The sequence below is a fragment of the Sprattus sprattus genome, assembly GCF_963457725.1.
Source record: "Sprattus sprattus genome assembly, chromosome: 11".
In the NCBI taxonomy this organism is placed as follows: domain Eukaryota; kingdom Metazoa; phylum Chordata; class Actinopteri; order Clupeiformes; family Clupeidae; genus Sprattus; species Sprattus sprattus.
This window is the reverse complement of record NC_137909.1, coordinates 16,618,323-16,906,680: the sequence shown is the minus strand read 5'-3', so window position 1 is coordinate 16,906,680 and position 288,358 is coordinate 16,618,323. Positions and strand designations below refer to the sequence as shown.

General features: G+C 42.9%; 9 protein-coding genes across 9 annotated transcripts; 7 read left to right on the top strand and 2 right to left on the bottom strand.

Annotated features, from left to right (window-relative positions):
* Positions 1-40,705: 40,705 nt before the first annotated feature.
* LOC308372334 (leukotriene B4 receptor 1-like) lies at positions 40,706-41,632 on the top strand (the record flags this gene model as incomplete). Its single annotated transcript, XM_080847491.1, has 1 exon — positions 40,706-41,632. One exon carries the CDS (start codon positions 40,706-40,708, stop codon positions 41,630-41,632), a length of 927 nt encoding a protein of 308 aa, XP_080703617.1.
* A 5,497-nt stretch (positions 41,633-47,129) lies between these two features.
* On the top strand, positions 47,130-48,044 carry LOC308372333 (leukotriene B4 receptor 1-like; the record flags this gene model as incomplete). Its single annotated transcript, XM_080847490.1, has 1 exon — positions 47,130-48,044. The coding sequence occupies one exon, from the start codon at positions 47,130-47,132 to the stop codon at positions 48,042-48,044; it is 915 nt and encodes a 304-aa protein (XP_080703616.1).
* Positions 48,045-59,832: 11,788 nt separating this feature from the next.
* Positions 59,833-60,762, top strand: LOC308372332 (leukotriene B4 receptor 1-like; the record flags this gene model as incomplete). Its single annotated transcript, XM_080847489.1, has 1 exon — positions 59,833-60,762. The coding sequence occupies one exon, from the start codon at positions 59,833-59,835 to the stop codon at positions 60,760-60,762; it is 930 nt and encodes a 309-aa protein (XP_080703615.1).
* A 6,253-nt stretch (positions 60,763-67,015) lies between these two features.
* Positions 67,016-67,933, top strand: LOC308372330 (leukotriene B4 receptor 1-like; the record flags this gene model as incomplete). Its single annotated transcript, XM_080847486.1, has 1 exon — positions 67,016-67,933. One exon carries the CDS (start codon positions 67,016-67,018, stop codon positions 67,931-67,933), a length of 918 nt encoding a protein of 305 aa, XP_080703612.1.
* Positions 67,934-77,052: 9,119 nt separating this feature from the next.
* LOC308372329 (atypical chemokine receptor 3-like) lies at positions 77,053-77,799 on the top strand (the record flags this gene model as incomplete). The annotated part of the gene is made up of 1 exon (XM_080847485.1): positions 77,053-77,799. The coding sequence occupies one exon, from the start codon at positions 77,053-77,055 to the stop codon at positions 77,797-77,799; it is 747 nt and encodes a 248-aa protein (XP_080703611.1).
* Positions 77,800-98,775: 20,976 nt separating this feature from the next.
* On the top strand, positions 98,776-151,758 carry slc12a2 (solute carrier family 12 member 2; the record flags this gene model as incomplete). Its single annotated transcript, XM_080846968.1, has 27 exons — positions 98,776-99,339; positions 120,720-120,839; positions 122,863-122,938; positions 123,447-123,542; positions 127,051-127,190; positions 127,586-127,696; positions 128,154-128,262; positions 128,412-128,536; positions 128,674-128,758; positions 129,132-129,295; positions 129,626-129,733; positions 130,002-130,125; positions 130,304-130,405; positions 132,681-132,836; positions 133,970-134,069; positions 137,379-137,490; positions 138,368-138,508; positions 138,660-138,766; positions 141,432-141,511; positions 142,250-142,372; positions 144,259-144,306; positions 145,376-145,498; positions 145,727-145,838; positions 147,812-147,898; positions 148,589-148,724; positions 149,285-149,352; positions 151,623-151,758. 27 exons carry the CDS (start codon positions 98,776-98,778, stop codon positions 151,756-151,758), a joined length of 3,453 nt encoding a protein of 1,150 aa, XP_080703094.1.
* Positions 151,759-160,765: 9,007 nt separating this feature from the next.
* Positions 160,766-238,733, bottom strand: fbn2a (fibrillin 2a; the record flags this gene model as incomplete). Its single annotated transcript, XM_080847181.1, has 65 exons — positions 160,766-161,176; positions 164,646-164,823; positions 166,111-166,342; positions 168,251-168,370; positions 170,089-170,217; positions 170,517-170,633; positions 171,240-171,362; positions 171,686-171,811; positions 172,304-172,510; positions 172,846-172,971; positions 173,238-173,369; positions 173,831-173,953; positions 175,155-175,274; positions 175,754-175,879; positions 176,224-176,289; positions 176,669-176,821; positions 177,622-177,747; positions 178,594-178,713; positions 178,976-179,104; positions 179,247-179,363; positions 179,834-179,959; positions 180,628-180,753; positions 183,777-183,902; positions 184,065-184,136; positions 184,304-184,456; positions 184,738-184,863; positions 185,129-185,254; positions 185,491-185,559; positions 185,830-185,991; positions 186,201-186,323; positions 186,494-186,616; positions 187,658-187,783; positions 187,963-188,085; positions 190,133-190,255; positions 190,642-190,767; positions 191,687-191,812; positions 192,681-192,803; positions 193,073-193,198; positions 193,852-193,977; positions 194,188-194,316; positions 194,434-194,559; positions 194,836-195,063; positions 195,571-195,696; positions 196,212-196,262; positions 197,582-197,719; positions 198,329-198,448; positions 201,543-201,668; positions 203,753-203,878; positions 204,284-204,337; positions 206,004-206,156; positions 207,573-207,695; positions 208,434-208,556; positions 209,130-209,255; positions 209,649-209,768; positions 210,330-210,467; positions 210,802-211,041; positions 212,856-213,008; positions 220,012-220,137; positions 223,513-223,638; positions 228,941-229,138; positions 234,870-234,965; positions 236,917-237,012; positions 237,366-237,464; positions 237,879-237,961; positions 238,561-238,733. The coding sequence occupies 65 exons, from the start codon at positions 238,731-238,733 to the stop codon at positions 160,766-160,768; spliced, it is 8,709 nt and encodes a 2,902-aa protein (XP_080703307.1).
* Positions 238,734-243,321: 4,588 nt separating this feature from the next.
* On the bottom strand, positions 243,322-259,122 carry LOC308372153 (long-chain fatty acid transport protein 6; the record flags this gene model as incomplete). The annotated part of the gene is made up of 10 exons (XM_080847279.1): positions 243,322-244,159; positions 244,549-244,679; positions 245,056-245,153; positions 248,132-248,330; positions 248,577-248,667; positions 250,211-250,405; positions 252,284-252,408; positions 254,891-255,049; positions 256,122-256,331; positions 258,645-259,122. The coding sequence occupies 10 exons, from the start codon at positions 259,120-259,122 to the stop codon at positions 243,983-243,985; spliced, it is 1,863 nt and encodes a 620-aa protein (XP_080703405.1). The 3' UTR covers positions 243,322-243,982.
* Positions 259,123-264,517: 5,395 nt separating this feature from the next.
* Positions 264,518-287,216, top strand: slc27a6 (solute carrier family 27 member 6; the record flags this gene model as incomplete). The annotated part of the gene is made up of 10 exons (XM_080847644.1): positions 264,518-265,019; positions 265,951-266,160; positions 268,750-268,908; positions 271,103-271,227; positions 274,112-274,306; positions 280,315-280,405; positions 281,392-281,590; positions 281,776-281,873; positions 282,289-282,419; positions 287,040-287,216. Exons 1-10 carry the CDS (start codon positions 264,533-264,535, stop codon positions 287,214-287,216), a joined length of 1,872 nt encoding a protein of 623 aa, XP_080703770.1. The 5' UTR covers positions 264,518-264,532.
* Positions 287,217-288,358: the final 1,142 nt, after the last annotated feature.

The following is a 288,358-nucleotide window of genomic DNA, read 5'->3' as shown; positions in this document are numbered from 1 at the left end:
AATAGTATATCCACAGCTTGAGAGGAGATCTCCTCCATCAGACATATACAAATAAACCACTGGGATAAACTTCTGGTAAGGTCACATTAAGGTCAGCCTATTTCGCAGTGCCATGTGACATTTCCCTGGTGCTCTACCTTCTTTTGCCCTTCCTTTCTTGTTACGGGACTAATTAGGTTCATTGCGATGACCGCAGATGCCCTCCCATGGGCTGCAATTTAGCCACCGGCTGTGGCTTCACACTCCAGAGCACCCTGCGTGTCAAGACTGTCTGGCGTCTTCAGGCCTCCACTTCAGCAGGTGCTGTCGCCATTTCAGTACGTCAAATAAACATGGGGCCTAGCTCCTGAGATTACCTCTCCGGCAGGAATATTGCCCGCTGCCAAGCATCTGATATGATTCAGTGTGTTTACATTCGCTATCAGCTACTGAGGTGAGACCGAAGTGGAATATGATGAATGGTGATGTCAGCAGGTGTCTGTGCACCAGTTGAGATGTATTCTGGGAAAGTGGGGCCAGATGGATGGACCAGCTGTGAAGAAGTGACTGAACACATGGAGTCGAGGAAGCACACAATCAGTGAATAGTCTATATTCGTTTTTACGACAAAATGTCATGGCTTTGAGCGTGAGGGAAAGGATGCATGTTGGAGTCGAGGAAGTGATGAAGGTATTACAAAAGTTTGTTATTACCTATTAGCCATAGTAAGACAGTTGTCCTTGTAACTGAAATAATTGAACAGTAGCTGGAAGGGTATTGGCTGTTCTGTATCTGTAAGGGTTTCTTCTCAGATCAGAGAGCCTTACCTGCCTCCCTCACATGTTCTAAGCAAGCACAATTACTTTTTGAGTAAATTGCTCATGCTGTTTGAAGGCACATGCTTTTAACGGATGGAAAAAGAAGCAGAAATGTCACTCCTAGGTGTCTTTGGCACAGCACCCTGTTTCAGTCAGCCAGGCATTTACACAATGGTTATCCGTGGGCTGTGATTACGATCTAAATGGGAACATGAGTGTAGTGGTTTCCCATCAGGTATCTGATTTATGGCCAGATAGTAATAGAGACTAGAGGAGAAATGGAGGAGACTGGAGACGCAGGTGTGATGTGGTCTATGTGTTTAGTTGAGTTTTTTCTGATGACAGTGTGGCAAACAGAGAGAGCTTGACCTTCACAGGGAGGTGAAGAAGGGGATAGTGTTCTTTCACTGCTCACAGTGACTCAGCATTTAGTGGAATTAGAAGATTGTGGCTGATGCCGGGAAACTAAGCCGAGAGACCTCACCTCTGTCACACTTTATACAGCCATGTCATATTAGTGTTGGCGTGTTAAGGAGAGCTTGAAGGATGACAGCCTTAATTATATGGTATGGATTTAACAATTTGGTGGCTAGGAAAGATCAGAGCTCAGTGCCTGGGCCTGAAATATTTAAGGCTAACTGAGAGTAAAACAAATGAAAAAAAGAAAACACGTTTCCTCCCGAGTAAAGGAGAAGAGCTTGATGTCCAAATATGCTGTCTTCCTGTCTAACCGTCTGCATCAAAGCACCACCATTCCAGCAGAGCAGGTGTGGCGGAAGCTTCTTTATTCCTCCTCTCAGCTCTCAAAGAGATTGAAGGACAGATGGGAGGCTCTAAAGTTTTTCTTAGCAAAGCATCTCGTAGCTTCCTGAAAGGTTACTCTCAAATCCTGTCCATATCCTGACACACTTGGCAGCTCTGGCTCTCTGGTGCTTGTGGGCGCAGCGCAAGCATACACTGTTTTGTTAGCGGTTGCCTTTTGTGGGGGTTTTATCAGTTTTACCTATGAGTCCTTTGGTATTCTAATGGCTTTATTACTGTTCGACCAAATCCCCATATAATGCCTACTGTAATACCCCACAAATACCACAAAGGAATGGTGTTTCTCTGGGGATTCGTAGGGAAATTAATTGACAGCTCTTGGTAACTGCCATTTCATACCAATGCAAATGTTACTTTCAAGGTGACCCCATATGCATAGAGTAGGTCTCTTACTATATAACCACTATGACCTCAAAGTGCAGCAACGTACTAGTCAATTGCCCAAAGCACATAGAGTTACTACAGTTACTTCAATATCTAAGTTCTTGGCAGCTTACTGGTAGCCAGTTATCTGCCATATCACATAAACTGTATAGGGCAACTTTGAATTGTATTTGCATTAAAACGGTCGGGTGCAGGAAAGCTTCGGTAAGTCATTACAGTCAAAACGCCATTGTTTTGATAAATTATTTCTTGATTCTGGACAGCATCATCTTGTTACAGTAAAGAGAAGAAAGCCACATATATTTTTAATTTTGAGGTATGAATCACTTTAGCTGTTAATTAAAAAGACACAGTGCAGCTTGTTTCAAACGTAATAGGATGCCAGCCTTTTAAATGGCTTTCCACTAGAGAAATCCCCGGGTTCTCTTGGCACGCAGTCCCCAAGACTGCTGGTGGCGTGGGTGGCTGGTCGCATTTGTGTGAGACTGCAACATGGTCACTGTAGTGTCACCCATTTTGTAATGTGGCGACGTGTGGCTGTCTGACTGTGAGCATACGGCCTCGTATATTCCATCATGCGTGCCTATGCTGCATCTTGGTGCCTGTTGGAGGAGTCGCAAGCTGAGTGTGAAATGTTGTTTGATGCAATGTGTCTATCTTTGAGGCTCTGCTGTTTGTGTTGGTCTTGTGTTGACAGAACAGTAGTGTTGGAACTGCAACACACAATTCTGCACAGGCACCAGATGCACTGAAGTTAAGTGTTTGTAGAGAAACACTAATTTGCAACACCTGTCCACGGAGGGCTTTTTAAAAGTAAGGAAAAAAAGAAAAAGGATGAGACAGAAAACAAGAACAACAATACTGGTACACATATACTGTAATACAGGTATAAAAATACATTACAATAAAAATACAGATGTGTCCAGGATATTGAGTGGGAAATTAGAGTGTAACCTTAGTGTGAGAACAATATTGTTTCTCTTTTAGACATGATTTAATACCTATGTTGAAAACAGTGAAGTTGTGTTGCATTTTCAACCCAGTGGGTAAAGAATTCAGATGTGTTGCTCCTTTAATAGAGAAGGCTAATTGTCCAAATTAAGTTTTGTGCATTGCAATGTGACAGTTACCATTCATTAAGATGCGTGTGCTGACTCTACTGGAGTGCCGGTTGTCTTGAAACAAATGAATTAGCAAAGAGGGAGCATTACCATGTAGATAATTAAAAGAGTAGAGAGTAGCTTATGAAACTCTTGAAGCTCAGGATATTATGTTTCTCCAAGGTGTGCCAGTAATGCCACCACATTGTTTTTTTGTCCGTAATTTCTATTGTGTGGTTGTATAGGGATACAATAGGTTATATAGTTGATTGTGACCAGGAAGTGATGTAATATGAAAGATGTGAGAATATCAAGGCACACATGTGGAGCTGAGCTGTGCTAAATGACAGATACTTTCTGATAAGCCTGAGGCTGTTGAGATATGATTAATTTGGTTTGGCAAATATTATTCACTTGTTTATCAGATTTTAGATGTGAGTCTAAAAGATGTGATTCCCAAGTACTTGATGTTGTCAACCTTACTGAGGACTTCATTTTTAATTTTTACCATGAATGTCTAATTTTTGTCTCACTGACATATAGAAAAACAGATTGAGACAGATGTTTTTTTTTTACATCCAGTGTTTAGTGAGGACGCAAGCCACTGCCATAGAGCATGTAAGAATTCAGTAAGATGATCAGCAGCCTAGCTAGTTTACCTGGCAGATGTATAAATGGCTGTGTCATCAGCATACATCTGGCAGGCTTTTCCCCGTTGACCCTCACACCTGGGTCCAGGCCAAACCACTGTGTGGTATATTCAGAACATCTGAATTTTGGCAGTGTGGATATCAGCACACTGTGGTTAACAATATCAAAAGCCTTTTTTAAAGTCTTAGAAGACTGCTCCCACACCATAACCTTTATCCAGAAGACTCTTTTTTTTCTGTTAGATGACAATTTGCAGTCTCTGTAGAATGTTTGGGTCTGAATCCAAATGATTGCAGCAGTAACTGAATTGTCTCTAGGTGTACTATGAGTGACTCTGCTACAATTTCTTCTGGTATCTCGGAGACGACTGGGAGAATGGCAGAAGGTCAAGTTTGGCTCGCCATAATTAAATACTGGACTGATAACGGCTGTTTTTAAACTCTCAGGGAAAGTTTGTTTGATTTACAGGTTCACAAGGTGTTTTATTGGCTCAAGCAGATGGGCTCTTTGGATTATAGATGTATTCTGCCTTTTGGCACTTGCTAAGGTTACACATCATTTTGCTATCTTTTTCAAGATCAACCTCTTTGATGTAAAATAGATTTTGAGTGTTCTTATCCACTAGGTTGGGTGTCGGCTCTACTCATTTGACTAATTGTTTGAAAGTTCCTGTACTGACTCTGAAATTCTCAAGCAATTGTTCCACTATCCGAAATATGTTAGTTGTTTATTCTCAGCTGGTTTTTGAGTTGGTTAAACAGTTAATGTGCTTCCACAGTTTCGACCTACTACCCTTTGTCTCTGTGATAGGTTTTGAAAAATAATTCATCTTAGCCTTGTGGAGTTCAGTGACAACTTTGTTTCTAAGGGGTAGCTGAGATGATCTGTATCAGTTTTTGTGACTGGAGAAGTTTGAAGTCTATTTACAGTATATGTATATTTTTGATGTGTGTTATATGTATTTTCTTATGTATTTATCTTCATGTTTTTTGATGTGCAATACTATAGGATCAGTGTTTTTGTGTGTGTGTGTATGTGTATAATACTTTGTGTACGTGTGTGTTTGTCAGTGTGTGTGACTGTGTAAATTGAGTCTATGGAGAGTGGTGAGAGGAGAAGAGAGTGGGCTCTGTGGCACGAAAGAGTGCTGATGTTGATGCTGATCTCCAGGGCTGTCTGGGGGGGTCTGTGAACCTCTCCACATCAGCGCACGAGAGGAGACACAAGGTCAGAGCCCATCTCTGCAGATAACATCCAGCCACTGGCAGCTAAGGGATACAGATACTCTTTCTCTCACACACACACACACACACACACACACACACACACACACACACACACACACACACACACACACACACACAGACACACACACACACACACACACACACACACACACACACACACACACACACACACACACACACACACACACACACACACACACACACACACACAGACACACACAGACACACACACACACAAACACACACACACACACACACACACACACACAAATCGCAGTGCCTCGCTAGAGAGATAAATAAGCAAGCCAACCCCCATTCTGTGCTATTCTGACAGCTACTGCAAGGGTGAAGGAGTATTTGGATCAGACATGGAACTCCCAATTATTGTATTTAACATAATCTTGTGAGAAAGGGATTGCGACCATACTAACTGTTATTCTACTCAATTACATTATTCAAAAGGCTAATTTAGATTTAGGCCATTTTATTTTTCAGGTATTGTTGTGTTTCAGTTTTCCTGAGGGTATGTATATTTATCTTTGTTCTGTCATATCCTGATAATTTCGTTTGCTCGGTAGATGAGATTGCCCTGGGGGGCAGCGTGCTACAAATATCAATTAAGATCATGACAGAAAAATGCCCCTCGGTTACAGTTTCCAGTCTGTTTACCCAACAATTTGTAATGCAAATATCATTATAAATTCAGATCGCTACCTATCAAGCAGTCATCAGAAAAAACACCATTATCAAACCATCAGGTTATTGGAGGTACTAACTCTCCCTCGTTCATTAGCTGCCAGAATCTGGTACTCTTATCTGCAATTTAACCTGAGTTAACCTGTATGCCACACATAAAAAATCTGCCAAACCAAATTCATTTCCCGCCAATCCAGGGGGGAACACGTTTGTTGCTTAGCAATATTGATCAGGATTGCAAAGAGGGATGCTGGCGTTCTCCACCCCTGAAATGAAGTCCAAATGCAGCAAATGGGAACATGTTATGCATATTAAACCAACGGAGAGTGCTTGATAATTTTCCCTGGGTGTAGCCCCCGCTTTTAATTCAGCACACGCTGCCATATTACTGTGCGGAAGAATGTCATAGATCAGGTTTAATAATTCATTTGTAATATTTAATATGTATTACATAGGGGAGACTCTCTTGGAGAGATAATTTTGGGCCAAGTCTTTTGAAGTGGGCTGTTGTTGAAGTCTAGCAGAAGAGACAGAGAGCTAGGCAAGTGAAAATGGTTGGTTTAGGCATGCCAAGTGAACATGAGAGGTAAGGATACTCTGACTCTCATTCTCCAACTGACAGGTTCAGCTCAAGCCTCACACTTTCATTTGCTACATGAGAATGGAGTAGCCTGGGAAGAGAAATGTCAAAAGTTGCGGCTCTGGACCCCCCTCCCACACACACACAAGATAAGAAATGATGGTGGGGAATGTGGTTCAGGAATCAGTCAGCCTTGTTTCCCAAGACTTTGCTATCACCCATGAGAGTAGGAACAAAAGCCCTGTGGCTACACACCATAAGAGCAACTGATCTCCAGCACAGACCAAGAACAAAAAGACAGGCATGAATCAGCCTAATGAAATATAGATTGCTTGGGAACCCTCTGCTTTGATGTACTGGCCATCAGACACTATGAGCCACTGGTCATATGACTCAGCGCCAGACTCAAGGCAGTGGGGGCTTGGCTCTATGGTTTCATGACAAGGGGACTTGTGCAGTTTCAAATCCACCGAGACACACACACACACACACACACACACACACACACACACACACACACACACACACACACACACACACACACACACACACACAGAGAGAGAAGACAAGCATCTCCAGGCTCTTTAGAAGCAACAAAGGGGTTTTCACTAGTCAATGATCAAATGGAAGAAAAGCCTAGGGGAGAAAGGGGGCCAGCATGCCCGATGTGACCTTACTGAAGGGCAGATGTACTAACATGTTAGCGCCCGTTTTAGGAATAATTTCGTCGCAACGTGCCCCTAAAAACATGCCATGGTTGGAACGAACAGACTGCACATGGCAAAAACCGCATCCTCCCTGCTGCAGTAGCTCAGTTTGCACTTTTCTGGCATGCATTCATGGGCAAAGTATTGGGCATAATTATGGGAGCACAAGCGCAAGAAGTGACTGATTACGTTTTATGTTGTAAGTATGAAAACTGCAGGGGACAACCCATGTCTGTTTTGTGGTGAAAATGTTCTGCCTTTTGAAAGCAGGTGTTATCTAGAGTGCACTTTAGATGTGTGAATAGGAGAAGCTTCCAGAGACAATGAAATCAGTATTCTGTGCTCCAGCTTTGCCCCTTTCTACCCTGTTAAAAGCATCCTGTCTTTTGGTTTGCCTTTTTATGTCTTATCATCGCTTTTCCACTTCATCCTCTTTCCTACATGAAGATACCTACTACATTATAGAATGGGTTTGTTTAAGCTGCACAAATAGTCTGAGAATTTTTTCTTTGAGTGGTGTAGAATTAGTGCCCATTATCTCTCAGTTTGATGATACCCTTTTGGCATGTGTACCTATTTCCTGATCCCTAAACTTTAAATTCATTTTAACGTTGTTGGGTGGTTCCATGATTTTATTCAATGGCTACCGTGTTCGTATGATACCGTTCAGATGCAGATGCCACACATTTTTAAGGCTGATTCACATGATTGTACATAGACTACACAGAGCCCAATCTCGTTCTCTCCCCTCTTATGTCTCTCTCTATGTACCCTCTTCTTTCCCTATCTCTGTCTCCTCTATATTGCTGTCCTCTCTCTCTCTCTCTCTCTCCCTGTCTCCCCCTTCTCTCCTTCTTTGTGTCTCATTCTCTTTCCATCTCCGTCTTTCCATGCTGAAGGAGCTGACCCCATGTGTTCCTCTCTCCCTCTCACCTGCTCTATTTCTCTTCCTCTCTCTGTTTGTTTCATTCTCTTTCCATCTATACCTTCTCTCTTTCTCGTGTTCTAGGAGGTGGGCCTGCAAGCACTCTTCTGCTATGAATATAGGATGACATGAGCTGTGCTGCGGCAGCTCCGTGAGAGCGAGAGACTGCCCTCTGGGGAATCACACAATACTCATGGACAAACTCTGCTGCAGGAATGTGGCCCAACTGCCTCCTCTGTCTCACTCGACTCGTCATTTCTCTCCGCTTGGTTCTTGTGCAGCTGCCAGTGAGATGTAAGATTTGGCTCTGGGGCTGATAGCCGTTGCTATCAGTGGCCGAGTGCATCTTATTTTTCAGGTGTTCAAAGACACCAGACTTGCTTGCTTCCTATGTCCTTGAAAATGTCCTTTAGCTGAAAGTAACAAGGGGAAGGTGACAATTTAAAAAAGTGAAAAGGACTTTGAGAATCGTAATGGAAATGGCTTACAAAATTAGTTTTTAACAAAACAAAATAGTTCAAAAGTAATTAACAGCATTTGTTGAGTCATGACCAAAGCAAATCTGTAAACAGCAGCATCTGGCTTGAGATAGTAGTATAATAACGCCAATCAGAATTTTTTGGCTAGACAATGATGAATTGCCTGATCCCTTTAGTTCATATCAGTGTTGCTGCACGAAAACCTAATATCCATCAACATTTATGATGACATTTCTCACCCCATCAGTGATGTATCTGTGTTGCCTCCTCAACTCTGTCAAAATGCTGATGGGTATTGATCGCTTCACAGGTATGTTGACTCTACTTTGAATGCAGAGCCGAAAACTTTGTTGGAAAATTGCTTTAAAGAGCACCCCCAAGAAATATCAATAAATGGACAGGATTACTCTTTGGCTGTGCTGCCAGGGTTGCTCGCATATGGGATTATTAATAAAAAGATATTTCACACCCCACTGCATGAGCTTCTCATGAGTATCAATTCGCCCTGAGACTCAGCTTCCATGATGCACCACTGACCTGTCACTCTGAATGGAGAAGGGCAGAATGGACAAAAAAGTGTCTCGAAACCCGCTCACCCTTAATAAACCCATCTGTTTTATTCCGTTCTGTTCTCTTTTTATAGCTGAGAGGTATTCTATAGTACTCTTCTTTGGTTGTCATGGAGCTAGGACTGATCAAAACATGTATATAATGTAAGGTCCGTGTTCACAGATCCCCGACGTAGCTTTTTTTTAATATCTGCTTTATTTTGATATCTGTAGATCTCGCCATCCGTATTCCATACAGTTTGTACGCTGCAGAGTTATAAATGTGCAGTTTTATGATGCAGAGTTGTGATAGTTCTCTGATTCATTACCTTTCTACTGTATATCCAGAAGTTTATAAAGAACCCTTCATAAGAAGTAATGGTCTACAATTTCAATGATGTGATTGATGTCATGACTATCCGTTTCACACTCAAATACCCTCTTCTGTTAATGCTTTCAGGCGCCCTCAGTGGCTATTGCACCCTGTTGTTCACATTGCATCTCCTACAGGTCAATGGCTAGTCCATCCATCAAACACCCATCTGTGCGATAACTGGAAGTGAAAGCATTCATTCACCATCACACTCCACCTCTCTGCTGCTATCTGCTCTCTCCGCCTCCTCTCCTGTACTACTCGTCATTCTCCCTGTGCATTAGCTCTTCGAGGGATCTCACTCTTGAGTATGTTCTTTGTGTCGCCAACGCTAATATGACATACCAATATGCTGATCTACAAAGTCTCCCTACCTCTTAAGGTACTGATTCTTCAACTGGTCATATAGACACACAAACTCTTGCTCCTCCTTTCAAAATGTCATAGACACAGAGGCCGGATGCAGGCCACCTCATTTTTCTGGTTCTTCTATCTTCCACCAAATTCAATTTAACCCCTGCCTGCAGCCCGTGGTGCGCTGGTTGCCATGGCTCCAGTGTAGACTCATTGTCTTTCGGGAAAAAAAAGGCTGAGTGCGTTGCTGGCTGGATGCACTCAGACCTGTTGCCTCCTGCTCAAGGCCACCTGCTGTGGAGCTCAAAGGAACAGTCAGCCTCTCTAAAACCATTCCAACAGCCTTTCTCAAAGATGCACCTGCTGTTCAGTCAGTTATGTAGCAGCATACCTCAACTGAAGAGACAGAGATAAATAGTGTGTGTGAGAGAGAGGGAGAGATTGGTGTGGTTAGAGTCTCACAGTGGCCTCTGTCCGCCACTGAATATGCCTGCCGAGACTGTTAAGTGCCTTGAGTGGCTTTCTACGACTATCAAGTCCATGGCCATCAGAATAAGGATGAGAAGGAAACCAGGAGAGAAAGAGAGACAAATGGCAAAGCTAACTGTTCCATTATTGGGCAAGACACACTGTGCATTCAATAACAATGTTTGCCGGATTTACTGTCCTTACGATAGATAGGAAAGGAAATGTGGAATTATTCTGCCAAGCGTTTTGGTTTCCAAGTGGACTTGAATTAGGAAGACTGTACAAATAGGCCTGGCCAATTAGCTCACAGTTGGTGAGAACTTATAGAAAATCGTAAACATCAACAATCGCCGGTGGGGAGAGGCCATTTTTCCATTGACTGGAATCCTGCTTTATTTATTGTGGGTCACGAAAAATAAAGAAAATGGCGGCGATTGTTGTTGTTATCGATTTTCTATCAGTTCTCACCACACAACGACGTCTCATCTTTGCTCCTTGAATGTCGATATGTAATGGTATGGAGTTATTGAAACTTACTACGTGTAAAAAAGACTAGAAATTGAATGTTTATTTTTAAGCCTCGAAAGTTGCACTGGGTGCCTTTAATAAAGTGTTGAACCTGAATCGTTGCATCTTGAACTGACACTGATCTCAAACTGATCTTTTTTATTTGGAAATGAAGGCACGACATAAAGCATAAAACACCAAATTCACCACAAACCTTTTAGTTACAATTATTTCTTATATAATGGCCTTGATCAGCAAGAGTTGGGTAGGTTGCCTTTCAAACATGTAAATGAAAAATGCATGGGTGGTCCATAACCATTAAGCAAGTAGCCACTGTACAGAATGTCCAGTTCCCACAAAACCAAACATCATGTAATGTAATGTAGCTCGTCAGTCCATCACTGAAGGAATAATGGCAGCAAAGCAATGCCAAAATCTCCAGGAAATGAATCTTACTCGGCTACAACTTTGTCGTTGTGTTCAAAGTTGTGTTCGAGCTTGTGGGAGGGATACAAGGTAATTATCCTATTCCTTCAGTGTCTTAATGATAGGCGGTTGGTTTAAAACGCGCAGTTATTCGCCTCTTTCTTTCTACAGCAGCGTCAGACACTCCACTCACGCGCTGTACAGGGGCGCGAGGCGCAACTGTGCGCGGAGTCGTCGGACTCTCCGTCACGAAGGGATTTCTGTTCCCCTTTTTAGTTCAGCGAGGCTCAGTTTTGCTGTGCCACTGACCGTGTGAAGCGGAGCGGTAACACCTGCTCCTCTCTCTAGATTCTTCTTTTCTGTCCCTGTCTTGTTTTATGTGCTGGTGCCGAAGGGAGACCGGTGAAGGTAGAATGGGCGAAACCCTCAGGTTTCTTCCGTAACTCTGGAAATGGATCTGACATCCTTGCATGGATACAAAGGTACAACTCACCATGTAATTCCACATTTCTAATAGCCCATGCTTCGGTGCTGTTTTATAAACCCTCTTGTTGATATGGCAGTACCGCAGGCTAGAAAAGCTCATGACAGCCGCGTTTGTATCGACAGCTCGGCTTCATTTCACTTGTTGAGTGAACGTGGGGATGACCGTATGCTTGAGGTTACCGCAATAGCTGTGGCATGAAGGAGTCCTTATAGTTCCCCCCCATGATGTCATATTTCATCGCGTTTTGAAAATCATTCAACATGTGCTGCTTCTGAATTATGCGGGCATGGGTTATGTTTATTACCCGTTTTAATGCAAATGATTAATTTCTACAAAACACCGAAAGTGATATGCAGTATACATTTGAGCATATTGTTGAATACGATTGATAGACTTGAATTGTGAGTATAATGCTCAAATCTATTGATTGTATGTAGCCTATATGAATGTTCTATCAGATAAGAGTAAATGTGTGCTTTTGACATATTTAGGGTGGAGTCCTCTGCACCTTAAATTGGTTCGACTGATAGCTTACAGAAGTTTCCTGGCATGTTGAATTTACAGCGTTATGATGACAGAACATTACAAGCACGGTAATGCGTATTTAGAGTATTGTAGTACACAGCTGTTCACCAGATGTTTACTACCTGAATGGGTGCAGCGAGAACCGTAATTTAAAATGCGCAAGGGTTCGCTTAAAACCTCTCTATCGCCCGTGATAGTTAGTGAATTCATACACTAAATGACTGCACCTCGCTGTAGGCTCTGTGAAGCCATTGGTGAAGTTGAATGATGAACACCATAGGCTGTTATATTAGAATACTGTTGTTGATTGACTTACTGTGATAATGAATGTTTGATGAGTAATTATGTAAGAACCTTGTATCATGTAGTATCATGGTCAAATGACATGGACAATATTATTTCATATATTTATGCAATAGCTATTACACAATAATTCTTGTTCAGTGGCAATGACAGTTTGTTGTTATGACAAATGTGAATGTAGTCTTGGATTTTGCCATTGAGATAATTCTCTCTCAGTCTGATGGTTTGTTGGCAGCTTTTTGTAGTTTTAAGAGCTTACAAAATTTGCCTCTTGCAACTGTTTTATTGCCCCGTTCCCTGAATCGAACAGACAAGACTCAAGAAAGCAAACAAGTCAGCAACATCAAAAATGCATCCAAATTTGAAGTCTGTACGTAGGCGTGCTCCCTAGGGCAATCTTCAACCTGTAGAGCACTTTCCTGGCTTTTTCCAATTGCTGACCTTGGGCTCTTACTTCAAAAGAGAACCTTGTGTTTCACAAAGCTATTTGAAGTGTCTTCCCATAGAGCTAAGGTTCGACATGTTTGGCATGTAGCCTATGTTGCATGCATCACTGTTATAGCTAGCCTCTGGTAGGGTTCGTTTTTATTTATTTATTGATTTCGTTTTTTATTTAACCAGAAATAACACCCTTGGAAGTGTGAAACCCATTTCTAGTTAGGGCAATAACAGCAATAACACTTACAGGCAACATAGAAGACATTCGAAAGAACACTGAATAAAAAGGAGGAAAGGAACTGAAAGCCAGTGGACTATCAAGGACAATGAACAGGAAGGGCATTTTATGCCTGTGTGTGTTGCAGTCTGTATTTTAATAGCAACAGTATAGATTAGACAAAAATTAAAACAAACCATTTACGTGTATTGTCATCTGTATTTATTTGAGGATTTGGATTTAATTGAATTTGAAACAGAGTGAGCCATTTTGTAAGAAACCTGTTTTGTGGAAAAGAGATGCTGTGGGCTCTTTATTACTGTCCTCCTAAATTCTAATCAGGCAGAAAATTGGTTTGCTGCCATTTCCTAATTGCATCAGGTACGAGGGGTATCCACACTTGTTTGCTTGCATATATGTGTTTGTCCATGTGTGTGTGTGTGTGTTGTGCCAGTGAATGGATATTTGTTTGCCTGTGCCAATAGTAATTAAGGTCTGCTCATTGATATTGGTCTTGGGCATAATGTTAACAGTGTAGATGCTTATTCCAGGAGTTTTCATTGCTTAATCCATATGTTCCATCATCCCCTCAGGAAAACAGACTCCCATGTCTCCAATAGGGGAGCAGTCTGTCTCTCTTTAAGAGTCATAATGAGGCATTCGTAATGCCCGTATATGTCCATATGTGTTTGTGTGTGAGTGGGATTGTTGTGTGTATATGTGTCTGTTTGTGTGTGTGTGTGTGCTCGCCTGTGCATGTGTGTGTATGTGTGTGTGTGTATGTGATTGTTGTGTGTGTATGTGTCTGTTTGCGAGTGTGTGCGTGTGTGGTGTGTTTGTGTGTGTCGGAGTACACGTAACAAATTCCACTGCAGCGCAAATCTGCATTTGCTCACAGTGCGACTGCGGCCAGGATATTTGAATCCATTAAATATCAATTACTGCATAAACCATTTCCTCTGCCACGAATGAAAATTAATATTGATTTTTAAGAGCTCTTAAATCAGTGTCATTCCCTGTACCCTGGCTTTATACATTTCTAGGCTGTTAATTACCCATAATTCCAAACCAAATATCTGTAATTTATGAGAGGTCTAGTGGTCAAGTCCTTGGGTGTTTACCTTCTTACCCCAAGTAATTATTTTCTCCTTTATCGGACAAACAAACCAACACAATTCTTCAAGTTCCTGAACTTCAGAACTATTGATATTGGATGTGATCAATAACTTCCATAACACTAAGTATTCCTTCAGAATCTAAATTAAATATGCAATTAGCAAGGGAGGAAATGGGTTGGTGTATTGTCCTGTGGCTTCACCATCAGGTATATGGTATAGTCCCATTGTTGTGTCACAAAAATACTATGATATGTTTTTGCGATGCTTATTTATGCATGTAATACAGGACATTTGGATAGATTGGAAGTGGCTGTAATGTGATTCATTACATTCATTAGGGATTCAATACAGTCATAATACAATACATATTTATGTACTTGTTGCTCTGCATTCCTTAATCTACATAATCAGCCCTTACTTTAATGACTTCTTCTTAATGATAGTATAAGGAGGTATCCTAATTTGTCATACTAAAACAAACACTGAAATTGTACTTACAATAAAGTTTCTGGCATTTTCTCCTACATGAATACCCCATATATTTATGCTCTTCTTTCTCCAGTGGAGAATATTATTGTAATTCTTCTTCTGGTGTGGTTTCCCATCACTCTCTCTCTCTCTCTCTCTCTCGCTTTCTCCCTCTATTTATCCGTACTCTTTTCTTGCCAGAGAGTCAGTGTTTATGCAAATAGTAAGTCCTGCAGTATACTCTAGTACTCTCACTGAGGTGATACAAATTGAGATTCTTGTAAAAAATGTGGAAAGTCAGGTGTGAGATTTGAGTTAAGCTACACGAAGTTTCAGTGTTTGTTTTGACGTAAACAAGGAAGGGTCATATTACTCATTAGCCCAACTGGGTTTCTCAAGCATCTTATTTTCTTGCCAGGAACCAATTTTCTTTGTGTAGATATGACAGCTGACAGGACTATTTGTGAGTGTGTGTGTGTAGCTGTGTGTGTGTGTGTGTGTGTCAAAGTATGTGCATACACCTGACTGCATTGTGCATATGTGTGTGTGCGCTGTATGTATGTGTGTGAGTGTGTGTGCGTGTGTGTGTGTGTACGTATTTGTCGCTGCATGTGTGTATATCTATGTGTGTGAAACCCAAACCCAAGGTGAACTCAGGTGTGTGTGCTTGTGTACCTACACACATTCCTCCTCCTTCCTGTTTGTATTCTGCGTACTTTTCCTCCCCCCTTAGTGTCCTACTCACTCACGGCATCATCTGTGTCTCTTTGGCCCCGGGGCCACACGCGTGCTGCTCGGGTTAGACAAACAGGACACAGAGGTCTGGAGCGCATGATGAGCCCCGACGGCAGAGACGTGACCTGCTGTGCATCGTCTCTGTCCCTCCTCTGGGGCCGGAGGAGGGTGTGTGTGTGTGTGTGTGTGTGTGTGTGATTGTGTTTGTGTGTGTGTGTGTGTGTGTGTGTGGAGGTGGGGGGGGGGGGGGGGGGGTATCTGAATGAGCATTCACATCCAAGCTACCTCCTGATCCCCGATCCGCATGACATTGGCCTTGGCAATGACGGGCCCTCCCGTTCTTCGAAAAAGGGATAGGCCCATATTATCCAAATTTAGAGTTGAGGCAGACAAAGCAAGCTGGCAGGGGAGGGAATGAACGTAAAGCAGGCCATTCCCTTGGAAACCCGCACCAGGGTGTAATCAATACCCGTGTTTGTCACAAGGCCTACATCTCCCTCCAGCCCTCCGGAGAAGGCCCTGTGTGTAGTCTCCTCCGAGGGATTGGCCCTGCCATTAAATCAATCGATTCAGGTCAAGATTTGACCAATTACACCCCATTCAATGTTTGAAATGTTGTTGATTATCTCTAGGTGCCAGTCTCATTGGCACAATACATCGACAACTCATTTGGCCACAGAGCTGAAGGATTTTTTAGAGACCTGTAAGAGATTTATCAAAGCAGCAGACCGAGTAGGAGAATGTGATGTTTTTTTAACCCAGGCATTAGATTTTCTTCTGTCAAATACAAGAGGACTAAAAATATCCCACAGCGTCTTTTTTAGTTAAAAAAATGTCCGTATCACGATGCAAGAGGAAAGCTACATCTAAATGCACAACGTGAGGCAAACTTTGAAACACAAAGGGGAATGATTAATTACTAACAGGTATAACGACAGAGCTGTTGGCTTAGACCTAACGAGGGGCAGGTGAAATCAAAGCAGATAATAACCCGGCTAACCAACTAGATAACAGACTCAGGTGATGGGTGTAGACGGAGGTAAAAGGAACAGAAACACGTGGCAGGCATTGCCAAATAAAAGTCCATAAACACGGGGCAGATTGTGACACAGTGATGATTGGCAGCCTCTGTAAATAATGGACTCAGCTGGCATATTTTGCCCATTCACCATCAGACGATTAGCCACTACACTAAAAACCAGGCCTCCCTTTTCTCATAGAGTAATCAGAGTCAGTGAATTTGTCACTTGGATCGTATCCCATGGTTCCAATTAAAGCGCTGTAGTATCTGACAGTGGCCAACATCCAGCAGTGTAGCAGAAGGTGTTCCTCTCCTTTGCAATGAGGATGCCTGGAAGGTAAAAACACTAATAGGTCTATTTAGCTTAGGGGAGCCGCTTGGCTTCATCTGGGTGAACCAATACCGATTGTATGCTGTTTGCCTTGAAAGGTTGCAGCTGTATCTTCATGACCTTACACTAACCAGCCACTGTTTCAGGAGTATTCCTGAAGCTTAGGTTTCCATTTTACTTACATACGACCACCACACTGTTTGTGCCTCTTAGACAGGTCACAATAAGGAAGTGTAAGAAACAAAGCATATTTTTGGGATCTTTTGTTTTTTGATCATGTTTTTTGACCTTGTCCTTTTCAACAGAGATGATGGAGTGGAAATGGTCATAATCGTGACTTACCTTCCTACTTCTGGTCAAGGCTGTCTGTTTGTGCTGTGTATGTACTGTATGGAGTTTCCTGTGCAAGCATACGTGGATGACAAGTTATAACCCATTGAAATGTATACCATCGTGTTACTGCTTTGTTACACGTTAATCAGCCGCTTCAAATATTCTGTGAGTCTGTGAGATTGTACCCAACCCCAGACATTATTTGAAATAAAATCAATTACACCAAATAGTGGGTGACATTTATTGGTCTTATCATCTAAATTAAAATGAATCAGGGCCAAGATTGTAATTATATATTTACCAGATGCTTTTGTATCGCCTCAATGGAAGGAATTCTTTCTTGAACTGCATGTGGGAGTATGGCAATTCATATCTGATGAGTGAGGTTGCTGAACTCTTCGTCTGAAACAGATGTGTTGACATGGACACACACACACGTCTGTTAGTCATGCTGATGACCCAGGACTGTGCCATGCTCACCTTGGCAAGGGTTTGGCACAGCAATAGAGCAACTTTGTGAAAAGGTTAGAGATTACTCTGCAAATGCCAACGAACATTTTAAAATCTCGTGTTTGTATTTCTGATTGACCTAGACATGTAATGGATCTCCGTCCTCTATGGGTTTAGAAGACCTTTTCATTTCTCTGTCCTTTTCTCAAAGGAAATTATTTTTCATTAGTCTATTACTCAGATGTACTCTGTTTAAACTGACTTACACATTTCATTTACCCTCTCCACCTCTGCCAGAGAGCATCTCAGTCATTAGAATGTGAACTCCATCTCCCAGATTTGATTACATCGCCCAAATTCTTTCCCCACATCGCTATATCACTCAAACTCATTTTCTCTAATCGTTGAGGAAGTTATGTGGAAGCAGGAACTCAGACCTATCCACGATTAATCTTTTATCTTCAGCTTGCCTTAAGTGAAACAGGGGAGACGGTTCTGAGACGGTGACCTAAAGGTCATGTCCGTGTAGGTCGGTTCAGTGGTCTTTTCACAAAATGAAGATGATAGACGTGTGCGGACATTTTCATGCAAAGTGAAAAGCACTACATGAGTGTTATCTGACATAATGGTTAGAATATCTTATTTTCCATCTTTGGCCCAGGGAGATGAGGTCAATTACACAGACAAACAGCAGGACTCTGCAGTGTGATGTCTGACTGGATAAACCTCAGCCTATATTGGTGTTAAAGCCTCATAAAAGCCACATTTGATCTGTTTTGGAGGAGAGATAAGAACGGATGTCAAAGACCCTCTTACTGATACTCCTAGAAAGATTTGTGCTTGAAAGACCAGGATGCGCTGTCCTGAGCATTACAAAAGTCACATTGAATAGGTTTATTTTGGCTAAAAGCTTGGGAATGTTCAACAGCCACTCATGTCAGTAATGCATTGTGACTGGTGTGTGTGTGTATATGTGTGTGTGTGTGTGTGTGTGTGTGTGTGTGTGTGTGTGTGTGTGTGTGTGTGTGTGTGTGTGTGTGTGTGTGTGTGTGTGTGTGTGTGTGTGTGTGTGTGTGTGTGTGTGTGTGTGTGTGTGTATGTATGTATGTATGTATGTATGTATGTATGTATGTATGTATGTACTGTATACATGTTTATGTGTAGGAATGTATGTGAATATATACATGTGTGTGTGTGTGTGTGTTTGTGTGTGTTTGCTTGTGTGCAGTTGAGTTTGCTGCAGCAGAGTGTCTCCAAGTGGTCTGATAATCTCTTTACCAAATCAGTAAAACTGTAAATAGTTTTTTAATGTTTCTAAACTTACTTTGTTTCTTAACTAACTGGTATATGCTAGTAGTAAGCATGCACAATAATCACTTCTGGGAGAGATTTACAGTTTGCAGTGAAACAACCCTGCAGTGACTGAACAGTGACTGCTTACTGGACGTGACAAATCTAATTTAGCTGAATGATTAGGCAGATCTGCTGAAGCCCGGCATTATGACGTTAGTTATGTAGGTGGTTAGGCAGGTGGTTAGGGAAGTGGTAAGGTATGTGGTTAGGTAGGTGGTTAGGGAAGCGGTAAGGTAGGTGGTTAGGTAGGTGGTTAGGTAGGTGGTTAGGTGGGCTCATGGCCTGTAGATGGAACACAATACAGCAGCGCACAGCAGATGTAGAGGCCTGCAGCAAGTTATACCTGAGGGTTGAACTGTGCTGGAAGATTCTCTTTATCTCTCTCTCTCACACACACACGCATGCACGCACGCACGCACGCACACACACACACACACACACACACACACACACACACACACACACACACACACACACACACACACACACACACACACACACACACACACACACTTTAACACACACACATGGAAGCCCCTCCACGATCCATTATTCATCTCCTCCTTCTCAGCACATCAAGAGCCTGGTTTCACCTGCCGCTCCGCGTCTCACCCACCTCACAGTGAGGAGCGCACACTCACAGCTCACTACACTAACCCACTGAACTGGGCCACCATCCATATCACAACTGAAATGAACGTGACAAGGGTGGGCGGTCATTCCATTTCATTGTGGTCAGATCTTATGGCAGGTCTCAGCAGTTTGTTAGCTCAAGGAAGTTGGTCCTTTCCTGAAATGTGTTGTTTTGATTTAATTTGATTTGACCCCCCCCCCCCCCCCATTTAAAAATGAATAAGAAACTATCAAGGCTACCTGCCGGCTTTTTTGCTTCCTACAGATTTTATAAAGTTGGTTTCAACGACAGTTCATTTTTCTTTTAATTATGTCATAACATCATGCGGTGATGTGGTGTTGCGGATATTACAGTGTCATAACACACCCATCATAAATGAAAAACTTAAAAAACCAAGTCCTTGTCTGTTACTGCTTGGCGTCCAGGCTGGCAAGACCTCCCAATGAAGAATAGTTTGCCTTCATAAGATAATAAGATGTGTTTTATACACAGAATAAATATTTGAGTCCACACTTTTTCAGTTCGTTGAATAAGATGTAGTCTTATCTTTGTTTTACCTGGCAGATCTAACTCTCTTCAGGCAAGCATTCAGTTATACGTGTGTGTGTGTGTGTGTGTGTGTGTGTGGTGTGTGTGTGTGTGTGTGTGTGTGTGTGTGTGTGTGTGTGTGTGTGTGTGTGTGTGTGTGTGTGTGTGTGTGTGTGTGTGTGTGTGTGTGTGTGTATTTTACTGGCAAAGTAGAATCTTACAGAGACTCCCACTTGCCAAAGCAGGCAGTATCCTGCATAGGGATGACATTTACATTTAGATTTGTGCATGCAAGTGTGTATGTGTGTGTGTGTGTGTGTGTGTGTGTGTGTGTGTGTGTGTGTGTGTGTGTCTGTCTGTTCGTCTTCGTTTAAGTGAGAACAACACAGTAGGAGAGCCCAAGTTTCTTGGAGGACAAAGCAGGTAATTTTTTCCCCCTGCAGTACACCATCACTGTCAATTCCAGTCCATTTCCATCTCCATGTTTCTGTTAGTTTGAGAGGGTGAAGACAGTGAGAGGGCGCGAGTGATAGGAGGTGCAAGAGGGAGCGAGAGAAACCGACTGTGTGTGGAGCGAAAACTCACGCTGGCTCCATGCTGTTCTAATCTCAGGTTGAGAAGGAGGAGAAAGAGAAATACAGAGAGAGAGAGAGGGACAGAGAAAGGAGAGAGGAAGAGAAAGACTTTTGGCATAGCTCTGACTAAAGGACTACATTTGAGACCCGCTATCATTGCTCTTCGCTGAAGAGGCTAGTGCTTCGATCTGTGTCTGGCGAGGTTTAAGTAGGAAGAGACTTGCTGTGTGTTAATCTACTTTAAAATCCTAATCTGCAGGGATTCTTCTCCTCCCTCCCTCTCTCTTCCTAAATTGTCGTTTTTGCACAAGATTGATTTATTATTATTATTATTATTCATTACATATTTCCTAACAATTACAGCTAGATTCAATTTAGTATTTTTTTTTTTACTTCTAATTGGGTTATTCAAACCATGCCAAATCAAGGAAACTTTCCTCAAATTTCTGAGCACTATATTTAGAACTAGGGTTATTCATGTTCATTCTACTTAAATACTTTTCTTGATGGGAAAGGATCTTATTAGTAATTCAACTCATCTTAAATTTGAACGTTTTCATACTGTGGCAAGATGGGTTCTACAGAAAGTGATGACACCTCTTTGGCAGCAAGCCCTTTATTTTGTAACAACGCAACCAACCACCCACTCAGTGGCACGGACAGAGGGCAGTACATCATTCACAGTGACAGATACATTCACAGTGGATAAATAATGTTAAACTAACAAAATATACTAGCACAGGAATTATTCAACAACACAGCAGGACTAAATGTTAAACGATCACAACACACAAACAACAGGAGGAATGCTGGGAAATTCTGCTTATCCACCCCCAACATGCTATAATATTAGTGCTTACTTAAAGTAATCACATAAACACAGTTTAAAACTCAAAGACTTCAGGATAGAAATGACAGGATTATTATATTAGCATACGTTAATGCTATCTGTCAGTGGGTCGGGGAACTCATCACAGTCAGTGCCTCTGGAGCACAAACCTTTTTTCCCTAGTTGATTAAGACTAACATTTTTTCAGTGATCTCTCTCTCTCTCCCTTTCTCTCTCGCTCCTTCTCTGGCTGCCAGATCAGCACTGTGGGGATTTGCCCCAGATGACAGCTCCTCTGCACAGCGCTGCTCTCACTCATGCACCTCTTCTTTTGTTCTGTTTGCGAAAATCAAGAACTTTTGGCCTCACTCATTTTCCATTTTCCACCTATTTAGTGTCAGCTAGCTCACCTTTTTCTAACAGACCAGCCTCCTTGAGAAACTGTGACCTAGAAGAGTATAGTGTTGATGTTCTCTATGTTTTTAAGTATTTAGCTGAACCCACAGCTTTACGTAAGAGCGGTAATCTGTTCCCTCCCCGACTCCCACATCTTCTGCTTTTTGTAGCACCACCTCTCAGTACACAGGGGGAAACAGCTTAGCAAAGAACAACCAACAACAAAACCAAAAAGCCCTTGATGTCTTAGACAAATAAAACCCAACCACTCTTGCCCACTGTCAGCAGCCTCCATCTTGTGTCAAGTCAGTCAATGGAGGAGGACATATGCAGAACTTCAGAGGGCCACTGAGTGAGGACAGGATGGAGGTGTAAATCTGTAGAGACATCCCTCTCTGTCGCCACACAATGATCTGCACTTGCCAGATTCCCTCAGGTCACTCCTGCTTCGGCTTGAAGGGTTGCTGGGACACGGAGAGCTCTCCTGAGGAGTTGAAGGGTGGCTTAGGACATCGCTGACAAAGTCAGTTAACGCTAAGGCCACACACTTCTCTTCTACTTGAGATCCAACCCAGCCTTCCAGAGCTAGCCTCAAGGGTGACAGATGACTCTTATCAAAGTGTGAAAGCCGCTTCCACAGATTGACCACCAAGTCGCGATTAAAAAGTGTCAGAAGAGCTCTGCAGGGAAGACTTCATCTGGGGATGGAAAGTTACTGAGTGAGGGATAGTTTGTTCACTTGAAGCAGCTCTTAAGTGTCCGTTAGTTCAAATCGAGTTACACATAACATGTTTCTAAAGGCATGCCTTTGATTATTTTTTGTGATGTCAGATTAAACAGTATAAGTTCTATTTTAATTGATTGACATGGAAATAATTGGACAAAGTCAATGGCAGTCAGTCAAAGTTAAAAAAGCGACAGACGATCAAGAAACAAACCCAGGAACAACCAGTAGAATTCAGCCAACCCATGAATGTCTAAAATTCTAATTTTCTTTACTGGCGTTAATATGGTCAAATAAGGGCATACACTCTGCTGTTTTCGAATTCCATCTATATTAACATACAGCTTACCTATAGAGGACTGTGAGCGTGATGGTCTATGTCATTTCTGTTTGTGTCTTTTGTGTATATTTTCCCAAATTTCTCCCTCAGTCTCTCCATACATAATTGACAGATTTTGTTTCAGCTATGGGCATGAACAAGTATATTTCCCCCCCATGTAAACTAACTGAATCAATATGAGAGTTCCTGAACTACGAACAACTTTGAACTATGAACAATGAACTACAGTAATTCTCTCCTTTTGTCTCCCTCTTCCTTTCGCTATCTTTCTCACCATGGCCACCGTGTCATTCTGCCTTCCCTCCTCTCCTTCTGTTCTTCTACCTTTGTACCTATCCATTTTCCCTCCTCCATAATTACTTGTCATTCTGTCTTCACTTCTATTTCTCACTGTTGCTACTCCTGGCTCTCGTGGTCTCATCCTTTCATTCTATTTTTGACCACCCAAAACACATTCCTCCCTCTCTCTCTCCACCCCCCGGCTGCCACCTTTTCTCTCTCAGACTATGACGTACACCCATGGGGGTGGGGCCGCCGGGCGGGCGGCTCTCGCATGAGGATGCCACTGCGGCTTCTGCTGTGGGAGCACGCCTCGTCCTCCTCCACTTCCACCTATTCCTCCTCCTTCTCCTTCTGCACTACCTCCTTCTCCTCCTCCATCACCTCGCCGTCCTTCTGCTTATCCTCGCAGTGGTGGCCAATGGAGGTGGAGCCCTTCACGTTCTCCTCTTCCGTCTCCTCACCGCTGCTGCTGCCGGCGATACCGGTCCCGCGAGGCCGATCGCCGCACCTGGCCGACGGCATGGTCACGCTAGAACAGAAGACCACCTTCTTCCTGGTGTCCTTCCTCTTCATGCTGCTGGGTGTGCTCATCGTGCGCTGTTTCCGCATCCTGCTGGACCCCTACCGCAGCATGCCCACCTCCACCTGGGCTGACGGCCTCGACGGCCTCGAGAAGGGACAGTTCGACAACACACTGGCATAGAGGGGAGGGGTCCACCTGGGCCAACGGCCTTAACAGACTGTAGAAGGGACAGTTTTGCACCTGGATGGCAGTTTGACGTACTGACAGCCTGAAGAAGGGCCAGTTTGACTACACACTGGCATAGAATGTGTGTGTGTGGGAGGGGGGGGTAGTGTGCATCTGAATGGCCTCAAGAACACAGTGACGCAGGGGGGAACACACACTGAGGGCCTAGAGAAGGGACAGTTTGACATCACACTGGCGTAGATAGTGTTTTAACGTGAGTGTTGAAGAGTGGGCAAGTGCTCATTGAGATACGTGTGTTACATACGTTAGACTACACAAAAATCTGTAGAGATATACATATAAATAGATGTAGACAAAAACACACACACACAGAAACCCATATGTAAGGGACATGATGATGAGGAGTTGCGCTGTTGATACAAAGGCTATGAAAGTAAATGCCTATGGAAACAGATTCTTCCCATAGGATTGTATATATTGATTACTGGTACCGTGTTCCCAATTCCCAGCCTACTGCCTTCTAGAGACTCAATGACATAGGTTATAATGGACACTACTTAAAGCATCTTAATGCCTTTACTGAACGCATTTACTGAATGGTGATAGAGTGACTTAACATGCCGTTTTGATAACTTCCTCCCCCAAGGCATTCCTAGGAAAGGGAGTTTCTATTGTATCCTGCTCTGTTTCTATGTATCTTACCTGGGTGTAAACATACGTAGATATGAGGTATTGACACACATGTACAGAGAGAGACAAAGAAACACATGTGTGTTTGAAGGGTGAAGATGTTAGGAGATGTGCTTATGTAATGTAATGGTAGCACCCACACAAGGGTGTTAGAGAGGGCAGGTGAATACTAACATACTCAGTACTTGCACCCCCTCCAGAGTATAAAGTAAAGTAGATGCAGGTGCATGACTGCACAGAGACCAATGCAACTACACACTGATGCGGGGAAGTTAAAGGAACAGCATTCCTGTTGGTAGCCTACTATTCTAGAAAAAGACTCTCGCCACTAACAAACGAGGATTACATGTGTTAATTCAGATGTCCTCCAACAGATCACCACCTGCAAACACACACAACTGCTCTCTGACACACTTATGTTCAAACTCTAAAACACACACACACACACACACACACACACACACACACACACACACACACACACACACACACACACACACACACACACACACACATGAGCCAAACACATGCACTCCTTGTATTTACAGGGTGTTGTTTGAGAGGAACTCTGCTTAGACGCTCTACCACAAGAGACTGCAAAAAGCCTCAGGCCAGTTCCAGTGGCCCGACTGAAGGCTGCAGTCCAACAGGGTAGTTCTCTTTTTACCTCATCTCTCTCTCTCTGTGTTTCCCTCTCTCTGCGTTTCCCTCTCTCTCTCTGTTTCCCTCTCTCTCTCTCTCTCTCTGTGTTTCCCTCTCTCTGTGTGTTTCCCTCTCTCTCTCTCTCTCTCTCTCTCTCTCTCTGTTTCCCTCTATCTCTTCTTGCCTCTCTGCAGACTGTGTGCCACTGCGCAGACTGCTCAGTAAATGTTCCAACTCCAGCACTTTGAAATTCCCACCAATGCACTGAGGCACATCAAGTGTTTGCAGACTGGCATTGACAAACGAGTGATCCTTATCTATGGAATGGTGTGCTTTATCAGCGGCCCTCCAAGCAGAAAGTCATCAATGGAACTTTCAGCGTTCGTTTTGACTTCCCTGATTGGATTCTTGGGCCCACTGGCTAATCACAAAATGGCACCCCCTTCTATCACTTAGCAGTAAACACGGCGCATTCATTTTGATTACGGATCTCACATTCCGCGGCTGCTCCACTGAACTGACTGATTAGCACAATAATAAAAAAATAAAAAAACATAACAGGGAGCGATTTCATGTCAGTGGCTGTGATTAAGTGCTCGGAATACCATTCATCCGTTTAGAATGCGATTAATATCTTGCAGTTTCACTTCTGTTCATCCTGAGAAAAGAACACATGATGGAAAAAATATACACTAAATTGCTATGGGAACAAAAAAAACTATATACTGTATGTACACCCATGTACAACACATTGCAGAGGGATTCACAATGAGAAAACTACTGCCAGTCTCATTGAGGTTGGGTAACAAATAACTTTTTTATTAGGGTTTTCTGAGCCCCCGTATAGCTGTCATTACTCAAACTCTACCTTCAGTGTATTGTGAGGGAGTCCAAACGGTGGTGTGTTGAGCCAATTTAGTGCCATTTTAAAAGCCCTTCCCAGGTTCTTTTGAACACCCCATTGCTCCCCTGATGACCAGGCTCTGCTTTGCAGATCGACAGTACTGAAATGCCTCAGTTCGCGCTCTGACTCATTGCACATGTCTAATAACTTTATCCAAGTGTTAGTTTAAGAGTCAACAAGGAGATCACATTTGATTTAGTGTTTGGATGTGGTCTTTGGCCACCATTTGAAAGATTATTTTGGTGAACGCTGCCACGGATTTTATGTTTTTGAGAATTCATTTGTCAGTCTTTGTAAATTAAAAATGGTTCAGCGGCTGTGGATGTGGAATCATTACCTTCGTCCTCCCAAAGGCCATCTGGTGTGATGTTGGATTCAATGCCGGACCCAATGATATTTTTGTTATTGCACTATATTTCTCATTTGTGAGCCACAGTCAATGCTTCGAGTGAGCCGATGAGATTGTCCAAATGTTGCCGAAAGAGGAGCATTGTATCACAAGAGACAGGTTTGTGGCTTGGAGCAATGAACTGAGCTTGATTGAACTCTCAACAATGTCATCAGGTGTTCCCTTCCTGTCAGTTGCCGTACTGTTAAAAATGACTCTGGAAGACCTGCCACCCCTTGGTCACCCATCTGCACTTCTTCTTCCTTCAGACTGACAGCAGGCTGTGTTCACACACACACACACACACACACACACACACACACACACACACACACACACACACACACACACACCTACACACTCAAGCACGCAAGCACACAAACACACACACACACACACACACACATACACACACACACACACACAAACACACACACTAACGTGCGCTGCCGTGACTGTTGACCCCCTGTAAAGCATTATTCTCCTGAGGAGAACTGCTTCGCTTCTCTTTGAATAGGCTTGTATTCAACGCAAAGCAGTTTAGCAGTGCTGTGCTGAACACTTGCTTATGTGTATGTGTCATCCAAAAAACAAACAAACAAACCATCAAAGAAAAAAATTGATGTCAAAGTATATCAAACAACTTCCAACTTACAGGGTTCTTCGTGGGCAAGGGGGTGTGTGTGTGCCCTTACTTGTGATTGTAGAGATTTGTAGACCTGCCTACTGTTAACGATTCAAATTTCTGTCTTCATTGCACTTGAGAACAAGTTTTAAAAAAAGAGTCTATTTTCAGTCCGTGAAATAAAATGCATAGATGGTCTCTAATTCAGTCTGTGTGGTTCCTTAAATGACTGTGTGCTGTTGAAATTGATGGTGATTGATAATAATTCCTGTGACAACAACCCTGGTGTGTTCCACAGCTGCATTTGTGTGCTAAGAAATAACTATTAATAAACTGTTTCCCTGTTTCAGTGGCCTTGCTGTGTCTCTCTGTGGATGATTCTAAAGTGGAGGTGTTCCTAAAGCACTAGTTCTGTTACGCTTCATATAGAGCCAAACTACATGTATCGCTGTTTAAATTACATTACATTACATTACATTAGTCATTTAGCAGACGCTTTTATCCAAAGCGACGTACAAGGAAGAGAACAAATTCTCACCTGTGAGACCTGGGCCAGAAAGTGTAGTGATTAAGGTGCAGTCTAACTAAACTGTGTGAGGTTAAATCAGTCTTAGACTACACCCCTGGCATGGCAAATGTGACCCGAAATCAATTTCTTGGATTGTCTTCACCAACCTTTGTCATCACGCATGTCTTGGAATTGTCTTTTTCTTCATTCTGTTCTGAATTTAACCTTTAATAACACGGAACATATTAATGTTAGGGTAACTAACAAAATAACAAAACAATACCAAATAATACTCTTACTGTTTAACAGTCTACCATATAGTATTTGAAAATCTTTTGTGGTTGTAGCTTCTCTGGATGTCAGGTGACTAAATCTTTGTCGTTCCTATTCTCCTTTGTGCTCTTTGGGGCAAAATATCTGAACGACTCAACAACTGAAATTGCCCTTTTCTGGGGATAAAACAAACTAACACCTACAATTTTCTCGTGCTTTGCAGGTGCAGCCCATAGCATAGTTACCAGTGTTAGGAGTAGTGCACTACATGTCATTTAACTAATAATTTGAACTTCATTTGGCAGTAGCTGTCTGGTAGTTCAACTACATTCATATTTGAATGATTCAAGTAGTTAAATGGTGACATGTTTTGTGTAGTTAACTTCTGAAACTACAAACACTTTTGGGCCATAAACGGAAAGGAATAATTTGTTAATTTGATGTCACTAGTCAGGCAATACCAATGAGCAGACCGCCACACACTTGACCTTTCTGTAGCGCATGTGCAAAATTGATTATTACTATTTATTAGCAAATGTCAAGAGAGGCTATGCTATTTGAGAAGTTACCTGGCCAACTTGGTGCAATACCCCCACCTGGACTCTAGTTTCTGGAAGACAGGTGCTGACTGATTGTACACATTGTATACAAAACCAAAGCTGCCATTCCTTGCACTTCCCTATGAATAGAGGAGATGCAGCATCTGTGCTGGGACTTCAGCACTGTCAGGGCCTGCCCAGATACTCTGACACATATTTGGTTATGGAAATAGACCACAGAACAGCCCTTTGTCCTTCATCATGTGTCAATGAAAAACCTGTGAGGGGAAGAAAGAAACAGAGGGAATGAGGGAAGGAAGGTAGGAAGGCCTAACAGAGGTTAAAAGGGGTTATGTGCTTCCATTTAACACCTCTTTTAATTCCAATTTGTGTATGACAACATTGTCGACTTTTCCATCAAGCATCATGAATCTTCACAACAACTCTACCTTAATCTCCCATGGTGTGCAAGCAGACTGCGTTTCCTCCTGGTTATATCGGGAAACATTATAGTGGCAGTGGTCCTACTGCGCCATTTCAAGAAGGACAACTTCACCCCACAACTGATGCTGAACCTGGTAGCCTCATACATCCTGTGCCTTCTTCTCTGTGGGTGTGCAGCTTTCTCTGGCTGGACCGTGGGCCTCGCACCCTGCAAGTTCGTCTGCTTCGTCGCCTACTCCAGCATTTACGCTTGCATGTTGAAAATTGTAATATGATTTTGATGTTTTTTTGGTCAGGTTTTTACATGCCCTTTCAAAGTCTTCTTGTTTGCTAACCCTTTATGCAGGTAACCAATTTTGTAAATGGATTTATATGTCTCGTGCATGTACTTGTACTCGCTATTGGTGTGTAATGCAATTGGTGTTTGTATGACCACTAGAGTGTGACATGTATTGTTAAGTTAGAACTGTTTTGCGTAAATGTTATTGAAAACCGATTGAGTAGACTTGTAAGTTGTAGTTGTAGATTTATTTGACTTTGTATTTAAATGTTTCAATATTTGGCTTGTTTAGATATGAAATTTACCACACTTTATTATTACGACATAAGAACATGTCTGTATTTAGATAAAGATTGGAAACAAAAGTACTTGCCCCATTCATTTACACATTCTCAATAACGTTTGTGACATATTACCCTTTTTGCTCATCCGGGCTGTCGGCCTCCTGACCTTCTTTCAGGCTTATGCGAATCAAAACAAAGGCACATGTGGACACAAATAAGTTCATGATGTTTTCCTTTGGCCACCAGAGGCCGCCAGTGTCCCAATTCATGGCACTCGCTGCCCCAAATCGTGACACATCCCACACAGTGTCATGAGTTAGCTGGGTTTATAACAGCCATCCCACACAGTGTCATGAGTTAGCTGGGTTTATAACACTTTTTGCCTATGTGGGCCTCTGCTCTGTGGGTGTACTAATAGCGCCCCCTACTGGGTTAGTATAGAGAGTTTCCACAAAGGCCCACTCTGGTATAGCCTGTGCTGGGCCAACAGCACCTTCAACCTGGCTAATCTGTAGATCACATGCTCAGGCACACTGTGGGTCAATCAATGAGGGATCTTTGTGGTCACTTCCTGTGTGTGTGCAGCTGTGGGCTTAGTGTGGGTACCTCACCTGCTCAAGCCCACAGAAGTACATGGGGACCCCTGAGGCCAGAACATGAATACTGCACCTCACCTGCTGTAACGCACAGAAGTTCATGGGGACCCCCAAGGCCAGAACATTAATACCTAAGGCCTCGTATCTGTGGTGCTCTGAATATTTGAGATGATGTCTGTCTCACTTGTGTTTTAGTAGACAGAATGCAATTTGTGTACAAATTGCGTATTACATGCCCATGGAATTCTCACACGCAATTGTTGTGTGTGTTTACATTCCTCCACGAGCTACGGTCGAAATCGCGTGTGACACACTCTACTCCGTTATCGCTGGGCTGCCAACAAAACACCCCGAGGCTTTCATTGTAATCTTGGGGGATTTCAATCACGTAACTTTGGACTCAACTCTGCCTGCTTTTCATCAGTTTGTGACTTGCCCTACAAGGCAGAACAGGACAATTGATCTAATGTATGCTAACGTGAGGGACGCATACAAAGCCACACCACTCCCTCCCGTGGGGAAATCGGATCACAGCCTGGTTTTCTTACAACCCAAATACACACCAAAAGTGCGCAGACAAGCAACCACCACACGCTCATTCAGGAAGTGGTCTCCTGAGGCAGAGGATGCCCTCAGGGACTGCTTTGATTCAACAGACTGGAGTGTGCTTCAGGACTCTTTTGGGGAGGATATTGAAGGGGCCACACACTGCACTACTGACTACCTGAACTTTTGTATGGACATTGTCGCTCCCACTAAAACAATGCGCTGCTTCCCCAACAACAAGCCCTGGATTACCTCTAATGTAAAACACCTCCTCAATAACAAAAAGAGGGCTTTCAAAGAGGGGGACCAGGCAGAGCTGAAGCGCATACAGGGAGAGCTGAAGATCACACTGAAAGAGGCAAAGGACTCATACAGGAGGAAGGTGGAGCTGAAGCTGCAGGAGAACAGCATGAAAGAGGTGTGGGATGGCATGAAAACCATCACAGGCTGCAAGAAGAGCAGTAGCACTGTTGAGGGGGATGCAGTGAGGGCAAACCAGTTGAACCAGTTCTACAACAAGTTTGACAACCCTGCTACTGGTGTTAATGCCTGTCTAACACCTATTCCTGCACCTCCCCCACCAGCTGCTCTGCCACTCTTAAGGCCGATTTATGGTCAGAGGCGTAAGTGTAAGCGCAAGCGTAAGAGGCCCTGCAAGCCCCTTTTGCAACCCTTGCACGACTTTTCACGTCTTGCGTGCGTTAGGCGATTTTTCTAGACTTGCGCCATTTTACGCAAGCCTATTGTTCTGCCGGTGAATTGCTTGGCAACACCCCAAACGCAACGCGTAAGCACGTAGCAATTCATGCTCCTTAACTGAGTATATCTCGACCTTTAACAGCTGCACCCCTCCCCCAGGTGACATCACAGAGCCCCCCCGCCCCCCCTACCATCACAGCTAAACAAGGAACGACTGCTACTGCACATCATCAGACCCCAGGTACGCCATGCACTTGACCCGCTGCAGTTTGCCTACCAGGAGAAGGTGGGCGTGGAAGATGCCATCGTCTACCTTATGCAGAGGGCACACTCTCATCTGGACAATGGGAAAGGTGCTGTGAGAATCATGTTCTTTGATTTCTCCAGTGCCTTCAACACCATCCAGCCCCTCTGTCTGAGTGATAAGCTTTTGCAGATGGGTGTGAACGCCCACCTTGTATCCTGGATCACCGACTACATGACGGAAAGGCCGCAGTTTGTCAGGCTGAAGGACTGCGTATCTGAGACTGTGTTGTGCAGCACCGGCGCTCCACAGGGGACTGTGCTCTCACCAGTGCTGTTCACCCTGTACACATCACACTTCACCTACAACACAGAGTCGTGCCACATCCAGAAGTTTTCTGATGACTCTGCTGTTGTGGGGTGTATCAGGGAAGGACAGGAGGGTGAGTACAGGAGCCTGGTGGACAACTTTGTGCAGTGGTGTAGGCATAACCACCTGCATCTGAACACCACCAAGACCAAGGAGATGGTGGTGGATTTTAGGAGGTCTCAGCCTCCTCTGCTACCAGTTTCCATTGAGGGGGTCAGTGTCGAGGTGGTCAACACCTACAAGTACTTAGGAGTTCACCTGGACAGTAAACTGGACTTGTCAGTCAACATAGATACCATATACAAGAAGGGTCAGAGCCGACTCTACTTCCTGAGGAGGCTGAGGTCCTTCAATGTCTGCAACAAACTCCTGCGCATGTTCTACCAGTCTGTTGTGGCCAGTGTCCTTTTTTATGCTGTGGTGTACTGGGGAGGCAGCAGAAAGAAGAGGGATGCAGGGCGACTTGACAGGCTGGTGAGAAAGGCAGGAGCTGTTGTCGGCACCGAACTGGACTGCCTAACAACAGTGGCAGAGAGAAGGACCCTGAGTAGGCTGCTGACCATCTTGGACAATGACCACCACCCACTGTACAGCACTCTCTATAGACAGAGGAGCATCTTCAGTGGCGGACTCCTGTCACTGTCATGCTCATCGGACAGGCTGAGGAAGTCCTTTGTCCCCAGGGCCATATAGCTTCACAACGCCACGCAGAAGGGGAGGGGGAGGGAGATGGACTTCTCTGCATGAGTCTACCTCAGTCTGCCCTCCTCATCTCATCACTTTATTCCATCCCACTGCCCATCTTTTTTTACTGGCTACACTAGCCCCTTGGACAGTCTTAACTTTTTTATTTTCACTATTTATATCACTTTGCACTGTCCTCACACACAAGCACAGGACTCTTTGCACTTTCCACACATGCACATGAACGCTCTTGCACTACTTTCCACTACTTTCAACACTTCAAGTATTGCACACTGTTATATAGGGCCAGATCTGTCCTGTACCTGTAAACACCCCACTCCCTGTATACATGTTCTCCCTATGTGTATTGTGTGTATTGTGTTTATTGTGATTCATGTATGTATGTTTGTGAGTTAAGTGCAAGCTACTGGATGACCTTAATTTCCCCCGGGATCAATAAAGTATCCATCTATCTATCTATCTACAAGACATGCATTAATTACACGCTAGAATGTATTTAGTCCTTTTCAGTGTGTGAATGAAAGATGCTGGCATTCCTCTGCTATATTTTTTGAACAAACAAAAACAAAGATGCCTGAATTAATTGTGTTTATTGCAAATAATATTTTAGTGCCTTTTAAAAATGGTGCGTGCCTAAGAGCTTTGACTGGTTAACATGTAATTCAGTAACCACATAATTACCTTTTTGTTTTGTTTATCAGTCACATGATGGAAAAAGTTGAAAAAGTTTTGCAATTCAAAATGTCATATCCTGTGGAAATCATGCAAATAGTATAGTTATTATAGTAGTTATTTATGTCTTTACTTTTTTTTCTACAGACTACCTCAATGCTAAATTCTGTTATCTTTATATTCACTGAGAATGAATCACATGACTGCTATACGGTTGTTAAAATAAAATACTATAAATGCACTGGTACTTAAGTGTTACAATAAAGCAATAAAACAGTGTTGAAATACGTTGTTGTTTTTTGTCTAGTCACACTAGAATGTGATGAACATGCCAGTGGCAATGCCAAGGACTGCTGTGGGTATACAACTTGACAACTTGCTAGAGTATACAACTTGCTAGAGTATACAACTGGCTAGCATTAATGTGATAGAGTCCTCTTTACATTATTCTTTTTACCTCAGGCATAACTAAAACAGCTACGCCCCTGAACCCTGCGGGCAGCGGGATTCAGAGCTTAACAAATGAAGAGTCGATAGTCAAAACGCCACAGGTTCTATGATGTACTCTAGCAAGCTGTATACTCTAGAAAGTTGTATACCCACACTGCCAATGACAATGACAGTTGTAAATGTGTTAATAACTTGGCTGAGATATATAAGTATTCACTGAGATTCAGTATACAACACATTATCCCACTGGTCACAATTGTGACCGACCATAAAACACACTTTTTCAGCTCCTTTCAGCTAAGGGTTAATAATGATACATGATTTTGTATTTTCATGTTTGGGAAAAATGTGGGATTAAACGGGTTGATATACATTCATGTGATAATGTTGAGTTTTCATGTGTGAGAGAGAAAGAAGAGAATAGGATGGTGAGAAGGGTAGAGAAAGAGAGAGAGAGAGAGAGAGAGAACGGGCAGGGGAGGGGTGGACAGTAGAGGTATGTTTCCTTTTAATATTTCCACAAGTTCCTGATTTGAAGCATTAACTTGTTCCCCTCCGAAGGTCATGAATGTGTCAGGGAACAGCTCAAACATCGTCCCCATTTCCAAAGGGGAGGTAGCTGGCTTGGCTATTCGGGCCATCTGCTTCTTTCTGGGCATATTTGGAAACATAACAGTCGTAGTGGTCCTTGTGCGCTACTTCAAAAAGCAAACTTCACCCTGCAACTAATGCTGAACCTGGCGGCTTCAGACATCTTGTGCTTGGCAATGCTGCCTGTGTGGATATGCAACCTTCTCTTCGGCTGGACCATGGACCTCCATTGGTGCCGGTTCTTCTCTTTCGTCACCGCCACTGCTGTTCACGCCAGTGTGTTTATCGTGACCCTAATGAGTGTGCAGAGGTACGTGATGGTCCTGTACCGTCCGCAGTGGTCCAGGCTCGGGAGACGAGGGGAGCGTGGTGTGTTAGGCCTCGTATGGGTGCTGGCTGCAGCTCTCGCCATTTCTCCTGCGGCCACCTACGGTATCGTCACAGACGGATCAAGGGCGATTTGTGAGCAGGTCTTCAGGTCAGAAGAACAGAAAGTGGGCGTTCTTGTGTTTGAGACGATGGCTGTGTTTGTCGTACCATTCAGCACAATGTTGGTTTCCTATCTTTGTCTGCACAAGAAGGTCAGCGCCAGAGCCCTGGGGTCACATCAGAGGTTGGCAGTGCTGGTGACCTGCATCGTGGTGACCTTTTTCATCTTCTGGATTCCGTATCACGTCCTCAACGTGATGATCATCGTTGCCCCCTCTGAACCGGTCAAACTGGTGCGACGGGTGGCCTTCAGGGGACCCAGACGAGCTGTTCAGGGAATCATTTTCCTCAACAGCTGTGTGAATCCCTTGCTGTACGCCTTCAATCATCGCAGCCTTCGGGATGAACATCGGGATGAGCAGCCAGGGACTGATGTCAACACCACACAGAACTCCAATGACTTCTCCTGAATCTCTCAACCGCTCACAGGTCTCAGATCTAGTGGCATGGGAACTTTTCTATTCATCTTTGAATTGCGTGCTTATAGCTTGTCTTTTTAACACTGTGATTGTAGGTGTAACATTTTTTTTTTCTATTGCTCTTAAATCTTTGAATCATGCAAAACAGACTTAAAAACAACAGTGCTTACACTAATATTGGACCTATTTTGCTGGACATAATGAAGTGTAACTAATGTCAGACAGAACTTGGCCCTGATAATGCTAATAGTTAGGGATGAGACTATTCTAGTTAATCTGGATTCAAAATAATAATTATTTGTGTTGTGTGTGTGTGTGTGTGTGTGTGTGTGTGTGTGTGTGTGTGTGTGTGTGTGTGTGTGTGTGTGTGTGTGTGTGTGTGTGTGTGTGTGTGTGTGTGTGTGTGTGTGTGTGGATAAGTGGGCTTTCCCTACTAAGGTACCCACACATCCCTTCAAATTTAAATGCGGAAGTGTTCATGACGCACTAGTTCTATTCTGTTACGCTTCATATAGAGCCAAACTAAATGTATCACTGTTCAAATTACATTACATTACATTGAGCAAACACTTTTATCCAAAGTGACTTACAAGGGAGAGAACCAAATCTCACCTGTGAGACCTGGGCCAGAAAGTGTAGTGATTAAGGTGCAGTCTTACTAAACTGTGTGAGGTTAAATCAGTCTTAGGCTACACCCCTGGCATGGCAAATGTGACCCGAAATCAATGTCTTGGATTGTCCTCACCAACCTTTGTCATCACGCATGTCTTGGAACGTTTTTTTTTTTCTTTCTGTTCTGAATTTAACCTTTCATAACACTGAACCTATTATTGTGAGCGTAACTGGCAAAATAATACTCTTGATGTTTAACAGTCTACCATATAGTCTTTGAAAATCTTATGTGGTTGTAGTTTCTCTGGATGTCAGGCGACTAACCCTTTGTCGTTCCTATTTTCCTTTGTGCTCTTTGGGCAGAATATCTGAACATCTCAACAACTGAAATGGGGCCTTTTTCTGGGGATAAACAAACCAACACCTACAATTTTCTTTTGCTATGCAGGTGCAGCCCATAGCATAGGCGGTTGCCCATGAAGCCCTTGTTTGGGAGTAGTGAACTATGTGTAATTGAACTAGTAGTTTAACTACATTTGGCAGTAGCTGTCTGGTAGTTCAACTACGTTAATATTTTAATGATTCACGTAGTTAAATAGTGACATGTTTTGTGTAGTTAGATTCGGAAACTACAAACACTTTTGGGCCATAAACGGAAAGGAATAATTTGTTAATTTGATGTCACTAGTCAGGCAATGCCAATGAGCAGACCGCCACATATTTGACCTTTGTGTAGCGCATGTGCAAAATTGATTATTACTATTTAATATCAAATGTCCAGAGAGGCTATGCTATTTTAGAAATTACCTTGCCAACTTGGTGCAATACACCTACCTGGACTCTAGTTTCTGGAGATGCAGCACCAATGCAACATCTCTGCTGGGACTTCAGCACTGTCAGGGCCTGCCCAGCTACTCTGACACGTATTTGGTTATGGAAACACCCCGCAAGTTCGTTTGCTCCGTCGCGTACTCTAGCATTTACGTAAGTGATCTGACCGTCACTCTAATGAGCGTGCAGATGTAATAGGGTTAATCAGTTCATGTATAAAATGTAAAATGGGTTCTGTTTTTTTTTTTTGTATACATCTCATGCTGTGGTAATTGGATTGTGGGAAACCGCAGCAGTAATAATGACTACTGCTGAGGGTGGGTCGGGCAAATATAGCAGGTCTGCAATAAAGGTTATTAAAATCATATTATTATCAAATGTCATATCCTCCTTGTAAATCATATGGAAAAACTGCATTAGAAATCGTGTACTTTTGCCACTATTTACGCCTTATTGTTAGTTGCATTTACTTTTGACTTGTCATTTGACCTTGAAGCAGGCTTTGCATGTTGAAAATTGTCATATCATTTGAATGTTTTTTTTTTGTCAGGTTTAGTACATGCCCATTCAAAGTCTTCTTGTTGTCTGACGCTTTATGCAGGTTACCAACATTGTTAATAGATTTGTATGTCTCGTGTAGGTTTCAATTTGTACTCGCTAGATTACTAGCCATTGGTGTGTTAGAGTGTGACATTTACTCTTTAATTAGAACTGTTTTGCGTAAATGTTATTGAAAACCGAAGCAGTAGACTTAAGATGTAGGTTAGATATCAATCACGTTGTATTTTAATGTTTTCAATATTTGGCTTGTTTAGATATGAAATGTACCACACTATATGATTCTGACATAAGAATATGTCTGTTTTTAGATACAGATTGGAAACTTGTTGGAACAGATTGGAAAGTACTTGCCCCATTAATTTACACATTTACATTAACGTTTGTGTCATATTACAGTACATAGGAGTACTATAGCCAGTCATCTGTTCTGTAATATGGGTCTAACCACCTTCAGGGCCTTGTTGAGGAACCTTACTTTTAAGTTTATGTGTCGGCTGGACGGCTCTTCAAATGTTATAATTGATCTGATGACAGACCCTGGCCGCAGCTCTGTCAAGTACACATCTAAGATCTGGGAACACTGTCATAAGTGCCTTTTTTAGCCCTTCTTTCCTTGTGTATTTATATGTATTTATGATTGTATGTATATATGTATATTTATATGTAATTTATTGATTATATGTATTGTACATCTTCCATGTGGGCCTTGAGCCTGTAATACAGTTTATTATTACCCCTTTTGGAGTTTCTTTTGATAATTTTATTGATACACACTTCATATTTCTAAACTATTTATTGCACTTATTGCAATTGTAATATTACAGTAATTTGAATTGTGATCATTTTAGTAAATGTAGTAACTCTGTTAATATTGTAACTCTAGCAGCAGGAAGAAAGAGTACTGCTGCGGGCGGAGCAGGTTTTTACATGCCCCTTTAAAGTTTTCTTGTCTGCTGATACGGCTTAATAAATGACCCCATCCTCCATCTGGAGTACTGTGTGCTGACTGAAGGCAGAATCACTAGGAAACAGCATCCACACACAGGTTACACAGAGCTATGTGGTGTTCCTGTATCCTATCCAGTGGTCCAAGCCTGGGAAACAAAGAGAGAGGGCTGTGCTGGGGGGCATGAGGGTGCTTACTGGCACTGGCTCTGGTCTCCCCATTGGCAACATACAAAGTCATTAAGGGATGAAGAAAAGCTATAATGCGAGCAGGTCATCAGATAGGAGGGCGAAGAGTGGGCAATAAATGACTCTCTGCATAATATATCTCTTAGCTTACATTGTGTTGTGCCAGTCGGATTTGACAATAATTTGTTCATTTAAAAAAACTGTTTACTGAAATGACATCAGCTTAAGGTTTAAAGTACACACTGAACAGTTTTAGCCAGACAATGAGACTTTTACCTGTGCTTTCATAGGCAAATGAAATGAGGTCGGAATTGAATAATGTGTACTGTACATGGAAATGGGTAACCAAAATGGTAATTTCTATCTTTTGAAGAGGAAAGTAGAATCAGGGGAAGTACAATACTGCCTTGGAACATTGTTTGTTACTACCTATTGCAAATGTTTTGTTGCTGTTGTTGTCATGGCAAAGAGCTTCATCTGATTGACATGCAATTCAGGAACCAAATAAATATCTTGGAAATCATGCCGGTTATAATTGAATTTTTTGAAACTACTCATGCTCCTTGGCATATTCATAGTCAGATAAACTTATTTCTGTGTCACAGAACACGACCAATATGTTTTCGTTAAAAGCAGCTTACTACCCAGAAAATAATGAAGCCAGTATTTGATCAGGATAGTGTCAGAGTATAATCCCTATCATTTGGCAATTTTCAATGAACCTAAATCAACAGGTTACTTTTCCTGCAATCATGTGTGTATTTGCTGAATTGTATTTTTCAGGATAAGTCTATGATTCTATTCTGTTGTAACAGTTTCTTTTGTCATTTTGTAGATGGGGCTGATGTGAATATAAATGCAGTTATGCTACCATGCACAATAATGTCCGTGATCAGAGTGGAGCTGAAGAAAGCAACACTGTTGAATTCACACACACAGGATTTGGAACATGCATGCGTTTGTTCTGTTTCTATTACATGTTCCCTTTGTGTGTCTTATTTTATGTCCTTTGTGTGTCTTATGTTATGTCCTTTGGGTGCCTTATGTTATGTCCTTGGTATCCAGTGCTGACAGTATTTATGTATTGTGTGGTAGACACACAGCAAAGTTAGTGTGCATCTATCAGAGTGGGCCTATTGCAGCCACAGCCATCCCACACAGTGTCATGAGTTAGCTGGGTTTATAACAGCCATCCCACACAGTGTCATGAGTTAGCTGGGTTTATAACAACCATCCCACACAGTGTCATGAGTTAGCTGGGTTTATAATAGCCATCCCACACAGTGTCATGAGTTAGCTGGGTTTATAACAGCCATCCCACACAGAGTCATGAGTTAGCTGGGTTTATAACAGCCATCCCGCACAGTGTCATGAGTAAGCTGGGTTTATAACTTTTTGCCTATGTGGGCCTCTGCTCTGTGGATGTACTAATAGCGCCCCCTACTGGGTTAATAGAGAGTTTCCACAAAGGCCCACTCTGGTATAGCCTGTGCTGGGCCAACAGCACCTTCAACCTGGCTAATCTGTAGAACACCTGCTCAGGCACACTATGGGTCAACCAAGGGTAATAACATTGTCATAAAAAAAGCTAAATGTTGAAAAATTAAATGAAAGTGCAAATTATTAAACTTCCACAAGATGCTGGCATTCCTCTGCTATGTTTTGAACAAACAAAAACAAAGCTGCCTGAACTCATTGTGTTTATTGCAAATAACATTTTAGTACCTTTAAAAAATGTGCCGTGCCTAAGAGCTTTGACTGATTTACATGTAATTAAGCAACCACATAATTACCCTTTTGTTCTGTTTATCAGTCACATCAGGGCAGCGGGTTTCACAGAAACATCATGCAAATGAGGAGTCGATAGTCAAAACGCGACACGTTCTATGACATACTCTAGCAAGCTGTATACTCTAGAAAGTTGTACACCCACACTGCCAATGACAATGAGAGTTTAAAATGTGTTAATAACTTGGCTGGATTATATAAAAGATTCAGTATACAACACATTATCCCACTGGTCACAATTGTGACCGACCATAAAACACACTTTTTCAGTTACTTTCAGCTAAGGGTTAATAATGATACATGATTTTGTATTTTCATGTTTGGGAAAAATGTGGGATTAAACAGGTTGATATACATTCATGTGATAATGTTTAGTTTTCATGTGTGAGAGAGAGAGAAGAGAATAGGGCAGTGAGAAGAGAGAGAGAGAGAGAGAGAGAGAGAGAGAGAGAGAGAGCGAGAGAGAACGGGCAGGGGAGGGGTGGACAGTAGAGCTATGTTTCCTTTTAATATTTCCACAAGTTCCTGATTTGAAGCATTATCTCGTTTCCCTCCTGAAGTCATGAATGTGTCAGGCAACAGCTCAAACATAGTACCCCTTTCCAAAGGGGAGATAGCTGGCTTGGCCTTTCGGGCCATCTGCTTCTTTCTGGGCATATTTGGAAACATAACAGTAGTAGTGGTCCTTGTGCGCAACTTCAAAAAGGCAAACTTCACCCTGCAACTGATGCTGAACCTGGCGGCCTCAGACATCTTGTGCTTGGCAATGATGCCTGTGTGGATATGGAACCTTCTCTACGGCTGGACCACGGACCTCCATTGGTGCCGGTTCTTCATTTTCGCCACCATCACTGCTGTTCACGCCAGTGTGTTTCTCGTGACCCTGATGAGCGTGCAGAGGTACGTGATGGTCCTGTACCATTCGCAGTGGTCCAGGCTCGGGAAACGAGGGGAGCGTGGTGTGTTAGGCCTCGTATGGGTGCTGGCTGCAGCTCTCGCCATTTCTCCTGCGGCCACCTACGGTATCGTCACAGACGGATCAAGGGCGATTTGTGAGCAGGTCTTCAGGTCAGAAGAACAGAAAGTGGGCGTTCTTGTGTTTGAGACGATGGCTGTGTTTGTCGTACCATTCAGCACAATGTTGGTTTCCTATCTTTGTCTGCACAAGAAGGTCAGCGCCAGAGCCCTGGGGTCACATCAGAGGTTGGCAGTGCTGGTGACCTGCATCGTGGTGACCTTTTTCATCTTCTGGATTCCGTATCACGTCCTCAACGTGATGATCATCGTTGCCCCCTCTGAACCGGTCAAACTGGTGCGACGGGTGGCCTTCAGGGGACCCAGACGAGCTGTTCAGGGAATCATTTTCCTCAACAGCTGTGTGAATCCCTTGCTGTACGCCTTCAATCATCGCAGCCTTCGGGATGAACATCGGGATGAGCAGCCAGGGACTGATGTCAACACCACACAGAACTCCAATGACTTCTCCTGAATCTCTCAACCGCTCACAGGTCTCAGATCTAGTGGCATGGGAACTTTTCTATTCATCTTTGAATTGCGTGCTTATAGCTTGTCTTTTTAACACTGTGATTGTAGGTGTAACATTTTTTTTTTCTATTGCTCTTAAATCTTTGAATCATGCAAAACAGACTTAAAAACAACAGTGCTTACACTAATATTGGACCTATTTTGCTGGACATAATGAAGTGTAACTAATGTCAGACAGAACTTGGCCCTGATAATGCTAATAGTTAGGGATGAGACTATTCTAGTTAATCTGGATTCAAAATAATAATTATTTGTGTTTGTGTGTGTGTGTGTGTGTGTGTGTGTGTGTGTGTGTGTGTTGTGTGTGTGTGTGTGTGTGTGTGTGTGTGTGTGTGTGTGTGTGTGTGTGTGTGTGTGTGTGTGTGTGTGGATAAGTGGGCTTTCCCTACTAAGGTACCCACACATCCCTTCAAATTTAAATGCGGAAGTGTTCATGACGCACTAGTTCTATTCTGTTACGCTTCATATAGAGCCAAACTAAATGTATCACTGTTCAAATTACATTACATTACATTGAGCAAACACTTTTATCCAAAGTGACTTACAAGGGAGAGAACCAAATCTCACCTGTGAGACCTGGGCCAGAAAGTGTAGTGATTAAGGTGCAGTCTTACTAAACTGTGTGAGGTTAAATCAGTCTTAGGCTACACCCCTGGCATGGCAAATGTGACCCGAAATCAATGTCTTGGATTGTCCTCACCAACCTTTGTCATCACGCATGTCTTGGAACGTTTTTTTTTTTCTTTCTGTTCTGAATTTAACCTTTCATAACACTGAACCTATTATTGTGAGCGTAACTGGCAAAATAATACTCTTGATGTTTAACAGTCTACCATATAGTCTTTGAAAATCTTATGTGGTTGTAGTTTCTCTGGATGTCAGGCGACTAACCCTTTGTCGTTCCTATTTTCCTTTGTGCTCTTTGGGCAGAATATCTGAACATCTCAACAACTGAAATGGGGCCTTTTTCTGGGGATAAACAAACCAACACCTACAATTTTCTTTTGCTATGCAGGTGCAGCCCATAGCATAGGCGGTTGCCCATGAAGCCCTTGTTTGGGAGTAGTGAACTATGTGTAATTGAACTAGTAGTTTAACTACATTTGGCAGTAGCTGTCTGGTAGTTCAACTACGTTAATATTTTAATGATTCACGTAGTTAAATAGTGACATGTTTTGTGTAGTTAGATTCGGAAACTACAAACACTTTTGGGCCATAAACGGAAAGGAATAATTTGTTAATTTGATGTCACTAGTCAGGCAATGCCAATGAGCAGACCGCCACATATTTGACCTTTGTGTAGCGCATGTGCAAAATTGATTATTACTATTTAATATCAAATGTCCAGAGAGGCTATGCTATTTTAGAAATTACCTTGCCAACTTGGTGCAATACACCTACCTGGACTCTAGTTTCTGGAGATGCAGCACCAATGCAACATCTCTGCTGGGACTTCAGCACTGTCAGGGCCTGCCCAGCTACTCTGACACGTATTTGGTTATGGAAACACCCCGCAAGTTCGTTTGCTCCGTCGCGTACTCTAGCATTTACGTAAGTGATCTGACCGTCACTCTAATGAGCGTGCAGATGTAATAGGGTTAATCAGTTCATGTATAAAATGTAAAATGGGTTCTGTTTTTTTTTTTTGTATACATCTCATGCTGTGGTAATTGGATTGTGGGAAACCGCAGCAGTAATAATGACTACTGCTGAGGGTGGGTCGGGCAAATATAGCAGGTCTGCAATAAAGGTTATTAAAATCATATTATTATCAAATGTCATATCCTCCTTGTAAATCATATGGAAAAACTGCATTAGAAATCGTGTACTTTTGCCACTATTTACGCCTTATTGTTAGTTGCATTTACTTTTGACTTGTCATTTGACCTTGAAGCAGGCTTTGCATGTTGAAAATTGTCATATCATTTGAATGTTTTTTTTTTGTCAGGTTTAGTACATGCCCATTCAAAGTCTTCTTGTTGTCTGACGCTTTATGCAGGTTACCAACATTGTTAATAGATTTGTATGTCTCGTGTAGGTTTCAATTTGTACTCGCTAGATTACTAGCCATTGGTGTGTTAGAGTGTGACATTTACTCTTTAATTAGAACTGTTTTGCGTAAATGTTATTGAAAACCGAAGCAGTAGACTTAAGATGTAGGTTAGATATCAATCACGTTGTATTTTAATGTTTTCAATATTTGGCTTGTTTAGATATGAAATGTACCACACTATATGATTCTGACATAAGAATATGTCTGTTTTTAGATACAGATTGGAAACTTGTTGGAACAGATTGGAAAGTACTTGCCCCATTAATTTACACATTTACATTAACGTTTGTGTCATATTACAGTACATAGGAGTACTATAGCCAGTCATCTGTTCTGTAATATGGGTCTAACCACCTTCAGGGCCTTGTTGAGGAACCTTACTTTTAAGTTTATGTGTCGGCTGGACGGCTCTTCAAATGTTATAATTGATCTGATGACAGACCCTGGCCGCAGCTCTGTCAAGTACACATCTAAGATCTGGGAACACTGTCATAAGTGCCTTTTTTAGCCCTTCTTTCCTTGTGTATTTATATGTATTTATGATTGTATGTATATATGTATATTTATATGTAATTTATTGATTATATGTATTGTACATCTTCCATGTGGGCCTTGAGCCTGTAATACAGTTTATTATTACCCCTTTTGGAGTTTCTTTTGATAATTTTATTGATACACACTTCATATTTCTAAACTATTTATTGCACTTATTGCAATTGTAATATTACAGTAATTTGAATTGTGATCATTTTAGTAAATGTAGTAACTCTGTTAATATTGTAACTCTAGCAGCAGGAAGAAAGAGTACTGCTGCGGGCGGAGCAGGTTTTTACATGCCCCTTTAAAGTTTTCTTGTCTGCTGATACGGCTTAATAAATGACCCCATCCTCCATCTGGAGTAGTGTGTGCTGACTGAAGGCAGAATCACTAGGAAACAGCATCCACACACAGGTTACACAGAGCTATGTGGTGTTCCTGTATCCTATCCAGTGGTCCAAGCCTGGGAAACAAAGAGAGAGGGCTGTGCTGGGGGGCATGAGGGTGCTTACTGGCACTGGCTCTGGTCTCCCCATTGGCAACATACAAAGTCATTAAGGGATGAAGAAAAGCTATAATGCGAGCAGGTCATCAGATAGGAGGGCGAAGAGTGGGCAATAAATGACTCTCTGCATAATATATCTCTTAGCTTACATTGTGTTGTGCCAGTCGGATTTGACAATAATTTGTTCATTTAAAAAAACTGTTTACTGAAATGACATCAGCTTAAGGTTTAAAGTACACACTGAACAGTTTTAGCCAGACAATGAGACTTTTACCTGTGCTTTCATAGGCAAATGAAATGAGGTCGGAATTGAATAATGTGTACTGTACATGGAAATGGGTAACCAAAATGGTAATTTCTATCTTTTGAAGAGGAAAGTAGAATCAGGGGAAGTACAATACTGCCTTGGAACATTGTTTGTTACTACCTATTGCAAATGTTTTGTTGCTGTTGTTGTCATGGCAAAGAGCTTCATCTGATTGACATGCAATTCAGGAACCAAATAAATATCTTGGAAATCATGCCGGTTATAATTGAATTTTTTGAAACTACTCATGCTCCTTGGCATATTCATAGTCAGATAAACTTATTTCTGTGTCACAGAACACGACCAATATGTTTTCGTTAAAAGCAGCTTACTACCCAGAAAATAATGAAGCCAGTATTTGATCAGGATAGTGTCAGAGTATAATCCCTATCATTTGGCAATTTTCAATGAACCTAAATCAACAGGTTACTTTTCCTGCAATCATGTGTGTATTTGCTGAATTGTATTTTTCAGGATAAGTCTATGATTCTATTCTGTTGTAACAGTTTCTTTTGTCATTTTGTAGATGGGGCTGATGTGAATATAAATGCAGTTATGCTACCATGCACAATAATGTCCGTGATCAGAGTGGAGCTGAAGAAAGCAACACTGTTGAATTCACACACACAGGATTTGGAACATGCATGCGTTTGTTCTGTTTCTATTACATGTTCCCTTTGTGTGTCTTATTTTATGTCCTTTGTGTGTCTTATGTTATGTCCTTTGGGTGCCTTATGTTATGTCCTTGGTATCCAGTGCTGACAGTATTTATGTATTGTGTGGTAGACACACAGCAAAGTTAGTGTGCATCTATCAGAGTGGGCCTATTGCAGCCACAGCCATCCCACACAGTGTCATGAGTTAGCTGGGTTTATAACAGCCATCCCACACAGTGTCATGAGTTAGCTGGGTTTATAACAACCATCCCACACAGTGTCATGAGTTAGCTGGGTTTATAATAGCCATCCCACACAGTGTCATGAGTTAGCTGGGTTTATAACAGCCATCCCACACAGAGTCATGAGTTAGCTGGGTTTATAACAGCCATCCCGCACAGTGTCATGAGTAAGCTGGGTTTATAACTTTTTGCCTATGTGGGCCTCTGCTCTGTGGATGTACTAATAGCGCCCCCTACTGGGTTAATAGAGAGTTTCCACAAAGGCCCACTCTGGTATAGCCTGTGCTGGGCCAACAGCACCTTCAACCTGGCTAATCTGTAGAACACCTGCTCAGGCACACTATGGGTCAACCAAGGGTAATAACATTGTCATAAAAAAAGCTAAATGTTGAAAAATTAAATGAAAGTGCAAATTATTAAACTTCCACAAGATGCTGGCATTCCTCTGCTATGTTTTGAACAAACAAAAACAAAGCTGCCTGAACTCATTGTGTTTATTGCAAATAACATTTTAGTACCTTTAAAAAATGTGCCGTGCCTAAGAGCTTTGACTGATTTACATGTAATTAAGCAACCACATAATTACCCTTTTGTTCTGTTTATCAGTCACATCAGGGCAGCGGGTTTCACAGAAACATCATGCAAATGAGGAGTCGATAGTCAAAACGCGACACGTTCTATGACATACTCTAGCAAGCTGTATACTCTAGAAAGTTGTACACCCACACTGCCAATGACAATGAGAGTTTAAAATGTGTTAATAACTTGGCTGGATTATATAAAAGATTCAGTATACAACACATTATCCCACTGGTCACAATTGTGACCGACCATAAAACACACTTTTTCAGTTACTTTCAGCTAAGGGTTAATAATGATACATGATTTTGTATTTTCATGTTTGGGAAAAATGTGGGATTAAACAGGTTGATATACATTCATGTGATAATGTTTAGTTTTCATGTGTGAGAGAGAGAGAAGAGAATAGGGCAGTGAGAAGAGAGAGAGAGAGAGAGAGAGAGAGAGAGAGAGAGAGCGAGAGAGAACGGGCAGGGGAGGGGTGGACAGTAGAGCTATGTTTCCTTTTAATATTTCCACAAGTTCCTGATTTGAAGCATTATCTCGTTTCCCTCCTGAAGTCATGAATGTGTCAGGCAACAGCTCAAACATAGTACCCCTTTCCAAAGGGGAGATAGCTGGCTTGGCCTTTCGGGCCATCTGCTTCTTTCTGGGCATATTTGGAAACATAACAGTAGTAGTGGTCCTTGTGCGCAACTTCAAAAAGGCAAACTTCACCCTGCAACTGATGCTGAACCTGGCGGCCTCAGACATCTTGTGCTTGGCAATGATGCCTGTGTGGATATGGAACCTTCTCTACGGCTGGACCACGGACCTCCATTGGTGCCGGTTCTTCATTTTCGCCACCATCACTGCTGTTCACGCCAGTGTGTTTCTCGTGACCCTGATGAGCGTGCAGAGGTACGTGATGGTCCTGTACCATTCGCAGTGGTCCAGGCTCGGGAAACGAGGGGAGCATGGTATGTTGGGCCTCGTGTGGGTGCTGGCTGCCGCTCTCGCCATCTCTCATGCGGCCACCTACGGTATCATCACAGATGGATCCAGGCCGATCTGTCAGCAGGTCTTCAGGTCAGAAGAGCAGAAAGTGGGCCTTCTTCTGCTTGAGACGATGGCTATGTTTGTCATACCATTCAGCACAATGTTGGTTTCCTATCTTTGTCTGCACAAGAAGGTCAGCGCCAAATCCCTGGGGTCACATCAGAGGTTGGCAGTGCTGGTGACCAGCATCGTGGTGACCTTTTTCATCTTCTGGATTCCGTATCACATCGTCAACGTGATGATCATCGTTGCCCCCTCGGAACCGGTCAAGCTGGTGCGAAGGGTGGCCTTCAGGGGACCAAGACGAGCTGTTCAGGGAATCGTTTTATTCAACAGCTGTGTGAATCCCTTGCTGTACGCCTTCAATCATCGCAGCCTTCGGGATGAGCAGCCAGGGACTGATGTCAACACCACACAGAGCTCCAATGACTTCTCCTGAACCTCTCAACCGCTCACAGGTCTCAGGACTAGTGGCATGGGAACTTTTCTATTCATCTTTGAATTGCGTGCTTATAACTAGTCTTTTTTACACTGTGATTGTAGGTGTAACATTTTTTTCTATTGTTCTTAAACCTTTGAATCATGCAAAACAGACTTGAAAACAACAGTGCTTAGAGTAATATTGGACCTATTTTGCTGGACATAATGAAGTGTAACTAATGTCAGACAGAACTTGGCTCTGATAATGCTAATAGTTAGGGATGAGACTAATCTAGATAATTCTGGATTCTAAATAAAAATGATTTGTGTGTGTGTGTGTGGATTAGTGGGCTTTCCTTAAGAAAGTACCCACGCAGCCCTCACATTTTAAACGTGAAGGTGTTCCTTGTTTTTGCAAACTAACTTGGCCAATAAAAGCTGATTCTGATTCTGATTCATGATGCACTATTTCTGTTCTGTTACGCTTCATAGCGAGCCTAAATGTATCACTGTTTAAATTACATAACATGACATTTAGTCATTTAGCAAACGCTTTTATCCAGAGCGACATACAAGGGAGAGAACAAATTCTCACCTGTAAGACCTGGGCCAGAAAGTGTAGTAAATAAGGTTAGCAGTCTAACTAAACTATGTGAGGTTTACAGATACAATTAGTCTTAGGCTTCACTCCTGTCATGGCAAATGTGACCCAAACATCAATTTCTTGGATTGTCCTCACCAATCTTTGTCATCAGGCATGTCTTTGGATGTTTTTTGTTCCTTCTGTTCTGAATTTAACCTTTTATAACACTGAACATATTATTAGGGTAACTGACAAAATGTTGAAGAGTGTACTATAGAGTCTTTGAGAATCTTTTGTGGTTGTAGTTTCTCTGGATGTCAGATGACTAACCCTTTGTCGTTCCTATTCTTCGTTGTGCTCTATGGGGCAAAATATCTGAACGACTCAACAACTGAAATGGGCCTTTTCTGGGGATAAAATAAACTAACACCTACAATTAGTTAGTTTGAACTACATTTGGCAGTAGCTGTCTGGTAGTTCAATTACATTCATATTTTAATGATTCAAGTAGTTAAATAGTGACATGTTTTGTGTTGTTAGCTTCTGAAACTACAAACACTTATGGGCCATAAACGGAAAGGAATAATTTGTTTATTTTATGTCACTAGTCAGAAAATGCCAATGAACAGACGGCACCACCACACACTTGACCTTTGTGTAGCGCATGAGCAAAATTGATGATTACTATTTAATAGCAAATGTCAAGAGAGGCTATGCTATTTTAGAAGTTACCTGGCCAACTTGTGCAATACTTGGTGCAATACCCCCACCTTTATTTAGTTTCTGGAGATGCAGCACCAATGCAACATCTGTGCTGGGACTTCAGCACTGTCAGGGCCTGCCCAGATACTCTGACACATATTGAGTTATGGAAACGCCCTGCAAGTTAATTTGCTTTGTCGAGTACTCTAGCATTTACGTAAGCAATCTGACAGTCACTCTAATGAGCATGCAGATGTAATAGAATTAATCAGTTCATGTATTAAATGTAAAATGGGTTCTGTTTTTTTTTTTAAATATATATATATATATATATATATATATCTCATGCTGTGGTAATTGGATTGTGGGAAACCGCAGCAGTAATAATGACTACTGCTGAGGGTGGGTCGGGCAAATATAGCAGGTCTGCAATAAATGTAATATTCTATATATAACTCCCTGTAAATCATATGGAAAAACTGCATTAGAAATTGTGTACTTTTGCCACTATTTACGCCTTATTGTTACTTGTATTTATTTTTGACTTGTCATTTGACCTTGAAGCAGGCTTTGCATGTTAAAAATGTAAAATAATTTGAATGTTTTTTGGCAGGTTTAGTACATGCCCATTCAAAGTCTTCTTGTTTGCTGACGCTTTATGCACGTAACCAACATTGTTAATCGATTTGTATGTCTCGTGTAGGTTTGAATTTGTACTCGCTAGATTACTAGCCATTGGTGTGCTTCTGGATGCAGTACATTTAAATGGCCACTAGAGTGTGACATTTACCGTTAAATTAGAACTGTTTTGCGTAAATGTTATTTAAAGCCGATGGAGTAGACTTGTAGGTTAGATATTTATTTCACTTTGTATTCAAATGTTTTCAATATTTGGCTTGCTTAGATATGAAATGTACCACACTACATGATTCTGACATAAGAATATGTCTGTATTTAGATACAGATTGGAAACAAAAGTACTTGCCCCATTTAGTTACACATTTTCATTAACGTTACAAGTCTTTGATTTGTCCGATGCACAAAGTGACACAGGGTCAGACTGGACACTGAAATTCTTAAGACAAGTCCCCGCCCCAAAAAACTACCATAACATAACAAAACATAGCATAACAGAACAAAACATGACATACTGTACAAGTTCTCTGAACATAATTTACACGTAATAAACATATAATAACCTAAATAACCTTACTTAATATATAAGATAAAAATACAATACAGTATGCTAAACATATAACAACATACTTATAATACTATCAAATATACATAATATGACAGCCTATACATATAATACTGACATATAGTATAACATATAATACACATATAAATTATAGACTATGCTATCCTATTTACCTATACTAACCTACATACAACCCAGTGAGGGAGTAACAGTGCAATATTTCTGATATGGTATTACTGCTAGTGCAAACTGTAAGTTGGAAGTGACAGTATATGTAAGTGTAGTGCGAACAGTAATATAAAAGTGACAGTGCATGTAAAGTGACGAGAGCAAAAGTGGCGGTGGTGTATCAATGTCCATTTAGCAGCCTGATGGCCCTTGGGTAAAAACTGTTCTCCAGTCTGCATGTACGAGACCGAATGCTACGGTACCGCCTTCCAGAAGGCGGCAGGGTAAAAAGTCTGAAGGCTGGATGGTAGCAGTCTTTTAGGATCCTGCCAGCTTTCCTGAGGCATCGTGTGTGGTACATGTCCTGCAGAGCTGGGAACTCCCTGCCGATGATGGACTCCGCAGACCTGACCACACTACGAAGGGCCTTGCGGTCCTTGGCTGTCTAGCTCCCATACCACACTGTGATACAGCCAGTCAGGATGCTCTCTATTGTACATCTGTAGAAGTTGGTGAGGATGACTGGGTTCATGCCAAACTTCTTTAGTCTTCTCAGGAACAAGGGGCGTTTCCGGGCCGCTTTGACAACCTGGTCCGTATGAGCAGACCAGGTGAGGACAGCGCTGATGTTCACCCCGAGGAACCTGAAGCAGCTGACCTTTTCCACTGCAGAACCGTTGATGTGCAGGGGTGCGTGCTCCTCCACCTGCTGTCTCCTATAGTCCACAATCATCTCCTTTGTCTTGCTGATGTTTTGAGAGAGGTTATTATCCTGACACCATGTAGTCAGGGTAACAACCTCCTCTCTGTAGGCTGACTCGTCATTGTCAGTGATGAGGCCCACAATGGTTGTGTCGTCAGCAAACTTAACAATGAGGTTGAAACTGCGTAGCTGCACAGTCATGTGTGAACAAGGAGAACAGGAGGGGGCTGAGCACACAGCCCTGGGGGGTGCCTGTATTGGTGACTACTGTGGATGAGGTGCGGTCACCAAGTCTCACCACCTGTGGCCTCCCCGTCAGGAAGTCGAAGACCCATGGAGGGGATGATGGTATTGAACGCTGAACTGTAGTCAATGAACAGCATCCTCACATACATGTATTCCCTTTGTCCAGGTGGGATAGGGCGGTGTGCGTGGTCAGGGCTATGGCATCGTCTGTAGACCTGTTGGACCGGTATGCAAACTGCATAGGGTCCAGGGTCTGAGGCAGCAAGGAACAGATGAATGATTTGACTAGCCGCTCAAAGCACTTCATGATCACAGAGGTCAGTGCTACCGGGCGATATTCATTCAAGCAGGTGACCTTGGTGTTCTTGGGCACAGGGAAGATGGTGGTCCTTTTGAAGCAGGTGGGTAGTTAAGAGAGGTTGAAGATGTTGCTGAAGACCCCAATTCAGGAACCAAATAAATATTTTTTATCTCTGCTACCAGTCAAATGTTGGCTGATACAGTGGTGCAAAGTAAAAATAGAGTCTATACTCGATCTGCCTCTGGGGAATATAGAGGCAGAGCCGATTACAGAAATGAAAACTTTCACAGATAAAGTAAGCAGAAAAGCTCAAGCACAAGCTATAGTGTCAAAATCATGTCCTGTTAATCTATTAGGTAGAGACTTAATACAGTTGTTAATTGTACAGGCATAATTAAAGACTTGGGGTTTGGTCCACAGGGGAATCTTGACTAACAGTGGTATTAGAACAAGAGGTAGGGCACAAATAATGTTAACAGGGAATAGCACGGGCACTGGGTTCAGAATCAGAATCAGAATCAGCTTTTATTGGCCAAGTTAGTTTGCACAAACAAGGAATTTGTCTTGGTGCAGTGGCTCTCAGTGTGCTTACACATATTACACAAATATACATCACAACACAAAACAATACAACAGTGCAAAACAATACAGCAGTGCAAAACAATACAATACAACAGTGCAATGGTCAACAAGTCTTAAAAAGTATACAAACAATAGTGCAAAGTGGAGAGTCCAGGAAGAGCAGGAATAAATAAATACCATATGGTATGAGTATGACGGTTATACAGGAAGGGTGGAATAAATAGATATGGTTGCAGGGGTAACTGTACAATGAGTTATTTTTTACAGTGCCACAGAGGGTTAGCTGTTCAGGAGAGAGACAGCAAGAGGGAAAAAACTGTCTTCTTGTTGCATAACCAGTAGCACACAGAGATTTACAGTTAGCATTGATAGCAACATTGCAATTACCAAAGCGAGTGGCGAATGCCAAGCACACAGAAGTAATAAGGATAGAAGGCAATGCTTTTGCAGACACAGACGCAAAGAAAGCTGCACAAAAAGGAGAATGGACGTACTCAAATGAGGAAGTGAATACTGGTTTCGATCTAACTAATCTAAACATAGCGCAACACCAAGCTAACCACACAGGAAAAAGGTCTAACAGAAACACGGCTGCCTGCAAAGACATTTACATTTAGTCATTTAGCAGACGCCTTTGTCCAAAGCGACGTAAAAGGGAGAGAACAGTCAAGCTAAGAGCAATAAAACCTGGTGTAACAATAAAAACTGTTTTTTTTTTTTTTCAAGAAATAGAAAACGACATAGAAAGAAAGACAGGATGGGCTGTGGATAAACCACGACGTTTGGATTCACAACTTGCACAAACATTTTTGTGAATGATGTTTAACATGCACTATACACAAGGTCATTTCGAAACCTACACCAGGAAAATGAGAGATTCCCACTAGCCCTTTTGAGATAATGTCGTGGATTTTATCGATCTAAATATGTGCCAAAGAAAGAAATATTGTTTAGTGATGATTGACCATTTCTCTAAATGGGTGGAAGTTTTCCCGACAACACATGCAGGTGCACAGATGGTAGTAAAGGCTATGATACACTGGATATTACCCACCTGGGGATTTCCAAGAAAGATGTAGTGATAATGGCTCATTTTGTGAACCCAATAGTGAAAGCCATGTGCAAAGTTGTGGGAATACAACAAAACACACATTGTAATTGCCATCCCCAATCAGGTAGAAAGGACAAATGGAACCATAAAAGGAAAATTAATAAAAGCCATGTCAGAAACAGAAAGAAATTGGGTAGACTGTTTGCCCGCTGTAAAATTGTCAATGCCTGTTACTAAGGCCTCTGCCACACTAACCTGAGAAACACACTAACCGGAACGGATTCGGGTTTAGTCAATCGCGGCCAGACAAAGCTGTGCTGCGGCCACACACACCCATTGAAACTGGTGAATCTGCTGTAGTACATATGCAAGGCCTGTTGGTGGCGCTGTGAAGGGTGCTACCGGAAACGGAGAAGAAGACGCCAAGTGTTCAGTTCAGTTGAAGATTTCAGTTTGTCGCCAAGTAGTTGACCATACTGTGCCTTATACATTTCCAATGCTTAGATCATCATTGTTCGACCTGTATGTGATGCATTATGTGCATACCTAATGAAAGTAAGGGTTTTCATGAAGTTCCTACTGTGATAGATCGTGTATTAAATGCCACATTTTGGGCTACCTTCTAGTGCTATTAGTAGTGATTAGCATGCTAAGCGGAGATTTAGCTATGTTCTGTTCTTATGTTGATACACTGTAATAAAGATGGATTCAATCCTGTTAAGATTTCGACTGGATGAGATATGAATGAGATCCATGTTGCCTAGTGTAATGTCCACTATTATATGTATCTAGTAATATTAGTTGTGTAATTGTTATTGTGTAGCAATCACTAATGTTAATGTAATTCAGTGCAGTGCTAATTAGTCCCCATAAAGAAGACTGCTTTGGTAACTCAGTGAATAATACATGCCCTTCTTAGATTGTTGTTTGCCAGCCATAAACAGAACAGAAGACTTAACATTTTTAGTTTTTATTGCGATTGGGAAGATGAGCAAATGAACGTGACTACTTGACAGCTTCCAGCGTTCACGTGGGATAATTACGTCATCAGATTAGCGGATTCAACCCGATTTGCAGTCAGACAGGCTCTGATAGCAGGGCAGGTTGCAACCTTCCCACTCTGGAGAGCGGATTCTAACCTCGACGGTAAGAGACGCTCCAAATGGCAGATTTGTCTGGCCGGGAGGCCAGTTTGTCAAGGTTCCGTCACCGTTAGTATGAAAATCGGGTTAGTGTGGCAGTGGCCTAAGGGTCAAGGAAAGCTTACACCAGAGCCACTGCAAGCTGCTAAGAGGTGTTTGGACTGAACTCCCAGCGGGTGGTAAAGAGTAAAAGGCCAGCTACAAAGGGGAGGTGGGCAATAGGCAGTGGTGTATAAAGTACTCCAAAGCCATAGTTGAGTAAAAGTAAAGATACCTTACTTGAACTTTTTTTAAGTGCTGTGGACACCATGACTAAGGACAAGGAGTTGTGTCAAAAATAATTGGGTTGACTGTGATCCATCCAGGAGCAACAATGTTCAACATAATATACAGCCGCGGAAAAAATTAAGAGACCACTTCAAAATGATCAGTTTCTCTGGTTTTACTATTTATTGGTATGTGTTAAAGTAAAATGTACATTTTTGTTTTATTCTATAACCTACTGGCAACATTCCTACCAAATTTCAAATAAAAATATTGTCATTTAGATCATTTATTTGCAGAAAAATGACAATTGGTCAAAATAGCAAAAAAGATGCAGTGTCTTCAGATCTCGAATAATGCAAAGAAAACAAGCTCATATTCATTTTTAAACTACACAATACTAATGCTTTAACTTTCAGAAATCAATATTTGGTGGAATAACCTTGATTTAAAATCACAACTTTCATGTGTCTTGGCATGCTCTCCACCAGTCTTTCACATTGCCGTTGGGTGACTTTATGCTACTCCTGGCGCAAGAATTCAAGCAGCTCGGCTTCTTTTCATGGCTTGTGACCATCCCACTTTCCCTTTTGATCACATTTCAGAGGTTTTTTATGGGATTCAGGTCTCGAAATTGGGCTGGCCATGACAGGGTCCTGATCTGGTGGTACTCCATCCACACCTTTACTGGCCTGGCTGTGTGGCATGGAGCATTGCCCTGCTGGAAAAAACACTTCTCAGAGTTGGGGAACATTGTCAGAGCAAAAGGAAGCAAGTTTTTCTTCCAGGACAACGTTGTACTTTGCCTGGCTGAGGTTTGTAAAAGACCATAAGGATTGAACCAAAGCAGACTGGAGGGTCTTCTAAGTTCGTCTTCTCTGATGAGTCCAATTTCACAGTAGGTGCAAGACTCTGTGGCTTGTAGGCCTCTCCAGGTCTCCGTCTAACCATCAGACGACCATGTGTTGGGCAAAGCTGAAAATTGGACTCATCAGAGAAGACGAACAGATCATAAATAGAGTTAACTCAAATAGAAACTAAACAATAACATTAAGTTTACGTTTACATTTAAATAGAAGTCAAAATAGAATTGATAAAACCAAAAATAGGAAATAGTAAATATTTTCTTTTCCTAAAAATGTAATACATTTAAAGATTTGTATGTAACGTGTGTTAAATGTTAATTGTAGGTGGAAATGGGCAAAAATGTGACGATTCAAGTATTGCGATATTTGGGCCCCAATTTAATATTATTGTGATTCTTTACATATTGCGATACAGCAAGTATTGTGATTTGATTTTGCGATATATTGCGATTCATGTCCCCCATATTATTATAGGGCATTACAAAAAATTTGGAAAATAAGACTGCTCAACTCACTTCAAATGTCACATTTAATTCTGTGAATAACATTATCTTCTACACATTAACTGAAGTCCAAAAACTTAGGCACAGGACCTACTAATTATTCTCTGAATAGTAGACCTCTCACATCAATGCTGAGCTCCAAGCACATACCTTAAATTATTTAAATACAATAGAGTAACACAAGGCAGACATAAAAGAGTAACATTAACCTGAGAATAATACATAAGACTTAGAGCATATAAATAAAACTTCAATCAAATTAAGAAAAATAAACAAACATGTGTTGTGCTAGAGTCCAGTCCAGTTGGCTGCAAGGTCATCAACCAAAATGTTGAATTCATTTGGGAATATTGGCATTTTTGTTCAGAAAAAGGAGTTGGTCAACATGCTCAAATGTTTGAAGTGCTCCTCTGGGCCGTTACTATATCTCCTGCAGTGGAGAACACCCTTTCAGCAGACACACTAGTGCCTGGAATGCTCAGGTATCTTTTAGCGAGTTTGTCCGTAACCGAAACAATCTGGGCCTCGTTTCCCGATAAAGACGTATCTTAACGGCCTACGTGGATGTTGGCGACATCGTAGACTCATCATAGCCGTAAGTGCGGCGTCGGGAAACCGCTCTGCAAGAATCCCTCTTCAAGTCCTTTTTAGCATTCGTGAAACTAGGCCCTGTTTGTTAGCGATATCCCACTCTTCGGTTGCCGTTTTCAGCACCTCAGCCACATTGGCCCCGGTATGGCTCTCATGCATCGGCCTGGTTTGTAGAAAATGAGCTAAAAGCTGGCATTCATTTGTGATGTGATGCGTACTAATGGACATGTACGACTCCGTAGCTCTTGATGACCAACCGTCTAACATTATAGCTACTCCTTCGGCTAAACTCAAAGTTTAATTTAGGCTACTTTGACTTCGCTGTTGATAGAGATTATTTACAAACACTGTTAATGACTTAAGAATATAATAATCAAGTGCCTTGTATTATATTCCTTGTATGAATAATGTGCTTATGACAGCAGGAGCATGGCTTTTCTCTGTGTGTGTGTAACTAGAATATTAGGTGCCACTAAGTCTGCATATGAACAAGAGCATGTTTAGACCAAAGGAGATAAGAAAGGAACTGTGCTTCTTCCGACCTTGTGCAAAACTGCCATCCTTGCAAGACAGGGAGCCTCAGACGTGAGAAATCCACCACGTGATCATCCCTGCTGAAAGCTAAACTTCTGACTATGTAAACTTTGTGCAATGGGTTTATCAGGGCCTTCACTTTCAGCCTGGTGCTGGGTGGGGAGCCCAATTGCAATTGTTGTGTTTGTTTGTCTAATAAATATACTTTCATGCAGCTCCGGAGTCCTGAGGTAACTAGGGTGATTTTTCACCTATCAGCTGTAGAGTTTGGTGCTATGCTAGGCAGATTTTGGAAACCTTCCTTCTCCACCACACTGTAAGACTGTACATCTTTGGAGATGAAGTAGGCTATCGCCTCAGTGATTTTCTTAGCTATCTAGAGTTTGGAGGTAACTTTATCATTTTTGTTTGGTCCAAGGTGTGTTGATTTGGGGGTAGGAGAACAACTTTGGGTCGTTTCACCGCCTCAGGGGCCGCTAACTCCAAATGGTACCTTGTGAGATGGGCTCTGAAGTTTGTCGTATTACCACAGTACTTCATTTTCAAGTGGCATTCTTTGCAGATGGCATACTGATGAAAACCGGGACAAGTTATGAGTGGCACAAGTTTTTTCAATAGTTTCTGGCTAATTTGACACTGAGGAACAAAACTATCATTGTCGTTTACTGTAACCGGAGCAAACATCGAGTTTTTGCCACACCCTTTTAGCGCGTGTCCAGCGCATCTGTATCTCAGCTTCTGTTTCTTGAGGTTGGATGGGGAGTTTTTGAATGCCATTATTTCAGTAGCTTTGGGTAAGCATAAGAGGCACTTCACCCGGTACGGAGAATCTTTCACTCCAACATAAGAAAACATTCCTGGCAAATAAGTCCACGGGTGTTGGTCTTTTTCCACCACTGTTGTTTGTTGCGGGAGTACCAGGTGCTTCCATCATTCATTTTATCCTCTTTTTTTTTCAACAATACGTACTGAATGATTTAAATATGACCAACACAATATAGATACATTTAGTGTAAAATATTCTTTTCCACATTTTACATTTTTATTTAACTGCTCATTACAGAAACAAATCGGTGGCTTTGCCACTGTGCATTTAAGTAATTTAAACAAAGTAATCTATAAACACAAGGCATGCTCTTTTTAAAGTGGCCTTATGCAGTAATTGTACTTCATGGTTAGGGTTAGGATAAGCAGTTTTACCTTAAAATGACAGCTTTGAAAAAATTGGGGTGCTACAATGACTTTTAATATGGAGAATCGCCTGTGCCATTGCCATACCAGGGTCCGTAGGAAAATAACTGCGTTATGTAGGTGTGTCTGAAGCCGCCCGGTTTTTACTGTGTGCCGAACTAGTAAGTAGCTTATTTGCCGTCTTGTGTTGCACTTGCGTGATGTTTGACTGTGTTAGGACAGTTGTTGACTAACTAGTTGGTCATAGTGTCAAAGTAAGCACATTTCAAGAGATTTCGCTAGTTTGTGCCACTAGCATCTAGTTAACAATTAGCAATTGATCCGTTATGCTCGTTGTAATCACGGACCTTGCGGTTAGAAAATCGCGTTTTACCATATCGCGATTTAATCGCAAATGCAATTAATCGTTCAGCCCTATTTGAGAGCACTTGTTTGCAATTACGCATTAATGAGATTGAACAATGATTAAACTAGCAAGCTAGGACCACTGATTCGCCAAGCTTGCTTGCTTTTGCAGTTTGTGTTCCACCACAGTCCCCAACGTTGGTCTCATTATTCTTTCTAAAGATAGATTTGATTTTGTAGCGAGTAACGAAGGTTTCAGGGGAAATGTATCGGAGTCAAAGTGTCAGTTTTCATTGCAAAATGTAGTGAGACAGACAAATATAAATAGGTAAGTAAAGTAAAAAAAAAACGACTTAAGTACAGTAACAAAGTATTTTTTACTTCGTTACTATACACCACTGGCAATAGGCTACATCTCGTCTCAACCCTGGTGAAGAACCCAACGATTTTTTTCGCCCCCATAGGGGAGGTAAGACTCGGACCTAGGTCATGGGGTGGCTGAGGCTCTGCTCTGTGGTGAGGGCAGGAAGGGTAGATATGACAGTGAGTCTGTTCAAAATATCTATGTGTTCTGTTAATACCAAATTAGGAAAGGCCACACTTTTGCGATACCACCCATGAGGAACAAGACATGGCTATAAACGCTGCAAGAAGGGACTGCCCCTTCGGAGTTGAGTTGGCAGCTTTGATTTTGTAACTTCTCTCCCTCTTTGCAAAGATAAGTTCAACTGTCTAAATTCTACAACCGTGTGTCTCTGCCTTATTATAACAAATTGCGTTTTGTTGATACAAAAATATCCAACAGAAGCATCATCTCGTTTCCCTCCTGAGGTCATGAATGTGTCAGGCAACAGCTCAAACATCGTCCCCATTTCCAAAGGGGAGATAGCTGGCTTGGCCATACGGGCCATCTGCTTCTTTCTGGGCATATTTGGAAACATAACAGTCGTAGTGGTCCTTGTGCGCAACTTCAAAAAGGCAAACTTCACCCGGCAACTGATGCTGAACCTGGCGGCCTCGGACATCTTGTGCTTAGCAATGATGCCTGTGTGGATATGGAACCTTCTCTTCGGCTGGACCACGGACCTCTATTTGTGCCAGTTCTTCATTTTTGCCACCATGACTGCTGTTAACGGCAGTGTGTTTATCGTGACTCTGATGAGCGTGCAGAGGTATGTGATGGTCCTGTACCGTTTGCAGTGGTCCAGGCTGGGGAAACGAGGGGAGTGTGGTGTGTTGGGCCTCGTGTGGGTGCTGGCTGCCGCTCTCGCCATCTCTCAAGCGGCCACCTACGGTATCGTCACGGGGGACGGATCCAGGGCGATCTGTGAGCAGGTCTTCAGGTCAGAAGAGCAGAAAGTGGGCCTTCTTGTGCTTGAGACGATGGCTATGTTTGTCATACCATTCAGCACAATGTTGGTTTCCTATCTTTGTCTGCACAAGAAGGTCAGCGCCAAAGCCCTGGGGTCACATCAGAGGTTGGCAGTGCTGGTGATCAGCATTGTGGTGACCTTTTTCATCTTCTGGATTCCGTACCACGTCGTGAACGTGATGATCATCGTTGCCCCCTCGGAACCGGTCAAGCTGGTGCGAAGGGTGGCCTTCAGGGGACCCAGACGAGCTGTTCAGGGAATCGTTTTATTCAACAGCTGTGTGAATCCCTTGCTGTACGCCTTCAATCATCGCAACCTTCGGAATGAACATCGGGATGAACAGCCAGGGACTGATGTCAACACCACACAGAACCCCAATGACTTCTCCTGAACCTCTCAACCGCTAACAGGTCTCAGATCTAGTGGAACTTTTCTATTCATCTTTGAATTGCGTACTTGTCCTTTTTACACTGTGATTCTAGGTGTACATATTTTTTTTCTATTACTCTTTAATCGTTAAATCACGCAAAACAGACTTGACAACAAAAGTGCTTACAGTAATATTGAAAGTTTTTAACGTTTTTTAATTTTCTTTTTGTTCTGAATTTAACATTTTATAAAATTGAACATATTATTGTTAGGGTAACTGACAAAATAATACTCTTGATGTTTAACAGTCTACCATATAGTCTTTAAAATTGTTTGTGGTTGTAGCTTAACACCTCCTCTGATTCCAATTCCTGAATGACAACATTGTTGACTTTTCCATCAAGCATCAAACAACTCTACCTTAATCTCCCATGGTGTGCAAGCAGACTGCGCTTCATCCAGGTTATATCAGGAACCATTATAATGGCAGTGGTCCTACTTCGCTACTACATAAGGGGCAACTTCACCCTACAACTGATGCTGAACCTGGTAGCCTCATACATCCTGTGCCTTTTCACTCTGTTGGTGTGAATGTGGTGCAGCTTTCTCTGGCTGGACCGTCGGCCTCGCACCCTGCAAGTTCGTCTGCTTCATCGCCAACTCCAGCATTTACATAAGCGATCTGACAGTCACTCTAATGAGCATGCAAATGTAAGAGGGTTAATTAGTTCATGTATTAAATGTAAAATGGGTTCTGTTACTTTTATTTAGTATATATTTTATGCTATAGTAATTTCTTTGTTGGAAACCGCAGCAGTAGTAAAGACAGGTCTGCAATAAAAGTTATTAAACTCATAACATTATCAAATGTCATATTCTATATATAACTAACATATGCATAAACTGCATTACAAATCGTGTTTTTGCCACTATTAACGCCTTATTTTTACTTGTGTAGGGGTACACCCAGAAAGTGGACATAATTCTTTATATGCAGCCGCTTGATTACTTTGGGAAGTCAATCTAAAGTGCCACACCCAATAGCACCATAGAACATAGGCCATAGTCCTTGATGTGGCCGCAGCCATAGAACTTGGCCATGGGTCCAGCCAATCACTGGCTGGAAAGTTGGTGCGCTGGCGAATGGGAAGAGTGGAGGGGTGAGACAATGGTGAGACGGGAAACGATGACAGAAGAAGATGGCAGCGCCCGGAGAGCTCCTGCGTTAGTAAGGAAGAAGTGCAGCTCGTTGTAGTGTGAGGCGGAATGTCCTCGCTAGTCAGTAAAGTGTAGTTTGACATTTATAAACTTTATTAGGCTAGCTCGTCGCCAAAGTTGAAGGCTTCACCATGCCAGCGAACCAGGCCAGCCAGCCGTTCCCACTCCAGTCCTTGATGTGGCCGCAGCTCTCTTGCCCTCTCTCACTCACTCTCCCACACCACTGACAGATGGTGTTGTTAGTGAGCAGGCTTGGGGAGTAACGGAATACATGGAATGCCGTTATTTAATTAGGATTCAAAAAAAGGGTAACTGTAAAAGGTCGGGATAGCCTTCGCGCTTAGAGCAAGATGTTACTCATAGGAGGACTCAGGAGGTTGAAGAAAGATGGGTATTTTTATTAACCCAAATAAGGCACAAAGGCAGTAAAAACCACTGACAATACTAAATCAATATAAATAATACAGTTTTCAGTAAGGACAAATGCATGGCATTAAAGCCACAAACAAATAAGCAATTCACCTAAGAGCACATGTATAAAAAGGACCATTAACTGGTCAGTGAGAGTTCGTAAGGCTTGCGCCTTATTAAACACGATCACTCTCACTACGAAACAAAACAAAAGCAAGTAAAAGGACCAAGGTAATTAGCCCACAGTGAGAGCTCCAAGGACTTACGTCCTATTAAACTGGCAACTCCCCTGAACAAAAAAAAAAGGTAAGTTTAAGTAGCCTTGACAAGCACCTTGAAGTGGCTCATACCAATCATTGATTTCAGGTGTGTCAATCAGCAAGGCACCAACACCTGTGGCTCACAGCAGCCATACCTTAACAATCAAACGCCCAATCAGCTGGGAAACACAGACTACACATTGTAGCAATTAGGCTTGGTGACGGCATAGCCGACACATTATAAAGCAGCCAAATCTCATAAACATAAACTCCAGATATCGCACCATCTTCACAACACAAACTTAGACACTAAACACTGGTAGACAAACTGTATGAAATATGACAATTTATTGTATGATTGTTAAACTAAATAAACAGAACATTTCAGAGACAAGACATTGAATGTGTGTTGATTTTAACTGAACAAAGACATGAACATCAAACATGTAACACACACACACACAAAACACCTGCACCCAGTCCACAAAGGCAGCAGCCTACAGGCTGCAGTGGCGGGTCACACAGGTGCCCCATCACAGTAACTATATTCCGGTACAGTTACCAAAAAAAAGAGACATAATTACATTAGCCTACAGATACTTTTAGCAAAAATTGGGATTACAAATAGATTTTATAGATTATACTATCATCCACATGCACACTTTACAACACGTCACAAGAAGACAACAGAGAAAACTACAAGTCCATATGATAAAATGCTTTATCTGACTGGAAATATTGACACTATTTTGTCCTCGAAGCTGAAAGTGGGAAGAACAGTGCAGTGCACCTTATGGCTCCCCGTGGTGAAAATACTGTTATTGTCCAAGGACTCCACGTCAAATTTCATGAAGCATTTACAGGCAAGACCGACACTGCTAACGTCTACACAGACATCCAGTTAGACAGGGTTAAAGTTGGTTAGCTAACTTGTTAGTATTGCTTGCCTACTAACGTAATAAAATAGGGGGACTGTGATAACTGGAATGATCGTGTTTGGATAAAACACAAGCCCCTGACCGAAATATGTTTGTGGCAGTTTAATTGAATTTTCAGCGTGATGTGTGACTGACTAATTTTGGCTAAATATAAGTAAAATGCGCACCTTCCGCTTCCACTGTGGACAACATTCACACAGCATATCTAAACAATACTACTATAAGCTTCTGTACTACTCTGTAGGCCTGCCCTATATTTTAACTTGGAACCCATAGGCCTGCTGTCAGTATTTACTTTAAGAATGTCTTCTCTTTGACGGTTCAAAAAGTGGATACTTGATCCATTAAAAATACTGTGGATGTTCTAAATCTGTTCTGATTTTATTCTGTTCCGTTTCATTTGTTTAGCCTTTGCTTTGTAAACTGTGGTGTTGTTGTGCACTTTCAATCTAGGTCTGTAGGCTGAATTTTCATAATGACAAGGAAATGTGTCTTTAAAAAACACTGAGCAGAGGGCAGGTTTAATTCTTTAAACTTGGTTTCCTCATTTTCTTTTCTAAAGTTACATTGTGCTGTTGACTTACAGAATGCACTAAGTGAAAGCCATCTTATGATGATGCGAGGTCAGACACAAAGTGAGGGGAGTGAACGATTTAAGTAGAGAGGTGACAGGTGTGCGCGATAAGTACTCCAGTGATTGTGAATGAGTCAGAGTTGTGTGAGTTGAAGTCGAAAGGGACGTGGCAGGAGCAGAGTTCAGAGCTGGCTTGACATACAGCCGCGGAAAAAATTAAGAGACCAAGTTTTTATTCCGGGACAACGTTGTACTTTGCCTGGCTGAGGTTTGTAAAAGACCATAAGGATTGAACCAAAGCGGACTGGAGGGTCTCCTAGTTCGTCTTCTCTGATGAGTCCAATTTTCAGCTTTGCCCAACACATGGTCGTCTGATGGTTAGACGGAGACCTGGAGAGGCCTACAAGCCACAGAGTCTTGCACCTACTGTGAAATTGGACTCATCAGAGAAGACGAACTAGGAGACCCTCCAGTCGGCTTTGGTTCAATCCTTATGGTCTTTTACAAACCTCAGCCAGGCAAAGTACAACGTTGTCCCGGAAGAAAAACTTGCTTCCTTTTGCTCTGACAATGTTCCCCAACTCTGAGAAGTGTTTTTTCCAGCAGGGCAATGCTCCATGCCACACAGCCAGGCCAGTAAAGGTGTGGATGGAGTATCACCAGATCAGGACCCTGTCATGGCCAGCCCAATTTCGAGACCTGAATCCCATAAAAAAAACTCTGAAATGTGATCAAGAGGAAGATGGATGGTCACAAGCCATGAAAAGAAGCCGAGCTGCTTGAATTCTTGCGCCAGGAGTAGCATAAAGTCACCCAACGGCAATGTGAAAGACTGGTGGAGAGCATGCCAAGACACATGAAAGTTGTGATTTTAAATCAAGGTTATTCCACCAAATACTGATTTCTGAACTCTTCCTAAGTTAAAGCATTAGTATTGTGTAGTTTAAAAATGAATATGAGCTTGTTTTCTGAAGACACTGCATCTTTTTTGCTATTTTGACCAATTGTCATTTTTCTGCAAATAAATGATCTAAATGACAATATTTGTATTTGAAATTTGGTAGGAATGTTGCCAGTAGGTTATAGAATAAAACAAAAATGTACATTTTACTTTAACACATACCAATAAATAGTAAAACCAGAGAAACTGATAATTTTGAAGTGGTCTCTTAATTTTTTCCGCGGCTGTATATGCACACATCAAACCACAACCACATGGCCCTCATGCCTATTTTCCTTCAGGGCAACAAACTGAGCTAGTTCACATTTCCGACCAGCAGACCCACGCTATTTTGCAAAGGGGATTGGGCAAAAAGTGTAAAATTATGCAAGGTATTTCTTTGTAAAACCTGTTGACAGTGAGAGAGTGTTCAATTACGGGTAAGAAAAGTGGGGGCTGACCATTTTATTTGTTATTTTCAAAGGTTCATACTGTCGCAAATTATGTTATTCACTTGTAAAATATCTCAGTGAAATGCTGCATTTTGGCCCAAACAGGATATCCTGACATTAAAATCAATAGTGGCACATAAAAAGAGCTTAACATATTGAGTATTGAGTTAAGTTTGTTGTCTAACACATAGCTATGACAATATAAAACATTCTGATATTTGTATCATACTAGGTTTATTTCCTCAGTTATAAGTAGGATTCCCACACCAGATGTTATTTATATAGCACTACTACTGCACAAATGCAGAAAGTATGTCATCTGAAAAAGCTGGTGTGTGCCCTTATAGAAGGGGTTTGTAGACAGCACAAAACACTTCATGAAATGCATGTGACCATTGAGTTGCACAGATTGTCACACTAGCAGTACATGTCTTTGTCTTCAAGGTTGGACCAATGTTTTTCAGCATTTATATCCATCACAGACATAAAAATGGAGAAAACCACTAATATACATTGGATACGGCTATTGATGTCTCTTTTCTGTTATCTTCATTTGCACATTTGGCATTGAGGTAATCCAAAAGTAACGGAAAGTAATCAATTTACATGACTTTAATATTGTGATACTTGGATTAGGTTACTGAATACAATTTTTAGTCAGTAATTGTCAGAATACATTTTTAAACAGGGACGTGCACAGGAGGGGGCTAAGGTTGCTCGGCCAACTACTCGTTTGCCCTCCTCGACTGAAGTTGCCCGTCCGAAGGAATTATTATTATTTTTTTTAAATAGTATAAAGGCTGCAGAACTTCATGTAGGCCTAGATAAAATAATTGCGGAATATGCGTACAGGGGGCGGGGGCGTGGCGGTGACGGTTAGTGAACTACCCTGACAATTTCAGAGTTACAAATATGCGTCCAGGGGGCGGGGGCGGGGGCGTAGCAACGGCAGTTAGTGATCCACCCTGACAATTTCAGAGTTTCAAGTGATATGGGTAGAATATGCGTCCAGGGGGAGGGGGCGTGGCGGCGTTGGTGACAAAAATTAACGTGTTGCCCTTTTTCCAATGGCCTTTCAAAATTCCTGTGCACGTCCCAGTCTCGGAAGAGGTTAGACTCGATAACGTGGTGGCTGAGGCTCTGCTCTGTATGCATACTGGTGGGGGCAGGAAGGGTAGATATAACAGTGAGTCTGTTCAAAATATCTATGTGTTCTGCTAATACCAAATTAGGAAAGGTCACACTTTTGCGATAACACCAACCATAATGAGGAACAAGACATGGCTATAAACGCTGCAAGAAGGGACTGCCCCTTCGGAGTTGAGTTGGCAGCTTTGATGTTGTAACTTCTCTCCCTCTTTGCAAAGATAAATTCAATTGTCTAAATTCTACAACCGTGTGTCTCTGTCTTATTGTAACAAACTGTGATTGTTGATACAAAAATATCCAAAAGAAGCATTATCTCGTTTCCCTCCTGAGGTCATGAATGTGTCAGGCAACAGCTCAAACATCGTCACCATTTCCAAAGGGGCGATAGCTGGCTTGGCTATTCGGGCCATCTGCTTCTTTCTGGGCATATTTGGAAACATAACAGTCGTAGTGGTCCTTGTGCGCTACTTCAAAAAGGCAAACTTCACCCTGCAACTGATGCTGAACCTGGCAGCTTCGGACATCTTGTGCTTGGCAATGCTGCCTGTGTGGATATGCAACCTTCTCTTTGGCTGGACCATGGACCTCCATTGGTGCCGGTTCTTCATTTTCGTCACCATCACTGCTGTTCACGCCAGTGTGTTTATCGTGACCCTAATGAGTGTGCAGAGGTACGTGATGGTCCTGTACCGTCCGCAGTGGTCCAGGCTCGGGAGACGAGGGGAGCGTGGTGTGTTAGGCCTCGTGTGGATGCTGGCTGCCGCTCTCGCCATTTCTTCTGCGGCCACCTACGGTATCGTCACGGGGGATGGATCCAGGCCGATCTGTGAGCAGGTCTTCAGGACAGAAGAGCAGAAAGTGGGCGTTCTTGTGCTTGAGACCATGGCTGGGTTTGTCGTACCATTCAGCACAATGTTGGTTTCCTATCTTTGTCTGCACAAGAAGGTCAGCGCCAAAGCCCTGGGGTCACATCAGAGGTTGGCAGTGCTGGTGACCAGCATCGTGGTGACCTTTTTCGTCTTCTGGATTCCGTATCACATCGTCAACGTGATGATCATCGTTGCCCCCTCGGAACCGGTCAAGCTGGCGCGACGGGTGGCTTTCAGGGGACCCAGACGAGTTGTTCAGGGAATCGCTTTCCTCAACAGCTGTGTGAATCCCTTGCTGTACGCCTTCAATCATCGTAGCCTTCGGGATGAACAGCCAGGGACTGATGTCAACACCACACAGAGCTCCAATGACTTCTCCTGAACCTCTCAACCGCTCATAGGTCTCAGATCTAGTGGCATGGGAACTTTTCTATTCATCTTTGAATTGCGTACTTGTCTTTTTTACACTGTGATTCTAGGTGTAACATTTTTTTTTCTATTACTCTTAAATCTTTGAATCATGCAAAACAGACTTGAAAACAAAAGTAATATTTAGCCTATTTTGGTTGACATAATGAAGTGTTACTACGGTCAAACAGAACTTGGCCCTGATTATTCAAATAGATTGGAATGAGACTATTCTAGATAATTCTGGATTCTGAATCATTATTATTTGTCAGAAAGTGCAGTCTTACTAAACTGTGTGAGGTTAAATTAGTTTTAGGCTACACCACTGGTATGGCAAATGTCACCCAAAATCAATTTGTCCTCAACAATCTTTGTCTTCACACATGTCTTGGACCGTTTTTATTTTCTTTTTGTTCTGAATTTAACCTTTTATAAAATTGAACATATTATTGTTAGGGTAACTGACAAAAAAATTATCTTGATGTTTAACAGTCTACCATATAGTCTTTAAAATCTTAACACCTCTTTCAATTCCATTTCCTGAATGACGACATGGTTGACTTTGCCATCATGAATCTTCACAACAAATTATCAAATGTCATATTCTATATATAAATTCTTGTTAATCTTAGGCATAAACTGCATTACAAATCCTGTTTTAGCCACTATTTACGCCTTATTGTTTCTTGTGTAGGGGTACACCCAGAGAGTGGACATGTTTCTTTATATACAGCCCCTACGATTACTTTGGGAAGTAAATCTAAAGTGCCACACCCAATAGCACCATAGAACATAGGCCATAGTCCTTGATGTGGCCGCAGCTCACTTGCCCTCTTTCCCTCACTCTCCCACGCCACTGACAGATGGTGTGGTTCATATTACCCTGTCACATGTCCATTTTGTGAACAGTTCAATACACGTTGAGGACCGTGGCACGACAATTTGGAACTGAAAGAACATTGAACTGAACGTGAAAGATGTTTATTGTGCAAAACTACCTTGTGTTATGGGTTTGGTAATTGAATGTATTTGCATTTAGTTAGAAGTTAATGTGTTTAGCTTGACTTGGAGTGGATTGCATTTATTCAAATATGCTTGGCTGTTATTAAGACACAGTGGATTCTGAAATATGAAAGTGAATGTTGGTATGGGGCTTATGACATCCTGTGTTATTACTATGTTTTAAGCTTCTCTGAGAGGGGGGAATTATTACCTTTGTTAACGTGCTTTTTGAGTTAGTTGAAGAACTCACTGGTGAGTAGGTAATGTGTCTCAGTTTAGAGCAGAGGTGTCAGACTAATTTTCAAACTGGGCCATATCAGCATTATGGTTGCCCTCAGAGGGCCGGTTATAACTCTATAGCGTCAAAAGCAGCACTAAGGTCTAGAACAGGGGTGTCAAGCTGAAATACACAAAGGGTCAAAATTAAAAACTGGAGAGTGCTTCATAGCACGCACTACAGACTAGAGCGTGCGTAATACCACGCACTGCAGACTGGAGAGTGCTTCATAGCACGCACTGCACACTGGAGAGTGCTTCATAGCACACACTGCATAGTGTCATCTGATTAGGTGTAAACAAAGCCAGCTGAGGAATCTCTCTCTCCCTCTCTCTCTCTTCAGCAACATTATAAGTTGTGAGTCACAGGTGTCATATGGAAAAGTGATATGAAATAATTAAAATCTTCATGAACCCAGTCTCAGTTTGCCATGTTTAGCCTAAGAAGCAGGCAGCTACTAGATAAGCAGCTAAAGAAGGCAGCAAAGGGGAGCACATCTTTGCAGATTTGGTTACAAAGAATCAAAGCAGCAGGGAAGACAGAGACATTGCATTGTGATAAAGATGACAATGTGTAGGCTAATTAATTTATGTGAAACAGGTTCATATTTTCAGACTCATATTTTAAGCCTACTCATGCCAAATGTATTATAATAACATTACATTTAAGATGAGGAGCAACCACAAGCCTCCAGATCATAGGAAAATGTGGACCAGGAGACACATAGGACAGGTAGGCTAAGTGCTGATCACCAAATATAGTATGATATGAAAGGACCATGCCAGAAAGTACCGGGGTAAAGAGATGCATGCTGAATCATTTTAATCTTTAAAAGAATAGGCTATTTTAGAGATACTTTCAACGATCTTGCCTGGGCAAAACACAAATAACGTACCACTGCTTCTAGTGAGCCTTTCTATAGTTATGATAATGGTAACAACAATAATATATAATTGGACAGATGATGAGCCAAGTACATCAACTGCAGACAAAGACAAAGAGCCAAACAGAGTACAGAGCAATAATCTTAAATACAATCAGGCCTTTTTCACATTGAGTCGGGCCTTGCCGTCCTATTGTGAAGTTCCCAAAAATGCAGAAGGGCGCTCTTTTAAAATTGCTTGCCTTTTATCAGGGTACACGATGTTGCAAACTTTTATAATGCAGTTCTTGACAAATTCTCCCTCGGTATAGGGTCTTGATGCTTTAGCAATCTCCACTACTACAATAAAGCTTGCCTTCACTGCAGCCTCACTTTGTAATTAGGCACTTATGAACACAGTCTGCTGTGACACCAGGGATCTTTTCGAATACTCTTCCTTCTGGAGCATCTGTTTCATGTTTTGATGTTTGTACTTGTCTCAGTGTTTCGTTTCATAGTGTCGTCTTAAATTATATTCTTTCATTACAGCCGGCTCCGCACACAAGACAAACAGGTTTGCCCTTTACTTAGTAAACATATATTCTGCCTCCCACTTATCTTGAAAACCCCTGTTTTCAAGTCCACCTTTCGGTGGGCAGGCCGCAAGCTTAACTTTGACTTCAGGTGATGAGGCTGCAGACAGTGGGGCAAGGGCTCGTGCTTGCAAGTCTAAATTGACGTAGGCTACCAACGCGGTGGCAGTGCTTTGTGGGACTTGCGGTATTAGTGGTCCGTGCGACATACCGGCAGCCACGGCACGCCAGCTCTGATATACCTTAGATATTATCTAGCGGGCCAAATAAAATTACACTGTGGCACATTCAAATCAATTTTTTTACATTTTGCAACATTCAGAGGAACCGGGGGACCGGACGAAATCCCTTGGCGGGGCGGATCTTTGAGTTTGACGCATGTGGTTTACGGTGCAAACCCGTGACACCGTAACAAGCGACGTGATATCCTAAATGCCATGCATTTCAATGGGAGCCAATCCATTGTGACGTAGTCCACCGTTTTGGGCGACGCAACCGAAAATGGTTGAATCCTATGCAAATGAGGAGCGATTTTCCCTGGCAGCAGCCAATCAGATTGTTTGGTGTTGTCTCTGACGGTTTGTTTTCAATCCGGTTTTCGCCCCCGCCACAACACAGAAACGGCCCTCATCAAAATCACTAATGACCTCCTGATGGCAGCTGACTCAGGACTATTATCCATCCTCATCCTCCTCGACCTGAGAGCGGCTTTTGACACCATATCCCACTCCACCCTCCTTGACAGACTAGCCTCCATTGGCATAACTCACACACCCCTGGACTGGATCCGCTCATATCTCTCTGGACGTACTCAGTTCATTCAGTTAAAATCATTCTCATCCCACCCATCCCCCCTCTCCACTGGTGTTCCCCAGGGCTCTGTCCTTGGCCCTATCCTATTCATCATATACCTCCTCCCACTTGGACTGATTTTCCGTAAATACAATATTCATTTCCACTGTTATGCGGATGACAACCAGCTCTACGTTTCCACCAAACCCACTTCCACCTTCCCACCCTCCGCCCTCTGTGCCTGTTTACAGGAAATCAAATCCTGGTTTTCTTCAAATTTCCTAAAGTTTAACAGTGAAAAAACTGAGGCAGTCCTCATTGGCTCCAAACACACCCTCACCAAACACCCCAGTTTCACCCTCACCATAGATAACTCCTTGGTTACCCCCTCTCCTCAGGTTAAAAGCCTGGGTGTCGTCCTTGACAGCACCCTATCATTCAATACCCACATCAACAACACCATCCGCTCTGCCTACTTTCACATCCGCAATATCAACCGCCTCCGCCCCTCACTCACTCCCAACACCGCGGCAATCCTGGTTCACTCCCTTGTCACTTCCCGCCTGGACTACTGCAATTCCCTTCTCTTTGGTCTCCCACACAAACTCCTCCATAAACTTCAACTGGTACAAAATGCTGCTGCCCGTATCGTCACTAGGACACCATCCATCAATCACATCACCCCCGTTCTACATCAACTCCACTGGCTTCCCATTAAACACCGCATCAATTACAAAATCCTCCTCCACACATTTAAGGCAATCTATAACCTCGCCCCTCCATACCTCTCTGACCTCCTCCACATCAATGTCCCTACCCGGTCTCTCAGGTCTGCCTCCTCCATCACCCTGACTCCTCCATCACCCTGACCGTCCCCTTAGCCCATCTGTCCACCATGGGATCCAGAGCCTTCAGCCGCTCTGCCCCTCACCTCTGGAACTCCCTCCCCCCTGACATCAGGAACATTGACCCTAACTCAATCGCTCTTTTTAAAACACAAATCAAAACACACCTGTTCAAGCAAGCCTATAACCTGTAAAGTTGTTGCTGTATTATGTATAATTAAATGTTTTATTCAATGTTGTAAGGCGACCTTGGGTGTCTTGAAAGGCGCCCTATAAATAAAATGTATTATTATTATTATTATTATTATTATAAAGACAAGTGACTAGATAGCCTTCTAACTTGCTAGCCTGCTTACTAGCTCACTAGTCCAGTCTGTTATGCTATTTCACCATGCTATACCACGCCCTGTCAAAGCTAAGGAAGCCACCGCTTAGCTTATATTGTGTTGTACCAGTCGGATTTGACAATAATTTGTTCATTTTAAAAAACTGTTTACTGTACACACTGAACAGTTTTCGCCAGACAATGAGACTTTCACCTGTGCTTACAGGCAAATGAAATGAGGTCGGAATTGCAAAGTGTACTGTACATAGAAATGGGCAGTGCCGCCGCTCCCATAACGCGCACTACGCGCTGTGCGTAGGGCAGCACGTCCTGAGGGGGTACCATGAAAAACCATCTTAGTTATCCAAATTATTATGCCGATATTATTTCAGTATAGAAATATAAGGCACATTTAAAATGGCTTCAAAAAGACAACAGGAGTCAGGGTCAGAAAAAAAGAAAGAGTAAGAAACTGCAAGATGATGCCCGTGCATCACTTTCAGGTAAGTCCATGTTTAATCATTGTTAAATACGGGAAATGTGCTGCTTATTAAATGGTTAGCCTATGCATACACCACGAACTAGCTGACGTTATTGATAATGTTAGCACACTCAAATATGTTATAACTTAGGTGCAAGTAGGGCTGCCAAACGTCCCGAATTGTCCTTATCATCCCGAATTATGGGTGATTTTGTTTTGTCCTGTCAGGGACAACTCCAGTCCCATATTTCAATTATTTACAGCCTTTTTTTTTTGTATCCGTGAAAAGAGAAAAATATGAGTTTAGTGTTATCCGTGCCCTGGAGACGAGCTCCTCTCAATTTCACTTGACTCCACTAGCATTTTTTACGCCAACAAAAACATAATAATAGTAATTTGTTACGCCAACACGAACAGGTAAACTTGAAGCGAGAGATCATCATGCCTCGACTGAAGGACAGACTGCCCCACATCAAATAGAGTATCTTAAAATCAAGATTCAATTGGAAGCTTGCACATTGACTACTGGTTGTTTTCATAATTCATATCAGCATTCTTTACACATGATGAACTGGTGTTAATATGTGTGAATATGAATTCATGAATATGAACTCGTTCATACGAAGTGTCACAGGCACCCATTATAATTGTAGAAGTTAAATCGAGGAGACTATAACATTAGCTAGATAACTAACTTAGGTTCTGTATTGACAAGAGGCAAATAGCGCCCCCCCTTGACCCATCTAAAACAATGTTAAAACTGTGACCAGGCAGTGAACTGAAACCAGTCTGAGTTACATAGGACGTTGAGACAGAGGCCCTGTTCGAAATGGGTTAAAATGCTGTCTAACAAATTACGTTCTGACTGATTCTGACCGGCCAAAAAATAATAATGCTTGTAATGGGGGGCATCATAAAGGAGTTTTGCTTAGGGCACCAAAATGGCTAGCAGCAGCACTGGAAATGGATTTGACAATATTTTGTTACTGAAATGGAATCAGCTTAAGTTTTAAAGTACACACTGAACAGTTTTAGCCAGACAATAAGACTTTCGCCTGTGCTTTCATAGGCAAATGAAATGGGGTCGGAATTGCAAGGTGTACATGGAAATGGGTAACCACAATGGTCATTTCTATCTTTTGAAGAGGAAAGTAGAATCAGGGCAAGTACAATACTACCTTGGGACATTGTCTGTTACTACCTATTACAAACGTTTTGTTGCTGTAGTTGCCAAAGAGCTTTCTCTGATTGACATGCAATTCAGGAATCAAATAAATAGCCTTTTATCTCTGCTACCAATCAAATGTTGGCAGATACAGCGGTGCAATTCAAATATCACTGATCTCGGAAATCATGGCAGTTATTATTGATTGTTTTTTTTTTAACATTTGAAACTACTCTCATGCTCCTTGGCATATTTACAGACAGATGATTGTATTTTTGTGTCACAGAACACAATCAACCTTTTTTTGTTAAAAAAGCTTACTACCCAGAAAATAGCCAGTATTTGATCAGGATAGTGTCAGAGCATAATCCCTATCATTTGGCATTTTTCAATAAACTTAAATCAACACGTGACTTTTCCTACAATCATGTAAAGTGTATTTGCTGTATGTATTATTATTTTTCAGGATAAGTATATGATTTTATTCAGTTGTATCTGTTTTTTTTTTTTGTCTTTTTGTAGATGGGGCTGATACGAATATAAATTCAGTTATGCTGCCTTGCCTTTGGTATCCACTGCTGACAGTATTTATGAATTGTGGGGTAGACACACAGCACAGTTAGTGTGCATCTATCAAAGTGGGCCTTTTGCAGCCACAGCCATCCCACACAGTGCCATGAGTTAGCTGGGTTTATAACAGATATCCCACACAGTGTCATGAGTTAGCTGGGTTTATAACAGATATCCCACACAGTGTCATAAGTTAGCTGGGTTTATTAAAGCTATCGCACAGTGTCATGAGTATGCTGGGTTGATAACACTTTTTGCCAATGTGGGCCTCTGCTCTGTGGGTGTAGTAATAGCGCCCCCTACTGGGTTAGTATAGAGAGTTTCCACAAAGGCCCACTCTGGTATAGCCTGTGCCGGGCCAACAGCACCTTCAACCTGGCTAATCTTTAGATCACATGCTCAGGCACACTATGGGTCAACCAATGCAGGAATCTTTGTGGTCACTTCCTGTGTGTGCAGCTGTGGGTTTAGTGTGGGTACCTCACCTGCTGTAGTCCACAGAAGTACATGGGGACCCCTGAGGCCAGAACATGAATACTGCACCTCACCTGCTCCAGCCCACAGACGTACATGGGGACCCCCGAGGCCAGAACATGAATACTGCACCTCACCTGCTCTAGCCCACAGAAGTACTTAGGGACCCCAGAGGCCAGAACATGAATACTGCACCTCACCTGCTCTAGCCCACAGAAGTACATTGGGACCCCTGATGCCAGAACATGAATACTGCACCACACCTGCTCTAGCCCACAGAAGTACATTGGGACCCCTGAGGCCAGAACATGAATACTGCACCTCACCTGCTCTAGCCCACAGAAGTACATGGTTTGTGTACAGTTTGTGTACAAGACATGCATGAATTCCACAATAGAATGCATTAAGTTCTTTTTAGTGTGCGAAGGAAAGATGCTGACATTCCTCTGCTATATATGGTTTGAACAAACAAAAACAAAGATGCCTGAATTCATTGTGTTTATTGCAAATAATATTTTAGTGCCTTTTTAAAATGTGCCGTGCCTAAGAGCTTTGACTGATAGACATCTGATTCAGCAACCACATAATTACCTTTTTGTTTTGTTTATCAGTCACACAAAAAGTTTTGAAATTCAAAATGTCACATCCTGTGGAAATCATGCAAATAGTGATAGTTGTTTATTTCTTTACTTTTTATTCTACAGACTACCAAAATGCTAAATCCTGTTATCTTTATATTCACTGAGAATGAATCACATGACTGCTATACGGTTGTTAAAATAAAATACAATAAATGCGCTGGTACTAAAGTGTTCCAATAAAGCAATAAAACAGTGTTAAAATATGTTGTTGTTTTTTGTCTTTGTCTCTCTAGTCACACTAAAATGTGATGAAGCATTCCAATGGCAATGCCAAGGACTGCTGTGGGTATACAACTTTCTATAGTGTACAACTTGCTATCATTAACGTAATAGAGTCCTCTTTGCATTTTTATTTTTTACCTCAGGCATGACAACAACAGATACGCCCCTGAATCCTGCGGACAGTGGGATTCACGGCTTAACAAATGAGGAGTCGATACGTAAAAACTTCTATGACGTACTCTAGCAAGTTGTATACCCTCACTGCCAATGACAATGAGAGTTTTAAATGTGTTAATAACTGGGCTGGGAGATTCAGTATAGAACACATTATCCCACTGGTCATAATTGTGACTTACCATAAAACACACTTTTTCAGCTACTTTTCCTTAAAAAAATAAAAATAAAAATACTAATGATTGATTATTTCAAAGGGTAAATAATGATACATGATTTTGCTATTTCCATCTTTCAAAATGTGGGATTAAACTGGTTGATATACATTCATGTGATAATGTTTAGTTTTCATGTGTCGGAGAGAAATACGAGAATAGGGCGGTGAGAAGGGGGGAGGGAGAGAGAGAGAATGAGAGAGAGAACGGGCAGGGGAGGTATGTTTCCTTTTAATATTTCCACAAGTTCCTGATTTGAAGCATTATCTAATTTCCCTCCTGAAGTCATGAATGTGTCAAGCAACAGCTCAAACATAGTACCCCTTTCCAAAGGGGAGATAGCTAGCTTGGCCATTCGGGCTACTTGCTTCTTTCTTGGCATATTTGGAAACATTACAGTCGTAGTGGTCCTTGTGCGCAACTTCAAAAAGGCAAACTTCACCCTGCAACTGATGATGAACCTGGCGGCCTCAGACATCTTGTGCTTGGCAATGATGCCTGTGTGGATATGGAACCTTCTCTTCGGCTGGACCACGGACCTCTATTTGTGCCGGGTCTTAATTTTTGTCACCATCACTGCTGTTCACGCCAGTGTGTTTATCGTGACCCTAATGAGTGTGCAGAGGTACGTGATGGTCCTGTACCGTCCGCAGTGGTCCAGGCTTGGGAAACGAGGGGAGCATGGTGTGTTGGGCCTTGTGTGGGTGCTGGCTGCAGCTCTTGCCATTTCTCCTGCGGCCACCTACGGTATCGTCACTGACGGATCAAGGCAGATTTGTGAGCAGGTCTTCAGGTCAGAAGAACAGAAAGTGGGCCTTCTTCTCCTTGAGACGATGGCTATGTTTGTCATACCATTCAGCACAATGTTGGTTTCCTATCTTTGTCTGCACAAGAAGGTCAGCGCCAAAGCCATGGGGTCACATCAGAGGTTGGCAGTGCTGGTGACCAGCATTGTGGTGACCTTTTTCATCTTCTGGATTCCGTATCATGTCGTCAACGTGATGATCATCGTTGCCCCCTTGGAACCGGTCAAGCTGGTGCGACGGGTGGCCTTCAGGGGACCCAGACGAGTTGTTCAGGGAATCGTTTTATTAAACAGCTGTGTGAATCCCTTGCTGTACGCCTTCAATTATCGCAGTTATCGGAATGAGCAGCCAGGGACTGATGTCAACACCACACAGAGCTCCAATGACTTCTCCTGAACCTCTCAACCGCTCACAGGTCTCAGGACTAGTGGCATGGGAACTTTTCTATTCATCTTTGAATTGCGTGCTTATAACTTGGCTTTTTTTACACTGTGATTGTAGGTGTTACATTTTTTTTCTATTGCTCTTAAATCTTTGAATCATGCAAAACAGACTTGAAAACAACAGTGCTTACAGTAATATTGGACCTATTTTGGTGGACACAATGAAGTGTATAATATCAGACAGAACTTAAAGCCCTGCTAATGCTAATAGTTAGAGATGAGACTATTCTAGATCATTCTGGATTGTGTGTGTTTGTGTGTGTGTGTGTGTATGAGTGGGCTTTCCACATCATCACACTCCTTAATAAAGTATCCACACATCCCTTAAATTAAAAATATGTACGTTTTCCCACTTACCCTACTAAATGAGTAAATTCGACCTCCTACAGAGTAATGCATGCTGGGTACTCAGTAATTGCGTGCCACACAGCAGAGCATTCTACCAGAAGGTGCTGCATACATTATCCTGCATTGTACTTTCAGTCGTTTATTGCAGAAAACAGACAAACAAAACCGTCAAATTTCTCGGTCATTTCAGATTCAGAATCCCAGAGCAGTGTACTATAGCATGTCTGCAACAGTGATGTTTTCATGCGGAAAAGAAGACTGACAAGAGGGAAATGACAAACCTTCATGCCAATTGTGTTTGGACTTCCTTTAAAGCGGCCATTGTTCTCTGACAGATGCCGTGCAAATGTACTGTATCTTCACCTGCGCATAGAACAATAAAATAACATTGCATTTGCCCTCCTGATTATTGTTATGTGTAGAAGGGTAATGGGGAACTTTTATGTTCGGGGAAATGTCATCTCAATTATATTGTTAAGGCAACCATCTGCTGAGTCACAATGTGAGTGTATACACACTTCCCTCAGTAGAAGAGAGACGGTAACGTCAGCCTGAGGGCATTAAAGTGAATTCACTGGACAGAACATAGCCTGATTGGCTAGTAATTCCTTCTGCTTTCCCAGCCACCTGTTTCCCCAAGGGAAGCACAAGTCTCTCTGCTGTACTCAATTTATGTCGGAGCAAACTTTCACAATATAATTCAGGCTATTGTCCTTCATGTCCTTGTCTTTTCATTGGGCAACCCATTAAACCAGCAAATAAATGAGAAAGTTAGAAGAATGACTTTAAACAGTATCACAAACACAAAAAGAGTTCCGTCGAGGAAGTTAGCACTACACCATTTAACAAAGGCAGGGAACGGCGCAACCGTGCTCTGACTGTAAACCAGGAAGAAGAGAGACAACAGGGTGGTGTCATCTTCACAAGACAACTGCCCTCTGGAGAGGTCCTGCAGCTGTCTGTGTACATAATAAAGAACCAAGAGGGACAGGACACACCCTTGGGGTGAGCCCGTATTTGAGACCTTGGTGCCTGTCGCGTGTCCATTCACCAACACCTGCTGGATTCTGTCCATTAGAAAATCTAGAAGCAACAGTAAAAGCTCATGAGGTCATGGAAAGTAAGAAGCAAGACGGGTTGTGTGCTTCTGCTAATGAGGCCTAAGGTTAGAATTGGAGAACTTTTTTTGCATTGAAAGGTTTTGCACAAGATTTTGGCATCATAGAGGAACCTGTGGGTGTGGGAGTGGCCAGGCCTAGGATTGGAGAGTCTTTGTCTGTGTTCATGTGCGTATTCGTGTGAGTGTATTCATGCGTGAGTGTGTGTGTCTGTGTATGTGTAAGTGTAGTCATATGAGTGTATTCATGTGTGAGTGTTCTCATATGTGAGTGTATTCACACTGATTTGTGTCATGTATTGTACTTTCTGTATATTTATTTTAAGGACCCCTTTGAAAAAGAGATGGTTCATCTCGAGAGGTTCAGCCTACTAATACATTGTATGGAATAATTTCACATTTCACACGACACTGCTTGATATATTCATGCATGCATACTCACACACCCAAATGCATGCATAAGGACACACAGACAAAATTAATCCTGAAATAGACTGCCGTAGAGAAGGACAGATGTCGGGCCAATCACTGCATTGTGTCCCAGTGTTTTGTGTCAGCCCTAATAATACAGTACTGGGCCATTCTCAAATTGTATATGCAAACCTGTGGCTGCTTTTGGTATAGCAGTTCCCCAGGGCACTTATGTTGAACAAGCCTGGTGCTTTCTCCATTTCAGCATGAAGAGGTAGAGGTGAAAGCCAATATATTCACAAAAGTCTTCATTCACAAACTACAGTAGCACTGATGGTGTCCACAGCACATGCATCATTAGATATTGTGACCAAAATGTCATTTCCATTTTGTTTTTGACAGGAGCAAGAAAGCAGCATTGTTTAAACTCAATATCACCCACTGTACTCAGTGCATCATGTCAAATTGAAAACAGAAATGTTACCCTGCAACTAAAAACAAATCGTTTGTTGGGCAGAAATTAATGTCTATAAGACTGTGATATGAAACACAAATTGATTCCCTAATCTGCTGCAGGGCTATGGGCCCTCTGCAAATCCATATCTGCAGTGGTAGCAGTATTGACTCCTCTCACAGACAGCTCACACACTCTCTCTCTCTCTCACTCTCTCTCACACCCTTTCTCTCTCTCTCGCTCTCTCTCTCTCTGAATTAACTTTTTACAGCCTGCTGCAGAACAGACGAGTCCCCTTTCGGACATTTATAATGCTCTCTTCCACTCTTCTGTGTGTGTGTGTGTGTGTGTGTGTGTGTGTGTGTGTGTGTGTGTGTGTTTGTGTGTGCATTTAATTCACGTATACTTGTGTGTGTGACTGTGGCTGTGAGGGTATGTTTGTATGTGTTTGTGCTGTTCAGATGCTGGTTTGTTGTGTGTATGCATGCGTTAGTATGTTTATGTGCTTGTGTATGTCATCAGAGCTTGTGTGTGTGTGTGTGTTTGAGCCCAGCTACACACACACACACACACACACAAACACGCAAACACACACACACACACATACACACGCTCGCACACACAGACACACACACGCACACACGCACACACGCACACACTATGATAAACTTTTAAACTCCCTGTATGTTTCCCTGCAGCAGGTCATACAGTTCAGACAGCAACTTACTAAGGTCTCAATATAAACCGGATCTGAACCAGAGCTGAACCAGATCTCAGCCAGATATGAGCCAGATCTAAACCAGATGAGTCAATCTGCCCCTGTTTGGGGTCTGTGTAAATAAGCAGTCCCTGGTCACCAGCACAGCAAAAAAGAGACATTGGGTGGTGCCTCCCTAATAGAGATGGTTTTAATTTGTTCTGCCCTGTTATGGGAATGAAGCCTAGGAGTGTTCTGTTGAGTCTATGATGACACAGGGTGGTTTGACACAGCACTAAAACAGAAATGTGAAAAAGTTATTGATCTCCATCCAACAGCTCAACAGCCTGATTATCCATCAATAAAGCAGCACGGATTCTAGTAAGGAAAGCTTTGGCATCATTGAAAAACATTTCATATTCCATTCATATTGAGCCTGAAGTTAATGTCCATGATTCATGTGTTTGAATCAATGTCTAAGTCTGTTTCTATGAGAATTAACTATTATGGGATAGACAAGAAATTATGCATTTTCTTCTACTACATGTCCTCTAGGGGGCACCAGAGCACGACTTTCTCTGAACGGAGACCAGAGACACAGCAAATCAAAATCAAGTTCCTAATGAGAATGGAATATGGGGGATATTGCCAGTTTGATTGATGTCATTTCACTCTCATTCAGTATTCCTGCTGTGAGCCAAGAGAACTTAGTCTCATCTTCAGAGGCGCATGCTTATAGGTTTATAAAATAATCTACTTGAAACCTTTGAAGGGGAATGTTCTGTGAATACAACCCTTGATAATTTATGCTACATGTATGACAGAGTACACAGTTCTACCTCTGTGGATTCAAGGAAATATGGAGGAAGATTTTGAAGACCAAATTAGGAGTGTAACAATAGTGCATTTTCCACAAAGAACCAGCTACATTAGTTCCTGTTTCCCGGGAATCGCCCCGTGAACTTTGACACTGCTGGCAGCTGGCTCTATGACATCAGCAACTTGAGTGATCAATGTCGTAGCTTTTAAATGGATCCGGAAAGTGTACAGACCCATTGCTGGCTATTTATCCATATTTCATAGGGAGTCCAATTGAATTAGTCTTGTCTAAAGTCAGCCCTGGTTGTGAGCAGGAGTGTATGACATTACATAAAATTTCATTACAGTGTGAAGGATTTAAAAGTCTACTGTATCCGCATGTGCATCTTAATCTGTATATAATTATCCCTGTCTTAATTATGGTGCAGTGTCATATGCACAAAGGCTGGCCTCACCTCCAGCTTAGCTGTCACTGAAGCCCCACAACCTGTAAACCATTTCAGGTAGCAGACATACCAGACTACGCTCCATGTACTAGCCCCATTCATTGAAAATCGTTTGTATGTATCACGTGTATGTATTTTTATTTTTTTTAAATGTAAAAAATCTATCTTTATGCATCAGATATATACAGTATACATATGTGTGTGTGTGTGTGTGTGTATGTGTGGCATGTGTGTGTACATATCTATGTGATTTCAGCTTATGTGTCTTCACCCCTCCATATATGTGTGTGTGAAGGTGAAATGACTCTCTCCTCACTTTTCTATCACAGCTCTTGACGTGCGTATCTCTCTTGTCCTTGACTCTCTGGCTTCGGCTCCAGCTCCGTCTCGGCAGCCAGCGTCCGGTCGGCTGTAACTGGAGGAGGCCCCCCACTGCTCTGCTGCCACAGCACAAGCATATTTTTGGGTTGAACCCGCCGTTTTCATTTCCTCTATGCGAGTCTGCAATTAGTTATGTGACGTGCTCGGTTTATGCTCAGTAATCTGCCATTTTACACTGTGTGATCTTTAATCTCTGATCTGAGGGTTTGAATAGAAAAGAAAGAGATTGGCTGTGAACATTTGTGGTTGTTAATGCTGCCATTATGCATTTTTCTTTTCTATTGTTTTGCTATATGTATTTAGCATGGCCGTGATAACAATGTCAGGATTTATGTTGAGTGGTGTGGTGTGGTGTGGTGTGGTGTGGTTTGGTGAGGTGTGGTGTGGTGTGTGTTTGTGTCTGTGTGAATATGATTATGAGTGTGAGTGTGGTGTGGTGTGGTGTGGTGTGGTGTGTGTGTCTGTGTGAATATGATTATGAGTGTGAGTGTGGTGTGGTGTGGTGTGGTGTGGTGTGGTGTGATGTGGTGTGGTGTGTTATGGTGCGGTGTGGTGTGTGTATGTGTCTGTGTGAATATGAGTGTGAGTGTGGTGTGGTGTGGTGTGTGTATGTGTCTGTGTGAATATGAGTATGAGTGTGAGTGTGTGTATGTGTGAATATGAGTATGAGTGTGAGTGTGAGTGTGAGTGTGTATAATAATAATTCATCACTGGGTAATTGTGCATTAGCCCTCTTTGCAGTGATCTAATTATGAGATCTGTGTGGAGTCGTAAATGCGAACACTGCAAAACTCTGATAATGCCCCGTGTGGACTCTGATAATGCCCACTGGGTAAGACTTCTAATGCAATACCATGGGATGCAGGTCTACATCTGATGGATAGGAGAGATGCCTGTACTGGACACTTGGGGCTTAAGCTCCCTCAGAACCTATAGTGGTGCCCACTCTCATCCCATAACCATCAATGTGATTGGTTACACAGCACCAGTCAATTTCACCAGGATCTTGTGATTCAGTGGACTGTGGGAGGTAGAATTGAGCTGCATATTTCACCCACACCACTTTAGAGTAGCGAAGGACAGGCAAAGTGGAGATTCACGAGGCAGCTCTGAATACGTTTCTTTACCATAGAGTTCATTCATTCATTAATTCATTCATAGCCGCAGTGTACATAGTCAAATATCTCTGTGACTCACTGACCTGCTTTCTCATTATTGCATTTAAACTAGACCAACTGCATTCCATTGAGCCTGTGCCGATAACAAGGAAACTGACATACGCCGCCATGAATGTTGTCCTATCTTTGAAACTTTCTCATGCACCTCATACGCTTAGAGGGTTATCCAGACGTTGTGCATAGATTTAAAGAGCAATCCATGACAGTTCAAAGAAGGAAGTAGAACATTGTGGCCAAAAGCATTATATGGAAATGATATGTCTGCTGTTTGAAGAATTGTGGTACCATTGTGGTATCTAGAATACACTAAACATGAATAAATGTTAAAAAAAAGCAACAAAAAAAACAACAGTCAGTACACAAAGCACTTATCAATTTGTGGCACGAGCTCACTTTGTGTATAAGGTCATATACTTGGTTGTTGAAGTGTGCACATGTGGAGGAGAAACTCTTAGACATAGTCAAGTCAAACGTCAAACACACAGTCAAACGTTTCAGTAAAATGAATCACCTCAGTAATTCTCAACCTTCTCCCCTCGATCTTCTCTGAGCACTTGTCTTGTTAAGTCATGTTGTTTGAATCAGAAGTGGCCCCTTTAAGTACTATCACCATGAGTCACCATGAACTGGGTTCTGTGGCGAGTCTTGTTGAGTATATTCAGTACTGAATTAACACTTTAGTGAATGTTTAAAGTTATTTAGAGTCATTAAAAAAACTGTGAAAATTTGAGTGAAGAGGTGGAGACTAATCCTGGCGGTAGTAGGCCATTTTGAATGGGCCATTGGAGGACAACGGGAGGACACAATGTGGATGATCTAGGTCAAAAGGGGCAGCAAACCCTTTGAGCTTTTCAACATTTAAGGCGTAAATACCAGCCCTTTCTCCTAACGAACGGTAAATATTTACCCCAAAATGTTTACTGTAATTTAACATTCTGGCGCTGCAGGACCCCACCTTGCCATGACATGGATGAAGTACAATGCCAAAATGTCAGCATGTGCGCAGTCCTGTTTCAACTGACAACACAGGCTAAGATGCATGGAGGTCACAAGAGGAACATGCAAAGACACCTGCCATGGGGAGCACCAACCTGGACTCAAACGACACACTAGGAACACACTTAAGCCTCTTCAGTTTGATAATCAATTCAGTGATGTCATCAATACTAATGGTTTCTCCACTTCCACCAAAAAGCTCTCTCTATCTCTCTTTCTCTCTCTCTCTCTTTCACTCTCTCATTCTCTCTCTCCCACGCACACACAAGAAAATGGACAGCTGTGTTAGAAAGTTTGTTTTCTGACGACGTTTACCTTCCACCACACTCTCTTCTGCATGAATCAGGCTCATTCACAGACAGACTTTGGTCTTGTCTATCAGAATTATCTTCAATCACATTTCTAAATAAACAACAATGCAATTATCCAATCTCTGCAATCCCTGATGTCACCTTACTGATATCTTAGATCACTGGGTGAGAAAAACACACTCACAAAAATGGCATCATAGTGGACTGAGAGATAAGACAGAATAATGTGTCATTGTGAGGAGATGGAGTTGTGGTGGGCACACCTTGAAAGTTAATGTTCCTCGACGTCAACTTTGTGAAGACATCGCCTGTCCTGACAGAATGCAAGTCATCAGGCGGAGAGCACACCTAGACTTCTCAATGACTACAGGTGCACAGTTAAGAGTAACACGGGTACGAGAGGCTCGGCTGCACCAACCTTCCGAGTTTGGCAAAGGCGCTGCTGTGTCCTGGACGGCAAGGCATGTTCAGATGCATGGAGAAGATTCCGAAGACTGCTGGACATCTATCGTATTACAGAGGGTTGTGCTGGATGGATCACAGGATCATCAAAGATCACACCCACACTGGAATAGACTCTTTACTACCAGGTTATCAAAAGAGGTGTTTCCATTCCGTGTTTCCCTATAAGCAACTCCAAACATCTGTTTATGTGAAAGTGTCTTTGTTTGTGGGCATTAAGGGACTTCTGTTTAGGGCATACGTGTTTTATTGTGTGTTTGCTTGGGGGCGTTAAATGGTATAATTGTGTGTGTGTATATGAGTCTGTTTGTGTGTGTGTAATGAGGAGGCAGTGCTAAGTGTGTACTCCAACCCAACAGAAGTGAAAAGGCCCTTCTGTGAAACAATGGCGCCACTGTCTGCTAATTGATCAGTGGCTCAAAAGGCCACACGCCTTAGTCTCCTCTTATCTCCTCTTATTGTCCGGCTTGTTTGTCAAAACAAACACCCACCCACCTCTCACTCACTCTGCTCACAGGCCTGGGTTTAGTGATCCTTCAAAATGGCCTCCACTCCTGTCTGGCCTCTTCAGACTCCCAAGTGTGCATATTAATGAACGTAACTAAAGGTTTTACTCAGTCATTCATATCTCTTCACATAACTTCTTTGAAAACGAGTCCACTTCTGCATCTTGTCACTGAGGCCCCTGGTGAAATCACACCCTTTGTGTCAGGAAGTTAATATTTTCCAACAAGAAATTATATGACAACATTCCCATTGTAACCTAACAAGGCTTATGTAACGACGGGATGAAAACAGGGACACATATTGATTTATTCACACTTGGTTAATTTGTCCACATCACATTGGCAGGCCTCTGACTGTGGGACGGCATCCGTGGCATGTGGCACAACAAGCATTGCAAAATATTTACAAAACATTTACAACGCATGTACAACTTTAGAGACCATAATGAAATATGACATTATGAGTCTGGATACTTGTGAGAGTCAGACAGCAAGGGTGTGACCAATTAAACATGTGCGGTAAGGATGGCGGTTCTGTGCCGGCTTTGTGCAGCAGGGAAAAGCTGTGAGAGTGCAGCCTCAGGGTGAATTGGAAAGGCTGAGTTCTGATTTTGGTTGCTGATGTAAATGGCACGCCCCAGTCATCCTACCAAGGGACCAATTCCTATCCATTGTCCTTTTTCAAGCATTTGTTTTGATGTATTTGTATTTATTATACCACAGCTGACAGTAACTCATGGATTGTTTTTACAGACAATAAAGAACAGCTAACACTGTTTTCACATGACCTAATAAATGTCTGTTGTTTTATTGTCTGTGCAATTGAATTAAGTTAACATACCATTAATTAACTGAAGAACTGGCGCACCCTGCTATTGTATATCAATTAACAATTCATGTGGAAAACATTTTTGGCTCTAAAATGTTTTTATTTGTTCATATATTCTTATCTGATTTTAATGGAAATTCCTTTTACATAACATGTTTTGTTGCCATGTTGTTTATTGATTAGTTTCATTGGGATTTCCATACAGAGCACTATATTGATTGTATTCTCTTTCCTTTTATGTTTCTCACACTTCCTCCGTCGGAATTGGGTTTCCGGAGTTGTTTTTGATTTCCACGTAATGCCCTGCTCTTCCGTGGAACTGGCTGTCCCTCCTATTGTCTGCCTGTGAGTCTCGGTCATCTCAGTTTCATGTACGTTGCTCAAGTTTTCACACGCCTTGTGCCTGACTGCACAGTTGTGACCAGTGAATCAAGATCAGTGCCATTCAAGATAAAGGTCTGCTCAGCTGAGTGGAAAAGAAGAGGAAAGGAGAGAGCAGAACTGAGTTGTGCTTTAGAATACCAATCGCATTGTTGACCTTGTACGGCAGTATGGCTTTGTGACTCCAAATGAGGATCACAAATACAAAAATAGCTTGAAAGGTGTAACAGGCATCCTTGTAGGAATTCTACTGGACCCCTTTTTCATTAACGATCTTTTATCTTTTGAGTGAAACCGTTTGAGTATAATAAATGGAGGTGTAATGGGACAGTAGTTGAGATATGTTATATACAGTATATATGGGTTAATGAATATAAAATGGGTTTAGATGGAAAAAGAGGAAATGTGTCATAATTCAATTAAGTTAAACTAACAAGCTGTAACACTTACCAGAGACAACAATGAAAGTTAAAATGACACCAACAGTGTAAAAAAAACAGTAGCTTAACTGATATCAACACTGATGAATGTAACTGATGAGTGTTCCTTTGTAGCCCTATTCAGTGTACATGTAACTCTACATATTTCAACACTATTATAAGAGTCGTTTTAACACTTAATGAAATAGGATTATTTAATTTTTTTTTTCCGATTTTTATATTTATAATATATATATACAGCCGCGGAAAAAATTAAGAGACCACTTCAAAATTATCAGTTTCTCTGGTTTTACTATTTATTGGTATGTGTTAAAGTAAAATGTACATTTTAGTTTTATTCTATAACCTACTGGCAACATTCCTACCAAATTTCAAATAAAAATATTGTCATTTAGATCATTTATTTGCAGAAAAATGACAATTGGTCAAAATAGCAAAAAAGATGCAGTGTCTTCAGATCTCGAATAATGCAAAGAAAACAAGCTCATATTCATTTTTAAACTACACAATACTAATGCTTTAACTTAGGAAGAGTTCAGAAATCAATATTTGGTGGAATAACCTTGATTTAAACTCACAACTTTCATGTGTCTTGGCATGCTCTCCACCAGTCTTTCACATTGCCGTTGGGTGACTTTATGCTACTCCTGGCGCAAGAATTCAAGCAGCTCGGCTTCTTTTCATGGCTTGTGACCATCCATCTTCCTCTTGATCACATTTCAGAGTTTTTTTTATGGGATTCAGGTCTCGAAATTGGGCTGGCCATGACAGGGTCCTGATCTGGTGATACTCCATCCACACCTTTACTGGCCTGGCTGTGTGGCATGGAGTATTGCCCTGCTGGAAAAAACACTTCTCAGAGTTGGGGAACATTGTCAGAGCAAAAGGAAGCAAGTTTTTCTTCCGGGACAACGTTGTACTTTGCCTGGCTGAGGTTTGTAAAAGACCATAAGGATTGAACCAAAGCGGACTGGAGGGTCTCCTAGTTCGTCTTCTCTGATGAGTCCAATTTTCAGCTTTGCCCAACACATGGTCATCTGATGGTTAGACGAAGACCTGGAGAGGCCTACAAGCCACAGAGTCTTGCACCTACTGTGAAATTGGACTCATCAGAGAAGACGAACTAGGAGACCCTCCAGTTGGCTTTGGTTCAATTCTTATGGTCTTTTACAAACCTCAGCCAGGCTAAGCACAACGTTGTCCCGGAAGAAAAACTTGCTTCCTTTTGCTCTGACAATGTTCCCCAACTCTGAGAAGTGTTTTTTTCAGCAGGGCAATGCTCCATGCCACACAGCCAGGCCAGTAAAGGTGTGGATGGAGTATCACCAGATCAGGACCCTGTCATGGCCAGCCCAATTTCGAGACCTGAATCCCATAAAAAAAACTCTGAAATGTGATCAAGAGGAAGATGGATGGTCACAAGCCATGAAAAGAAGCCGAGCTGCTTGAATTCTTGCGCCAGGAGTAGCATAAAGTCACCCAACGGCAATGTGAAAGACTGGTGGAGAGCATGCCAAGACACATGAAAGTTGTGATTTTAAATCAAGGTTATTCCACCAAATATTGATTTCTGAACTCTTCCTAAGTTAAAGCATTAGTATTGTGTAGTTTAAAAATGAATATGAGCTTGTTTTCTTTGCATTATTCGAGATCTGAAGACACTGCATCTTTTTTGCTATTTTGACCAATTGTCATTTTTCTGCAAATAAATGATCTAAATGACAATATTTTTATTTGAAATTTGGTAGGAATGTTGCCAGTAGGTTATAGAATAAAACAAAAATGTACATTTTACTTTAACACATACCAATAAATAGTAAAACCAGAAAAACTGATAATTTTGAAGTGGTCTCTTAATTTTTTCCGCGGCTGTATATATATATATATATATATATAATAGCTGAACACTGTTGGTTTTGCTGTGTAAGACACATTTAGTTGTAGTCACAATGCTGTGACTTTCCGAGACACGTGGCAGTACCTGTAGGGAGGGCCGTCCATCTGCAGGCACTAATGGGATCCACGGCGCTCTGCTTAGGTATAAACATTGCCACCTGCATGTGTCCAGTGATGGCAACCCTCCTCTTGTTTGTGTGTTTTTGGAGCACGTCAGCCAATTAAGGCCACTGGCACCCTTCCATGTTTTGCACCTAAACATGGGATGTAGTTAGAGCTCCGCACACATATGCATAGGGTGACCAGGTGTGCTGCGTTGTGTCCCACATACCTCATATTGAGATAATGTACTTCATTTTCCTTGGTGATTTGGATTTTAATTGTCATTAATAAGAACACGTTGATTATTTTGCACATACAGCTCATGTTGTTTCAGCAAAGTATCTACTCTATTTTTCAGCGGTGCGCCAAAAGCAGCAGCCTGGCCCATACAAATGCATCATAAGATGTGCTAAAAGCCTGGCTTTCATCCAATGGCTGAGAAGAGAGCAGTGAAGGCGATCATCAAGAGGCTGTGACGGCGGCCAATAAAACTGTGCAGACGCGAGGCCAGTGAACTCCTCTGCCACGTCACAAAAAGCAACCCTACACAGGTGCTAGCAAGCTGAAAGGCAGAATACAAATGTTTCTAATTTGTTAAGGTGGGTCAAGTTTTAGGTGATTGATCCCACATTTGTCTGTTTGCGTCTGGTCGCCCTAGATATGCACGGAAATCACATGTGTTTCTTCTCCCAAGTCTTTTCAGCCTGCCGCTTCATTTTCAAAAGCGGCTTCCAACTACGGCAGTTAGATTCTCAGATAGCAACTGATTCTGGATCAGGTCTACTGGATCCACACCAGATCTGTGCCATCTGTGGGCCGGCGTCACCTGTTCTCAGGTGTGTGAATGTGTGTGAGAAGGATTTTCATTCTTTGGCTGACAGTGTGCGGTGATGACTCAATAGCTCTCTCTCTCTCACTTAGTTATGCCTACCCTTGCCATGTCGACTAAATCACCCCTCCCAGCGGAGTATCCTAAGGAAGAAGAGAAGACACAGGGTGAATGTGTAGCCATGTGTGCGACCATTTTCTGCTCTCTGGCAGCAGCAGCTCATTGAGAAGGACACCGGGGGATAGTGTGCTATGAATCACCCACACGTTTTTTTTTCTTCTTTTTTCCTGATAGATGAGCCTCTCAGACATTCACTGCACACAGTGCCATCCTCTGTGGAGAGTGAGAAGTGGCAGGTGGCCAATCAATAAGAGTACACACTGAAGTGGGGACTGTTGCATTGGTGACCGTTTTGAATATTCAATGTGGACATTGATTACAAAGATTTGGAAAGGAGTTCCTATCTGGACCTATGTCATGTATATATATATACATATAAAATATATTTTATACATATATATATATATATATATTGTATATATATATATATATATAGTATTTCCGGGGGATAACTCCTGGTGGTCACTGCTGTTTAAGGATTTGAAGTTTAGTTCTGTGTGCAGCCTGCAGACAGCCACCCTAAAGGTTAAGTTCAGGAAGTTACTCACTGGCAGTGGAAAAGGAATAACCTTAGTTCCAGGCCAGGATTTAAAGTCATAACATCTAGTCAGTGTGATTCAACTAGTCATTATGTAAACTGAGAGGAATGACGTCTGCACATATGGCTACCAAAAGGAATGCTAATCTAAAGCATAGAACAGACAGTGAGCGAGCTGTGGCCCTCTCCTTCCTCTTCCTTTATTTAGACTAATACCACTACAGCAACATCGCACCATTCACCACTGTCTACTACCATGAGGCCCAGCTGTGTGGAAGGGCAGGAGTATGGACAATACAAACTCAAGTTGACAAATACAATCTGGCAGAAGGTTAAGTCAGCACATTCTTACATTCTGTAAAGGTTACCACACACATACATTGCCACAAATACACAAACACACACACACACACACACACACACACACACACACACACACACACACACACACACACACACACACACACACAAACACACTCTCTCTCACACACACACACACACACACACACACACACATATAAAGGATGATTGAAATCATACTTTCAACTTGGATCCAAACCATTTCTGAAGAGGTTACACTGTTACACCCTATCACTTCCCCTTATTGGCCCAATTAGAAAATGAAACTCAATTAATACAAACCTTCTGTCGCAGACTTTGCTCCCTCTGGATAAAGTCACAGGTCACTCAGTGGTCAAACACAGATGCCAGTGGGTATATCTTTATTAAGTGTAAGGGCATCCCCTGCACAGTTGGTGCACAGACTTAGCCTCTGACCCAGCCTCTGACCTTCACTGCCACAACTGCCGTGGTGAAAGAGATTAGATTAGAAACTGAATCTGCTACGTGGCCTCACATTCATCAATACAAACTCATTTAGGGTGTCCTTTAATGGGGTTTGTAATAACAATTTGGCAAAATGAGGATTCTGAAGGACACCAAAGAGTTTTTTAGAGCTGGTTGTCATTTGGAACCAAACATACTGGAACCAACTTAGATATAAATGCTTTTTTTCAACCACACCACACATAGTTTTCACCAGGTACTTGTTAGTAGATAGCAGCTGAATAATCTTTTTTAGTCTAAAAGTAGATTTCGTGGACACTTGGAAGCAGAGCGGGGCTTTCATGTGTAGCTTTTCCATGAGAAAAGTGATTTGGAGAGGTAAGTGGAAAAAGGCCTAATGAAATCTTTCTGAAGTCATCTTACATCATTGTTTCACACCATAAAACACGTTTGATTCCAACTCTCTGTCTGAGTAATATTTCCGTATAACAAAGAGAATTTGTGTAAAAAGAAAGAGCTGTTCTACCAGAAAGACCCAGGAAGCTGGAGTGAAATTAAACAATTTGAATCTGAACAAGTAACAAAATAACTATTCAGTAAAATTGTTTATAGTCTTTGAGAGTAGGCCCCATCCTCTGTCCAGATCGAAATAAATAATGTGGATTTCTGAGTCATGTGCTTGTCTCACACACAACAGTCAAACATGTAATGCTCAAAATCTTTACCTGACAATGACAATATTTCAATGCGTAGCAAGAATTACTTTGTCATAAATTGTGTCTCACTATTTACATGGAGCCATGTTTTCATGTTGCTATCATTACAATATCCTACTGCTTAATTCCAACCGTGTATTTCAGTCAAATTCATCTGAACTCTTTAGCCTCTCACACAAATCTGTCATGAAAACAGAGTGTGATGGGCAAAGGCCACTGATGTATTTGAGCGGCCGTTAACATTTGAGCGCAAGTTTTACAGTAGGTTGTAATGACCCGAGGGTCCCTTGTAATTAAATTCCCCTGCGGTGTTCGTGCCACTCACAGCTACTCCTCACAAATCCCGGCCTATTCCAGCACAAGGCTCGTGTAACCCCCCATCTCACACACACAGACACAGAGGGCCCAGAAGCCCAGGTCTCAACGTCTGACCTGTACATATGACACATTCCCTTCACTTTGCAGCCTCCCTGGTAATTTAGCACGTTGAGGTGGTGCAGGGGGGTTGTCCCACACACTGGCAGTCTGTGTTATCTGGGGGAAGGGTCTGAGTGGGAGGGAAAGGGGGGGTTAGGGATGCTGATTGAGGAGGTGGAGCCAGGAGCAGAGGGACAAATATAGAACATAGGAGTATGGGAGCCACACCCCTCCAGTTTCGGATTGCCATAGGGTAGAGGAGGTCCTAAGGGCCCCCCTTTTAAAATGGAAGTACTATAAACTTTATATACATTTATGTATATATTTTTTAAGCTTAAAGTATACCGGTTTATTTATATCTATGTCAAAGATGTAGCATATATTAACATATATACACGTACATACATATATTTATTTTATTTATTAGATTAGATTAGATTAGATTAAAATCTTTATTGTCATTGCAGAGTACAATTACTGAAACAACAAAATGCAGTTAGCATCTAACTAGAAGTGCAACAAGCAGAAGAGTGCAGAGTACGTGCATATGTATAGTGGTAATGTAAAAAAAAAAAGGATATATACAGTATGATATAAGATATATGGGGCATATCTACAGTATGTTAAGAAAGATCACATGTAGGTGCTTAAAGCTACCAATGCCACTTACTGTGATCCAGATAAACAAACAAACAAACAAAGCATGGGTGCAGGCGGTCCAAAAATGTCCGAATGTAAGGTTTTGTGCTCACAGGATAATCAGTCTGGCTCTTGAGCGCTCCAAATCAGATTGAACCTCTTTGGCTTCGGCTAAATTAGCTAAATCTAATCTCTTGTGGTGCAATGTTTTCTGCAGTGTTACATGCAACGTGGATTTAGTTTTCTGACGAATCCTTTCCTTAGAAAGAAACTAAATACAAAGATAGTACTTTCTACTCCATTTTAATTGAAAGATGGTGAGATCTCAGTGAAGCACTTAGGGAAATGTCTCCACTGTGTGTACCCCCCTGTACCCCCACCCCCACCACCTGTCTTGGGCAACAAGGTCAAATGGTCCGGTGCTTCCTTTGTGAATAAAACGAACAATGTTATCTGATTGTGACACACGTAAGTCACAAGTTCATAATGCTCAAATCTAGAAACCACAGCAGAGCAAGGCCATTTAAACCAAGTTCAGGTAGATGGCATTTTTTGTACATCAAAATCAGGCATGCCTATGCCTCTAAGTCTGCTTATTGGCATTTGTGACCTCGTTAAATTGACAGGCTGGGACAGATGCTGCAGACTCACTTCACATGCCTGTACCCATATCTCTACACTATCACAATCACCACTTCCCTAACTCTGTTTCTGCACACAGAATGATAGTGTGTGTAACAGAAACGCATAATGGTTTGCTGGGCAGACTTGGTTCCACCTATTACTGCTTCTCCAACTGGTTTTGATAAGTGTAGTGAACTTAAGCCATGAAACTATCAAAGTGCATTTACACATGGAAAGTGTTACTCTGCTACAATCTATCAAAATCAGACCAATGTGCTCATTTCAATGCCAAAATTCAGATTATCTGTGAGGGACACAACTATACATCTCCTGATTGTTGCCATGACATTTTAGAGGTCACTGTGATTACACTCATATCGATACAAATGGTTCTCAAGAAATACTTAAACTGATATATTTAGTAAGCAACCGGTACAATAAAAAGGGCAGTACAATAAAAAGTGTTCTAAACAGGTTAAAAAAACTTTAATATGTATAAGTGATATGTTTCAATCAGATGGCCTTACGATACAATGCTGTGCTACAATGCTGTCAAGCCAGAGTGGGTTCATTTCAGCACAGGCGTTCACAAGGGTTGAGCTGCACCCTAAAAAACGATCCTTTGTTTGTCTTCTTCCCTGGTGCCGTAATCAGGGAAAACGTTTTGGTGCAGCAAGGAAGGACTTGCATGCAGAGAACAAAAAAGGAAGTCAGACTCTGAGTCTGAGTCTGGATTTTTAAAATGTTTCTATGTATGATTTTTCTCAGTGCAAATGAGCCTTATTAGTATTATTAACAAGGCAATACACTTTTAGTGATGTGATATTTGGTTGGTTCCAATCATATGGCATTGTGATACACTGCTTTTAGTCTAGCCAGAAAGGGTTCATTTCAGTACAGTACATATTCAAATAAATGTATCATGTAAATGTTAAAACACATAAGATTTAAACTGTGTGAAAGTTAGTCTTGTGGAAGCGGTTCCAATCACTTTTACTACTACTTGTACATTCTAACTATTGCCTATACCTGTGGCAACAAGGACAGGCATGATGCCATTGCAAACGCTTTGCAAAAAGGGGAACTAGATAAGAGAGATGGCAGCACTACTGTCTTACACCACACAGGAAACACAGTCAAGGTTTGATATAGATAGCTAGCACTCAAATTGCAAACATGAAAACAAATGGCAGCTAGATGACCATTTGAAAACCCACCTGGCCTACCTTACAGGGGCTTTGAATTCCTGCTCAGTCCAGGCAAGACTTTGCCTGGTGGTGAGAATGCTGGAAAATAATACCACTCTCCCTGACTCCTGGGGAAAGAGAGCGTAATTGTGGGGTAAAAAGAGAGAGCCTAAGTGATGATCGGCAAACTCCCAGTGGCCAGACATTGCAAATCGGCCTTTCATCCCATTCACTCCCCGGGCATTACAACACCCTGCCTTGAACTGCCGAAGGGCTGTCAATGGATCCTTTCTGCTGGACTTAAACACTGCTCCTTGCTTTTGTGTGGCGGTCTAAGGCCCCACTATGTGATCAGCAAAGGTGATTCCAATTGCCAACGTTTTCAAGCAGGAGAATGAGAACTGTAATCTAAGACTACTACCTATGACCAAGCAAAACATTTGGAGTAAAATAGTAGGGATTGATAGGTGAAATTCACTTAAAGTGCATTGTTGATTTCTACTGAAAGAATGCTTGAACCAGTAGGACATACTGTACCTATTGTGAAAGTTGATTTGATAGAACATACTTTTTTAAAAGCCATATCTAGAACTTAACTGTACTTGTTCAAATAACCTGTGAACCTTGAAAGTCTTTGGTTGGTGTTTGAGGTTTGTGAAGTATAGCCTATGTTTTGATTCTGAACTTTCAACACTAATCCCACACATTGACGCTGTCCACATTGGAGGCAAGCTGTGACTAATAACCAAGAGGTGCAAATAATTTTCCAAGAACGTGGCAAACTGTGTGTTGAAGATCACTCTAACCTGACTTGGGAGAACCAAATGACTGTTATGTCAACATTTTAGAGAAAATGTTCCCCGTACTGTCATTGTTTTTTATTAATAATGTAGCTCTTATTAAAGTTAAACATAAAAATCTATTCATACTGTCACAGAGAGTAACATGCAGGCAGTGACATTTTCTGCAATGCACCACAGGTGTATTCTGTACACACATTTCTGGGGGGATGTACTATCACAATAGCGTAAAGGCCTACCTGCAAAGAGATATCTGCTACTAAAAGAAAACAAAAAAACATTACCTCATCTAATTCCCTTGAACCTATAAAGTACATAATTAATGAACCAGCAACAAGAATGTTTGTCAGTTGTCATTTGTCTGTTTTATAGCTATGGCCATATATTCCACTTCGATGGTCAGATGACCTTCAAATCCAAATACCAGACCAGGAGGAAAATGATATTAGGCTACAACCTGAAAAGCCTGCCACTTCAACAATGGAAACCTGTAGATCCAATCTCATAACTCTTTCCATATATTAAACCACTCCTCCACATGGTTTTATGTTTCAAGCATATCTGTATTAAACGAAAATGATTCTCTCACAATAGTTGTGGTCATATGTAGGCCCTTCCACATGGTGTCCAGACAACCTTGCAATAAAAACTAATTTTTGTGACTTCCTGTACATTACTGTGGCTTTTGGCAAATACAAAATGTGTATAGTTTTTTGTTTGTACAATAATGTTCTCACTTTTATTTCCTTAGATGGCTCCAGAGGTTGGTGGTCTTTACTTTAGAAATTACATCCCGTTAAAAGCTAATTTCTTTAACTGGATTATGGGCACCAGGGGTGTCGGGTAATGAGAATGGGTTTGAGGTAGTCCTCACCCCATAGTCATCCATCTGTGAAGAGACAGGCTAATACAACTAAAAGAGAGAGTGAATTAAACAATAACTCTCTCGCTCTCTCTCTCTCTGTTTGTATGGAAGTGAAAGTGTGTGTGTATGTTTCCGCGTGTTTGAGTATCTGTGACACAGGGTGTGCCTAGCCTATTTGCATGATAATGTTCTGCTGCATGCTGTTTTGTTTGTAAACAACACACCCCCACCCACATAACACAATTAGCACACTTAAGTACAGAAGTAGCTGTGACCAAAGCACCTGTTTCAATCACTGTCTCAAAGCACAGGACAGTATCTGGATCATTTAACATCTGTATGCATGGACATCTTGTGTTGGCTAAAAGCGTCTGCCAACTTCTTTACTGGTTATAGATTTACATTTCATATAGGCTAAATGCAGCAAACCACTTTCGATTTAGCTTGTATGCTTGTAATAGCACTACACAAACAATACAAAAAAACACCTGAAACACTTTTAAAAAGAAACATGTATTTTTGATTTAATTAATGCATTTGCTTTTCTTTCTCCCGGGAAATATAGATGTATTTCTTCTTTATGCCTTCCATTATGTGTGTGTATCTGCATTTTTATGTTTCATTGAGTTCTACTTTAACTTGTCCATATGCTGTAGCCTAATATGTAGAGCCACACATGTTCTATGAAGGTTTACTTATTTTCTATCTTCAGTGTTTTACTGCTTTTGCTGCCCGTATTAGTTTCCCTGATTTGCTGTCAATTTATTTAATTGGTGCTACGAGGACAAATAAACTATAGCACACACTATAACCTGAATCGATACAAACTCGCTGTTGAATGGTTTCATAAGACAATTCGACTTCCTGCTAATTGGTTTTGGATGGCACTTAATATGGCGGATCCTCCACGTGAACGCGTAAACCGAGTGGAAGAAAGTAGGTAGAGCCATAGACATCCTATATGATGTCTATGGGTAGAGCTACGGCTCTTTCACACGCGACAAAAACACGCCTTCTCCTAACCACTTTAAAAAAACACGACACTGAAATCTCGCGAGTTTACGCTTGCATGGAACCCACCCCTCCAGTGATGCCCTACTGCAGTGTGTGTATATAGGAGCGAGGGACTCGCCGGAGTCTAGGAGGAGTTGCGGCAAGGTCGGGAAAGCATCCTTTGACTATAAACACTCAAAAAGACCAGCCACGGGAACAATTAGCATTACAAAGTCATCTCGCAGCTTAAAGACCGAGAATTGTCTCGGCTCTTTTACTTGCACTGAGCAGCATCAGTTGGAGACGAAAGCAGATACCTTCCTCTTACTGAGCTGGTTGAGTGAGCTAACATTCTCCATTTGTATCCGCATGTCTGGAGTCGTGCTGCCAGTTTGAACGCGGTAAAACCCTCACTGAATTTGAAGGCACGTTTCCTGTGAACTAGCATCCAGGCAGACTTTCACCACCTGGGAAGTGGACGGGATTGTGCCTGCTACTTTTATGCTTGGGACATCTGGTACAAGGACTGTAACATCAGTTTAGTGCAGTTGACGCGAACGGACACGAGTTGAGGTAAACATTTAGCTAGCTATTGTTTTCAACAGCCCACCCTCTGCTGATAGGTAACGTTGATATTTGCCATGTCAGACCCAGCGTCACCGGCTGACTCTCCCGCTCAGGGAGATCATGCCCCGCCAGAATCCGAGGGGCTGACCGTGGACGCTGGTTTGAAACCTGCCGGTCCGACACCAAGCCAGAGTCGGTTTCAAGTGGATCTCGTGACAGAAGCAGCCAGCGCTGCGGCTCGAGATGATAAAGCACTCGGTTCAGATGCTTCTGAAAAAGCATCTGGCGACAAAGCCGCTCCCGTTTCGGAGGAAGCAGCCAGCGGCGAGGAGGCGAAGGGCAGATTTCGGGTAGTGAACTTTGTGGATCCAAGCGGGGCTGAGAGCCCACCAGACGGTGCCCCCGAGGGTTACCAGAATGGAGACACCGTAATGAGTGAAAGTAGCCTGCATTCATCGACTGGAGGCCAGCACCAATATCACTATGACACTCACACCAACACCTATTACCTAAGGACTTTTGGTCATAACACCATAGATGCGGTTCCGAACATCGACTTTTACCGGCAAACTGCAGCACCCTTGGGCGATAAGCTCATCAGACCCACCCTTTCGGAGCTGCATGACGAGTTGGACAAGGTAAGTCTGTGTTAAATGTCCAGTGATGTAGTATACCGTCGCAGCCTGTGCATGCTCCTTAGAAGGCTTTCACGGGGTGCCAGCATTATCGCAGCACTACTAGACCCTCGTGATACTTTGACTGTCCTTATACGATGACCTAGTCAAACCGAACATCCTCGAAAAGGATAGACAGTATGTATGTTAAGAGCATTTCACAGCAACTCAGGTGTTATACGTTATATATGCCTTATTAGATGAAAGCGAAAAAACTAGCATACCGGTAGACTTATCATGTGGCTAGGCCTGAGCTGAGTGCCGCTGAGACCATAGCGGAGCAGATGACTTGACTATCAGAGCTATTGCATAGGGCTCCTACTGTCCCTGCTCACGAAGTCGAGCTTTGTCATGAAGTCGGAAATCCCGTTTAGCTACGTTTACTTTCCTTGTTTTAAAAAGAAAACGGTTCGAAATTATCATTTCTCTGTTAAAGACATACATTAATTGCACATTGTTTTGTAAGTCGTCTGAACTCACGTGTTTCTAACGAAACACGTACGTCAGGCAGTAAGCAAAACACGTAATCTTATTTAGTTGAAACTATCGCTAATGACTAACCTTATTGATGTCAAGTGTATTCGCATCTCTTGACGCCAAGCTCCAATAAACTCATTAAGAGCTTGGTGTTTTTCGGAGTTCTTGTGAGCCACATTTAATGAGCACCCTACCGTTTTGTGTAAAGAGAGGACCGTGTTCATTACTGATGCCTGTGAAGTGTAATTGTTCTTTTCAAAAAACCCTCTGGCAAGTTGGCCGTTGAAGTGAAAGTTATGGTATTTGTTATTCAGATAATAGTAATGACATAACTAAAACTCACAACGTAGTCAGTATAAAGGAGGCATTCCTTGTTTGGAGTCATCTTAGATGTGCTTTTACTGCCATGGTAAGATGCAAGTTGTCCCTTGTCCAGTGGACAGAATTGCTCTCACTTCTGTAATACAAACAGTACACATTCTCAACTGCTAGTTCTGCAGCCATCCTGTGAAATGTCAAGGGGGACATGGCTTTGGTGAAAAATTATAATTGTGCATCGTCCTGTCTAAATTCTTACAAGATGAAAGAAAAACAACAGAAAGCCATGTTATGTTGACATTCCAGTATAGAGAGTGAGGTGAGGAAGTGGGCTAGTTTAGGGAGAAGGACATTCAAGGTTTTTCCCTTCCCTCTTGGGGCTCTTGCTACTCTACTCTATCCTTCACCACCCCCCTCCTTCTTTACTATGTCTCTCTCGCATGGCCTTTCTCTGTTGCCATGGACTCCTCTGTTTCCTGTTTGAATAATCACTCATTTTAAAGTTACACTCTGGACAGCAAGCCATCCTGGATTATCTTATGAAATTTGCTCTGTTCTTTGTCACCTTGCTCCAGCAGTGTCCCTTTACTTTCACACACTCACACACTCACACACTCACACACTCACACACACAGACTCACACACACAGACACACTGCATCGAAACTGCGCAGTTGGTAACATTTCTGTTCCCTTACGGTATGTATAGGATGACATTTCAACACATTTCAGGGTTTCCGCTACGTTCATTTCAGCGTGGCGGGCCGCCGCACCTTCGTCATTCCCCGCCACGCATCGGAAAAAATCGGAGCCCTGTTTTTTGGTGTGTTATTTGCCACATCAAAGGATTCGTCTGCCTTTCCCGCACTTGATCAGCGTTCCACGGCATCCACGGCTTACCACAGCCGGTTTACATACTCCCCCCGCCCCCTCTCTCGTTTCTGACACACTGGCCCTCAAACTAGAAACCGAACAACTGGATCAGAGGTACGTGACGTTGAATTAATTTTATTTTACATGTGAGAACAAGTTGTTGAACATTGTGCAGGGGTTACATCGTAGGCCTAATATGTTGTAGACGTAGACGGCTGGTTTCTCACATTGCGTCTATTTCGGGAGGCTAAATGTAAATAAGCTTCAGTAACGGTCATTTCTAAACGCACAGCTGTGTGTGTGGTCCCTCAATGAGCCCTGCACTTGTAGCGGATGACAACAGAGCAAAGTTTGTTAAAGGTAGCAAGTCCGAGGCCTGCGTGGTTTTAAAATAGGCGGACACCTTCGCAGAGCTCATAGATCTATTAGTTAGGCTAAGGACAAGCCGACCAACTTAGCGATTTCGTTCGTAATAAATACAAGAACAGTTAAACAAGTAGCCTAATAGCTAGTAATTCCCGCCGGAGTTTTCGAATCCAAAATGTCAACGCGTCCTCTTCAAAGATAATAATTCTAATGCATTTAGATCGTCTCACTCTGTCCTCTTTTTCAGATGAGTTTGCTGAAATACTTCACTAAAAAATGGAAAGAGCCATTTCTCAAATTAACCTCGAGATATCCTGTGAATTCATAACCCCACTTGGACATGCGTTCGTGTGTGTGTGTGTGTTTTGCCTTTCAGCACCGCCTTCTCTTGTTTGACTTGTTGACCACTTTGCGGCACCCTGCTTAATGACGTAGTTGTAGCAAGCGCTGTACAGCATCATTAAGCTTCAGCAAGCAGGCTACTATGCGTGCAGTGTAAATATCCCCAAAATAAACACCTGCCCCTTTTGCTAAATCTTCTTATGATGACAGTATCAGTAGTCAGTAACAATAGTCATAGTAGTCACACAATGTATGTGAAGTAGGCTACTGTAAACAGTAATATTTTGTCATCATATTTCAACATGTAATGTTTTGAAATGAAATATAGGCAGGTAGTAGTAGTGGAGCTGGAGAATGCTGCCTAGAACCAAGAGAGTCAGATGTGAGGGAAGACAGTGAGAAGAGCCAGCCAACCAACAACAATAAAAAACCTGGCAAACACAGGGCTTCAGGTTGGGACCCAACATGGGTTGAAAAGCCTAGGTTTAAACCGTGGCTGTATAACACCGATCATGTTTTGCCAAATAGGTAGCTCATGAGGACCCATACTTTGTACACCTTTAAGGACCTGAAATAATGACATTGTCCCGTATTTAGAAACAAAAGTACAGTTCTGTATTGAGCTGAAACTGGGCCCACAATTCGGTTAAAATCAGGGACGTGCAGTGAGGTTCGGAGCTGGTGAGGCACAGAAACCGGAAGTGATTACGTCATTTTGAGCTCTAGTTTAAACTATATATATAATATATACATGTATATATGTCTATGGTTTTACAATTGTCATCTGATCAGAACTGAAAAAACGTTGTTTTATTGTCTAATACCATTATTTTCAAACGATTGTTTTTTTATTGTATTATGATGAGTTATTAATAAGATATTAATAGTTGCAAGCTAGTGTATGTAGCCCTCCCACCAATGATATGGCTCATTTCATTTTGTCTGGAGAAAATATAACTACGGTGGTGGGATGCTAATTTAAATGACCATTTAACCAACTCGGACAGCTTCGAAAAAACAATTCCATATTTATTTAAACAACATATTAACATGTAAACAGTTAAACACCGCATACATAGCACACAATACCAAAATGTTCTACTGGCCAGTATAATTTAAAGTTGGTGCACTTTCGTTGGAGCTCATAACCGTCCGTTTGAGGTAAAACAATATTAATCCACTCACGATTATCAGTATAGATCAGTGGAAATCCGTTGTCCTCTTCTTGAGTGAATGCAGTCAGTGGCTAGTTTAGCTCAGGATTAGCACCTACCTAGTCTGCTCACAACTTCAAGGCAACTTTCCTGCATCAACAGCCTTTAGCTTCTTTAGGTTCGTGTTGCGCATGAATATGTAGTCCCGTTGGGAAACGTGAAATACTCCAATGAAAATGTGTAATACTACTGTGTTAACTTAAAATACTTAAACGTTCTTAGTTAATTCAACATGCCTCCAGTCTTGTTTGGACTGAAAGTTCAGTTTTGAGAACAGCTTCAGGTTAGCAATGCAATCTTCCATTTTCGCTGTCAAACTCAAGTAGAGAAGTGAAGAAGAAAATCCAACGTCAGATTATATACCCAACAAGTGCCCTCTCGCTCGCCACCCTTCTTGAATCCGTGGTAGTGCGTGCCTCCCTTGCAATATTTTTCAATGCGTTTTCAGCTCAACTCAAAAGGTTCTACGCTTGCGCACGCATGCGTAACACCCAGTTTGGAGTGATTTCGCAATCCTAGGGGAGGCACTGCCTACCCTGCTCATAGACTGCAATGCATCTGCCTCCCTTGACCGCACGTCCAATGTTCATTGGCTGATCACTGGGAACCGGAAATGCTCAAATTCAGCGATTTTGATAATAAAAATGCTCGAAATGATCGGAATCATGCAGAAATGACACTCGTAACACAGATAACTAGAGAAATATGAATATTTATTTTATATAACATAAATATATATGATTATTATACAAAAAATATATATATATTTTTTTAATATTTTTTTTTTTTACTTTTTGAAAATGACCTATGACTGCACGTCCCTGGTTAAAATGCAGGAAATTGCGTCTAAGAAATACAAAATTTTCTGGGGGGGGGCCCCCAGACCCCCCGCTGAGGTGCCACCGCACCTTACAGGAAATCCTGGGGGAAACCCTGCATTTTATAGCTGATCATGTGTGTTTTCTTTTTACCCCCAGTTAGACCTAATCTTCAACATTCTAGTCTGGAGTCCAAACACATGTGACTATTCACAGACAAGATGCTTTGCCGTGTGTCTCACATGCTCTATGCCGGCATCTCTCTGAAAATGCGCCTTTTTTTGGCAGCGTGCATCCATGACTGTGCACTGTGCAGCTGTTTGTAACCTGATCCTCGTAGAAATGTACTGTGACGCATCATGTTTGCTATGACTATAAATACAGATGTAGCCGTTTTCTTAGTGCACAAGTGCTTTAATCTGTCATTGTTATATTTGCACAAAGTCTTAAGCAACTGTGAGGTTGGATCACTGTGTCCTTGAAGATCACTCCGGTCCTGTTTAGCCCCACTACCTTTCTGACACTTGGTTGTTTATTTATATGACTGCAATCAAACATTGTTGTTTCAGCTTTTTTCCCCTCTTGATTGGTGACCTTCCAGCTTGACATTATTTTGTCTTGGCTTCTAAATTGGTTCAGGAATGGGAAAGTTTTTAATGAAAAGGAATTTCATTGGAAGGTTATTAGGTTGCCAGTTGCAATCTGTTATGGATGAAGTACTACAAGGCAGCAGGCTTAATATGCAAACATTTGAATCACAGTACGACTTGGTACTGCATACTTACAAATGAATAGAAAGTAGTAGTTCAAATTGACGACTGTTGTTAGTAACTGGGTTCAGACAGACCGCACTCAGAATTGAGCATAGATACACAGCTTGACAAGTGCCTTTTTGTCCCCTACACTCTGTGTTTGTCTCAGCTGGTGGGTCGCCTCCCAACAGTGGGTTATGGAATCACTGTGAATGGTTTGCAGAGAGTCTGTGTTCCTTCAGAACTTTAATGACTTTTGTAGAAACTATATGAACCATAGCTTTCATTTCAAATTGGAAGAAGTGGCGTGTTCGCGGCCCTCATGACTCAATCACAAGGGAAAAAGGGAGCTCTTGGAAAGAGACAGAGACAGACAAAGCGTGAGCTGCAGATGCATAGCCTACTGTATGAAAGTTCATAGTGTCTGCTGGAGTAGTGCTGTGTAATGTGAGTGGGGAGAGCTACGTCTTACTAGCTGTCTACAGGAATACCACTGGAGAACTTGTTGATTTTTGTACGAATTCATAATTCGGAAAGAAAAGTAAAACATTTAGCTAATTACTGTAGTCAAAGTGCTTGGTAATGAATTTTCTGGTAATTTGCAGTTAGCATGCGAATGTCATTAGCTACGGTTTATACAGATTTTTGTATGGTAAAAAAGTCAACATGTATGTATAACAAGCTAATTTGATGTACATACTGTGAAATTGATGTACTGTGTAAGTTGGGCAAAAGGTGAAGCAAGAATCCCCAAGAAGAAGAAGTCCCCAAATGACAAAAAATATTTAAAATCAATTTGAAAGGCTTATGTGCTGTGATTGCAGAGATGAAAATAGACCCTATGTTTGTTTATAATTTCTATTGGTTTGAATTCTATACAACTTGGGTAGCAACAAATTGTTGGTGCCAAGGCCAGACCTGTTGAGAAACACTGTTTTAGAGATTTTGAACTTCAAAACTTCATTATGACATCAATAGCAAAACCCCAGAAAAGGCAATGTTATTGGACACCACAGTGCACATTTTCCCACTGATCAATGAGCTGGGCGATTAAAGCCCTCATTACTGCCACTAAAAGGCCTGAGTGCATATTTGATGAAATGCATAAACTTGTCTTTGTACAGCTGTTTGGTTCCCCCACATTTTTTCTTTTGAAGATGATTTATATTTACATAGAAAGTAGGCCCAGCAAAGTACTTTATGGTTGCGCACCAATTGGTGGTCTGTGACATTAGCCAGTAAGGATACCGCTCTCAGGGGACAGGGAAGGGGGTTGGGTGTGGGGTTGAAAGATGGTGGCCTGTCCCATCCTGTCAGCCTGCGGTTCAGCCTGTGCAGTGGGTGGAGGTGGTGGTGGAGCCGGCGTTCGCAGGGGTGAAAGCGTGATATTGACCAGCCAGAGGGAAACCCTGACAGGGCAGATTTATTCAGTGTCGTGCGGCCAAGCAGAAGCAGATTGTGCTGAAATATTGATGTCCTCCTCGCTGCCACTAACACAGAGCACCGGCACACAGTACCGCACCGCACCGCTACGCTAACTTCTCCACAGTCCACACTCCCTCCCCTGGCCTGCACTGCGACGTTTGCCCAAGGTGATGGGTAGCATGCACTCCAAGTATATATTTACTCCGCCAGTTTTCATTTCCCCGTGTTAGAGTCCTTGACTTGAGAAAATAAAGAGGCCGTGTTTATTATGATCTTATGCAGACGGGTCACGTGAGCACGCTACAAGGAAACATTACTCCCAAGTGGAATAACATTAACCATGTTATAGCTTAATACCTTTCCGCTCCTTAGTACAGTGCTAATTCCAAGAATGCTCACCCTTGACTTTGCTTTTCTTTTCTGTTTCTTCTTTTCCCTCCCCTCTGTACTCTTATGGTCCCACGAGACGATACAGCAGATTTTGTTATAGCCCCATTGGCTGAGGTTTCCATCTGCACCGTTGCTCAGCGACCAATCCCCCGGCCGGATAGGGCTCAGCATCAGTGTACTGACTGGCCCCTCGTTAATGAGGACCCTTATTAGGGTGCCATTGTTGTTGGACGGCTTAAGTTTTCTTCTGATAATTAACATGATGTACTCCTTCAATAAGTTGTCTACTGTAGTCATGGCAGATTCAACCCCCCCTGAGTAAGTTGGTTTGAATTTTCAACCAATAACTAGGAGGCTTAGAGCTTGGGGAGGCCCACATTGTCTCGGTGTTGGTTTGCATTTTTTGGTCGAGTGTGTTCTCGTGTTGGCATCAACTTTTTCTGTATGCTTGAAAGGATATATTGTAACCGACTAACAAAGCGAAGTTCTTGCACTCCATGGTGCCATGCCTCATGGTAGCTGCCAGAGGTTCTCATCAAAGAGCCGGTACATCCGATTTTTTTTACTTGCATGATTTTGTATTTCCTCTTACCACACTCTTAGAGAAAGCTTTGTCCTCTCTTCCTACCTGGGCTTTGAAGTCTTGCTAAGCACCAGTTCCTCTTTAGACATGTGCAATCTAGCACCAAAGTAAACCGTAGCTGTGTTGTTAGAACAGTCATTTGGCAGGAACAGTAGCTCTAGCAGTTCAAGCTTTTACATGATCTGTCATGAAGAGCCCTGCAGATGATCAGACAGCTAAAGGGTTGTAGCTTCCTGTGTGCCAAGTGCACCCGGGTATCCATGGCAATGGCAGTCCCGGGGGAAAGCTGAGAGGCTTGGAACACACGCAATCAACAGGTTGTCTCTGGTGTACCTAATGGTGCAGATGAATATGGTAAAGCTGTAGCATCCACTAAATGACAGTGATGGACCAATCGTGGGTCTTGGATCTCACCTGTGGGGTTCGTTTTAACACTGAATAATCACCCTGGTAGTTGCATGACGACACCTGGCAATGTTTGCACTGGGTGTGAATTGGGGCTCAATGGTGGCTGAGGTGAAAAGAATTGGGCTAGTTTACCATGCCCTGCTCTCTGACAGCAGATTGTAAACAAACTTTCAGAAGCAGAAGTTTCATGTCTTCATGTGGTATCAGTGCTTTTGCACCGCCAGGAAATGGTTTTTGAAAGGGTAAAAAAAAGGGACAGATTAAGCAAGATTGTGATGCCATCTCTAAGTCTACATTACACAGTGTTCTCGCACCACAGATAGTGTTGTCACGACTTCTCTGTTGCATTGGGTAAACATTGTTTTGAGGTCTCTGATAAACATTTGATAGATGGTGCCTTTAGAGGGGTAGGACAGAGCTGCCCGTGGCCTCAGCAGGAGGAGTGTTTGGGTGCGTGTGTCTCAGCTGTCTGCCAGTGGTTGTCAGGAGGAGCTGAGAGAGAAGTGTGTGTGTGTGTGTGTGTGTGTGTGTGTGTGTGTGTGTGTGTGTGTGTGTGTGTGTGTGTGTGTGTGGTGACAAAGAACGTCTGTTGGCTGTCACCCTGAGTGCCCACAGACGGGGGTTAATGATGGGGGCCCAGCTTGGCTTCTGTGTCAACCCCTGATAATACACAGCCTTATTCGTCTTAGCTGAGATGGATTCAAAAGGCTAGACAGAAAAGTATCATATTAGCCAAAAACATTACATGGATATCGTTCTAGGAATTAGCAAGTATATAATAATAAACATTCACTAGCATTTTTCATAACACCATTTTTTTTGCATGAACCATTACTTGGTTACATTTCACAGGAATATGCTCATTGCAACTGTGTGTTCAGTTTTGAGATCGTCACACTGTTTATGTCAGCTGCCACAAACACAATTAACTGTCTTCTTCTGCAGGACAGGGCTACTTTTAAACTAATTTTCACGCTAGGAGGCTTATCTAGGGTTGGAAGAAAGGGGATCAATGAGTTAAACTCCCAAAATCCATGATTATCTCCTCTTAGCGTTGTCATTTTCTTTGTTCGGCTGAGTCTGTTGCACCATTAACACAGGCAGATTTGTGGCCCGCTGTAAAAGGGGAAGCTCTGATGACACTACCCAAACACAGGAAGCGACTTGGCCGTGAGGGAGGCCTTGACTGAACACCATGGCTGCCTCCACGTGGTTGTCTGTTTATGTTCTCTCTCTTTCTAAGAGGGCTCTGTCTCTTTCTCTCAGTGTGTGCTGCCTGCGCTCAAGACTAGAATGTAGTGTCACACACAGGAAGAGAGAGGGGCTAGAGTGGCTGGCGAGAGAGAGAGAGAGAAGGAGAGAGCGAGGGAGAGAGGGTAACAGAGGGAGGCCTTTTGTTGCCATGCCGGATCAGGCTGTTGGGGCTGCAGATGGTGAAATGTATACAAGCCTTTTGGCAGGGACCCACAGGTGGATGCTGAGAGTCCTATCTTTTTTTTTCCTCCTTTCTTTCTTTGAGTCCACTGCTCCCTGCTGTACAAGGAACCGATATTACTCGTCTATGCAACTGTCTGGAGATTCCGTACACGGAATACACAGAGTTCTTGGAACAAGGTTCATTCACAGAACTGCCTGTATCCTTGGGGAGGAAACCGTATCTTCATTCAGCTTTGTTTTCCTACCGACTGATGCTCAGAAGCACTTCTTTTATCAGGAACTGCTACAGATAATCCTGCATTGCAATACTCAGGGAAAATATTTTTTTTTGTGGCAATATCATTTGGTTAGAACTTTTCACTAAAAACATAATCCACAGAGTAATGAGTAGTCCCTGTTGGTCAGACTATTCAAACTTGATGGAACCTGCTGTGAAAAGATGACATCTCCTATGATGCATCTCATGGTAAAGCTCCGTGGGAGGCAGCCCAAGCCTGTTTATAGCGTGCTCTGCTGATGGAACTGAAATTGCCAGCCCCTGTGTTACCGATGGCTATTGCCATTGAATTGTTTTGAATTACAATTTTGATCGCGCCACGGCAGCCGGTGCTGAGTGAACTCTCGGAAACAATGAGGGGCTTTGTGATTGGCGAAGCAGCCCCATTGGTGGAGGGAGAGCTGATGCACAGGTCCCCTTGCCGTGCTGTTACAAACGCACGTTGCTGGGTTAAGGTCTGCGGACAGCAATCTGTGAATGGAACCTTAGGTTGTGGTGTACTGCAGTATCAACCTGTGAATCTAATAGCAATTTTGTCAAGTATTTTGATTCGTTAAATAAAAGTATGTTGGTGTGTTTGGGGTATATTTTAGGGTCTTCTCCTCATGTAGGCCATAGTGTAATACTATTTGGCACCTTGACAGTTTTAAAGCCAAGACATGATTCATTGAGTTAATTTGGATCATGTGGTGGGATGTAAAGTCTAATTTTACTATTTTCATTGTAGCCTTCTAAATACGCAGATTTTAGTTTTTTCTGTTTTCACTAGAGTAAACAGCATCATCACTGAGCGGTGTGTGTCCTGTGGTAAAGTCAAGCTCCCATTCCGTCAGCACCGATGTTTAATGTGCGGCTGTAAAATGTAAACGATCGTCGTACTCATTCTGTCTGCCCACTTGTGAAAAATATCTTTTGTTCTGCTGTTGACCCCGTGACTTGCTAGAATTGTAACCTATCTCCTTTTCAGCCCTGTTTTGTATATTATGTCCTTCTGGTTGCCACAATGCTATAGGCATTCTCACAAACATCAGGTGATTTTCAGACATAACAATGATCTCAACATAAATGCCCCTGCTCAACGTCATGTCTGCTTTTTGGTTTGTTTGTAAACACCATTTCTCTCTCTCTCACTCACTCTCTCTCTTTTAGTTTTTCCTGACCTGTCGGATTCAATGCATTCAGCCCTCTCTTAGCGTAGGACTAGATTGTGCTAGCAGCTCTCTGTGGGGCTTCTGTGGTTCACCAATAGCATTTTGTGTGGTGATTGTGTGTTTGTATGTAACAGCATGTGTAACAGCCACTGTTGCAGTGTATGGTTGATTCAAGCTGACTGATGTAGACATACTGAGCAAACCGCTTTTGCATCTCCCTCCACAGTGGTTTTGTTGGTGGGCTTGTAACTTGGGTAAACAACTTTTGATTTGGACAACTCTAGTTCCATAGCAGTGTAACACTTGACATCCCACTCAATGGCCAGTTATAGCCTATACTTGTGTTACTTTAGTGTTTGTTCCCCTCTTTTACGGGCCTATACTTTCATGTGCCATATTTTTTGTTGCCAAACCACCGTTGTCTGCTTCTTTCATTCAGCGGGCAAGTACTTAAAATGCACCCTGTTTGTCATATAGGCTGTAGGTTTACAGTGCTTTGGAACATGTTAATTTCCTATGTATTGCAGAATACGAGACAGATGTTTGAGTATGTTCCTGTAACCCTTTTCATGTTGTGTGGGGGGGAGTTTGTGAGTGTGTGTGTGTGGTGGTGGTGGTGGTGGGTGGGTGGGTGGGTGTCGACGTATCTTTTAATAAACTAATTGGGACGGGAAGTAAGCTTATATCCCATAGTATAGAGTGTGGCTGCTATCGAGACATTGGAGAGGAAGTGGCTGAATGGTACTGGTGCTTTGTGATGTCACAGATCCATACTGTAGCCACTTGCCTAATGGGTTCATGATGTTTAATGAGTTTCAGGGTGGTTAGAGTGCCTTGAGAAATGATGAATCATGATAGTTTAGTGATGAAGTCTCCTCTTAAGGCAAGGGACAGGGACCAGTGTAGGTTTGACCTCTAAGGTCCTGTGTATCATATGATTTGTGTGTGTGTGTAATATCAGGTTATTCTGAACAAAGTGCACTTGCCATGGAACATAAGCCTGTGGTATGCTGACAAATAATTGCACTTTTTCAGACAAAGACCTCATTATATCGAGACCATGATTTGGGATCTTACCTCTGCTGAAGGTGAAATTTTATGAGGAGGTTGTCGTCTATGCAACTGGCAACTGGTCATTCCAACAAAAAAAAAGAAAATAGCTAATTTCCTGTTTAGAGTTTGCGCTGGCCAACTCCCCTGTTAGGGTCAGTAGTAAAATGTGACCCAACAGGAGCAGAGATGTTGCTTGTTTTTGGGCAGCCAAATTGGAAAGCAGTGTGGGATGTGGTATTTTGTTCCATGATGTAGTCTGAAATTGCACAGGGGCGGAGGTGGGGTGTTTCTCCTAGATTGCACATGTTAATTTCAATGTTTGCTTTTGGATTATAAATGTTGCGCCAACCCCTTATAAACTCAATAAACCCCTTGGAAGGAACAAACATAATGAATATTTGCTACTCTGCTTGTGCACTGAAATGTGTGGAGCCCATTGAAACAGCCCCGCAGGCAGGTTCCTTTCACTGCTCTGCCTGTTTACAGTGAAAAATGTCCACGTTTAATTTTATTGAGTCCTCATTTTTTTGTATCCAATGGCATTATAAAACCTGCTAAGTGCTATGCTAAGTGTTCAGTGCAGTTAATGCCAGCATAGCTTTAGGTTCTCACCTTTGGCACAGGGAAAATAAAAATGTTGCCCTTGTGAATTACCCTACAATTACCTGTAAAAGGAATTGTAACATCATACCCTGTGTAATTTACAGCAGAGAACAATATCTTATGTTTAAAAGCATTTTTAGTTTTAAAATATTTTAGCCACAGAGTTGTAGCAACAAGCTCATTGTATCTGATGAGATCCCTCACATTTGTTTTTGGAGGTCCCCTCCTGTTTCTTGGGCTATTTGAACAACCGTTTCCTCCGCCATGTTAAGCTCTCCATGGAGTACACATTGTGGTCAAAGCCCTGCTTTGTGTTCCTCCAGCCGAGTAGATAATGTCCTCTGACTCGTCCACTGCCGTCCGCTCGTTGGTGTGAATTCGGAAGTGTTGGACCTCGAAAGCGCATCAACACTTTTGAATTCCGTGCAGCCTTCACCCTGCTGTGGCTCTGTGCCAGGAAATAAGACCAGAGGAGGAAATTATGTAATGTTTGTATCACCATACAGCACCTTTTTATTTTATTTATTTATTTTTTTCTAAATGCCAACATATCCTCTGTGAAGGTAAACATGCAGTTACTGCATCTGCTAGCCTAATGGTCTCTATTGTGTGTTTGAGTGTCAAGCTTACATGTGAAGGCTATCCATTATAGTTAGGTAAACAGAGGATATAAAGAATTAAAACATCTCATCTCAACATGAGGACACAATTATCATTCTTCAGTGTCCAAATGCTTTTGTGTGGAAGGGAGGATGTTGTCCTTGAATTCAGTCAGTTTTGAAAGGAGCAGGTTTCTTTGAAGTCAAATGTTGCAAATGCCAAGAAACTCCTTATCTGTCCTCCAGCAGTCTTTGAACCCTTGATCTCTCAATAGAACAGAATGGAAGTGGAGGGTGGCATCTGCTCCAGCCACTTGCCGCTTGTGGCATTCCCAACAGAACTGAACTATTACAAATTCCAAGGCAGGAAGGTTGTGTACACTTCTAACCTACTTCCTGGCTGTTTCCATCTGATGTCCCTGAAGCCTTGGAGATGGCAGTGGGGGGGGGGGGGGGGGGGGAGGAAAGAGACTCTAAAATTCTGTTGGACCAGAATTGGACTCTGTGCAGATCTGGCGTTGTTGAGTAGGAGCCAGAACACTTCTCCCAGAGGTGTGGAAATGGCCTCTGGTGCTGTGTATGGAAGGCAAATGAGGACATTCCTCTCAGGGGCCACTCATTTATCATGCCAGATCTCAGAATCTCAGACGCCGATGCAGACGCCAACATGACTGATGAGTCAGGGTGATATCGAGGCATAGACCTAATGGATGGCAACATATCGTTCCATTTTATGTAAGGTGTCCTTGGGAGAAGTCCCATAGAACAAAATAAAAAGTGAGATAGTATTTCATCTGGAAGCCTAACCGCTGCTCAGTTGACATGGGTGGCCAATTGACATGGGTGGCCAGACTCTCCCTTCCCTGGATGCTCAGAAGTACGCAACCTCCCATCTTGCGCCCAGCTGCAGTGGTTGAGCTGCACCCTCTTCTCTGCGTCCTCTAATTGGTGTTTACACCAACCGAACGTCACTGGGTCAGTGGAAACTAATGAACTGCGGTGGCTGATCACATGGTGCAAGGTCCTTATCAGACAATTGGGGAACACATGTCTCCAAATGTCTCTAATCCCTCCTTAAAGCCACAGCAACAGGCAACAAAAGCATAAAGGCCTATGTAGGTTGGTCTCACTGCACAGCAAATACATTTTTTGAGAGTGCTTTGGTTTTTCAAGAGACGCTAAATTTGTAGAACATCATTGCCTTGACCTTGTGCAATTCTTTTTCTTATGGCTTCCAGTTGCCACTTTGAAATGCAGCATGCTATTCCCGCCTTTCACTTTATTAATTGAAAAAGAGGACGTTTCTCCCTTCCAAAGCACACAAGTTTCTAGGCTTGTAGAATCAAACTTGTACAGGCATGTCATTTTTTTCACCACAGAAGTGTATCGATCAGGTGAATCAATGCTTTCCTGCCAGTGGCTTCGCATCAAACCTATGCCACTCTCGCCTTTGTGACCCCTTTTTCAGCTGCATGCGCTTCCATGACTCAACTACGGCTCTCAGGCGTGAGTGGTCTGGCAAAAATGTCCCTCATCTACAACTTGCGCAATCAATCAATCAAATGAATTCCCCCTTGTGCTTTTAAAGAGATTTTATCCTGCTGTAAGGACTTATCTTAATTCTATGAAAGAATAATGTCATCCTGTTAACGTCTGTTTCCGGCTACTAACAGAACTAAAATATATTTGGCCTCTTCACAGTAATTGCCAACTCTGACATAGAAAAATAGGCTTAACTTGGTCTCTTATTGATCAATTTCCAGTCTCATCCTTAATTAGGAGGAGGTGGGGGGGGGGGGGGGGGGTGTTAGTGATCTGCTATCAGTGATTGCTGTTCTAAATCTGTATTGGTGGAATTAAGCCTGTCATGTTTTTCCATGAGATACATTCAGAAGCCTTAGTAGATTGTCACAACTGGAGGGTATGTTTATGGAACAGGCCATGTAACAGACTTTTAGTTAGGGGTTGAGGGGTAGTTTTGGGATTTGCAGACACACTTGTGATCTGAAAGCTGCCAAGCATGTAGTTGGTCAGTGGCTCATAGCTCACAGCCACATGTTAGTTCAGCTGAAATGGCTGCTCATGTTACTAGCACACACGTTTGTCATTTGTATGCTACACTGTGGAATGAGGATGTTGGCCTATGGCGTTGCCGCGAGTTGCTGGTTAGGCTAGTTTTAGACTGAAGCAGTGAATTTTCCGAGTCCAAGTGAAGTCTTAGGTCACTCTGACCTTGAGAAAGAGTCCGTACTTCTGTATCTTAGAATCAAGTTTTCCCAACTCCACTGTAAATAGTATCCAATTAGATACTAGATCTCTGTTGGATTGATGTAAACTTTATCCGAAGTTTCTCCCTCTTATGTTATTTTTAGCATTTTATGTAATCCTGTGTTTTTAATATTTTTCTTTTGGCTCTGGAGTTTGTCTTCCTAGTGCTTTTGAGAAGCTTATAGGCTACTCACAATGATTTGATGGAGAGTATGACCTAGCCTACATGTCTGGGAAAAGTAGGTAGGCGGTCAGGCGCAATGCCGACACGTGAATTCTGAGTGCCGTTTTGGGGTGCACAGCCTTCAAAGGTCGCATTCCTCTGCCATAGAGGTCGGCCTGCTACATTCATAGCTCTCCTCACAGGGGGGCTTCAAACAAATGTAGTTTCTCATCACATTCTGTAAGAAGAATAGACCTCCATGTTAGAAAATTAACATGCCACATATTCAGTTAAATTATGCTAGGACCGCAGTCCTGTAGCGACGCAAGAGAGGAGGGATGACTCGTTTGTTTTTCTTTTTTTCTTTTCACCCCCCCATTTATGTATTTATTTATTTAATTAATTATTTTTGTTTTGGTCACATCCCCAGCCCAGCTGTTGAGAGTTTGGAGGCCAAAAACACAGATTAGTGGGAGAGATCCCTCCGGACCTGTTTTTTTCTGGCTAGAATACTGCCATGTAAATTGGCATCTACACAGCACGTGTGAAATATTTTCTACTCATTAATGCCTCGGAAGCAAGTGAGAGACTTTTAAATCCCTCCTATCCACCCCCCCACCCCCAATCCCCATACGGTCCCTCTCTCTGGTGTTGGTTGATGTGTTAAATATGTGTGGCTTGTGCAAATACATTCACACATTTTACCAGTCAATGCATGCATTGTTTTGTCACAAACTCATGGTGCAGAATTGCCTTGAGTTGGCAGCCCTCTTGAACAGATCTGTTTTGCCCCAGGGGGGTTTGGACATAATCCTCTGATATTTTTCTCCTTGAGCAGCTTCTAAAATAAGTCTGCTCACGACACGACTATAGGAGAGGGAGGGGCGTGTGAGGGTGCTGTGCGCCTCTTATGCCAAAGCTTCGAGCACGGTGTGAATCGCAGTCTGATTAGCAGGAGGTGGAAGGTATCTGTGAAGTTAAGTTACATTTGACAGAGCATTCAGAGCGGGATTGGGATTTAAACGTTGATGAAGGTTTTAAAGTTTGATTCAGTGCCTGTGGTTCCTCCCCTCACTGTGTTGCTTCTATAAATAAAGGGTCACTTGTTCCTGCAGACCTCCTTATTCATCATTCTCTTATTAATAGAGGGCCTTTTCTTGTATGCAGCAGCCATTGAATATTGTTTCTAAATAGAATACAAATAGGTTATCCATCGTCTCAATAACCCTTGGACTATACACACTACTCTTTGTGTCAGAAGAGGCGAGAGGTACCGCTTGGTTGGAGGAGCAATTTCTGAGCAATGAGTCATTTAGCATAATTAACCAAATCGGACTGATTAAATATAGATCTGCACACAAGCTAGCATGCATGCTCTACTTTTTTTAGGAACGACCTTTTGAATACTGGCAGGGGAATAACAGTGTACAATCAACACAGCTTACATCTGCTCTGTTTAGAGCCCTCTATTTTCAGAGGTGCTAAACAAGCACCACACAATTACCGTATTAGTCCAGCACACACTTTCAGAATACATAGATCAAAGTCCCTGACAGTCACCCAATTCAGGACCTTCAAGTAATGAACAGCAGACATTGTCTAATGACCCGTGGTTGCTTTTATATTGTAGTGTGGCCACAACAAAAATTAATAAATAAATACAATGAATAAATAAATACATAGGCCTACAGTGGCCTACTGTTTATTGGCAGAGCAAACATGTGAAACAAGTGAATTATTAAACGCTAGACTAGAACCAACCAACCACTTTGCATCAGTTTCGTTCATGACAAAACCCCACAGACTGAACACAATTTTGGTTTCCTTCAGCAAAAATAAGACCAGTAGCTAAATACAGTTTGAACGAATTTGAAGAGTTTGCCATTGCCCTGTGCTGACCTTTTCTGACCTAAGAAAGGAGCAGTTTCAGTGGGTTATGGAATTGGAACGTCTTGCTCCCTGTCTGTAAGCTTATTTACAATGCAGCTCCACTAGTGTCCATTATGGCAAATCAAATCTAGTTTGTTTTCAAAGATGAATATTATATTCTTATGAATAGGGTCATTTATAAAATCAAGACTATAAAAGGAAAGCCAATTTCACATGGCTTGCCATTTCTGTCCTGTTGTTACTGGTGCATGTTTGTCCCTGTTGGACGGTTGTGTTCCCTGGTCGGTGGACAATTATAAAAAAAAAAAAAAAACAACAACATTCACACGGCATTTAATCATTCTGCTGGCCTCTGCTCTTTGTGTGAGTGGTTACGTCAAGGGATACTTGTTTCACAGACATTGATCCACATCTCTCCCATTTCTATCAAACGCCTCAAAGACTCTCGGTCGTCATGTCTCCCATTAATAAGAGTTTCATGTGCTCTGTCTGCGATCAGAGAAGGCTCCAGTCATGGATGATTCCTGGGCTCCCGCAGCCCTGAGACATCCTGAGGGGACCTGACTCATGGGCAGGGAAGGCCAAAAGTTGGTTGGGGAGGAGCGTGACTCACATCCTGAAGCCGCTGTCATGCCCCCTTACTGAGAGATCATGTACTGTTTACGCTCTGACCTAATGATGGTCCTTTCCTGTCTTACCCGCTCCACCCCGTTCCCCTTTGTCTTGTGTAACATGGCTGTAGAGGGGCATGCGCTGTATGTGGAACATGCATTTCTACCAAGTTTCAATTCGGGCTGGTGTTGCCAGACCCTTACATGTTGAAGAAGTGAGGATACCACAGCAAGAAATGCTCACAATTCAAATGACCTGGAGGCTACAAGCAACCTAGAATGTCACCTTGACTTTTTTTTTTGTCCTTTCCATCCTGCTGAAACCAACCATTCACCTTCACCTCTTTGTCTTGTGACTTGTACCTATACCGCTGTCACATGGTCACCCCGTCTCACCTGCCCCTTGGCTCGGCCTCCTCCTCCTCCCAAGGGGCCAAGTGTTGACAGGCCTTGGATCCCAACAATGCTGTTCTTTCTCCTCCTCAGTAGCCACTGTAGTCCTGCTGGTGCCAGACTGTGCTTGGGCTGTCGAATCATGAGGGAGGGAGGGAGGGGGAGTGAGAGGGAGGGAGAGACAGATAGACATAAGGAAAGTGAGGGAGTGGGTAAATGAAGGAGAAAGGAAGAGAATGAGGGAAAGAGAAATGGAGCGAGAGGAAAAAAGGAATGAGAGAGAATGAGAGGGAAAGAAGGATGGAAAGAGAGTGTGAGCGAGGGAGCTCGGTGACAGATGGCTCAGGTGAAGTTCGGCCTCAAGCCCCCCCGTCACACACCGCGGAGAACACGCCAGCAGCGCCATGCGTGTTTATTATTCATGCATTTCATTGTTCACCTGTGCCTCGCAGCCCCTACAATAACAACAGCAGCATTCCCCTTTCACCCATGTACTGTGCATCTCATCACACCCTGACTAGCGATCATTCTCAGTGTGCTCTTTGGTTAGATCGCTGAGGTTGTACAACACCTATGACAATGAAATAAAGTAAATCTATTTCCTGGAGCGAAAGCTGAGCAGTGGAAAGCAAAAAGGTGGCCTTTTATAATTTATGCTTCCCATTCTTCTTCATGGGGAGTGGAGTACAGACAGTCACAATCTCCTGTTTCGCCACACAGAGAGCGCATCCCATAACCCATTGTAGCTTGCATAGTACGAGTGTGCTGCTTTAAACTACAGGCCTGGGTTTATCATGTGGAGATTTTGTTGCATTTTCATACCCTGCTGCAGTTCTTTCTTTTATCTCCTCATGTGTAGTAAAGCATGGGGAGGATTACTCTGTTGTTTGATGCGCTCAAGTTTCCAGACAGAAGAAGCTCCCATCAGAAAAAGATGGGCTGGACTCAGTCCAAAGTAGAGGTAGAAGCCTAAGTGCCTAGGTCTGCTATCGGAGGGAAAATGTAGCTTGTGCCTGAGTCCTAGTCGTGAATCCATCATAAAATCTGTATCTGAGGTGATTCTCCTGTGGAATAGTAATACACATAATGTAGGCCTAGTTACAGTAATAATAATGATCCAACTTGTGTATTACTTAGTTAGAGATGAATAGAAAGTTGGCACATTGCAGTGACATAGTAAACTATGTTGTTTGATATGAATAACCCCTCTAGCACAGGATCCACTATCTGATATAATCGAAAGAGCCTTGTGCTCAAAGCCAGTGTGGGCACTGAAGGCTGATTTATGGTTGTACATAGGCTCTATGCAAGTGGCATAAGCCGTTGTGAACATTTATACTTTTTGCTGGTATTTTTGAGTAACACTAGTTGGAAAAAATAAACAAAGATGGTAGACCAAACTCTGTAGACAGCCGTGTTTGTTTGGAAAAGTAATTAGTTTGGCTTCTTTTCATTAAAGAATAATAGACACGGTACAATTTGATAAGCCCATTATTGTAACCATAAATATATCTGAGTGTAGTTACATTTCTTGAGAGGTGTGCTTCAGGCTACAGCGTGATGTACGACACTATTTGTAGCGTAGATTCAACGCAGAGGCATAAGTTGGTGATTTTGAATGAAGACCTGAGCGCTGTGCTGTGCTGGATCAGCAATCGAGCGTGTAACCCAACACGACCTCCCAGCAACCAGGCGGTCAATCGATCGCGTCCCTCCTCTCAAGGTCAACCATAGGTCCGATAAGAGGCCCGTGTCAACACCCACTAATGTGGGGGCCTGGTGAAAGCCTAATGAGTTTAGGCTCTCTAACTTTATGTAAACTTTTTTTTACCCTCCGACTGATGGAATCCCAGGTAAATGAAGTAGTGCGGAGGGACGTGAACAGGCCCCTCGTGGCTCTGGCTTCTTATAATCTGCGCTCTGCGATCTGTACCCCTCCACCCCTGATGCGATTCAGCCCACCCCAACCCAACCCAACCCAACCCCCATGCCTGCTCACAAGCTGTCACCACATCTATCTGCCCCAACCCTCGTGCCTGTCACTACATCTTTCCCCACACCATGTCCCGGCTGCGTGTCGGCTGCACCCCTCCCATTGAACACTTCTTTCTTTTTTGAATGTCGATCAGCTTCCCCCTCTCCCCACTGCCCTTGGGCAGGCACTGGCATTGACCGGGTTGGGCTTCCACGCTTTCTTTTTTCCCCCCACATGGGCCTGCTTGGTCAATCATTGAAGCCATACATGTGCAAATGTCATTCGTGGTTGGGGTTTCGTGCCATGCATACTACACAGGAAGCCGGCTCAAAGCGAGTTTTTCCCGCTCATCGTATTTTTATTTTTTATAGAGTGGTCTTTGTGTGAGGTTTTACAGGACAGGATGTTGTAAACCTGCGGTAGGGGAAGGGGAATGGGGGAGGTGTTGATTCAAGGGGGCTTCCCTTTGGTTGTCTCCGGGATGGACTGGTCTGTGAGTGGCACGTGGAATGTCAGTAGAGGGGGTCCGGGGGGACGGTTTGTGGACAGCGTTCAACGTCACAGCATTGTCTCAACACAGGAGGGAGGCTTCCTGTGTTTGACCTTCTACGGACACATGCGACGATAACTTTTGTGTCTGGGTGGGGGGTCTAGGGTGTGTGTGTGTGTGTGTGTGTGTGTGTGTGTGTGTGTGTGTGTGTGTGTGTGTGTGTGTGTGTGTGTGTGTGTGTGTGTGTGTGTGTGTGTGTTCATCAGATGAACAATACCAAGAGTGGTGATCAAAATACGCTTAAAATAAACCACTTCACCTCAATGCATTTGCAGACCAGCACTGTGCATGACTGTTACACCCATGCACACGACCCTATCAGTCCTGCTATCAAAACATCATAACACTAACAGTTCTCAACTTTGGCTGGTTCATTATTGTTAATGGATGCCCATTGTCTTCTTCTCAGGAGCCGTTTGAAGATGGTTTCGCCAACGGTGAGGAGCTGACCCCGGCTGAGGAGGCGGCAGCCAAGGAGGCGGCCGAATCCAAGGGTGCGACGAAGTTCGGATGGATCAAAGGCGTGTTGGTGAGTATGACGATGGTCTTGTCACTGGTCTGGGTTGTGTGGCGCATCACACCCGAACCCAATAATGCTAACATTTCACGTTTCGTAACTTGTAGCGGGACGAAAAAAACACGACTTCCATGTCAATTTCTTATTTGATACTCATTCTCTGAGCACTCCAACCAGTAAGAATCCTTCTTGTAAAAACCTGTTGCAGCAATTAATAGTATAAGAGGTTGTAGATTTTAGTGCAACATTTTTTTTTCTATTTTACTAGCCCCAAATTTGAAAATAAAAAGGCACCTGTCTCTGGCAGCTCTAAAATAATTGACTACCACTATTGACATTAGTTTCTTTGTGTTTACTGTACCTTCCTACAACTCGACGTCCTTACCTCCACTTGGGTAGTTAACGTTTGATCTCTTGATAGCAGGGAGCTCAGGCATTGTGCTGCTGTGTCTGTCAGGTGCCTTCTTGAAACCTAATGCATGTTCTGTGGAGCAGTGCTCTCGAATGTTAATACTTTTCGAGAATCTCTGCTGTCCCTCTCGCCCACTCAGCCAATTTGCTCTTGCCTGCTGAAGTGCACCCTGCCGGTCTGAATAGTCGTGGGAATGGATTCTCTTTATGCTTCCCTGTCCATTCATAGGCAGTGGTAGATTGCTTATGTGTGTTCAGAGTGAGGTGAAACTTGTAGCTGTGGACCTGTTAAAGCTTAACCCCATCATTTGTTCAACTTTGGAATATCATCACCAATCCCTCACCCCTCACAAAAAAAAAGGAAAAAATACTAGCACACTGCCATGACATGGGCTTTCCTGTGTTTAATTTTTAAAAGGGCTTTGATGGATGAAATGCATTAGAATCTTGTTGCAGAGGTTCCTGTGTCACTTCTGGTTCTTGTCACCCGCTCTGTATTTTGACGTTTAAAGGGTCTCTCCTCCCTTTGCACAGCATCAACATTGGCCTCCTTTTTTTTTCACCAATCCACTCAAACATATTTTGTTTTGTATCGCACGTCATTTATTTCATTTTAACTTTTAACTACTCAGTTCTCAGTTGAGGGAAATTTTAAACGTACTGTACTTTAAAGTTAGTTCCCTGAGAATATGTGCATATGGTTGTATTGTATGTTTTCTTAAGTTGTAGGTTTGCATTTTGTATTTTTATATTTTTTTTTAATTTTGTAATGTTTAAGGATAGGAATACAATTGAATGTGTTTTTTTTTAACCCCCAATGGAAACATTTGGTTAAGTTTAAAGAACCTGTTTCAAGGTTTGTACTTCTCTCTTTAGTCAAAGATAATGTAAAATGCTTGGTTAAAATATAGTGCATTGTTTCTAAGCCCAAGGTCTTGCTAACATTTAAAGATAGCCATTTCTAATTCTTGCTAGTTCTTCAGATAACAGTGTTATATTATTTATTTATTTTAGTAAATGGTAAAATGCCCATCGACATTTATATGGATGTCATAGTTACGTTTTAAACTTTTTAACTGAATCTGTTTTATGGGAGTCTTGGTATACAAAAATACAGACACACTATATCAAGCACTGAATGATGACTGAGCCAATCACACAAGAGGTAGTATCGTCGGCATCATTCAGTGTATTTGGAGATGGACGTGGCACGCTTTGGCCCTGAGCACAGCACAGTAACAACTTGTAATGGAAATGCAAATCAGCTTGGCAGAGCCTGACTTGGCCCAAAGTGCCGAAGGGGAAAAAACCCATATGAGGCCACAGGCCCCCAGATGGTAGGTGATGTCAGTCCCTGTCATTGGAACACCCCATCTAGCTTCATGGGCAGGACATGGGTGGGATCCTGGCCTAGACTCCTGGATCCCCTAACATGTCATCATTACCACCTGATTGGGGCACAGTTTTCAGTGGACTGTCTGTTACCATGTTTGTGTGTGTTGTTGCATGTGTGATTGTGAGTGATCCGGTGGACTGTCTGTTACCATGTGTGTATGTGTGTGTGTGTGTTTGCTGTTGCCTATAGTACGTGCCTTCGCTAACCTCCATACCTTCCTCTGTGCAGGTGCGCTGCATGTTGAACATTTGGGGGGTGATGCTCTTCATCCGCATGACATGGATCGTTGGCCAAGCGGGAATCGGTAGGTCACACCATCAAGTCGAGCTGGGAAGGCTGTGTGAATTAGCGCCGCTTTAATTCGCACACAAACCACTTGGCCTCCAGTCACCAAGCCCCCACCCCCCTTCATCATTTCCCACCTAGCTGCTGAATGTTGCCGAGCTGCGGCACATGCAGTCAACTGTCAAATCCCCCCCAAACCCCCCACCCCCACCCCCACAGTTCATTCTCCAGCGCCATTGCTACTATTCACACACTGCATACAGAATGTCCGAAACGTCAGAAGAAGAAAGCAAAACATAGTCTGGTTGTACAGCTCACTCGTCCACTTATTTCATTATCTCAAGTTATCATGCCAGTGATTTTAGACATCAGGGTGATGTAAAGATACAACTGATGTACAGATGTTTTTTCCTTAGCCTAACTTCTGAAACACTTGAAATTATTGTATAATTCTGGTAATTTTAGATCATTTCTTTGGTCTGTTTCTGTTTTTCAATTGTTATTGTTTCATGTTCTTAATTTCACAGTGTACTCCTGCCTTATTGTTGCCATGGCTACCGTGGTGACCACCATTACTGGCGTCTCAACGTCTGCGATTGCGACAAACGGCTTTGTACGAGGAGGTATGTATACATATCTGTGCTTATTACTGCTATCTCTGCTTATCTCTGCAGCCTTAGGGCAGAAACCATCACTTTGTGCTGTACTCCACTGTAGCACTGTGTAAAAAGTCCAAACACGGGGATAGATATCTTCTGTGTTCTTTTATTCTGAAAGAATCTAGAAGCTCATATTTAGCTCATAGTTGTCTCGAACAGACATTGGTTCATCCATAGCACACAGATGCTCACAACAAAGCAGGACCCCACATTGTTTGGTTGTCATGGTGCAGCTGTGGTGAGTCACCTGGTCTGTCCATGGGAAGCAGGCAGGTATAGAGTGTTGAGGAGTGATTGGGGAACCAATCCGTCTCCGTTCATTAGGTAGTGCCTCTCATCTTGCAGCCAGTGCTCTGGGTGTCTGCTCCAATATATTGCACAGTATCCGGATATTTGTTTCATGAAGTTGAATGCCCCGTGTAACATAACAGGGAACATAACTGACACTAGATGACACTACTACTCATTTTTTATTTAGCAGCAGTCCTTGATGGTCAGATAGTAGATGTTCTCTCAACGGGGAAAAAAAACATAATTTATCTAAGGTTTCCTTGACTCCCAAAGCCAAGGACATTCACATAGTATGTTTGAGCCCAGCCTCCAGAGCCAGTCACTTTAATTAAGATATCACTCTACTCCACATGTCATCACTTCCATCTTTTAATCTCCTCTCCCCACAGGGAGGTCAGGATATTGCATAAACTGCAGTATTCCTAACAGGAATCCGGCCTATGAGAGATTAATAAGATACTGAAGTTGTTCATAAGGCCTGATGCCTGGTTCTGATGTAGATTAGCTAAACCAGTTGGTCTTGGAGTTTTGGCCAAATTGCACTGCCAGTCAAGTGACGCATAGTGTATCATGAGTTTCCCTTTTCCGACCTTTTCAAAGGCTGTCTCGTTTTGATTAGGAATCAGCAAGATAAAAGGGAAACATCAACTGGTTTTAATTGAACAGCAGACTTTTCTGTCTCACCAGCGAGAAATGAAATCAGAGACTCTGCTAAGATCTCACCACTAGAGCCGGACACAGATGAGAGGTCATGTAAAGGTCACAGTGTCCTGACCGCCATTGGAGTCTTATTGGCGCTCTGTGAGTAGACATAACATGTAGCAAGCAAAAGATCAGCACGGCTCACTGGTTGCCATTTGTAACTTGTTTGTTTTCCCCTTTTGTACCCTTTTTAGAGGTGTTCTCTCAGACAATATTTTGTAAACACGGCTGAGGAGCTGGCAGCAAAAGCAAAAGCAAATGGAGATAAACAATTAAAAGGTCAAAAAATGTTTTCTAAAAACGCACTGGCACGGGTACTGGCACCAGCACCGGTATCAGCAGTCCTTTTTCTCTCTATGTTGCTGTTAAAACTCCTGCCGGTATGTTTATGGTTTCAAAGCTCTAGATGACCTTGGTGCCATGAAGATGAATAGACACCACCATATTAATATGGCCTATCTTTGTAATACTGTCAAAACTCTTTCTGTTTTTCTTCATCATCTTGCTCCCTCTCTCCCTTTTACCTCACTGTTTGTTTTCCTCTCTTCCTCCCTTCTAAGAGCCCCCCCCCCCCCCCCCCCCCCCCCCACGCGCGCTCTCATTCGCTCTTGGCTAAGTAATCTCTCCGCAAGCCTGACTACCTGCCTGTTTATTTTAGAGCGTTTTATGCTGCCTTCACCTTTTGGCCTACTCTAGAGTGTCGCTGGTCTCTGCCACTGCACCTCCTGCTTAGAAGTCTTGGAATGTGTTCCAGCATAAGGCCGTCTAAGAGCAGGGCCCAGTGGCTCGCTAGCGTGAGCTAAGCCTTCCTGTTCCACTGACTTAGCAACCGTATGAAACTTCAGATACACAACGGATGAATTAGGGAGGCGCTCTTTTGAGACACTTGGGCCTTACTATAACTATAACAAATGTATATTCAGACTCCAGAAGCCTTTGCCCAGGAAGCCAAATTTCATCCCAATTTTCTTTTTTGCTTTATGTCAACTGTGTGGATTAGTTAGTTGGAACGGGGGGCAATTGCTTCGTATTAATGGAGAAAGAGACACAGCAGGGCTTTTTGCTCACAGAAACCTGGAAATGCTCAACTTTGACACAGCAGGAAAAGCAAAACCTCAGCCGCATTCAGCCCACCATAAAAGAGCATTCTGTGTGGCGACTCTGTTCTGAGTGCCCTGTGATTGGCTCTTGGAGCCATTTGAAAGGTGGGCGATAGCACTCAGCACATTGCTCTCAGTTGTCACAGCATGTGGGGAAATTCAATAGTGTGTTCCTAAAAACCCCAGGCCTGTTTTCCCCACCGAGTGGCCAGGGAGGTGCAGTGTTTTGGCCCTGGCGGTCTGAAATGAATACAGGATGCTCTCCAACAGATCAGTCAGAGACAAGGACAGAAGGAAAACAATTTTGAGGGTTTTGAGTTTTTTTGTTTTGTTTTGTTTGGGTTTCCCTGTCCCAGTTTCCAGTCTTTTTTTGTTTTTTCGAAAGGTTAAATCTATAGACCGAGAGAGGCAGGTATGGTTATTTTATGTTCTCAAACAACACTGTTGGAGACTGCCTATTCCATCGACCTTCTGTACTCTGACAGAGGTTTCACATGGACTAGATCGTATCGTTTACAGTGGCAGGCAGAGCTGGAGACGCCTCCTGGCGATCGCACTATCTATCAGTTGATGTTTAGTCTAGAGTGGGTACAGGATAAGCAATACAGACATTGAAACTCGTAAAGAAAGTCTCTCCGGCCAAATAGATCAATGAATCTGGACTTTCAGACACCTCTGAAAAGCTTTCTTGTCTTACCTCACTTCATTTCAGTACCTCAGTGGCTTTCTAAACCAGTGATTTATTTTTTTAACTGGCAGATGTTTGAATGATAGCGAATTGGTAAAGGTTTTAGCTAGGATAATCATGTCACTATTTTGTAGTTACTGTTGCAGCATTTTGAGGGTCAGAAATGATTGAAGTCACATGCCGTGCATGTGGATTGCTATAATACGCTGATCTGCTAGGCTGTGAGATTTAATCCCTCAGAAACTAATCTTTCCAGGTATTCCAGAAATTCCCATGTCCCCTACTTTTAGCCTCAAACTTTTGGAACTTGAAAAAAAAAAAAAAGAAAAAACCTCAGAAGACGATCTCCAAATACCACTTTCTTCTGCACACTGTTTAATAAATTGTTTATTGACCCCGATATGGTTAACTGCTTTGGCAGTACAGAGACATGGAAAGGAAGGAAAACAAAATCAATCCTCCTTGATTTGTTTTCTTTCCATCTGCACATGCATCTCACTCTCAATAGTTTGTACTGTGCTGCTTGATTTGTCAACATAATAACTACATTAAGTCTCACAGAAATTACAAACTTCCACTTCCCAGATGTTAGTACTTATTTATCATTAAAACCATTGTGATGCCAGATTTTTTTTAAAGTTCTGATTGATCTTGCTATTTTGTTTTTAATGTTCAAATGTCTCCATTATAGGAGGGGCTTACTACTTGATATCAAGAAGTTTAGGTCCCGAGTTTGGAGGATCCATTGGCCTCATCTTCGCCTTCGCCAACGCTGTGGCTGTGGCCATGTACGTCGTGGGCTTTGCTGAAACGTTTGTGGAGCTTCTAGGGGTAAGAGGACTTTATCTCTTGTTTTATTTTTTTCCCAGATCACAGCCAGGGCACCCTGTTGTTATCGTAATAGTTTACACAGGTCAAGATTAGCCATATCAGTTGTGAGGGTGACGTGACCGTACTCAGAAGTGAATTACTGGAAATGCTGTATACAGAATGGACACTGCGCTTGTATGCGTCACCATGATATGGTTACTACGTGATTAAGAAAAAACGGTTGTGACTATTTTTATTTATTTTTAAGGTCCTGACAACTTAATTTCTAGTTTACATCCACTGATACAACCCAACAAAGCATAGACATGTATGTTTAGTCTAGAGAATGCTGTATGTTACCAACTGCTTGTTTTGGATGTTCTCTGATGGGTCTTCGTTGCACTTTCTTTTTTCAGTCAGCGGACCTCGTCATGATGGACCCGATCAATGATGTCCGGATCGTCGGAGTCATCACGGTCATTCTCCTCCTGGGTATCTCTGTAGCAGGGATGGAGTGGGAGGCCAAGGTAATGTTCAGTCATGCTTGAATACCCCCTCAGGACGGTGATCAGGGTTTCCTAGGGATGGTCGTGTTTATGGAGATGTGGAGAGCCACTGTGTTGCGGCTGTCAGTGTGTGGTCACCTAGGTGTGCGAAGGAAGCAGTAGAGAACTTAGGGCTGTCCTGCTGTGATTGCTCATATGAGTCATATCTCACAGCAGTCAGTAGGTAAAGGATGAGTCATGTTGCTGTTTTTATTCTTCATTTTGAAAACGTAATGGTAGAGCAAAATAATGAAATTGAAGCCTTAAAACTAAATTGGAAACCCACACATTTCACAGTTGAATGAATGGTCAGACTCTGCTGTTGAGTTGGATAGTGTAGATACCTTTTGCAGGCATGAATTAGAACTGAACTGAAGTTAATAAATTAGGTTTTATAATGGTGTTTAACTTAACCACTTCTTCTTCTTTCAATCTTTAGGCCCAGATCTTTCTGCTTGTCATCTTGATAACTGCCATTTTCAACTACTTCATTGGCTCCTTCATCCCTATTGAGGAAAAGAAACAATATGGCTTCTTTGGTTACGACAGTAAGAGTCTTCTCTTTACACAGAAATGGTGTATAAGGTCCTTGCTATTTGCACGGAATCTTGAAATTGATTACATTTTGCAAAAAGGTCGTCCTCTAACATGTTCTCTTTGTTTTTTTTTGTGTGTTTGTTTCACTCTCTCCGTTTAGCCTCTATATTGATGGAGAACATGGGTCCTGACTTTCGGGGAGAGACGTTCTTCTCTGTGTTTTCCATCTTCTTCCCAGCTGCCACTGGTATTCTCGCCGGTGCTAACATCTCAGGAGATCTTGCGGTACGTTCCTTACATTTCTCTCCGAACTTCCTCGGTTACATTCATGATTTGCCTCCCAATCCATTATAAAATGATTTTTTTGCTATTCGTAATTGAAAAGAGCCTCGTGCTTAACGAGATATGTTCCATGTCCTCAGGATCCACAACAAGCCATTCCAAGGGGGACTCTTCTGGCCATTTTAATCACAGGGATAGTTTACCTGGGCGTGGCCATCTCCACAGGTATGTGTTACGTTTAAACGTCTGTGGTCTATTGAGGATACATAGTTAACACTACTGTAGCTAGTACAGGAATGTCCAGGTGTATGGGGTCATATTCCTCCTCAGTACTTTGTGTGGTTGTTCATAAGCTACACCACAGGTGGAACCCTTACACATTTCTAAATCTATGAAGACCATCCAGGTTAAGGGATGTACATAGCTTCTATTTGTGTTATTACCGTTATTTAATTAACAGGGTTTTACTGCAAAATACAATCAGTTAGTCATAGAGACATGAGAGGATTTAAGTCCCTTAAAGAAACATGTCTACGTGTGAGCATCATCTGTGAAACTCCTTAATAGTTTGCCTTCGTTCTTATGTTCCAATCTGAAGGAGGCTGCATTTCTCGTGATGCCGCCGGCCCTCTTATTACACTGAATGCGACTATAGGATCTGGCAACTGCACAGACTTCTCCTGCCTTGATTTTTCATACTGCAAACCCGGCCCGGACCAGACAGGATCAGCCTGCAAGTATGGGCTTCACAACGACTTCCAGGTGTGTCTTCCCCTTCCCTTCAACAAGACCAAACAAACTCAGGACTTTTTCTCAGTTTTATACACTAAAAAACCTCACACCTAGTTGCCTAATTAGTCCATAGTGTCAATGTTGAGCAATGATGGGTATTTTTAATATCGATCAGTAGTTGATCAATTGATACCCTCCTGCTGGTCAAGTTGGATGATTTAAATGGTCAGTGTTATTTTGTTATTATATCAATCAATAGTGGATCATTTTGAGACATATCTACTGGTGGAGTTGACTTAAAGGGTTAGTTTAAATACTGGGTTACCGTGGGCTAACCCCTTTTGGCTTGTCTCCTTGCAGGTCATGAGCACGGTGGCTGGCTTCTCACCCCTCATCACAGCTGGCATCTTCTCAGCCACCCTTTCCTCCGCCCTGGCCTCTCTGGTCAGCGCTCCTAAAGTGTTCCAGGTAAGTTCTGATTGATTTGATTTTTTAAAAATGTATTGATTGATTGAATTCAATGAATTCTAAAGGAACAGTTCATTAATTAATTCAATTAGTCATGAATCACCTTATGCATGCATTCATTAGATATAAACATTAAATGTGGCCTGCCACTGCATTGTGTTTATCTATTTATCTTTTTAACGGACATCTATGAATACTATGAAGAAGTGATTTGTTTACTGTTGTTTCAATGTATTTGTCCAAAACCTGCTGTTGTCTCTGTCACCAGGCTTTATGCAAAGACAATATCTACCCAGGAATTGGCTGGTTCGGCAAGGGCTTCGGCAAGAACAACGAGCCTCTGAGAGGCTACATTCTTACCTTCTTCATCGCTTTGGCTTTTATCCTCATTGGTATGTGGCAAAAAAACCTATACTTTTATGTTGTCGCATTACGTTTCTAGTGCCATTGCTTTTTAAAGTGTCCCTTGGGGGGAAAAAGATTTGGACACGCGAGCCATGCGGGTGGAGCACGTGCATTTGTTATTGCATATGGCTTATTATAAATGGTGTGACCTCTTTGTCTCTTCAGCGGAGTTGAACGCCATTGCTCCCATCATCTCCAACTTCTTCCTGGCCTCCTACGCCTTGATCAACTTCTCTGTGTTCCATGCTTCCCTCGCAAACTCCCCAGGTAAGCAGCATGTTCCCACCCCACCCCCAAAGAATCACTTCAGGCAACTTCCCTCGAACGATGTTGACTCCTAATCCTGTTCAACAGCCTCCATTTCCAGATTAATCATGAGTTGGTGAAAGTACAGCATTTGCATTTGCATTTGCGGACGAGTTGAAGCATGTCTAGCCTGATTAATCCTCTCAACTAGGGAGTGAAGAGTTAGAGAGTGTGAAGAAGTAAACTAAAGCTCACCGGTGAACAAATGTCATTCGATAGCTGAGATTAGGACACCGTCTTAGCGTGGGAAAAGATGCTTTAGACTGTGGTTTTTAGTGGCCATTGTTTGAGATGTCACCGTGACTGACAATGGCAGAGGGCTTGAAACTCTTAACCAGAGGTATAAGGATTCATTCAAGTCAAATAACTTGTCTTTATTGGCAAAGAATTTGAAACAATTTTATTTGACAATTTCATTTGAACTGTTTACAGTTAAATACATGTCTTGTTTGTGAATGAATTGAGTTGACCCTTCACAAAATATGCTTACTGTTTAACATCTCTGACAGAGCAAATATTGTTGTAGCCCTTTTACAATGATTCACGTCAAATGTCACATTCAAACCTGTATTATAGCATGCATGGTGTTATATCATGTTTGTTTATGTTTGTGTAAAGTGGTGTGTTTTTCCCTTAAAACCAAAGCTGTAGAAGACGGCCAGGTATAAATATATTTATTATTTTTTACTAATTTGTATTTGTCCATTTGTCGTCATGGCACCCATGTATACTCCGTTCATACAGCTACAACCGAGTGACTTAAAGGGTACGTTTTTGATAGTGCTGTTAACTTTGAACCACTGACATTTTAGCCTGCTGCTCTTAGCCAGCCCTGGCCATCAAAGTGCTACACAGCCCCTCAGTGACCCGTATCTCAAAGAAGATCAACCTCCGTTAGCCGGTTGATGTTAGAAAGACTCAGTGTTTCCATGGCAATCTGTACACTTACTGGAAGCTGTTTGTCGGACATAAAACACTGAGAGGGTTAATTGAGGGGGCAATGTAGGCCTTTTCTGGCACAGAGGACATTTAGAGACAAAAGACGAGCAAAGGAGTTTTGCGTAGGACTGCTTGGTGTACCCTTCAGGTCATTTACACTGTGTAGTGTGCTATTACAGGTAACAGTGTACCGTTTAAAAAAACAATACAAAAAACAACCACTTTTAATGCCTTGATTCCCCACTAAAAATCCATCTACGGTAGTTCTAGTAACACACACACACACACACACACTCTCACTCACTCTCTGACACACACACACACACACACACTCTTTCTCTTCATTACTTACTAACACACACACACACACACACACACACACACACAAACTCTCTCTCTCTCCCTCTCCTTTCTTTTTTTCTTTCTGTCTCTCTCTCTCTCTCTCTCTCGCTCACTCACTCTCTGACACACACACACACACACACACACACACACACACACTTTCTCTCTATTACTTACTAACACACACACACACACACACACACTCTCTCTCACACTCACTCTGCACACACTACAGTTTCCGGTATAGTTGTCAATGTAATCTTTTCTCTTCAGTAACCCTACTCTAACTGGTAACTCTGGCTAACTCATTTTAATCCAACGTGACCCCATGCTCTTCCAGCCAGCAAAGCAAACAAAAGGGATTCACTTTATGAAGGTCACATTGGTGTCCTTATCAGGATATTTGTCTTACATTTGGAAAATATGCAGACGAAACTGTAAATGCAGACTGAGCATGTCTGAGAGGAAGTTACCTCATGACGTGAGGAGACCAGAATTGTTTGACTTTGGTGACTGCAGTACTTTAGGACCTTAGCTTAGGAATGTAGCCTTTTTCCCCTAAAGGGACTTGAGAAACATTTGAAAAAGCGGGGAGGACTGGATTCTAAAAGTGAAGCTAGGGAATGAAGATGGTGAAAAGCGAACAATAAAAGAGTAAGACTTCGAAGATGATGGTGGAAACACTGTTTCTGTGTCTTAGATGGTAACCTTCTATCATAAGTATGTTGTCTCTGACAGAAAAGATCTGGCAATAGACTCTAATTTGTTTTGTCTCTGACAGAGAAGATTTGGCAATATCAGGCATTTTTTAAAGAGGAGAAAATCTAATCTAAATAATTATGCTAAGCTGTCAAAATTCCAACATAAACTATGTGGTGTCATCCTAATTCAGCTACTTATTCTAGCGCTCCCTGCTGTGGCGACCATTTAACCATGATTCCTCTGTTTGTGTCAGGCTGGCGTCCCAGCTTCAAGTGGTACAACATGTGGGTGTCCCTGGCCGGGGCAGGCCTGTGCTGCGTGGTGATGTTTGTCATCAACTGGTGGGCCGCCCTCCTCACAAACGTCATCGTCATGTCCCTCTACATCTACGTCAGCTACAAAAAGCCTGGTAAGCTGCGGCCACACACACACACACACACACACACATTTATACAAACAAATCTTTATTTTATTTTATTTTCTTCTCCTTTCCTCCCCTACCAATGAGCACTGTTCAGGGCAGCCGCGCACTCCTCTTTGTGTAGAGAGGGAGAGGGGGAGGGAGAGCTCTTTGAGGTGCACTACTGCAGTTAGGTCATATCCTCTGCTGATATTGTTCTTCTGTGTAGGAGCTTTTGCAGAACAGTGCATCCTTTCATTGGATGCGACATCTGAAAACTGCACTGTGAGGCACATCCACACTTCCACCACTGTGTTCAGCAGCAAGGACACTGCTCACAGCAGTTCTGTTCTCCCACAAACACACCACACCGAGTTACCCATCTCCCAATCCCTTTGGCACTTTGAATGAGTTGTCATTTGAATAGCATATTGTCATCTAAGCAAATTCACACAGTGGAGTTTACATAATGAGCTCCAGGCTGTGGTAGGCTTTCAGAGCTCTTATTTTGAAATGGCGTTGAGCGCTTGTGCTGTGCTTTCACCGAAGCCGGCTACCACTCACATCCTACCCTCACCCTGTTTCTATGGTGATTTTTCACAGACCCCATGTATGTGTGAACAGGTCCACTCTCTGTAAAGCTCTCAGGCTGAAAGTATAGCTCTTTAGAAAATGAGGGCCTGCTCTATGGATATGATGTGTGGCTCTGTAAAAGTGTGTGTGTGTGTGTGTGTGTGTGTGTGTGTGCAGAAAAGCAGCCGGGCCTGCTGGCCTTTCAGGTCAGAACCCTGCTGAGCCCACAGATGCTGAGAACTCCCATGTGGTCAATCCCCTGGCCTTTTTAAAAGAGTGTGTGAGCTAGCTAGAGAGAGAGAGAGAGAGACTCTGTGTGGTCCCAGAGGAATTTCAGTTAACACACATGCGGGCACTCTCATGTCTGCACGTGCGCTCACACACATCACACACACACACACACACACACACACACACACACCATTCACTAATGGACAAATACCCTCATGCCCTGGCTTCACAGTGCTGCTGAGATGGCACGTGATTGGCTCAGGCACCCAGCTGGCAACCTATGACTTGCTAGTGTGGGGTCCTGATGGGGTCTTAATCTGCTGTGCTCTCTCCCGTAGATGTCAACTGGGGATCCTCCACACAGGCGCTGACCTACCACCAAGCTCTGACCAACAGCCTGCAACTCTGTGGAATTGCCGACCATGTCAAGACCTACAGGTGCGCCAACAACCATCACCACACTTACTCACATTCTCTCCCCCTTTCTTGCCCCCCCCCCCCCCTTCTGTCTCTTTCCCTCAACCCATCTTCTCTTTGTATACAAGAAATATTGAAAAACACTACTGCTAAGCTTTACAGTTTCTTTGCCAACCCTGCAGGCTAGTGAACATTTCCCTGTTGCAACCTAACTATGACGAAGAATAACATTTGGTTTGCATTATGTCCAGAAGCATTATTTAGGTTGAGTCTGATAATGTAACATTTATGGCAACTGATTAAGGGCAGTGTTAAGTGTCACTCTTAAATTTGATGGAAATGCTTTTTAGTCATTGATGCTGCTAAATCCATGAATCAGGGCAGAGGATGTTCTCTGCAGACATAGGTTTGAGTGTGAGAGTTGGATTTGGAGATTAGTTAACTCACAGTGTGAGCAGAGTGTATGTTTAATAAGCAGTGAGCAGAGTGTATGTTAAATAACCAGTGAGCCCAGCTTTGGTGCTTATTGTTAGACGTTGTACAGGTACGTGCCGCTCCATCCAAATGCCATTTAACCACACAGGGAAGACCTTCTTTCGGTCAGGGGCTAGCTCTCTGGGAGCTGAACCAGTGATCTATGGTGGTATCGTCTGTGCCATGAGCCAGACATGTCAGTGCTTGAGCCAGTTCTGTCAGGAGGTGCTTCCAGAGACACTCCCTGCAGACTCTCAATTAGATCTCAGAGGAGTTGGAATAAGACATTTCTTCTGCTTTTTCTAACTATTAATGATGCTCAGAAATCTCACCCCAGTCCTGCTCCACTAGACAAATGTAATTGTAAAATATGATTGTAAAATCAGTTACATAACTACAGCTGTTAGTGTCGAGTCACTCCTTTCTTTGTGCCTTGGGACTTAACATGATTGGATACATGTTAATAAGTTGTCAGTCATTGGTTACTACTAGGTGGGTTGGTACCTAGTGATTGGTTATTGTTCAAGGTCCGCCCATTTGGGTGTGTGGTGAAGAGGTGTTGTCTTCTCAGGTTCCATATATAGGCTTCTGGATAATCACCTAATGTTTCATGCACATCTGCGCTCTGTTTTCAAACTAATGTAACCACTTTTATGACGAGGCCGCTTTGTTAGAGAAGGGGTGCACAGTTTGGGGGGAGTATCTATCCAGCACCAGTTATCTCCAGTCTCAGCCAAGAGGCTCTCCAAGTATCACGACTGGCAGCTGCTCTCCTCTATTGAAATCTTCAATTACTCTTCTGTTAGTCTATGAACCACTTTTACAATGTGGCTTTGTGCGGCTTTCCACACAGACCACACTCTCTGACTCCAGTCTTCCTGGCCAGTCTTTGGTGGTTTTTATCAGCTTCTCCACTCCGGCAAGAAGTCTTCCAATCACCGGCTCAGTTTGGCTATCCCATCTGTGTGTGTGTTCATAGGGCCGGTCAAGCACTTAAGGATGTAATGGCAGCATTTTAGGTATTTCTTTAAGAAAGTGTCCTGATGCGACTCCAGTGGGAACTCTCATCCTTTGTTCCTGAATGAGAAACTTTTCATCTGTAACAGGCCTGGGTTTTTTCCCTTCTGTTTGACCCAAACATGCAATGCCACCCAAGTTCTCTAGTGCTTCTGTTCAGCCCATATCTCTATGCAGTCCTGCTAACTTCCAGGAACATCCAGGTCCCCTTATCTCGTCCTTGGCGTTTCTCAGCCTGCCTCCCACTTAGATGACTGGAGTCTCTTTGTGTCCTTCATGATATGAATGCTCAATAGTGATAGTGTTGTGCTGGGGTTGTTTCATATCATGTTATTCCTGTGTACACAATCCCGATTAGATCTTCCTGTCTTTGACCTTTTGTGCAGAATTCCGTTTGTCTCTCTCTTCAGAGACTCCAAGTATATTCTAGCTCTTAAATCAAGAGTACATCAGCACTGTCATTTATACCTGCACATCTCTATAGTTTGTCTGAACACAAACTATTCTTCAATAGCTGTAGCTATTCAGTGGTGATTGGTGTAGTTATGGTGAATTTGAGGACTAATTTACGGCTTCAAAACAACCGCCACGACCTTCAGAAAGGCGTTTGTCCCCAATGATGTTATTAGCCAGGTGATTTTTGTATGCTGTGTGCAGTCCTCGGGGCAATGGCTTTTTGATGAACATGACGGCAAGTGGAGTCAGATTTCAGGTGATTGGCAGGTGCAGGTAAGGTTGCTGCAGCTCCCAGTGGTGGATGGAGGGTTGCGGGGGTGGGGAAAGTGGTAGAGGCTGTTTGTGAAGGAGAGCTGCAAAGAGTCTTAATAGCTTGACGGCTCCAACTGTGCATTGCATACGAAAAACACCTGGAACAACACTGCATATCAGCCTCTGAAAAGACCCTTCTACTCTTTCTCTCTCATCCTCTCTCTTTCTCTAACTCTCTCTCTCTCTCTCTCCTTCTCTCTCTTTTTTTCCCTCTCTCTCCTCCCCCCTCCCTTCTGTTCACCCTTTCAAAATGTAGATGAAGAATTTGTATTAGCCAGAACAATAAAGAAAGTTAATTCTGGGAATGTAATGATTGGTGTCAGATGTTGGCTGAAAGGTTATGTATCAGCCGTAATGAGGCACATCATGTGTCCTGCCCATGACATGATAGAATTGCCCGGCTGTCACTGTGTGTGACCCACATTGTAACTCACACGGAAGACTTCCAGGGTAGCAGTGTGTTTTTCTTAGCAGAGCAGCCTGCAGAGAAACTAAAGTAATCTCATTAAATTCCCTCCCTCCCCTTCCCATTTTTCCATAACACCACAAGTGTGTGAATTTGCTCGTAGTTGGCGAGGAGTGTAAGAAACGGAGAAAAGTTTGACCACGCTGTGCCCCTTGAAGCGTTGCCATGGCAACAAACCATGTGTGGGATTAGGGAGGGTCTGACCGCGTCTTTCGGAATCAAACTAGTGTCCTCTCGGCCGCCCATAATCCCCTCTCTGCTTAACATAGTTGCTTTGATCTGCGCCCTTCAGCCCCCTCACACACAACGTCTCTCAGGGAGCAGGAGATGAGACCTCAAGGGCATGAATGAGACGCCCAGCAACATGGAGCATCTTCCTACGTCTGTTTTAGACATGCCTTGAATCATTGTGAGGTCTACTATGGACGGCATGTCTGAAATGGACTTGGTTAGGTCTAGTTAGTTTAAGGTCTAGTGAGCCTATGCAGCACTTGGAAGAAGCAAAAGCTGAATTGTTGTATGACTACATGCTAAATGTCTGTTACTTGCCTTTCTCTCTGTCATTCTAATGCTCGGTCGCTGTCTGTCTGTCTCTCCTCTCTCAGACCGCAGTGCCTGGTGATGACTGGTGCTCCTAACGCTCGGCCGGCGCTGCTCAACCTGGTGCACGCCTTCACCAAGAACGTCGGCCTGATGGTCTGCGGACATGTCCGCGTCGTAAGTACCCTGCGCCGCTTACCGCACACATTTTCACCGACGTCTAACCAAATGTAAGACGTCAGGTTTTGTTATTTTTGTAAATCTACCACTGTAAATCCCGTGTTTCCATCCCACATTTCATTTACCATGCCATCAGCAGTTGCCAGCACTCACCCACACTTGATGGCATCAATACAAATCCATTAACACATGGTTGGCTGTTGACCAATGGGGAGTCGTTCTGTGCCCTCCTGCGTGCTGTTAAAACCCATTTTGGTTGAGTGGTACTCCTACTTGCCCAGGCGCAGTTCGCATCGAACAATTGTCCCCTTATTAGTGCCATATAAAATAAACTACTCTAAGCGGGCCCTTACCTGGAACCAGAACTTTCCATTCCATTATGAGGATGTAGGGGACCAGGAATGATGTAATTGCTCATGCTGTCTCTGGTGCCACATTATAAAAAGAAAGCCAGCTTTTTAACACACTGGACCCACTTGAGACTTCTGTGTTGGCCACAGACATGGATATTCCATTACTATATGAGAGGCAAGAGGGAGGGCGAGAGAGAGAGAGGCAAGGAGAACGAGAGAAGGAAATTGTGAGGGGATGGGAGAGAAGAGGGGGAGAATGGGATATTGAATGACTGAGTGAGGAAGAGATTGGTTTTCCTGGCGAACTGGAAAACTTTTTTTTTCTCTCTTCTTTCCTATGGCTTTGTGTGGTCACGAAACTAAATGGTGACGCACACAGTCGTACACAGGTCCCTGTTGCGATCAGGGGTGCTTTGTTTGTACACGTCTCACAGTGGTAAACATTGAGTTCCTGTTGGCACTCTTTGTGTGTGTGTGTGTGTGTGTTAATCATTGTCTGTCTGTTTTTTTAAATCCCACAGACCAACCGCAAGCCCAACTTCAAAGAGATGAACAACGACATTGTGCGCTACCAGCGCTGGCTCCTCAACAACAACTCCAAGGCCTTCTACACACCTGTGCTGGCCGAAGACCTGAGACAGGGCACACAGTACCTCCTGCAGGTGTGTGTGTGTGTGTGTGTGTGTGTGTGTGTGTGTGTGATCTTTATTCCTTATACCCTTAATTTGCCTTTTGCTGAATAGTAGGCTGCAAGAGAGATTCATATAGGAACAGAAATGTCCAGTTCCTAAAGTGTGTTTGTGTGCTTCTTAGGCTGTCGGCTTAGGTCGGCTGAAGCCCAACACACTGGTGCTAGGCTACAAGAACAACTGGAGGGATGGAGACCTGAGGGAGGTGGAGACCTACGTCAACCTCATCCAGTAAGTAGAATCTACACATGCGCAGATACCTACACCTATTTACTAACATGGACACACACACACTTATAAACACATTCTCTTACCTTGCTAGCTGGCGCTAGCTAGCTAGCTTGTTCCAAGCCCAATGCTTGTTCTGCTGCTGTTCACTCCTGTGATTTCTAGTTGCCCATAGGATAAAACAAAAACATGCAAAAAAAATCCAGTAGACTCCAAATGTTGTCTCTCAATGTTGAATCCAAGTCAGAAGTAAGATCCTAAACTAACATAAGCTAACCATAGCCAAAAAAACTGTTTATGCTAAATTAGGGTGTCCATATTTAAGTTTGAGAAAAAGAAGACACTTCGTTGCGGGGGAGGGGGCGTGGTAGTGTATAGCATACCGATTACATGCAGATGTCATGTGCTGTTGTAAACAATGCAACTACTCACTAGTTGCATTGTTTACAACAGCACATGACATTTGTGTAATGTGCTGTTGTAAACGATGCAACGAGTCACAAGTTGCATGGTTTACAACCGCACATGACATTTGCATGTGGAAAAGATACTAGTTACTAGTGGAAGCGGCAAGGTCCTCAGTGTTGCCAGATTTGAAATGGCGAAGTATTGTACCAAATGCTGAAAATGATTGTCTTTGTAGGATAATTATCGTGCATCTGGCAACACCAAGAGGGCGGTCGACCAATGACCGTTCTTTCTACAGTCAGAGCTTGCGCAAGAAGATGGAACTTTAGATAGGCCTACCCTTTCCAAAACTTGTAAGGGTTTAAAAACTAGTTTGTGAGAGACCCAGAGAAACACAAAATCCTGGACAATTTTGGAATCCCTGCCGGACGCATTTTTTAGGTCTCGAAAAGAGGACATGCCCGGGTAAAAGAGGACGTCTGGTCACCCTAGATAAATAGCACATCAGCAGCTTCACGAGAAAGTCCAACTGACAAAAGTCGTGTACAAAACCTAGTTTTCTGGTACTGAAATACTGTGACTGTGCAAGGCGGCACTTTAAAATCCACTTCAAAACTGGGACAGTTAGTTGAACAATGTAAAAAAAAAAATTATACCTATATTAAAATACATTAATCTGCTTCACGTCAATAACATGCACTTCATGTCATTTTAAATTTGGCCAGTGGGGGCCATTGTTTGTACAGCTTACTTTGTCAGTTTGTCTAATGAGTCATCAAATATAATGCTCGCTGTTTGAATCCATGCATGTCGTTTTTTGCTTTTGTAATTTCTTTTTATAAAGCGTTACTTCATCTACTTGAATGGACGAACCACCCCTGACGCAAACACACGCACACACGCACACACACACACACATATACTGTAAGCACGCATGCACTCATTCACTCTCTTTCATACCCATTAAACCATTGCCCCTGCAGCCACCAATCAAGCCAGCCACCTCCGGAAAACCTTTTAGCCCCTCAGCCCTGACACTTACGGTTGTGCGATCCGACTGTACTGGCCTTCAATGTGTTTTCTGGGAACCGTGTAAGCATGTGTAATCTCAATCATTAAAGCGACTCTCTTGCCTTCATCTTCTGAAAGCCTTTCCGCCTTGCCTCTGACTCATAATATGAGTCACGTGAGGCTTTAACCGTGAGCTGTTCCTGGCACAAACCTGTGTGCAGACTCGCATTAGGGTTTTGTAGTAAGGCCTTGTGTTTTCATACAAGACTGAGGGAATTGTTGTTCATTATGTAACTTTTGTGTTCATATTTTATGTTAACAGTACGACATTCTGATGTAGATTGTCATGGGTCTTTTCCTATCAGAGATGACTTTTGTACACACATTCTTAAAGCGGGAGTTATGATAGGGCCACATGCCAAAGATGTTGTTAAGCAAATGTGACCCTTTAGAACTGGCTCAGGTTATGCACTTGTACTAAGCCAGGAAAGGCAAAGATCAAGGCTTCAGCATCCATTACTTAGGGGAATATGTCAGCACCTGTGGTCTAGATGCCTGGCATTTAATGGCTGTATCCTTTAGTGCACTTTCATCCGCCCTAACCTTATTAGATCTTAGGGGCTGACTCCAAACAGAATTTGGAAAAAAAAAACCTATGATGGTACACTGCATTCATTTGTTTGCTGCATCTCTACCGGCTGAGGTAACTGAACATTTATTTTTAGAGCGCCTTTCAGACCACCAATGCTGTTTAAGGAGTTATAGTACCATATTCAATAGAGAGAAAGAGCTCATCACCTAACATATTAGCACCAATTATTTCACCACATCCTCCCAAAAGGTTAGCATTGAGTTTTGCTATTGGTGAACGCTGGGTGATCTAGTTGACCGATTTGACGTATCTTTGCCAGATCAGGGCCAAGTCTGACTTTGAATCCATGTCCGTCTGCTACCCTTAGTCTGAGGGTGTACTAGCAACCAGTCTGTGCAAACTCAAATAATGTAACTCCCCTTGCCTGAAGTGGCTAACTTTATTGTCAGCAAGCCACATGTGAGAAGTGGGGTGGTCTGTGGAAGCATCTGTTTGTTTGGCTATTTAAAGTGGAACTATTTGCTGGAACGTTCCACATATTTGATGTTGGTGTGGAAAGATCCGGGGTTTAATGCAGCATGATGTTCACCGATGGGGATGCTTCCTGAAAGGACCCAGTCACAGGAAAGTGACTCTGGCTGTGTTTGTGTTTTCTAGCGATGCCTTTGACTTGCAGTATGGCGCCGTCATCCTAAGGCTGAGTGAAGGCCTGGACATCTCCCACATCCAAGGACAAGGTACTACTCTATTCTCTTTCCGGTCTTCGTAAGTGGTAGTGTATAACTCGTTTCCTCTACTTTGCTAATAGTTTTTAATCTTGCATAAAAGTGTTTGAGCTGAAGATATGATGCCTAGGGTGATTTAATGTGCAAGTTTTAAGAGGAAGCAATCAGGCAGCTATGTCCAAAGTAGAGAAATCTGTCATCAGTCAAATACTTTTTATAACACAGTGGTGTAAAGCACTACAGAACAATTGGCCTTGGTTCCTGAACTTTATTGCAACTCCTTAAAGGGATTCTATTCACCGCGTAAATAGAGCCATTTTGGAAAAGTGTTTACGCTTGTTTTAGGGCGGTCGTTAGCAGTTAGCATTTAAGAGGTGGTCGACTCGTCCCCTGAGAGGGTTTCTGCATCCGAGGCAGAGAGTACCTCTCCCTTGTCTTTGGCCTGTTTGTTCCACTCAGGAATGAACCCAGAGAGGCTAAACAGGGTATTTTGGTGAACAGAGTCAACCTTGATGATAGCCAAGTACTCCCTCTATTCCTGTCAGTAATAGCGTTTAGATTTGTTTTGAATGCCAGCTGGGCTTTTCAAGCCCATAATTGTCTGGTGTAAAATAGACTTTTTATCACAGCACAGATGGTACCAAGCACTTTGAATGCTGATTTAAGTTTGTTTGTGTTAAGACATAAAATAAATGCTTCTGGAGAATAGGACTGGTTATGAAGTTTTATTCCCTTTCCTCCCCCGCGTAGATGATGCATCGGGGATGAAGGACGTTGTGGTGTCCATCGACATGAGCAAAGACTCGGACGGGGACTCCTCCAAGCTCTCCTCCAAAGCTACCAGTGTCCAGAACAGCCCTGCTGTCCAGAAAGGTTTGCAACTTTTGTACCCCTCTTTGGTTTTGTGCCCCCACCCCCAAATAAAGAGCGGAAATTATACCACCAAAAATTGAGGGGGATGTCACAGGCATCGACTGAGTGTGTATATTCGTGAAGGTGTTGGCACTCGTGTGTGGTGCATTTATGCCCTCAATAGGTCAGCAGACCTTTGTGGAACTGAGAAGACCCTTTAAGATGGCAGGGTTTGCATAAGGAAGATGTAACAGTGTGTGAAAGTGGAGTGGCGGAAATGCGTTTCTCAAAGCCATGCTATTTATCCAGAGGCCACAACTGAGGCAGCCCCCCTAAACAGCTTAGAGAGGAAGTTACTGCTCGTGACCTTGTGATCGCAGCAACTTCCCCAGGGTCTGCTTTCATCGTCATCAACCTCCCCTCATCCTCTGTACACTTGTGTACGTACACAAACACTCTCTCACACACACACACACACACACACACACAACCACTCTCTCTCTCTCTCTCACTCACTCACACACACACACACACACACACACACGTGGCCTTATTAGAGACGCCCCATCTGTGTGTGTTTGTTTGTGCCCTTTCTTTTTTTCTTTTCTTTTACTCTATGACCCGACACACAAACATATAAACGAGACGCTGGTTCCCACACTCTTGGACATCCAGGCCTTGGAGCAGTTTCACAGATTTCCTCCAAACTGCACGTCTGCGACCCAGCCTCCCCTCGAACGACTTCCTCCACGACACTGATTTCCTCCGTCCCAACCCCTGACAGCGGTCAGCCCTAACATGTTCTTCTGAGAAATGAGTAGGCCCTTCTCGTGAGTCCAGCTAGTGTAGCTAATGAAGTCCATATGACGCTTGATAGATGGATGTCACCGAGTTTAACTGAGGTTTGAATTAGCGAGGTCCTGTGCTGTTTATGTGTATGTGCTGTGTTTTCCGTCGGGACTGGAGGCGGCCATTGCCAAATGAAGGGAACAACAAATTTCGAAGATTAATGTCATCTGGTTAATCCGCTTAGGCATAATCAGCTGTTAATACACGAAGCTGTCGTTTTCGGAAGTGGGCAGGGGGAGTGCTAATGCAGTGCTCCATGTTTGAAGTTGAGCCTCCTGAAAAGTACATTTCTCTTCTTTTTCAGCCATCTGTTCTCAACATCCCCCCCCCCCCCACCCCCACCCACACACACACACACACACACACACACACACACACACACACACACACACACACACACACACACACACACACACACACACACACACAGCTCAGTCTTTCGTTAAAAAACGGAAGCGCTTGAGATTTAAGTCTGAGGGTCTTAAATGTTGTACAGTAGGTCAATCCTCCGTCACTGCACACCATTGTTGGCCTACTAGAGGACCAGTGGTTGAGAAATTGCTACTTAGACGCTCACTTCTACTAAGAGCTCTGCTCTGGAGATTGGGAAACTCCGTTTTACGTGAAATGGAGCATAAATCTGTGTGCATGTGTGCTCCAGTGAGGGACGTCGTAAGGAGGTCTAGCTGCCTCTGCTGGTCCCAAACCCCTGACGTGGGCGATATCAGCTGGCCTGGATCACCTGCTGGTAGTGTATACAGGACCTACACACACCGCTCATCCCAGAGATCAGCCTCTCCTCCGGGGAGGACTGAGGCCGAGCTGTCCTTTGCTCGTTCTTTATTTTTTCTCTTGGTTGGACTCCACTGGTGGAGGACTACGTTTCTTTTCGTTTTTCAGACTTGCGCTAGAGTTGCGTTCCCAAAACAGACGTCTCATTGTACCTCACTGTTGACGCATGTGTTTTCCATCACTGCAGCAGAGAATGTTAACCCCCTCCCTCTGTTTTTTTTCTCTCCTCCTTTTCTTTTTTGTATCTTTGTTCAACCTTCTTCTAGAGGATGAGGACGACGGCAAAGCCCCTACGCAGCCCCTGTTGAAAAAAGGCAGGCAGTCCACCTTGTGGTTCATCTCAGTTTTCAGTTTTTACTCAAACACACTCTCTATCTCTCTCTCTCTATGCGTCGATCTCTCCATCGATCTCTCTCTCTCTCTCTCTCTCTGTCTTTCTTGTTATATCTCTCCATATTTGTCCATCTGTCTGTCTGGCGTCACTCTCTGTACCACTTCACTTCTGTGTATTCTGTTCTCTTTGGCTTTGTTAACTGTTCTTTTATTTCTCTGAAATAACTGCTCTCTTTCTCTCTTGTTTATCTAGTCCTCTTTATACTGGTCGTCTCCTAACACTTCTCAAGTTTCCTGTTGCTGGTCTCAGTGTGTTGTACACACACACACACAGAGTGTTTGTGTGTGTGTGTGTGTGTGTGTGTGTGTGTGTGTGTGAGTGTGTGGTAGTGTGTCTTTGCTTGATGTTAGTGTGGGAATCTACTCCTTTTCTGGTTTGTGAATAAGATATCTGTGTGTGTGTGTGTGTGTTCAGTTTGTGCCTTCTCTTAACGCCCCCCCCCCCCCTTTCTCTCTCTTCCTCCTGCACTCATAGGAGAGAAGACTTCCCTTTTCCTTTTTCACTAGCTCTCTGCCTTCCTGTTGTAGCCTCACATTCTCTGAGGACTCTGCTGCTTGTCACTGCTGCTGTCAGTCTCTCCCTCCCTTCCTCTCTCTCCCCCCCCTCTCTCTCCCCCCTATCTCTCTCCCTCTCTCTCTCGCTCTCTCTCTCTGCTTCTGTTGTCTAATGCAAGCCCTGTTCTGCAAAGCAGTCTGCTCTGTCTGTGCTTTCAATTCAATGCAATTTTTATACACTAACTGCTGAATAAGAAAACTGTCAAGCAAGGAATAGACATTCCTTATTGCCTTGCCACCGTCAAGCAGCTTTGCTTTTTTTCTTGTTCCTGCTCTTATACTCTATCTCTATCTCTTTCTGTAGGTGCATTATATGCACCCTTTATGCTGATAAATAGCCAACAGATACATTTTGATTACCCCTTTTGTGCCTTATTTGTACTTTTGCATTTGATGGTTTAGTAATGTAGATTTGTGTGTGTGTGTCTGGTACAGATAAAAAGAGCCCAACCATGCCTCTGAACGTGGCTGATCAGAAGCTCCTGGAGGCCAGTCAGTTGTTCCAGAAGAAGCAGGGCAAAGGCACTGTTGACGTGTGGTGGCTGTTCGACGATGGTGGTGAGTGTTACCCCCCCCCCCACACACACGCAGACACACGCAGACACACGCAGACACACGCAGACACACGCAGACACTATCTCTCCTGTCTACCACGTGTGTATATGTTATATAAGATACATCAGAAAGAGGAACTTCTGTAAAGGCCTGTAGTTGTACACCCACCCACTCTCTCTTCCTTTCACTCTCTCTCTTTTTTTTCTTTCTTGCTCTGCTTCTCATTCTCAGGTCTAACTCTGCTCATCCCATACCTGCTGACCAACAAGAAGAAGTGGAAGGACTGCAAGATCCGTGTCTTCATCGGTGGCAAGATCAACCGCATCGACCACGACCGCAGAGCGTGAGTGTCCTCTTCCCCCCTCCTGACAACTGGCATGCAAACCTTCATTGCGCACATTCAGAGCATTTAGATGAAGCACACAAGACAAAACAACCCTTGAGATGGGCCAGAAAGGGGCGGGGTAGGGGGGCAGGGTTAACTCCCTCGGTTACACTGTCACCATCTCTGTGTAGATCTGGCACTCTCTATCCATCTGTTTCTCTCCTTCCTCTTTTTCTCTCCCTGTCCCCCCCCCCCCCCCCCCCTCCCATGGAAAGAGTAGACTCTCCCTCTTCAACTTGTAATTCAAAAGGGGCCTTTATTAGCTGCATTTCCAAAGCAATTGTAAAGCGCTGAAAATATTGTGACTGTATTGTTAGTATGCTTTGTTTCCGTCTCTGTCTCTGTCTCTCTCTCTCTCCACCGTCTCTGTCCTCCCTCTCTTATTCTCCATCACAAGTGCTTAGCCAGGCTGTGCTCTTGCCAGGGTTTAATCCCTGAGTTCTGCATTAATGCGCCACATCTTGTCCTTTTATTTATTTATTTATTTATTTATTTATTTATTATTGCCCCAACACAAGCGCTTTATCTGTCACCTCAGTGATGCACACCCACCCCACCCCCATCCCATCCCCCTGCCAGACGCGTGTGAAGCTCAGCACCACGTGGCAACTATTGTCCAACACAAATGTCTGCCATTGTCCTCCGCAGCTGCCTGCCTGCCTGCCTGCTTGCCTGCTCGCTTTTGTGGCTAAATTTAGCCCCCACCACCCAGGCTCAGGCACATATCACCCTACTGCTGCTTTACAGACAAAAACCCACTGCTGCTGTCTCTGAGCAGAGCTGAGCTAAGATCCCCTGTATGCTATTGATTTTTTCTGGGTTTTTAAGGGTAAGGAAACTCCTGAACTGGTGATTTCAGGCAAGTTCTTTCGATTTTATGTCATACCACAGTATAGGAAACACTGTTCTCAAGGGACTTTGATGACAGAGATCATACCTTTGATATTCTGGACCACTTACTTCAGGACAGGTTGGAGATATAACACCACTTTATTGTAATCTCCCCAATAGCACCGTTTTTTTATTAGTGAGTAACCCACTTAATCACTTGACCTCAGAACAGTTGTTTTGATAAATCCTCATCATACTATACCGCCTCCAGCAACAACATCTGTTTGGATGATATGAATCTCCTGAAACACTGACCTCAGAACAGTATCTGGAGATCATACCCACTGCTATTATTGTGCCACTGGAGGTTCCCAGAATCACTGACAACAGGGCTTTTTTATCACGCTGTATCGCTGTCCTTTCGTCAGAGATGTCTGCCTATGCGTGAGTGATGACGTGATCTGTCCTGTGTTATTTGTTCCACAAGGCCTTGCGTCACTCTGAAGATTGACATGCTCTGCAACATTAATCCACTCCCCTCCTCAGTCCTAGTTCAAGGAGCAGCCTCTCTCTGTCTCTCTCTCTCTCTGTCTCTTCTCTTCTCTCCTCCCCCCCCCCCCCCCCCCCCCATCATCCCTGGTAGGGATTTGGACCGACATTCAAGCACGCACTCTTTGCCCTACCAGCTGTAGCTGAAGTTGTTTTTGTTCGTTTTCGTTGCTTTGAAGAAAAGTGCTAGGGGAAATTACCTTTATGCGTCTGTTTCCCACACAGTCTCACACACAAACATACACCTACACACACACACACAGCCAGGCTCATGCACTCAACTTGTGGCTGAAGTTATTTGTTTCAGTTTTTGATCTAAATCTCTTATGCCCCCTGAGATTCACCTGTTTCCTCAGAACTGATGAAGGAAGAAGAAAGAGACAAAACCCTGAGCCAGCTTTTTAAAGACTGCATTCGGAAAGCAGCAGAACAGCTCTGTTTGTTCTCCCAGCAGGGCTGTTTTATGGCTGTCTTTCTTTGTTTATACATTTATTTATGATTGCTTCTCTCTCTCGCTCTCTTTTTCTTCTTCTCGTTTTCCCCTCCCACAGGATGGCCACTCTCCTCAGCAAGTTCAGGATAGACTTCTCCGACATCACCGTCCTCGGGGACATCAACACCAAGCCCAAGTCCGAGAGGTGAGTGAGCAAGCGAGCCGGCTGACGTCAAACCCGGCCCACACGGGGCGGTAAAAGCTTTTCCCCGACGCCTCAGCGTGGTCTTTGAAGTCGCCAAGTTACGTCCACACCACATGTGGGCCGCAGGCCACTAAGAGAACTCAGCCACAGAAGGGCAACGGAATTCCTCTGTGGCGTTTTGTCAAGCACCTAATAACAGTGAAGGATGATAATGGCCTTTAATGAACGCCAGAGTTTTTTTTTTCTTTTCTTTGGAGGAACGGTTATTACACATCATTTTTTCTAATTTGGCATTAGTCATGCATTGTCAGATAGCTTGCGATACTGGGCCACTGGCTCCGTGAATATTTCATGAGAGTCTGAGATCTTGATTAGTGCTTTAATGATCTGTTGTCTCCAGTGGAAACTACACCCAGAAGACCTGGGAAATATGTCAATCAGAACTCCATCAGTAAATATGCCTAAAGAGAATTAGAATGTGGTGCATGGATAGTACAAAAGATCTCATATATTCCTTTACATTTAAACTCATATAGTTAAACAAACACTTAAAGCCAAAGCATTGTTCAGAAGAAGGTAGGCGGGACGTTTTATCAGTGTGTGTGCCCCCTAGTCTAAACACAGTCTGTACATCAATCATAGCTGTAGAAGTTTGATTAAGTGGGTGTTTGTTTGTTTGTTTGTGTGCAGTGTGGCTGCCTTCACACAACTGGTGGAGCCGTACAGACTGAAGGAGGACGACATGGAGCAGGAAGCGGCGGAGAAGCTCAAGGCTGACGAGCCCTGGAGGATCACCGACAACGAGCTGGAGCTCTACAAGGCCAAGGTCAGTCTCTCTCTCTCTCTCTCTCTTTCTTTCTCTCTTTCTTTCTTTCTTTCTTTCTTTCTCTCTCTCTGAGAGGAGGAACAGTTTAGCAATGAATCAAGCATAGTCTTGTTTATCTCTCACACATCTCTACTCTATGTTCAATCTCTTAGTATTGTCTTTCCTCTCTTCCTCTTGGTTGCTTTTTCTCAATCTCTCTTTTACGCTTTGCATCCCTCTCTCCATCTCTCTGTCTCTCCTCTCTTGCTCAACCCCCTATTTCTCTTATTTTCTCTCTTTGTATCTTCTTAAACCCCCTCTCACACAAAATCACCTATGTAAACATTTCACAAAGCATGCATACTGAGAGCTCCATGTTGGACCAGCTGGACTCTGCCAGAGGAGCGAGAGAGAAGAAGAGAGCGAGAGAGACTGCTTCTGTTTCCTCTCTCTCTCTTTCTCTCTCTTCCGCATTCAAATGGGGGAGGTGTCACCCCTTTATCATCCTGTAACCCAACTCTTGTCATCTCTCCCTGACCTGTGCATCTTTTCCCCTCCTCCTCTTTTTTTTTCCTGAACAGAGCAATCGGCAGATAAGGCTGAACGAGCTGTTGAAGGAGCACTCAAGCACAGCAAACCTCATTGTCATGTGAGTAGATCTGAAACCCTGTGCGTGTGTGTGTATACCGGTCTGTCTGAGTGTGTGTTGGTAGACACTCCTCTCTCAATAAATAGCATCAGCATGTCTTTGACCTCCCGGCCGTCAACTGAATGACTGGGCTACTATTTCTGTTAATAGCACATGAGCCTGTAACAAGCCATGCGCAGGGATGTAAAGTGATACAGTAGCTCAGGCCTCTAGGGCCTCTGCATCCACCACAACGCATCCTCCTCCATCTTGGCTCCAGCGGCTCGCGTGCAGAGCAACATTTTCCAACTCTCTTTTTTTCTAAACATCTGCTTTTTGAGATCCACCTGCTTCTTTTGCTGTTCTAAGACTCGGTTGGGGGTAAGGAGTAAGAAGCTATTAAAACCACGCAGAGGTCTCACGTCCCCAGAGACTGGTGTGACAGACAGGCGGCGACAGATAGGGCACGGTAAAGGCAAATGCTCTTGGGTGCAATGGGCGGTGGAAGAGTGTATTTTAGGGCTGCTCCAGAGACCGGTTGAGGTGTGTGTCTGTGTGTCTTTGTGTGTGTGTGTGGAAGAGAGCAGTATTTAATTGTCTGTCCTTGTAAGCACTGGCACAGGCTGAGTCATGCAAGTGCCACCTTTGGCCCCCTGTTGGAACAATCCCGGCTTGAATAAAAATCCCTCTAAAAAAAAAAAAATAGTCTGCAGAGCACAATACCAGATCAACCACAGATGTTCATTCCCAGCAACATGACACATTTTGGGAGGAAACAAATACATCTATTTCCCATAATTCACATGGGGATGTGTCATTTTCCTGTTTTCAGCACTTTAAAACGGATGTATCACGCATGGACTCTGACATAAAATGTTCTCTGTGCAACAAGAGCAGAACACCAGAGCTCAAGTGGCTCTCATGTGAATGGGTTCTTCTGAATAGTGACTCAAACAATGGGAACGTGGGAGTGCCTGAGCAGACAGATACAGATTCACCTACTGTGAGGACAGGCCGCTTCTATTTCATGCCATAATATAATACAATCGATGAGAAGAGAGGTTTTCATACAAAGAAATGAGGGGTCTGTGAGGTTGAACCATCTTCTTTTTTTTTTTTTTAAAGAAGGTATAAAAGATTTAGGGATTCCCTCATCTTTTACCCACAATGCTACAGGAGAGCTTAGGAGCCTCCTTATGTAACTTTGGCTAAATTTGGGGCTCATGATGTAACCTTGGCAGTTCTGCTGGTAGGATTTTTAAAATGCCAGCTGTGGGTGTGGGGAGGGGGGGGGGGGGGGGGGGGAGGTAGTCAGAAGCCAGAAAGTCACTGATGATTTGAATGTTTTTTTTTTTTTGTATTTGTTTGTTTGTTGACGTGTTTACGTGTGCATCCATCCAGGATTGCCAACAGGTCATCAGCTTTTGCAATTTTGCAGAAGCAGTTTGACAGACCTGTTTAGTCCATTACGGTTTAAAGGGGGGAAATGGGTGTGGGATGAGTGGGTGTTTTAACTTAAAAAAAGAACATCGTGAAATTTCATTTTTAATTTATGAGACAAATGCGCAGAGGTTGGTGGTGTAATCAAAAGCTGTACTCAAGTGAAAGTATTGTCACGTCATAATAATAATGACTCAAGTAGAAGTAGAACTAAAAGTACCCCTCAAAATAATGACTTGAGTAAGAGTACAAATGTGTCTCATAAAATGGGTACTGAATTAGTGAGTAACTTCATATAATTATATTTTGTATCACCTATTAGGCATATGTATTATATTCAAATGTGGGGTTATGCCCAAAAAATATAATTTTTTGAATGCTTGTCCAATAGCACAACATAGCATAGCCATTGGCATAGATTTCCACTGTCAAGTGTCCTGGTTCAATAAAGCTGCGTCTTTGACGCACAAACCAGATGCCAAAGCAGCGTCTACGTGTTCATGTGTATGCAGACATGTATGTAGGCTAGAAGCTATTCGGTGTGTTTAAAAAAAAAAAAAATCATATAAAAGCAGCTAAATGTAGCACTGACGGAGTATAAGTACATCTTCTTTATTGTAAATGTGCTCGAGTAAGAGTGAAAAGTATTACAAGGATACTGTGAGGTATGTCATGCTTATGTGAGGAATTTATGCTGGCCTTTGGTCTTTTTGAAGATCATTTCCTGAGGCTTTATCCTCGCCCGTCACCTAATCTTACCTTCTTTGTTTCTGTGTGTGTCTGTGTGTGTCTGCGTGTGTGTGTGTGTGTGTGTGTGTGTGTTTTTTTTTTTTTCTGTTTCTGTCCCACAGGAGCATGCCCCTTGCCAGAAAGGGGGCGGTGTCCAGCGGTCTGTATATGGCCTGGCTGGAGACTCTGTCCAAGGACCTCCCACCCCTCCTGCTGGTGCGTGGCAACCACCAGAGCGTCCTGACCTTCTACTCTTAAGAGGAAAGAACACTCTCCTAAGCATGCACACACACACAGCTTCATGCGCACACACACACACACACACACACACACACACACACACACACACACCTCCACCCCACCTGCTTTTTAGACCCTTCACCTCTCCTCCTCATCACTCACTCACACACACACACACACACACACACACACACATAAGCGATACGGGGATGAAGAGGAGCAGCCGGTGCGATGATCTAATAGTAATGATGACATTAATAATGATGATGGTGGAGACCGTACCACTGGGCCAGTGGAGGGAGGGGTGGGTTAGGGTCCAACTCTATAGTGTTGTCACAGGCGAGGTTGGTTCCCGTGGAAACACAGGGTACGTTCTGTTTCATCTTGGTGATGGAAGAGGTGACGAGAACAATCTTCAAAGGTCAATTTATTTTAATTTCATTGTTTTAGGTTTTTTTTTCTTTTCTTTCTTTTTTTCCCAAAGAAAGGCACCTGAATATGCAGAGGTCATGTTTGATAAGATTGTTATTATAAATATGATGAATGTTATTATCATCACATTATTATTACTATTATTACTACTACTATTTTCATTATTGTCAATGTCACAGTTTCTAAGTTATTGTTCATTTTTTTGCTGCAGTAATCAGCAATAATCGCCCTTGTTTCCTTTTTCCTCACATGGAAGAGAACCATGCAGAATGCATTTGCAACACCTTCAATAGCCTTAAACACGTGCCTTCCAGTTCAATCAAATTACATTGTTGTTATTATTATATGAAAAAAAAAACTTTAACTTTTTTTTTTAATTCAGGGTTGTTTTGATTTTTATGCAAGTGGACTAGACAAGTTTCACTTTCACAAACGGTTCCACTTCTAAGCATAAAAAAAGCTTGATTTCCTTTGGTGGGGTTTATTTGTGTGTGTGGTGGCCTCAAATACTTTTTTTTTTCTTTGCTGTCCTCCATGTACTTTGGGTCTTCCTCTAGAAGCTGTGATGGGAATGAGATTACTTTCACTGTACAATGCCCTCCAATACCTTTGTGACACTCGAAAAAGGGGTCCGCTATCGCTTGGATGACTGATACCATCCTCTCCCTGCTGTAAGGTCATTGGGTGATGTCCATACTGTAGGACTATTTAAATATACTTTAGGACAGTTTTGAGAAAACAGTAGGACTTGAAGGCAGTTTGAAGAGCAATGTTTTGTTTTGTTATGACAGTATTGCTTTTGTTTGTAGAGAAGATCTACCATTTCGTTGCTGAAAGAATGGTTTGCTGTAGGGCCATCGAAGCTGCTAGCATTATGGGAGGAGCTCCGAAAACAATGACGACAAACAAACAAACAAACAAAAATCAAGCAAAGTCTAAAGCCTCCTTGTCTGTGGCCTCCTAGATTAACATAGAACTCAAGAACAAACAGGTGTGCTAGCAAACAAACATGACTTTGCCTTAACAAACAGAAGTAATGAATGTTTGTGTAGCTCGTTTTCCCCTCATATATAAATATATAAGCCATACTGGCTGACTGAATAGCAGGTCAAATGCAAGTTGTAGCTAGTGCAATTAGGTGCATAGGTAGAATGTCATGTCAGTGCATTATGCACTCACCCCCCCCAAACAAACATGTAAATATAGTATGCATTATGAATTCAAATACTACATTTTTAGATTTCTTTCTCCCATCGTCAGATAAATGGCACTCCTGCTAAGTGAAACAGAATTTTGGCTACAGGCATACACGCTGTGGAGACCACATTGGCGCACTGGTGGAGGTTGTTGGTCCAAGTCAGGACAGCCTCACCAGTGTTTTGTGTCGTGTGAAACTGTATAACGCGTTTCATTTCTCGGGTTTGAACCTCTTGAGCCACAGCTAGCTGTTTTTATTTTATTTTAAAAAAGCAAGGTGGTGTGGTGGGGATGCGTTGCGTTTTTCATGCCATATTTGCAGATTTAAAGATGTTGCGGTAGCGATGTTGGTCGAAGCTAACATACGAATGTTGCACACAGTGAGCAGCCTCTGAATCCAATGGATACATACCTCTATGCAGGTGAACTGTTGCTGGCGTTTTAAAGTAGTTTTTTTCTATTGTTATTATTATAGCTCTGCTCACCTTAATAGTTTCCAACTTTGGAGCTCCTACACCCACACTGTGGGTTTGTCCTTAACGTGGCTTTTATATCTGTAAGCATGTCTAAGTGCCCAGAGAAGCCCAAATCTGTCTTTCCAGGAAGTTTAATTATTTTACCTCAAAGCACTCCGGTTGGCATGTCACTGAGCTGGTTCCCTGAGGTGAAAAACAGCTCAAAGACGATACAATCGGCTCTATGTTAGTGTTAACTCCGCCAAACTCCCATCACGTGTTGTGACGCTTGAGAATGGGTTCTGTGTCATCATTACCCAGTGCTGTATAACTGTAGTTGGGGAGTGGCTCACTCCTGTAATAGTGTGTAATGCTGTACCGGTTGCCCAGGTCAGAGTTGAGGAATCGATTTATTTACTTTTCATTTTCTCTCTCCTCTTTTCCTCACCCTGGGTTAGAATGTCTGCGTTACTGTAAGGGAAGATCAGTCTTTTGAATGTAAACACTCCATAACCACAAAAACTATTGAAAAGTTGAAAAAAAAAAGAAACTTGCAACAGCACTGAGTTGCTAGTTGCTACTGCTAGTTTTCTCTAGTTCACTATTTTGTTTGTCTTTTGTAGAGGGCTTTTCCCCCTCAACTTAGTTCCAGAGTCACATTTGGCAACCTCAGTACAGTGCAATGCGTGTTACTATTATGACTGTCCTTATTTTTTTTGTCCAGGCTCTGTGTCTATATGTGTAACTTACACAGTTGCACCCATCAATGTTCATGTTCATTAGCAAATGAAATAAAATACAAATATGCCATGTGATTTTTAAATCTAGTGTCTGAATGAGTATAGTCATATTTATAGTCACTATATATTCTAGTGTTTCAAATAAAGACGTACTTTGAAGTATGAGCACAAGCATGTAGTTACCTTCTGTCTTTTTAATTTTGATTATATATATATATAAAGCCAATGTGTGGGGATTGTAAAGATTTCTTTTCCAATTCCTGATGGTACAATCAAAGATATCTGTGTGTGGCTGTATAGCACTCAATAACATCCTCCCCACAAAATAGCAACAGAATAAGCAAGTGTAACCTGTTTAAATTATTGACCTATTATCTATATATATTCATATATATATAAATATAAAAAGACAATTGGGAGAGGACATTTTTCTTTTCTGTTTGGAGATGTCGAAGTAAACATGCTATGGTTATGTGTCCCAACCAAATACTGTGTGTGTGTCTGTGTGTGTCTGTTTGTGTCTGTGTGTGTGTGTGTGTGTGTGTGTACGTGTGCATTCTTCATTGTGTAGATACACTTTATTGATTAGAGGAGGCAGTCTGAGGTGGAGGTGGTAGTGGTGGTGGTGAGGGTCTGCTTGTCATTTGGGTGGAGGGGAGATATGGAGGTGGGGTGAGCCACAGGTGATGTCCTCCTGGTTGTGACTTTTTCTGCCACTTTCCCTGTTAAGACCAGACCCCCCCCCCCCCCCCCCCCCCCTCCTCCTCTGCCCCTCTCTTCAAACTTCCATTTGTAGCCAAAGCAACCCTTACACCATTACCCCCCCACCCCCCCCCACCCCCCAATCCCATCCCATGTCCTGCCACCTGCCCAATGCCATCCCAGTCTCTGCCAGCTTTGGCAAAGAATGGAACATAACAATGGATTGTTAAGTTAAATGAGCAATGGCCACCCCAACCCCCACCTCCCAGGTCACACTGCAACTCTTAACTAACTTGTAAATAACTAGTCTAACCAGAGTAAATTAAGGGAGTGGAATCGCTTAATGACAAATTAATATGGAGAAAGAAATATTTATTTTAGTTTAGACTTCTCCAAGTTTTATTATATTTTATTATTTTTCTCTCATGTTTTCTTTTGTTCAAAATTAAATTGCATGTTGATTTTTCATCTTGATCTTTCTCTCTCTCTAGTCCCTGTACATTTCTATCTTTTATATGCCTTTGAAAGACATCTATGTTGACGAACAGTTAAAAACAATGTCTCTTCCTGCTCAACCATACGGATGGATACAATCTATTAAACTGGGACAGTAATTTTTTTTTATAAACTGTACTGTTAACCGTCACAGATATGCTTTTTCTAACATTTTAACATTTAAAGTTCCCAATACTTTGTACATCTTTATTGCAATAAATAAAGAATCAAATTAAATGAATTAACCCTTTCTTGTCTTGTTGGTTGTTTGTCCTCACACATACGTCTTCCTTAACCTATTAAACAGTTTCTGTGTGCCCCTTCCTTTTCAGATCATTGGAAATTCCTTCTTGTTTTTCAGTTACAGGCTATTTGATCTAGTTCTCATGGAACAACAGCAAAGAAAGTCTCGACTCCAGATTGCTAGTTCAGGGGGCACATAGATATGATCTCATGATGTTTTCCCTAGTTGACCTTTCCAGGCTAATTGTACACACATGCTCTCTCCCTCTCTCTTACAGACACACACAAACACACACACTGAAGTTTATGCGCATATATGTGTGTGTGCGCCTAACTCCTAATAGAGCTCATTGCCCCTTGGATCCACAGGCGTGCCTAAACACTGTAATCAGGACTACAGGGCGTGTGTGTGTGTGTGTGTGTGTGTGTGTGTGTGTGTGTGTACGTATACGTGTGCGTGTACCAGGCCAGCTGCCTGTCGTATGGTGGCAGAGCACAGATCCAACTCACCCGCTCACTGCTCTCATTGTTCCACCTTTTAGACCGTAGGCTCCAAACCATGAGCATAGCATACGTCTGAACACTGCCAGATGCGTTGAAAAGGTCACCATTGTATCAGGAAAAGGCTGGACAACTTCGCTAACAGTTCATGAATGGTAGGACCTGTGTAAGTGAGTAATGAGATTTGTATAATAGTAATGAAATAGTAATGTATAATTGAGGTACAAAATAATGTTTTTGTTGAATAACAGAGGGTTAAAGTTTGGTAGCAGTCCAACAAAGGGAGAGGAACAACATTAATACTAAACAATTTCAAATGTATAATCCCAGCAAGAGGAATGTAAGCTCTTATAATAGAGCAAGGTGCTAAAATCACCATCATGGGTTTGACACCCCAGAATGACGGTGTATATCTACACTGTACGGTTAGTAGCTTTGGGTGAAAATGTCTCCTAAATTAATTCAATTCAATTTTAATTTATTTATACAGCACCATAACAATACAATTGTCTCTAGGCGCTTTACAGAGCATGAATATAGAAATGTGATGTAAATGCCAAACATCACTGTCAGGATTGGTTTGACCTACAATCTAACGGTCCTCAATCAGTGGTTAAAGCCATTTTAGAGCCATCCCTTGCCACAGTTGCATTCTAACTTTTTTCATTCTAGTGTATCCTAAGCTTTAATGTTGCATCACTGTTGGTTAAAACCAGGTAGCAAGGCGGACACCATGGACAGATAGAGCATCATAATCATCTTGCAGACTGCAGTGTATGGGTGTTGGCCCAATACCTCACCCTGACATTGAACAACAGTGACACTCTGTGGTGGACATTGGTACAACTAGGGCGCTCTCAAAAGTATAATGGCATGTCAGTCATCTACCAAATGACATCCTGGCTCCTTACTGAAATAGGGTCTGAGAGCCAAATATCAAATGGCATTTGATAAAAAGGTATAGTCTGTGATTCTAATCACATACTTTTTTTTGTCAAATTCAGTGAATAGTTCCTCTTGGTGCTCTAGCTGACCATTCAGTGTTTGTACCAACACAGGAGTCTTTTTGAATGCACAGTTCTGGCTCTGCAAATGGGAAGCAAACATGGTGGTTCTGACTGAGCCATAAACAATCCCAGGAAGTTGCTTCAGGAGCCCTGAAATGATTAATGATTAGCTGTTCAGCTCAAATGTCAACAATCTTTAGAGAAACCAAAACCGATTTGCGGACACTACCTTTAAAGGTGAGTTCTTGATCCTGGCCAGAGATCGTTCATATTAAGTGCTCAAACATAGATTAGTTCTACACAAGTAGGAACCTGTATTTCTCTTCATTCTATTGTTTTTAATGGCACTATTCCATACTGCCATCATGTTAATTAGTGTAGTTATGTCCGTATGTCTTTGCTCAATGACTACCTATCTAGACATCTTTGCAAACAATTCCATCACCTCATTAAGTAACACTTACTGATACAATCGCTGTCATTATCTCTTCAGTTCCTGCTTAAGGGCTTGTGAGCTAAGGAACCAATGATGGTGATGACAGATGTTATACTGTACACATTTATTTCAAAGAAATGCACATATCTCAACAGTACAATATTAAAAGATTTACAGTCGTCAATTTCTGACGACAGGACGTGACACTGCTTCGGTCCATACACGATGGTCCCGAATGGTATTGATGGCAGTAACAGAGCTGTTCCAATTCAAAAGAAAACGTAAGTACATACACAGAGAATACCCTCAAAGACATGGTCTATACAACAGTCTCACAGGATGAGCACCAGGTCAATTACTTTTTTCTTTTTGCATTTATAGCAGTTACTCATTTCTTATAATCACACAGCCGCCTGTTTAGTAATTGTGTTGTACAGTATTTGGGTTAAGCAAAAAAAGACAGCACCAATATATCACAACTCTTTTTTTACCACAAAGGCACACTGTGTTTATGTGTAGTTCAATGGTGACGTAAGGCACAGACAGACCTGTTTACAGATTAGTTGTACAGAATGTATTGTTTTTCTTCAGCTAACTGTTGGCAGTCTTAAAGCATGACTGGAAACTTTTACAAAAAATTTTTACGCAAAAGCATGATCAATCTACAAAATAGATCCAGGTCATGGTTGTCAGTTGTGCTTCGTACAGAAAGTTATCAACATGGCACCACTTCCACTAGGCTGTTTGATGATAATATTTTGAACACAAGCAGTCTTTTCTTTCCAAAGAATGTGTGTTTTTGTCATAGAGTACCAATGACATCTCAATGAGCTCTTCCTTAGATGCATTTCAGGATCACTACATATCCCCATGAGCACAACACAGGTCTCTAATACGTCAAATTCCGTGTAGGGGGGTTGTGAATTTACATCTTTATGTCCATACCAAAAGAAAAGAGTTGTATTTTTTTTAAGTGAAGTCCAGTGTACTGAAAAGGCCAATAGTTATAGAACAGAATCAAGAGCAGTATTCGATGCCACAGGACAAAAAAGTTCGTTCTGATGATTGAATTGATACATTTTGAGATGAGATTTGGAATTTTCGTCAAAAGATTACAATCAAGCAGATAATAAATCAATACAACCATTTATCATTAACCAATGACAAACACACAAGAACTCTACAAGTAACAAATACAACAAAACATCCTACGCTGGAAAAATAAAATGACTTGAAATATTGTTTTATAATAATTCATCATAATGCTGTTGTTCAGACACAATAGACATAACCATCCATTCAAATTTGTAAAAAACCTTCAAGCATGCACAGTTCCCTTGATTAATGTTTTTGAATGTAAATCAAGCACTGCCTTCTGAATGCCTTAATTGATGTGCTGTTCACAGTAATTAGTCAAGGCATTAGCGATGCCATCTTTGTTCATGGAAGCTGGTTGTGATGTATTTCTCAACTGGTTGTGTGCCTGTCAGTGTGAGTGTGTTCATCTCCACAGGTAGAGCAATGGAATGATGTGGTGATATCATCAGTTAGTAATGCGATGCGTGTTTGAGTAATACATTTTTGGTAAATAACAGAACACTTGTAACCAGGTTTCAAGGTCAATATGGAATGCATCCTCCAAAGAAGTAATCTTCGCAGCCTTAACTGAGAAAATGTCATTTTCTTTTCACATTGCAATGCTTCCATTCCTTTAAGGGACCTCTTCACAACCAAATTACACAGTCCTAATTAACACTCAATTAGTGGATTTCGCTTAATTAATAATGTGTTAATAGTCTCGCTAGGGGCCATTCTTTGCTGCCTGCTCACTGGATAGAGTTACTTTCTTAAATGTAGCTGGGTGTGCTTTAGGTGTACCAGGTCAGAGAATGTGTCTCCTCCAGTGTGCACATTAAGACTGATGAGGGCACTGTGGCTGCAGAACACGGGACCTGCTGAGCATGTCTTTACAGAGCACCGGGAGACGAAGAGAGATGTGTGTATGTGTGTGTGTGTTCCGTGTCCTTCTACGCTCCAAGAATACGCCAATGGAACCGTACTAGCCCTGTGAAGACGCTATTAAAAACATATCTCTCTCTCGCAGATGTCAAACTGAATAAATTGTCGTTAACAAGATGAGGTCACACATCATGCTCTAATATTGTGGTGGTACTGACAGCTTTTTGTCAATATGATAATAACAATTCAACCTTATTTATACACACAGAAAAACATAATAATTAAAAAAAACAGGTATCAAAAGCTCTTAGCTTAAACTCTGCTGCAGACAAACAGGAACAAAGAGTTACTTCTTTGGCTTGAAACGTCCAGATGCCACACCCGCCTCATTGACAGTGAGCGTGCTCATTGGTTGGGATGGCTCCACTCATTTTCCCTGGCCTTGATAGGTAGGGTAGCTCTTTGGCCAGAGAGAGGGAGAAATGAATGGAGGAGAGAGATGGAGAGAGACAGAGAAAGAAAGAATGAGGAATTCAATTGGAGAAAGCACTACACAGCTCTACAGAGTCAAAGACAGATAAATAGACAGATAGAGAGACAGATAGATAAATAGATAGATGGATAGACAGACAGATATATATAGACAGATAGATAGATAGATAGATAGATAGATAGATAGATAGATAGATAGAAAGAGAGAGAACCAGAGAACGTGACACAGATGGAGAAGACAAAGAGAGAATGAAGGCTTTTGGCCAAAGAGGGAGTGAGAGAGAACTCCAGAAGCAGAGAGTGAGCGAGGGTGGGAGGGAGATAATGACAAAGGTGTGATCTAGCTGCTCCACAGGCCCGCTGGCTCTAGTTCTCCTGCAGCTGGATGTGCAGTCTCATGTGCAGGTTCTCGCCCAGCTCCCCCGAGAGGTAGTCTCTGTCCTTGCTGCTCTCCAGCGCTCGGAGCTGGGCGGGAGCGAAGAGCGGCACGCTGCTGATCTCCAGCACGTAGTTCCCGGGCGCGGGCCGTATCTGATGCTGCCATGCTTCTCCCGCTGCTGGCGACGCCAAGTGCAGGTAGCTCAGGCCGTTGCGTTGCTCCAGACGGAAGACGTCGGCCCCGCTGCCCCCGGCTATGGCGTAGCGCACGTGGCCGTCGAGGGGTCGCAGGGCGGGCCGTAGCTCCAGGAGGTGCTCGTCGGGGTCCAGCTGGGAGGTGTTGAGCACGAGCCTCAGCGGCTCATCCATGTCCAGGCTGGCCAGGCTCACCTCCGGCTCCTGGGTAAGCACACACACACACACACACACACACACACACACACACACACACACACACACACACACACACACACACACACACACACACACACACACACACACACACACACACACACACACACACACACACACACACACACACACACAAACACACACGCGCACACACACACACGTTTACAAACACACAGTCCTTGGTGGGCTGTTCCACAATATGTTCTACCTTTTTTCACTCGGATTATAGTCTGGAAGCTCTGAATTGAGGTGCTTAATGGACCAATCAGTAAGAATTTGTCCACATTGTTAAATTATCCAAACCCTTTCTAAATGACTTTTACCACTGCCACGGAGAATGTTCAGACTACAATGAATGGGTTTTACAATCGCCAGCCCATTAAACACCCTGAGATGATACACCAACATCTTATACTACTGACAACATCGATACCACTGATTTAATAAGGACATCAGCAGATATGGCAGCCATTGACTTCCTCGTCACACAGTGTAAATGTACTCACTTACTGATCATTTACTGATGATGGCAACAATAAAGCCGCGGATCATCTGTTTTTAAAGATACATTTAAAAAAAGAAAATGTCTTAGGAGAGCAAAAAGAACACCCACAACATATCAAGATCACTGCTAACTAGGCGTGTAAAAAAGAACCGATACGTATCGATATCCGTTTTTAGCGTGTAAGATACGACTACGTCCCGTATCGGGTTTAAAATGTCATGAAACGGTCTTTGCCCGATTTAAAAGTTATGAATCGGTTCACAAGCGTTTGTCCCTCCGTTTTTTAAAACACTAATGACTCGCTGGCCTGTTGCATTTGATCTCAGTCAGAACAATGACAGCCTGTCATTGGCCAAAGCCCGCATAGCATAAACCAATCAGGCTGTATTCTCAGTATTAAGGCCAAGACCTAGCCTGACGATGTCATACTCATAATTCTAGTCAGAATATGAGTCTGATACTGCTCCATTGGGCTGTGACTATGGGGCGTGTTTTAAACGAAATGCCTCTTCGCTCAATTGGATATACCTAGAACCAGTCAGAGCAACGTACCGAACTTCCCAACCTCAAATTTTGTGGGCGGGGCTAAATTCTGTCTGGCATCCAGGCTAGCCAAGACCTGGAGAGAATGACAGATTACAATTCTCATTCAGTTAAATGGCCAACTCTATGCTAGCTACGCTATGCATTTCCAATGGCCAATGCTATGCTAGCTACCTCAGCCAAAGAAGATACATTGTTGTTAATTGCGTGTTTTTACAGAGATCCTCGGATTTAAATAATTATAAAATATCCCTTATCAGACGATTCACTCTCATCAGTTGCGTTTGTCCTCTGAAAAAAGCTTAAGGCTAGTATGCTTGGCCATGTTAGATCCTTCTCACTCAGTTTGCTCCTTGTTTATAACAGACGGTTTGCGCTTTATTTAAAATGCAGCATACGTGTTGTTTAATAACAGCAGTGCATGTTGCTTTATAGCCCTAAATATTAGGGTTATTCTCAAATTCCGATTGTGTTTGAGGGACATTTCATTTTTTTCCCGAACAACGGAAACGCTGCTGGGTTTACCGGTGCTTGCTTTGAAATGATTTTGATCAGTCTCTGAAGTTGCTTTCGCGTTGCCTTTGGAGTGTGCACACGTTGCAATAGCATGCCCTTATAAAGAGCTTGCGGGGGTTTCTGTATGCAAGTTCAGGTGCATGAGAAAGCGTGTTCAATATAGAACACATTTCCAGGCGTTCATGAATCCAGCGGAGATCTTTTCTGAGGTTGGTATGAAGATATTTATTGAAAAGACACTGAAGATACTGTTCGTGAATGAGGTCCATTGTTTCCTCACAACTTAGTGTTTTCAATAATTGAACTGCATCGCATCGAATTGCATCGCATCGAATCGTACTGAATGTTTTTTTATCAACGTGCTTCTTTTCTTGTATCGTATCGTGCCCATGTATCGAGATACAAATCAAATCGTTTTTGTCACGAGAGATTTACACCCCTACTGTTAACATTAACACTACTATTCAAAGCAGGTACGAACAATTATCCAGCGAACACATATATACACACATAAAGGAAAGTAATCAACACCCACTGCTAGGATTTTCGAAAAAAAACTCCAGGAACTGCATCCAGTCTAAAGCTAAAGCTAAACTGAACTAATGGGGATTAAGTCCCCCTTTGCTATGTGATTTGATAACCTGAAATTTTGCTACTTGGTGCCATCTTCTGGCCTTATATAGGAATACATTCTTACTGAACAAAACCAATTACGCTAATGGAATAACCTGCTCCTTTTTGGTTGAAAACATGCTGATGGTCCCTATCAACATTCAGAGAAAATTGCCCCATGATAAACATTGTCTCCATTGATACAAAACCGTATATATTTATTGCAAAAAAAAAACCCCTCTCCTGCAGGATTTGGCAACAATCTTTACAGGCCCTGTTTTACTCCTCACTGTGGTCTGTGCTGACATTTCCCCCAGTGTCAGCGCCTGACACACGAGACCAGGAGCACTACTGTTGACATTGAAACGTTACATTTCCATGTAATGTACAGTTGTTCTCTCTCTGTGATGTACAACTTTAACTTTAAGATGAAAGACTTCACCCCCTCTATTTAACATCATCCTCCCACTATGATCAAATTAACACGCTTTGCCAAATGGGACATGCTAGAAAACAGGTCCACCATGACGCTTAATGGATATGGAGTCACCAACTCATTCTCAGGTCAAGTTCCTGAAATAAAAGTCCCTAAACTTGATTCCACAGCAGTGCTAAATTGAGTTAACCTTGTTAGCCCCTAAACAGGTATTGAATGGGTTTGGTCTTGGCGGAAATTTCACAGGGACAGACTAAGATGGCAATCAAGTAATTAACCGATAACCTTGCTGCCTGCATGCTAAAAAGAGCTCAAATAGTAGAGCTATGGCTTGTCACTATAATCAGTTGGTGGTCTGTTTCAAGAGCTCTAGTTGTCGGACAATCACAGTGACCTTATCACATATTTTAGAGTACTAGTTGCTAACTAAATATTATCTTAACAGCATCCTGTAGTTTTGACAAAGTCTTATAAAGCTAACAGCAAGACAGCAGCTTATTTAAAAAAAAATTCTACTTACTATTTTTGTATATTTTATATATTGTTCTGTAGTACTTGTTCTGTTTTTATGTTAATTGTCTGCACCAATATGCCAAAACAAATTCCTTGTAGGCGTAAACTTACTTGCATTAAAAACGATTCTGATTCTGATTCAGTGCCAGTAACTGTCTATACACTAGTGTAGGTGTAGTAGCACCACAACCCAAGTCACAGAAAGAACCCTTCTGGATGTTGTTGTTATACTCCTGCCACAAAAACCACCACACTCACACGGTCTATTTGAGCAGTCGAAGGCAGAGCCCATGAATGAAGCAGTGCTCTAACGTTTCTCTGACAGCTCTCACCTCTGCTGCCAGGGTTCCATTGGCGTCCCGTCTCCTCCGCGTGCCCCTCTTGGAGTGGCCGTTGATCTTGCACTCGTAGCAGGCCTCAGGGGAGAGGGCGTTGTCCTCGTCCACTCGCTCTCCTCCCGCATGAGCCGTGTGCAGGCCTTTCCCAAAGCCAGTTCCAGACACACAGTGACTGCAACACACATTATGTCAAAATAATAATGTAAAATACTATTTTATATAATATAATTTATACTTATAAATTTAAAGTTAATAAAAAGTCAAGTATAAATATAATACAGTGCTCGGTGCAATATCTTCACACTGTCAAAATGTAAGTCTTTACATTTTCAGTGTGCTTTATTAGGATGACCATATTTGAGTTTGAGAAAAAGAGGACACTTCATCGCGGGGGAGGGGTCGTGGTAGAGTATAGCATACAGATGACCCCGCCCCCTCCCCCAGCGACAAGGTTTTGACATCTTTTCCACATGCAGATGTCATGTGCTGTTGTAAACAATGCCACTAGTCACTAGTGGCATTGTTTATAACAGCACATGACATCTGCATGTGGAAAAGATACTAGTTACTAGTGGAAGCGGCAAGGTGCTCAGTGTTGCCAGATTGGAAATGGTGAAATATCGTACCAAATGCTCAAAATGATCGTCTTTGGAGGATAACTATTGTGCATCTGGCAACACTGAGGGGGCAGTCGACCAATGACAGTTCTCTCTACAGTCAGAGCTCCCGCAAGAAGGTGGAACATAAGGGAGATACCCTTTCCGAAACTTGTAAGGGCGTAAAAACTAGAAAGATGTGAAAGACCCAGAGAAAACAAATATCCGCCTAGGCAAAATCCCGGACAATTTTGAAATCCCTGCCGGACGCATTTCTTAGGTCTCAAAAAGCGGACATGCCCTGGTAAAAGAGGAAGTCTGGTCACCCTAGCTTTATAGTGGTGTCACTAATTTTTCATAATTGAATAACAAAGCCTCTAATACCAAAATGGCTGCCAGTGACTGTGACCTCACTTAACCCTGTTACAGCTTCTATAAACTGCTCATTTGCAGTCAATAATTGTCTCACCATTGATTGTCAAAGAAATTCTGCAAGGTTGCAGTGTATTCATATTCTCAGTTATTTATTGGAATTCTATTTGGGGTGTCTGGTCTGTTTATCTTAGTTGTAAACCTTGGCCAATGTCTCACTATCCTGGTACTCCTCGAAGCCACCAAGTGTGTGTTAAATCCCCCTTTTCCTTTGACTAGTCTTCACGTTACTTTACGTAGGCCACCTAGAAATGAACCAGGAGCTGCTCGTTCACAAAACAGTGCCACTGACCTTCTGCACAGTAAAACTGCCAACAGATCCCTCAATAGCTTACTCCTTCCAAATGAACTTCTGCCATGTGTGTGTGTGTGTGTGTGTGTGTGTGTGTGTGTGTGTGTGTGTGTGGGCGCTGGGGTTCGTTTCTCCTCACCCTTGGCCCACTCTGAAGTAGCCCGGGGGGCATCCGCACAGGTAGCCCCCCTCGGTGTTGGAGCAGCCGTAGTTGCAGGGGTTCTTGCGCGTGGTGCACTCATTCAAGTCCTGGCAGCTGCTGCTGAACTGGTCGAAGTTGTAGCCCGAGGGGCAGGCACACTTGAAGCTGCCCAGCGTGTTGTAGCAGGACGCCGAGCCACAGCTGGTGGGGTTGGAGCACTCGTTCTCATCTGAGGAACGGCAGCGACAAACAAGAAAAGGGAAACAAACACCATTTTGGTTGGTTGATTGCAGGATTTAAGGAGAGTAGAGGTTTAGGTTATCACCTTCGCTGGGCTTTCTAATGCAAAACAACAGGCAACATGGGCCTCGTATGTCTTCTCCTGTGATAGTATTTTATTGTGATATTGTACAGTGTAAATATTCTTCATATTTGTGACATTTATTTTGGTTAAGTATTAATTAATTATAATATTAATAACAATATGTTATAATTTTGATTCTATGAATTTTATCTAGCACAGTTTAATGTTAACCTGTTCAAATGTAGTAACATTAGCAATTAGCAACAGCAGATAAGCATGTTTAAAAAACTAAAACAGGTAATTCACTATATGAGCATCTCAGTCTTTGCACCATGGAGTCGAGGTGTGTGTGTGTGTGGGGGGGGGGGGGGGGGGGGGGTGTCTTACTCTCAAAGGGGGGCCTGATATGAAAGGTTTGGCAACTACTAGTGTGTATGGTACTTTCTTGTGATGACACCGATCATGCACTAGGTGGCAGTATAGAGACAAGACTGAAGATCAGTTTTCCCTCTCTCTTTCTCTCTCTCTATCTCCCCCCCCCCCCCCCCCCCCCCTCACACACACAAACACACACACACACACACACACACACACACACGCTTAGACTGTGTGGTCTTTTATGGCAATGGACATACTTTGTAAAAACTGAGATTGACCATGACTGAAGTCATGACCTGTCAAATGAAATTCCCAATCAAACCCTTTGGACCACAAATCCTCTACCCGTTGGTCCACGCTGATAAACACGACTCTCTATAACGGCTTCCAATGGCCACATATTTCAGAAATAGAACTTTCCTGCACCATTCTGCCAGTTACCAAGAATGCTAGGCGTCATGACCAGCACCGTGTGATAGCGTATAGGGGGTGTTCAGTTTTACACAGCGCTCACACTGACTTTAGGTGGCAGAGTAGGCAGCACACATGAGAACCAACAGCTCACTGAGGTATGTGTGGCCAGACGCCCAGCATCATAAACCAGCCAGGGAGGTTTTAATTAGAGGACGCATTTCAAGCATCCAAACAAAACAACAATGGTGGCCTCCATGCAGGAGAAGTCTGGCCTGTGTGTGTGTGTGTGTGTGTGTGTGTGTGTGTGTGTGTGTGTGTGTGTGTGTGTGTGTGTGTGTGTGTGTGTGTGTGTGTGTGTGTGTGTGTGTGTGCGTGCGTGTGTGTGTGTGTTTGGCCGCCCGTGCATGAGGCCATTCACTGAAATGGATGTGTGCACTCAGTGCTCGGAGTTGTCTGATGACATCATTTCACTTCATTTGACTTGCGGTTTCACTGAAATCAGAGATAGCCCACCGGGAGGAAAGACTTCTGGTGCACGGAGAGGCACGCGCACACACACACATACACATACACAAACACACACATGCACACACAAATACACACAAGCGCGCACAAACACACACACACACACACACACACACGCGTGCACACACACACACACACACATGCGCGCACACACAGCATACAGCATACATCTTCAAAGAAATAATGTAGACAGAACCTCTTGTACTCAGTGAGATTCCTGTTTCATTTGTAAACATGAAAGTGTGTGAATTGCAGTTGCATGTAAACATGCAGTGCTCACACACACACATTGTGAGTGAAGTTGTTTCCAGATTCAGTGGTCCAATCTCAGTGGTCCAGACACTTGGATTTGCACAGAACGTGCACAATTTTGACAGCTCCAAATGCTGATTTACTCCAGCAAAGAGGTTAACATTGCAAAGCTTTATTTATCCCAGAGGCCGAACAAATCCTGGTCTCAGTAAACCCCTCGCAGAGAGTGTGTCATTGCTGCAGGTCTCCTCCGGTAACACTCACCCACACACTGATTCCACTGGTAGTGCTGTGTGTAGCCCTGGGGGCAGCTGCAGCGATAGCCTCCCAGCATGTTCTGGCAGCCATACTGGCACCTGTGGGTGCTCTTACACTCGTCCACATCTGGAGAGGAGAGAGAGAGGACGAGAGAGGGTGAGAGAGAGTGAGAGTGAGAGAGAGAGAGAGAGAGATGGAGGGGGGCAGAAAGAAGAGGGAGATGTGGGTTTGATACATGAAGTGAACCAGGCACCACATCTTTGATCTCAGGGGTTCATACAGCTCCAGCTCCTGTCTTTCACAAGGCATTATGGCCCTTGAAAGATCTAACCTGTTATCCATCAAGGCGTCTGCTGGAAACTATGTAGCTATAACATGGATACCACACTGCTCTTTTGGCACATGGAGTTTGCTTGTCACATACTGTTGGCTTGTTATTGGCAGTTTTTTGTGATTAGATTAACAACTGGATATTTTTTCAGTCTAAAAGCTTCTATAGAAAAGAAAAGGGACATTTTCCAACTAAAAGAAATGCATATTTTCCATTAAGTGCATACAGAAAGTAAAGTACAGAAACAGAAAGACATAGCGTGCACAATCATCTCTTGTCCTGAAGCGCTTTTACTAGCACAACTTAAAAGTAATATGGAACAAAATCCCACTTGGGGAACACATTCTGATTCAGGCATATTAAGGAAATAAAACTACTCTGCCTCAGCCAAATGAGTCCCTAAAATTTAAAACAAAAAAACCCTCCGTCACCGTGAACCTGCCCTGTTGGCTCTCAGACGCGGCTCTGGTCCGCTGGTACATCTGTTTCCAATCCCGTGCTCACGTGGCATACTTCAGCTGAAACAGTTTCAGGTATTTCCATCCAAAAAGACAAGAGTCCAAAAGACACACAAGGCCGTTTTTTTCCCCGGCAACTTCTGACAAACGCAAACCAGGTAAAAGCCACCATTAACTGATGTCAGAGGAACACCTGGGATTTCGGTCCTGACAGCTGATGCTGCGTTCAGTACTGACCCGCCCATATTTATAAACAAACGAGGAAAGCGTATCTTATCGGTATGAATCGAATGATTGTGTTTTGTGAAGAGGCTCAGGGTGGACATCATTTGTTGAAGCTGTGGTTTGGGTCATGCCAGCCATGTTGAGTTCAGTAGAACAATTCTTGGACTGTGCAGCAGCCTCTAAATGAACTGGTATGTGTGCGCTTGGCAGAGTCAACCCACATAAAGATGGAATCCAGACTGGATTATTGGGTTGTGCAAAAACAGGGTGAGAATTGAGGTGTTGAAAAAAAAAAAAAACTCACAGCTAGGATTTATATCAACACACCACACACACACACACACACACACACACACACACACACACACACACACACACACACACAAACTCATACCAAACACATGTGCCGACATATTTGCACATATGGGGAACCAAAGTTGAACAAAAGAGGAGGTGAACAGATCTAACAGTAAAGACACTCTGTCATCCACACGTCAAAGTAACATCCCCTCACCAAGAAACAACGTCCTTCCACAACAGCGTGAAAACACAAACAAGATTTATGATCCCAACACGCTACAGCTACAGAACCGCCCCAAAGCATGGTAAAAGCAAAACAATGCATTTGGGAATAAATAACGTATTGCCTTTCTTTCTCTCACTCTCTCTTTCTTTGTTTCTTTCCCTCTTTCTCTCTCTATCCTCTATGTATCTGTCTCTATCTATCTATCGATCAATCTATATCTCCCTTTCCATTCATTCATTCATCCATCCATCCATCCATCCATCCATCCATCCATCTGCTGATCCAATGGTGGACTGCAGCGCACCTTCGCAGTGCAGGCCAGTGGTGTCCAGGGAGTATCCGTGCTGGCAGTCGCAGTTGAAGCTGCCTGGGCTGTTCTGGCAGATGCCCTTGGTTCCGCAGAGGGAGGCTTCTCCCGCGCACTCATTTTGATCTGAGGAGCACAAACACACGCCTTGGGCTCAGCATAACAGGCCGCTTGGATGCTAAAGAGGTTGGATATTAGCATTATATAGCAAATGTGGAGTATAATGAAATGATGAGGAGAATTAATTAAAGGAGTATAACACCTTCAGACAAGTGTTGGTGTGTGTATACAGGTGTGTGAGTGTGTATAAGAGTAAGTATGTGTGTGTGTGTGTATGTGAGAGAGAGAGAGAAAAGTGAATGAGTGTGTGTGTGTGTGTGTGTGTGTGTGTGTGTGTGAGAGAGTGTGTGTGTGTGTGAACCCACCTATGCAGGCTGTGTGGTGCTGAGTAAAACCAGGAGGGCACTTGCAGGTGAAGCCACCGATGGTGTTGACACAGATGAACTGGCAGTTGTGCTTCTTGGTCTGACACTCATCTAGATCTGCATTGGGTAAGATAACCTTAAGTCATTAACAACAACAGGGAGAGAGAGAGAGAGAGAGAGAGAGAGAGAGAGAGAGAGAGAGAGAGAGAAAGAGAGAGAGAGAGAGACTACAGGAGCTACTGAAAGAGCATGTCCTCCAGCTCCAGACGTGATGTGTTCTCAGTAGATGAACATAGTAGGTGATATCCCAAAGGCCAATTTATGGCCCAGTTGACAAGTGTCGCTTAACAAACAATGATGTTAAAGAGACTTGTCACATACATCTCAAATTTTGAAAGGGTGCAGACTGCGATTGGATGAGAAGAGATTTGATTAATTTTGAATTGTTGTTTGCATCATGTAGTTAATGATTTTACCATCCTATGTAGCTAGCAGTGCCGGTTGTACAGTGCGTATTTGATAAAATGTTGACTCACATAACAGTCGGGGAGATATAATAGAATCACAAAGTTTAAAGATCCTGTCTTCCGTGGTCAACACGACTTGAACTAGTTAACTACTGTTAGTTAAGTTTCCATATAAATTACACATTCTGTTCTGAGCCAGTTTATCATCAGCGACTATACTATACATTCGCCGTAACAACTGTGAAAGCTTACATACCTTTACAGGTCCTGCCGTCCTCCTGCAGTGTGTAACCACGGGGACAGGAGCACACATAGCTGCCCTCCGTGTTCTTGCAGATAAAGTTGCACGGCTTGGGAGACATGCCACATTCATCCAGGTCTGAAATACAGTCACAAATCGTAGCTTACAGTTCCATTCGATACTGCTGATCAATCAATAATCAACAAGGTATCTATTCCTGTACAGTTACCGTCCAGACATACAGTAGCTTTGAAAAGTATCTGTATACCAGTTAATAAATCTGTATAGATGCATATGTGTTTGTTGTGTGTTTATGTCGATGTTTATGCCATTAGTATATTTGTGTATGTGGCCTTCTATATGTGTATGTGCATGTGCGTGTGCGTGTGCGTGTGCGTGTGCGTGTGTGTGTGTGTGTGTGTTTGTTTATAGTATTTCGGAGTGTGTATTCCAAGCCTTACCGACGCATGCTGTCCCACTGATAGAAGTGGTGTACCCAGGTTTGCAGTGGCACTTGTAGGAGCCCATGGTGTTGATGCACTTTCCGTTCCTACACACGTCTGGGATGAGTCTGCACTCGTCAATGTCTGCATGAGAGGAGGGAAACATCACACTGCTGTGTTACAGTGGGAATATGTACTTTTCCATCTGAAATGGTGTCTGTGAATAAAAAAATCATTCAGAAGATCTCTGGTCTGTTTTGACTGAGCGGTTGCCAGGTTGCGGGCTACTGAACAGCAGGAGGCCAACCAAAAGAAAACCTTGAGGTAAAAGCTCTACAAGGAAATGTGGACAACAAGCTCACTGCAAAACCACATTCCAGTAAAACTGCATTAAGCCATAGTTGAGGAATGCAAAGACAGCACTCTATAGTGGACTTATGGCAAAGATATATAAGGAGGATTAATCAAACCCACCTCTGACCACAACTACATTTTGCAACAACATGTAGTTACTAATATAAAAAAGTACACTGTACAAAGTATTCATATATGTATACGTATATGTAATATATAAATAATAAAGAATATGTATGTTTGTTATCTTATATAAAATGGGGAACAAAGGGCATCTCTGACCTCTGCCATCGGTGGCGTAGCCATGGCCGTGTGGGCACAGTTTCTTGTACTTGGCGGTGCCAGGCAGGGGGCAGAGTTCGCACTGGTTGCCCCAGCCGCGGCCCCCGTCACAGCAGCACTGAGACTTGGTAGAGGGGGTCCTGCTGCTGGATGACATCTGGCACATTGTCTGAAGCACCTCCGTGAAGCAGAAGCCCTCCCGGTAGTCTACACACACACACACACACACACACACACACACACACACACACACACACACACACACACACACACACACACACACACACACACATAAACATAACCAATGACACATGAAGAGACATCTTTGCATAAAATAAAATGACAGAACGTTTCACATAAAAAAAATCACAAAAAATGTATTATATTCTATTATATGTTAATGTATATGTATCATTATGTCAAAATACGGAAACAATCTACCCACAATTTAAAGAGATTCAAAACAAAACCTTTCCGGGGTGAAATATCAAAACCTTGTGGAAAAACGTTAGCTGCAGAAGTGCCTAAGAGGTGAAGCTCACCTAAGCACTGTGTGCGGGTGGAGTCTGGCTGGAAGCCTTCCCCGCACTCACACATGTAGCTGCCAATGGTGTTCACACAGCGCCCGTTCTCACAGATACCAGGCTTCGTGCGGCACTCATTCTCATCTGACAGAGAGGGGTGGAAGGAGAGAGAGGGAGAGCGAGACAGAGAGAGAAAGAGAAATGGACAGAGAGAGAATGAAAGGGATAGTTCCGTCAGTAAAATGACACACTGTTGAAAACTTCACATCAAATTCTTATACTGCCAGTGTGATCATTACTGTGACTTTGATTTAAATCACATTCTGTGTGTCACTGCACAGTGATGCCATGTGATTTTCACTCTCTTCTCAGTAAGAGAGGGTGAGCTGACAGCCACTCCTCCTGCTCACCTTGACACAGTTCATCGTCCAGGCGGCGCGTCATCCCTGGCGGGCAGATGCACATGAAGGTGCCGATGAGGTTCTTGCAGGCCATCCCCCGGGACTCACAGTCATGAAGGCCCTCAGAACACTCATCCAGGTCTGTGTGTGAGAGAGGGAGAGAAAGAGAGGGAAAGAAGGTAGAGATAGAGAGTAAAGGGAGAGAGATAGTCGAAAAGCAACAAAAAATATTTATTTCATCAGTAAAATGGCGTTGATGAGGACAGAAGATGCTAAATGCTTCCAACTACATGCTGGTTCAGAAAATATTATAGTGTGCAATACTTACTTACTTAACTAAACTAAATAAATACTTACTTAAAATAATTACTTTTTAAGTAAATGTATAAAATAAATGAAATTGTGAAATTCAACCTTTGAGTTTCTTTCTGTCTGTACAAAGGGTTTATATTATGACAGGTCTCGTCAGGAAATGGAGTATGTTTCAGTGTGTGAAGCCAGGTTGTGAGTCAGCTGGCAGGCTGTCTGATTGTACTGTCTGATGAGAGTCTAAGACTCCCTTAGTTGGTGCCTCGGAGGGCACAGACCCAGGCCTACTGTACCTTTGCACATCCTGCCGTCCTCCCGGAGTGTGTAGCCCGCTGGGCAGCTGCACTCGTAGCTGCCGAACGTGTTGATGCAGCGGAACGCACAGAGCAATGGGTTGTGCCCGCACTCGTTTATGTCTAATACACACACAAACACACACACACGCACACACGCACACACGCGCACACGCGCACACGCACACGCACACGCACACGCACACACACACACACACACACACACACACACACACACACACACACACACACACACACACACGCCATCAGGGTCAAAGGTCATGAGTTAAGGTACAGGGATGTGAGCTCAGTCAAATCATCCGAGGAGAACACTGAGGCAGAACTAAGTCTATTTCACTTCTTATAAACAGCAATCTGACACGACTGCACCTCATCGATTGGCTTAAAAATCAGAATGACGCATATCACACAGCAGAACAACAACAACAACAACAACAGAAAACTGAAGAGAATTATCTGTTTCTCATTCTCCCATTTCTCTGCATCACATTTTCCCTGCACGTGGACTGTCCAGCAGCTCCTAAATGGGTCTTGTATGGCCACTGTCAGCTGCAGATAGGAACTAACGTAAAGACCAGGCGCCTGGACAGCCCCTGCAGCACAACCAGAGACGGGAGAAGAGCAGTAACCAGAGAGGGCTGCTGTGCCGTGCCGTACCGTGGCGTCTTGTGATTCCCTATTCTATTCGGCGAGTAGGTAATTGAATCAAAAACAAATCTAGGAGGGTGTAGGAGCGATATGCATTTCTGTCGCAGTTTTATGTGTCCATTTAAAATCAATTCAGAAAATGTAATATACAGTCTAGACTTAATTAAGGCTTTTCATTAAATGTCTATTACATTGTAATTGACTGGATGATTTAATTTCCTATACATTTTTTCCATACCTGCGCCAGTATTTTCATGGGACATTTCTGGCTCACAGTGTTACAGTATATGACATATCCTAAACATTACATACAGACATCCATGCTTTTCAACAAACTGCTGACACTGAATTGTCCCACGAAAAACACAACTGTGATATTTTGCAGACATAAAACAGAAAGATTAGGAATGGTTGTCTACAGCTGGTCTGGTTCTTGGCATCCACACACCTACGTATATAGACACCAATATTGATCACTCTGCTAGGCTGAGGTTTAGATTAAACGAAACTGACATAAACCTACCAGATGAAAGCTGGTGAATACACAACATGAATTCATAATGAGTAAATAAACACGGGGAAATGAATGGGCTCTGCTTGAATAGTGTGTACATCTGATCCATTGTTTGACTTAACAGGGCAAAGAACAGCCTACCTTCACAGGTCATCATGGGTCCTGGTTCAAAGCCATCATCACAGGTGCACTCAAAGCCCCCGATAGCATTAGTGCAGGTGCCGTTCCCACATGGGTTTCCCACCAAGCACTCATCAACGTCTGCACACACACACACACACACACACACACACACACACACACACACACACACACACACAGAAAACAGACACCTCAGGTCATACTGAACTCAAGCAGGAGAATCTGACTGTTAAGCACTGTCCGGTCTAGACAGTCTAGACATGACCCTCATGGGAAACTGTATCCTAATTAAGCAAACCATTAAGATATGATGCATCATTTGTGCTAAAGTTTATGTCTTACATCTGTAACCACGTAGCTACCAAAGAACCAGTCCTAAATATTGCTAGCTACCATTAATCATCATCAGCTTATCATGGTTCATCATTTCTTTAAACACAGGTTGTGAAGCTTCCATTGAAATGATGTGTATGCTAAGTATGCCTCCTCATTCACTGAAGTGAAATACATGAATGCGTTTCCTCTCTAGGCTATAAAAAGGCCATGTTCCATTCAAAACACTTCTGTATCTGGATGGGTGGATGGGCTGGTTCTCTCACCGATACAGTGCACCCCGGTGTAGTTGAGCGTGTAGCCCATGGGACATTCACAGCGGAAGGAGCCGTCAGTGTTGATACAGTGCCCATTGTAGCAGATGCCTGGATTCTCCACGCATTCATTCAGGTCTGGCAGAGAGGGAGAGAGAGAGAGAGTGGGAGAGAGAGAGAGAGTGGGAGAAAGAGAGAGAGAGTGGTAGACAGAGAGTTGAAGAGAGAGAGAGAGAGTTGGAGAGGGAGAATAACAGAGATGACCACAAAACCAGATGAGGAAAAGATTCCTCTCTGTGCTATGCTCTGTTGTGTTTCCAATTCAACCTGCGCCAATAAAGTTGAAATAGAATTTCAAACTTCTTGTAGCAAGCTGAATGAAGGAATGGTGCAATAACATCAGGTTATGGCTTTCATCCCCTGGGATCCCATGTACTGACGACAAAAACGTGTGGCTTAATGTGAATAAGATGAATCCTTACCTATACGTGAGTCATCAAAGCCAGGGACTATACCAAAGCCAAACGGACAAAGATCTTTGAAGCCAGCTTTAATGGAGGAAAAGAACAATTAAATGTCATTCAATTATAGAAATCTACATAGAATGTTTTAGGGGGAAGTTTGACCAGTATGAAGAATGATCAATATGAACTCTTTAGTGTTAGATGGCCGATCTCTGTGGTAGACATTCTAAAACTTGTTGAGTGCATAAAGGCTTTAAGCGATGGTGTCTGTACAGTATTACAACTTTCTACAACACACTGCAACAGCACTGTCATAATTGAGTATGTGAGAGAAGCGTCAGTGGTGCCAGCGTCAGTGGTGTCAGTGTCAACGTCAGTGGTGCCAGTGTCAGCACCAGCATCAGTGGTGCCAGTGTCAGTGGGGTCGGTGTCAGAGGTGTAGATGCGGCTGTGAGCATCTCACCATCAGTCTCCTTGGGGCAGAGCTCACAGGGGTCGCCCCAGCCCTCTTTAGGCATGTTGCTGCAGCAGCACTTGGCCTTGGATGTGTTGAAAGCCTGCGGGAGCGAGCACTTGCCACTCTCAAAGCGTGTGAAGCAGTAGCTCTCCCGCTTATCTGCACAATAAGAGAAAGAGAGAGAGAGAGAGAGAGAGAGAGAGAGAGAAAACAAACAGAGGACCAGTGAGAACAACTGCCGTACAGCCAGTGTGAGAAAAGGGATGCTAATACGTTTCTCTGGAAGGAATTTATGTCTATGTTGGTCAAATAAACATATGTCCATACATTAACGTAGTGTTCGTCATGACTGAGGTTGAAAGGTTCTTAAGAAAGTTCTTTTCATGACTTAACTGTCTCAACAGGCTACTCGTAATTAAAATAAGCCTAAAAATGTGGCCTCAATAGCTTTTGGACATCAGCTACTTCTCCATATTGATGAATACTTGGACAGAACATAGGGATCTGTTTTTTTCTCTCTAGCAAAAACTACTGAGTTTACAGACAACGAGGAATGTTTTCTGCCGTCAGCAAACCCCACTTATTCAAAGCACATGGGTGAGGTAATTGAATAAGGGCATTACAGAAGGTCACTTCAGGAAAAATTCCACATGAACACAAACAACTTAATTGTGCAAATAGGTGCAGTTTGAACAGAATGCTACAATGGGGCCATTTTAGTTAACACGCAATTCAACTAAGGAAGTCAAGTAACCATAAAGTAAATTGTGTGAACGTTTTGGTCTCACCTCGTTAAGAAACTCCTCATGAAACATCCCCAGTCTTTAAAAGCTGTTAATACTCAATTAACAAGTAGTTTTTCAGACATTAAAACACCAATGTTACTTTCGGACTAATTTTATGCTGAACTAAATGTGTCTTTCTCCATGGTAAGCGAAAGGGGACAGAGAAAGAAGTACCATAACATCTGCGTCCATTCTCTGACAAGATGAAACCAGGTTTGCAAACACACTCAAAGCTGCCAGGGCTGTTGAAACAGGTCCCAAACAGACAGATGTTGGGATCCTCTACACACTCATTGACATCTGTTAAGAAGAGAGAGAAGATAGAGAGAGTGAGAAGGAAAAAGAGAGAGGGAGGGAGAGAAGCTGATTCTGACCATCAACATATTTGCCCAGAGAGAGAGAGAGAGCACACTGTAAACAAGCAGCTGTGATTGAAAGAGTGTGACATGGTGCCCCAGAATAATCACACAACTGCAGCGGGATGAATGATACATCAGTGTCACCCAACATGAAACCAGACTTTGTGATGCACAGACACACACACACACACACACACAGACACACACACACACACACACACACACACACACACACACACACACACACACACACTCATTCACTCTCTCTCTCTCTCTCTCTCTCTCTCTCTCTCTCTCTCTCACTCTCTCTCTCTCACATTCGCACACACACACACACACAAACACACACACACCAAGCACACAAACACACATATCTATGTGTGTGGCCCTGCGAGTCAACTGACTGGAAGCTTTGTTGGACAAGTAATGATTTAAGAGTCAAACAAGAGGGGCTTTTAGCCGCTGATCTTGAAAGGGCTGCCTTATATGAGCAGAAAACCTATTGAGAGAGGCCACAATAGCCCACTCACACAACAGACAGGATAACAGTTAGATAGAGCTGAATCCATAAATATTTGACTTATCTTCTAAAAATAAAACATCACTGTTTACAATCTTTTTTTGCTGGCAGAAGAATTTGTCCCATCCAAAAACATAGATAATGAGATAAGAGGGCAGTGCAGATGATGAGATAAACACACACACTCACACACGAACATGCACTCAGACCCGCGCGCGCACACACACACGATCACACACAGCAGTGGTGGTGGATTGGGATTCTCACCTACGCAGTGTTCGTTCTGCACCCTGTAACCCTCAGGACAGATGCAGCGGAACGACCCATCCAGGTTCTGGCACGTGCCGGGAGCACAAGTTCCAGGCAGGATAACACATTCGTTCACATCTGAATAGGAGAGAGGGAGATAGAGAAGGAATTAAGAGGGAAAAGACAGAGATTGAGGTTGAGGACAAAGAAGATATAAATAAAGTCAGTGGGGAAAGAGAAGAACAATAAACAGAGACAGAGAGAGAAAAAAAAAGAAAAAAGTAGATATCGCAGTGAAAATACTTTTAAAAAAAACCTGGACCCAGGATGAACCTCTATCCTGTCCAAAAACAAAATAAGCGCCTCCGCAACGACTCCCTGGAGATTAGGCCCCACTCACCGATGCAGTTCTTGCCCTCCAGATTGGGCTCGTAGCCCTCGTCACACAGGCACCGGAAGGAACCGATGCTGTTGATGCAGTGGCCGTGCCTGCAGATCTGGCCGTACGAGGTCGCGCACTCGTCAATGTCTGTTAGCAAACACAGGAGCAGACAGACCACAGTGTTACCAAGGCTTACAGGGTCCGAATACCTAATGAGTGAAGGGCAGTGCAGTGTGTGTTGACATGTGTTGAGTCCACGCATTATGCAAACAACAGCAGAAAGGGCTACCTGTGCAGTCATTGTTATGTGTGATCTCAAAGCCGGGGTGACAGAGGCAGTTGAAGGAGCCAACGGTGTTCTTGCACGTGCCGTTTCCACAGGGCTGCCGCACACACTCGTCGACGTCTGGACGACAACATGAAGGAGAACACAGAGCCAGGTGATCACGTTTATTAAGGTGAAATAGAGACGTTTAAACAAGATGAGAACACAGTCACAAACCAAAAAAAACAGGGTGAATAAAGTTAAATCTTTCTTTCTAAACAAAAAAACACAAACTGCTCTCTAATTCAGCCCTTCATTCAGGCCCAAAAGGCTTTTTCTGCTTCAACCATTGTTGTTGAAATATCTCTGACTTTTCTACAGCACTTTGATTCAAATGCCTGTTAACCCAAGACGGCTAACTGACATGACAGAATCCATTAAGAAGACATACGATGTCTCAACAATCCCTCTTCTCCAGGACGGACACGGCACTTCCTGCAATGCATCTTACATTCATGCCATTAGCCAAGGTTAATGGAGGTCACTTCAAACACCACCTCCATCAGCAGTCAGGGCGAGACAACAACAGGGGTGTCGAGAAGGCGGCTCACCCATGCACATCCTGCGGTTGATGGACACTCTGAAGCCGTTGTTGCAGACACACTCATAGCCGCCCTGGATGTCCACACACTCTCCGTGGCTGCAGACGTTGGGGATCTCCAAGCACTCGTTGCGGTCTGATGGTTGGCACAGTCGGGGTGGAGAGAGACAGAGAGAGGGCGGGAGAGAGGGTATTGGTACATCTGGGTGCAATTAAACTATCAATGCAGTGAAAATCGAGAGAGAGAGAGGGAGCGGGTGAAGGAGCTTCCAAACAGGGTAAAAGCAACTGCCAAGCAACACAGTGAGGAGACAGTGGGAAAATAGGGGGCTGGCATGGGGCTGGTCTCCAGCTGGATGTGCCGCCTGACCGCATGGGAACTGGGCGGATAGGAGAGGAGAAACAGATACCCTAGTGTGCCACCAAGGGGGCAACTCCTGACATCAACGTTTCAGGTAATTTACTGTGACTGAGTGTGACTCAAGTCAGTGTGATAACTGCTAGCAGACTCTGGGATCATGGGAGTGGTTACTATTGGAGCAATAATATTGACATACTAGTTTCTCAATTCATTTTCTAAGTCAGTTTTCCTCATACAGCACTGAGGCCCCTTTCATACAACCATTCACGTAACTTTGACCACTAGTTCAATACCTTCAACATCCTTCATCAAATTGACAACCATTTATTTTATAATCATGCTTGTGTTGTGTGGGTACAGTGGCACAGGATGCAGGTGAGTGTGGTGGGTTGGTACGAGGTTTGAGGCAAGTGTGGTTGGTTGGTGCGGTGGCCTCGACTTACCGATGCAGGCACCGGTGGGGGAAAGATTGAAGCCGTCGGAGCACTCGCAGCGGTAGCTACCAGGGCTGTTGATGCAGTCTGCGTTCCTCTGGCACAGGCTCTCACCACTGCTGCACTCATCTATGTCTGAGGAAGGGCAGAACGAGAAACAGAACACAAAGAGAGTTAGAGAGAGAGAGAGAGATAGAGAGAGAGAGAGATAGAGATGATGAAAACAAATGACCATTTGTTCAAATACTCTCACGAGTAACAGAATGCATAACAGGGATGAAGAGAGAGAAATGGAATTAAATGGCTGCAAACGTCTAATAACTAGTAACTACCTCTAATGTGTAAGACTTAGAAATGTGTTTTAATCCACATCTAATGTCTACTCTAACTCACTGCTTTTAGACAGCTTTTGAAAAAGCTCAGGGTCTTTCTTTCTTATCAAGCTGTGATTGTCAACTTGTATAAAGAATCACTTATTGTGTGAAGCACTGTCTATTTTAGGCTGTAGAAACATTTCATGAATGGTTTTGCAGTTTCTTTTTTTATTAGTCTGTATAAAGCCGCAGTGAACACCAGGACATTCATTTATATTGAACTTCACAGGAAATGAGGGGGTCTTTTCATAGAAGGAACGGCACCGCAAAAAGCTTCCTGTCAAACCGCATCTACTGTGTGCGAGTCAGTAAGAAACCGAGACATCTGTCTCAGCTCCATAACGGCTCACTGGGGAAATACAGGGCATCAGCCTTGACGTACAGGACAAGGAAAACAAAAGCTGGTTGGGTTTCGTGTCAGAATGTGTCCAATGTGCAATTGAGTCGTATTATTAAGGGACAGGAAGCAGTGGGGAGAAATCCCATTACTGACCACTATACCCTGATTTTGTGCATTTCTGACAGATTCCTGGCAACTTTCCTTAATAAAGACAACTGCAAAGATCACCAAAGATTATGTAGGTAAATGTCATAAATGATGAACTACTTTGTATTCATACTGAATCAATTTCTGACTTTAGATTACATAGATTAAACGATTAACATAGCTATTATAAATAATATCCAATATATACTGTACATATTAATAATTATGATATAATGTAATATTAAATAGTAGTCATATATTACAAAGCTACAACAAAGCCCTTTTTGCTTTTCCTCTGTCTTTGCCTTTAGATCTTTGTGACAAAAACATCCCAACTTTCCCAATCATGGGTAATACTAGCGGTGCAGCCAATCGGCTGTAATGCTCTGCCCTGCCTGTCAGATTTTCCCCTCATTGTGGTGGTTGCGAGGAGTGCGGTGAACCCCAGTATAGCAACCGCTAATTATGTCTTCTCCCATGGGCGTGTCCACTTGCCACAGGGAGCCCCAGAGCCCTTCCTCTGGAGCACATACAGGGGGTGTCTGCGTCTGTGTCTGTGTCTGTGTCTGCGTATGCGTCTGCGTCTGTGTCTGCGTATGCGTCTGCGTCTGTGTATGCGTATGCGTCTGCGTCTGTGTATGCGTATGCATCTGCGCCTGCGTCTGTGTCTGTGTTGCATGCTGGAGACACTTGAAAGACACCTTTGGTGGGGTCACCACCCCTGTAGCCCCTCTGGCTATTTCCTCCTCACATGCTCACACACAGTGGTGGCTGGCAGGAAGCTAACTGTGGCTGGAGCAAGAGCAGGTTGAGGGAGGGTGTGTGTGTGCGTTGGGTATAAGGGTGTTGGGTTGCCCCCTAACAAAGGCAACGTTGGTCGGCCCCCTTTCCCCTGCATTAACCCTCATCATCTTAGCATCACTCAACAAGCACTTGAAAGGCCCCATGGATGGGTCACTTCCCTTGCAGCCCCCCCTGGCTATCTCCTCCACACACACACTCACACACACACACACACACTCACACACACTCACACACTCACACACACTCACACACACACTCACACACATATCACATATACACACACACATCGTCTCCTGGTGGGGAGCAAACTGTAGTTGGATCACGGGTGGGCCGTGTGGGGTGTGGGGGTGTTGGGGTTGGCCCCTGACAAGCGGGGCCCCTCATGGAGACTGACACCGCATGCGGCGCAGACGACTCTGTGGGGGGACATCACCAGAGACGCAAGCAGACAGAGGGCTAATATTTGAACTGAGATGGAGAGAGGGATGGAGAGGGGGAGAGGGGCGGGAGGGAAAGTAGGACAAAAAAAGACTGAAGGGGGGAAACAGCGGGTAGAGACACACATGGAGAAACCCGACACATGTTCTGTCCTCAGTCTCCATGGCTTCCTGTGCTTCGGGGCCTGAGGTCTCTGCTCTCGCTTTCTTTCTCTATGATCTGTCATAGCAGAACGACATGGGGGATTAGACCTCCATCAGGGCCAGATAAATGTCCAAGCACGGCCTTGTAAGACAGATAGCCCTCATCATGACACAACGAGACACACAGAGACTCCCGTACAGCGCATATCATTTCTGTTGTCTGATGAAAAACACTGCAGCCTTCAAAGCAGAGGTCTCCCAGAGCAGGTGACCTCAAATGCATCTGTTTTTTTACTAGACTGAGGCTAAGCCTGGACTTCTCAACCACAAGCTGAAAGTACCCGAACTGAAGTGCTTTTACCGGAGGGTAAGTGGGTGTGTAGAGGAGAGTGGGGTAAGATTAGCCATTTTTTTTAACTTACATCGACCTATAGCCAAGGGGAATTTCAGACAGAAATACAATTAATGCATACAACACAAGTTCAGGATGTGTGCCATCAATTGAAGCGTAAGTGGTGTGCCTAACTCAAATAGACATGAAAATATGGGGTCCCAAAAACAAGTGGTCTTGTGGCTCAACTTGCCACATGTTGGGGGTAAGTTGATCTAGCTGACAGGATAAGTTGAGCAATATGAGAAAAACTATGGTATGGCATGGTAAGTAGATATAATTTTAAATATAAATCAGAAACCTGAGGATGGTTTGTAGCCAATGACATAAACACAACATGTTACATATGTATGGAAAATGCTGCCCAAAATGGCAAAACAAGAGCGATGATTATGACTGATTATAACAGCTGATGGTTGCCCATCTCCCCTACTGATAACTGTCCCATAATTCCTGTTCCATGTTTGATTCATGTTTTCATTTCACGTATAAAGTTTGACCAACTGCCACAGGTTCCTTACCTTCACACACGAGCAGGAGGTCATTGTAGCTGAAGCCTGTGGGGCATTCACAGCGGAAGCTTCCGATCTGGTTGATGCAAACACCGTTGGCACAAATACCAGGGATCTCCCGACACTCATCAATGTCTACACGGGCGAACAGAGATGCAGTCACAGACAGTTCACCTCTAACACTGAGAGACCATGACACACACCAACATTCAACTGCTGTCCCAACCACATAGAACGTGCGTAGAGATACGTGAATCATGGCCTTTGTGTAAACTAAATTCATAAACTGAAGCTTACCTATGGCTTTACCGGTCTCAATGTCCAGTCTGAATCCAGGTACTAGGTTGCCACAGAGGAAGCGGTACTCATCTGAAATATGTAAAGCGCAGACACAGCCATTCGCATCAGTCGAGGTAACCACTCAATTAGTTGGATTTACATAACCGCAAAAACAAGAAAATGGCAGCCCGGGGCAGTTTTCAGATAGCAACTGGAGATGTCTGTTACTTAATAGCGAAGAAGGCGGTGTCTCTCACCTGTGGCGGGTGTTGGGCAGGCTTCACAGGGCTTGTTCCAGGCTTTGCCCACGTTGTAGGAACAGCAGCAGAGTCGGCGAGTGAGGTTGAAGGCCAACTCGTTCTCACACACGGTGCCATTGTAGTTCCTGTAACAGAGGCTCTTCCTCATGTCTGATGAGGAAGACGGATAGAGCGGAGGACTGAGAATCAGTAGATTTGGCTCAAGAAACCTCTAATCTTTAATCAGGAAACTGCTCAGAGGATGAACAGAAGAATGCTTTTGCATATTTTCACTTGTTACACATTCTGCGACACATTACACATTCTGCGAGCAAGTCAATGATGCTTGCCATACGTTGGCTAATGATGGATTCAGCCATGATGAAAACAAGCCAGATGTACCCTGTGGCATGAATGGCACTGTGGAGTATACAGTGTGGTCAGGCACTCACCCATGCAGTTGTTGCCTCCATTGACTTGCATGTACTCCTGTGGGCACACACAGGTGTAGTTGCCCAGGGTGTTATAGCAGGTGCCAGGTCCACAGATGCCCGGGTTCGACACACACTCGTCAATGTCTGGGAAACATTACAACAAATATTTACGGCTGACACCCGTCTTCACAACTGAAGCATGTTACACGTGCAGATTTTGAGGATGATAGAATTGAATTGCAGTCTTTGGTCAAACAATTGCCTACACATTAGCAACTGGACCAATGAATTGAACATTCAGTTTTTAGTGTCCCCGTGAGGACAATGCAGGACAATTCTCCTGTTGCTTTGTTTATTTAGTTGAAAATGTGTCTTGAGTGCTAAAATTGAGCTGAGCTCAGGTTCTTACCTTCACAGATGCGGCTGTCCTCATTGAGGTAGTAGCCAGGAGGGCAGTCACACTGGAAACTGCCAAAGGTGTTCACACAGTTCCCTCCCTGGCAAAGTCCTGGCAACTCCTGGCATTCGTCAATGTCTGCACCATAAACACAAACAGCCCCTCATACATTCGCCTCTTGATTGGAAAAACTGAGATGGTTACCTGGCCTATATCAAGTTAATCAAGTGTTTTTTTTTCACTAATTTCCTATAAGTTCTTTGAATTATTCACGTAGATGCTGGTTTCGATTGCTTTGTTTCATTCTTTCAATTAAAAAGTTACTTTTCTGGAACATGATCATTAAAAAAAGTATTTTTCTACAAGGAGTTCACCTTCCAGGATGATGGTGATGGGATTTGGTCTGAAGCCCTCTCCACCTGGACACAAGGTGTTGTAGTCCGCTGCAAGCAACACAAATCAGATGATTCAGACCCCAACAAGCAATAAAACCAGACCAGATTTACGATGCAAGTCTGCAGATGTCTTTGGCATGTATTACTGCTTTTACCCCATTTCGCAACTTTAAAGGTGCACAGAGTAAACATATTTTACTTTGCGTGGCTGATCTGTATGTGAAACCATTTGCCTATTTGACAATTAGATATTAGATAGCAGTGTTTAGCATTAGCGTGTTGAGTGCGTTAGTGATATTGAGGACTCAGGAGTCTCACAGGAGTTGATGGGGGGGCAGAGTTCACAGGGGTTCCCCCAGGCTCGGCCCAGCGAGCAGCAGCAGGAGGAGCGGCTGACGCCCACCCCCACCTCCACGCTACAGGACAGACTGCCGCGCCCGCGAGGACTCGCCTCCCGGAAACAGTTCCCCACACGAGTGTCTGCCAGAGAGAGAGAGCGAGAGAGCGAGGGGGAGAGAGAGAAAGAGTGGGAGGGAGGGAGGATATAATAAAATAAAAGTACATAAGGTTGGGGAAATATCAAAGTACTGAGTAAGGAAACAGTCAAACCTTGTGATCACTGTTTTAGCTATTAAAGAAAGCTCTAATAGCGTAAAAGAACACCACGAATATCAATGAAACGCTCTTACCCACACATCCCACTCCAGTAGGGTTAAGCTCAAAGTCATTTGGGCAGTTACACTCATAGGAGCCAGGGATGTTCACACAGAGTCCATTCACACAGTTTATAGGGTCCAGGCACTCATCTACGTCTGTAAGAACAAACCACATACATATGAACACTGGTAAACACTGCTCTTCCCACTCTGAAATAGGCCTCCTGAATGTACCTTCCTGTACACTAGACACAATAGAGAAGAACTCACAGACAATTAGCATTAGGACTTTCAAGTATACAATGGGGAGTGTGAGAGTTTAGTACCTGTGCAGTTTCCTCCGGACCTGTCTAGCTCATAGCCATCATCACAGATGCAGCGGAACATTCCGGGGAGGTTCTTGCAGGTGCCAAACACACAGATGCTATTGAAGGTGCACTCATCAATATCTGCAAAGGTACGGTTCCATTATCATTAGAGGAAATAACACCTGAAGGGCTGTTGTGGGTTGCCTTCATCGTTATTCACATAAAGCAAACAGGAGGATTCCTGAACATAATATAATAATAAAACATACTAATCCTTGTTCAAGAGATAAGTCCACCATGTTTTATAGGACACCTCTAAACTATTTCCAAACCATTCTTACGGAATATGGAACATCCCTTTAATGTGCTTTTAGTAACACCACAGAAAACAGGACCACAAGGGGAAAATAAATTAATGCAAAGTGTATTTGCCAATATTCTTCAGCAAACTCTCCATTCTCTACACACTCACACACACAAACATACACACACACACACACACACACACACACACACACACACACACACACACACACACACACACACACATACACACACACATACACACACTCACAAAGATGTACACACCCACACACACCGATCCAACACATACACTCACATAATGTATATGCACACACATCTACAAGAGAAGACACAAATGGGCTTTATGGGGTTTATGTGACTGTGTCTTGTTTGGTTGAGGTCACAATCATGCCCTGTGTTTGGACTGGACTGGACTGTTGGCTATAAATAGAACACACGTCTTTGATTTCTCCAGAAATATCATATATCAAATTGTATTACCACATATATAAACAAACATACACACACACACACACACACACACACACACAAACAAACACACACACACACACACACACACACACACACACACACACACACACACACACACACACACACACACACACACACACACACACACACACACACACACACACATACTCATACTCACACACAAGATTCTGATTCAAAGCACAATATGCAGCACTTGAACATATCATGAAGATATTACGGCTAAAGACATCACATGTCATATTGAGGATGAGGGTGATACATTGAACAATACCTGCACTTTCGCAAAACTATGGTTTATCCCATGCAGATCATACTAGGTTAGTGTTTGAGTGTGTGTGTGTGTGTGTGCATGCACAATTGACTTACCTTGGCAGGATTTGCTGTCAGGGGCCTGGACGAAGCCCATCTCACACTCGCAGCGGTAGCCTCCGGGCACATTCAGGCAATGGCCGTTTTCACACAGGTCCACATTCTCAGCACACTCATCCGTGTCTGTGTGTGCACACGTTTGAAAAACACAACATCTGTCAAATTCAGGTCAAATTCTGTCTTGATTAAATACAAAGGTTTTTTAAGAGTGTGTGTTTCACCTGTGCAGGTAAGAGTGTGCGTTTCACCTGTGCAGGTAAGAGTGTGTGTTTCACCTGTGCAGTTAAGAGTGTGTGCTATACCTGTGCAGGTGACGCCATCTCCAGTGAAGCCCGGTGAGCAGGTGCAGCGGTAGGAGCCGGGGGAGTTCAAACACTCAGCACTGGCACTGCAGTCGTGGCTCCCATCAGTGCACTCGTCCAGGTCTACAGCGAACAAGGCAGAGGAGTTATAATCACATCAATATGGCTTAAGGTAAGGTAGTTTCTTGAGAACATCGTAAGAATGAAGTTTTAAATTAATTTGTGGTCAAATCAAATTAAAGGTGTGGTCATTTTATGGCCAAAACAAGAATAAAGTTGAAATTGTATTTATCTTATAGTATATCGTATGATTATTTTTTTGTTCTTCTGTAGAAGGTATTATGTTGTAATATTCGATGGATCTTTATCTGTACAAACAAAGGGGATTTTTGTGCTATGGCATGGTCATTTCTTGGGCAGATCACAGGAATTAAGATCAATCAAAAGTTAGTCATTTCTTGGGTTCGGCAGCACGGTATTAAATTGCATTATTCTGCAGACATTTCAATATCTCCACAAACCCAGGAGATATCTGAGTCACGACTGTTCTAATACTTTGATCTCTGGTTTGCATTCGAGGATGTCAGCGGTGAGCCGCTCCGAGACATAACATATGCACCCAGCTGTGAATAACATCTCATCTCACCACTGAGGGGCGCCGCAGCTGAACCGGCGACCCGGTCGGCTCCTCAGAAACTCGACGGGTGATGACAAGAGTAACAGCTGACACGCGACCGGCTCACCGAGCTATTTTGTTTTTGCCTCGACCGACTCCCTCTTAAAAGCGCCTGACCTGACTCCAAAAAACTGAGGGCGATTTTTCCACTCACACAGAGGAGTAGTGGGGACCGTAGAGACACGTTTGGGGAGCGAGGAGATAATGCATTAGGCCATGACCCCCACTCACGGTGAGACACAGCGGACCTAGCTGGACAGTAATGAGGAGAGCAGAGTGAGTCACTGTCTGAAGGGTGAAGGCAGAGCGGAGTGGCTTACAGTAACGGTTCCAGCTTTTCACTCACGCCACTTGGATATCAAACACCCGCAGCAGACAGCTGGACTCTCTCTTTCGTCAGTTTTTCTCTTCTCTTTCTCTTTCTCTCCTCTTTAGTTCTTCTCACTTCGACTTTTTCCTTAATCCCTCTATCCCCTCTCTCACATTCTCTATTCATTTGGGGAGAGGAGGTGTGTGTTGTGGGCTGTTGTGAGAATTAATGGTTCTGAAAGACCAGTTTCTAACTGCTGTTTGTGTATTTTTTACAACTAATTTTATAAAAAGTTTGTCTCTGTGTCTGTGTTTTCAGTCCACTTGCCCCTTCCTATTACATCTATTATAACCAGCAATTCCAGCAAGTGGTCAGTTCTCCATCATTTATACCTACCTTTCTTTCCTTCCCTTCTCAAATGTCTCTCCCTTTCTCTTTCACCCACCCACACACACACACACACACACACACACACACACACAGTCTGCCTGCAAGGCTCCAAAGTGCTGGGCCACCAATGAGCTAGGCACAGAAGACTGTAGGCAGCACCATAGATCAAATTGAAACATATCACACACACACACACACACACACACACACACACACACACACACACACACACACACACACACACACACACACACACAGAAACACACTACAAGTGACAAATGAAGACCACACTGAGCTCTAAAAATATCCTTCTTTTTCATTACTGTTCTCTTCAATGTATTTAGTGTAACGAGCGATTGAGAGCCATGGCAAGGAAGTGAGCGCCTGACTGAATCACATTAGCAGGAAGCGTAGACCACACAGTCATTTAAAAGTGGTTTCAGTAACTTCACAAAAGCAATTTTGAATCTTGCATGTGTAATCCAAAGATACCCGAGTGTATTTTGGGGGCATTAAATACATCTGGCGGCCGTACAGTCACCTGATCACACACTGATCAAGTCTTTTAGCAGATGTTTTTTTCCCTCTCTCTCAAAATGGTCTACAGTCCAGTCAAGGCATCTATTTTGTGTGCACGTCTCCTTCATAGGTATTATTGGAGTCCTGATTTTGCCAAGGAGACCCTTCAGTAGTGTCTGAGCCACAGAGTGAGGGGGGGAATGATACTTTATCTGCTGAAGGGGCTTTTGCATGTAGAGGGTGGAGAGAGAATGGAGTCCAGGGCGGGATCTTACCCAGACACTTGACCCCGTCGCCCAGCCAGCCCTCTCGACAGGAGCAGTGGAAGCCCCCCGGGGTGTTGACACAGGTGGCATGGAGATCGCAGTTATGGGCGTCCACCTCACACTCGTCCACATCTGCACACAGAGGAAGAGGGCTTTAAACGTCACCAAGGGACACCTTTTCCAGTCAGCCTTCATTTAGATTACCTCAGACCATACATTTCCCCCTGAGGGGAAACTGATTCACTTGAAAGAGAATGGATGCACTGTTTAGAAGCCTGACAGTGAGTGATATTTCAAATAATTCAATAAGACCCATTATAATAATCATAATAATGGGACTGTTTTCATTTCTGTGTCATCCTAATGTGAGATATTAAATAGACATTAGCAACAACTTTTCACCAGCCAAGTAAAGCACACAGTGTTTGACGACCTGTCCTAAGCAAAACATGTCATTAATAGTTAAAGAGATGAACGAGTGTAATGACAGTCATTAATCACTGCAATCATGATCTGACCTGTGCAGCCAGATGTGCCGATCTTGACGGAGTAGCCCACGTCACAGTGGCAGATGAAGGAGCCCTTGGTGTTCTCACACTCCCCGAACATGCACAGGTTGGCGTTCAGCTCACACTCGTTCACATCTGCAGACGTAAAACACGCGCACACTCACACACGTGTGAAAAGAAACGGCTTACAGATGGGTGTATCCCACAATGCACCACCTCAGCTGGGGCAGATGTGAGCGAAAGAAAAATCGCTTTCCTGGAGAGGCGAAGATATTTTTTACTTCCAGTGAACGCTCACACCAGAACACCACACCGGTTTAGTTGTCATGTCCGTTGCTGCAGAGGTCTATAATTGTGTATTTATTGTTGTAGTTAAGGCCTGGCCATTGAAGTGGTTGTGTGAGTTATGGATGGAGGCTAGGCTGACGTGCTGGGGATCCTGTGTCTGAGTGCCCAGTGGGATAACTGACTACTTTCCCATGTGGGGCGGAAGAGGTGTGTCACACACACACACATAGATTGACACACACACACACACACACACACTCTAATGCAGAAATACCCCCGGCCCTCACACACACACACACATATACACACTAATGCAGAAAGATACACACCCACACACACAAACTTACACAACAATACAGAAGTACACATGGGCACACAAATGCACCAATGCAGAAACATCCCCCAACCTCCCACACGCGCACGCACACACACAGTATACACACACACACACAAAATCATTCACAAATGTGACACATGTAAACACTGTTCTTGCTGCACATTATAGATCATTATTTTTCTTTCATGTGTCATGTGAAGCAGCAATTCATAAACAAACATACACACGCTGGCACACATGCAGAAATAGAGGCACACACAAATCCTTCACCAAGTAATTATTACTATGCCATTACATTTTATTGGGCATTAGGTTGTTGAATTTGAAAGTAGACCTCTGTTTTGTGACCACCGTTTACCCAACAGCCATCCAAGTGCCACTCCACAGTGTATGGAACACAATGACAGTGTACAGCAGGATGCACTGTACCTATGCAGCTCTTCATGTCGAGGGACGCCATGAACCCGTCAAAGCACAGACAGTGGTACTCCCCGGGGATGTTGGAGCACTGCCCTCCATCACAGATGCCAGGCTCCTCCTCACATTCATCCACATCTGAGAGAGGGGGAGGGGGGTGGGAGAGAGAGGGAGGGAGGGAGGGAGAGGGAGGGAGGGAGAAAGAGAGAAGCAAAGAAAATTGAGAAAGTGACTCAGACATAAAAGATGAGAGAATGTGTGTCAGAGAGTTAGTGTGAGCAAGAGAGAGAGTACGAGTGAAATGGAGAGAAAAAGAGTAAGAGAGAGATTAACAAAAGGAGCTAGAGAGAGAGAGAGAGAGACAAGGAGAGCGAGACAGAGAGAGAGAACAGCTGGAGACCAGACCTTCACCGCTGTATTAAAATCACCTCCATGACCGGCCTACTGTTTGAAGTGGAGAAGGCAGGCCATAAAGGACTCTGTCAGTGCTGAAACCTGATAGGAATTTGCAACCAGGCAATTGCCTTTTTTATTTCAAAAATATGCCTTCATTGCACATAGTTCTGGTGCCTTTTGTTTCAACTGGTAGCTCATCTGTACTTTCATGTCCAAAATTTCAATAAGAGTAAAACAAAGGACTAAATGGAATTATTTCATGACTCTCAAGGCTGTCTGCACTGTACTGGAAAATTCCTTAAAAGAACTATTTTGATATAGTATAACACAAGGTAGTATATACGTTCTTACAAAGAATAAATTACCTGGGAATAAATCAGGAGAGTGGTCAAACAAGTTGTTGATGTGAGTGATAGACGATGAAAGAGAATACAGAGATAAAAGAGAGAGAGAGCAGAAGAGAGAGAGAGAGAGAGAGAGCAGAAGAGAGACAGAGATGAAAGAGAGAGAGGGAGCAGAAGAGAGAGAGAGAGAGCAGAAGAGAGACAGAGATGAAAGAGAGAGAGAGCAGAAGAGAGACAGAGAAAAAAAGCGGTCTGTGTTGCTGTACCATTGCAGCTCCTCTGGTCGGGCATGAGGGCATAGCCTGAGTTACAGCTGCACTGATAGCTGCCCTCTGAGTTAGTGCAGTGCAGATCACAGCCTCCATTCTCTATGGTGCACTCATCAATGTCTGAAACACAGGAAGAACAACGCCGCTAGTTACTGTCTCAATCAAAGACTGAGACCGCCACAGAGGAGAGCGATAAATAGGGGTGGGGATGGATGGAAAAAATAAACAGATGATGGCATTTACATATTAAAAAGTACAGACAGATAAATACATTAACATTAACATTGTGGCAGGTAAAATGACCCATTAACATTCACTTTTATAATCTGTATTCTGAATAAATATACATATGTGTACAAAATATGCCGTATGGCTGGGTGAATGCTTACCTGTGCATCCCTGTAGGTCAGGTGTGGGCTGGTAGCCGGAGGTACAGGTGCAGCGGTATGTTCCCACTACGTTCACACACTTGCCGTTTCGACACAGCGAGGAGCTCAGCTCACACTCGTTAACATCTGCACAACAGACAGAAACCTCGTCAGGACACGTCCTCACAGTCCGCACACAGCATTAGCGTGATGAGATCCTCATGACGAGAAAGGTTCATCGCTCTTTTTTAAAAAGATCTTAGGATCCAGCGCCTCAGACTCATCAGTGGGATCATTATCTACTTGGCCTTTTTGACCTCATAAGCCCTAACAGCTCAATTCCATTGTCTTAATCCAACTCTGAGTTCCGGCTCTCGCACAGACGAGAAGACCAGCCAAACTGATGGGGTGGATTTGAGTGAAGCAGACAGCCCGATTTAATTACATCAATTGAAGGACACTGAGTGAAAATACTGGGAGGACAGAGTGTTTGATGTCAAAAGGTGTTGAAAGATTTAGAATGTCCTGTTTTATATGGATATAGAACCTCCTGACCTGTAACAGTATTGCTTGACCTTTCCCACCCAACCAAGGGTGTGGAAGGCTGACATCACTACTTTTTTACTACAAGGGATGATGGGAAAGAATACAGTGATGCTGGTCCTGTCCGGTGTGTGTGTGTGTGTGTGTGTGTGTGTGTGTGTGTGTGTGTGTGTAGGTGTGTGTGTGTGTGTGTGTGTGTGTGTGTGTGTGTGTGTGTGTGTGTGTGTGTGTGTGTGTGTGTGTGTGTTTGCACTCACCCTCACAGGCATCCCCGTCGGCAGTCAGCTGATGGCCATGTTGACACACACACAGGTAGCTGCCATCAGTGTTCTCACAGGAGCCTCCACGGCACAGGCCAGGGTTCCGCTCACACTCATCAATGTCTACAGCACAAAGAAACACACACACACACACACACACACACACACACACACACACACACACACACACACAGAGGGAGAGAGAGAGATAAAGAGAAAAAGACAGAGAGAGAGATTAAAACTGCACACACATAAAAAAGATAAAAACATGGTGCAAAATCTAAGGTAAACAAACTGAACTCGGCACAGCCCTTGCCCAGACGTTCCACTCACCCATGCAGTTCTTCATCATCATGAAGCCGCTCTCGTAGCCATCGAAGCACTCGCACTCGAAGCTGCCGGGCGTGTTCTTGCAGGTCCCATGACCACACAGGTCCGGCGAGATGCGGCACTCCTCGATGTCTGCACAAACACAGAGCGGTCTGACCAAACTCTACCAAAACACGGTGCTCCACTACTCGGCACGGGTCTAACCCAGCTTGAGAGGGTTTTGTGAGGTGTACAACTGAAGGCCTTTACCAGTGCAGTTCCGTTCCTCCATGTCGAGAGCAAAGCCGCTGTCACAGCGACACCTGAAGCTGCCAATCGTGTTGCGGCATTTGCCATGGGTGCAGATGCTGGGGAACACTTTACATTCATTGATGTCTGTCCATAGGAACACAGGGCACAAGGGGTTGAGGCATACTTACATAGCACCTTACATTAAGGGAGGCCTGGACTGTCAGGTTTATACAGAGAATAAGACACACTTATTCTTACTTAGTTTTAATTCAGTAAAGTAGACTGTACATTGAGACTATAAAGCACACTGTACAATGAGACCGTAAAGCAGATGGTACATCTGTAATTGTGTGAACACAAAAATACCTGTCCATGTCATATTTTATTCCTATTCAGACCTCTCTGTTCAGCCAGTCTTACCCTTGTAGAAGGGTCTCCCAGTGAGTACGTCTCCTCGGTTGGCAAAGCCTGGTCCTCGCGGACAGAGGGTGTCATACTCGCGGCTGCCAGGCTCCGGGCAAGCGTCACACTCCTTCCCCCAGGCAGCCCCCACAGTGCAGCAGCAGGCGTCCATACGGAACCTTCCAGACACGGACTGGGTGCAGGTGTCCTCATCGTACGTGAGGTAACACTGCTCCGAGCGGATATCTGCGTGACAAAAGCAACAAAGGCGGCTTCAGAGGAAAATGTCCTGTTTTCGAAAGGCAAACCGCTCCATATCTACGTCAGTTTGTACACTTTCTCTGCAGGTTAAGGACACGGCAAAACACAGATATGAGGCATTTATATTTTGAGAAAAAACAAACAACAAAAGAAAAAACAATCGGAAAAAGCAATTACATGCAGCACACACTTGGAATGATGCAACCCCTCCCACAGATTCTCAACACACCACTCAGCAGATGTTACACATATAACACATCATAGGCGTATGATTACAGCATATCATTTTGCGTGCATTACCTCACAATTCAATCACAGAGACTTGGTCGTCTCGCTAGTTTTCTGTCAACATCTATCTGATTTATCCACACAACATAACCAGAACCAAAGCAAATAACAGCTCAATTAAATTATCATTGATATCACATTAAATGCCCAACTGAAGAATAAATGTAAACAAAAATAGAGATTTGATGGGCCAGAAGTGCTCACCGACACACAAGCGTCCCGTGGAGTCCAGAGTTAGGCCCTCTGGACACTGGCACTTGAAGGAGCCGCGGCTGTTTATGCAGCGGCCATTAACACACACACCGGGGAACACCTCACACTCGTTCACGTCTACAGAACCAGGAGAAATGAAGAAGACGATCCGTCTCTTTAATTGGAAAAATTTGAGTATAACAATTCTGGTGATGATTTGTAGAGTTGTAAACATACTGCGTTGTAAACATACTATCCTTTAACACCAGACATAATTTGAATGATGATATAAGTTTGAGGTGAACATACAGATGTCCTCTTAGTGTGGATGTAGGGTATTCATAAATAAGTGAGAAATTAAAATAAGGAATTTTTCTTGATGCTTTGCTAATTAATGTAATTAATCATGAGTCAAATATGTGGAAATTGCCCAATGACCCACATAGTTAGAAGGGTGGTCATAAAGAGTCCAAGGTTATAACGAGACATCTAAGAAAGGATCTATGTGCTCAATTGACCCTTAGCTTTGAAGAGATCTCCAGGTCAAAAACAGGAGGCCGTTTGCCTTTGAGGGACATACCTGACTTTAGAGAATAAATGAGATTTGTCCCTGGACAGGTAAAAATGATATTCAGAGACAACAAAGGGTTCACCTTCACAGGTGATGCCTTTTGGACGAGCGAACCCTCTGGAGCAAACAGGATCTGTAGGGGAGAGAGAGAGCAGACAAACATATGTTAACATTATAACATAACACTTTATAACATAACACCTAAATTCCAGAGAGAACAGGGACATGCAAACATAATATAAAGAGCTTTTCCTGAGCATACTAGACATAAAGCGCTGTGAATAAAACATTTGCCCCCTGAAAAAGTATTTGCCCCCTCCCCCACAATGTCTGGTGATTTCCATGTAATAGAGCTTCTAAATGGTCATATAAGAGGGATGTTTGTTATGTATGGGAGAAATATACAGCTCATGCAGTGGTGTAAAACAATGCCTTACACAAAACCAAGGAGCTGTTCTGGGAATGTCATTAGCAACAGCAAACACACGCATCTGCTCATGTTTGGGGTATTTTTGCTCCTTCTCCTGTCACCCTCTCAATGATGTCATTTCTCTTTTTTTCACCTCTCGTCTCCTGTGGTTTGGTTTGTCATTAAGCTCTACTGGCAGAGGGATTAGAGGCAGTCAGCGTGTGGCCACCGGGTTGCGCTCAGAGGGGGGGTGCGGGGGGGTTGACTGTGAGAAAGTCAGCGCAGGCCAACCGCTTTCCCAGGGAGTTGGTGAGAGGGGCAGAGTTCTGTGGATGAGACTTCACAGAGGCTTGGGGCTGGGCAGGGAGACAGACCGCACGACCACCCCACCCCCCCTGCACAAGCGGAGCAATGCCACGACCGCTTTTACAACCGCTGTCACGGAGGATATGTCTCCATTCCATATTCCACATATGACCTCCAATGGGTAAGCTTCTTTTGCACTGAGCTGTACTCCCAAATGTGACGGGAGTGTGTGTGGATACCTAACCCACACATTCACTCATGCCCCCTGCCAAGGCCATTCTGTACCAACACACACACACACATGCACCCATCCCATCCTAGCGCATACTGTTCTAACCCCCCCCCCACACACACACACACACAAGCCACCCCATCCAGGCACATCTAACATTTGACTAAACTTAAGTGTCTGCACAAGCAATTTATTCAGTCTGACAGCTTTGAGACCCTCAACCTTGGGTAAATCTCACTTCTCTGGTCAATATTAGGCTTTTCTTTGAACACACACTAAATAGTGCTTCAGAACCGTCTGATTGATGTGTGATCATAACACAAATATTGAAAAAAAGCATGGCACCTCTGAGCTCCGAAACAGTAGCGCAGCGAAAAAAAAACCAACAATCAGGTCAATCTGCCAAACCATGTTCTCTCTGAACATGCAGTCTGTTATGCGGTTATAATGTAGAACGGCTGTGGCAGGCATGATGTCATAATGTGTAACGGGTTGGTTGCCGTACCGATCTCGCACTGCTCGCAGGGGCTGCCCCAGGCGGCCCCCAGCGTGGAGCAGCACTCCGACTTCAGTGTTCCGCCGTTGATGTTGACCTCACAGCGGCCATCTTGGATGTTGAGCCAGCAGGTGCCTTTCAGGCTGTCTGTAAAAATAGGGAAAGACGCACACACATGAAGAGGGAGACGAAAGAGAGAGAGAGAGACCAACACACACACACACACACACATGGGCACACATACAGCACGGTGGATAATGTGGACTTCAATGGGCAGTTTAGATGTTGAAAGTGTATTAAAAGTATATGAGGCATGTAAAATGAAGCCTGGATAACATATTTTATCGTGCATAACATATTGTGCAAAGTGTGTGTGTGTCATTGGCTATAAAATGTATGTAAGTATTTATATGCTGGCTTAATACGGTATAAATTAACTTGTGGAGCTTAATGGATGGTTGAACGGATTTCATTTCAACAGGTTAAAACAGGGTGAATGTGTGTGTGTGTGTGTGTCTGTGTAGAGTGCAGATGTGTTGCACATACACCAGTGTGTATGTGTGTTGAATGTATCTGTGTGTGTGTACCCGCGCGTGTGTGTGTGTGTGGGGGGGTATGCGTGAGCATATGCATGTGTTTACCAGTGGAGATGTACGTATGTGAGTGTGTGTATGCACATGTATGAGTATCTGTATGTGCATGAGTGTGTGAGCGTGTATATGTGTTTTGCGAGTGCACACGTATTCATGCATTTACCAATGCAGATGAGTCCCGTGGGGTCAAGCTTGCTGCCTGGCGAGCACTCGCAGGAGAAGGAGCCAGCATTGTTCCTACACGCTCCGCTCACACACGGACTGGTCTCACACTCATTCACATCTGAAACAAAGGAGCCAGAGTTGAACACACACACACACACAACAGGGGAGGACCCACCACGCACAAGCAGGAGGTAAGAAATAAAGAGCACTGTCTCTGAAAAGAGATCGAGGAGACCTAGGAGGGATAAGAACACTGTTCTGGATGAGTTGCAACACTTGGCTTCTCTTTTAACTGACACTGAACCATGTTATAGATAAGTGAAATACAACAATATTTACAAGCATTTGGAAAGCACCACTGGCTTCATTGCACAAATCCACCTTACTCCATGCAGTGTACTCTCCAAGAATTGTAGTCAACGGAAAACAATTCGATTGCAACACTGATAGAAAACATGCTGTAGTTATCAGAGCCAGTATTAGTATTACTAAGACTTCAAGTATGTCTGGGGAAAATGTTGTGAGGTAAAAAAATCTGTCTTAAATTTTCTAGTGAATCCAAAAAACCACATGGAAGTTGTTGAGCTTGGGATTGCTCAATTTTTTATAGTAAGGGACCTGTGTAAGAACCTGTGAGTCACTGTACAGTCACTTTGAAAGTTTAGCATGGGGGCGCTGTCTTACACAATCACATACACACACACACATACACACAAACATACACACACACACATACACACAAACATACACACAAACATACACACACACACATACATACAAACATACACACACACACACTCACACAAATGCCTGTGCCAGATGGCTCATTCCTTTCTCTCCTGATGGTAATAGCTGAGTATTCCGTCGAATAGCCGTGTGTGTGTGTGCTGTTATGAGCAATACAACCTCAACCAAGGTTGGGTAATACAGTAATGAGTAGGGTTATATAGTAATGAGTAATACTTTCTCAACCATGACTGGTCAAATCTGTGTACACCCGGATCATTGGCGACATACAGTATATAGAGGATATATCTCAGGCAGCTCTCCAAAAGTCTGCAAAATCTTAGGTTGTTTTCCCAGCTCAAAAGAGTCAAGTCACATTATTCAGAACTAGCTTTGAATTGTGTATTGACCAGAATTAGAGAATACAGTCTGTCATTAGAGGCTCAGTATACAATGGTGTAAATCAGGACCAAAGTCCAAACCATCAGCTCCATGATCGGTTGGTTCTTTGGTTCTAACTCGAGTGAGACGGGCCTCGTATGTGTCCCCCTGGTTATGGGTGCAGTTTAAACATCCTGTGGGGGACCTCCTCCAGCTGTTGGACATCAGTGGATGGCCGTCCCTCACAGGGGCCTCCCCACAGCTGCTCAAAGTCAAGCGGTCTCCCCGCGACCGTCTGGTCCGCTCCAAGTTATGGCCCTATAAAACTACAGAGCGGTGTGACCGGCGAGAGGGACCACAGTCCTTCTGTTTTGGTCTCAGCTCCCTCCATCAGCTAAGAGAATCTAGCAACAGTTTGGAGTGTTACCGTTCACTGTCCCGATGGTAACTGTTTCCAGAACCCAAATTGTGGACTTCCAGATAGTGCTTACTGCTGTAACAGTTTAAAAAGGCAGTTTTTAAAAAAGGTGGACTGCTGGTCTCCCTCCCCCTACTGTGATTTCAATGAGCCGAGAGAAAAAAGTGTTCCCACGCAATTAAACGCATGGAATTGGTAAGGCTTCAAGGGCTTCCCTCAGAGCGCAGGTTATACCTATTAACCTGTTAACAACATTTACTGGATTTTTTCCAGAAAGTTCTGTCAGTCAAGAGGACCTCCTAAGTAGCTATTTCTATGCACCTGCAGGGGATAACCAACCTCATCGGTTCAGATACACTGTGCTATATGGACATTCTGAGGTATAAAATCATAATTAACTAGATGGAAAGATATATAAACATACACCTTTTTTAATAAATGAGCTCTCAAAACGAAACAGAAATATGCTGTCAGTCGATATTGTGCTATAAACATGTTTACTCACCAATGACTACAGCAAGATTGGTTTGTACATTTAGGCAAGCATTCCTAAGCTCTGACATCATGTTTACAATGTATATAAACACACCTTTCAGACAAGGTGAAAAAAAGACTGCCCATGTCCATGGTGACATAAGTGTATGGGCTGAAAAACACACATTTTTCATCATGATGCACAGACATTTTTTGGGGTGGGGTTCAGGGTGCAGGAGCCAGAGTAGGCAAAGGTGCATATTAAATGGGAGGAGAGAGCTGGCCGAGAAATGACAAACGTTGGAAAGAGTTGAGTATCCGCGATGCACGCAAGCAGTGTTACCGATAACGCAAGCGTTAATGTCTGGCTATGATGAATGCATGGCCACTTATAAGAGGGTCAATAACGCGGAAAATGTTGCCTGAGGGGTAACTGGAAAGAAACATCTGGTTTGGCTAAGCGCTTACAGATACTAGGAGGCTCATCCAGCTCCACTGTCCACATGCTTTTGCCAGACAGGAAGACGACTGAAGGGGACTGGGCTGGAGCGCATCAGCTGAGGTCAGAGATTAAAATGGCACATGTGACAGCCACGGAGCTGAGGTTCAAAGCCCTCATGTTACGCTGGGAGACACATTTGCGAGACAGATCTCTGTCAACAAGCATTTCTTACATGAAAGGCCAATTAGATTCAGACTGTAAGCACACACAGTGATTACATAATATGTATAAGATATGATGATGTTATAAGTGTTATGAGTAATCTAAAATCCAACAAACACCCCAAATGTGCACAAACACATTTCATTTCCATCATCGACCTTTTATGTGTATTCATCAATCTATTCATTCATCCTGATGTCTAGTTGTTTACATCTGACATTTGTCAGTGCCTGTCTCTGCTGCAGGAATCTACCCTGTGTGACTGGGAGATTGCAAAACAGAGCTCAGCTGAACACCAAAGTTCTTAAGAGGTTCATTTGAACTTGCTTCCACATGACCATCATCCAAAAATTCCCTCCACAGCCAAAAACAAACAAAAAGAAAACATGCCACCTCCAGAGCCTCAGCTGCACTCTCCACCCTTGGCTGTCAGGCAGAATCCTGTCACCGCATGGCTTCTGGCAGGCGGCTGGCTCTACGCCGTACTGTGTCACTTTGCTCAGTTTACTCACATTGCTCAGTTTGTTTGCTTCCTTCTCGCTCACTCACCTTCGCACGTCTCAGAGTCCTGCCTAAAGAGATACCCCTTTGGGCAGGTGCAGCTGTAGCTCCCCGGAACATTCCGGCATAGGCCGTTGTCACACAGCAGACGGTTCGCCAGGCATTCGTCAATGTCTGCGGAGGCAAGGAGAGGAAACAGGGGGAAAGGGCTTTAGTGTTCTATGCTCCGCGCTCACACCTCTAAGAAAATCTCACACAGAGAAGGACCAAACGCTGTCAGCCCGCTCTGACCATGTCCAGGTCAGAGCGGGCCGACAGCGTTTGGTCCTTCTGTGTGTGAGCAAGATGGAAAATTTAACAAACACTTTAATTCTCTTTAGCTGTAAAAGGCACGGGATTGTGAATATTTCGATTACAAGACACCACAAGACTAGATGTGGTGACGTGTATCCCTTAAGATAAACTTCTCAGTGGAAAGGCTCTAGAATCCAAACAGAATGTCCTCAGGTCTGTGCCAAATGGGAAAGCACTCATTAGCACTCATTGTGGTATTATAAAAAGGGTAGAATGATACGTTACATCGTTTGAAGTATTACACCATTATAAACCATTAGAAACACTGACTCATTAAGTGTCTGTAATTCTTCAAAACAGCAGAATCAAGTGTCATCTAATCTAAATGGTTGTCTTGTGTACTCTCTGCACTCTCTATTTGCAGAGACTAAGTAATCGTTTATTTTCCCTGAACTGTCACCATGTCTTCTTTGGTTGTTAAAAGCTCAGTGGAACTGGGATCACGCTGCCTACACCAACTCCCAGTCAAACAGAGAAGCTTAGCAGCTTGGGGAAGTCCGATATAATTGCACTCGGGGAAAAATAGCCTATAAAACTCTCTTCATGGAACATAAAGAGAAGCTGGAGCCCCTCATTGCAGCTGCAGTCGTTACCAAGAATCAGAAAAATGCCACTTGGAATTTACGGCGCTCTTTTAAAAGCTTCGAGCGGGCTGTTTAAGAGGAGTCCCACATTTCCCAGGCACGATGGGAGAACAGACGGAACTCAGCATGAGACAACACGCGAACAGTCCAGTATCCTTTAACACAATGTTTGTTTGCTTTTCTTCCTGTTAAAAACGTTTTTTCCCCCCCTCGTTCCATGCGGATGTGCTGTTGAACGGGATCCCATTGACTTTTGTTCTCTGAGTGGAATCTGCTGCGTCTTGGAGACCTTTGGCTTGATGGATCATTTTAGTGTGCTGCTGATGCTTATTCTATAACTGGCAGTTGAGGCCCACGTCTTCACGTTTACAGTACTGGATACAGGCACGTCTGAAATATGTCTCTGTATCTGCGTCAACGGCCCCTCCAAACGTACAGACACACAGACACACAGACACACACACACACACACACACACACACACACACACACACACACACACACACACACACACACACAAACACAGTCACACATACACAAACACACATACGGTGTTCGTCACACATACAGACGCACCACACACATGCAAACTCTCACACACACAAACACACACACACAAACACACACACACATACACTCACACACACACACACACACACACACACACACACACACACACACACACACACACACAGAAAATGACATCATAACATCTCCCCACTACAAATGAAAAGCCAGTTGGTGTGGTTGTGAAAAGCAGCTGGCTCTCTCTCTCCCTGTCCAGTTGGTTCTGGCGAGGCCATGTCAAGTCTGACTGGTAAATTAGATTGTTTTGACTGGGCAAAGATAGAAGTTGGCCCAGCTCAGGAAGGAGACTGGAGGTTCTGGGCCTCATGTCTGTGCTCCCAGGGTTCAGTGTTTGAACAAAGGGGTGGGGTTGGGGGTGGGGGTGGAGGGGGGGGAGGAGGAGGAGAACTTCTAAATCTGATGCACTACATATGGGGCCACTTGCAGAGTGAAATGAAAGTCTGAAACTACAGGATCAGTGTTCATGTTCATGTTAATGTTCATGTTCAGGGGTATTGTGAAGTATTTAAAGCCGGATAATCTTAATATTTTTTTAAAAGGGAATGTTTTATAGGCCACTGAGGTCTCCGAAAAAAAAGAAAAGTTCGAGTGACTACTTTCCGGTAACACATTTTTAAGTGATCACATCATCCTAGAGCGAGTGTTCCTGTTAGTGTGACACAGACATACGGGAACACTCCTCCGCACTCTGCGTTTTGTTTTCGTTTTGTCCTGTTTCGGCAGCCTACTCACCCACACAGTTCCTGCCGCTGCCATCGGTCTCGTAGCCCACATTACAGATGCAACGGTAGCTCCCCCTCAGGTTCTCACACACGCCATTAGCACAGATGTCAGGGTCCAGCGCACACTCATTAATGTCTGCTCACGACAACACAACACAATGGCGACAACAGTACAGGTACGTCTCAGGTAAAGCCATAAATGATAAATGACAATACAGCAACTTTTTCAGACCAGAACAGACTACTGCACTAAAATGGAGAACATATAGATATAAACAACACATGATAAGAACATATCATAGATACGAGCATATAAAGGAGCAAATGATAAGAACATACTACGTATTAGAACATATGATAAGAACATATCATAGAAATAAACATACAACAACATATGATAAGAACATATCATAGATATGACAACTTTCAAACTTAATTTGTCAAACAATGCTATTTCTTGAGTTTTACTTCTCACAGGAAGCCTGTGCAGAGTAAATGAGTAGAAATGAGTAGAGATGATCTATGACTGAGGATAGCTTACCTGTGCCATCTACTGAGAAGCCGATTCCACTCCCACACAACGCCTGGAATTCAGCTGAGGAAACAGAAGTGAACAAACATAGTACAATCAACACCTACCCTGTCTGTTGGGAATAGCAGGGTCTCAATGTCTCAAGTCTAGACCAAAGTTATTGGAGGGTTTTGAATCTAAGGGTTGTGCTAGATCTTACATCTTATAACTCTCAATGTGAATCATATTTGACCTGAAAGGGTCAGTTTGAACTTGTAAATGATATACCAAAACTTTACTATATGCTGCACATGAAGCTCCATAGAATTATTCTATTTGAAGCTAGCACACCAAAAGCATGACAGTTGAAGCACTTTGATGGCTGTAAAACTGACCAACATTACTCTAAAAGTTCCAGGTACTCATGGTTGTTTATAAGTGTGCGTGAGGCACAGAAGCTGTCGTTTTAATGCACTGACTGGGTTGTCCGCGGTAAGAAGAGGGTTTGGGGTAAAGAGCACAGGTGTTAGTCCATCTGGACGACAGAGGGGGATAAGAGCACAGGAACTGGAAACCACTGGCTGAAAGGAGCTTCAAATCCCGGACCCGTTGAGGGTGAGGCCTATACTCTTAAACTGTCATACCCCACCTAAGACTACAGAATTCATACCTCAAATAAAAAACAAAGCAACCTCCTTAAATTTTGATTTGATTTATTTTCATTTAATAAAGAATACATGAACTACGGTATGCCAAGGCGTGGAAGTCCATTTGGAATCTCTGTCATAGTTATTAAACTGAGGTAAAGTCCCACTGGCCCCACCCCTGAGGGAAATTAAGAAGACTTCCTTCCTGTGGTGAAGCTCTGTGATGTAAAGCCCCTGGAATCTCAAGTTAATCCCCTTCAGCTTCCTCTTCTCACCTCAACTATCAGCCTGACAGAGCAAGGGCCCAGGGGAGAAGAGAGCCCAGGGCTAAGAGGAGAGGAGAGCTGTTAGTGTGCTCGTTTGAAACTCTATTAACTCCACCTCTCCTTACACACACACACACACACACACACACACACACACACACACAAACATCCAAACTGAAAACTGGTGGACAAAGTGGACAATTTTGTTTTTTAATCTATGATTCTCCAAAACATGAAACATATGAGACGTCATTCGGACACTAATTGAATAAGTCAGTGAATCATCCCTCAAAAGCTACAGTGTATGAATAAATGAAAACTAGCTGATGGTATGCGCTGAAAAATGAGAGGAATCTGTTATGACCACATTTGAAAGCTTCTGCTTTCAGCTCACAAAGTAGATCCATGCCTAGCTTTTATGGAAGATCACTTGAAGAGACAGCCAAACCAAGACCTGTAGGCGTAAATCTGTCAAAACACCTGTTTTCCATAGCTCAGCTAGCATCTCTTGGCAGGCTCCAGAAGTGTTTGTTCATTTATTTCAATCTTTCATTCATCTTTCATTTGTTCTTCTCTTTCCCTTTCTCTTTTTCCTTTATTTTCTATAGATTTTTTCCTTGACAGCAAATGATAAAAAGCAGACTTGTTCTTTGTGGGAAAGCAGTGCTATTCTATCCAGTTTTCTTTCAAAAAAGAAAAAGAAATCACACAATTCGGGCAGAGGCAGCCTATAAGCATTCTTCTTTAATTGAGTAAATGTTCTGTAATAGCTTTGGTTTGGCCGAGTGTTGCCATGGCGCGGGTACTGGGTACTGAGGGGGGAGGCTTGTGGTGTACCTGAATTCCGGGCCGGGCAGGGCTGGCAGGGCATGCCGAAGCTGTAATCGGCATTGGCACAGCAGCATTCGGACTTGGTGACCGCTCCCTGGAAGGGGCGAATGCATACCCCCTTCTTGATGCCTCCGTAGCAGGTGCTGCGCATGTGTGTGTCTGGGGGTAGGGGAGAGCGAGGAGGAACACAAGAGGAGTCATTTTAAGGGATCCATCACATCAACATCCAGTCAAGAAAATACACTTGGTGTTCAGCCTTCAGCCTTCTCTCTTTGGTATTGCTTTGAACATTTTGATCATTACTTCAACTAAACCCACAGACCTCAACATAATTCTCAACACAATGCTTGACATAAATCAACTATAACTGGATACATTATATTGAATTAGATTGGATAAGATTACATGACATTAGATTAGATAAGATTGTGTTTAGTAATACTTATTACCTCTGCCAAAGAGGTTTATGTTTCCAGTGCCATTTGTTTCAGCATCAGGATTATATAAAAACTATCAGGCTGATTTTCATTAAACTTGGTGGAGGCGTGTAGCATGGGCCAGAAAAGATCCCTTTAAGTTGTGGAGTGGATCTGAATCACGAGGAGGATCCACAAATTATTTTTCTCTTTCGTTAACATTGATGGGGCATTTGGCCTTGACGGAAGTCTGCGCTCAACAAGTGCCCTTCTAGTTGTATAGAGATCCTAGACTGACATATACAGTAACATCTATATGTTGCCACTTCAACGTCCATTTCACAGCTCTGAGTTTAAAATAAGTCATTAATGTGTGTCAGCCCTTCCCCCCCTAAATCATTTCCTGAAGTGGAACACATCATTAGTTTCCTGAAACTTCTGTGGGGAAACAGGACCAGAATGCCTCCCTCATTCTGACTCACTCACAGCCATTAGAGCCTTGTGTGTCAGAGAGGGTGTTTGGCACCATCACCGCCTGGCCCTTACAAACAAATTCGAAACAGGTTTGGAGTGTCACAGACCTCAGAGTGAGAATGGAGGGATGGACTTGAGGGCGTCTGTGTGAGCGTGTTTACATGCATGTGAAAAAGAAAGAAAAACTTAAAGAAAGATGGGGAAAAGAGGGCGAGAGAGAGAGAATAAAAAAAACTGTGGAATGAATGAGGAAGGGAGGAAGACAAAAAAAGAGATGGGAACATACATAAAAGGCTAAGGTGAGGAATACTTAAAGTGTTTGTAGCTGGTGTGTGCATAACTGCATAACTGTATATTACATTCCAGCACATTCCAACTATTTACATGACCATATAGGGCTTCTCAGTACTGTAGAGTCCATGTTCTATGCATTGATGCTGAAGAGCATGTCTGTTTAAATTTATGTTAGCTAGATTACTGGAGCTGTGTATAGAAAGGATTTCTATAATCCAGGTTGTAGATATGAGAAAGCAGTTGAGTGTGTGTCTGTGAGTGTATGTCTGTGTCTGAGTGTGTGTGCTGTTTCTATGAGAATATATGTTGTGAGTGTGTGTGTGTGTGTGTGTGTGTGTGTGTGTGTGTGTGTGTGTGTGTGTGTGTGTGTGTCACAGGTCTTTTTCCTTACCTATGCAGGAACGTCCGTCTGTACTCACGGCAAGCCCGGCCATGCACTCACAGCGGAAAGAGCCATCAGTGTTAAGACAGCGGCCATTCATACACATGCCTGGGGTCTGACACTCATCAATATCTGTGAGGGAGAGAGAGAGAGGGAGAGAGAAAGGGAGAGATAGGGAGATAATGAGAGAGGGAGAGAGAGAGAGAAAGAGAGAGAGAGAAAGATAAATAATTAGCCGTCTGAGAGGAGAGGAGCAGACAGTAGAAGGTAAGAGGGACTGACCTATGCAGGAGAAGGTGACCTATGCAGGAGAAGGTGTGAGGGACTGACCTATGCAGGAGAAGGTGACCTATGCAGGAGAAGGTGTGAGGGACTGACCTATGCAGGAGAAGGTGACCTATGCAGGAGAAGGTGTGAGGGACTGACCTATGCAGGAGAAGGTGAGAGGGACTGACCTATGCAGGAGAAGGTGAGAGGGACTGACCTATGCAGGAGAAGGTGAGAGGGACTGACCTATGCAGGAGAAGGTGTGAGGGACTGACCTATGCAGGAGAAGGTGAGAGGGACTGACCTATGCAGGAGAAGGTGACCTATGCAGGAGAAGGTGTGAGGGACTGACCTATGCAGGAGAAGATGAGAGGGACTGACCTATGCAGGAGAAGGTGACCTATGCAGGGGAAGGTGAGAGGGACTGACCTATGCAGGAGAAGGTGTGAGGGACTGACCTATGCAGGAGAAGATGAGAGGGACTGACCTATGCAGGAGAAGGTGAGAGGGACTGACCTATGCAGGAGAAGGTGAGAGGGACTGACCTATGCAGGAGAAGGTGTGAGGGACTGACCTATGCAGGAGAAGATGAGAGGGACTGACCTATGCAGTAGCGGCCATTGGAGGCCAGAGTGAAGCCAGGTTTGCAGATGCACTTGAAGCTGCCGTCCTCGTTGATACACATGCCGTTCAAGCACATGTTGGTGCTGGCACACTCATCATGGTCTGGAGGAAGACACCAAAATACCCCGTCAAACCTCTCTGAGTCTGGGCTATTGAAAACCACCCATTGAAATGGTATGGGTTGTGAAACACCTGGCTGGTAACACAGCATCTGTAATACAGCAGCTGTTTCTAGTGCCGCTAGTGCTTAGCTCAGGACATTGTCCTTGTGGTGGAGTATCAGCATATTCTCAGCACATCATTCCCATTAAAACAGCCTGTTTTTGATATTAAACAGATCTGCCTCAACAGGTGCTGTGATAAAGATTCCATTATTTCACTCTGGTTTACCTACCTCCAGCCTAGGCCAAAGTCTTACTTAAATGTGCAGGTGCAACAGTGACTTTTGCTTGATTGACTGCTTTGACCACTTGGCTGCTTTGAGTGGCCCTCCCTCACATTCTGCACAGATGCAGTGGGCAGTTTTTCTTTTTTAACAATCAGCCAATGATCATCTCCACACATCCTTGCGTTACAGCTGCTGACTTGAGTTTGACGTGAGGCTTATTGCCGTTTGCTCCATGTGCCCGTGCGTGCCTGGCCATATGGTGGGGTGGGGTGTGGGAGGCTTCTTACCCACGCAGTTCCTCCGGTCAGGAGTGAGCTGGAAGCCTGCGTTGCAGATGCACTGGAAGGTACCCTCCGTGTTCAGACAGCGCCCGTTGTTGCACAGCACCCCGTTGTGCAGGCACTCGTCAATGTCTGCGGAGGAAATTACATCATCTCCTTAAAAATGTCTGCAGACTCAGAAAGGCGCAGAAAGAACAAAGGGTCTCTGGTAGACACTTGTTTCTAGTTTAAGTCTACACACACACATTCCTAGAAAATAGCTACAATAAGTATAATTATGGCAACTGATTGCAATCAGACCATACGGGCAGTTATGGTCAACAGGTTTAGCAAGATGCTAGCAACAAAATATGGGTTACATTTTGTGGCAATAGACATGACGATGGAATGCAGACCTTTATTGTGCTTGAAAAAAAAAAAGCGCCTGATGAATTGCATTGATGTAATTAAACGCAGTGTAATGTAGCTGAGCCTGATCTGGCTTGTGTTAGCTCTATGCTGTCACATAAAGGGCTCCTGTGTTACCTATGCAGGTTTGCTTGGTCGGTGTCCTGAGGAAGCCAGTGTGGCACTTGCAGTAGTAGGAGCCGGGGGTGTTGACGCAGTCTCCATTAGAGCAGGGGTCTGAGGCGCACTCGTCGAAATCTGACCAGGACACACACAATGAGCATGGTGAAACATTGTGTGTGTGTGTGTGTGTGTGTGTGTGTGTGTGTGTGTGTGTGTGTGTGTGTGTGCATGTGTGTGTTTGTGTGTGTGTGTGTGTGTGTGTGTGTGTGTGTGTGTGTGTGTGTGTGTGTGTGTGTGCGTGCGTGTGTGTGTCAATGAGTAAGCGAGAATGTGTTGTGTGTGTGTGTGTGTGTGTGTGTGTGTGTGTGTGTGTGTGTGTGTGTGTGTGTGTGTGTGTGTGTTGTACTCGCTTACACAGCAAAAAGGCCAAAGTAACATTGTCTGCTTCACACATCATCAACCACAGCAGAAGGCTTTGCACTAGTGCAGAATACAAGTAAAGATATGTCAAGAAACTTAAATAGGGCTTAAATACTAGGAAAAAAACCTTAACAGGATAAGTCATTAAATCATTAAACTGATTCATGGGAAACGGTATCTTTCTAAAGAGAAGCTCTGTCAAATAAAGTGACAGGTGCCTGAACGTACCCATACAGTCTCCTCGGCCAAGTAAAGTGACGCTGTGCCTGAACTTACCCATACAGTCTCCTCTGCCGTCCAGCATGTAGCCTTTGTTACACTCGCAGCGGTAGCTCGACGCCACGGGGATGCAGCGCCCGTTTATGCAGGCATTGGGCACCTGCCTGCAGTAGTCCCCCGTCTGGTTCAGGGTGGCTGAGGGGGAGGAAGAGGTGGCACAGTGTGACTTAACCAACACAGCACAGTTGCCTTAATACATCTACCAACCTTTACACACAAACAATACAGTGGCATTTCTACAAATAAAACAAAACTATATAAATGTCTCAAAGGTGCCACAAGGCTCTGTGTAGGAACTGCACTGTAGGATATGCCCCAATGTCAACACAAATTTGCCCTTACAATGTTTATTTTATATTTTTGTGATATGACTGAACTAACATTGAATACTGAAAGCATGGTTTGTATCTTCCAAAGGATACACTGCATGGGTATACTTCCTGGACCTGCTCAGCAAAAAGTTACTAACCATAGTCAGGCTGCTGGGGTATTTGGTGACCGTTGCCATTGATGGGGTGCCTCCTGTGGCCATTTCCATTCACTGGGGTCTGGGGGTAGGGGTGTCCATTTCCATTGACTCTGCGACCGTTGATCGTGGGGTCGTACTCTGGGGCCTGGGGGTATGGCACTCGGACGCCCACGATCCCTGTATCCCCCTCGGGGTATGGTCTTACCGGAGCTCCCTCCTGACACAGTCTCTGGTACGCCTCTACAGAGTGGACACAACAAAAGGGCTAGTCAGTATCTAGGACAGGTTTCCTACTCACATACGGCCGATTAGTGCAGGCTTTGTTGACCTGTTTTATTAGTGCATTTTTGTCTGCTAAGAAATGTTTAATGCCATTGAAATAAATCCAACTGCATTTAAATCAAATGTACTGAATAGAATTTCCAAATTCATTAAATGGGATTGAACTTAACTGACTGTGCATGAATTGTTATTAGTTAATCAGTTGTAATGTAATTGACATGACCTCTAGTCACCACTCTGTTGCCTTATATACAAATTGCTGGATATTTATAATTAATCCTGCAGAACCACGCAGCGCTGGCCCCAAATTCCAGCCCATTATCCTCCATTACCGCCAAAAACAGAACTGATCCTAGACCTGCTGCGCACAGCAAAATCAGATCATGGGAATGACGGCACAATGGAAGTAGAAAATAGGTCAGGCCTCGGAGGGGAGATGAGGTGAGCATGTGCCACGGAGGGGCGATCCCCGCAGAGGGGAAGGGTGGGTGGCCTGCCTGCCTGCCTGCCTGCCTGCCTGCCGATCGGCCAGCCGGCCCTCTATCCCGTGAGCTCCAGAGTTCTGGGGCGCGTGCCAACAAGGGAAATGGGTAGCGTGCCAGAGCCCTTCTCCATCACCCGCCTGCCAGCCAGCCAGCCAGAGCATGGCTGACATAACCAAGACACAAAACAGGGTGGAGAGGAGAGGAGAGGGGAGGAGAGGAGGAGAGCAGGCCATCATTTACCAGCCTGACAAGGCCCCGAACACACAGGTTCTCGTCTGCTGCGTACAAGCAGAGTGCTGGCTATTTATAGGAGAGATTGTGCAGCTGCTCGGTGCAGCTGAGGTTACTGTGGGCAGGTGTGGATAGAGGGGAGCTGGAGAGGAACTGTTATTCAACAGTCGTACAAATTCAGCACAGTTTCTATTGCTTTCGCGCTTACAAAAGCCCTGATCAGTAACCGTGCTGAGAAAAGTAAAACGTGGTCTCGCTAGTTGTTAAGCCAGAAACTGTTTGAAAAGCTACTACTTTGAACTGTTTATATGCAGCACAAAGTTTAAAACACCATGAAAAATATTACTGGGTCACTTGCTCCACATGTTGCCTCATGATATACACTTATATTATATTATATAATATTTTACACATATTAAGACCCCTTACAGGTTAACTGAGCTATTCCCACTATCCCTTTGGGATTCTACCTGGAAACATTTCTTGAAAGGCCCTTAACAGAGACCCATTAGGAATTCCTTGGCTGTCTGCTGCCGAGCAATTTTCAGCTTTTCGGCAAGGGTATCAGAATTCTATTCAGCTTTGAAGAAACCTCCTTTTTTGCCAACAGAAATTCTTCATGCATGAAGCCTTTTCACAGAACCATAAGTATCAAAAACCCAGCATGCCAAGTGAGATGGTTTGAGTCCTCCAGTCAGCTAGGTACCTGCAAATCTCTTACGCTGAGAGTGAATGTTTTCTCTCCTCCTGTGGCCCAACTAGTAGTTTTCTCTATGGCACTATGGCACTGTTTGGGAGCAGATGCACTACCTACTGTATATACCTACACTGTATACATATGAACTGTACACCTGTACTCCCTTTGGATAAAAGTGTCTGCTAAATCAAAGTATGTAAAGAAATGTCTGAATAAAAGGTCTGTAAATGTTAATGTGAACATGTGAGAGGGGATTTTAACGCAAATGTAACCCTGTGGTTGAAGTAGCTTTGGGTAAAACAGTTTGCCAAATGGGCGTAGGTGTAAATGTGATTGTAAACAGGCACGGGGTGACTCACCAGATCCCGGGACGGGGCAGAGTTCTGGCAGGTTGCCTCTGGCCCAGCAGCGGCCGGCGTCACAACAACACTGAGCCTTACTGTAGCGGCCTGGGAGCTCCTGGGTGCAGCGCCCGCTCAGCAGACCAGAGAAACACAGGCCCGAGTGCTGGTCTGAGGGAGGACATAACATTGCATACAAAACATTACACACACACACACTTAACACATACTAGTAAACACATATGTACGTACACACAGAGAAACACAGGCCTGAGTGCGGGTCTGAGGGAGGACATAACATTACATACAATAGACATGACATACATCAGACATACAGTTCATACACTAGTAAACACATATGTACACATAGTTCCATGCACACACGCACACACACACACACACACACACACACACACACACACACACACACACACACACAAAGCAGGTCATGCCTGCGCTGATGCACACAAAAAAAAACATTTAGATTATACACAGATAAAAATGGTTTCCTAATGTTTATTGTAATGAAGAAGCAAGTGAGGCTACCTTGGATCAGGGCATAAAAGTGTGTACGTATCACTGGATTACATAACTAGAATATTTCTTATCTTTTGTAAATTAGTATCACTATGGATAACTTGAAGAAAAGACAGCAGCTACTGTACATGGTCTTTGATGCTCCACATGCTACATGCTATATAAACTATCCGCTGCATTAGCAGTTAGACTTACCCAACACATGGGAATCATTCAGGTCAAACCCCCAGATTACTCCCAACTTTAACACTACAGTAAAATGTTTACAGTGCTGGATGAAACTGGTTTGTAAGCAGACACAATCCAGATCTGCGGTTCACCACAAAGTGATTTGACCCCTTGTAATCCCCCCCTTCATGTTTGGCCTGCTGGCCCTTCTTTTTTGGGGTGTGTGTGGCCTTTGCGTTTTGTTGTGAAAACAGACAGCGGCGTTTGGCTGCCAGCACTCCTAGAGGGGCGTGCATGCTGGGACAGAGCTGTGAAATCTCACAGAATTCTGTCAGAGACACAGAAGGCCAGGGGTCAACACAGGTCCGGGTCATAACATGTACATACACACTGCACACACACACACACACACACACACACACACACACACACACACACACACACACACACACACACACACACACACACACACACATTCTCTTTCACTCTTCCTCACACACACACACACACACACACACACACACACACACACACACACACACACACATATACTCTCTCTCACACACACAATCACATCCACATTCGCTCATAGATGCACCCACACACACTCTCTCTCTCTTACACACACACATACTTTCTGTTTCTCTCTCTCACACACATGCACATACACACACTCTCTCAAACGCCGTCTTTCTCTACCTTCACCCTAATCCCTTTTTCCTGAAAGTCTCTCTTTCCTTTTTTTCTATTTATTTTAATTCACTGCATTCCTCTTTCTCTCTCCTCTTCCATCACACTTCCTCCTACAAACGGCCCACTATCTGTTCTCTGTGAGAGAAGAACCAGAGAGGAAGAGAAGAAGAAGAGAAGAAGTGAGAAAGAAGACAAAAAAGGCAGGAAAGTGGAAGAGTAAAGCAGAGCAGAGGACTGGAGAGAATATGAGGAGAAGAGAGGAGAGAGCAGCCAGTGAACCTCTCAACACAAGGCTTTATGGGGCTGCATATTTCCACAGTGTGGTGTGAACGGCAGGGAGGCTGAGAGAGAGAGAGAGAGAGAGAGAGAGAGAGAGAGAGAGAGAGAGAGAGAGAGAGGGGAAAATAAGTAGCAGGACAGCAAGGGAGACACAAGCAAATGTGGAGAGCAAGACAAAGAGATCGGAAGTTGGAAGTAGTAAGACAGAGAGCGCTTGAGAGTGAAACAGGGCAGTGAGAGAGAGGGAGAGAGAGAAAGTGTCTTGGGCAGTACAGTAACAGTATGTAGGTCAGGCAGACACTTCCAAGGCGCTCATCCTGTCCCAGTATCCGCAGCCAGAGGGCCTGTTTGCACGTGTGGCTCTGTGGGCAGCTCATGAAAGGCTGGCGGCTTTCAGCGTGTCTCTCTCTCTCTCTCTCTCTCTCTCTCTCTCTCTCCGTCTTTCCTCCTCAGAGGCAGACGCCAAAGCAGGAAGTACACACTAAGAGACCAAAGTACAGGAGGATGAGTCTCACCCTTCTCGGCTTCACTGCAGACTTAGCCTTTAGTTACGCTAATTCTGAAGCGTTTCAAGTTATATTAGAGAGAGAGAGAGAGATAGAGAGATAAAGGGAGAGAGAGAGAGACATAAAGTGTGAGAAAGAAATTTGAGAAGTTGGATCTGACATCTGACCACCTTTCCACAATTGTTCCATCTCAAAAATTATTTATGATTCAAAAATGGCTCAAAGGCTTATTTTTAAAATGACCAGAAAATGGAAATGGAGGGGAAACCTCCGACACAATGAAATCTATGTATGAAAATAATAAATACGCTCACATAGTAAATCTCTCAGACAGAAATGTTCCCTAAACAACAGAGTGTTAGACACGTTTGTCCACTAAGCCCCAGCCTTTTCAAGCTTCATTTAAATGAATAGTTCTTCAGCTCCAGGCATTCTCCTAAACCAGTCAGAGATTTAGTGCCTTTTATGTGCAGATGACTTTGTCCTAATGTGCAAAACTCAAGAAGGATTACAACAGCTTCTTCAAATGTTAGACACATTTTGTCAGAGTTGGGCCCTGAAAATAAATATGCCAAAAACTAAATTCATGTTTTTTTCTAAATAGAACCAGGTGCCAGGGAAACAAGTTTAACTTTAAACCAGACTACACAGTCCTTCAACAAGCACAGTAATACACCTGTCTAGGCCTAACAATTAGTACTACAGGTCATTTCAATCTTGCCATAAATAAGTTAAAAGATAAAGCAATTAGAGTTTTCCACACAATCAAAAAAAAACAATAAAACATGAATGAAACAGAATTCCTATAACAATATAATTGAACCATATGCAATCAAATATGTAATTGAACCAAATGCTCTGTACGGTAGCGAGGTATGGGGACCATTCGAAATTCAAGAATTTGACAATTACCACTATTATAACTCAAACCCAAAATAACTCAAAACATTGCTATCAAATGTTACCAGCATTTTACCAATTCAACCTTTTTGGTGCCAAGAGCAGAACAAAGAAACGAGTGCCCTCAGCCATCTTGTTCTGAAGCTCAGTTTTGCCACAGGTGGAAAAATTGTGTCCCAGAAAAGCCCTCAGACAATACTGATATGAAAGAGAATACAAATGGCAAAATATTTATCAACTATAAAAGACCCCAAGATAAGTACAGACTCATTTACCACACACTGGCCGATGAAAAAGGTCGCCACAGGCAAATAAGGCTACCAAGGGAAGAAAGGATATGCTCCTTCTGCACACAAGAAGAAGAAACAGAGAAGCACTTCCTGTCACATTGTGATAGGAACAAAACAATTTGTTGAATTTTTCCTCCCTAAATTTGGGAAAATCACCCCAAATATATGACTCTTATCAAACCACAACCACATAAAACTGAAATGTATATTAGGAGGGGGAGCTTATAGCAGCACGATAAAACACAGCCAGCCATCACTTAAGGGATGACTTCCTTAACAAAAAGTGATTACAATACTCCCTTATTATATTCATTTTATTTATTATTTATGTATATACAATAAAATAAAAACATTTATAATCATTATTAGATTATATGTATGATGTCTTTATTTATTTAATTATTGATTATATATGCATTTTTATTACCTACACTGCTCCATGTCATATGTTATATGTATTACATGTTGTTGTCTACGTCCATTACATTGCTTTGGCAATGCTGTTTCACAGTCATGCCAATAAAGCTTGTTTGTTTGAGAGAAGTGGATACATAGAAAGAGACATGGCCACTGGTGCAGTACAGCTTTTATCAGATGTCAGTTTATCCAGTTGGGCTCGTTGCCAAGAACTTTCTTCAGCACAAGCCAGGTTTTTAAGAACCCAGCAGACTAGGAGAGAGACTCTATGAGATTTAACTAGTGTGTCAGGCTTTTTTTTTTTTTTTTAAAGCGGGGAACCCACACTGGCAGACCACAAGGTAATTGTTGATGTTACGGTTGTGGTTACAATCAAAAGGGGAACTGATACCGGTGACGGTATTGAACTCGGCATGCTCTCAAGCCACAAACTGACACCGGCGCTTAAAACAGCCTTGCTTCATTCACGTTCACCTTATCTGTCTTGTCAGCCTTCCCTATCAGAAATCTCACAATCTGTTGCTTTTTACAGCTTTCCAAAGAAGCCCTTTCTATTATCAAGCTGTTTCTTGTAGAGCCCTCACTCCTAAGCCAGCATGGCTCAGTCGACATATACAATCTGATGTTGAGGGGAAAAGCCTCACATACGACGTCCAAAACAAATGGACCAGAGCACAGTTGGAGATTGGGCAGGAGGTCTACACATGCACGGCCCTCTCCAAGATAAACCCTGCCGCTATGAATAATGTTATCTTATTGTTGTAATGGTGGGGGACAATTGGGTAGGGTGTTGTTGGGGGTGGGTGGGTGGATGTCAGTGGGAGGGGGTTAGTTCAACTTTAGACTGAGCTGGCAGTGTTAGCGCCTTTTTTATCCACTCTCTGCTGGGTATCCAGAGCCAGAGGGCCAGCAAACCCCCTGCCTGTCAGTCCGCTCTCTCCCTCACTTGCTCGCTGCTATCTCTGGAGCTGGTTAGCGCGGTTGTGACGCTCGGTTAATATCTCGCCTCAGAAGGGATAGGACAGGAAAGGCGGCCAGACAAGCCACATGCCTCAACTCTAACTACTCAACTCCTTCTCCGGTGATTTACTTTCTAGGCCACTCTGTTGGAATAACTCGCCAACTGCCTCCTCAAATATTTATATATATATATATATATTTGTATTTATATTTATGACCCATTGATGTGTACCTCTTGATGACCAGTGACCACCTGAGTGGTCACTGAAACTGCTGTTTGGCTGCACTGAAGCCACACGGCATCCCTCTCAGAAGACCATCACAACACAACACGTGACCACTCACCTTTTCAGGTGTCCATCAACATATTCAAATCTCAATATGGCATCTGCCTTTTCATGTCGCACAGTAGACTATTTTAACAGGCCCACGTGTGAGCTGTGTTGGTCTTTTATTTGCTTGGATACACAGCTTTCGTAAGAGAAATCTGAGGCACATCTGTTTACTAGTGACATACCCCCACTGAGTGACTGATGTGTGTGTGGAATGTGACTGAGGGTCTTGAGGGAGCCACCTCACTCTACACTTCACCTTCACCCTCTCTATCCCTCTCTCTCTCCCTCTCTTCTGTCTCTATGAGCTTCCCAGACCACTTCCTCCTCCCCGGTCCTCTGCTATCTCTGGCTGGAATGCGACACTTGTTGGGTGGTAATTGCAGGTTGGGGTCTGGCTGCTGTGCGCTGCTGACATTGTGTGATCTGTCTACACTTCCCTGCGCTTTTTATACTTCTCTTTCTTTCTTTCTCTCTCCCTCTCTCTCTCTTCCACACTCTCTGTACTTCTCACGCATACTTGGGCTCAGTATTTTTTTCTGCTAATTATTTCTCCCTCAACATCTTACTCACGCCCTTTATCCTTCACCATTCCATCTCTCTCTCCCCCCTATCTCTCTCACTCCCTTTATTTATCCCTCACCATCCCATCTCTCTCTCCCCCCTAGCTCTCTCACTCCCTCTTCCCTCTCCTTCTGTCTCCCTTCTCTTTCGGGGGGGGAGAGCATTCTGTACCTGTCCAGGCTTGCTCCCGCCCCAGAAGCATGAGGGGGCCAGTAGTAAAACCTTGGAGATCAGGTCTGTAATTGCCCCACACCAGACACACACACACACACACACACACACACACAAAGAGCAAGCGGGGAGGGGGGGGCATGCCAGGCTACTAATCAACATGAAAAGCCAGAGGGCTGAGAGAGAGTTTGAGGAGGGAGAGTGGAGGGATAACAGGTAAAGGGGTGGACACCAAAAACACAAGTTACCAAATGGATACTTGGTTGGAGGTTTGATACCTGGTTTCACACACTCTCGCCTCCCACACCCCCTTTTTTCTTTCTCCTGTCCTAAACCAGGACAGCTATTTGGGCCACATCTGACATTCCAAGCATCCTTAGCGTGAAAGAGGTGAGTGAACTAAGACCCTTCTGTGGGAACCATCTTTAACTTCATGTGAACATACCTTACAAGCAAACCAGTGTAGTAATGTGTACCAATAGTAATAAAACCTAATGAAATGTCCCATTGCTCTCAAGGATACATATTAATAAGTACACTTTTGAAAGCGCTAAGCAAATGGAAAGCCTGACACATACGCCTGAATATATAGTTGGTCCAACATCGGCCCCACTTTACCATTCAAAGAAAAGAAAAAGGGAAAGACTGAAACCAAATAGGCAAGCCACCTTTTGACTATTGGTTATTTAGATAGCCGTTACAAAATGAAGGAGACAAAGGCGCTCTTTCCACCGAGTGTTTGTGTAGAATCTAATTAGCCCAAGCAGATGCATTTGAATACAGCTTCCTCAGCTAGAGGCCACGAGGCCAGCGTTGCACCTGAAACAACAGGGGGACCGACAAACCAAACATCTACACCCCATGCTTTATCTGCAGCCAGTGCCAGATTGACAATTAACTTATCTGCTCACTGACAAACCACAGTTTATTTGACTGCAATGGAAAAATACTGGAACTGATTGGCACCAAAGTGTCAAATAGATAATACAAGAATGCTGCCTCTGCAGTTTAGATACAGAGACAGGCAGCAGACCCGTCCTGTCACTTATCATTGCGTGGAACTGCGGAACTGCAGAACTGCGAGTACTGGGGACAGGGCTGTTTGTTTAGACAATATAACACACTTTGGTTCAGATTGTTAATCTAATGGAAGATGGATTGACATTCCAGGGTTCAGGATGAGGATAGTGATTTGTCCATGCAGTCCTGCACTGTTAGCTACCCATAAAAATATTTCTCAAACACCCACTGAATTCCTTTGATAGGGACACTGGGCCGTACTGTACTGTACTTTCTGCTGAGCTTTTTTTTTTTTTTCGAGGGTCACAGGAGGAAATGGGAGTTGCTGCTGACTTACCGAGGCAGCGGGTCTTGTCTGCAGAGGGCACCAACCCAGACGGGCACACGCAGGAGAAGCTGCCCACCGAGTTCACACACCGGCCGCCGTCACACGTGCGCTGGATGGTGGTACACTCGTCCACATCTGGCCAACACAAATACATGGCAGACAGGCGTCAGATGGATTCGCTTTTAACGCCATAAAACACTCAAGGAGACAAAACGTTTTCTTGTCAAACAGATATTAAGCTTAGATTTAAAACTAATTTGGTTTAATTATTGTATCTATGAATCAACTGATCACATACAGCATGACAGAAACTCAAAAGATGGCACATAAAAACACACACGTATCTTGAATTACTTAGATGTAGTACTTTACAGCTCTCAAGGTAGGCCATTAGAAAAATCCTGCCCTGACTACATGGTTATTTATTATAGAATTCCTCCATGGCCACTCGGCCAGCTGGCAGTCTGTATGCATGCATAAATTGCAACCTTAGTTTCCATAGAGACACTTCATGCGAACACTCGTGTTGACTGCAGAGTGTTTTGAGAAACAGTGTTTTATGAAGCGTCAAATTCCTCAACCAGGTATACCAAGTGCCTCAGTGGAAGGACAATACCTGTGAGAAATACTGCAAACAAGGCTCCTTTGTGCCACTGATGACAAGACATAATGATTACAAATGGCAAAACTATTAAAAAATGTTAGCACTGAAATGCAATGCAATAGGTCATTTCTGCCATGGATATATTTAATCCATTTCTGCCTTTCGCAGGGAATATCAGGTAGGTGTTAGCAGAGAACTGGCAAGGGTGGTACGTAAATGCTTCCTTTTTCAGTGGCTTACCTCCTGCTTATTGGAACAGTGGACTCAATTTGTGAGTATGTGTGTGTGTGTGTGTGTGTGTGTGTGTGTGTGTGTGTGTGTGTGTGTCCGCTGTGTAAACTACAAGTCTGCACCACCCACTCTCTGGATTTCCCCTGAAAGAGTAGACTGATGCCTCATAGAGAAAAAACCACAACTACTAACTACGCTTCCTATCAAATGGATCCAAATTGATGTTATTCTGACTCATTCTGGTTTGAGGAGATGTTGGTCATAAAGAGGATTAATGCCTTAAAAATTGATGATTCATGCTGAAAGTCCAATGTTCTGTTGGTATCTCATGACTCAATGTCATATTACAATCCTCACTTTGTGTTTCAGACTTCAAGTTGTCTTATTCATCAGGGTACAGTAATTTCACCTTATGGCTTGATGAATTAAGTAGGTATAGAGACAGTGGCATTAAATGGGGCACTAAGCAGGGGTGGATCTACGGGATGGCAGCCCCCGTCACAAAGCTTGCCACCCCAATCCCAAATCCCCCATACACCTAAAACAATCATTCTAAATGTAATTGAGAACCATAGTGACTAAACTGCAGCCAACTTCAAAACGGATGAGCCTCCCATATGTTCATATCTGGAGAAAGCCTAACAACACTACAATTCATATAAATTCAATGTTCTAACTTCATCTATTAGGAGGAAGGCATATATGATATAACATTTCTGTATACAAAATTGTAATAGAAAATTTGGTTTGGACCTGTTACCTTCATATAATTGTAAAACTGCAGAATTTCACATGTCAATGTGCAGGGAGGTGTGTGTAACAATGTCACCCTATGGAAATTATATTCCACCCCAAGAAAATAAATCTGGATCAGGCACTAAGTGAATATTTGACAAGACAAAAAATGTCTACTTAACCGTGTGGTGAAAAAAAACAATGAAATCTTCATTTGACCATTCGATCTTCAGCTACAATGAATACAAAGTAAACAAGAAGCAGTAGCGCTCAAACACTAACTGAAATGTATTATTTCACATAATGCTGTTCAAGCAGCAAAGGCACTACTTTACAAGTAGCTTTGTCAAACAGAAACAGTATTACCTCACCCTAAACTGGCCCATAATCCACCGCCTAAGGCTAGCCTCAGGGGGCTATGATTACCCACCTGATTAGCCCTAGCTGCCCTCGCATTTGGTTGTTTGGTTGTAATTAGCATATGTGACAAACCACTGAGTCACAAAGATAAGCACGATGGGATAATTGTTTACAATTACGCAATTTTCAGGTGGATTGTGGGGTCTGGCAAATTAGCACTCTGGAGCAGGCATGGTGAAATTCCAGTGAAAGGAAACGCTAGGCTCAATAATGGATGCTAATGCTAGCAGGGGGCATTGTGGCAGTTAGCAATTAGCAGGTCAAACAGAAGTGTACAGGAAGACCACAAGACCTGGCTATTTTAGACAGTGCAGAGGTTTCCGTACCTGGGTGAGAACAGTAAGTTGGGGTGTGGGACTGTCTGTTTGGTGTGAGAGAAAATGTTGAAATGACAGGCTGCTGCCAAGAGGAATGTGGCTAAGCTGTTTCACTCGACCACTGACATGTCAGTATCTGAACATAAAAATAAGTGATGAGTTTAGTAATATCTGCACTTCAGGGTAAAAGTAGCTGAATTTAGCTGATTACTTATAGAAATAAAATATCATACTCGTCTTAATGTCAGTTGCCAGACAGATCGTCTTTATTCAAATGCCTTTTACTAGGACAGCTATGTAAGTGATCATTGCATTAAAATGTATTCCATTTAAAGTTGAGTTCAACTTTCAACAAAGATCAGTTTTGTTTTCTGGCTTTGGATCAGTTGTTGTGTTCTAGTGTTATATTCAACTTTTACCGTAAAATAATATACATGAAAAGGTGTGTTTTAAAGTTTTTTCCCATGCCTTTAATAACAGTCCAAAAAGCTGTTCCTAACACCCACCGTCTGTCTGTCAGCAGAGACAGCTGTGTGTATGAAACCAACGTACTTATTCAAGGCCTCATTTTAGACCTCAAAAAAAAAAAAAATGCAATGCATTCCCTGCAGGTAACATCAGCCGTGTCCTGGCGACGTGGGAATGACAACCTGTTTGTTTCGACTTCATTTGATTTAAACCTTGTCAAACTGACAGCTTGTCATTGCATGAGTCCTATTCTTTGTTTACTTTCATCTCAACAGCACATCGATTATGTCACCACCACTATGCACTATTACTGTTATATCAACAACCTGGTATGGAGATGTTCTGGAAAATAGAAAATGACCACATGCCCATAACCATCTGCGCTTTGCCAGTAAACGTCACAGGGCCTGACTACATTAAAACACTAATAACTATATATATCAGGTGTAAGTATGAAAATGCTATGGTTTCTTACATTGACACTGTTACCATGTATCCATATTTATAACCCATATATTGCCATATATGAATGAATATAGCACCAGCAGGATCACTGGAGTTTATTTTAAGCCTAACCTGTGTCTCTGTGGGTATTATAATTCTTATGTCATATTTGCTTGTTTTATATTTTAAGCCTAACCCAAGCCTAATTATATTATATTAAGCCTATAAGTGTTTCTACCTCCAAAAAGTGCCTTTGATGCAACTTTGGGGTACCACTTCGGCGTCACTCACCTTCACATTTCTGATTGATCTCGTTCTGACGATGTCCGGCTGGGCACTTGCACTCGTACGAGCCCACGGTGTTAATGCAGTTCCCTCCCTGGCACAGCCCTGGAATGGCCTGGCACTCGTCAACATCTGGGCACGCAAAGAGAACAACGTATAAACAATCACGACAACATCTGGAAGCTACCACCAGCGGCACATTAATGTCACAACTCCGGTCCGCCAAGTGACACAAATACAGACACGGACAGCAAAAAGCTACAGTAACTGTGACGTTTGTTTCAGAGTTGGTGTAAATGAGCCTGTTTTGCTTTTGAAAATAAACCATCAAAAACTTTGCTTCCTGCAGCACTTCCCCTGATGTTTTGCTATTGCGCTCATGATTTTAACAGCTTCAGTGTAGGAAAATTCTACTTCTCCTTCGCCGGCCTGCCAAGCACATAAAACAAGAGTGGAGAGCTGCTAAATTTAACAGAGGCAGTTTGGCTTTAACCAGCAAATCACTGCTTTGTCTCACACAAACACCTGGACCTCGATGTTCAACCAATGCAGCCCTTACACCATTCTGTTATGATACCCTTTGCTTTTATGTGGCTTGCTAATAGAGCCCTCATACTTTGCTGGATCTTGAGTGCTCAGCTGGTTCTGTGGTTCCATTGTGTGTGGAGAGTGATCCAGTGGGTTGTGTGACTTCCTGTATCCCTCTGGACGGAGCAATGACCTACCCCCTGAAGAAGGCATTTTTTTTGTTTTTTTGCCGAAACCACTTAAAGAGGAAACCGACGCTCCGCAGTGACAATATGAGCCATGGACAGAAGCAGCATTCACAGGGCTTTAATATATCCTCCCTCGACCCACACCCCAGAGGGAAGAAGGGCCCCTTGTGAGACAGACTGTAGGAGGGTGGTGGAGAGACAGAGCGAAGGAGGGAAAGGGAGAGAGAGAGAAGAAGCAAGAAAGAGAGAGGGAGTAGGTCAGGGAGGTGTGTGAGTGTGTGTGTTGGTGTGTGTGTGTTTGTGTGTGTGTCTGTGTGAGTGTGTGTATGAGAGAGAAAGAGACAGCTTGAGAGAAATGTGTGCATACACCGCTGTTAAATTGAAAAGCATGCTTAATGCATGTGAATCTGAGCTTCACTTTAAAAATTCCACCCTCAGAGTAAAACAAAGAAGGTCTCTTGTTTTCCAGCCAGGTTATTTGTGGACTAAAATATTTAGATTTCATGGACATCTCCACGTGCTGGAACACTGCACAGGAGCAACACTAATGCTAACAGCACAGAGCCCAGAGGAGGGGAAGGGAGGGGGAAATGCACAAGTAGGTGCTATCTCTTACTCAGCTTCACCTCAGAGATCTGGCAGCCACAAGACACAGAGCCACACTCTTTTTCTCCTTCTCTCTCACTCTCTCTTCCCGGAGGACAACTGAGGGAGAGGAGGAGCGATGAGGTCAGAGGGAAGACAAAAAGGATTTGGACCCTGTTTTAGCAGAAATCTTTCCCTTTCGCTCTCCCTCACTCTCTCTCTTACTTTTTCAATCTTATGCTCTCTTTCTCTCTCATAATCCCTAACATGCAGTATTGCCCAAGCATTTAACATAATTCAATTCTAATTATTTTAAAATAAGAAATTAATTATTGAAATCACTACCAAAATTGAGTTTTGTAATTAACTGACTGGTGTGTGCACATACTGTACATTCCTCTCCACTCTCCTTTCAGACTTTCTATGTTTCTACGATGTTGTCTCTTCTCAACACGTCATATCACAAAATGCAACGTGTTCTGTCCTAACCATTTAAAGGCAATACAAGAATGTCCTTTCCTTAAATATTTTTTGCATTTCATTTTTGAGTTGAGAGGAGAGGAGATGCCTCGGTCTTTGGGTGTGAAGGGTATTGTGACAGAGAGTGCACATATTTGAATAGACTTTTTACGGGGTTTGTGTATATTTCCATCAATGGGTACTCTCATTTACACTAAATAATTACAGATTTTGAGTTAGCATTAAACAAAACATATCACTATGATACATACTGACGCTATGTCAGCAACTTATATGAGGTCAGAGACCTTTCTCATTTACTGTTCCCAAAATACCAAAAGAGGGGTCAGTTCTTAATGGCAAAATTTCAATTTGGCAGAGTGGAAATTCTGAACCCGCCTATCTATGGAACACGATTACAAAACATTCATTCTATAAAGCTGCTCAGCCACAGCCGCAGCCACAACAGAAAAGTACATTCATACTTCTCCTCAACTTCCAAAAAAAAAAATTAAGACATTTAATTGTGTGCCTAATTATGCTGGCCCTGATGAAAAAAAATGTTGAAGTCTGTCACATCCTGTGTGTCTGGCCAAGCAGTGAGTTCATTTCTGCAGGAAACGTGCCTAAATGGCTACACCTGAGCACTAATTAGGAAGTAAATAAATCCTGTCACATCCCTGGCCTGTTTGTGTGTTGTTTGTCAACCCTCACCAATATGCTAAAGATTACCCCAAAGCTATTCCAGATGGGGATTGGTGCCAGTTTTGGTGATAAGGTCTGGCAGCGTATAGAAAAAAGGTATCTTTCCAGACAGGTTTGAGCTGCGATAAATTGCTCCAGTATGTTGACAGCAGTTTTGAATGGCCGCCATCTACCCTCTCCACTGAAAGCGCTGCCAGTTGGTCTGTATGGGGCGCATCTGAGTTCTGGTCAGTCTCTTGGAATTGGCAGCAACAGGACTAGAAAGGCAGTAGAGACAGCAAGAGAGAGAGAGAGAAAGACAGACAGAAAGACAGAGAGAAGGAAGGGACATGTGAGGGGGGGAAGCAGTTTGTGAGAGCCAGAGGCAGTGTGTGTGGTGTGTGTGTGTGTGTGTGTGTGTGTGTGTGTGTGTGTGTGTATGTAGCTGTGTGAGTGTGTGTGTGTGTGTGAGAGAGAGAGAGAGAGAGAGAGACAGAGAGATCTAGGAAAAGTGCTGGAATATGGAAAGATAGAGAGAAAAGAGAAAAGAGAGAAGAAGAGGGAGAGGCCCTTCCTCACAGTCCGTCAATGTTTCCAGCAACACTCCACAGAGAAGATATAGAATAGAAGAAAAGAAAGCTGCTGCCGTCTTGAACTGATTGAGGCGTTTTGCTCGACTGGAAAGCGTCAAGAGTGTTTGTGGTTCCTCATCTCAAACCCATCACAGCTTGTTCACTCCAGAGTGTTTTGATCTGATGTGTTTTTCAGGGGCTTAATTAGGCCACAAACTAAATTCTGTTTGTCTGTGATCGTGACGAGCCCGCACCGAACCACGTCCAACAACAACAATTATATTTGTGTTTGCTGTCCAGAATAATTGGAACCAGGTCAGAGAGGCAGTGGCAGTGAAGACACACTTAGCCAAACATAGAATCATGAGAACTCCATATAGCAACATGTCATGTAATACTGCCAAACTGAGTAAAGTTCTGAATGAAATTCTTTTTGAACAAAGTTTTCAATTAAATTTAGTAGCGTGATACGCAATCTTTAAATACTTCTTAGTATGGTAAAAGACCATCTCTGGGGCAATATTATCACCAACCTTTAAATAAGATCCAAATACAACAGGTATCCAGGCCCAAAAACAATCTTGGATAGAGATGTGTAGCTTACACCACGACATAAAATTGGGACTGCTGACAAACCCCTTATCAGTCAAGACAGAGCTGTCCACCCAACCAAGAAAGGGATATCCCCCACCACAAACACACACACACACAAGTTGCCATGTCAGTGATGAAAGATCAAAGGAGTGTGTGGAGGACCTTACTCATACCAATCTCAAGCATCTGCTCTCTCCATGACAGTGGGGGAGGCCAGCTATGACTGGTGACTGAGTGGGAAAGGAAGGGGGGTGAAAGACAACAACCCCATGGACTTATCTTGTTTTTCTCTTCAGATGTTTATGAATATAAATGTTGTTTACATGAATGTTATGCTTTGGCGTCACAGTTTAGTAAAATGTATCCAGTTGTAATTGTGATTTTGTTGGCAAAGAGGTTGTTTTAACATTTGAGCATTTCAGCATTCCCTCAATCTTAATTTTTTTAGCTGTACTTTTAGCCTTTAGATTTTCTCCTCCATCTTTGACAAGACAGTGATGCTGGGATGCCAAAACAAATTCTAGAGAAACCTGACAAAGTCTAATCGCATCCCGCAGCAATAAAATCAGTCCACATTCTTTTTCCTCTTGGCGTCTTGTCAGTTGGGCTCGTTGGTCGAATTCTGCCATGAGAAGCCTTGACAGCCCAGACACCTTTCAGGTTTCCTCAGTAACAGTGCCCGTGCCAGGCGTTGGCCCACACATACACCAGTGTATCCTAAACCTAAAATTCCACATCTCGTTCACAGGAAGAGAAGCGCGCCTGCCAGGTCTCACTGCAGCCTCACGCCTTCTCGCCCGGTTCTCGGCTCTTGGCCCCGATTCCTCTGAGACACTACTGATGGCATCGGGGTGCACGTCTGATCTGTTTCCCCTTGTCTGGAACTCGACTCACCGCTGAGCCGAGCTGAGCGGCTGCATTACTATGCCCTCTGTGAATCTCCGCTCACTTCCTGTCTCCCTGGCTCCGGCATCGGGAATGAATACAGGATGAGAGTAAACGTGACTGCGGAGGACAAACACGGCGACTGAAGTATTCACCAGAGAACGTGGGCGGACAGACGGGGGCCTAGTGCGCTCTTAGTCACCGCAGGGATTTACCGCGTGTTTATATTCAATTTGGGTTAAATTGCTGTGCTGAAAAATGTAAAGGTATCAATGTGATTTTACTCATTTCACTTTATTCAACATGTGTTTTAGCATCGAGGACTTAGGTCAGCATTATACTTCCATACATTGGAACTGGTAATGGGGGCTGCTTTGTATTTTTTGAACAAGAGACAATACCCCCTTTGAAAAGTTCACTAGGGATGACCCGCTTCGAAAATGATTTATACCAGAGGCCATACAACATCTAAATTACCCTGATGATGGTTCTGACACATACTTGAATGAGAGGCCACATAAGGCGTTCTTTTGTCAAAGTGGTGTCTTTTGGAAATGTAAGTAAACCTTCCTATAAGCGCTGGTCTTGCCTATCAGAATCTATCCCCTATAAAAAGTTGGCTTACACATCTAACACATTGAAAGGTAAGGTCACCTGAGGGCTCACTGTCAAGGTTAGAAGCCAAAGGCGATGTAACAGTGGAGTGTGGCACACAGATTGCACAGGATTACTGTGCCTTTATAAGAGGCATTAGGATAATGCATAAAAGGACATTGCTTTTCAAATAGGGCTACGTATAGTTTTCATTGATTGGGGGACTGTTTTAACTCTTGGAAGACGATTTTCAACATAGCAAGAAGACAAAACAACAAGCTATTCTGCTGTAAGTACATACTGTGAAGAGTGCAACCACATGCGACGGCGGTCGGTGGCACCTACCCTGGCAGGCCCCGGTGCGGATATTGGGGATGAAACCTCGGCGGCATGGCTGAGGCTGGGCCGGGCACATCTCACAGGGGTGTCCCCAGGCTCGTCCCACCGTGGCACAGCACAGCGTCTTGGTGCAGACGATGCCAGTCACCTGGCCCTGGCACATCTGGTTGTTGACCTGGGTGAAGCAGGGACCAGTTCTGTAGTCTGAGGAAAAACCGAAACAGAAGCTGCAGCTCAGAGGATGGATCAATTATTTGAGACATTCGACTTTCACATTTGGAGCGATTATTAATCTTGTCTGATACCAAATAGGAACTAGAGATCTACCCTCAAGTCTGAGGACGAGGAACGTAATGTGAGAACATGGGAACCCATTTATAACACATTCAACTAATGAAAGACTCTCTGATATAGAGGGAAATGTCACATTTTGATGAATACACACTTGAATGAATCATTATTTTACTTAAAGGCCTCTGGTTTGCATCCTGGGAAAAGTACCACAAACATATCATGAAACTCTAAATATGCATGTAAGCAGTCGGATTTATCCTGGTGACGAGCCTTATTGCCTAAAGTTGAGAAATAATTCCTTCCATTCCAAGACACAGGAATCCCGCCTTTGGACACGCTCTTTGCTTGGATAGCAGAATCTGAACTGTGCCATGGCTCCACAAGTGGATCATCCCTGCGGCCTCAGCAGGCAAACACTCAAAAAGAGCTACCCTCTTTGAAAGTGTGCGCATCTGCGGAGACTGTTGTAAATTGCTACGCAGCGGTAAATACAGCTGCCCCATTGCACGGCCTCTCTGCTCTGTCTGTGTCACTTCTTGCGGCTGCTTTTAGTACTGGGGAATAAACATTTATAGAAGACGCGCAGAGACTTAGTTTGGCGGTATATGTCGACATGACGGTCGCCACAGGATGTGAGCCCTTCAGAAGGTGGAGAGATGGCGGATAAAGATTAGGATGGATAAACGGAGATCCAGGAGTCATGCCTATGTCTTGGTCTTGGTCTCACCAATGTTACACATCTATGATAGGAAACACATTGTCCAAAAGCCATTTGTAGTCATGGTCAGCTTCAATATTCAAGTTCTATCCTTGACCACGGCATAAGTGACTATTATGTTAAGATAACATCAACTAATATATCTAATATAACATATAACTAATATGCCACAATACCCCTGGCAAAGTTCTGGAGCCCAACTAATATAACAGAGAATGGGATGCATGGGATTTCCCTGAAACCCACTTCATTATATCTGTCCAGACTTTGGGGTTCAACCCTAAAGCATTTAAGTGCCTTTAATGGGAAAAGGGAACATTCTAGATGAAAAGTGAACACTCGGAGGATTTACATCCCTCAGAGGCAAACTTGTGTGGCCTACATTTTACAGTCTCTTCATCTTCGTCCTCTTCAAGGACCACTGTCAATATTTTTTCATACAACACTAGGTGAGGGTACATAAAAGAATGTGTTTGTGTTCAAAGCTTACCTCCATCCATGATGGTATGTGTCTATAGAATTAATATTTTGGTTTTTGGTATTTGGTTATTGAATCTATCAGTAAACCAACCTCTTGAAGACAGAGGTGGCCATCGCTATCAATCTACGTTTGCTTTCAATTCCTTCACTTCGCATCACTCAGCTTTCTTTCATTAAAACCAGTTAGTACTTCCAAGGCCTGATATCACCCATGGCTAATGTAACACAAATGTTATTGGAACCACGGCTGTGATGTTGAAGAAAACTGCAACTCAGCAAAGCCTCCAGTAGAAGCAGAAATATGAGGGACTAGTGAATACCATGTCTGAGCTCTTTAGTCAATGGCACCTCAGAACAAGTTTAATATGATTAAGCTTCAACACACTGACAATAACATCGCTGTCAAAATCTGCATTTAAAGACAGACGGCATGCTGCACCACACTGCAGACATATTAATGTGACAGATGCCCCAATCAAGTCGTCAAAGTTCCACCTATCAGTCTCACATAAGAATGACTGAAGTGGAAGGGAAATGTTGCTTTAGGAAACCATGAGGCACCAACCACGAATAACAGATAAACAGAAGGCAATCACGGATCACTGTTAGGGTTCAGTTCATCGTGGAAGCTGAAGCTGAAGTAAATCTGACTTTGTGTAAACACATCAATAACAGACGCAAGGGATGAGTCATGCTGGGGGGAACAAGAGTGTTTTAAAGGAATCACGTTCTGGGCGGAGTGGTGATGTGTCTTTGACATAATCTAAGCCAATCCAGCTGTGATTTGACCTTAATTTAGACAACGTGGCCCACTTGCAAAATGATAACCTATTTTTACTACTGTTTAGGGCTGGATCACATTACAACCCAGGGCTTTTCACAGTAATTCATGCAACATAACCATCAGAAGCATAGGATCATGTCAACCATAAAGGACCCCTCCATCATCCTTACTCATGGCTGTAAACGCTGCACAGACTTCCCATAGAGAGGCTTTTGCATTGTTTGATTGCACTGATTTGATTCATTATTTGTTGATGCCAACAGACTTTTGTTTTTCATTTAATTTCCATTTGTTTTATCAAAAGGACATTTAATTGCAAAGGCTTTAATGCATTACCATCACTCTAGATGCTGGAGATTAATGGCTCCTTAACATGGACCATACATTGTGCTAGCAATCAACAACACATTGTTTCACTTTGATCAGCTATAAATATCATCACATTGAAAAAAACCATGGGGCCATGGTTTGCACAAATTCCGTTAATGCATTTGTGAAAAGCACATTTGTGTCACTATTTTGAGTTGCACTCCCTAAATTGCATCTTGAAACATGCTGTAAATTATATCTTGAAATTAACACAGTAGTTACTCACACAATAGTACCACCAGTGGAACATCAGTGTACAAATCCTGAGAGACACAGAACATATAGGCCTATTGATTACTTCCTGATATTGATTAAAGGGCCAATCCACCCTGACATCCAACAGTACATCAGTTACATCTATTCATTGCTGACAAATGCTGCCAATTATTCAGTGCTGATGGGAAGTTAAGCCTTTGCTTTTCAATGGAAATGGCAAAAACACCTCACACAATAAAGCAGACCTCATATGAACTGTGTGGGAATAGTACAAAAATACTGTCTGTACACCCAACTGATAGTTGACATTGTTCTCAAACAGAAAGCTTGTGCAAACCCAACGCCATGCCGTAGTGTCTGCAAAGGGACACTATCTTGATAAACAGACTTAGTCAGGAGGGAGCCCCACGATGGCAGAGGCTCGGGAGGAAATGAGTCTGGTCTGCCCAAAGCTCAGAGCGCTGGCCTACTACCCCGAGCGCTCCGGTCCTCCCCTCCGCACAGACCCTCTCTATCTCCATGTCTCACGGCGCCCGACCAGGGGCGTTACACATGTGTTCCACATTACCGGGCAGCCTTGTGTTTCAGCTCGTGATGCGCTCATAAGGCAGGACAGCTTCCCCTCCCATCCCTATTCCTTTATCCACCCCAACCCACCCTACAGCCCCATTTCCACTGACCTCCATCTCTAGCGAGATGGAATGACTGACTGCTTTTGATTTGCCAATTGATCTTGACACACCAACGCTGATGGAAATTTCACTCAAATAAGACGTGGTTGGTGGTTTCAAATACAGTCATTCAAGAAAGTGGTGGAATATGCCAGAAGTGCCAAACATTTGCTAACTGGAAATTAGCTTTTAACAAGTTAAAAACTGGGAAATATAGGCAAACTTTGATCAGCACAAAACTGACTGACTGTGAGCTTTGTTTATGACATGGCAAAATGTTTCCAGCATAAACTCCTCTGTTCCCATACCAACACGCACCAGGAAAGAGCATCCTGATGGTAAAACTCCTAGTTTTCTGTACATATGAACCAACATTCTCTTAAAAAGATTACAGCCTGTCAAAGCACTCACGCATTCTCCTGCATAACCCACGTCAGCAGCTCCTCCAGTAACGAGTTGTGACAAAGCAGTTCTTCTGCTGCACGACCAACTGGGACATCCTCGATGACACGTCAAGACACACAGCTGTCAGTGGCCAGGTCTTAAGTCAAAACGCAGGTCTCCTGAACTGGTGATTTCATCAACTGGATGCAGGGACTTGAAACACATTCCTTTCCCCCCTCTCTTCTGATTAGAGGGGTTTCAGTGACAGTTGGAGGGAAGCCTTTACTGTTCAAGGCCTGTCCAGGTTTTTTCCCCTTTTCCAAAACTACTTATTCATGTCCTCTAAATCAGGCTGTCAAATGGGGCCCTCTATTTAAAAAGTGAGTATATGACAGAGCAGTACAACACACAACAGACTGCATGGAAACGGTAACTAGGGAGAATGAAAGTGAACTGTGTGAGTCAACAGGTGACCAGTCAAAGGGGAGTAAGGGGGAGAGGGCTTTACGTAAGAGTCCTAAAACTAAACTGACCCACTGATTTAGCAGAACATGAGCTTCAATTGTATATGTCTACATATAGCCCATACATGACATCTAGCTGAACAGATCTGCAATTGAATTGACCCAACACAGCTTGTAACAAAACAATCCTACCAGACTATGTCCATGTCAGAGCATAGAGCCTGACCACCTACTTCTCTGTGTATTCTCATTTCAGCATTTTTCATCTTAAACAGACAAATGGCATGAAATGAGATAGCCCTTCACACACCTACCTCCAATCATCCCACTTCACTTGGAAGCAAGCGTTTATTGTTCTTGGTCTATTTTATCTGCCCGTAGTGTGTGTCTGCTGTCTGATATCTTTCCCAGAGATATCCCAGAGGGCCACTGGAGGAGTGGCTGAGGTATAAATTAGGCAGGGGGCTCCTGGAGCTGACACAGAGCCCGGCAGCAGCAGACAGCACCTGGGGAGCGCGTGGGTCAGTCCACCCAGGGAGGGCCTGTGATGTGTCTACATGGTGACCCTCCGGGTTGGCGCTTGGGGGTGTGGGTGGGTTATGGGTGACATCTGATGAATTTACTACACTCGCCAGTCTCTCACTAATTTGTCATGCACCAAGAGCGTCCTCTGTGCCGAAGGGCCAATCAGCTGAATTAATTAGGATATATTGTGGTGGACAAATTCAACATCATTTCAATGAAATCCAAATCATTTCTGATTGTGAAACAATCAACCAATTATCAACAAACATCAACGGACATCTTTAATGCCAGTCTAGCCTTATCTCTGTGTGTATGTGTCTGTGTCTCTCTCTCGCTCTCAAAAACAGGAAAAAAGACACATTTGCTTTTGATCAGTGCCTCAGCAGGGCAGCTGAGTGGGACTCTAGCCCTGGATGGCTACATGTGTAAGAGCACTGGAGCAGGTACTGAGGTGCAGATGGTGAGCGTCCCGCGCACATGTTTTGGAAATGAAAGGAAAGGAAACAGAAGAGGCTGTTCTGTCACGGGGCCCTGCACACAACCAGTCTCCACCAAACCCCCCCCCCCCCCCCCCGTCTCACGCACACACACACACACACACACACACACACACACACACACACACACACACACACACACAAACACACACACACACCCACACCAACACACTTCCCTCTCCCTCCTTACTTTCTCTCTCTCACCACACTCACTGTCTCTTTCCTATGATCCTTCCTCCCATTCCTTCCCTTTCTTTTTCTCTCGTTCTCTTGCCTCTCTCCCTTCTTCACCCCCCTCACCCCACCTCTGCTCTGAGTTAGTCACTTCCTCCATGAATACACAGCAAGGGGCAGGACGTCCCACATGAGATGGGCCAGGCGACAAGCAAAGGGAGGGCAGCAGCACCCCCTCCCTCTCCCAACCATACCCCCCTTCCCACACATACACACTTCCCTCACCCTCCATCCCTACCTTCCGTCCCAGTCACAGACGTAACACTGAGGCAGACTTTCCACAGGGGCTTCTCCCTTACCTCTTTCACACTGGGGCCCCGTGAAGCCGTAGACACAGGCGCACCGGTTGGGTCCAATGCAACGCCCGCCATTCTGGCACTGCCTCTCGCAGACGGCTGAAACACAAGACCCAGACATGAGCTTGTTAGTCTCGCACAGAAACCGCAGAAACACAGGCGCAGGAACAGACACATGGTGGAGATTAAAGACAGATACACAATTAATAACAATTAACAAAGATGCTTACACAGAGTACAATAGATGTCAAATACCATTTGAGAGTGAAAATGTTCATAACCTATATGTGTATTAAATGTATGGAAAATTCTTTATACCATCCTTTCTGAGATACATGAACTGCAAGTATTTCTTAGGATATAAAGGAGGGGGAAAAAACTCCTGCGATCTCCATTAAAGTAATTTGGACGAGGCAGCTCATCGTATGGGGTCATGTCAACTTCCAGCATGGCAGAAGATCCTCAAGCTGTTTAAGTGATTGAAAGATCATTACATCCAGTTATTTCAATCAACCAGAGCTCCACAAGTTCCTTTAACAGGTGGACTGTTACAGTTGAAAAGGGCTTTCACACTCGCCTTTCCGTCCACTGCCAAGATGCTTTGGCTTTGAAATGATAAATCAAACAGGCCCGCTTCGACATGTGGTTTAAGTGAACAGCCAGAAGAGATTGTCATTTTTGGGAGTGAGCTTCACTTGGCTGTCCACTTCTGAACCACCCCCCCCCCCAAAAAAAACCCCATCTAAGACCCCCCACCACCCTCTCCCTTCCACTCATCATCACTGTCGTCCCCTCATGGAGTAAGTGCAACATGCCGATGATTTACACCTCCTTGAGCCTCCTGGTGCAGCAGCCAATTAGAGCGTTCCAGGTGAGCGTGGATGCCTGAGAGCCCAGATCAGACGCAGGGGAAGAGTCCAGTGGGCGAGGCCCCCACGGCAAGTCAAGAGGTGCGCGAATTATGGGCCCTATGGTTTATGGCAGGGCAAGACCCCTGACAAAGGCAAAGGCCCTCTTCTACGCGAAAGACTCGCGACCCCGCCTTGAAAGGGTCAGTGGGGGTCATGGAGCGATGGAAAAAGGTGTAGGAGTATTGGGACATCACATCACACATCACAAGGAATCCCTGACTAACGATGGGAAAATACTAAACAGATTTCTTCTGTAATTTTCAGTGAGGAGATGAGATGCTGACATTATAGATTATTGGAGACCAGCAATGGGGTAGATTCATATGCCTAGAAGTCCAGAAGATGGAAACCTTGACTATCATGACTGGGCAACATATTTAATACATAGACTCTCCCGTTACTGTCAGGTTGAAGGTGACATACTCCCTAATAAATTACTATGAATTATATTCTATACTGATAAAGTGCTATTAACACCAGACATAGTCTCAAAGCACTTTACAGAGCCCAAGGCCTGAAACCCCTTAAGCAAGCATAAGAAAAAAAAATCCTTTTAACAAGCCATTAGCTTGAGGCCGGCACCAGTAGAGGGAAGTGAAAGGAGAGGCTGGCAGATAATCTATACATTGAATCAAGCAAATACTAGATTTACTGTACATCATATTGGCATACATGGGGCAGATGAACAACATCAGGCATGCATTCGGACTGCAGGGTGTAGACTGGGTGATAGTAAGGTAAGTGAGTAATGCCAGTATGCAAATATAAGGGTCATACAACATATGGAGAGTGTTAATGTACTCATAGGGTGCCTATTAATAAAATGAGTGGATGATTGTGATCATTTTAGCAGGGTAATGGGTAGATAGGATGGGAATCAAAATGTGTGTGATGCATTGTAGGATAGATATTTCTTGAGATTATTTGGACACTTTTAATCCATACTCAAGTCTTTTGCGAGGTGTAGGATGGAGAGATGTAGGATTTAGAGGTGTAGGATCGAGAGATGTAGGAATGAGAGGTGTAGGATGGAGAGATGAAGAATGGAGAGGTGTAGGATAGAGAGGTGTAGGATGGAGAGATGTAAGAAAGAGAGCTGTAGGATGGAAAGATGTACGATGGAGAGATGTTTTACTCACGCTGTCCACAGTGGGCTCCTGTATAGCCCTTGGGACACTGGCAGTGGTCCTCCGCACAGGCCCCACCATTCATGCACCTGATACTACACTGCTGGGCTGCAAAGACAGTGGAGGATGTAAAATTAGCAAAACAGGGTATATCACTCAATGGTGCACCTTGTGGCAGAGACATAAAAGTTAAAGGAAATACAAGCTAAGGGTTCATACAAGTTCAGGTACGGGAGTCTGCCTAAGATCTATGATCCTCATCCACACAGAATGCAAAGGTTGGCTTTTTTTCAGTTTTTTGGTCTGGATGTTCTGTTGAGTCAACATTATTCATTTCCCATTTTCTAACTAAGGGGATTCCAGTGAAATGATCCCAGAGGATGAAAGTCATGAGCTGGCATTTGTGGCTTCGTCTTAAGAAATCAGTTCTCATGGGGTCACTTGCGAAGAGGAGGACTTACGGGATCTGGTCCCACAGGTTGGGGCAATGTGACCAGTCGGACAAGTGCACATGTTGGGGCGTGAGCAGAAACCATCCCCACAGCTGTTACGGCATATGGCTGAGGGGGAGAAGAGGACAAGCCAACATCAAACACAGAACATGTGTCAGTATTGACAGCAGGGGAGATAAGGTGGGGTGTATTCAGGTCACAGTCACTTGAGGAGTTACATTCTAATAATAGCATATTAATAGTATAATACTGTGGCAGGTAACCTTTATATATATATGCTGTTCTGCATGTCCAAGGATACATTGTTAACTTTCTAGTAACCCACATCTATAAATACAGTACTTACCTGTGCAATAAAGCCGGGCACTATGCATTGCTTTTAGCACCGATTAGCCCTCAAGCCTCTATAATTGGCATGTCACTAGTTTTGCGCCCACTGTGACAAACAGTGTTAGCCGCTGTCCCACTGACCAACTCGTGGAGAGATAGTTTGTAATAGACAACATCTGGTGCACTACTTACGCACGATACACTGGTTGCCCCCTGGCAAAGTTTTCCACCCTGGACAGCAGTAGGAATGGAAACGAGATCCACACACATTTGGTCTGTAAAACAGTTAGGATATGCCGTGTTTGTTATGAACTGGCATTAATCAGTTAGGAATAGCCTTCTAGGTAAGCTAGTAGAAGTAATGAATTGACAGTCTTTTATTCGAAGTCAACAAAAATAAACAAAGCCATGTCACGGGAGAAAGGCAAGTGTTTCTACTTACATTGATGAGTGCTGGCCAGCAGTAGCGATAAATAGATAGATAATACGAACATTGTTAATTACTCAAACCCCGGAGAACTATTCCAAAAATAAATCTGACCGTGTGTAAATACACAAGATTCCCATGTATCTTTCCTCTACCTACTTTATGAGGTGCTATTCATCAGTTCACAAGATACTCTATCCTACTGTATACTTAATCAGCTGTTCGCATTGATATGGCTACAGACATACACAAGTCTTGCAAAAATGCTTGTAAATAGCACTGGACAATAGCGACTATTTGTATTCGTTTCCTACGTCTTGAATTATAGCCTACTTGACATAGGTCAATGTATCCTAGTTCAAATAGGCGACATGACTGGAAAATAATTGAATTTAGTGTGTCCCTCAAAATCAGGTACTTCAGCTCAAAAACTTCATCCAGTCTTACCCCGTAAGCGCATCTTGTTTTCCACGTCTGCGTACTCTGTTACTTGCTGCAGAGCCATCATATTGTGTCCTCCGTTGATTTTCTGGAATCTGTCCCATTACAGTATTCACCAGAATGCCCAACAAACTCACATATCCGAGCACAAAAGCCATAGTCCACTTTATCCCCGTCATGAATATTTGGTTTAAATTTCAAACTGATCTATGTTCAACCTAATACTAACGGTTCCTGCGTCAACGTATCACAACTCCATTTTTGTCAATAAATTCCCACGAAATAAGGTTTGCGATTGGACGACTGAAGTAAACAACAAAATAGTGACAAAGATAAGATTTGCATTGCCCTCGTCAAAAAAATGTCCATCCAGCCATGCTAGGCAGCAACTCCGAGATCCAGAGAGGACAGATTGGGAGAAACTCAGAGACAGAAGAGCGGAAAAGAGCGGATATTTAAAAGCGGTGGCTGCACAGTGCGCAGAGAAGAGGCTCCAGTGGTTGTGCGTGTGCTCCTGGTGTCAGATGCTGCGTAAGTCTCAGCAGTTACCGTCCACGGTGCACCTAGAGGCTATGATCGCTGGACAGACAAATGCGTCCCCTCAGCTAACTGGCCCCTGGAGAATTCCCTACACGTGTCTGACATGTTTATGTATGCCCCGCAGTTGAGTGACGTGCTTTTAACTCAAGCTCAGAGCATCTGATAAGGCGATTTTTATCGCATCGCATGTGGAGTAAACTTTTAAGACTTATTAAGTAACAACAAAATAAAGTTCAGGCTGGACGTCAAGTCACATAGGCAAACAATTTAAATAAATAATCTCAATTCCGTAATACAGAAAAATAAGGCTAAAAGACAGAACAGTATGGATGGTCTCTAGTCTGATGTTAACCCAGTTCACACCGCTGAATTCATCCACCACCCATGCATGCATGTGCTGTATAAAACAGAATGTGTAATTTGCCCGTCTTTCACTGCAAGCCGTTTTTACCGCCCTTCTGGCATATTTGTCTGTAAAACTAGTCTTCAATACTCGGGAGGCTTTATCCTGTGTCTTTATCCTGTGAAGAACTTGTTCACCGAAAAAAAGAGTTTGAGCTACATCCTTACAATCCCTTAATTAGAAAGTCAACAGGAAAAGTTATATATTATTACAACACGTCAAATGAAATGTGTGTATAATTACAACACATTTTATTAGCCTTCCCCTATACCCTTTCATTTAATCTAACCATTGATTAAGCCTTACTTCCCAAATTGTGGAAACGACGTCTTTACCTGACCCCTAGAGGACGTGAGTGTAAAACGCATGATTGCCTCGTAATGAAATAATATGTCTGCAGTGGAACTCACAGTACAATAGGCCTTAACTATGTCTACTTGCAGTAACCTACATAATCACTTTTTTTTTTTTTTTTTTTTACAACGGGTTAATTTGCGCACATTATCAAGTTCACACAGTGTTGAATGGGCTTAGCTGCAATGAAAATGTTTGACCTTCTTTGACAGTTTTGTGTTTTCTCTCTACCTTCTTTGAAGAGATTGTAGGGTGCAGTGTAAATGTCACAAACAAGAAAACACGCAGATTCACCTAAACTAGATCACGGAGCATACCATACATTATCAAAATTACAAACATCTTTAATACATTTGGACCACATACATACAGTGCATCTGAAAAGTATTCAAAGCGCTTCACTTTTTCCACATTTTTGTTATGGCTTATTCCAAAATGGTTCAAATGAATTTCCCCTCAAAATTCTACACACAATTCCCCATAATGATACTGTGAAAAAAAGTCATTTTTTGCAAATCTATTAAAAATTAAAAACGATGACATGACACTTAACATTGAGCTCAGGTGCATCCTGTTTCCACTGATCATCCTTGAGATGTTCCTACAACCTGTGGTAAATTCAGTTGATTAGACATGATTTGGAACGGCACACCTGTCTATATAAGGTCCCACAGTTGACAGTGCATGTCAGAGCACAAACCAGTCCATGAAGTCCAAGGAATTGTCTGTAGACCTCGGAGACAAGATTGTATCGAGGCACAGATCTGGGGAACAACCATACGGACAACCATCTCTGCAGCACTCCACCAAGCAGGCCTGTATGGTAGAGTAGCCAGAAGGATATCACTCCTCAGTATAAGGCACATGACAGCCCGCCTGACAGCCAGCCCTACCATGAGAAACAAAATTCTCTTGTCTGATGAAAAAAAGATTGAACTCTTTGGCCTGAAAGCCAAGCCAGGCCTGGATGCCAATACCATCCCTACAGTGAAGCATGGTGGGGGCAACATCATGCTGTGGGGCTGGGTTTTTCAGCGGCAGGAACTGGGAGACTAGTCAGGATTGAGGGAAAGATTAATGCTGCAATGTACAGAGACATCCTTGATAACCTGCTCCAGACCTCTCTGGACCTCAGACTGGGGCGAAGGTTCTTCCAACAGGACAACGACCCTAAGCACACAGCCGAGATAACAAAGGAGTGGCTTTAGGACAACTCTGTGAATATCCTTGAATGGCAAAGCCAGAGCCCAGACTTAACCCTGATTGAACATCTCTGGAGAGATCTGAAAATGCACCCACGCTCCCCATCCAACCTGATGGAGCTTGAGAGGTCCTGCAGAGAAGAATGGGAGAAACTGGCCAAAAATAGGTGTGCCAAGCTTGTAGCATCATACTCAAAAAGACTTCAGGCTGTAATTGCTGTTAAAGGTGCTTCAACAAAGTATTCGAGCAAAGGCTGTGAATACTTATGTACGTGTTATATTTTCATTCTTTATTTTTAATACATTTGCAAAAACTTCTAAAATCCAGTTTTTGCTGTCATAATGGGATATTGAGTGTAGATTGATTAGGGAAAACTGTATTTAAACAATTTTAGCATAAGGCTGTTACATAACCAAATGTGCAAAAAGTGAAGCGCTGTGAATACTTTCTGGATGCAAGACTTAAAGACTTTAGATAAAGATGTGACAAACTTTGAAGTCTCTGAAAAGAGGGACTAACACTATTTTTACACTCAGGAAAAATATGTACATGTTACAATTTGCCATCAGGAGTGTATACTATGGATTATAATAAGTCTAAAGGTATTTAGGTTTTTTTCTCCATTCAAGAGCCACAGCATTTACCTTTTACATGTTTATAAGCATCCATAGCTCCAATCATGTCTCAGGGTGCAGAGAAGACTTTTACACCACCTAACCTTTTTGCAATTAAACAGTGTTGCAAGCTTGACCTCGAAGAGTTAGACAAAGTAGGTATACAAAACTACTCAAAAAACATAGATCAATTGATTTTGCACATCTGCACCAAACAAACTCACATATCTGAGCACACTTTTTAAGTGTAGAACTGGAGAATTTAACAAAGAGTTTATGAAGACAATATACAACAGTTGACGAATATCAATAATACAGAACACAACAAAATGATGACAATCGTATTATTAAACAAGCAGTGTTTTAATAGACAGTACAATATACATTACAGTCCAAGGTAAATGTTATCAGGCTAGAAATGTCCTTGATGAAATAACTGTTTTCTTGTCATGATCTCAAAAGGCTACACAGTGGGCCTTTTACACAAATTGAAACTTTCATAGCACCCAAGCTGAAAGTAACAGCCTTAACTTGACTACCCGCAAATATTGGGTACTGTCAAGACTATTTGTATTGCACTCTTTTACAATTAAGGATTTAAACCTTATGTTAGCTTGCTAGCTACACTGTCTAACCGGCCCAGTTGCTATGTACAGGGCTAGTAAGGTTCCAGGCAAGTGCAGCAGATTTCCATCCATATTTTAATACATTCTTAACTGCATGCATCTATCTCTGTATAAATTCTGCAATACCAAAACAATGGGATCTCTGTCTATAATTTAAGACTGTAATATTCTTTTGTAAAAACTATTTAGACTAATAGTCACCAAACAAATATTTCAAAGACACGAAAAGAGAGGTCAGATTTCAATAGATTTGAAAACCTCCAGATACATTCTCATTTCTGGAGGTCTTAAAGGGACTTAGAGAGAATGATTTTGAGTAACATTGCACTCTCAGGGAACATACAGCACCTCTAGCCTGAACTTTTCAGTTGCCAGTTCCCTGTCCAGTATATCGTATCTATATACACCATAGCCAACTGTCTCAAGATTAATTGGGACTGTGATGGTATAACAACTGTCAATAATAGAAAAAAAAACCTCAACCGCGATTCCTCAATTAAAGAAAATTCCACATAGACCCAAATGGGATGCAAAAGTCTCAAAACCATAATCTAATTAACTTCTAAGCATTTCTGATATTCTAATAAACATCTTACCTTGGGGTTTTGTCTGCAGATTATTGGTTTTAAGATGATATAAAAAGATGGTATGTGCTACATTCATATAGCTATACATAAGTCACAACATAGCATAAAATGGACATACCGGTCATGTTATTCTTAATGCTGAATAGCATTTCACTGAAATGCATCTGATGTCCTAGCCTGGTGACACCAGCCTACGTATTTCCGCCTGAATTGATTTCAAGCTCATACTCAGTCTGTCCTAACCCCGTTGACAATCGTCTCCAGGACTCAAAATTTTGTAGGACCAATCAGCGAACAGTTCAGAGCTGTGACGCAAAACTCGCCTTGGAGGAAAAGACACGAAAAGCTATCGGAAAAGTTGTCTCAACTCTCGAGAACATCAGAAAATTAAAAGGAGAACAAGAGTATTTTCTTGTAAGTTTTATGATTGGAAAGGACGTCGTAGCTCTTCTCCCAACTGGCTTTGGGAAGAGTTTAATCTACCGAATGCTTACTAAACGTTGCTGATTGGTTAAGGGAACTCCAATGATTTTAAACCTCAAGATAAGCACCCGCCCATCTCGGAAACCAAAATGCATTGGGTTGGCCCAGACTGAAAGACGGAATGAAATGGAGTCACAGGCTGGTAATGGCCAGGCTACTGATGTCCAAGCCTGAGATATGTATTTACTGCCACAGACTACCCGGTGTGTCTGGGGTATGAGTCACTAAAGCATGTTCATGTTCTATAACATGTCACTGTCGCTATATTTAAAAACAGCCACCTTAGGTTTGAATCAAAAGGTAAATGCTATGCACTTAATAACAGACCAACACTTTCAGTCAGTTTGAAGCACATGCATGCTGCCTCTCCGTGGTCTGTATGAGAGATACCTACACAAAAGACTATTACTAATAATGTCGCACACAAAAAAAAACAATCAATGACATTGCAGTTGAACAAGAATATCCAACTCTACACCAGTCACTTCATAGATGATTCGCAATGAATGCAAATGGGGAAAACACTGCCATCTGTCTGTGATAAAAAAAAAATAGTACTTGACTACAGTGGGCAGAGGAATGTCTCTTTGTTTGTTTACCACTTCAATGACGTGTAGGCTACAGTCGTATCTTGCCCGAGAGGATGTCATCAAACACAGCCTGAGTGAGTGGAATGTAGTCCTTCTGGGAAACATCCAGGAAGTAGAGCGGGTCCTGGACAGCCACGGGACTAAAGCCCTCGAGCACTAGTTTCCCCTTCTGCTGCTTGAAAGTCTCTGTGACGTCTATGGATGTCTGAGGAGGGGAGGGGAACAGAAAAGGGATTAGGAGATTTTCCCCTCTGGATTGTTTATAGTGCGACATCTGTAAAACTGCAGACTGTTGCCAAAAAAAAGTTACTTCAACTTCAACATAACTAAAAACCTTTAGAGGATGCAGGCATGCCCATCAATGAGATGTTGAACCATTAACATAGCTTACTAGTAACTACTTACTAATGTACATGTTTTAAGGAATGACAACATAGCACTGTCTTTATGTACACACACTCACACACACATACACACACACAAATACAAATACACAAAAATAATATAGTATTGTAATATACTTTAATATTGTAATTTACTATATTGTTATATAGTATGTGTCACTGAATGAATTCATTAATTATGTGCATTTACCTCCACTCTTAGAAACCATGGCCATGCATACGCTGGAAGATTCTGGACCAAATGGTTGTATAATCCACTACCATCCAGTTTTTGGTCGGGCTTCAGGACAACGGCTGCCATCCCGGCTCTTCCTTCATATCCTGATATTGAAAAAAACTAAATATTAGATCTTCTTGATCAGGTGAATGGCTGTCTCCTGGTTTAAAGTAGGAGTGACAAAAGAATATCACATGTTATCATATGATGTGTGCCGTTTTAACTTTTCTTTTTTAGGATGAAGTTTGTGTTATGATGAAAATGTGTGGTTGTGTTGCAGGTAGTTTTCATTTCAGTGCAACTTTGAGTATGCTGTTTTACTCCACTTTTACATGACAACTTCACCTCTGCAAAAACAGTGCAATCAGATACAGTTAAAACAGCAGATGGATTTAGCATGAAAGACAATCTGTTGAACAAACACAATTTAATCATATGAAATTGGAGGCTAATGGTGTTTAAAAGGCTGGTTTCACACACCTGGCACTGACACTCCATACACATTCAGATCCTGCACAAAGTCCAGACCTCCCAGAGTCTCAGACACCTCAGTCGTAGCGACGTTCTCGCCTTTCCACCTGGAGGAAACACACGGATAGCCCATCAAGCCCATATTAGTACCTCTTCTGTGGCTGCCTTTTACAAGCCAAGAACCAAGTTTTATTTTATTTTATTGTCATAGGGACGATTCCTCATGTTCCACAATTCTTTTATGAGAAATGTTCCTACTTTTTTTCTAGCAGCTCCAAACCATAAACTGATTATTTCCTCTGATATAGTTGGCAACGTTTCACTGTTTCAAAACCCACGCCTTCTCCGTTTCCAAAGTTTAATGGAGACATTATGCTTGGCTGCCTATCCTCCTGCTTTGTGTCCTTCTGCAACACTAGATGGCGCTAATGGTCAAGGAGCAAGGAAACCACAGCATGAGGAGAAACGTCTGAACGTGGTGCTCCTTCTCTCTGGGTAGCGTGCCGCTGGGGACGAGGAGGAGTATGACCACACACAGAAACAATCCACGAACCACCCCTATCCACCAGCACAGAGCATAGACCAAGAAGGCAGAGCAGTGAGTGAGTGCAGAAAACACCTAGTCATGTGTTATTGTTTTACAACACAGTGGGCCTTATTGTGGATTGTTTGTATATCTGCATTTGTTATAGTTGTGTTGGTCCTCAATGATTTCTGGGATTGATTTTCTGGGATTGATCATATTTCTTAATCTACCAAAGAGGTTGTCATGGGTACATTTCTGTCAATAAAAAAATTCTATTAAAGGACTAGCATCCCATTCTATGTTTTCTCTTGACAAGCAAAAAAATAATTATATATAATATTTAATAACAAGAACAACCGAGATTTCTGACCTCCAGCAAGGAGGTACACAAATTTCATTAAAATCCGGTCATTGGTTTTCAAGAAATGTCACTTCAGGTGTGAAAACAAAGATCCGAAATTGGGGTGTCCCAGGACCAAGATCCCCCTCTTGTGAAAATTTCAGAAAGATCCGCCCAGTAGTTTCTAAGAAATCTTGTCCACAGACAGACAGACAAATAAATAAATTAACGGACCCGATCGCATAACCTCCTTGCTGGAGGTAATTATAATAATTTGGGAGTTCTGATCGAAATGCTTTTCAAATCCATGTCCCCTCCACAAATCACTGTGCAGTGCTCTTATGTCACCTAAATGGCACGCAGATTCGGCGTCACACCATTTGTCCCTACTACCTGCCAGACAGGCAGAAGACAAACGGCTACATTGTGACCCTACGCTCCCAGAATCCTCAGTTAGATGCAAGCTTTTGACCCGATGGCAGGGCCCCACTAATGAACCTATTGTCTCTTAAATCTTCTCGTCATGGTAACTGCTTCCAATGGAACCCCTTCAACTATTGGAGGGGCCGGGGGATGGTGGGAGGGAGGGGGTAATTCTCAACCAAGGCCTAACTATGAGTCCTCTAGGACACACACACACACACACACACAAACACACAAACACACACACACACACACACACACACACACACACACACACACACACACACAACCCTCTTGGGCCACTTTAAGAAGGGTGTCCTTGCGTCATTGCGTCTGGGTGGTTTTTGTGAATTGCTGCGGTGGACTGGTTTCTTGGCCTCTTTGAGTTGCCCCTGCCAATGTCGATTAGTCCCAGCCAGAACTTCCGCTAGGGCGCCAACAGCCAAGCAGGGAAAAAAACCTCTTCTCTGTGCACTCCTCTACAACTAGATGAGGATATTCATGGGAGTATTGAGTCTAGGAGCCCACATCATTTGGAGAATGGCTGCTGGAAAGTGGCAGGAATGTCGTGGCTGTGACGGATGGCACAGAGCATCAATCTCTGACAGAATGCCAGAGCGGGGGGGTGGGGGGTAGCTCAACAATGGAGAGGGTCACAAGGGGCCGATGGTGGTGATGTAGAAATGGGGTACACAAAGGAGAAAAGGGGGGCACAACATGCTTAATGTCCTTCCTGGGAAATGTATGGGGTTTCATTGGAGGGAGGGGGGGGGGGGGAATGGCCGATAGAGATGAGAGTACTACAGAGAAGAGAAGACAAGAGAAGAGAGGAGAAGAGCTCTAACAGTGATCACTTGGTCACCTGTTTAAACGTTCACTGCTCTTGGTCTACACCACAGAGTGGATACTATAAAATATCAGTTTCACTCACAAAAGATATATGCAGGCATGCAGGACAGGACTGGTTGGAAAGTCAGTTTTAGAGATAAATTATTTTACCAGTGCAAAGGCTTCCCTTCACTGAGAGAAACCACTCTAGCATCTGTATCTCACGTTCCCCCTCTATAAAACATGTATCTGGTTTAATATCAAGCATACAGGGCTCACCTCCAAATAATCTCTTAGAAATCTGTAGGAACATGGGACAGAAAAGCATTGGGTGCTTCATGCTCTGTCAGGAAATCACTTTAAGGCAGATACGCTCAACTGGTTTATCAATTAATACAGACTTAAGTTCTTCTGCAGCTGTTTGTAGAGCCTTCAATGAATTCTTAGTACTCTGGTTTATGTGAACCCTATAATTATCAGTGTACATGCCGTCTCCAATATAAAATTCTCTTGGAGGCATTTGTGAAAGTAACCAGTCTCTCAGGAAGTTCAAAAGAGATCTTAGTGCTAGATCGAGTCAAGGAGAGAAAATAGATTAAAGCAGAAATCTGTCCAGTCTGCTAAAGTATCAAACTAAAATATGATGGCTGTTCAAAGTATCCTGAAACAGATGAAATTACTGGAGTCTTTGCTGTTGAATTGAAAGCCTTACTGGAGACTTGTTGAATTGAAAGCCTTGTTTAGTGGTTTTGGTTACTTTAAAAAAAACCAAAGGCCTGGGTCGGGGATGAATAGGATTCTCTAGTTCTGACCTGACCATGCGGCAATTTGTGGTCAGTGATATAATACTGAGAAAGTTTGAGCAACTAGCAAGTTTGAGTACAACATATTACATAATATCCAGTCAACAGCAGATTTATGCTGAAGTATACATGTAATCAATAACGCGGGGACAAATGGAAGTGTACCTGAAGGTGTCTCCAATGCGGTCTCGGAAGTACACAAAGTCCCTGTGGTCCTGCAGCATCAGGTCACCAGTGTTGAAGTACACATCCCCCTCCTGGAAGACATTCCGGAGAAGTTTCTTCTCGGACATCTCCTTGTTCCCAGCGTATCCCAAGAATGGGTTCATGGCCGAAACAGGGGCCACCAATATACCAGTCTCCCCTCAAAACAGCAGAGAGGTGAAGCAATAAGTAACTGGACCATCTCTGGTTGTTTGGTTTGACCACAACACAACTAACCATGCACATTGGGAAGAAGCCAGACTTTACTAAATAAAAGCCTCAATATTTGATTGGCAGCAAGGGCCCATCACATTACAGACTTGTGTCAGTCCCGGAATCCCTCCTGAACAGTACGATACTCAATGATTTAACACAATGCTCAACCCATTTAAAGAACTCCCCTCACCTTGGTTTGCTCTGCTGCATCTTCCTGATTCTGTTCGGATTGGCTCATAAGTGTTGGGATCACACTTCAAGAGGTCAAAGGGCAAGCTCCGCTATAGGAAGAAACTCATATGCATATATAAACAGTCACACAGCAATGTGAGTAGACAATTTGACAGCGCTTCAAATGAATTACCGGGTGAATAAACACTGCTGTTTGAAAGTGTGTGATTACTAAGACATTTACAAATTTTCCACTAAATACAATTCATATTTGTATCCATCAAATAAGGTGCAAAAAGAATTGCAAATACATGACTGAAACTAATGATTACTGCTTGAAACAACAATTTGTGTGGTTGAAAATTTGTAGCATTACAGCTCGAATGCCTCTTCACTAAAAAGGTCTTACATCATGTGGAGGGTTTCTTTGGGTCTCTGTCTTGTCATAAAATACAATTGGCCCCAGTCAAGTGCCATCCACAGGGTATGACATGCCAATGGATTTATGGTAAAATGGCATTATAACCTTCTTTGTTAAGGATTCCTTTTACCCTAAGACATATTTTACCAGCACCAAATCCCCAGACTATCACATTTCTTCTACCATGCTTGAGGGATGGTGTCAAGCTATCCTGGGCCATCGTTTAATTTGTTCTGCACCTCATAAAAAGTTTCTTCTCTGTCTTCCAAACTAACATTTGAACACATTTTCAATCATCTTCCACTTAGTATTTTTTCCATTTTAGTCTTTTCCCTTCAATAGTCTTGGCCCTAAAAGACCAGCAATCCACAGCCTCTTCAACGATGAAGATGAGACCAGTGTCATATGGGCACTATCTAATAAAGCGGACAGGTGAGGACCTGAGTCATTTGTTTCTCAAACTAGAGATTCTGTTGCTCTTATCCGCCAGCACAGTTGGCCATCGGGGCCTCACGCTTCTCTTTGTATCCTTGTAAGAGACCGTTTGTTCTGTAGAGGATGTGGTGCACAACTAATCTTCAGTTTCTTGCCAATTCTTTGCACACAATAACTATCATGTATAAGACAAATAACAGGCTGATGCGTTCCTGAAGAAAGCTCTTTTGTTTCTGACCATTTTTAGGCCATCATCAATTCCACAAGCGCTGATGCTCCAGATACTGAAGTAGCATGAAAAGGCCTTTAATTGACTCCTTAAAGAGCAGAACAGGCTTCAACCACACAAATGTCACTGCAAAGGGGTTTTTATAAAGATGGATTACCCTTTTAAACATGATACTTCAGGATAAGCTAACGAAATGTGGGTGATAGTGGCAGAAAATGTGCCTATTTTTTACGCTTTTTCGAATAGAACATTTTTTGACTTTTTTTTCAAAAACAAGGACATTTCTCATTGAAAACTTTCAATAGCCATATAAATCATATAATTTCTCCCAAACTTTAAAATGGTGGTGCAAGTCTTTAATGTGCTACAATACAGAACAAAAACATGAGCAGACCATAGACTTGAGACCATTTTCACCATATGTTTCTGACCATATGTTTCCTACTAAACACTAGACAAGAGACATACATTTAGCTTCAGACTTATTTTTTGGGTGAATTCCAAGGATCCAAAGTCAGGATGTGATGCAAGCAAATGCCATGAGAGCAGAAAACCACTTCAGACTTACCTTGTTGAAGTAACCTGCACGGCCAATGGGTCCGATTTCATTGGTGTAGTTGAGGAAGCCAACGCTGGCCTCTGTCAACCCATAGGCCTCTCGGATATGTATTTTGCCAAAGCGCTTGGCAAATTCCCTCCAAACATCAGCTCGCAGACCACTGCCCGCTGCTATTCGGACTCTGTGTGCGGTCTCTGCTTCTGTCTAACAAGGATTCATTCCAGATTAGCGTAACAGTTTACACTCAATACAGTCAGTCACGTTTGTGTGACATTAATGGAGCTTTAAAGGAAGACAAGCAACATTTAAAAGCCAAGCATGATTGAATTAAGTAAATGTATTTCATTTGAATTTCAGTTTTGCTGCTTCAATTTTTCCAACTGCAAATAGAAATAAGTACAATTAAAACTGCAAGCAGTGATGAGCGGGCCTGAGCACGGCGCTGGTCGATGGCAGACGTGCACCGCACAGCCGTCCGTCAAGCGTGGAGCGAGCCGTGAGAATGCCACGTACATCGGCACATCACAACAATACAGCGCAAAGAATAAAGAAAGTGATGTTTCATACCACCAACAGGTGGCGCTATAGGCGATTGACATTATGGGCATATATCTGAGTTCAGAACGGGTCCAGCGTCCACCCTATGAAGTTTGGTCCGGATCGGAGACTGTGCAATGTTTCCATCCACCAGCAGGTGGCGCTATAGGCGAGTGGCATTATGGGCATATGTATGCGTTCAGGCCGGGTCCAGCGTCCACCCTATGAAGTTTGGTCAGGATCAGAAAATGTGCAATGTTTCCAACCACCAACAGGTGGCGCTATAGGGGAGTGGCCTTATGGGCATATGTATGTGTTCAGGCCGGGTCCAGCGTCCACCCTATGAAGTTAGGTCAGGATCGGACAATGCAGGCAGGATTTTGAAGTGAGTTTGTGGTTTTGGCGAGTAGTGGCGAGTCGATGTTTGAGGGTCTGCCACGCCCACACCTTTCAGATTTTGGACAATCCCTCTATACAATTTCATCCCCCATGGCTGAAGAGTATCCTGACCAAGTTTGAAGGCGTTTGCATTAAATCTATAGGAGGAGTTCGATCAGATGCGACGTGTGTAAATGGCGAGCAATGGCGAGTCGTAAAAGTTTGAGGGTCTGCCACGCCCACACCTTTGAGAAATTCAAAAATTTGGTAATACAATTTCATCCCCCATGGCTGAAGAGTATCCTGACCAAGTTTGAAGTCACTCCCATTAAATCTGTAGGAGGAGTTCGATCAGATGCGAGGTGTGGGAACAGAGTGACGATTCCAACCACCAACAGGTGGCGCTATAGGCGTGTGGCACTATAGGCATATGTTTGCGTTCAGGCCGGGTCCAGCTTCCACCCTATGACGTTTGGTCAGGATTGGACAATGCATGCTGGAATTATAAGTGACTTTGCGTTTTGTGGCGAGCATCGGCGAGTCGTAAAAGTTTGAGGGTCTGCCACGCCCACACCTTTGAGAAATTCAAAAATCTGGTAATACAATTTCATCCCCCATGGCTGAAGAGTATTCTGACCAAATTTGAAGTCATTCCCATGAAATCTGTAGGAGGAGTTCGATCAGATGCGAGGTATGCAAACAGGCCAAAACGCAGTCAAAACGCACGTTCCACTCAAAATTGCCAACTTCCTGTTGACCTGCCACCATGGCGGTAATACAGTATTTGGTGCGTCTGGGCATGAGGAAGGTGTGTACCGAATTTCGTCGAGCTGTGCCAAACTAACCCCAATGCATAGGGGTATTTGCAATGTTGTAGGGGGCGCTATAGAGCCATTTTGCCCCGCCCCGTTATATCCTTTCCGCCAAAGTTCTTAGAATTCCCTGCATAAAGTTCGTGCCAAATTCGGTGAGTTTTCCATGGAATAACCGCAAGAATAAAAATAATAAGAAGAATAACTCTTACAATCCTAATAGGTCTTCGCTGCCTACAGCAGCTCAGGCCCTAATTACTAGACATAAAATATACAAAGGAACAAGATAGGATAAAGGCCTACTTGATGTCTAAAATCATTAGTGTGCTACAAGTTGCTCATTTTTTTTTTTTACCTTTGGCTGATTGATCAGGTATCGACAGAGTTCTCCAATGTACTGGAAGACAGTCACATTGTATTTCTGGCAGTCATTCCAAAACTGACTTGCAGAGAATTTTTTCTTGAGGACACAAGTTGCCCCTGTGGGAAGAGGTTTCTGTTATTTTATAATCACTTTTTTCCACCAAATCTCTATGAGAAACCTTACCAAAAATATAATATATATACAGCCGCGGAAAAAATTAAGAGACCACTTCAAAATTATCAGTTTCTCTGGTTTTACTATTTATTGGTATGTGTTATAGTAAAATGTACATTTTAGTTTTATTCTATAACCTACTGGCAACATTCCTACCAAATTTCAAATAAAAATATTGTCATTTAGATCATTTATTTGCAGAAAAATGACAATTGGTCAAAATAGCAAAAAAGATGCAGTGTCTTCAGATCTCGAATAATGCAAAGAAAACAAGCTCATATTCATTTTTAAACTACACAATACTAATGCTTTAACTTAGGAAGAGTTCAGAAATCAATATTTGGTGGAATAACCTTGATTTAAAATCACAACTTTCATGTGTCTTGGCATGCTCTCCACCAGTCTTTCACATTGCCGTTGGGTGACTTTATGCTACTCCTGGTGCAAGAATTCAAGCAGCTCGGCTTCTTTTCATGGCTTGTGACCATCCATCTTCCTCTTGATCACATTTCAGAGTTTTTTTTATGGGATTCAGGTCTCGAAATTGGGCTGGCCATGACAGGGTCCTGATCTGGTGATACTCCATCCACACCTTTACTGGCCTGGCTGTGTGGCATGGAGCATTGCCCTGCTGGAAAAAACACTTCTCAGAGTTGGGGAACATTGTCAGAGCAAAAGGAAGCAAGTTTTTCTTCCGGGACAACGTTGTACTTTGCCTGGCTGAGGTTTGTAAAAGACCATAAGGATTGAACCAAAGCGGACTGGAGGGTCTCCTAGTTCGTCTTCTCTGATGAGTCCAATTTTCAGCTTTGCCCAACACATGGTCGTCTGATGGTTAGACGGAGACCTGGAGAGACCTACAAGCCACAGAGTCTTGCACCTACTGTGAAATTGGACTCATCAGAGAAGACGAACTAGGAGACCCTCCAGTCGGCTTTGGTTCAATCCTTATGGTCTTTTACAAACCTCAGCCAGGCAAAGTACAACGTTGTCCCGGAAGAAAAACTTGCTTCCTTTTGCTCTGACAATGTTCCCCAACTCTGAGAAGTGTTTTTTCCAGCAGGGCAATGCTCCATGCCACACAGCCAGGCCAGTAAAGGTGTGGATGGAGTATCACCAGATCAGGACCCTGTCATGGCCAGCCCAATTTCGAGACCTGAATCCCATAAAAAAAACTCTGAAATGTGATCAAGAGGAAGATGGATGGTCACAAGCCATGAAAAGAAGCCGAGCTGCTTGAATTCTTGCGCCAGGAGTAGCATTAAGTCACCCAACGGCAATGTGAAAGACTGGTGGAGAGCATGCCAAGACACATGAAAGTTGTGATTTTAAATCAAGGTTATTCCACCAAATATTGATTTCTGAACTCTTCCTAAGTTAAAGCATTAGTATTGTGTAGTTTAAAAATGAATATGAGCTTGTTTTCTTTGCATTATTCGAGATCTGAAGACACTGCATCTTTTTTTGCTATTTTGACCAATTGTCATTTTTCTGCAAATAAATTATCTAAATGACAATATTTTTATTTGAAATTTGGTAGGAATGTTGCCAGTAGGTTATAGAATAAAACTAAAATGTACATTTTACTTTAACACATACCAATAAATAGTAAAACCAGAGAAACTGATAATTTTGAAGTGATCTCTTATTTTTTTCCGCGGCTGTATATATAATTGCATAGTACATGCATAAGTTAATATATTACATACATTATATAATAAAGATTCGATGATCCATGTGTTTTCACTCATAGATGGTTGCTCAAAACAATGCACTTTTTACAGTCTCTGCTCTGCCTTCAAGTCATGCCTTGAAATGCAGCTATCATACCACTGCAACACACACACATACACACACACACACACACACACACACACACACACACACACACACACACACACACACACACACACACACACACACACACACACACACACACACACACACACACACACACACACACACACACACACCACTGCAACAAGGGCATGCTTGGGCAGTGCACTTCCAGGAATTGTGTGTGACTTGGACTTGTTTTTTTTCCTCCAGCGGCAGCCAAAAATATCCTATAGTGAGTGTAGAGAGCCAGCTAACACCTTACATGAGATGTAGGTTTTCAGCTGAGGAAGTCCATGCCACGGGAAAAGTAGTACTCTCTTCAGCTGCACAAAGCCTTTGTTAAATGCTTTGTTTTACTTTAAACAATAAATACAGCTCAAAAAAGAGCTTCCAAAGGAAGGAGAACCTTATTCTTCTAAGCACTTTCTGAGTTTTTAATATCTCAATCATCACAGGAGATTCTACAACTAGGCTACTATTCCAAGTGCTCTTAGTGTTGTGTTACATTCATATTTTATTATTTTTATTTTACTGTAAAGCACTTTTTAAAAAATCTTCAAAATGTGTTATGTCATTGTGTCTTACCGAGCTCGATGCAACCCCCAATGCCCAGGAGGGAGGCAGACATGTGGTAGAGGGGGAGTGTGACGTAGATGTTGTCACTGCCTTTGGCCCCACATAACCGCAGGAAACCCATGCACATCACCGCTTTGATGTGACTCACACGAGCAGCCTTAGGTAGACCTAGGGAAATGACCAGAGAAAGTCTTGCTGAATGATAACACATGTCACAGTCTCTACACCACAGAATGGGTTTAGATGACAAGAGAGTCGCTACAGGCAAACACATGATCCTATGCAAATGATAAATGATTTGAATAACTGACAAAAAATAAATTAAAAATGATTGTTACCTCTACTCCTCCTCCTCCGAAGTCATTTTCAACAGATAAAGGACAACATAATCAGTGTTTTATGGCCGAAACTGTTTTAAAAAACTGTTTAAAACTATTACCAGCACCAAAACACTTCCTTTTATACGTGGCTATTTGTCAAATCCGCCTTCATTCTGGAAGCTTGGTGCCATGTGGGAAACTGGCACTGGAGACTACATAAATGGAGGAAGTGGCTGTGCTGTTAATCCATAACACATTTACCCCTTTATAAAACCAAGTGGATTGTTTCTGACATGGCAAATTACAACTCTCTAAGGATGCTGGTTGGCCTCGCAACCACGCACTGACTGACGTATATGGGTGTTGAACAAAGCTGTTAAAAGTGTCCTTTCTCCATGCCAGGCTGCAGTAATTGTGTGACAGACATTTTTAATACATTCTTTACACACATGCTAAGTCCTCCTAAGACTTCTGGATCTCTCTGAGGGGACCATGACTTTGTTGGTTTTTGCGGGCAAGTGTGTCAATGCACTTTCAATTTAAAAATCACAACAAAAAATGAAATAAAAAAATCTTCCACACCACTGTGCTACTGAATATTCATTTTCCAGACAGGGCTTCTCATTAGGAAACCAACAACTGACCACCATGGATAATGATAGCATTTTGGTTAGTTTTGAACTACAGTCCATGGAGATCTGGATGAAATACAAACCATGAGTCCATTCCTCCCTACCAAAAACATTATGTTGACATTTCAGTGGTTTAATTTCTCTTTACACTTTAATTAGTTTAATGGAGAGGGGTACAATGGGAGCAGAGTGCATGGAATAAGATGTGGGTAATGACCTAATCCTGTGACTGCTTCCCCTGAAGGAGGGACTAACACCCCCAGGCAGTGAGTTTGCATTGAGGCCTACCTGTGGTTCCTGAGGTGAAAATGAAGAGGAAGTTAGACATGAGCTTGGCTAGAGTCGTTTCCAAGGGCGGCTGGGCTTCACCTGAAGCCTTTTCCACCTTGTCCAGTAATGTGTGCAACCCCTCTACCGAGGAGCTGTTGTCTGTAACCCACAAATCAATGCCATTGTCCTTCAGGCTACAAAGTGCATCTTCCCGGGAGCTAACCAAATCTGAGGAGAGAAGAAGACATACTTAATATTTAGAAAAAAACACTAAATAAATACAATTTCCATTCCAATTAATTCTGACAAAGTGGTACTCCTCAACCTAACAACACAGTGACTTTACATTGGGTGAAGTGAGGAGAGGGAAGGGAGGAAAAGTGCCAGAAATGACAGAAAAAGCTCCACCACTCTTTGATTTAAAATTAGACCAAGGTAAAACCAGAAAAGGCTCTTTGGAGGACCTCATAGTCTTTGATGGACTGTAAGGGTTCAGAGGATTGGAAATATAGGCTGGAGCCAGTCCATTCACAGCCTTAAAAACAACCCCAGACCTTACTGGTAGCCAATGTGGTTCTGCTAAAACTGGTGTACTGTGGTCAGATTTCTTGGTCTTAGTTCAAAGCCTAGTTGCTGTATTTTGGACCATTTGTAACTTGGTTTGTGCTTGTTTTATCCAAGAGTAAAGTGCACTGCAATAGTCCAGTCTGGAAGGAATAAAAAGAAAGACCACCTTTTCACAATCTTTTGGGATATTATGTTTCTCACCTTGCAATAATACTCAGCTGGTAAAATGAAGCATTCACTAACAACCAAACGTATCTGCAAATCAATTTTAAATCTGAATAGAAAAACACCCCAAGATTCTTTACCACAGGGAATTGGTATGGTGTGAGTGGACCAGGCCCACTACTAATGTCAGGAGAACCAAAGATAATAACCTCTGTCTTATTGTCATAGAGCTTCAGGAAGCTATTACCTATCCAGAGTGTAATGTCTTCAATTTAGTCAAAAATAGGTTGCAAATGGTCTTGACCATAATAAAAGGGTCAATATTGTAGGGTATGATCAAGTAGCAGTGACACGCCATCCCATTCTTTATCAATGTCTGGCCGATAAGCAATTAATAAGGTAAGAACACAAAGGGGGCCAGGTATTGAACCTTGTAGAACACCCCTTAAGAGGTATGCAATGTTTGAATGCCATACTGATTGACCATAAATGTCCTGTTAGAGAAGTAAGAAGCAAACCACTTTCACCTTTACCCCAACACAATGCTCCAACCGCTCAAGCAACACTGCATGGTTTTCAACTTTCAACAGGTCAGACTCAGTGTTACGCATTGCCCAGTAGCCACATTGTGACGTGTAAAGGATCCCATTCTAGTTAAAAAAAACTTTGTAATTAAATAAAAACTGCATTTTCAAACGGGAGCTTAAAGATAGGTACTGAAATTGAAGGGGGAATCAGGATCTTGGTTAGGCTTCTTTGGCAAATGTTGCACCTCTACATGTTTAAAAAGTGAACTACTGAGATTTGTTGATGTCAAGCACACTACATGAAACACCATGAAGTACTACTTTACATTAAACACATATTTTAAACGGCAAGATAAAAAATAAAATCTGTAGGGCATGTTGTGGGTTGCATATGAGACACTAGATCAGTGAGGCAGGAAAATGACAGCTCATTAAAATGATCCAGAGTGAAAGTAACATTAAACATATTATTGGCTGCCACCATTGGCTGCTGTTGGTATGGATGATCTGATGTTGTACTTTTTTTTCAATAATATGAATGTCACTGGAGAGTGCAGATGGGAGTCATAAAACCAGCAGGAGGGTTAAGAAATGTATTAACAGTGCTGAACAGAACACAATCTCGGCTTTTAAAAACCCTTCTGATAATTGGTAAAGCAATTACACATGATATAAGACACCCTTAAATGGTGTCAGGTGTGAGAGGATAAGAAGAGGAACAAATTCCAGTGAGAACTTGGCCTATGTTATATCATCTGTCAATTATCTTTCAACATGCTATCAAATAATAAGTGACAGTGACAGTGTATCATGCAACAAACGGGGAGTCATGACCCTTATATAGGGACTTTACTGGCATACATTTCGGCACTTTTTGTGTCGGACATCACATTTGCAACTAGGCCTTTTGTTATAATATTTCTCTGAGTATGGGTATTGTGCTGCATGCACTCCTTGTTTGCAACGTTGCAGTGCCGGAAACGTTAGTGTAGTAAATAAACAACCTATGATTCCTCAGCCCATATAAACAAGAAATTAAATAAGAATTCAAAACAATACTGAAATAGCCTTATATTGCTGCTGAAAGACAGACAACTCGCAAACATGATTTAAAAGGCAATAATCAAGATCTGCATTCTTTTTCATACGCAGTTGCGACACATGAGCTACGTCGAAAACGGTTTACATGATTGACAACTAGGCTATCGCTATACCTTAAACCAGAGGGAGTAGACCCTGCGTCAAGCAGCTATATGCAAGCGCAAGTGATAATGTCGTATACCTGAGCCTACGACGAGTGTTTTAGCTCCACAGCTCTGAAAACAGTGAAGAAAAGACTTGGATTTGATGTTAAAATTGAGGAACGCGACTTCACAGCCCAGTTTACATAGTCCAAACCAGACGCATATGAAGTCGGGTTCATTGCTCATCAAAAGTGCAACAATGTCTCCTTGTTTCAAGCCTCCCTCGTTTTTAAACACGTTTGCAAATTTGTTGCTCCTTACATCAACGTCCTGGTAAGTAAGAACTTGACTCTCAAAAACAATAAACGGTTTGCCAGGAGTTTTCCTTGCCTGGTGAACAAAACAGTCGAGATAGGTGATAACCCCACTCGTCATCCGTGACTTCACCGCCGCCCCGACCTTTCGTAGTTTTAAGTAATAAATCAAATCATCCCAAAAGTAAGGGTAAAACATCCACTGAAAAGCCAGAAGCGTCAATAATCCAGTCACAGTGGTAGTTAACGCCCAGGTTAACATTGTATTTGTATAGGGAGTGTACGCCTCAGCCGCTTATGATAACTACTCTCTCTGAAGGTTTGGAGAGCTTTACCCCTATATTTAAATGCCTGCACGTGCACCGCGCATGCTCAAGATGGAGTAAGTTTTTTCGATTTCATTCCAGTAGGACTTCAATGAACACATTCTAAGTGTCAGTGCCTTCTCGTAGTGATAAATGGAATTCTTGTTGATAATTAGGCCACGTGTAATTTGTCGATCCAAATTTGACCAATTTTAAATAGGCTATTGTTTTGTTAATGTATCAAATGTAATATGTCTATGCTTAATCTCAGTTAATGGCAGCTAGTATATATCACACAACCGACATGATTTTTATGGCCCTGAAGGTCAAAGTTTCTTCCTTTAACATCGTGAGGTCACTAGTTCACATTTGCATTACTCTGGTAGTATTATTGCATCCAAATCAAGAGTCCTAATACATCACCAGAATTTTTTAGAGATTTATGGCCTACTGAAGTTGACTAAATAATCAAACCATACACATAACCCAAATTCATAAATAGTATTTTGTCTTCATCTCATCTCTCACGTTATCTAATCTTTTACTAAATGACAAGCAATAAACACAGAGGTGTTACACAACCCTCTGATAATGAAACAGACCTCCTTCTTAGGGTTGCGAGGCTTCAGTACTGATCCAACTTTTCTGACTCGCCCCTATTCTATTTCCTTGTGATAATACTAACCTTAGCATTAGCATATTTTCCATTACTGAAGAATGTAATTCGTTTTTTATAACCCTACCAACACAAAACCATAATAACTATCTCAGTATTTCTCTGACATGTTGAAACAGTCTTGTAAAAGCACAGATAAATATGGGCCATGTTAGAAAGGGGTCAATTACATTTAATTACAATATCCTTTAAAAATCAGTTGGTATAGTTCCCAGTATGTAAGTTGATTAAGCCTTTCTTGGGAAACAATACACATAAGAATAGAAAAGATTTTGTGACACTGTCTGTGTCATTTTTGTCAAATAGTTTAGCAAATATGGTATGAAGCTATTCAGTGAGTACTGCTGTAAAACATTATATTTGCACTGACTAGTTTGTTTAATACATTATCATTTTACAAACAGAGGAGACAAACTGCATGGGTTTACCAATGTAGAGCACAGTTCATGGAATTATTTCCCTTGACAAGCAGTTTATCAACGCAAAGATCTTTGCGTTGATAAACACTTCATTAGCAATTACCAAGAGGAACCTGTGGAATTCCCTTTGAACGACTACTAGATAAATGCCAGTGATCAATTGAGTTGAGGAGAGCTACCTACCTTGGCCACAAGAGAGTGCTATAACGCAAGCTAATCCTTCATCACTCATTCAACCTCTCATTCAGTGAAAGTTAACAATGGATAAGCCAACCGACTCAGGAGTAACAGTGTGAGGGGTGGGATTTGGTGTGTGTGTGTGTGTGTGTGTGTGTGTGTGTGTGTGTGTGTGCACATTTAGTATACAGGCATAAATATATACATTCAAATCATTTCAAATGTAAAAATGTTTTATACTGTCTATCTGACAATCCCGGGGAGGCTATGAAACAACAGAAAAACACAGCAGTAACCATTGATTGTATACATGTACTGTATATAAGTTTACACTGTGTGCAATTATATTTATAGAAAAAGACAAGACAATCCCTGTGTAGTATAGTATATACAGTGCCACTTGAAAGTATGTGAACCCCTTGAGCACCGAATTTGTTACCTGCTTGACTTTACCAATGCAGCTGGGGGTTAATTTACTTTTGAAAATACACTAATTCCATGTTTCATGTAGTTTTTTGGCTACTCAAACAATTCCCTCTAAACAAGTACATGCAAATGATAAACATAAACCTGACATTTCATCTATGGGAAATTGGTGATGAAAAATCATGGCAAAACAACAGAAAACTCTTAATTGCTCAAGGGGTTCACATACTTTCAAGTGGCACTGTATATATATATAGTACATATAGCATTAGAAACTACTTCTATTTTATATAATCAACGCAAAGACAGCTAAGTACTTCACATGTAGTTCAGTAATGCCCCATAATCTCCTAGACTAGACGCCCACAGAGAAATGAATGAGGAGACTCTTGTGGAACTGCCCTTTCTGGTCCCGAGATGAGTCATATTCGTCCTTCATCAAGTACCCCTCCTTCAAACCAGTGACAACAGAGAAGACCTGAAAAGGGACCATCACCATTTTCTCAAAACTGAGAGAGTCACCTGACTCTGGCCTCCTGATTGTGAGAGAGGGGCTGAGACACAGGGGTAGTTGAAGAGGCCCTGGGCTGATAGCAATCCCTGTCTGAGAGGAGACTTGAATAAATAGGATCCATGATGGCAGCACTCCGATCCTATCCGATTCTCTCCATGGGGTCTCCATGGGGGTTAACTGCTCTATCTCAAAGCACATGGAAGTGACAAAACTAGATCAGTTAAAATCAAATGCAGAATGTTTACATCTGCTACCGTTGATTATACAGTAAATACGTTGTGAAATGAAACAAAACCGTTGATTATACAGTAAATACATTGTGAAATGAAACAAAAACACACCACAGTTAAAGTTGTATTAGTATTGATTGATTCACATCGATATGAATGGATTACATGACTAACAACGGGTGGAAAAGTAATAAGAAAATATTTGTTCACTGAATTAGCGCGTTCTGTCCCAAACAGTTGCGTTCCAGTTTCTAAGTTTCACTTTCGCTTTCAGTATTTCAACGTGAATGAGAGGGAGCACAAGAACTGAGCGTCTAGCAGCGTTTATCATATCATATACATTATATATGATGCATGTATATGTCTGTGGGCACGATCTCAAACACGTGCAAAAGTTGTTGTTGTCCAATTTGAATCAGATACGAGAGACACATGCGCGCCCAGTCCAATTACCAGCGGAATCGAATCGTGTGTCTGGGGGTTTACATCGGAGTCCAGTCGGACTCAAGTTGGACACAATGAATCTAGTTCTGGGGAGTCACATGTGTCCAAATCAGTGGCGGCGCCAGAGATTTTTTTCTGGTGGTGCTATGGGGGTGCTCGGCGTTTTACTGAGGGTGCTATGAATTTAGGGTGATAGCATATGAGTCTCATTTTTCTCTACTACAACACCTCCCCACCATATCGTCACATATGTTTAGACGTTTGATCTCTAACGAGTCTTTGGGGTACATAAAAAGCGTCATTCAAATCGATCGTATTATCATTAGGCTACTTCTGACGGACGCGCACAAAGCTGCGTTCATCTCCGACGGTCAAAATGGATGCAGCATGTTATAGATAACGTAATCCCAAATACTTCACTTACTTCAGTGTGTGGATTTAAGTTTGCGCCAGATGACTACCAGGTCACCACTACCATGTGCGACAAATTAAACTAAACATACCAAGTTCAATACACTTCTAACTAAAGACGGCAGATTAGAATATCAGATAGAATTAACTTAAAAAGGCAAAGAGTCAGAAATGCTTTCAAAAAGTGTAGGCTATATTATTTTAGGTCACAATCAATAAAAACATGAATGAGACCAATAGAAACCACAATAATAAGAGATCAAAAAGTGCGCACAAAACTATGCTTAAAACATCCCTTAATTGTTTCCTAATTATTTCTGCCATTACATTGATCTCATTCTGCACGTCATGGTGCACATACTTTGCATTTGACGGGTTGTTATCTAACTTTTTCTGAACGGTTTTATCAAATTTTCCAATTACAGATAGCAACTCGCGGACATTACCCCTGTTTGCTGAATCCTCATCTTCAATGTGGCCTCGCTGTGAGATCCCCTGACAAGCAGTGAAGCGCAAGCTTTCCACAACATTTTTGTAATATTGGTCTTTTCGGACCATCCTGGGCGTTCATGCTTAAGTCACCCAGGGTGCTAGCAGCATGGCTAGCAGCGCCCTCAGTAGAGGTGAAGGGTTGACTTGGACCAGGATGTTCCTCTTCCTCTTCCTCTACATCAGAATCAGAATCCAACACCTCTTGCATTTTTCTTCCTCTTGAACATCTTATTCAACTCGAGGAAATTTGCGGATCAAATACCGATCCATTTTCGTGATTTTGTGAACGCTTGACTTAGAATTGACCGCTCGCGAGGATTACTGTTACTTAGCCTACTACTCATTGAACAATCACGTTCACGCGTAACGTGTCTGTGTCGTGCTACGTGAACAATCTGTTTATTTCAATCTGTTATTTTCTTTTGTGATTAAAATATTATTATCACACAATACATTTTATTAAGAACTCAGAATGAAATTAAATAACAATAATAGGCCTAAATAAACCATTATTTTCTTGGGGGTGCTATGGGGGTGCTATGGCCAATCTAGGGGGTGCTCTAGCACCCCCTAGCCCCCCCCTGGCGCCGCCACTGTGTCCAATATCCAATTTAAATCGGACTGAAATCGGAAATTGGACGCATGTGTCCACACTGCATTGTCACTCTAAACTGGTTCGACAAAATACTGATACATCTGACTGAGAATAGATAAAAGGAGTTTCCCAGGGTTGGATAAATGGTGAGCACTCTAACATGGGAGTGGTGCACTGTCTGACTATGTCGAAACGGCAGGTCATGTCATTCATAACTTGCATGAAATATTTACAGGCAAAGAATAATAAACAACGAGTCCATTTATAATAGTTTTTACATCACAAGTGCAACGAATACATTGGATACAGACACACCCAAACAATAAAACTATGTAATATAGTGTAGTGTTATTTGACAAGTTGTTCGCTAAATGTTACAATTTAGGTTGGCAGCGTAATAGGGGCTGTCAGATTTATACAAGACAGTCGTTTGAAAGGCGCACATTCCCGAGGCTTCAGGTACTGGATTTCAAGGATAGAGATGACTTTGTCCTACCTAGAGAACATAATTCGATTACCTCCTTGCCGCCAAAAATATGTTTCGCAACGCTGAGTCTGCTCACATTATCATGACTGTGTCCTGAGAGACTCCGTGAAGTAGCCCTAAGCTATATGACAGTTCACCTGTTTTTCAAATAGTTATGGCTTTATTGTCTCCAAATCACGCACATAGGGGTGTGGTCTGTTTACTACTGAGCTGCTGACAAGATTCTGTCACCGATAACGAAGGCATGGTTTCGAGGACACTCCTACTTTGGAGGTTGGTTGTACAACAAGAGTCACATGACTCATTACGAGTTTCATAAATACGAATGGCAATCCTTTAGACCTGTATTCTCCACACCACATTTGACGGAGCGAAGTGTAACAGCAGAAGATGTTTAAATCGCTTTAAGTTAGATGTTACGGTTTAGTCTTCGGCGCAGTCGGCATAACATTGCTGTGCAAAATTATTAAGGGTCGTTTTGAGTCAAACATCAGTGATGCTCTCTTCGATGTCATGGGTGTCAGCACTGTTGGCGGGTATCTTTTCGGTGCACGTTGCACAGAAACTGCATTTTCCTTACTTTTGGAAAGACCTCTTCTTCTTGCTGAAAATAATCAGATATGGCATTCAGTTGGAAATATACAAATGGACTAAAAGAGTGGTGACAGTCATTGACAGATTTGTTCAACAGGCTATAGAAATTCCCAACAAGCCCTTCCTTATTTATGAGGGAGTTACTTACACTTATGAAGACATTGATAAACGAAGCAACAAGGTGGCACAGGTGTTTGCAGAACGGGGAACCGTGAAGAAAGGAGATACTGTTGCTCTGCTGATGAGCAACGAGCCGGATTTCATATCTGTCTGGTTCGGACTGAGCAAACTGGGATGTTCTGTGGCTTTTCTTAACATAAACATTAAATCAAGATCCATGTTGCATTGTTTCAACTGCTGCGGAGCCAAAGTTCTGGTTGTCGGTGCAGGTAAACATGTAGGGATTCGAAATTTTAGCGCAACTAAAATACCTCTTAACCGTAACTATTCTCATACTTAAGAGTAAACACGAATCTGTTTTTAGACTCGTTCTCTCTAGGGATACACTACTCTAAACCACTGATGATCGCTCGACCCATTGTTGCCTATAGCCTGATAGCCTCCAGGGAATGCACGTATTGTATGTAGAATGTTCTTATAGTAATGTTTTAACATTGGATCAAGGTAGTGACACATTCCAGTTTTGGAGACTGTGGAGAAGGCACAAGAAACGCACGTGGAGCTAATTATCCAGTTTGTTTATCATGGGTTGCTCCTGCGGCTACCAACCAAAGCGTCAGCGCGAGAACATACTCGAACAAAACTGCCCTTGCGCTAAAATACGACAGGCAGTGTGTGAATCAGCATATAGACTAAATTATATCGAGTCGCCTATTGTATGTAATGTCTTAACATGATAGCCTACTGTAGGGAACTCCATGACATAACGTTATTTTCAGACAGTTCTCAGAGAAGTACAAGCCCACTTCACCCAGAAGGAGATGCGTTTTCCTCTAGGAATTATCTCAGTTCCTTCTTCACATGGTGAACAAATCATGTTGCCATGGTTGCAATCGGACCTATTTTCATGTAAATGTCAAAGACGGAAGCTAGTGGAAGCAGGTTTATTACCCACAACTCCTCCAGTGGTGTATGCCTTGATATACACTAGGATTCTTCTGAAGCAACAAGTGTTAGATAAATGACAGGGTTTATGCATGCACTATATAATTGAAGGCAAATAAGTGTGCTTTGTCTGTAAAGATGGGGCAAGGGACTTGCATCATGGAGCTATGTATGTATGTTTTTATTGCAGGCACCAAATTCTGTACCTAAAACACATACTTTTTCTCCTTCTCATTCTCTTAATCTTTATTTCAGACTTATTGGACACCCTGGAGGACATTCTTCCCAGCCTCCAAGAAGACAACATCTTAGTCTGGGCTATGAAGAAGGAGACATCTTATCCAGGAGTGAACACACTCATCGACAAGATGGAGGAAGCCTCGGACAAACCCGTCCCAGCTGAGCTTCGGGCTATCTCTTCCCTCAAATCACCGAATCTTTACATCTTCACCTCAGGAACCACTGGTGCGTTTGTTGCTCTTTCTCAACTTCTGTACTTCTTCTTTGATAACTCGTTAGGCAAGCATATCTGTGTGAGCCCTCTTTGACACTTGTCCTGGGCAAATTAATTGAAGGGTATGGTTGTATGTAGCTTTATTTCTGTAAAAGTTCTGTAAAATATGTAACCGGGTCCCAAGTGATGAGGCAGACAGTTCTAACCAGAACCCCCTTGACATCAGAGTAGGGATGCACGATAATATCGGCAAGACATCGGTATCGGCAGATATCGGCTTCAAAACGTAATTATCGGTATCTGCAGATATGAAAAATTTCTGCCGATATACCTGGCCGATAAGGTGACGTGTAAATTATGCGCACGCGGAGCAAATGTTTATGAGCGTCGGCTGTGTGGCAGTAGCCTACTTCACAGTATCAGAGGATGATGACAAAATGCCTATTTGTCAGAAAACTTTTCAGGACTAAAAGGAGGAGATGCAGCTTGGCCATAACGTAGGTTGCTTGAATAGATGCAGACCACCCGCGTGCCACGCTTTACAACATTACCTGTCGTGCTAATAGACGTTAATAAGTTACGGAGTTAGCTAGACAACACTAGGTTGTTAGATTGCATGCTACGTGACACCAGAGAAGTTGATGATACCTCATTTCACGGGATGTGAAACATTATGTCACAAGCCCACACTATCTGTACATGGCTCACTTTTGCATTTATGGAATTTATACAGCTAACTTGGCAATAACGTTACATAGATTAGTCTAGAAATCCTAGAAGGGACGTTATTAAACAGTAAGTCAGTTAACCAACGTTAGCTTGCCAAGTAAGCCAAGCTGCATTTCCAGAGTGTAGTTGTTCAAGTTCAAGGAGGTACTGTTCAAGTATGAAAACTGTGAAGTGAAAATATAAATAAATCTGCCATATTTGAAACCATTTCAGTTTCATGAGTGAACGTCTATTTCTAAAATGATACAAATCAAGTCTGTAATGTCCTGTATTTACAGCAATACCCTAGCATAATAACATATTAATTCTAGTACAGGAGAGACTTTTCAATAATTAAAAAGCTGAGGTGTATATATCGGTATCGGCATCGGCAATCGGCCAAAATGAGCTTGTAAATATCGGCATATCGGATATCAGCTAAAATTCAATATCGTGCATCCCTACATCAGAGTGATCTAATTTCTTAACTGCACACATTTATTTAGTACATGTAGACAGTCACTTATCACATATTATGTTGTATAGTGAGTAACTAAATACGAGCATTGAACATATTTCAGATATATTTTGAATTAATTTCCTCAAACTCAAAGGCATCAAACTAGTGTTTTCTTAGTGTGAGAAATCTTATTTGTGTTGTATTTTTTTTTTGTATTTTAACCTTTGACCCTTTAATACACATAAGAGAAATCATGCCTCTCATCAGTGAGGTAGTTAGAGGGAAATTGAATGCAACACAAAGTTGTACTACGTGTACTGTAGCAAGTGAAGCAAGAGAATAAGCATTTTCCCCTACACATTTTATGCCAGTTGTACTAAATGAAAGCCCTAGTCAACCACATTAATCAATGCAAGTTGCACAATGTGTTTAATGAACAAGGCTTCTAGGAGCTGCTGAGATTTGGACCAAAGAATCAAAGCTGTGTTGTAATTCATATAATTGCTACGCTGAGCCTGCAAAGCAAACAATAGTGAAAAATGCTGGCGACTGAAATCCAGTATTGTAGGGGCACATGTGTGGTTAGTCGTGTGGGCGTGTGAGTGTGTAAGTGACAGAAAGAGAGAGAGAAAGTTATATGCATGTAAACATGTAAAATGCTGCTTAGAAAATGTTTTCTGATAATACTGTTAGGAGAGGTGACGGCATAAAAGAATAAGAGTACGGCTATCCTTTCTTTGTAATAAAAGTTCACAGTTCATTCCACTTCCGTTCACCCCAGTTGAATGATGCCGCATCATCAATTTTATGGCAGACCATTAAGCCTTATGCCATGCTTTAGGCCTTATGTCATGATGTTACCATGCTGATTTCACCGTCATGCTGATATCACCCATTGTGATTCAAGAGAGCAAGGGCAGTTGGCACCAGAGGGCTTGCATTTGAAAGGTCCTCCCACCAGTGGCCTTAAGAGATGTTCTGTTATTGATTCCTCACAAAAATGTAACAACTTTATTTAGTTGATGATGGTGTTTAGTTGTATTTTTCCTTTTTTAATTCACATAGTAGCAAATTAATGATTGTATAATTTTCCGTAAACGATCACAATCATTCAACACTAATGCAGGAATGGATTAAAGCCTTGATTTACTAAACAACTGTCCAGTGCCCATGCAAACTTGTTAATTGTAGTACTACTACTAGTAGTAGTGTAATAGTGCTAACGTACTACTTAACATAGAGAGGCATGTCGGTTGAAAGATAAAATCCTCAGGAGATCAGCTTGTAGCCTACGCTAAAACCCTTTGGATCAGCCTGGAGCCTACGCTCATTATAGAGATGTCACACGCAGCTGCTCTAACTTGTGTCTAACTTGTGCTCGCTTCATTATGTTTCTTCCTGTCCAAAACGGTGCTTGTTTGCCTTGTCTCAGGGCTCCCCAAAGCGGCCGTGATCACACACCTGCAGTCACTGAAAGCAGCGGCGGGTTTCTGGGCGTACGGCGGAACCGCAGACGATGTGATCTACACAACCCTGCCCCTGTACCACAGCGCTGCTTCCCTGGTCGGCATCGGAGGGACGATAGAATTGGGTACGCAGATAACTTACCCCTTGCTTCTATAGAGGCTGTACTAACTACAACTTCAGAATCAGACCAATATCTAATGTACACAAGCACGAGCGCGGTAAGTGTTACTACAACATACACAAACGAAATTCCAGAGATCAGAGTCTTTGTATTTTAAGATTAGATTCATAGCTAGAGGTTAGCTTTTCAAAAGGGAGTTCCCCTTGTGTGTAAAGGCACACAGACCATCCACCCACTGAACTGGAATTTAGAGAAATGTAGTTAGGTAAAGGAATGTTACAGGCTACAGCTGTGAATGGGTTAAGTTTAGATTGGATTCCATCTGGGGAAAAAAGTAATTGAGGACTGAGCCGATACCCAATTGAATTATCTAAATTATATTTTTTCTCAAGGGGAATGCTAAAGCTTGCTAGATTCAGTGTGATTGTGAGCATTGAATGCTTTGCTACAACTTACAGTATTCTGAGAATAAACAGAATGAAATGATGACCCCCTATTCCCACTGTCATTATATATTCAGATATGCTGAATTATGCACTGGTCCGAATTCCTCAAAAACAATTTCCTCATTGAAAGAAATATTTCCATCTCCTTTAGACATTTTCAACTGGAGAGCTTTGTGTCGCATAATTTAAGACGATGGTGATCCATTTCCTAGTGAAATAATAGCTTAATGGGTGTCTCACTGATAATTGTTCACACCAGACTGGGAGCAAAAGTATTTAGGCAAGCAAGCAAGGTTTCTGCCAAGGGGATATCCTGTGAAAGAGATGGAAGTAATCGTATCTAAGCTGTGTTGCTAACAAAAATGTTCTGTCTGTTTTTAAGACATGAAAGTACCTCATGATTACCTTTATTTTAAAACTTTAGTTTTAATTTAATAATGCAGTGTAACATATGTGAGTGATTGTTATGCCCACTTGTCTGAATTTTGCTTTTTATTTTTGATATAGAATATGTCCTTAACCTTTAAGGGCTCTACTGTTCATGAAAAATAGTATGAAAAGTAAGTTTTCTTCTGAATCATGCCATAGGTAAATTCGTTTTTTCCTCCTTGTCTGATGATTAACCACATATCACAATGTAGGAATTATGTAGTGTACATCTAGAAAAGCGGCCTTAGAGTGAACTCAAACTAGACCAATTGAAGACCGACTCAATGTCAGATGGCCTTGTACAATCAACACTGTCTGCTAAATATATTTGTACAGTACATGGACTATGACTCCTGTCAGATAATACCCTAACGTAACCCCCTTGCAGTCTAAATCAGACTCTCTCACTACTGGTGTGAAGGGAAAGAAGACAGAATGAGCTGAATACTGAATAAGGAATTGATACAGAGAGAGTGACGTGAAGTTCTAATCCTCTCTGTCCTAGTTTAGGCAAGTGTGTGTGTTCAGTTTGTGGAGCTTCCAGTGTTCAAACTGTGTCGTTTTGTTTGCGACTCTGCTCAGTAAGCGGACAGTGTGTTTGACCCAGGCGCTGGTCGAAGAAGAAGTATTCCTTTCATAGAAATGATTGCATTTCATTGGCTGAAGGGATGCTGATGTAGTATTTACGTTCAGATGAATGTGAAGATTGACAGTAGTGAAGTGAAATGTTTTTAGTTTTTTTTATGTTTCAAGAACAGACCCACAGGTTGCAGCAGGCTGTAGCCTTTTGCCAGGGTTAAACAAGAACTAGTATAAATGTTAGACCTGTGATAACAGCATGTATACTATGTTGAACTAGTATAAAGGTTAGACTTGTGATAACAGCATGTATACTATGTTGAACTAGTATAAAGGTTAGACTTGTGATAACAGCATGTATACTATGTTGGATCTTCATCTGAGAATAACACAAAATAAGTCAGTTGGAAAGAGAGGAACTTTATCTTCTCCAACAGTCAATATGATCTGAAGAGTTCCTGTGGGTCTCTCTTAACCCTCACACATGTTTACCTTAAAAGTGAACACCTATGATCAACCTCTTGGCATGATATGTGTAATGCCAAACATCTCTTCAATATTTATTATAAGAGCTAGTTTGGGTATTGCAACAGATGTAATTTTGTTGTGGTCTGTAGATCTACATTATGGGCATATACATATGTTTCAATTACTGAGGCAAGTCTGCTACTGTGAACTATTATAAAGTTCTGGGATTTAATGCAGGTTAAATGTTTCTGAGATGTATTTATGTCATTCAACAGGTGCCACGTGTGTATTGAAGAAGAAGTTCTCTGCCTCACAGTTCTGGAGCGACTGCAGGAAATACAATGTGACCATCTTCCAGTACATCGGAGAGCTCTGCAGATATCTCTGTAACCAGCCCAAGGTAATTACCACATTCCATCACTAACTTGTATATCTGTACCTTTCCCAATTCAACATACACAAACATTCATGATGTACACAAACATGCGCGCACACACACACACACACATACATATACAGTATATAAGCATAACATTACATTGTAAAATAATGAAAAATAAATTGGGTTTGGTTTGGGAGGTTGAGCAAGAGGTGATTTTAATGATACTAAGTTTCCAGAGAGCTCTAAAGACATGATGAATCACTCTCACTGTGTGTGTTCAGCAACTGCCAGATCGTCATCTGAAGCTGTATAATTCTTTAATAGCCGTAATTCACACAAATCCAATCTATCGAGCCTCCCAAGTAGACCCAGTAGATAAGCATGAAGTCCTGACCGACTTACAGTACAAAGCAGCTTTGTGGCTTTGTCATTGTTCCTCTGCTCTATCGTTTCGAAAAGAACGAGTTCCACCCGAGAGCACTCAAAGAACTTTCTGATAATTACGTAAGTTCTGCATGGCCTTGGCTTGGGTCAGGATCTTCTCTGGGAAGAAGTGGAGTTTGGAAATATTGTGGTTGATTGTGTTGCATTTTCATGGTTTAGGGACAGAGAGGGGGGCAGGGTGGGTGGGTGGATGGGTGTGTGTGTGTGTGTGTGTGTGTGTGTGGGGGGGGGGACTTGTCCTGGCCAGGCTTCCCAGGCGATACCGCTTTTCTCTGGGCATCGGGGGACCAAGCTCAATCCATGCAAGTGTAGCAGCCTCAAAGCTCTCTTTGTCCCTCTCTGTCTCGTCCAACACACACACACACACACACACTCTCTCACAGAGCCATCCTCCCCCCACCGCCCACCCGTGCACTTTGGTGGCAGGCTGGCACTGACTCCTTAAGGATGCCATGATTACATCACAGACATGCACGTACCCAGTTTGTTGCCATGCCATCAGACACATTCAGTTGTTTTGGGGGGCACTGACCAAACAAACACACACGCTGGGTCACTCATGCTGCCTGACACACACACACACACACACACACACACACACACACACACACACACATACATACCGAATACAGCTTGCATTATACAGACACATTCAGTGATAGTTCAGTGTCCAAAACTGCATACCCTCACAGAATAACTAATACCGCAGATTATACACACAAATATTTCATCCCGCACAAGGTTACTTAAAACAAAATACATGCAGAACACAAACCCAGCTAACTGTCAAACTGCCATTCTCAGCCCCACACAAATAGGGCCCACACAGTCAAGTACAGTTGCAAAAACAAAAAACACTCAGCTTTACAGACACTCAGACTTGCCCCACGCACAATATCATACTTGACGAATGTCCTAAATGGCTTTAAGTGTTAGTATGCCAGGTCAGAGACATGTTTTAGCTCAGTGTGTAACTGTTATGAGGCGTGGTTCCTCCATGCGTCCTTGATGAACGGCGGAGTACACATGCCAAGCAGTAAAGAAGGCTGACGCTCCCCAGTAGATTTCTCGGAATGTGCAGGACTGACTAGTTTCCTTTGTCAGCTCACACACACACACACACACACACACACACACACACACACACACACAGCCACATTAGTGGCTTAACTAACACTGCTCTGCGCGGGAAGTAGGAAGGAAGTGAATGAGTGAAACCGGTATAATGGTATGCCTGCCTGCATGTTTACTGGGCTGTGGTGGTCACACCTTTAACACATAGGGCTTTGATTTTCATGCCTGTGTCAAAGCAGAGGTGAAATGAAGAGAGGGTCACTATCTTTTGTCTGGCATTATATCAATTGTGTCTTGTCTTATATCTATTATACATTTATTGTCTGGCATTAGCAAAACACTTGGAAAATTATCTTCATGTTTTTTGTGGTTATCAGGGTTTTTTTTTTATTAGGTTAGTTGATTGTGGTGAGCCTTTATGTTATTTTGAGATTTTTATATATCAATTAATACTCATTTTTGATTCGTCACAAGGTGATGCGTCATTTTTACATGCACCCACCTTTGAATGTAAAAAGTGATCTGTTACGTCCCGGCTTGTGAGCCGCAACATAAATTGGAGACAGACCACAGAGCTTTACAAAAATAGCATTTATTATCTAACACAAAACACAGAGTAAAATATTGAGTGCCAAGCACCAGCACCAAACACATGGTGATCACCAGCCTCCGAAGCATGGTGTGAATGCAAGGCCTCCTTCTGAGGGCAAACTGCATGTCTTATAGCCACACCTCCCCAGGTGTGGACAATCAGGTTAATTATGCCCATTCACCACCTAAAAGCTATTGCACTGCCACTGCAAAGCCAGTAGGGGTGTAGAGGGGTGTAACATGATCTTTTACACTCATCTGCAATAATTAAATTCTGTAACGGATATCCCCAAAGAATACATTTACAAACAATGCATTGTCAATATGCCAAAATGAGAACTTTATGTATTTACTCTTGTGTATATTTGTGTATGTTTGCATGGTAAAAGTGTACCTTCTGTGTGTGTGTGTGTGTAAGCAAGAGCTGTTAAGAGGAACTAGTAGTCATTCTTTTCTGCCTTGCTGATGCTGATAATGTTGCAACAAGCATAGTAAGATGACCTCACACGTGAGAGCCCCCTACCTGGTTATCCCTGCTGACAAAGTGTTTTGGCTAACTTCTTAAAAACCTGGTGTGATGTGTTTTAATTTAGCTTCTCCCTCGTCTGCTGCAGTCTGGGAGTGAGCCCGGGCTCCCTCTCTCTCTGAGAGTGGGCCTGTGCCTCTCTCTGGCCTGCCAGGATGCGAGTGAGCCCGACAAACTTATATGCAACTCTGGAGTCCTGAGGTAACTTGAGCGAATTTTCACCCTAACGGTGTGTGTGTGTGTTTGTGTGTGTGTGTGTCTTTGCAGGGAGAGAATGACAAGCAGCACAAAGTGCACATGGGTGTTGGGAATGGCCTGCGACAGGATGTGTGGCGTGAGTTCCACCAGCGTTTCGGCAAGGTCCGCATGTGTGAGCTCTACGGCTCCACAGAGGGCAACCTCTGCTTCATGAACCACATTGGCAAGATTGGCGTCGTCGGACGCTCCAACTTCATCTACAAGGTCAGTGCCCTGAGTTCTGTGTCCGATTAGTAGTACAGGGACCATGGGGTAAGGTGTTGTTGGTGTAGGGGTAGGTTGAATGAAGAACTTACAAGGCACCACCATCTCCTGCACTTCAAGACGCCTCAATCTGGGCCCTGGAAAACGTTATCCTACTCCCTAGAGCTGTAGCCAATTCACAGTGTACTTTATAAATGTACAAAAGACAAGCACACATTTTTACCCATAAGTATTTGCCGGATGTTTGGAAGGGTGCAGTTAATCTGCTTGCACTCTCAGGAAACTAATTTCAATCAACCTCACTGTGCACCACTAAGGTTGCCAAGGGACGCAGTCCTGATTTTGACAGAATTCAGGAAAGACTGAAGGGGGTTGATAATATGTGAATTATTATCTTTCTTGTTTAGTCCTGGTAGTTAACATCATTATTATACGGCTCCTCAGAATGCCGCAAAGTGTTCCATTGATTTGAATCAGCCATACCAGCGCTCGGAAGTCCAATATTTCTTTTTATTACACGGCTCTTCTTAATGCTGTAGAATGCTCCATTCACTTGAATGGGGCTTCCCAACGTTCTGCGGTCAACTATTTTCCGATAACTGACCGTTGCTATGGACTTAATGACCGCTGTCAAGGAAAGTGGCCTTTTTGCCTCTAATTCACGTCTTTCGTAGCACTCCGCAAGTAGTACGATAACTTATCAATGGAGTTTCAGCGGACGGTTGAGCAGCTGTGTTCTAAAGAATGTTCAACTGTCTTTGAAGTTCAACATCTTTGGCGAACTATTTCTCTCCTTTTAAACACTACGTATAGTAACAAATGCATTGTAAAAAGACACACGGTGTTAAGTAATTTGTTTGTTTTAGTTGTAACCGTATAATAAGCGGGATAATGTATAGAACGCCGGTCATTGTCGGGAAAATAAGCCCCTTCAGGGTGAAGCAACACCCCTCCGCTTTCGCGTCGGGGTGCTGTTCGCCCTGTCGGGGCTTATTTTCCCGACAATGACCTGCGTTCTATACATTATCCCTTACATAATGACCGCTGCAAAAAATGAATGGCCGCTGCCATTGGCAACAGGTTTTGTTTTTCTAATTCACATATTTCATAGAATTCCGCAACTACTACTACTACTTCTCCGTTCACCTTTCTAAATACTTTTCATTGTAACTTTAAGTCAGCTAGTGACATGTTGCTATGCAACACCTGCAACTTTAAGCTATATTTGTTAAATCAACAAAATAAAAACAATAAAAATATATTTTAGAAGAATGTCTTTTATCGTTTTGGCAAGTAACTGTATAATACGAGAGTTAATGTATAGTCCGCGGGTCAGTTCAAAACATAAATCCTTTCAGGACGAAACTAGTTCAATACTGACCGGCGCACTATACATTATCCCTCAAAATGTCCAGCATATTTGTCAATTTCTACCCGAGGGAGTATAGTTAGATACTGCATGCATATTTACGCACAGCTAGCACACAGGGTTTCCTTATTGTGCCACTTTGGCTGTTTACTTTGTAGTATTAAGTCCCCCCACAAACAGCAAGTATTTGCCAAGAGAAAGAATTACTTCACTGTAGGCCTCTGGCCTTGTATTACCTCATTGCAGCTCCCAAAGATATTCTTTCACAGACAAGACTGATACAGTCTTTCACAGACTAGACAGATACAGTTGTTCACAAAACAAATGAATGGAATCTGTTATTGTTAGCCTTTATTTACAAACAGACGTAAGCTTTTTTGTGCTATTAAAATAGCATTTTTTATTTTCAGTTAAAATGTGGGAATTTGAGAATTCAGTCACATTCAGTCCTACTGATACATCATTAGAGTTTGGAATTTTTTGGTTTACAGTTCTTTCAAAATGTGAAGGTTGTAGTTGGTCCAGGCTTTTCTGCAAGCAGATACAAATGAGAGACTCAAACGACTGTCCCACCAAAAATAACAAACAAGTCCCTAAAAGCTCGAGTCACCGGCAGGCCACCTTATCAGTACTGTGTGTAAGAGAAGACCTCTCCGAGTCACCAGGAGGGAATAGGTGACCTATAGAGCTGAGACAGATGGCTCAGAGTAAGTGGCCTGGGTCATTTTCAGATAATCACTGGCTTTCGTATAATTGTACAGGTCATTTGAGAGAGCCTCAGTTCAGTTCTGTAAGAGTTGAATCAGCTTTGTAATGCCCCCAGTCATCTGAATACTGGTGAAATGTAAAACACATTTGACATTGATATAAACAGACCTAAGTGGCCAGTAAAATCATCAGGACTGAACAGCTAATCTTCCATATGCTGTTATATAATCCTTGCATTATGCCTCTACTATCAATACACTTGCATCAGTTATCTGTATTGCCGTATCTCTTTGCTCATTTCATTTGTGCCTGAATCAGCTAAATATAGCTGTAGATGTAGAAGCCTACTTTTTTTTTTTAAACAGATCCATTCACAATTTTACCCTCCTGCTATGGCTGTATGTACAGCAGTAGATTGTTCTGGGCTCGCCCCTCCATAGTGGTCAAAGCCAGGTCACATAATACATGATCAGGCTCTCTCTCTCTCTGTGCTGACAGTCGTAAGAGGCTGCTGTAAGAGCATTGCAGGGATTATCTTTTGTAAGACACTACCTTAAGTTATTTATAGATCCATCAGACCATCAGTGACACCTGACCTAGTGGTCGCATTACCAAACATTTTCAATGACATCATGCATGTGCCAGTGCTGTTATGTACAGTTTCACTGATAATGTTATTATATATTAAAGCCAAACTCCATATATCTAGCCGTGATAGGTTTAGCAAGGAGGATTATTATCAGAACATAGAATATGACTTCATGTGAAATGTATTCAACTGTCGTGTAACACAATTGTACAATCATGTCATGGTTTTTGGTGGGAAGTTAAGTGGATTTTGCCTAAGTGTCTTGACTCATTTAGACACTGTTAACAAACCAAGACTTAGCGTGATTTAATCACTGAAGCATCTCTGTCTGGTAACGAGGCCAGGTTCAGTGGGTTGGTTGCCATGTAGGTTGCCATGACTTGCTCATAACGTGTTTTGTAACTATTGGATTTAGTAGTTTGTCTAGACACGGGACGGGGCGGTATGACGGTATATACCGTGCAACGGTACAAATCTGGTCACCCTACGTATAATAAACCGTGATGTATACTGTTACCATCATATAAATTTACAAATACCGTGATTGAAGATTGTGGCCATATCACGCTGTTTTTAAACTTCACCTTAAAAATACAAGTTTTGACACTAATCTTCAATCATATCTATATGTCATGTTACTACATTGCAGTTGCTCTGTGCAGTTTAGTTACTGCCAACCGTTCAAATTAGCTGTCCCCCTTAGTGTTATATATGACCAGTGATCATCACTTTTCTGTTATGTATGACCATTGATCCGTAAATCATGTGCACACTCTCATTACGAGTGTAGAGATTCAGTGTCTATCATTGTTATTACTCTAAGCGGTATTGAATTAAATGTTGATTTCAGTTTTGAAGGAGAGTTCTTTTTGTATAAAAGTACTTATTTAACAGGCTTTCATTTAGATGTTGTTGTAATTGCCAATGCTGCCACCAGGGGCTTGTCTCACATAAGCTTCCCATCACTGGTGAGTCAGTTAGTAGGGAAGTAAGAGTGTAGGCTATAGAAAATGCCAGAAGAAACTGATCCTGTAGATCAGGGACATCATTCCACAAATCTCTAATGAGAAGAAGTCAACTCAATTTTCTGAGCTGAAGGGTTTTAGTGGTAGACTTCTTACTTTTGCACTTTGACACAAGGGTGTGAATGCCAGCACTCGTGCTGAAATGAGAGTCACTTTGATGAGATAACCGTGCTTTTCAGTTACAATGTAAGCTTGGCCTTAATGCGTCTTTCTAAAGGAGGTTGCGGTGTGTTTGTGTGTGTGTGTGTGTGTGTGTGTGAATGCACGCTTATATTTTGTTCGTGTGTGTGTGAGTGTGTTCTTGTGCGTGTGCTCTATGTAAGGGGAGTAACAGTTCACATCACAGTTATTTACAAGTATGATACAACGGGGGGGGGGGGGGGGGGGAAACCAAATGTGTCAGTTTCGGCTTCTTTTCATTTATTGTGAGCTGATAGTCGTGCAAGTTACAGTGTATTCTGTCCAGTCAGCTTGACTCTCGACTTTATCGCCCTCCCATGTCAAACCTGCCTCTCCCAAGGGTCTAACCCCAAAAGCACCTGCCCATCCCCCCTACCCCCCCCCCCCCCCCCTCCCCCACACACACACACACACACACACTTTCGCTCCCTCCCACGCCAAACCTGCAGAGACCAAGAAACTCCCCAAAGAGACTCACAGACAACTCAGAGAGTCGGCCTGCAGAAGAGCTAAATGTCAGTACTGTACAGCATCTACAGTATATTTAAAAGCTCTCGGTTCAAGTCAGGGCACTGTGTTCTCACTAACTCAGCTATACCAGTACCTATCTGAAAGAGATCCAGTTAGCATTTATTTCAGAGAAAGATGTTAATATTTTGAATTTAAACTATTTTACATATCAACACCATGAAACACCATTACTGGTAAGCACCATGGGCACAAAACTCAACTGTTAAACTTCCTAAAACGAGACTGTAGGAAGACAGAAAGAAAATATAGATCCACTGTGGAATCCATAAAGAGATGATTTGCACATATAATGCTGAATTATGCAAAGCCTTTCTTCTCCAACATCCATCATAAGCAATATAAACTATATTGTCTCACATGCTGCTTAGATACTTGGCCTAACAACTGTTATCTGTTATCCTATCTGTTTTTCAAATCTGGAAAGCAGACATGCTTAAAATTGTAAACATATCACTGCTGTCTGGCACATTTACTAAGTCCCTAAAAACAGCTGTTTATAAAGGCCCTACTCAAGAAGAAGAATCTAGACGCCTTCATACTAAACAATTACTTTTATTCTAAAGCTAGAATTAAGACCCAACTTTTCTCGATTGCCTTTTGTTAACTGATCGAATGCACTCAACTTCCTTTTTAATCTTTTATTTTTCAATGTTGTTTTAACTGCTATAATGCACAACATCTTTTTAAATGGCTTATTTTTCTATGTTCTTTTTCCTGCTCATTTAAAAAGCAGTTTGAATTAACCATTAGATGTGCTGTATAAATAAACTTGCCTTGCCCACTTGTAAACAGGGTAGACCCCGAGCAGTGAAATAGCATTCATGGCTGAAGGCCTGTATTTTGCTCTCAAACAGAGTTTAATCTGATTTATGATTCCTGGAACTGGATATGAACATGTGCTCCTTGTAGTCTCACAGAGTCCTACATGTGGGCCTATGTGCCTATGAAGCATTCATGTCTACTCTCAAAGCGAGTATGACCGTACCATGGCTATGAGCCTCGGGAGACATAAACAAAAAGCAACACATACCAATCATACCACAGACATTCTTCTGCACTCCACTGCCATGTTTGCCAAGAGTGTGTTTCTGGAGGCGGAGGCATCTGATCGTAGTGCAATTTCAGTAATGTAAGTGCGGTCAGTGATACCTTGACGTCTAGTGTTTATTTCTATCTTGACATGATCTTAAGTGAATCCTCTTACTACGTACAAAGGTGATATATTCCCCCTGTAAGTGAAATAGAAAAGCACATTTTTTTTTAAAGGTTGTTTTTGTTGCTGTTGGTGGGATGTCTTGTCTTGGTCGTAGGTTGGCTTTGTTCATGTGATCTCCCCTCTAGTAACAGGAATGAGAAGCCTTATGAAAGTCGTAGGTTTGCTTTGTTCATATGAACTCTCCTCGTGTAACAGGAATGAGAAGCCTTATTAAGGGCTTGAACCCATAAGACTCACCCAGGGTTGACTCAGGTGTTAATGAGGGGAAAGTTGCAACCCACAGCCCATTGCATTGGTGCTAGCACACCTCCGTGAGGGTTGAGGGGTTCACCTCTGAATGGCCGACCTCTGTAAGACTGACACGGGTGTACATGCTGTCCTCCCCTGCAGCTCCTGTTCAAGTATGTCCTGGTGAAGTACGACATGGTGAGAGATGAAATTGTGAGGAACCAGCATGGGTTCTGTGAAGCAGTCAAGAAAGGTGAGGATGAAACTTTCATTTTTATCCAAGCAATACCTAACTGGGAAAAACTGAATTTAATGTATTACTTCTTAATTGTTGAAATGAATGGTTATTCTACCACTAAGAACTGATATTACATTTACATTTAGTCATTTAGCAGACGCTTTTGTTCAAAGCGGCGTACAAGGCGTACAAGGGCGACATTAAATTTCTCTAAAAGTTTCACTTTGTGGGATTGAATGTCTGTCAGCTCTTTTCTCTTGCTGGCCGTCACCTTTAGTGAGGATTTCATGAACAATGAGTCTTATTTTATTTAACTCTACATCATTGAGTGAAACACATTCTAAACCTGATTGTTCAAAACCTTGATTGTGATTGGCTAAAAGCCGTTGTAAAATCCAGCATTACCTTACAATTTGACCTGATTACATTCCATATTACTGCGCAGCGAATGGTAAGGCATTCATATAGCGCATCTCATACCCAGTGTTCCATCTGGCTGTTGCGTTGCTTCAAGGGTTGCGTGGCAACGATTTATTTAGGAACTATAATTTTTAGTGGCGAAAGAATGACGGTTTATCATTAAACTATTGTTTCTTAAATTGAATTGTCGCTTCGCGTCGTGCCTAACAACTCCCCTTACCTGTTCTAAAATCAGCGCAAAGCACGGCCTCTTGGGGCTTATTGCTTAAATATGCTCCCTACTATGTACAATTAGGTTTAGCTAAATAACTAAGAAGCAGTTCTCCATAGCAAGTAGCTATCTCTATTTAAATCTGAATTCATCAGATGGAAGGTTATTTGTGTATTTGATAGACTCCCAGTCCAAAATCATCAGGATGAAAAGTCCTTTGGCTCTATAACATCAGGTGTTCATAGGGCAAAGCACAGAGAGTGAGTTTTGCGGGAATCACTGTGTGTTCCTTAGGTCAGTACTCTGTGTGTTGCGGAAGAAATCGTGCATGGATCCCGTGGACTCATACGACACTATTGCGCTTATTTAGGTGAAACGGGACTGCTGCTGTCCAAGATAAACTCCCAAAGTCCGTTCTTTGGCTACGCTGGCAGTAAACAGCTGACGGAGAAGAAGATCCTGAGAGATGTGTTTGCCAAAGGGGACTCCTACTTTAACACGGGGGACCTCATGGCCGAAAATGATGAGGACTTCATCTCCTTCAAGGACAGAGTTGGAGACACCTTCAGGTAAGGGGAGCAAATGTTCCTCCAGTATGTTTCTATGGTAAAGTTGGATCTCAGTTTTTACAGATTTTGTTTGTATGGATGTGATTCAACTGGGCTTCATGAGTAGTCTTATTACACCACAGAGGTATGTTTGCTTAGCAAGTTGTGGTTTGTTTGGATGTTTAGTAAGTTGATGTTCTTTTCAGGTGGAAGGGTGAAAATGTGGCCACTACAGAAGTGACTGAGATCCTCGGCCTTGTGGACTTCATTCAGGAGGTCAATGTGTATGGGGTGGAGGTTCAAGGTAATGTGCGATCCTAATGGCATCAGCATCAAATATTTGCCAAAAGTCAATGTCCTCCAAGAGCTTGTTCTGTACTGGGCTCGAAAGTCTATGGATCATCCAAATTATGTTTATTTTTCAGGTCTGTTGGGGGTATTCCAAGTCATGGCGTAGTGACAAGCTTGGGTAAGTGGTAAACCTCCCAAAAGAAAAGCCCTATGGGTTTGTTTTGCCAGGAGAATGAAGCCATAGGTTTATTCTATTAGGAGGTTTACCACTTACTCTGAGCTAGCTTACCGAGGTTTGTCACTAAATCATGCACTTGGAATACCCCTCAGTTCTCACCATGATGCATGATACTAAGGCAAAGGTGCTACTTTCTTTTCGAATGTGGATGCAACAGAAAATTAAAAGAATCTTTGACGTTTGTCAACAGGAAATGAGGGAAGAGCAGGGATGGCCGCCATCATTGTAAGACCTGACTTCACGTTCAATGGAAAGAAGCTGTTCGACCATGCAGTCATGGACTTGCCTTCTTATGCACGCCCTCTCTTCATAAGATTACAGGTACGTGGGGTCCACTGGTGTAGCCAGATAGTTAAAGCAATGTATGTTTCTGAGGTCAGTATACACAATGAAAACACTTAACAAAGAGTGGTACGAGGACGAAAACCATAATGTTACTGACATGACTTACTTGACAGTCAGGCCACATTAGATAAAAGTGAAACATGAGGCTCAAGAACATTGTGGCGAGTCTTTTGTTGCGTGTAGGAGGGAGGACTAAGAATCAGTGCATTATTCCAAGGACAGTCCTGCGTTTCAGCTTTGTGTTTGGCGTCCCACTTTGTTTCCAACGAGTGTAGCCTATGTGGGTCATGTTGTCACGTGTTCTTCTTTGGCCAGCATGGCATGGTGAAGCAGTTAACCTTTAGTGACCCAGGTCTCCTCAGCATGTGTATGGTATAAGCCAGTGGCCTAAACTGGATGTCCCAGGCCTTTGTGAAGGCCTGTTTCATCCCCACTTACATGTAACATACATTTACTTCAGTACTATTAATAACTTGTCCCCACATTTTTTTTATGTATTAAGTCTACTAAATACTTTAATGCACTGATTTTTCACAAGGGCAGTCATTGTATTTAATGTATTTAAATTTATTTTAATGTATTTAACGAGTGATAATGCACAAGGCAGATGATTTAAAGCACTCAAATTGTTTTGAAGAATTGTTATCAGAACTTTGAAGAGTACCAATCTGCTTTTCTGCTTCTGTAAGGATCGTTTGATAAATGCTAGTTATCCTTTGCATGAATGTGTCCGTCTTGAACTTGAAGACACAATATCAAATCAGCTGAAACTCGGTGTGTTTCTGGTATTTGGTGATTGATGGCATATTAGCACATATAGACCTCAAGCCATTTGTGTGATCTGCTCCTAAACTATACCAACCTTAACCGCCAGTTCACCCTGTTCCTGATGATGCCCATCCCCACGGATCATGGCATCTTATGCCTGCAGGAGAATGAGATAATTGACAGACCGTCCCCACCGGGGTGTGGGTTGGGTCTGATCCATAGAGGTGAATGAATAAAGCGCTACCTAGGGCCATAGGTGAGACTGGGTATCTATCCCAACAGAGTTTGCGTGTCTCTTATTAAGAAGAAATGCAAGCAATTAGTGTTTCTATGCCAAAGGGAATGGAAAAATATTTGGGTGTCTGAACATTTGACTAAAATGAGTTTCCTATACGCCTCAATTGCCGTATTTAAGTGTCTGAACTTTTGACAGAATTTAGCGGTTTCGTTTTGACCCGTCAGCTACCCTCAGCTGGCATGTGTGAGTGTCTGTTGACAGGCCGTGACGCACCTGGTAACCTTAATTAACGATGGAACAGACACACTTCAAAGGAAGACGGCTGCATGTCTGTGGTCGTCTGACACACGCAGGTGTGTCATGTCACCGCTTGTTTTCGTTTCTGATCAAAAGTCAGCCTCCCCTAATTGTGACCTTAACATCACCTCTTCCAGTGAGTTCATAAGCTCAACTTCACCTTATTGTGACCTTAACATAACCTCTTCCTGTGAAGAGGTCATCAAGTCAATGTCTTTGTCTGTGACACTCCTACTGGTATCAACACTGGCTAACACACGCCATTCTCAGCATTGAACAGCTGCGCCTCGGAAGTCTCTTAATTCATCCAAGATTTATTTAATATTGTATTATTTAATATATAGTTAATATTTATGTATTTATTAACACTATGCCTGGTAGACCTGTAATAGTGTAGCTGTGCTGATGGAGTTGAAGGCTTGTCTATTAGCACGGTAGGTTTCTTTCAGCTGTACATCAGCAGAACACATCCATACCTCAATTAGTCCGAGCTCCCATCAGTGGGAACACATCAGATCTCCCTCATCTTGACTCTGTGTCACAAACCTCAAGAAAAAGCAGTGTGAGGTTTATTTCATGTCAACGCTATCTTAAACTTACTGTGCTGATGGTAGTTGCTGCTGAATCTGTGAAGCTGTGCTGTGGTCAGCTTCAAAGCCAGCATTAAGAGGAGGTAGTAGATTCAGTGAGAAGAATCTGGGTCTACCAGGGAGTTCGGGGAGTTCAGGGTTGGACCATGCTATTCTAGGTTCACTGTACTGATTTCACCTTCTCTTATCTGGCTCAAGGAAGTTCAGTTTAAGTCTAAAGAAATCACATCAACCTTGTCTGTTTGCTGATAAGTGTTGCCAATCTCCGTAATCATCATTAATGGACTTAAGGGGCCAGATTTTTCATGTTTTCCTTTTTTATTTTATTTGTATTTGTATTTATGTATTTGTTTGCCAAACTTCAAAAGGTACCATTTACATAATCACTACTGCTTGTCTGCTTTGAGTTGTGCAGTACGAAGTAAAAACAAGTTGTTGGGAAACAGTTGTTGCCACTCCCAGATCTAGATTCTGCTGGGAGGTGGGTCATGTATTTTATACTACACTGCCCTCTGTTGGTCGTACTGTGTTGGGGCACAGATTAGTTTTTACAGAGATTAGTTTGTGTGTTTTATTTCAACTATAGCATTTAAAACAGCAAGTGTATGATCAAGTTTATGGTTTTGTATCCAAAAATATTGAGTGATAACATAATACTAAAGACTTCATGTCTCTTGACATAGTTTGATGAAGTCCTAAGTGTATTTTTACACAGAATGCTTTAGTAGAAGCAGTTATGGAATTTCTTGGCTTAAGTTGAGATAAACATTTTATTCCTGCAAGGCCAGTTATACCAGCACAACGAGTCACAACAAACTCACACTTCCAACGAATCTTCCAACAAGTTTTTTTTGATAGGTGTGGAATGATTGTAATTGTTGGAGTTTGTCAGGAGTTTGTTAAAGTCTGATAAAGATGAATGATCTGTAGGGCCTGTGTACCAATCTGATCAAAACAAGGCCCGTGCACCAGTCTGACCAATGGAGGTATATAGAGCTGGAGAGAGTGAGGAACTACCACTCCCATTCATTTCAGTGGCTATTGGCCAATGCCATTCTAGTTACTTGAGCCCAGGAAGTACAAAATGAACCATCACTGACATCTTTAAAAATGTCGTCCCGTGGGTGCTCTCTTTCGGCACCATTTACACGAAAAACAAATAAAGTACCACATAACTGAGGACCACATGCAATAAAAAAATATGTGTCGTGTATGTGGATTGGTGGGTGTGGCTGCCCACGACCAGTCACAAAGCCATGTGGGAATGCTTTCAGCAATGCAAGGGTAAATCCGTTGTTTGCTGGTAGTGTAACATTCTATAGGATAAAACAATAAGGCATTTTGCACGTTTAATATGTAACATTTGTTGCATGTTATCCTTTAGAAAGCAAGCTCATCAAATCAAGGCAACTCAAAGAAAACTGCTACATGCTACGTGAATTGCAGTTCATGTCATTAACAGTGGAACACGATGGCATTTGAACCATTATAAGACTCCTCCAAAAACAATAAATACTTCTATTTATACCCCAAAGTAAACATTGGCTGTTGCATAGGTCTTATACATGCAGAAATTAGAAAAAGTTTTCATGCATTCAAATTCAAGACATCTCTCTATTGTACAGAACACCACAACAATATTATTAATGTTCTTGAACCTCCACATAGATATGCTAATTTGTATTTCTTCATTCACAGTCTTAATCATGTCACCTATAACATGACCATTTAATGATGTTTCTTTTTTCCCATATAGCCTATATAAGGCTAATAGAATAGTATGGGCCAAAAGGTGTTGACCCAACTCTTAGCAGCCGCACACCTTTATCGCTATCCTGAAATAACAAAATGAACTGGCTTGTCAACATGCACGCATGAGGGGACATGTGCCCTACACCAAGCTCGTGTATGAGCTGTCATATCTGTAGCAGAGAATGGAAAGACCTATAATGTCTGTTCAAATTTTGTACGAACCCACTTGAAAACATCAAACATTTGCAACAAAAAGAGAGCAATATGATGAAGGATTTCTGAAGGAAATTTGTTTTGTAATTACTTTATTTAGTCAGACAAAACTCACACTTTTCATTGGTGTTTATGGAGGCCCCGACTTTTGCCCATGAAATTGGCTCCAGTGGTTTAAGCCTGAAATAGGCCTACCTGATGCTAACATGCTAAAGCCAACCCTCCAAATCCTAACCCCCTGGTCTGACCATGCGGCCAGTGAGGCAAAACTACCGCAGGGCCCGTGCAGCAATCTTATTTAGTTATTTTGCAATTCATTTCTACAAAAACTATTGTGGCATTTACTTGTACTTTATGCTTTGAGTTATGCAGTCTAAAGTAAAACCAAGTTATTGGCAAACATAAGGCACCCACAGAACTAGATTCTACTGGGATGTAGGCTTTGGTTTTTATTCAGCACTGCCCTCTGCTGGTTGTAGTGTGTAGTAGCTGTTGCACATATTGTTTTGCATTGTTGTGTCACTATGGTGTTTATAGCACCAATAGCACTAAAAGCTTTTTACAATATAATATATGTTTAATTGTTTGCACCCGAAGCTTATGATAATAAGTGAACACAGGACTGACAAGTGACAACATCAAGGTTCTTAATTTAGACATGCAAAGTACAAGGCATGTCCTAATGTCCTGATCATATTATGCCTTAATATCTTGCTTGAATGTGTTTGTGTCTTGTAGGAGTCTATGGAAATGACTAGCACTTTGAAGCAACAGAAATATCAACTGGTGGCAAGTGGATTCAACCCTTCCACTATAACAGACCCGATCTACTTCTTGGATTACTCACAGAAAAGCTACGTCCCACTGACCACCTCAGTCTACGAATCAATTGTGGAGGGCCAGTGTAAGCTATAGCTGCACCGGCTCACACTACAAACAAACAATCAATAAAACTGATAAACATAAACAGCTGCAATCCTTGACGATAAGATGGCCACTGGCTGTGTCGCAAAAGAGAAACCTTATATGGGTTGTCAGGTCATTTTGTCACGTTGTATATTGCATGGAGGTCGAAAGCAGCCTTTTGATTCAAATCAACTTGTGAATAATTAATGGATCCATTGCTTTGTGTTTGCGCCTCACTCTGGACCGAAATCACTTAATTATGAATAAGCGACGCTAATAGGGTCACAGTGACTCGCTGACCTCCGCCAAATGGCAAGAGATAAGACGAGCGAGTCGTGAAGCCGTGACCCAACGGTCATGGGGGTTCCAACATTACATGACTGTCAGGTGTCTGGTTCCTCCCTCTCGTGGTTCCTTTTTCCCAACGTGACTCAGGTAAGACGACCACCTGGCTGTTGTCCCCTGGCCGGTCCCTCAGAGTATATGTCCCTGCTGCCTTCTCACATCCGCTCCTCTCATCACTGGCTGTCGTAGGGGGCGGTTTTAAAATCTGACCATAACAAGAAAAGTACAAAAAAAAACAACAAAAGCCATACAAGGACACTTGTAAATGTGCTTTGTAACAATGTAACTGTGGGGTCAAACTTGATGCGTTTGTGATTCTGCTGTACTACATGTTGAGAGAAAATATTCTAATATGCTTGAACGTCCATGCCAAGATAAACTGTTAACAGGCTTTGCGTAGAACTTTGCAGAAGACTGCAGTTGTTAATCAAGCCAAGAACCAAGTAGAAACACTATGCTGTTATAGTCTATAGAAGAGTTACAAAACTACAAGCAGTGCACAATGCTGGACATTTATCCTGACAGTCTTAACTTCACAATCCACTATAATGTTACTTTAGGGAAGCCCACTGAAGGCTTTTTTGGAGGTACATGGCAGTGCACAAACGGTACAAACAACCTCAGTTCAGATAAAGCAAGATATTTATGTTCATGACCTGGAGATTGTCTGTTCTGTGAAGATCAGATATGTTGCAATACTACGTGAGACAGTGCCTTTAGATGCCATGATTTATTTTCCTTCCCCTATCTTTCATAACTATTTATAAAACTTGATCTTGCACAATGACTGTAAAACTGAGAAAGAA